The 237,795-nt window shown below is 41.2% G+C and overlaps 8 protein-coding genes and 1 long non-coding RNA gene across 20 annotated transcripts; 8 read left to right on the top strand and 1 right to left on the bottom strand.

Moving 5' to 3' along the window:
• Positions 1-10,109: 10,109 nt before the first annotated feature.
• LOC311001516 lies at positions 10,110-11,659 on the bottom strand. The gene is made up of 4 exons (XR_014596183.1): positions 11,632-11,659; positions 11,430-11,499; positions 10,615-10,656; positions 10,110-10,434 (listed from the first exon to the last, which is right to left on the bottom strand). It is a non-coding gene; the product is annotated as an uncharacterized lncRNA (long non-coding RNA).
• A 5,124-nt stretch (positions 11,660-16,783) lies between these two features.
• On the top strand, positions 16,784-55,706 carry dennd5a (DENN/MADD domain containing 5A). Of its 6 annotated transcripts, XM_084001742.1 has the most exons (25): positions 16,784-17,008; positions 28,597-28,668; positions 29,554-29,663; positions 30,620-31,307; positions 36,282-36,469; positions 36,727-37,038; positions 38,546-38,761; positions 38,874-39,108; positions 39,565-39,654; positions 40,796-40,946; positions 41,426-41,519; positions 41,728-41,832; positions 42,725-42,856; positions 42,949-43,101; positions 43,220-43,307; positions 43,395-43,482; positions 48,069-48,197; positions 48,717-48,838; positions 48,938-49,083; positions 49,781-49,899; positions 49,991-50,172; positions 50,501-50,583; positions 52,568-52,691; positions 53,158-53,326; positions 54,155-55,706. In XM_084001742.1, exons 1-25 carry the CDS (start codon positions 16,909-16,911, stop codon positions 54,336-54,338), a joined length of 4,080 nt encoding a protein of 1,359 aa, XP_083857868.1. In that variant the 5' UTR covers positions 16,784-16,908; the 3' UTR covers positions 54,339-55,706. The 6 variants fall into 6 exon arrangements, with proteins under 6 accessions (XP_083857868.1, XP_083857869.1, XP_083857870.1 ...); XM_084001743.1 differs by lacking the exon at positions 28,597-28,668; XM_084001744.1 differs by lacking the exon at positions 39,565-39,654.
• Positions 55,707-57,712: 2,006 nt separating this feature from the next.
• sinhcafl (SIN3-HDAC complex associated factor, like) lies at positions 57,713-61,292 on the top strand. Its single transcript, XM_083998275.1, has 5 exons — positions 57,713-57,873; positions 58,050-58,149; positions 58,246-58,360; positions 58,920-59,070; positions 59,183-61,292. Exons 1-5 carry the CDS (start codon positions 57,746-57,748, stop codon positions 59,364-59,366), a joined length of 678 nt encoding a protein of 225 aa, XP_083854401.1. The 5' UTR covers positions 57,713-57,745; the 3' UTR covers positions 59,367-61,292.
• A 714-nt stretch (positions 61,293-62,006) lies between these two features.
• Positions 62,007-80,414, top strand: scube2 (signal peptide, CUB domain, EGF-like 2). Of its 4 annotated transcripts, none has more exons than XM_084001174.1 (23): positions 62,007-62,280; positions 62,881-62,997; positions 63,270-63,395; positions 63,705-63,839; positions 64,734-64,859; positions 64,994-65,110; positions 65,964-66,053; positions 66,737-66,853; positions 66,972-67,094; positions 67,567-67,683; positions 67,841-67,963; positions 68,290-68,406; positions 69,265-69,354; positions 69,503-69,625; positions 70,941-71,108; positions 71,501-71,704; positions 75,808-75,978; positions 77,483-77,650; positions 78,002-78,163; positions 78,271-78,468; positions 78,564-78,716; positions 78,834-78,913; positions 79,095-80,414. In XM_084001174.1, exons 1-23 carry the CDS (start codon positions 62,193-62,195, stop codon positions 79,239-79,241), a joined length of 3,060 nt encoding a protein of 1,019 aa, XP_083857300.1. In that variant the 5' UTR covers positions 62,007-62,192; the 3' UTR covers positions 79,242-80,414. The 4 variants fall into 4 exon arrangements, with proteins under 4 accessions (XP_083857300.1, XP_083857298.1, XP_083857299.1 ...); XM_084001172.1 differs by having other exon boundaries at positions 71,498-71,704; XM_084001173.1 differs by having other exon boundaries at positions 62,878-62,997.
• A 1,139-nt stretch (positions 80,415-81,553) lies between these two features.
• On the top strand, positions 81,554-87,264 carry tmem9b (TMEM9 domain family, member B). The gene is made up of 5 exons (XM_083998608.1): positions 81,554-81,812; positions 82,849-82,940; positions 83,049-83,157; positions 83,421-83,555; positions 85,895-87,264. The coding sequence occupies exons 1-5, from the start codon at positions 81,741-81,743 to the stop codon at positions 86,048-86,050; spliced, it is 564 nt and encodes a 187-aa protein (XP_083854734.1). The 5' UTR covers positions 81,554-81,740; the 3' UTR covers positions 86,051-87,264.
• Positions 87,265-88,091: 827 nt separating this feature from the next.
• dennd2b (DENN domain containing 2B) lies at positions 88,092-135,130 on the top strand. Of its 3 annotated transcripts, none has more exons than XM_084000089.1 (20): positions 88,092-88,164; positions 101,876-101,974; positions 106,884-108,155; positions 109,699-109,844; positions 113,595-113,716; positions 114,623-114,838; positions 115,241-115,337; positions 115,507-115,551; positions 115,988-116,172; positions 117,148-117,257; positions 117,723-117,792; positions 119,927-120,004; positions 121,958-122,098; positions 122,254-122,402; positions 129,040-129,217; positions 130,905-130,946; positions 131,446-131,557; positions 133,445-133,684; positions 133,822-133,908; positions 134,625-135,130. In XM_084000089.1, exons 2-20 carry the CDS (start codon positions 101,901-101,903, stop codon positions 134,657-134,659), a joined length of 3,399 nt encoding a protein of 1,132 aa, XP_083856215.1. In that variant the 5' UTR covers positions 88,092-88,164; positions 101,876-101,900; the 3' UTR covers positions 134,660-135,130. The 3 variants fall into 3 exon arrangements, with proteins under 3 accessions (XP_083856215.1, XP_083856213.1, XP_083856214.1); XM_084000087.1 differs by lacking the exon at positions 88,092-88,164 and adding an exon at positions 92,502-92,732; XM_084000088.1 differs by lacking the exon at positions 88,092-88,164 and adding an exon at positions 96,548-96,724.
• Positions 135,131-136,684: 1,554 nt separating this feature from the next.
• trim66 (tripartite motif containing 66) lies at positions 136,685-154,532 on the top strand. 2 transcript variants are annotated; one of them, XM_083996080.1, is made up of 18 exons: positions 136,685-136,706; positions 139,646-139,864; positions 140,669-140,882; positions 142,319-142,448; positions 142,774-142,890; positions 143,087-143,201; positions 143,466-143,612; positions 144,403-144,520; positions 145,133-145,941; positions 148,093-148,299; positions 148,752-148,881; positions 148,992-149,073; positions 149,171-149,357; positions 150,334-151,226; positions 151,810-151,933; positions 152,046-152,120; positions 152,716-152,868; positions 153,000-154,532. In XM_083996080.1, the coding sequence occupies exons 2-18, from the start codon at positions 139,856-139,858 to the stop codon at positions 153,234-153,236; spliced, it is 3,747 nt and encodes a 1,248-aa protein (XP_083852206.1). In that variant the 5' UTR covers positions 136,685-136,706; positions 139,646-139,855; the 3' UTR covers positions 153,237-154,532. The 2 variants fall into 2 exon arrangements, with proteins under 2 accessions (XP_083852206.1, XP_083852205.1); XM_083996079.1 differs by lacking the exons at positions 136,685-136,706; positions 139,646-139,864; positions 140,669-140,882 and having other exon boundaries at positions 142,323-142,448; positions 145,133-145,350; positions 145,594-145,941.
• Positions 154,533-157,121: 2,589 nt separating this feature from the next.
• On the top strand, positions 157,122-159,922 carry rerglb (RERG/RAS-like b; the record flags this gene model as incomplete). The annotated part of the gene is made up of 5 exons (XM_083969354.1): positions 157,122-157,173; positions 157,630-157,686; positions 158,220-158,293; positions 158,563-158,711; positions 159,637-159,922. The coding sequence occupies 5 exons, from the start codon at positions 157,122-157,124 to the stop codon at positions 159,920-159,922; spliced, it is 618 nt and encodes a 205-aa protein (XP_083825480.1).
• An 8,047-nt stretch (positions 159,923-167,969) lies between these two features.
• stk33 (serine/threonine kinase 33) lies at positions 167,970-186,114 on the top strand (the record flags this gene model as incomplete). The annotated part of the gene is made up of 14 exons (XM_084001527.1): positions 167,970-168,026; positions 169,898-170,008; positions 170,573-170,686; positions 170,817-170,921; positions 171,094-171,232; positions 182,026-182,111; positions 182,701-182,785; positions 183,372-183,447; positions 183,530-183,642; positions 183,778-183,863; positions 183,954-184,026; positions 184,614-184,788; positions 185,408-185,558; positions 185,926-186,114. The coding sequence occupies 14 exons, from the start codon at positions 167,970-167,972 to the stop codon at positions 186,112-186,114; spliced, it is 1,560 nt and encodes a 519-aa protein (XP_083857653.1).
• Between the last annotated feature and the right edge of the window lie 51,681 nt (positions 186,115-237,795).

The raw sequence follows: 237,795 nt of genomic DNA, 5'->3' as shown, positions 1-237,795 counted from the left end.
GTGATCACACACGAGAGCATTATGACTGATAGCTCCCCTGGTAGAACAGCTCCCTCAGTAAGCTGAATCATCCGCTAGTGTGTGTTCGAGTCTCAGTTTAGGTTGTACCATTAATTAATGTGTTTTCTTTTCTCATCATCATTATGATCACATAAGGCTTAAGTTTGAGCAAATAAATGAGCAAATGAGCATTAATTCTCCGCCGGGCCGAGGCACCAACTTCCCTGCTTGTGTACGTATTTGTCTCCAACGGCTTATGACAGGCGCCGTCCCTGCAGACTGACAGCCAAGGACAGGTGCTGAAGTGTGGGAGAGGAGGGAGAGACTGGGCTCCGCGGGGCTCTTGCAACTTGCGGCGGATCAGGAAGGGTGGAGGACCAACATGACAGGGGGTCTTGGTCTCCTGGTACCTGTGCTGGCCAGGAAAATGCACAGTGTAGCCTACATGTGTACATATTTAAGTACACGTTCACATCCCTATAAACATGTACACAAGCAGGGAAGTTGGTGCCTCGGCCCAGCGGAGAATTAATGCTCATTTGCTCATTTATTTGCTCAAACTTAAGCCATATGTGATCATAATCATGATGAGAAAAGAAAACACATTAATTAATGGTACAACCTAAACTGAGACTCGAACTCACACTAGCGGATGATTCAGCTTACTGAGGGAGCTGTTCTACCAGGGGAGCTATCAGTCATAATGCTCTCGTGTGTGATCACTTTGTCACTCACATTCCACGCGTTGCGTGAATCTCGCTCCCCGCGAGTAAAATGGCCACTTTGAAGTAGTATCTACTGTATATTGAACGAAGTTACTGTACAGTCTTTGTCACTGTACAGAGTAGACACTCTGTACTCACTAGCCTATAGCCTATAGGCACACCCCTCGCTTTCAATAATACACACGATATGTTGTGAGCCTCCGTCGTAGTAAAGCCATCAGATCTACTCTTCATGTAATAACTGCGCCACCTTGTGGCTAAACATCTACACTGAAGTCATCATAACTTCATAAGTTCTCATTTTCATTATGAATAGCCTACTATTATTGTTATTTGAAGCCGTGTCAGTCTTGACTGTGGGTGATGGGGTCCTCTATGTCTGATAGTGTCTGTAGCCTACAGTAATATTTTTGTCGACATTATTAAATTGAGGAACTTTTATTTTGAAGGGCACAGGGCAAGGAAGCACACTAGGACCCGCCCACCCACGGAAACAAAATATTGAGTGGTAAAGTCGTTTTGTTAAATAAGAACCAAAAACGAGAAAACGAACTGAAATTTTGATTTCCGTTTTTTTTTTCAAAACGAAAAAACGAAAAAACGGCTTGTTTCTGGTTTCTCCTTATGTCAATTATTCCCAGAAAACAGACTGATAAAACGTACCTCCGTCTATATTAACACAAATATATCACTTACTTCTGCTTTAACTTCCCTATTTCACCAGTTTTCTTATGTTCAACTGGCTACTGTAGCCTATACTGTACAGTAGCCTACTGTAGTTTGGGGGGTTTCTTATCAGCTCCCTATTTCTTGCATGGTTTCGCATAAATGATGTCTAACACTGTCTAATAGACTAACACTGACACAGAGCATAGATCGATTGACTGATTTCAATCTTACAATGACTATTTTTCTTAAAGGTGTACGTTTGTCCTGTTTGTCGCGCCGAGTTGTCACGAGCTGCAACACGAGTTTACCCGAGTGAGGAAAACGAATTTGATTGGTCGTTATCGAGCGGGCGGGATTTTCAAAGCTTGGGGCGAGTCCGAGTTCTGTGTGTGTGTGCCTGTTTCAGATGACGGATGACGGATCCAATATCAGTGGCTGGTGAATCGTGTACAGGCTGACGTATAATCCGTGCGCCTGCATTATCCAATGCGAAAAAAAAAATACACACTTTCATCCCGGATTTACTCAAAAATAGAATTTTGCACAAAGTTTGGCCTACAACGTCTGAAAGATGAGTTATCACATTAATTTTATGACCCAAAGTGGGCTCAAATTCAATTTTCTTTTCTGTACACCTTTAAATCACAAAAGCTTCTTAATCAATCGAGTAAGACTTGTGTTTGTGTTTTTTTTAAATCTCAACTTGCTACTGGTGCAGAGGCAACATGCCCATGTTAGGTCAAATGGGTAACCTATTTGAATAACTTTCATTGGACTGTAACACAAACGGTGTGGTCACAATGTAGACACTGAAAATCCAGATCCAGCCTATATGGAACATAATGGTATAGCCTATACCTAATAGATCCATAATCCAGCAGCATCTATTGAGCCTAATTTATGTCAGTTATTTAATAGTTAGTTTAATAAACTGTATATAAAACGTGAACAGAAATTTCTGCAATATAACTTCTTTATTTCACCAGTTTACTTAGGCTAAATGGTTTTAGAATTTTATATGAGAGGGACTTATCAACTTCCTATTTCTTGCACAGTTTTACATAAATGTGCTAAACCTGCACTTTCATGTTTTTTTTTTCTCTCCATGCAATTGAATAACAACTGATTTCAGTCTTACCATTACTGCTTTTTAACAAAGAAATTGAGCTACATTAAAACCACTTTATCTTCAAAAAACAAAAAAGAAATCAAAACTGATATATAGATTTGGGATATGACAAACAATCTAATATCAGTGCACTTCATGTAGAATATTTTCAGCAATTTATCTTCCTGTGAAAACAGCACTTTCCATTGTCTCTCATATTTCCTTAAAACATGTGCACATACAGTACATAGAGCATCTTATTGAAAGTGTCAGCAGGCTGCAGCACAGTAGAGATCTGAGGCAGCAATCAAGCAGAATACAATTTAATATCTGAAAAAACAACATATTTTTGATAATCATTATCATTTTTAATCATACATCATTATAAATACTCACAAAAACAATATAATCAACAAGTAGGCAGATGTTTGTTCTGATGGTTCAAAGCTACAGATTGGCCACTGGAAAAATTAAGATAAGTGCAATCAATAGAAATTATTTTAGTGCTTGTTACATACAATTTTACTGTTAATGAGTTTCAATAAAACACATTGTAAAAGATATATTTTAAGTTTAATCATTCAGCTTGAATGCATATGTCCATGATTGAAGCTGAGCTGAAATGATGCAGCTCCCACCACAGTCTTAAACTATTAGATAACAGTTAGAACAAATGAAGCATTGGAGGTCACAAATAAAACCACAAGACATTATTTCATGAAACCTTACTCGGGTAAACATTTTAAGCATTTACCATTAATTAACCTTAATTCAAACTTTTTGTACTTGAGCAAATGTCCCATTATTTACGAACATCAAGCAAAGTAAAAATGAACATACCATCATCAGCCAATGTTCAGCTGTTTCTGTTTCTGTATACAAATATGGCAACACCTAGTAGAATTGCAAGAGCTGTATATGCTGCAGTTGTCATCATTCCAGTGGGATGGTGACATCTAGCCCATTTCCGCCTCGGACCTTTTGGTGGGCTTTTAGGTCCTACATGAAGATGGTACATAAATATCTGTAGGTCATGTCTGGTACAACTCAGTAAACTCAATAGTTGTTAACTGCCTCTTGTATGATGCATTTCAGGTCAATGCCAAGTATACCTGTTTATCAGAGTTTTCCCCAGCATGCTTGATTTATAGGCTACACAAATTAAAATACAGGTACATGACACATGACACAGTCCACCCCAGATGATTTGTTATTCTGTTATTATATTCTCAGGATTATTATTTGTTTTTGTTTTTATTTCTAAAATAAAAAAATAAGTCATTATCCAATCATTCAACATTGTCAGTCTGAAATAGTCAGGTGACATAAACACAATCACAAGCAAATAAAATATAGGTGTATTGTGTTATGATTACAAATCATAGCCCTAAGTTTAAATAGAATAATAATTTTGTGATTTACATGTAGGCTATTATAGTCCATCTTCTAGTATGATAGTGAGACAATTGCAATTTTGGTCTTATTACTAAATCATAAGTTTCATAACTGTGATGCAAGATAACAGATGGCACTAATGTTTGCTATTTAAAAATATATCTGTGAAAACAGTTCGAGAATGCAAACCCTGAACATCTCACAAATATTATTTGACATACCTGCAGTAGTTCGGACATTTTTCTCTCCTTCAGTGGTCTTGGCTACACTCAGGACAAAGGTGGAAAAATACTGCATGTGTAAGTGCATCAGTACCACAACAACCACCACGTTTTTGAGAATGCAAACCCTGAACATCTCACAAAAAATTATTTGACATACCTGCAGTAGTTTGGACATTTTTCTTTCCTTCAGGGGTCTTGGCTACACTCAAGACAAGACAAGTGTTCTGTGGAAAAATACTGCATGTATAAGTGCAAGTGACTTATGGTTGTGGTACTGATTCAGTACCACAACCATAAGTCACTTATGATCACTCCCCTTTGACCAAATAGCTTGAAGAAATGGACATTTGACCTATGAGAGAACTTACTAGAAGGCACGAGGGTCAGTTTCTCCATGATCTTGTCATAAACAGCCAGGTCACAAATGTATTTTCCAGAGTCTTCAGCTGTGACTCTGGACACATGAAGTCTGACCTGTCCTTCTCCATCAAACTGAACCCGTCCTGCAAACTGCTGATGCTGAGACTTTGGGATGTCATTTCCATTATACATGTGATACAAAACTTTTAGAGATTCTGACAGTAAAAAGCACTTAATGCTGAGAGATATGTCGGTTTTGGTCTGAATGTCCAATCCAATGGTGACAGTGTCATTCTCCTCTGCCTGATAAACAATCTCAGTGCCTGTTATAACAAACATTCCTGTATAGATGAGAGACAGGGACAGAGAGACAAGAGGGAGAGTGGTCACGGTTTTGGTGTGATTAAGTGTGAATCATATCCCAGAATTAAAAAAGAAAAAAGAAAGAAAACCAACCACTGATAGAGAACAGTGTGACCAGAATCCACATCATTCTCTCTGTGGGAGTAATAATAAGGAATAATCAGGCAATAGTTTGACATTTTTGGAGGAGAAGATCAAGTCTGTGCTGTAAATATTTAGCTACAACCTGGCACTGGTGAGATTATCTTAAAATATAGGAACACAGGAAACAATTCCATTCAAATGAGTGGATTATTATTATTGCTCATCATTGGCCTATCTTCACCAATAACTACTAATGTTTTTATAATCAGTCAGTTAATCATCAATGTAGGTTGGAGACAATCTCTGTCCTCAAAGAGACAAATGTGTCTGGTCTAACAATCAAATATTACATATGGTGGATTTCTCCTCCCATCAGACAATAAGCTTTACACTGCCTGTCATTATAACTTAACGGAACGCCCCCCCCCCCCCCCCCCCCTTACAGCTTACAAATTCAGTTTTTGTATTTGTTGTTTTGCTTTTACTGTTCATACAAATAATACTGAGATAAATCTATTTCAACACAATGTTGGAGGACAGAGGTGTTCCTAAAAAAGTGCTCAGTGAGTGCATATTTGTAAATTATTAAAATCAGAATATTGTAAAACCATGTGGTACCTACCTATTTCTGTTGTTTTAGTTGAGCTGCAACACAGAAAAAGATGAACACATACCTGTCATGACATGTTTTGAATGGTAAGGAAAAGACTGACTACAACACCACACCTCAAACATTAAATGTCAAGTTATTTCAATAAACTAACAGAATATGTTACAACCAATAAAAGAATAAACATCCACTATATTTACCTGACAAGAAATTACATGTTGACATCGGAGATGAATCCAACTGTCTGTGTCAGTCTGGGATCAGGAAGTAAGATAACCTGAGGAAGAAACATTTTTCCTTTCGATTCTAAAAATAGTATACATAACATTGCTGAAGGGACCAGAATCCAGACATGACTAAGCGCCATAAACCTGTTGGCCAAGTTGACGAAACAAAAGGGAGTCAAGAAAAAAGATAAGAGAATATGTTCTTTGTGTTATGGCCCATTGCATGCCTGGCACAGACTTCTGCGTTTCTTTGTTCTTTTTGGCCTCCACATTCTTTTTTTTTTTTCCATTGTCCACCGCTTATCCGGAGTCGGGTCGCGGGGGCAGCAGTCGGAGCAGGGATCCCCAGACTTCCCTCTCCCCGGACACTTCCTCCAGCTCTTCCAGAGGGACCCCAAGGCGTTCCCAGGCCAGCCCAGTGACGTAGTCACTCCAGCGTGTCCTGGGTCTTCCTCAGGGCCTCCTCCCGGTGGGACATGCCCGGAACACTTCCCGAGGGAGGCGTCCAGGGGGCATCCTATACAGGTGCCCGAGCCACCTCAGCTGGCTCCTCTCGATGTGGAGGAGCAGCGGCTCTACTCCGAGCTCCTCCCGGGTGACAGAGCTCCTCACCCTATCTCTAAGGGAGCGCCCCGCCACCCTGCGGAGGAAGCTCATTTCGGCCGCTTGTATCCGGGATCCTGTTCTTTCGGTCATGACCCAGAGTTCATGACCATAGGTGAGGGTGGGAACGTAGATCGACCGGTAAATCAAGAGCTTTGCCTTTCGGCTCAGCTCCTTCTTCACCACGGTGGACCGATACAATGACCGCATTACTGCGGCCGCTGCACCGATCTGCCTGTCAATCTCGTGCTCCATCCTTCCCTCACTCGTGAACAAGACACCAAGATACTTAAACTCCTCCACCTGAGGCAGGAACTCTCCCCTGGCCTGGAGGGGGCAAGCCACCTTTTTCCGGTCAAGAACCATGGCCTTGGACTTAGAGGTGCTGATTCTCATCCCAGCTGCTTCACACTCGGCTGCAAACCGCCCCAGTGCATGCTGAAGGTCCTGGCTCGAGGGAGCCAACAAGACCACATCATCTGCAAAAAGCAGAGATGAGATCAAGTGGCTCCCGAACCAGACCCCCTCCGACCCTTGGCTGCGTCTAGAAATTCTGTCCATAAAAATAATGAACAGAACCGGTGACAAAGGGCAGCCCTGCCGGAGTCCAACACGCACCAGGAACAGGTCTGACTTACTGCCGGCAATGCGAACCAAGCTCCTGCTCCGGTCGTACAGGAACCGTACAGCCCTCAGCAGAGGGCCTCCGACCCCATACTCCCGGAGCACCCCCCACAGGATGCCACGTGGGACATGGTCGAATGCCTTCTCCAAGTCCACAAAACACATGTGAACTGGTTGGGCAAACTCCCATGCGCCCTCGAGCACTCTGCGGAGGGTGTAGAGCTGGTCCAGCGTTCCACAGCCAGGACGAAAACCGCATTGTTCCTCCTGAATCCGAGGTTCGACTATCGGCCGAATTCTCCTCTACAGCACCCTGGAATAGACTTTCCCCGGGAGGCTGAGGAGTGTGATCCCCGATAGTTGGAACACGCCCTCCGGTCCCCCTTTTTGAAGAGAGGGACCACCACCCCGGTCTGCCAGTCCAGAGGCACTGTCCCCAACTGACACGCAATGCTGCAGAGGCGTGTCAGCCACGACAGCCCCACAACATCCAGAGACTTGAGGTACTCAGGGCGGATTTCATCCACCCCCGGTGCCTTGCCACTGAGGAGCTTCCGGACTACCTCAGTGACTTCAGCTTGGGTGATGAATGAATCGACCTCTGAGTCCTCAGCCTCTGCTTCCTCGATGGAAGGCGTGTCAGTGGGATTGAGGAGATCCTCGAAGTATTCCTTCCACCGCCCGACGATATCCCCAGTTGAGGTCAACAGCTCTCCTCCTCCACTGTAAACAGTGTTGGCGGAGCACTGCTTCCCCCTCCTGAGGCGTCGGATGGTTTGCCAGAATTTCCTCGAGGCCGACCGGTAGTCCTCCTCCATAGCCTGCCCGAACTTTTCCCAGACCCGAGTTTTTGCTTCCGCGACCTCCTGGGCTGCTGTCCGCTTGGCCTGCCGGTACCCATCAGCTGTTTGTTTTTTTGGGGGTTTTTTTATCTCAACTTGCTAGCCTACTGGTGCAAAGGCAGCATTTGGTCCATGTTCAATCAAACGGATTGTAACCTATTTGAATAACATTTCATTGGACTGTAACACACACGATGTGATCACAATGTGAGTGACACTGAAAATCCAGATCCAGCCCATGGAACATAGCCTATAACATTATATAGCTAATAGATCTATAATCAGCAGCCTCTATTTATTTATTTCCATTATTTAATTTAAGCATAAACTGTAGGCTATATAAAAGGTGAACAGAAATTTCTGCAATATTAACTTATTTATTTCACCAGTTTTCTTTAGAATGTTCAATTTATCAACTTCACGCATAGTTTTGCATAAATGTGCTAAACCTCACCTTCATGTTTTTTTCTCCATACAATTGCGTAGAATACCACTGACACCAAGCATGTGTTAACTGATTTCAGTCTGCTCTTTAATAAAGAAATTGAGATCTATATTAAAACAACTTTATCTTCAAAGAACAAAAAGGCACTTCACATAGAATATTTTCATCAATTTATCTTCCTGTGAAAACAGCACTTTCCGTTGTGTCTCATATTTCCTTATATTAAAACATGTGCACATACACAGAGCGTCTTATTGAAAGTGTCAGCAGGCTACAGCACAGTAGAGATCTAGGCAGCAATAAAGCAGAATACAATTTAATAGCTGAAAAAACATAAAATATGTTTTGATAATCATTATATATAATTTTATCATTTTTAATCATACATCATTATAAATACTCACAAAAGCAATATAATCAACAAGTCAGCAGATATTTTTTCTGATGGTTCAAAGCTACAGATTGGCCACTGGTAAAAATAAAAAAAATGGTAAGTGTAATCAATAGAAATTATTATTAGTATAGTTACATACGATTTCAGTTTCAATAAAACACATTGTAAAATATATCTCTTAAGTTTAATCATTCAGCTTGAATGTATATGTCCATGATTGAAGCTGAGCTGAAATGATGCAGCTTCCACCACAGTCTTGAGCTATTATAACAGTTAGAACAAATGAAGCATTGGAGGTCACAAATAAAACCACAAGACAGTATTTCACATACAGTATAATGTTACGAAACCTTACTCAGGTAAACATTAATTCAAACTTTTAGTACTTGAGCAAATGTCCCATTACTTACTAACATCAAGCAAAGTAAAAATGAACATACCATCAGCCAATGTTCAGCCAGTGTTTCTGTTTCTTTTTCTTACATATAAGGCAACACCTACTAGAATTACAAGAGCTGTATATACTGCAGCTGTTATCAATCCAGTGGGATGGTGACATCTAGCCCATTTCCGCCTCGGACCTTTTGGTGGGCTTTTAGGTCCTATGAAGATGTACATACATATCTGTAGGTCATGTCTGGTACCACTCAGTAAACTCAATAGTTGTTCATGTACAGGTCAATGCCAATTTATGAATTTATGCCATATATCAGAGTTTTCCCCAACATGCTTGATTTATACACAAATGAAAATACAGGTATAGGCCTACTGTACATGACACAGTCCAGCCCAGATGATTTGTTATTCTGTTATTACATTTTCATCTCAGGGTTATTATTTATGTTTAGTCAAATAAACTAAAATAAAAAACAAGTTACAGGTCATCATCCAATCATTAACATTGTCAGTCTGAAATAGGTGACAGTGACACAATTGCAAGCCAATAAAGTAGTTGTATTGTGTTATGATAACAAATCATAGAGCTAGCCCTAAGTTTAAATAGAATGATCATTTTGTGATTTACATGTACTATTATAGTCCATCTTCTGGTATAGTGAGACAATAGTTGGATCGCAATTTTTGGTTACCAATTCATACGTTTCATAACTGTGATGCAAAATAACAGCTGGCACTAGCTTTTTTAAAACATATATAGGCCTATATAACTGTGGTAACAGTTCATTTTTGAGAATGCAAACCATGAACAACTTACAAACATTATTTGACATACCTGCAGGAGTTTGGTCATTTTTCTCTCCTTCAGTGGTCTGGGTTACATTCAAGACAAAGTGTTCTGTGGAAAAATACTGCATGTATAAGTGCATCAGTACCACAACCACAAGTCATTTATGATTACTCCCCTTTGACCAAATAACTTAAAGAAAAAAATGGCATTTGACCTCTGAGAGAACTTACGAGAAGTCATGAGGTCCAGTTTCTCCATGATCTTGTCATAAACAGCCAGTTCACAGATGTATTTTCCAGAGTCTTCAGCTGTGACTCTGGACACACTAAGTCTGACCTGTCCTTCTCTGGGAGCTTCTCCATCAAACTGAACCCGTCCTGAAAAGTGCTGATGCTGAGACTCTGGGATGTCATTTCCATTTTCCATGTGATACAAAACTTTTAGAGGCTTTGACAGGAAAGAGCAATTAATGTTGAGAGGCATGTCAGTTTTGGTCTGAATGTCCAATCTGATGGTGACAGTGTCATTCTCCTCTGCCTGATAAACAATCTCAGTGCCTGTGATAACAAACATTCCTGTATAGATGAGAGACAGAGACAAGAGGGACAGTGGTCACAGTTTTGGTGGTAGCTACTCAGAGACTGAGACAGAGACCAAATTTAACACAGTTATGCACAGTATCATTTTAGGGTACAAGGGGCCTTCAAATTAAGTATGAATCATATCTTAAAAAAGAAAAAAGAAAGAAAACCAACCACTTATAGAGAACAGTATGACCACAATCCACATCATCCTCCCTGTGAAAAGACACAAAAAAATAATGAGGAATAGGCTAATAAGGCAATAGTTTGACATTTTTGGAGGAGAAGATCAAGTCTGAGCTGTAAATATTTAGCTACAACCTGAACATGGATTAACCTGGCACTGCTTAGATTATTTTAAAATAAATCAGGAAACAATTCCATTCTTATTCAAATGAGTGGATTAGGTTGCCCATCATTGGCCTATCTTCACCAATTGTATAACTACTAATGTTATTATAATCAGTCAATTAATCATCAGTGTAAGGTTGGAGACAATCTCTGTCCTCAAAGAGACAAATGTGTCTGGTCTAACAATCAAATATTACACATGGTGGATTTCAGACAATAAGCTTTACACTGCCCGTCATTCTAACTTAACTGGGGAAAAAACAAGCTGAATAGAATATGTTTTTAAGTAGAGAATGTGAATCCTATTTAACTGTCCATTCAGGAAATCTATAGTCTTCGCTTTTCGCTTCACAAATAAAATAAGTTGTAAATGTTGTTCACAAATGCTCTTCATTTATTTGTACATGTATTCACATACATGTTGTGGATCCATCATCATATATAAAATATAAGATATCTTTGTGAGTTTACAAATTCAGGTTTTGTATTTGTTCTATTTATTGCTTTCATACAAATAATACTGACATAAATCTACTTCAAGATAAAGTTGGACGACAAAGGTGTAAATAGATTGCTCAGTGAATGTATATTTGTAAATTAGTAAATTTTGAATATGGTTAAAACCATGTCTTACCTACTTATTTATGTGTCTTAAAAGTTTCAGTTGAGCGGCAAGATCCGGCAACACAGAAGCAGATGAACACACACCTGTCATGATATGTTTTGAATGTTAAGGAACTACAACAACACACCTCGAAGATTAATTGTAAGGTTATTTAAATAAAGTAACAGAATATGTTACAATACACACCAATAAAGGAATAAACATCCACTACTTACACAAGAAATTACATCGGAGATGAAGTCAACAGTCTGTGTCAGAATCAGGAAGTGAGACAACCTGAGGAGGAAACACTTTTCCTTTCGATTCTAAAACCACATTACAAAAACATTGCTGAATGGACCAGATATGACTAAGCGCCATAAACCTGTAGGCCGAGTTGACGAGACAAAAGGTCAAAAAGTCAAGAAAAAACACAAGAGAAGATACTATTTGTGTTATGGCCCATTGCATGCCTGGCCCAGACTTCATTTTGGCCTCCAGACTCTTTGCGAACAAAATAATTTTTACTATACAATCACAAAATAAAAATAACCATCAATTTCTCAGTGTAACTGTATACACTGGATACACACTTTCATAAAGAGTTTCATATGGACCAAAATACCGCATTTGTATTTTGAGTGGACATAAAGTCAGATATTGACAGCATTTGAGGTTCTTATGCAGTTAGGGCCCTATAGGTGGATAGTGCTAATGGTTCAGTCCACTTGCTGAGTTGAATGTCCACAAATTATTTGACTCTTTAATTGCACAGATGTGGATGTTGAGAAGTTGTAATCCATCACGTCATAAAAAAAAAACAGTAAGACAGTCAGCTGAGACAAAATTCATTTGAACACAGCTCTCTATTAGTGACCTGATACTGTGTTGTATGGACAGCAAAGCAGTAAATATGAGATACACAAACAGGGTTATGGGCTGCACCAAAATTGTTGCCTTATCACCTCTGAGCTGAAACTGATCTTGTATCACTATCCTCTTAAAATCTTTGGAAATTGTTTACTAACCTTTCTAACTATTAAAGTAGCACTATCGCAAATACAACAGTAAAAGCAATAAAACAAACTGAAATATGCAATAAATAGGTCCAGGGGCGCAACATAAAATATAGCCAATGGTCCTAGTGCCTGTGGAGCAAATGCAGAATTCCTTTGCATGAGACAAGCCCCACCTCCTGAACTGCACGCTACAGTAAAGAGGACGAGGATGTTTATATCTGATACGCTGCACCACTGACCCCATCTAGTGGCCGAACAAAGAATTGGAATTTGTGATCGTGCTTCTTTAAATAAGACCTAATTTGAATTGTGTAAACATTTCAGATCGAACACATAACGTTGTTTTATATGTTCTGGGCATGCTGATGCTGGACATAACATTTTAATTAATCACCCACTTATAATAATCAATTCTACTCCATGCACTTTTATGAAAGACAAAAGTGCTTGTCACGAGCTTCCAAATTTGTGCTCATGAACAGCTAACAGCTGGAATTTGGGTAAATTTAAAAAATATATATAGGTATATTATTATGTCTACCACTAGATGCCACTCTAGGTTTAGATGGCAGAGATAAGAGAAACATACAGTGCAGTTTACTAAGTCACCAACTGTAAACCTTCTGTCTGTGTCTGTATCAAACTGATTTCAACGGTGAGAGCACTACAGGGAGGATGACTGCAGTGAAGTTAGTTTGAAGTTGGATATTTGACAGACATTCGCTCACTCACTCGCTTCTCAATATATTAAAAATCCATATAAAATATAAGATGTGTTCAAATGCAATAAAAACAGGTGTGTCTCATAGAGGAGGCTTAGCTCTACCATCCTGTGTTGATTTTGAGCCAACAGGTCACATGACCTGGGAGTTATTGAGCTATAATGCTCATATTTACTGTATAAAAGATATAAAAAATTCATATAAAATAGTAAATGTGTTTAAATGCAATAAAAACAGGTGTGTCTCATAGAGGAGGCTTAGCTCTACCATCCTGTGTTGATTTTGAGCCAACAGGTCACATGACCTGGGAGTTATTGAGCTATAATGCTCATATTTACTGTATAAAAGATATAAAAAATTCATATAAAATAGTAAATGTGTTTAAATGCAATAAAAACAGGTGTGTCTCATAGAGGAGGCTTAGCCCTACCATCCTGTGTTGATTTTGAGCCAACAGGTCACATGACCTGGGAGTTATTGAGCTATAATGCTCATATTTACGGTATAAAATACATTAAAAATCCTTATAAAATATTAAATGTGTTTAAATACAATAAAAACAAGTGTGTCTCATAGAGGAGGCTTAGCTCTACCATCTTGTGTTGATTTTGAGTCAACAGGTCACATGACCTTGGAGTTATTGAGCTATAATTCTCATATTTACAGTATAAAATAAATCAAAAATCCATATAAAATATAAGATCTGTTCAAATGCAATAAAAACAGGTGTGTCTCATAGAGGAGGCTTAGCTCTACCATCTTGTGTTGATTTTGAGTCAACAGGTCACATGACCTTGGAGTTATTGAGCTATAATTCTCATATTTACAGTATAAAATAAATCAAAAATCCATATAAAATATAAGATCTGTTCAAATGCAATAAAAACAGGTGTGTCTCATAGAGGAGGCTTAGCTCTACCATCCTGTGTTGATTTTGAGCCAACAGGTCACATAACCTGGGAGTTATTGAGCTATAATGCTCATATTTACTGTATAAAATATATAAAAAATTCATATAAAATAGTAAATGTGTTTAAATGCAATAAAAACAGGTGTGTGTCATAGAGGAGGCTTAGCCCTACCATCCTGTGTTGATTTTGAGCCAACAGGTCACATGACCTGGGAGTTATTGAGCTATAATGCTCATATTTACGGTATAAAATACATTAAAAATCCTTATAAAATATTAAATGTGTTTAAATACAATAAAAACAAGTGTGTCTCATAGAGGAGGCTTAGCTCTACCATCTTGTGTTGATTTTGAGTCAACAGGTCACATGACCTTGGAGTTATTGAGCTATAATTCTCATATTTACAGTATAAAATAAATCAAAAATCCATATAAAATATAAGATGTGTTCAAATGCAATAAAAACAGGTGTGTCTCATAGAGGAGGCTTAGCTCTACCACCCTGTGTTGATTTTGAGCCAACAGGTCACATGACCTGGGAGTTATTGAGCTATAATGCTCATATTTACTGTATAAAATATATAAAAAATTCATATAAAATAGTAAATGTGTTTAAATGCAATAAAAACAGGTGTGTCTCATAGAGGAGGCTTAGCTCTACCATCCTGTGTTGATTTTGAGCCAACAGGTCACATGACCTTGGAGTTATTGAGCTATAATGCTCATATTTACTGTATAAAATACATTAAAAATTCATATAAAATAGTAAATGTGTTTAAATGCAATAAAAACAGGTGTGTGTCATAGAGGAGGCTTAGCCCTACCATCCTGTGTTGATTTTGAGCCAACAGGTCACATGACCTGGGAGTTATTGAGCTATAATCCTCATATTTACGGTATAAAATACATTAAAAATCCTTATAAAATATTAAATGTGTTTAAATACAATAAAAACAAGTGTGTCTCATAGAGGAGGCTTAGCTCTACCATCTTGTGTTGATTTTGAGTCAACAGGTCACATGACCTTGGAGTTATTGAGCTATAATGCTCATATTTACAGTATAAAATAAATCAAAAATCCATATAAAATATTACATTCGTTTAAATTTTTTATATATTTTATACTGTAAATATGAGCAATAACTCCCAGGTCATGTGACCCGTTGACTCAAAATCAACACAGGATGGTAGAGCTAAGCCTCCTCTATGACACACACCTGTTTTTATTGCATTTAAACACATTCACTATTTTATATGAATTTTTTAAATATATTTCATACTGTAAATATGAGCATTATAGCTCAATAACTCTCAGGTCATGTGACCTGTTGACTCAAAATCAACACAGGATGGTAGAGCTAAGCCTCCTCTATGACACACACCTGTTTTTATTGCATTTAAACGAATGTAATATTTTATATGGATTTTTGATTTATTTTATACTGTAAATATGAGCATTATAGCTCAATAACTCCAAGGTCATGTGACCTGTTGGCTCAAAATCAACACAGGATGGTAGAGCTAAGCCTCCTCTATGAGACACACCTGTTTTTATTGCATTTAAACGAATGTCATATTTTATATGAATTTTTTATGTATTTTATACAGTAAATATGAGCATTATAGCTCAATAACTCCCAGGTCATGTGACCTGTTGACTCAAAATCAAAACAGGATGGTAGAGCTAAGCCTCCTCTATGACACACACCTGTTTTTATTGTATTTGAACACATCTTATATTTTCTATGAATTTTTAATCTATTGAGAAGGAGCGAATGTCTGTCAAATATCCAACTTAAAACTAATTTCACTGCAGTGGGAGGATGGTAGTTTTGAGGTAGATGATGGTCAAAATTTCCTGAGAAGATGAAAAAGAAAGACTAAATGTGAAAAAAGTGTGAGATTAAAATGTAAAAACAAATTTTCCACAAAATGAATGAAAATGGGAACATGGTCCACAGCCAATATTACAGCTGCTGAAAGAGAAGAACCACTGTCGCCACTGAGGCACTTGCCCCTATCTACCAGGGCCACTAGGAGGAGCCCAGCCACATTGCGTTTCTTCAGTAGTCAAAAGTATCATCATCCATCATCGCCTCAGCGTCCTGTTGTGGTAGTAACTTCCGGTTAGAGTATGGGGCCTTCTTGACAATTGCTTAACCACATACATACAGTCAGAGACGTTCTATTACAGTGCATGCACACATCAGTGCAACATACACCCTGAGCTAGAGACGTGCACAGATGCAGACAAACCCATTACAAACATACATTAACGCATATCAATAATGTACTCTCACACTCATAATAATAATAATAATAATAATAATAATAATAATAATAATAATAATAATAATAATAATTATTATTATTATTATTATTATTATTATTATTATTATTATTTATATAGCACCTTTCACAGATAAAAATCACAAAGTGCTTCACAAATAAAAGTGGTAGGCTATATTGATATTCACCATGCACGGTGTTCAAATGTGTATCCATGATTACAATTATGTATAGAAACAGGTATTAAATAAAATAATATTAGAAATGTTGAACGGTTTTAAAAAAAACAACAACCATAAAACAACTGCTTCTCGTTTTAATTTCAGGTTTCTGCTGTTTAACCCTCCAGCGCTGGTGTTTTATTGTGAAGGGGTGTGACCGGATGTGTCTTCGCCGTTGACGTCGTCGACGTGAGCTTCGCAGCAGCAGCAGAACTGGTTGTTAGCTTCAGTATCGGTTGTGATTTTCGAGCTTCGCCGTAGCATCCGTGATGGCAGAGAGCAATAACCTCTCCCAGTTCCTTTAATATGCTCCCTGTTGGGGGGATAAGGGTACCACCGGACCAGTCTCAAAATGACCACCGGCTTCAGCTCCGGTTCCTGCCGGTTCGCAGATTATTTTGTGATCTGCGGACTCGACACCGACAGCGGACTGGAACCCGACGAACTGTCCGGTAAGAGCGTTTAGCCATCGGGGTAAATGTCGGACTGATGCCGCTGGAAGCAAATAGGGAAGGATAGGAACCAAGGGGCCTTGTTATTTTCCACCTTAACGTTATTATTTAGCCTTTTTTTTTTCAAAAGTAAGATGTCTAAACGTATATGTGTTTTATTTTACTGGTGTGACACAATAATGTAGGTTATTATGATTATAACATAACATTAGGCCTAGCTCATCTTCTCTCAGCCTGTTTGTTTGAGGCGAAGGGATTACGGGCTTGTTGTGTCTCTTTAACGCACTGACATGAATTTTAATTCAAACATTGTCGAGAAAAAAAAACACCCCTCCTGGTTTTTACGTTATTCATGTTATACTGATCTGATATTGGCACTGCGCAATATTGAATATTTTCCCGAGCAACACTTGTCTTATTAAGTCAGGTATATTTTATAACACTGATATAGCTGCATCGGTTTTAGAGAAAAACTGGCTGAGGGATGTTGTCACAGAGGCTGTCACCACTTTGTTGAGAGGAGATCAGGTATCAGGGATTAACCTGTCAATTGCCCCATGTTGAAACTGAACCATGCGCCCCCTCCTCCTCCTCCTCCTCCTCCTCCCTACGACCCCTGGCATCCTCAGCATCCACCACAGATCCACATTGTGCATGTATTAATCTTCAAGTAACCTCCATAGAGGGTTAGCAGCTGTACGCCCTTCCAGTAAGGTTGTGACACACCTGAGTGTATAACCCCCTTTTGTTTTGTGATTTATAGCCTAACCTGCATGAGCGTTTGTTTTTGTGCATTGAAAGGACTGGATTGTATCTGCCATTGTATCTGCATGTAAAGCCGTGGCCCCCAGAGGTTCCCCGTGGATGGTCTGGGGGCCCCCCTGAGCATGAACTGTAGGAAACATCGGCATGGCAACAGTGCTGTTTTTCTTTCATATCACATTTCTGGTCAGCAGATGTTTCAAGTTCACATTTTTAGAAATAGAGAGCAACACGACACCACGGTTAATGCTTTTATTTTGGTGGGTTTGAAATTTCCAGTTTACTCTTTGAAATAATCTCCTGAAACGTTTTCACTGGACTGAGCCACATCATCTGGTGCCAATTACAGGTAGGCTATACCAGAGGGTGATCACTTATTACTCGCAGTTATTTATAAATGCTAAGCTAGCACTACCTGGGGACTCCTACTCAAAACACAGCAGGGGAGCTACATGTGCAAAATGTTTCTACAAACAATCATAGCTACAGTTCAGCATAAATGAATGTTCTTGTACTAAATGAAAGAGAAATTCATATTCACAGAGGTTCAATTGGAGCAATTTATTTGATTTAAATTCATCTGGAAGTCAAATACAAACTTCTACTTCAATTGTTTAAATAGCCATCTCAGGAATGTGTCTCTATTCTATATTTAGTGTTTTTCTCTCTCCTAAAACATTGTGAACTCAATCCTGTAAGATAAAACATTACCATGATATATACTGTGTAGTGATAACAAGTTGTTTATCCTAGCGAATCGCGATGGCCAGAAATAAGGGTAGCTATAGCATAATTACCCTTATTTCTGGCCATCGCTGGAAATGCTGCTGTTTGTTGATAGGATTTCTGTATCAAAGTAATAACCATCTTTATTTGTTAGATATGAATCCTTTATCAAACATTTATGTGGTATCCATAATTTGTTTAGCATTTTACTTGTAAAACATCATGGAATGTACCATTCCATGATGATATGGATGTTGATATTGCAATGAAAAATTAACTAGAGGGGATTTAATCGTTATTGCTTTCTCACTGATACCATAAATGGAAGTCATATTCTCTCTGTGTAACGATGAGGCCTGGACGAACCATTTTAGATCTGATTGTAGGCCCAGACAGTTGTGAATACTCGCCAGCTGTGGAGGGTTACTTCTTATTATATACAGCTTGTTAGAAGATGCTCCTGGGATTGTTCATGTGGCTTTTTACCATCTTTAACTTTCTGACAAATGATGAACACAAAACACAAGATAGAGCCCATTAAGCTGCAGTTGTTTAGTGAAGAGCTCATTTATTCCCACCATGCACAGAGACATTTGAAGATGAGGTAAAGCAGTCGCTCTATTACGATGTGTGTCTGTTTGTGTCAGCTAACCAGAAGGAGCCGTCATGTGACAGGATACGTTACTATAACTGCACATTTTATCTTCAAAGGACACATCAAAGAGCCAGTTCGCAGCTCCAGGACATGAACCACCCGTGGGAAATTTCAGTTTTTACACAGCTTTAATTGTTTATAGGTAATGATACAATACAGAATTCAATGTCTACTCAAATTTTAGGTTGATTTTTTTTTTTTTATTCATTCATTTATTCAGAGTTTATGCTATGCAAACATCTGGCAATAACAGTCCCCTCAGGTAATGTCAGGGCTTTCCACATCATCACCTCTACTAACAAAGTATCCATGGAGGGGAAACCCTGAATGCTGAAGGAAGTGAACAGGTCATAGAAAAACATAATATCCCTTTTACTAAAATGATATATTTAACTCTGCACTTGTATTCAGTTGGGTTAAAATGTCAAGAGAGATAAGAAAGCGTTCACTTTTGTCACAAAAGGTCAGACTCCTGTTGAAGGTCATGTGTAAATCTACTAAGTACCAGTAAGCCCGTTGTTAGTAACTGTGTGTAAGCCCCCGTTGGCCGAGTTGTTGCTACGACACTCTTCTAGCTTCTGACAGCTCTCCAACGTGTCTGACTTTTTAGTGAAAGTGAATAATTGTTGTTTTGGTGCTCACAACACAGATGATTGGGGAGATCGACTTCAAAGACGTATCTGTGTGATTTACTGTGACTCAGCAGGTAGTGAGAGGCCTCAAGAGTTGGCGTTGTGGTTGAAAGAAAGTTTTTTTTTTTCTCCTTTAAAGTTTTAAAAGACTCAACCCCTGTACTTCCTATTTTTACTTCCTTTTAATTCAAGTTCACTCTTCTTACAAGATGAGTGCTTTTTATCTTGAGATTTATGAAATGATCAAAAGTTCAAGAACGTTAAGTATTCAGTGTTGAATTGAGCACAACCATGAGCAGCGCACAGGGATATCTTGTCTGCCCAGCCAGACCGAGGTACCGACCGTCCACACCAGTGCAGTTAAATCTAAATATACGGCTGTTTTTCTTCCTCTCAGTTTTTGGCCCTCCACCCACAGTACACTCATGTTTTTCACTCCATTAAGTCTAACATTTGGAAGTCGCTTGACTGAATTCATATGAAAATGTCAGCCGTGCATTAGTGCAAAAAAAAAAAAAAAATCTCAATTTTTCAGTATAATTAGGTGGCATTGTGTAGCTGCAAAATAAAATGGGCAATATACTTTAGTGTGTGTCACTGATCAGAAAGCTCTTATCTCACTCAACTCAGACTCAGATGTGTGAACACTGTTAGTTTCAAATAACCTTTCATTTTTTTTTAAATATCTCTAGTGCCATGGATTTGCATGTTTTTTCTGTTATAAATCACAAGTTGTGTGATAAGGCTTCCTTTAGACCTTTGTCTCTGAATAAAAGAGGAACCCATTGAACGCTTGCAAAGACGTACATATGGGGCTCTGTGGTCAAAGATCACTGAGGTTGTTCTACTTACTTGCACCTTGCTGCTGTTTACTGTAGAAAGAGGTTAGGGGCCTGCCCTTGTTGACTGTTTCAGTTTTGAGTTGAAGAGAAAGGAAATGGTGTGGAAATTCCATCACCACAGGTTATGTCAGCTAAATATCAGCTTTAAGAATATCTACACGTTTGCACTTTAGTAAATAATCAAGGAATGCTACCGTCTCATTGTTTGTTTACTTATAATGGCTACGATGCATTTTTAGTATTACATGAAAATAATTCACATCTTTTTGACACAAAAATGGGAATGTTGGTGGGTTTGTAAACATTGCAGATGTAGTGAAACTCCATCAATTTCAAAACTAGTGAAAGTCAACAAGTCAAGTGCTAATTTTGTAAGAGTGGGCTCTTTTTCTGCCTCTTTGAGAAGTGCAGTGAAATGGCAGAAATTCACCTGGCAACTATTTTGATCATCAATTGATCGGTTTCAATCAGCTGATGTCATGTAGGACTATGAATCTGACGACCATGGGCCTTAGGGAATTGTGACAGGTATAGTTTTCTGTACAACAAAATAAAACCATAATAAGGAAAGCCAAGATGTTAATAATCGAAACACTAGTTTTATTCCTTCACAGCTTCTCATTGACTAAACAATGCATTGGACTAAGCAAGAAAATTAATAAATAAGAATGATTCTTAGTTGCAGCCATGTGTAACACTCCTTACATTAATGGGCAAATGCTATTGTAAACACACAAAGGATGAATTCACCCACTTATACTCAGTGACTGAAACATCTTCAAAAATGTAACCTTTGCTTTCGAAACAATAGATAAAATTAACTCTGGTTGGTTTCGCCCAGTCATTGAACACATTTAGATGTTTAACCTGATGCGATGATGTAATTCATGTACAGTGAAACCCAAAGAAATGACCCGAACTTCCTTGAAGCACATAGTGTTTGGCAGCACAGCGAGGACCTGATTAGCATATGTATTACCCCCCAGCCTCACAGGCGACACTGGAAACACAGGGAGCTGAGGGACAGAAGTACACTTGTACACAGGCTCCGCTTATTCAGATGCTAAATATCCTTTTCAATTTCCCAGGCAAGCCTCTCTCTCCCCCAACCCTACTCAGCAAACAAATGAGGATGAATGGCTCAACATGCAAGGAAGGCTTAAAATGCATAATGTGCTTTTTCATATTTCCACTCAAGGCTGTTTATTTATGGCCCTGTCGAGAGTCTCCTGTCAGTGTTTTTGAAAAATCTGCTTGAAAATGCACCAGGGAAATTTTGAATGCAGTTTGAACAGTCACTAGACCTCTCACAGTACTTTAAGGGTTTACTGTATCTTGATCTTAACACCAAACGTTATTTCTAAGCACTACGCCATGAGGAAATTAAGTTCATCATAAAGTTGCAAAGTGAAGATTTATTCCTTGTTTCAGGAATAAAAGGCCCATTCATTTTTTCAGGAGCGGCGTTATGTGACTCATAGTTAGAGCTCCTCTGTGGCTTGGATGGACACGCAACACATCAATACAAAAGATGCACAAATCAGTACAAATTCTTTGTGTATAAGTCAGAAGGACAAAGCTGTAGGCCAACTACAATGCCTATGGTGCTTTGCAGCAAGAAACAACCAATGACAGACCTTAAAATTCTGGCGGATATGCCACTGATAAGGGTGAAAGCTAAAGATTTCTGTGGTGAGAAAACTGGCAGTACAATCTACATCTTACAGTTAAGGTCAAAATTATTAGCCCCCATGCAACTTTTTAACATTTCCCTAAAATAATGCCCAATGTTAGCAATATTCATAAAATTTTATTTAGTAAATCATTCATCAATGATATGACCCCATTTTGGTACACTTTGGAATGTGAAATAAATATTCAAGATTTATTTATGAACAATTTGGTAAAAATTGAGATGGTCAAAATTATTAGCCCTCTATGGGATTTTTTGCTTGCTTTTTCTGCTAACTCGGTTTGAAACCACACCTGAGCAGTCAAAAAACACAAGATTTCCAAAACTTTGGAGTGCAAAATAATCAGAGATGTCAACAAGAAACCCTGGAGCTCTGCAAAGACGATTGTTGCTGAACTGGCTTCATCTGGACATGATGTTTCATGCAAGACTGTTGTGAGGGCTCTTCATCGTGGTGCATGCCCAAACAGCTCATGTGTAGTTTCATCAGACCAAAGCACAGACTTCCAAAACTCACCCTAATGTTTCAAATTGTCTCTGGCAAAGTTCAGTCCGACTTTGATGTGCTGCCGTGAGAGCAAAGGGGTTTTTCTTGGACGATGACCATTAAGTCCACCACGATGAAGATCCCTCACAACAGTCTTGCATGAAACATCATGTCCAGATGAAGCCAGTTCAGCAACAATCGTCTTTGCAGAGCTCCAGGGTTTCTTGTTGACATCTCTGATTATTTTGCGCTCCAAAGTTTTGGAAATCTTGTGTTTTTTGACTGCTCAGGTGTGGTTTCAAACCGAGTTAGCAGAAAAAGCAAGCAAAAAATCCCATAGAGGGCTAATAATTTTGACCATCTCAATTTTTACCAAATTGTTCATAAATAAATCTCGAATATTTATTTCACATTCCAAAGTGTACCAAAATGGGGTCATATCATTGATGAATGATTTACTAAATAAAATTTTATGAATATTGCTAACATTGGGCATTATTTTAGGGAAATGTTAAAAAGTTGCATGGGGGCTAATAATTTTGACCTTAACTGTAGATTCAATTTCAGTCCAATTCAGTTTGGATGAATTTACCATCTATGCAGCTCGCCTGCCTCAGTTCTCTATGGCAACAGCAGCCAAGGTTTCTGGGTATTATAATATTCATACCAGCCTGACATGCCTGATATAGACAAAACAGGTTTTCTTAAAAATTACATTTAAATAATGATGATCCAGGATTGTGAGAATCCTGTTCAGGTAATTAAAATAACATTTAGAATTGATTTAAACAAAAATGTGTATAAATGGGAGTAGACTAAACAATGGGGTATTACTGGGAAGATGGGCTGCTCCCATCTAATAACCCTTCAGGTCGTTTCTTTAGGATTTAGTATTTTGTGTTATCTTCTTGTACTACAAATCCCTTAAATCTTCATTTAAGTAACTACCCACATACTGGCAGATATGTTCAGATATTAATTATGAAAGGACTTGCGGAGTATGTCTTTCTCCGATATACAATGAAACCTTTCAGTCCCTGTGGAGCCGATCAGAGCTGCTCTTTGTTTTGATAAGTCTTTGTCTTGGTTCCAGCTTAGATTTGTTCTTGAAAGGTGAACGTTTACATTCTTTCCTGCCGTGGCACAATGATGAACATGCACGTTCTTGTCTGAAGGACTGTGTATTTTCTATGGGTTCAGTTTCGCTGCAGTCCAATCCTGTGGCTGCTAACAGATGTTTTGCGAACCGAGTTGTCAGGCTTAGATGTCTGGTATTTGCGGTTCTTACTGGCTTTGCTCCTGAGTTCTACTTAACAACTCAAGGAACAGTTTGTGTTTTGTGTGTTCTGTATGTCACCAACATTACATGACAAACATAAACTGTCTCTTTGATTCGTTTCTAATTGAACAGAGGGAGATATGTAGTTCCACTGTTTTGGTTTCCAAAAGATTCACCACAGTTAAAGGAATTTCTTCAGTGACAGTAGACACTTTTTTTTGCTGAAAGCTACCAATAGGATGCTTGAATTCTTGGCCACTATGGACAGATTATTTTCTTGATTAAAACTATCGGTCTATAAAATGTCAAAATGTGTGAAAAATGTACGTGGCGGTCTCCTTAAACTCACTGTGGTGCCATCAAATCGTTCATCTCCGACCATTAGTTCAGAACCCATGAGAGATTCAGTCACATAACAAAGTAAGTCTTGACATTTGGGAAGCTAGAACTAACAAATGTTTGTCATTTTGATATTGAAAAATGAATTAAAGGGACAACGATGAGTTTCTCCAGTGGCAGAACGAAAAATTCCGCGACAATAAAAAAGTCTCATATTAATGTGGATGAATCTACGTTACCCACACTTGTTAATGGCTCCATTTTCGATAAATAGGCTATATCGTTTTGTCTCTATCGTTATTTTGTTATTATTAGTGGTGGCAGAAATGCTGGGCGAGCCGACCAGAGTTTCCTTACTTTCGGTTTCGCAGACGCTGCCCGGCGGGTCATGGTAATAACGCCGCCGAATCGGCGTTTACGGTCGGGACTACGACAGTATCTGAACCTCTTTGCACCTCTGACTTTAATTCTTGATGAATGAAAACATTCTTGGCAAGAAGTCCGTCTTGTGCCGGTCCAAGAAGTCCGTCTTGCGCGCGGAGGCTCATGGTAAATGTAGTAGGAAACACTTCGCTTTCCAAAACTCCTCGTTGTCCCTTTAAACGATAATGTTTGAAATAGCAAATAAGTGTTTCAGCTCTAAAATAAGGGGCCGACTCAGAAACCTTTCCAACACTGTAACAAGTGAAAAAAAAATGACTCTGAGAACCCGTTTGTGAAATGTTTTCCTATTATTGAGAAAACCCCACATTGTTTCCCCCCTGGGAGAGAAGAGTGAGTTGAAGCTGAGAGTGAGCGATCAGGTTCTGTCAGCGCCGGCCGGGTCCTCCGGGTGAATGAGTGTTGATGTTTTTTTTTTGCTGCTGAGTTATTTTGAAGTGTTAGCAACGTCTTCAGCACATTTCTGCTGCAGGCAGTCAACCCCAGTCAGTCATGTATTAATATAGCGGCCTCTCAGTCAGAGCAGAGCAGTACGTCCTTTTATGTCTGAGCCTAGTGGGCCATGCTGCAGGAGGTGTGAGGGAGTGTGAGAGCGCAGGAGGGCTGCGAGTGGTCCCTCCTTCACTGGATGAAACAGGAAGATGGCTGGCGTGGCACCAGAGCTCAGTGACGCCGTCCTCCCACGGCTACCGGTCGGCACGGCACTCTCATGGCAACAACATGGGCGGCACTCGCTAGAAAATATGATAAATCAAGAAAAGAAAAGACTGTCATTCTTTCCGGTGCCCATGTAATTGAGTTGCCCCCCCCCCCCCCCCCCCCCCAGCTAAGGCCTGTAATTAGCTCTAATTACCAGGTGATGATGTCGGTTGAAGTGAACACCTGTGTCGTCTTGTTCAGGTTGAACCTGAAGCAGCTGGAAAACAGAGGAAAGGTTCAATGTCATCATAACTCTTAGGTGGACAAGTGCCACTATGGAAGGGCTTGGCTATTCAGTCACTTTCACATACTTGCTTATTACAATTCAATTTAAAACATTGTTTTTTACAGCATTCATTTGTCGTTTTGATGATGTGTTTTCTTTTTCTTATAAACATTTAATTAATTTTCCCTTTTTATTGATGTCATTTCTGAAAAAGACTGCACTTCACAGATAAGGCTTTGCTATGTAGAGTATTCGATGACCGAAAGATGTCAGATCAAAATGTTGCACGTAGTCGTCTGTGTTTTCTCAGAGACATAATCACAGCAGTCCTCCTTTTAAATCCAGTGACGCCACAGAGCAGAGGAAGCTTTGGAAAACACAGTTTTATCCTCCTCGCCTAACTAAACACATCAGAGAGAGGGGGAATGTTTTCTACTCACCAAGTGTCCTGTAACGTTGTTACTGTGAGGATTATACGATACATTAAATTCTCATTATCATTCAAAGTACAGCATCATGGTGCATGTCACAGCCAGATGCTTCCAGATGTCTGTTGTGTCACTGTCGTACATCACTGACTTTGTCGTGACAGTTTCAGTCGCTCCACACTTTCTGCCTTATTATGTACCTAGATGAACATGTAGATGCACAAGGCACTTTGTTATTTCAGCGATGCACTTTTCTTTTTATCCTTTTGATAAGTCAACAATTATATCTTAAATATGGTGATTACACATTAATTCTGCAGCCTGAATCATTTGCCCTCGCTCCTACTTATCGGACCACATCGCTGTCTGACCTATCTCTGGTTGCTGACGTGTTTCTAGTCTGACTTGCATTCCTGGCCTAGTTTCTTTCCTGTGGGCAGTTTTGGATATGAAAGTAACCAACAGATTAAACCACTTAATCCTTAAAACGTTTTTACTCCTTCAACAGGATTCATTTCACTATTCACTCTACCTAGAGAGTCTCATCATGTGAACTTGTTTTAATGCTCAAATCAACACCTCGTGTCTGGAGGCGTCGGCTGCACTTACTCAACATGTTTCTTAATCTGCACAACTAAGAAGATACTGGATCATTAGTAGACTTGTGGTTAGACACTGTCAACCACAACTGTCTCACCTGAATTAAGACGAGACTTCCATCAATCATCACTCTCAGAATTACAACTAGTCGTGTTCAGACAAATGCCAGCTGGGAGAATCTGTGTTGAGCTGAAAGAGTCCTTGTTTTGACTCTGCATGTGTGCGTGTGTGTCATCACTGAGTCATGTTGTAAGTCCAGTGAAAATGAATTTTCCTCACCCATAATAACTAGTCCACAAAAAGTCCAGAAAGGAAAGTCCAGGTTTTTCATCTCACAAGGCCGAGAGCAGCTTTGGTTTAAAGCCGACATTGTGGAATTAGGAAAGGAGTCGATGTGTGTCACACTGCACACATTTGGCTCTGACATGCTGCATGACTGTGTGTTTCTGCCAGTAGGACTGTTTTATTGGTGCTTGGCAAATGTTATGCATGAAGAGAGGACAGTAAAAAGCCTTGTGTGACTGCACATAAAGGGTCTTCTTTAGATGTAAAATGTTAGATAATCTAACTCAGCTCCAGGGCCAGTCAGTCTGCAGCACAGCAGCTGCCATTCACTGCAGTCAAATCCACCAGTAGTTAGTTACACAGTTACACATTAGATCAATCTTTCGCACCTTGATTATCTTTTTTTTTTCATTCCTACAGCAGAAACAAATTGTAGATATGCGGTTTCCTTTTTCAGTCATTTCCTACGACGTCCGAGCGCTGTGGTTTTTTAGCAAATGTTGCTCAAGCCGGAGTGGAGACTATATCGTCGGGGACTATTTATAGACGCAGATTAATACACATTCGATGTGCCAGCGAGTATTTACAGCAACATGACGCTGTACATGGGATTGACTTAAAAATAAACTACAGTGCCCATGATAATCAAGGAACATGTTACATGTTAAGCTGCGTCTTTGGCCTTTGGCTCATTCATTAGGGTTTTAATTGTCTTACACAACATTGTAGCTCCATGAGGAATATAGGCTATATGAAGCTTTACATATTAACAAGGTGAGACACTATCACTATCAGATATCACCATGAAACTTACCAAATTTATCACTTACATTTAGACAGTTATTTTTTTGTATTACAAGTTTTGTCCAACGTGGTGTTTAAATATGTAAACGAGGCATACTTTTAACAGAAATCTTAACAGTGGGTAAAGCTACAGACATGTTAAGGAAGCAAAATAGCCCAAAATCTCAAAATTGACCAGTGCATGGTTTCCCCATAGTGTCTTATGGCATCATGTCAGACAAACAGCAGCATATTAGCACTGCACTTGTGAGCATGTTAGCATGCTGACATAGCATTTAACTCAAACCACTGCTGCTGCACCGAGTAGAGCCTCACAGAGCCGATAGCATGGCGTTAAGCACCGGCCGCTGGTCCTTCTCCAACGTGTTTGTGTTGAGAATATAAATCCATACTAGAGCAGTATGGATTTGCTTGATCTCCAGAGAAGAAGAAGCTACTACGACGCAGAAACACCACATCCTCACATCACAATAACCCCCCCACCACCTGGCTTGAATTAGCTCGACCCACCCACCACCCACCTGACAGAGACACGGCGACGCCCCGTGTCCGTGTGCAGCTTGTTCTGAGAGCAGAGCTGAGCTGCGAGGATGTATCTGTACTCTGCAACAAAAACTGAGAAGTGATGCGCTACCCATCCAGAATAATAACCAGGCTTTTAATTATATTTTTGTTTTATTTGTTGTGTAGCTTTATGCCAGTATATAGAGGCTACTAAATTCAGAGATGGGGCCAGAGGAAAATTGGCGGGGGCAGACGAAGGTAACCCTCCCACCACACACACTCCTCCCCCTCTTAACCTGAGCTCAGCTTTAACCCTTCAACCTCTAACCTGGCACATCTTTTTTTTTTTTTTTTTTTTTACCCCACTCCACCTCCTTTTGTGTTACTTCAAATTCAGATTTTTTCTCCCCTCCCCGTTCTTTTTCGGCACAGGTGTGGGGATTTGCTCCTTTTTTGTTTTTGTTTTGCGCACTCTGATTTCTCTTTCTCCTGGTTTCTCTCGCCCCCTCCTCCCTCTCCTCCGCTCCCTCACATCCTTCAGCAGTAGCTGAACAATGAGCTGATGTTTGACAATCACCGCTTCTGTTTTCTCGCACACACACACGAAATCCAGAGCTGCCTGTGCTGGCATCGCTTGGTCAATGTTTACTCTCCCCCCTACACTCTGAATGACTTTTCAGTACTGCCTTGGTGTGTGCATCACTTCTGCTTTACTCTGGGTTCAAATCAACGCAGTTTGTCCTTTTTTTATGATTAATTATTTTGTTTGTTCCTTGTATTGCCATTAAAGCTGTCAGGAAGCATAAATATCCTTAAAGTTGGGTTTATTTTATTTTCTCTCCAGTAAATTTGTTTTGGAGTATTAGCTGCAGCCTGCTTGAATATTTAGTTTTGTTCACCTTCGTATGGATTCCCTGCAGATGACAGCTTTACATGATGCAATACAGTCTTCCTCTCAAGGCAAATATGCTGACCTGCTCTTTCCTCTGGGGTTGTTGTGCCTGGCACTTTACGCCCGCTTCTGATCAAGCTGTTCTTCTGCTCCAACCATTTGCATTTGGAGATTTGTGCTAACGGTTTATCTCCCTTTTTGTTTTTTGCTCTCTCTATCTCTGTCTCTTTCTCTGTGTGTTTGACTTTCAGGTGAGAATTTTGAGCAGAGTCCGTTGCGGAGAACCTTTAAATCTAAGGTTCTCGCACATTATCCAGACAATGTCGAGTGGAATCCATTTGACCAGGACGCGGTCGGCATGGTACGATCTCTATACGGTTAAACACATGTCACCTTTATCCTTTAATTGTACGACTGGGTTGGAATTGGTATCAAGTTTATATGAATGTTTTTCTGCTCGTATGGCAAATGTGTGCAAAATGTGTGCAAAATAATAAAGCTAGAGTTTAATGCGTTGAAATGTGTTCTAATTTTATAGACAATACTAACACATAAAATATACATATAACTTACTAAATTAATTAAATTGGTCAGCATCATTTAAAGGGATAGTTCAACATTTTGGCAAATTGGCCCATTGCCATAATCCCTATAGTTTTAGGAGTAGGTTCATTACCTTTATTTGTTGGTGCAAGTTGTTGGATTGTGTATTTGATGAGTTTGATGAGGGAAACCAAGAAATCCCATTTTCCTCCGTAGCGTAGCTCTCAGCAGCTCGCGGCTCTGCTCCGCCGTTCTAAAAATAGCTTGCACCGACAATTAAAGGTAACAAACCTACTGCTAAGACTATAGGGATTATGGCAATGGGCCAATTTGCCAAAATGTTGAACTATCCCTTTGAGGAATAGTTTAACTGTGTATGTTTTTAGTAGCGACATGATCTAACAACTTTTTGACATTTGTAGACATATATAGATATAGTCAAATACAGCATCCTTCACCAACAGTTGTTGTTGAACAAATTAAATGTGTCATAGTTTTAGAAATGCTGATAGGTGTCTTTTTGAACTGTCGAGTTGGTGAGAAACTTATCACCTTTCTACTCCAGCTCCAGACATTAGAGTGTTGATGTTGTCATCGACTCCCAGAAATATTGTTAATATATTGCCCAAAATATCTTTTATCTTTTTTATCTTTTTCACATTTCACACATCTTGCCCTCATACAGCTGCTTGCTTAACAGTTTCTCTCTCCAGCAGTTAGGTTCTGCTGTCGTCTTCTTCCCTCTCAATCTTCTGTCTCTCCGTCCCCTCACAGCTCTGCATGCCGAAGGGTCTGTCGTTCAGGACGCAGGTCGATTCCCGGGAGCCTCAGTTCCACTCCTTTATCATCACAAGAGAGGACGGCTCTCGGACCTACGGCTTCGCCCTCACCTTCTTCGAGGAGGTGACCAGCAAGCAGATCTGCAGCGCCATGCAGACGCTTTACCACATGCACAACGCAGAGCAGTACGACATCTTGCACACTCCCACCTCACCGCAGGGACTGGAGGACCAGCGACACCAACACCACCCCCCGCCTCGTCCCATGCTCCACGCTGCGCCCGCCATCTCGCGACTGCAGCGCTTCAACTCGTACGACATCAGCCGCGACACGCTGTACGTGTCAAAGTGCATCTGCCTGATAACGCCCATGGCCTTCCCGCAGGCCTGCAGGAAGGTGCTGCAGCAGCTTCACCAGGCTGTCTCCTCACCCCAGCCCCCGCCCCTCCCCCTGGAGAGCTACATCTACAACATCCTCTATGAGGTGCCACTGCCTCCCTCTGGGCGTTCCCTCAAGTTCTCAGGCGTCTACGGGCCGATTGTGTGTCAGAGGCCGAGCACATCTGAGCTGCCACTCTTTGACTTTGCCATCAGTGAAATGTTTAATCTCCTGGGTGTGGAGAACGTTCTGCAGCTGTTCACCTGCGCCCTGCTGGAGATGCAGATACTGCTCTACTCACAGCGTAAGTACCCACTACCCAGGCTTCTACTGTTACACTCAATGCACCCCCATTAGGATGCATGCATTGATTACAAATACCGATGCGTCTTACTCGCATTACAACCATTTTAAAAACAAATCCTGTCCAGTACAGATGCAGTTTGTCAATGGAAGTGGGGAAAGCAAGATACAAAAAATCATGCATTACTAAAAAGAAGGCTCTATCCAGCACAGAACAGTCATACAATCAGTTCACTTCGGTTGTCCGGTCATTCCCACCCGTGCACACACTTCTATAATGCAAACATTCCTCGGGCCTCTCCACTCCTCGGCTACCTCGCATGGCAACTCCACATAGTCGAGCTTCTCTAGTAATGCTCACATCAAGTATATAAATGTCTCTGAGCCGCTCTCCTCTGGCTCTCACAGCCAGGACAGAGACAGAATCAGTCAACAGGTTAACACCTGTGCCAATCAGAACTGTGGCTCCCACTTCCACACATCTGAGCTGAGCCCAAACCAAACGCAACCACCACCACCACCACACTTGTCTTTATCAGCTGTGTTAGAGAAAGGTGAGCTCATGTGATCCTGTAAGCAGTTAGTTATTACAAGCTGAGGTTCCTCTCCTGTTTTAGATGGATGGAAAAATGGCAAAATGTAGTTTTGCTTCACATGTTTTATTACATTAATATCATGATTTAAATTATTCAAACATTAGTCTATTATTTAGATTTAACTATAGAAATATAATGGAAAACCTTGCATGACTTTGACATGAATTTTTGATAAAGCCAGTGGTTCACTGGATCATAACCAGTTGGTATTCTGAAATTAGTTAGTATTAAATGACCAGACTCCAAGGTGAGGTGAGGAGCCTGTCATTATTTAGAGCGTGTATCGTTTGGATATTTAAAACTTCATTCACAAAGGGTTTAATGCACATTATCAGACAGTATCTCTTGGTTTTGATCGCATTCATAGTGTAGCACATGAAAACTGAGAGAAATTGCCATGTCAAGAAAGAAAAAAAGAACTAGAGAGAGAAAAACAAACTCTAGCTCCTTTCACGCCTCCAAAACAGCTGACCAAACACGGTGGCAAGTCAGTGTGAATGGCACACCATCAGTTTTTGGACACACACAGACAGATGTTTTTGTCTGTAAATATCCAGATGGCTGTGTTGTATAGGAATAAAAACACACAACCTGAGGCTACAACATGTTTGATATGCATGGCAGAACTATTATCCTGCAGATTACATAACCTGTTGAGTGATTCCATTAAAGTGATGCAGAGTGAGTACCAGCCTGTGTAAATGTTAGTCCCCTCAACCATTATATTCAGCTAGCTCCCGCTGCCAGGGCTCACATGTAAGAGGTTTTTTTTTTTTTCATGGGAAAGTTTCTGTGTAGGTTCGTGTGCTAATCAGGCCATTTTTTATTAGCTGTGGTTTGTATGGAGTGTGATTCATCCTTTAGGAAAAGTACAGCAGGTCTCACAATCAATTGCTTAATGTCATATAAGCTTTTTATATAAAAAATACTAATGCTGAGTACCTAATAATGACAATTACTTGTACAGTAAATATCCGGTTAATCCATACCATCCATAGGATTTCAGAAAAGGTTTCATTCACCGTTGTGTGTGCAAGGGCAAGCACAAGAAAAATCATTTAAGGGTGCAGTCTCTGGTGTGGTGATTGGATCCATTACAATGGCAAGAGGAGGCAAATGGTTTACCAAACGCCAGGGGCCAGGGGGAGCAGCTCTTAAGGGGGAAAGCTGTGTTGTTGCTAGGCGACCCGGAGACAGGGAGGATGGCCGTGATGCAGGATGATTATTATTGGTTGGAAGTGACATCATGGTTTTTTTTTTTTTTTCTTCCTCCCCCATGAGGCTCATCGCAGCAGAACATGTGAAGGATGCGTTGTAGAGCTAAGCCCTGGCAATCCTCCACCGAGAAGAAACGAGGGATTGTTAGGAAGAGACACTCAAACACACACCGAGGAGAGAGGGATGCTCTGCAAATAAGAAGACGACTGTGTGTTATGTGCTAAAAATAGATTATTTAATAGCAAAAAAAAAAAAAAAAAGGAAAAAACTCGGCCATTATTTTGTCATTGTCGCCATTTAAAAAGACGTTTCTGCTTCTCGCTCCCCTCACAAACAGGAAGCTCAGCATCCGTCACTCATGTGTCAACCGCTGTGGCAAGCCGCAATTAAGCCATTATTTGTCATAATTTTTGCCTTTACGTTCTACGTCTGTGTGTGATTTGTGCATTTGAGAGTGACAGGAGAGATCAGAACTGAAGACGCTGCAATTACTCCACTCGCTTTTCAGACACAGATTGATTTATGAAATTAAGCTTAAAACTGTTAGCACAGTACAGAATCAAGCTTGTGTTGTTGTTTCACACAGATGATCACACGCCTACTTTTTAATTTTTTTTTACTTTCTTTAACATCGTATTCATCCTTCTTGATAGGTTTTTATTTATAATGGCATAGCTGTAGCCTGAAGGGGTTTTTGGTCTTAAGGCTGCAGTATCAGTTAACTTGATAATGTAGCTTCACCCTCAGTTAATTAATCAACTGTTCATATATGCAGTTCATAGTGTATTAACAGCTTAATCATATATTAAGGGGGGAAAAAATCCAATCTCTGGTTCCAACTTCTTAAATGTGAGCGTTTGTTTATTTCTTTTGGAGGTTAGGAGGTTTTTGAACGCTTTCATCTTGAGCTCTCAGATTCTCTAATATTTCAAAGACCAAACGCATATTTTATTAATCGAGAAAATAATCATCAGGTTAATCAGTAAATAAAATAATCATAACTTGCAGTCCTGATTTTGGCTACAGACATATGCACATTAACGATCTGATTACTAATCTGCAGGAAATGCAAAGTAGATATCAGCTCTGCATCTCACTACTCTGATAGTAGAACCTAAGTGTGTTTTAACAACGAACACACATTTTGTCAAACGAGCCACTTGATTAAAAATAGTGCTGAGATGTAAGATCTCTAGCAGTTTCACTTCTGTGTGTTGGGTGTATTTTTAGCCCGATGTAGTTCTTAGTGCAGTTGCACTCAGGTTTGTGAAGTGAATCGTTTCAGGCATCACTTCAGTTCCAAGCTGCCAGCGGTTTTCAGCGTGGACGTTTTATTTTTTCCCTAAAAAAGGTTCATGGTATGTGTCCTGTGTGTTTGAGCAGCAGCATGAGCACGTGATGTGACCCTGTGAGCTGAAGTTAAAGTAGTTTCTCGTCATGGTGACCTAGTTTGAGAGCAGACGGGTGATGTTAGTATTCTTGTCCCCGTCCTGGGAGAGGAAGCTGCTGATAGTGGGGGAGCGAGGGAGGAGGGGAGGAGGAGGGGAGGAGGAGGAGGGGGAGGCCCTGGCTGGGGTGAGAGTCTCTTCTCATGGAGCAGCACATGACCAAATGAAGGAATGGTATTTATTTTGGCACCATAACAGGAGAAACAGAGCCGCCGCCGCCGCCGCTGCTGCTGGTGAATGTGCAGTAGGTGTCAACAGGATAGAGCAGGAACGCAGAGGAGACGACGAGGACCGGGCGCATATTTGCATGTTTACCAGCTGACTCGGGTGTGAAACCCTGAACACGAGGGACTCGGGAGTGTTGCTGTGTGAAGTCATGGCAGAGGAATTTAACGTTATAGCCGCAGCAGCAGGACCAGCTGACAGACGCTGTGCTCACAGTTCACGAGTCTGGATCCTGCAGCGGACGCAGGCAGGCCACAGAGATCCTCCTGCTCTGCAGAGGACGTCCTCTTAGAACGACACGATGGAGCCAAACAGATGTTTAACAGCTGGATAAATGGAAAGATATCACAAGTTCATGTTATAGATGTGAGATTTACTGTGGTATTTCTGCAATGTCATAATGATCCTCCATTAAAAAAATGTCCCTCTAGAAATTATCTACTGCTCAATGGATATTACGGTACTTAAGGGTGTTAAAGATACACTAGAAGTGTTTTCTAAATTGAAGCATTTTTTGACCCAAGACTCGGCTGCATCTGTTGTCTCTGAAATAGAACAGGCCGCGTTATCCTGTTACAATATGTCTGGTTTACAAATGTTCACACACAGGATCCACTCCCTAAACTCACAGAGGATTCCTTTAAAAACTCTGAATCACGCAGATAACCAGACTGAAGAGTTAACACTGTAGTAGGATTGGGTGTTTTCTTTCTTTCTTTCTTTCTCTCCTGTCTTGCTTATCTACTGTGTTATGACAAGGTGGAGCCTGTGCTTCTAAATCCTTCTATCAGCTGTCCAAAATCATACATCAGGGAGATGAAGTCAGCCGTGCTTGCTAACCAAGCTAACGTTGCTAACGGTGTGGATGAATCCCTGTGGTTTCACTGTGGTTCCTGTAAATATAAGCACTGCAGCGCTGGCTAATCATACGACTTGGGGCTGGTTTGATGGATTTCACACTCAGAAAGAGCTGATGCATGAAAAACAAAAATCCCATTGCAATAACAGACGGTCATGTTGCGCAACTTTTCTGTCACATGCTGTTGGGGCAACAGACAGCATTTATCAGGCAGTGTTGGGGGGGGATGACGCACGAAGAAAGAGATGTGCAACCAAAACCAATTCTTGAGTTTGTCCCAAAAATGTACTTTGATTGTTGTCTAATGTCAAGATGTTATGAAGACTGACCAAAACAAGCAATAGCCTACACCAGCTGATCTCTTCTCTATGAGTTTACCAGAAATACTAAAAGTCTCTTAGTCATGTCCAGTAAATGTTGAATTCACCAGCTGTAACGTCATTGAACAAGGCAAGCAGTGATTTTGAAACAGCTAATGAGGAACAAATGTTGAAATACTATTGATCATTCAAAGCCATTACAGTTGTCCAGGTTTTAAATAATGAAGTCAGGGAATAAACTGTGAGATCTGCTCTGTAAATATGGCTTAAACCTTCACTTTTTTTTGTATTTGTGTGTGTGTGAAACAGATTACCAGAGGCTGATGACGGTGGCAGAGAGCATCACGGCCTTAATGTTCCCGTACCAGTGGCAGCATGTGTACGTTCCCATCCTGCCCGCCTCACTCCTCCATTTCCTGGATGCACCTGTGCCGTATCTCATGGGCCTCCACTCCAACGGTCAGGACGACCGCACCAAGCTGGAGCTGCCACAGGAGGTACAGACGCATCGTAGTGTCTTCCCAGCTTTTTAAGCTTTGTTTAAGTGTCTAGTTGCTTGTGATGTTTTGAACCGAGGCCTATTTCACAGGGGTAATTCAGGGTTAGGTACTACTCTCAGCCTGTCATTCCAGTTTGACAGTCATCAGTTAGTTCAGTTCTTTCACTTCCTGACAAACTATGTGCCTAGGGTATAATGCATTGTTAGACATGTTTGTTCTGATAGTTAATTATCTCGTCCCTTGTCGTCCTCCAGGCTAACTTGTGTTTTGTGGACATCGATAACCACTTCATCGAACTGCCAGAGGAGTTGCCCCAGTTTCCCAACAAGCTTGAGTTCATCCAGGAGATCTCAGAGGTGCTCATGTCCTTCGGCGTGTCTCCAGAGGGACAGATTCACTCCAGCGAAAGCCAGGCCAAGTACCGGAGCTTCCGATCTGTTGATATGGTCTCAGACAAGCGCAACGGCAACCTGGCCTCGCCCCTCAACTCCTACCTGCTGAGAGAGAACGAAACTATCGCCAGACTGCAGGCTCTGGTGAAGAGGACAGGAGTCAGCCTGGAGAAGGTGAGGGATGATGGGATGTCATTAATTAAAAATGGCTGCACAAATGACAATGTAATATGTTGGTCCAATTATTATTATCAGGTAAAAAAAATGCAATATCACAATAATGCAAACAAATTGCAGAATAATAAAGCTTCACTACATCACAAAGACTAATATTTACATAGTTATGATCTTATTTATGGACAGTTTTGTTTTACAGAGTTTGAATTAATTTGGTGCAAGTGAATGAATGAACAAATAATAATAAATTGGTCGTGCACATCATGATTTTATGATTGAACAATACTTTGTATTTCAGTAACTAACACATTCAATCCAAATCCAGCCCTGCAAATCTTATTTTATGTTAATTATTTGCAGGATACAATGCAGGAAGAGCAATATAACAGTATTTCTGCATGAAGTAGAAAAAAATGCAGATTTACTGCATAATAACATTACAGCCATTACTGCAGTACAAGACAGTCACACATTGTTACTAATAGGAAAATACAGGTTGTTTATATTAAATGTTTTTCATTATTGTGTTTTAATTAGGAAATGTTCTTTTATATTATTTCATTATGGATTTTGCACACAATAATTTTCCACCTATATAATCATGGTTATGATATTCATATAGCTCCCTGTGTAACTGCCCTCACGTTACTGTTGTGTTACGGTTCCTTCCAGTAGTCGTGTGGAGACTTGAAGATGTTTTGCTCTTCATCCAAGAGACTTCATCAGTCCATCACCTCCGTTTGCCTTTAAAAAGCTTCTGGTCGATATCTCACGGCCTCAATGACAGAAACCTTTATAAACACTGACATCAACAGATGTAGTTGGCATCTTTACAGTTTCATCTCCATTTGGCTTCAGTATGCTACAGCTGTAGTAAGTAGTAGTAGTATAATGAAATACTTACAGTACTGAAGGCTGGGCCATGGATCAATTGGCTGCTAATTAGAGAAAGTCTCTGTATGTGCAGGCTAATCAGCTTAGGCACTTGTGCCAGCAATAGTCCTCCATGAATGGATTAGCTCACTGTCTGTGTATAGTTTCCCAGTTACGAGGTCAGTCCTCACTTATAATTATTCTTATCTAAACTCACGCTGAGTTTAATCCAAGGGAACAAGTCGGTGATTAAACAGATTCTTGGTTCATGTCACTGGACTGTGACTTTGTTTTGCAGTTACGTCTGCCTACAGTGGCGGGCCTGTTGGTGCGTCTGTCCAGCTGACCCACTGACATGCTAAAAAAAAGAGCTTCTGTGTCGCTTTGATTTGGGCCATGAATTCCCAGATGCCCTTGACTTCCTTTCCCATAACCTCGTTGCTTCATTAGCAGCCTGTGGTAACAGCCAGATAAGATAACATGAAAAATATACAATGCTGTGTTTCTTTTCTTCCTCACTTCTTTCTTACTCATTTTTCCTGTTTGCCCACTCTTCCTTCATGTTTTCCTCTGTGTGTGTGTGTGTGTGTGTGTGTGTGTGCGTGTGTCAATGAATGCTTGTGCACATCAGCTGGAGGTGAGAGAGGATGCCAGCACCATTAAAGACACACGGGTCCAGTGTGATGAGGAGGAGTTAAAGATGCACCAGCTCAACATCCAAGTGCGCGAGGTCTTCGCCAACCGCTTCACCCAGATGTTCGCAGACTACGAGGTGTTTGTCATCCAGCCGAGCCAGGACAAAGAGTCCTGGTTCACTAATCGAGACCAGATGCAGAACTTTGACAAGGTAAAATGCTGCAGATGGTTTGTTAACGGTAAAGTGAAGTGTTGTTTTTCCAAATCTTACAACATTGTATTTCTTATCTATTAAATTTGTGTGTGTGTGTGTGTGTGTGCAGGCCTCCTTCCTGTCTGACCAGCCAGAGCCCTACCTGCCCTTCCTGTCTCGTTTCTTGGAGACGCAGATGTTTGCCTCGTTCATCGACAGTAAGATCCTCTGCCATGATGACGAGGAGAAGGAGCACACGCTGAGGGTGTTCGACTCCCGCGTGGATAAGATCCGCATGCTGAACGTCCGCACGCCCACACTTCGCACCTCCATGTACCAGAAATGCACAAACATCGAAGAAGCAGGTAAGCACAAAAGATCAGTCTGCACATCTTTGAAAGCACTCAGGCTTCAACAACAATAAAAAAAAAGTATGTTGGGAAATCTTTGAAAATAATTGGATTGCTTTCAAAGCACCAAATGTTGTATGGGAATTGTTCAGCTCTCTGGACCTGTCTTTGTCCTGGAGTAAACACCTCTAATGAGGAAAACTCTGATTCGCTGAGATAAAGCTTAAGGTTTTAGTTAGAAGATGAATAGCTTCACTATAGTGTATTAATTGTAAAATATTTGCTTCTATGATGTTGGACTATGAGCCTGTGTAAAGCCAAAGCCAATTAAAGTATGTTTGCATGTAATTAAAACCCCTTTAAACTCCTTTAATTTGAAATCCAAGTGAATGTCAAGGTGTGAACTTGTGAGCAGACTTGGAGATTTCATCTCTTTACTTAACTGACTGATCATTGCTGTCTCGTTTGCAGACAACCTGCTAAAAAAGCGATATGAGAAAGCTGATTTTGTTGTTCCCGGACCTCATGCCATTGGGCTCAACAACGACAAGACCCACCGTCGTAATATTTGCTCTTGTGACCTTAAATATCCCTGAGTGGCAGCTCTTTGAACATGTGTGCAGTGCCCTAAGATAGGTGCACTCATAGAGGATGGATGAGCCTCCATTGAACTTGACAGCTTCATAATTCTGATCGATAATGAACAAAAACAATTCCTCCCTCAAAGTCAGAAGCACTATTACTGTTTTATCTTCTCAGTAAATGTGTTTTGTTTACTTACCACTGCAGAGACAAGATTCCTCCGTGAGCCCCTCTGTGCACTGCACACATGTCAGTTTTTACTAAGCTTGGTGAACAATTAAATGCACTTAAACTCATCTCTATAATTACAGCATGTGGGTGAATTGGTGATAATGATTTTTTTCAGGGATTTAAGTCTTTGTACCTGTGAATTGCAGCTTCAGACAGACAGTCTCTACTTTTTTTCCCAACCTTTTTCACACTACACTTTACATCATCTATAAATCATCTCTTCCCCCCTCCCTCTTCTTTTGCATCTTTTGCGTTTTGCACCTCACATGCACTGTATAATAAGGTAACCCATTTATGGTCTAAAAACTCATCCGTGTGTGGGTGTGTTGTAATGAGGCATCAGAAAAACACTGTCTAAAGCTGCATTCATGGATGAACTGGTTCTTTAAGAAAAACAATTCTGGGCCTTTTATTCTCTCTTTTCATTGGGTTCTGTGGGTGTTGAGAACAAAATGTTTTTTTTTCTATTTTAACTTCTCTTTCTTCTGTTGTCAATCAGTTGCTAAATGAGAAATAAGAGGTTCTTTGTCATAATTATGCCAGTTTCTCAACACAATTGGCTGCAGAGAATATGAACATTTCTTTCAAATAATGATGAGAAAATATATATATATATTTTTTTGTATTTAAAGTGTATTTATACAACATCCTTTAAATGTTGTACTTGGCAGTGCTAAATGATAAGTTGTTGGTATAGTCACTTGGACAGAACAGGCAGAAGTCGTGACCAGATGATCTCATAAATTGTAATTGCTAACAAAGACACGTTGTTGTGCCACAGACACTTACTCACCCTCGTCTCGACAATGAAAACAACAGCAACAATGATTTGGGCAAAGGAACAAAATGAAAATGTCCTGTAACCTCACCGTCGACCTCTCCTCCACAGAGAAAGCCATTGAGATGAGAGTGACAAAGATCGACCACACTGCCCTCCACCCCCACCTGCTGGACATGAAGATCGGTCAGGGCCGCTACGAGCAGGGCTTCTTCCCCCGGCTGCAGTCTGATGTGCTTTCCACCGGGCCCACCAGCAACAAGTGATTATTTCACATTATTATCATCACATCAAAATTTGCCCCATGAAATGTTTTTACTTGAAATTTAGGTAACCCTTTAATTCACAGGCCGCTTATTACGTGATAATGTCCAGAAATAGCCATGAAATCACAAGTAATTGCGTCATAATGTCTAGAAATAGCCTAGAAATAACGGTCAATTTCATAGTAATGTCGAGAAATAACGATTAAGTAGAAATAGCCCAGAAATAACGGTCAATTGCAATCTTGTAATCTTTTGCCTTTATGAAAACATGGCATTACTATGAAATTGACCGATATTTCTAGGCTATTTCTTGACATTACTATGCAATTACTTGTTATTTCTTGGCATTATCAAGTAATTATCACGTAATTAGCAGCCTGTAAATTAAAGGGTTAGCGAAATGTACCTTTATACAATCTGATCTTATCAGCTGTTTGTTTGTAAAGCTGTGGGGTTGTGTTGTTTTGTGTTACAGATGGACCAAGAGGAGCGCACCTGCCCAGTGGAGGAGGAGGGACCGACAGAAGCAGCACGCCGAGCACCTTTATTTAGACAATGACCAGAGAGAGGTCAGGGGTCGCCTCGGGGTTTTGTTCTCTCAGCTCACATTTAAACAGATTGACACCTTGTGCTTTGTTGTCTCTGTTCATTTTGCATGATGTGTTCTCTGTTAGCTTTATTTTGACTTGGCTCTCACCCTGTCTCCTCACACTTCTGGTCACTGTCTCTTTTTTGTCTTTCTCCGCCTCTCTTGCACTCATGTTCACACACTCTCAGCATGTAGAGTGTTTGTTTCCGGAGCTGCAGCTCCTGCTGTTTCTTGACTACTACTGGCTCTCACAGTCCTTCAAGCCCTGTCTAAAGTCGGTGACTGTGGACGTGGTATGTGTTGGTAGTCCACAGACAACATGACCTGTCCATCCCTCTGCTTCCTACACCTCTACTACCAGCTGAGCTTTGTAGCTGATAATCTATCTGGGGTTGTGACAGGTGGAACTCATGAACATGAAATCAATAAAGAAAAGTACATTCATTTCTATACATTTTCTTCAAAATGTTGTTTTCGCAACCTGAATAATTTTAGGCTTAGTTTGATAAACAGTAATTAATCATCCCAGTTGTTTTGCTATTTGGTCTTTTTGGTTGCATTTAAATTTGTAGTAGTAGTAAATTTTTCTTCTTTCTTTGAAATAGATGTACTTGTACATCAATTTTTATTTTAGTCATTTCAGTGATGGATGCACTTTCATTAACCTCGGAAACGTAGTTTATTATAAGAGTATGTAATGAAAGTAAGCAATGAAGCACTTAATTTGTTCTTCTTGTATTAGTCAATGCACTTGCCAAAAAAAGTCAGCAGTTATTCATCAGTTAGCTCTTTCTTGGTTAATATTTGAATCATTTCAATTTCATGAGTTTCACTCCTCATGGGGGGTAGTAGTTAGATAACACCAGTCTACTATAATTATCAAAATGGCTTAGATTTAGTGTATAGTGTGTGAAATGTAATGATGTAAAAAGGCTGTGTAGACCTACATGTATTAAATATTGAGTCTATATTGTAAAGTGTCCACCCTTTTTACTATTGAACAAACTGTGACTAAACACTTATAGTTATTCTAGTTATTCCCTCTATCTTTACCTTGGAGTGAGACCAGTCCTGTTGTTGCTAGTAATAAATAGTGTAGAAACCTACACTAGTAACATGAGTTCATTCACTGGTGGTTTTTTGGTTTACCTGGTTGCTGACTGCCCTCTCTCTGTCTCTTATCAGAAATACATCCAGGAAGCCAGAAACCTGGGCACAACCATCAGACAGCCCAAACTGTCCAACCTGTCGCCGTCTGTCATCGCTCAGACCAACTGGAAATTTGTTGAAGGGTTGCTGAAGGAATGCAGGAATAAGGTTAGACTATCTCTCATTCTCTACTCTGTTTCAGTTGGTTATGTGTACACAATACACGAGTATGTGTGTTAATCTGCTCGTGTCCTCTGCAGACCAAGCGAATGCTGGTGGAGAAGATGGGCCGGGAGGCGGTGGAGCTGGGTCATGGAGAGGTCAGCATCACTGGTGTAGAGGAGAACACTCTGATTGCGAGCCTCTGTGATCTGCTGGAGAGGATCTGGAGCCACGGGCTGCAGGTCAAACAGGTCAGGAAAAGCAAACCTGTGCAGTCATAATGCACCTGATCAGTCCTTCTAAATCAGTTAAAGGACCCGGGGTGCTCTAAGAACAAATAGTGACTCTGTTGTATTTTGTCTCTTTCAGGGTAAATCAGCCTTGTGGTCCCACCTTCTGCACTACCAGGAGAGTAAAGAGAAGAAGAATGCAACCCCAGGTGGTTTGGGACCTCCAGGTAAAGACTGAAACAGTTCCCTTAATGTACACAGTTGATGATGAACTTGCATTTACATTGAAGAATTCTTTATTTCTCACATTTCAGGTTTCATTCATGACACTGAGCGCCGCAAATCTGATGGTGGTGGTTTAGCCATGCCGCCTCTGAAAATCTCCCTGATCCAGGACATGAGGTGAGGGGGACTGGGGACAGTTTAGAGGGGAACCATTGTCCATCTTAATATAGGAATAAAGGCATTGCGTCACTTTATTTCATCCAGTGTATGAACAGATGTTTAAAATCTGCACCAGCTGCTGATCACTATCTGGGAAGTAGGGCTAAGACTGCCCCCTTGTGGGAGACTGTCAAACAGCATCCAGTTGTCACAACCTGTTTCAGAGTTGAGAGTGATCCCATCATAATTACTGTCCAAGTAGAGTCTCTACATCCACAAATGAATTCTCAGACAGACAAATGATCAATTGACACAAGAACCCACATATTGGCTTCATTCTTGCTACTTGTATCTCCTAACAACCAATAACTTTTCTTTTAGGCCAAGTGTAATCAGACTGGGGTTTTCTCATTTATTTTGTATCTATTATAAGGGCTTCTTCATAACCACATCAGTCTAACCACCGGATCTAATCTTCTCTATCTCTATTCTATTTCTATTTTATTGTAAGGGTGATTCATTTTTACTCCGTAGATGAATTAACTTATGGATCTGAATCATAATAACTACTGATATTTTAAATATCACTTTTCTTCATATATTTGTTTAGTTCCCAGATTATGCACATGTTTTTTGGTTGAGTAAATAATGCTATAAAGAAAAAACAGCAGTTTTTCTAATTAAAAAGTAGGGACAAGATTTTGCTTGATAAAGAAAGTCTATTGCAATTTCTTTTGGAGATTTTTTTTTTCTTCCAATCAATTAATCACTTTACTGTTTCAGTGCGACCTGTGTTTTATGTAAAGTAACACATATCAAAGACAAATCATATAACAAAATCATATGGTAGGGGTGTCATATAGTAGCTCAGTTGGTAGAGCAGGTGCCCTATGAACAGAGACAACAGTGGCCTCGGGTTCAGTTCCACCGCCGGTAGCCCTTTACTGCATGTCGCCCACCCCCCCTCTCTCTTACTCCCTATTTCCTGTTTTTTTCCAAATGTCCTCTATCATAAAGACACAAAAAAGCCCCCAAAAAGTACTTCAGTAGTTGACACTTTAAAGATGTTGTAACAGTTTAACCCAGTTTCTTAATAGTTTAACAAAACAAACTTTTGACATGATTGTACTTGACTGATAGCGCGGTTTATGTTTTTGTCCTGTCAAATGCAAGCATAAGGCAGTATGATAAGATCACATACTAAGATAAGTTAGAATGAAATGCTAACCACATATGTCCTCTGAAACATGTAGTGGTATATAAACAAAGATATTGATCTACACACACAGCATGTTTGCCAGATTTTAAAGCTTATAAGAAAGCAACAGCATATTTTTCTAGTCTAGTTCTCATGGGCACAATATCTCAGTAATGCCTTGACCGAACAACTTTAAATTGGGCCCAAACATTTACTGATAGATTTGCTGTGGCTAAAGGTCACACGGTTTTGGCCTGTGACTGCAGTGACTGCGATATTTCCAAATTTTCCCCAAGGAAATCTCTTTAAATTTAGCACTTGGGGTGTTGACTCTATGAGATTTTGGGGGTCAGAGGTCAAGGGACCTCACAAAACACGATTTGAGTCTTCTGAATGCAATATCTCCCTACCACCTGAAGGAAATTTCTTCACAAATGTCCACTTGGACTCAAAGACGAACTGATCAGACTTTCACACCAGTGATCAATGTTTCATATTTTTCTGGATAAACGGAGATCTAACCTGAAACTAGTCTCTGTGGCTGAGTAGGGCTGCACAATTAATCGAATTTTAATCACGATCACGATTTTGGCTGCCACGATTAAATTAAGATGATCGTCACGATATTAACATATTAAAAAACGGGCTGTGCTGCATCAAATCAAGCGCCTGTAGAGCCTGTACTTTCTTACTTTTATTTGAGTAAAGGAGTTGAATCAGCAGCTACTTCTACCAGATTTATTTTTTAATTTTTTGTTTTTTACACAAGTATCTGTACGCTACTGTACAGAATGACACCTCTGCACTCTGCAATGGCATTTATTTTTCGCTAGCCCTTTGTCATTTTTTTTTTTTTTTAATTTTTTTATCTTATTTATTTTTATTTTACGTTTTATTTTGAACTGAAAGCTTTGTTCACATATTGTTTGTTTCAAATAGAAAGTGCAATAAAAACATGTTTTATCTAACATAATGTATAATCGTGATTAATAATCGTGATTTCAATATTGACAAAAATAATCGTGATTATCATTTTGGCCATAATTGTGCAGCCCTATGGCTGAGGCAAACAACCATGAGGCGTCTAGTTATAACTTCTAGAGGTGGGGAAACTTTCTGCATGTGATCAGATAGCAGAGACAGTCAGATATGAGACTGAAAAAGAGGGAGGAGATGACAATGCATCAATGTCCCCAGTCACATGTGAACAAGTGACGCTGCAATTACACAACCACAGTCCCACACACCCATTATCCTCATCGATTTTTACTCTATAGCATTTATACAATAGAAAACAACAGCATCTCAGTGACCTTGAGAGCCTCTTGTGTCTCCTATGAATGCTTTAACACCTGTGTGCGTGCGTGCGTGGGGCGATGGCAGCCATCGCTGTCGTCATGTCGTCTACCGTTCCCCAACCGGAGCCGAGGAGCCGGTGGGTTTGTGTTGCGTGTTGGCGGCGCAGAGTGAGTCCGTGTAAGAAGAACGCGTTACTTCCAGCCTAATTACCAGACCCCCCGCCATGCAGTCTGACTGAGCAGAGAGGAGGGGTTAGGGTCAGCTCAGGGCAACACACACACTCAGCTCTACCCTGCTGATACACCGACCCTCCTCCACGCACACGTCTGGTGCCATGGTCGTCAACAGAGGCAACCACCACCCTCCCGTAATGAGATGTAATAATTCATGATATTGTCTCAAACCGTTTTTTGAAGTCTTTTGTCCCCTCTGCTATTCGCCTCTTAAATTCTTTGTAATGATTTTATCCTTCTTGCCATGCACATTTTTATTGGTCAAACATGTGCAACTTATGTACTTATTCACTCATTCAACGGATCTTTGACTACACTATACCCTTGGCATCCTATTCTATCTATTTATTTACCTTATCTGTTATATGTATTTATTGTGTGTACCCGTACTGTGTTTTTTATGGACTGTGCAAGCTGCTGAAATCAATTGCCCCTGGTGGGATTAATAAAGTTGTTTGAAGTTGAATTTGAAGTTGAACAGGCGGTAAATATTTTTACTAAAAGTGAGGAGTTAATCTTAAAAATCCCCACATTTTTTTATCTTATCAAAGATGGTGAGCTCATATCTCTGTTGCTAAGTGTTTTCAAAGTAAGAGGTAAACACTAGTAGTACACGTAGTGGATGTTTTTGTCTGTTGCTATGGAGATAACAAGCAGAGGAAACTGGGTTACGTGGGGCAGAGTGAGAGTAGAGGGTGGAGACGGCGGCGAGGGGGGGATGGATGAGGAGACATGACGAGCTCTTAGCCGACGAGCTTATGGCACAGGTGGAGTGGAAGGGAATGTGTCTGGACGTCGGAGGCATGATAGTGGCTCGGAGCGATGGCATGGGACCCACACACACACACACACACACACACACACACACACACACACACACACACACACACACACACACACACACACACACACACAGGGAGTCTGAGAGGCAGAATAAGACATTCATGTCTGTGGCTGTAACAGTGATTCAGGCTGAATGGTGCTGGAGAAATACAGAGTCAGGAGAAATTATAAAGATTCCTCAATACTGACACAGATACTGTCTTTAACGGAAACCAAGAATATCACTATACGTTTGTCAGACATTGTCAGACTGTCACAGGATTTAAGATTTTTTTTTAAATAATACTGGTAATGCTGAAGTGATAAATCCCTTTTTTCAGTTGAGCAAATACTGAAACTTGCCACAAAAACTTCTGTTTCATTTTATTAAGCCAAAATGCCAAATGTTCACATTTGTGTTTCAAGAGAATTTTCTTTGCTTCTTATCACTGGAAATGAAATATCTTTTCCCTTTTAACTGCTAATTAAAAAAACTAGAAATTCAAAGACATCAAGGTTTGAAAACTTGTGACAGGCTTATTTTCACCATTGCATGATGTTTTATGGATTTGATAATTAAAGAAAAACACAGAGAAGCAGATTAATTAAAACAGGAAGTTGATGTTAATAGCATCCCCAAACATTTGTTTAATGTCAATACATGAAAGTGCACAGACAAACAAGTACGGTTCGATTGCGCATTATTGCTCTTGTGGGCAGTGCAGCGTGCATGAAATGAAGAGCACCAGTTGCCTTTAGCTTCGTCTGGCCCAGGGTGTTTCCTGCATGTTGATAATCCTTTTTGATGTTTGCAAACACAGTTCACAGTGGATTGTTTCCTTTGCAGCTATAAAATATAGTGGCCACACACTGAAGTGACATAATAGCAAGCTATGATACTCAGTGATGTGTTTGATGCAGTTAATTACCTTCTCCAGACATGTTGCACGGACGTATGAACTCATTTTCATTTTCACACAATGAAAAATGGGGCAAAAGCTCTTGCAATGACATCTTCTGACATCTGTCTGGTCTGTTATTTTATTTTTCAGACACATTCAGAACATCAGCGAGATCAAGACGGATGTGGGCAAGGCCAGAGCCTGGGTTCGCCTCTCAATGGAGAAGAAGCTGCTTTCCAGACACCTGAAGCAGCTGCTTTCAGAACACGAACTGACAAAGTGAGCAAAAAACAACCTTTTACTTATTATTAAACGTATTAATTAACTACAACAATGAGTCTAAATACAACAATATAAAGATCAGGAAGTATCTTTTCCTACCTGTTCTATTTTGTTATCCTATCCTGTCTATTTGTTTGTGTAGGAATGTCTGTCTCATATGAAATTAAGATGATATGCTAGGTGCCCATTTATAATACATTCACTCTTTTGAAATTTCAAAGCATCATCCTGCAGTCCACTGCCACATAAATAATTCACTGCGCTCTTCATAATTGATATCTGAGTGGTGAACTGGGTCACAGGGATGTCTGTCTGCCTTTGTGACCTTACACAGTCATTTGTTCTACTTCTATATCAAACCAAACACCACCAACCAACACACTTTGTTGCTCATTTGCCCCTACAATAATCCTCACTGTTGAGAAGTGGAACCATTTAAAAAAAATAATTAAAATTTCTGGGTATAAAAATGAATGATTATTGTTACAATAAATGAGCTTTTTCTTTTTCTTTTAGAAAACTGTACAAGCGATATGCCTTCCTTCGCTGTGATGATGAGAAGGAGCAGTTTCTTTACCACCTACTTTCTTTTAACGCTGTGGATTACTTCTGTTTCACCAACGTCTTTACAACCATCAGTGAGTGCTGTTTTGATCCCACACAGCATGGCAACAATATCACTAAACAAGGGCTTCTTTGTGATCTTATATGATGTTTTTCATGTATCTCTCCTCCAGTGATACCCTACCATGTGGTGGTTGTTCCCAGTAAGAAGCTCGGTGGCTCTATGTTCACCGCCAACCCCTGGGTGTGTGTTTCTGGTGAGCTGGCAGAGACTGGAGTCCTGCAGGTCCCCAGAAATACTCTGGAGATCACTTTCGAGGTTGGTGATTAGTATCTGATCAAGAGTAATTCCTCTTTATTGCAACTTTTTTGTAGTCTTAGTGTATTTTTTGTAGTTTTAGTGCTCTAAGGAGCAACAGAGGTGCAGCTGTTTACTTAGATTATCTAAACCAGAGGTGTTCAGGGGCCACAAACAGCACAATTTGATCTCAAGTGGGCCGGACCAGTAAAATAATAGCTTGATATCCTATAAATATAAAGAATTTTGAATTTTTCCCTTTATTTTAGTACAAATTCATCCTGAGGGTTGGATTGGACCCTGTGCCTGACTGGGTTTGGCCCAAGGGCCGCACGTTTGACACCCCAGATCTAAACCATATTTTTTTGATATACTGGACTAGAGTGGACTGACATGTCAGTAGAAAGAAAACTGTAAATAACATTGTATGACAAGTCAAAGTTAACCATAGATATTGGGTAATAATATAAGAGTGATTGGATGCTTACAATGGATAATAATAATTGGGTAATAATTTTCCTTAACACAGTTGTTGTGTCTTCCAGAAAGATGTGTCAGTAAAATGATTGCCTTTCATTTAACAAACTATAGTTAAAAACGACCAAGACTATGAAAATAGATAGTATAATATAATTATCCTGTGAGCTAATGCCTTGTGTTGTGGATTTAGTTTTTGTTTTAGGTGCTTGACACTTAGCATGTTTCTTTTTCCTCTCAGTGTCAAAATCTGGGCAAACTCACCACAGTACAAATGGGCCACGATAACTCAGGACTCTACGCCAAGTGGCTTGTGGAGTGTGTTGTTGTCCGTAACGAAATCACAGGCCACACGTACAAGTAAGCACACATTGTGACGAAAATTTCACCGACCATCGATTTGACCAGATAGTTGTCAAAGGCATGAACTCGCCTTGTCTCTGTCGTGCAGGTTTCCGTGCGGCCGGTGGCTGGGGAAGGGCGTGGACGACGGCAGTCTGGAGCGGATCTTGGTGGGAGAGCTGATGACCCCCACCACAGAGAACGATGAGAGGATGTGTCGCACTCCCCCGATGCAGCAGTCCCCGGGGATGATGAGGAGGTTTGTTACCATCTCGCCAAACAGCAAACCAAGTAAGTTCCTCAGCTCATCTTTGCAAACTCCTCCGTGTTGTACCGTGTTGTATGTAGATATTTGTTATAATCTAACAGAAAGGAAACATCTGCCTCTTTTGGATTTTCCTCTTTCCACCTCAGTTCGAGATTGTCCAATGTCCCTCACTTTTTGTGCTCATTAATGCTTGAAGTTTTGTTCACATTACCTTCAGTGGTTAAAAATCCAAATGCATGAATGAGAAAACTCAATGACAAGTGGGTAAAACGTGGATGGGAGTGTTTGTTTTTCCTCTGTGTGTCTGTATTGTCTGACAGCATCTCTGTTTGCCTTTTCCTCCTCACCCAGAGTTAAACACAGGTCAGATCCAGGAGGGAGTGGGAGAGGCCATCAATGGGATTGTGAAGCACTTCCACAAGCCGGAGAAGGAGGTGAGAGACGCCAGTCCAGACAGGCCCCAACATGTAGTTCTATTATTCATCACATATGAAGAAAAAGCAGCTTTCTGCTCTGATGGTCCCCGAGCCCCCTTTCATGCATTGTTTCATCTGTTGTTTTTATTATCAGAATGGTGTCCTATATTTTTCCTGTTCTAGAGGCACCAATTACAAAACACCAATACTAATAATTACTATTCATAGTAGGTAGAGAGATAATTGTGTTACGACTGTAGTGTAATTCAATGGAGATTTGTAATTTAACTGTTGATTGCAGGTTTTAAAAGTCATCCATTGTGTATTTAAGGTTTTTTTTTTCTATCATGGAAATCCCCTTCACTCGTGCTCCACCTCTACAGTACAGACAGGCCTCTGACTTCAGTGGTCCCAGCATCCTTTTCATTATAAACACCTTTGTGTACATTAGCGCCGTGCCTCCACTTAAAAGACCGAACCCAGACCCTACATCACTCAGTAACTACAGATCTGTCCCAGAATTACCCTTTCTAAAACTTATTTTATCGAAACTGCTACTTTACCAAAACAATGATTCTCAGTGACTGTGCTATCATTATTCTACTGGACCTCAGTGCTACTTTCAACACTCTTAACACACCATCTTAGACTGTCTGAAGCACGATGTTAGCGATATTGTCACAGCATTAAATTGGTTCAGCTCCTATCTCACAAATAAGTCTGTCTCAGTCAACATGAATAGATGCTTCTTCACCTCAGCGAACCTGTCATGTGGGGTCCCCCAAGGCTCTGTCCGCGGCCCCATTCGCTTTGCCTACAACATGCTGCCTTTAACCTTGGTTTTCACCGACCTAGAATCTTTGGCATGATCTCTGACTCTCTGTCCTCAAGGCTGATGAACATGTAGAGGCAGTAGTACAATCCAGATTATTTAATTGTGTACAATCCCCTTTCCTCTCATTCAGTGACTGACTGAATAATAGCTATCTATGATCTCATGTCCTCCAGGCTTCACTTCTGTAGTCGCCCTCTTCTCAACTGCAGATGGTCCTCGTAGTGATTCCTGGGGGAGGGATCACATTACCTCCATCCTGGTGTCACTTCATTCACTCCTGATTCATTTTAAAATAAATGTTAAGATTTAGCTGTTTGTTTTTTAAGCTCTCAGCAGATTAAATTAAACACCAAGGACCTAATGGTGTATTCCCAGTCATGACCCATCGCCTGCCCATGTCAATCAGATCTGCCCCATTCATCGACTCTCAAAACATATTAATTTCCCTCGTATTCAAGCCAAGATAAGCAGGCTCCTCCATTCTGTTCATGTTTCTTATATATTTTTGATTTTGAATTTTGATTTAGTGTAATTTTTTTGCCTTGGTGTGGCACAGCACTTTGGTCAGTGTGCTCAAGACGTGCTCTATAAATAAATTTGAATTGAATTGACTGAACAATAACGGGAGGCTGCCAAGAATTAAAGGTTATCCTAAAATTAAAAGGCACTTTATCCGTTGTTGTTGTGTTTGTAACTATGGTTATAGTGTATGTGTTGCGTCATACAATATTTCAGTCACGATAGCTTGCCCACTTGCCTCTTGGACATGTTTTTACCTTCATACTGAAAACTGAAAACTCTTCCTTTCAAAGAATAAGAAAATGTACACAGTCAGCGGTTTAATTCAGCAACGTTCATCAGAAATCTAAATACATTTCCCTCTCGACATAACGATTTATTATTCAAAAGATGCTGTTTCCTCTTGAGAAGAAATATGACCTGAGAGACAGCTGTGTCCCGGGCACTCTAATTGCTGCACCTTCCTTCCACCCTTCCTCCTTCCTCCCTCTTTTTCAGTAAAATACTCGGCATGTTGCGTTGGTATCTTAATGGGAAAGCTCGACCTGAGAATTTGCTTCATTGCTTTATTGTTTTCTGATTTGAAAGGACACAACAACTTTTTAGTTTCTTTAACTATATGCATCTTCTTGTTTTTGCTCTCCACAGAGAGGCAGCCTGACCCTTCTCCTCTGTGGGGAGTACGGCCTCGTCTGGGCTCTGGAGCAAGTTTTCCAGCACGGTTTCAAATCACCACGACTCTTTAAGAATGTCTTCATCTGGGACTTTTTGGGTAAAGACTTAATAACATTACCTCCTTAAGTCTTAAATGTGATATTCCACCCAAAATTGGCCGTAAAAAGCTCAAAACAGCAGCTGTGGTCAGTTTAAGTTAAATGCCAGCGAAAGACTCTAATACTGACATGTTGAAATAACATTCTCCTGCAGCATGATCCACTTCTCTGCTGTACAAAACATCTGTTTGTCTCCAACAACAACAGTTTTGAGAAAATACACTTTGCTATTTGTAGCTTGAGGATAGTGTCGTGAAATTACATGAAACTGAAGTAGTGTATTCATCTTTCAGTCACTCATTATTTTGTGTAGTGATGGTTGTACAATATTTAGAATATCTGTGCAGGCAGGAAATATCACTGTAAAAACCCAAAAGATTTTAGATTAAGTGTTGCAGCAAACAGACCTTTGTATTACTGTACAAACAGTGGCTAACTGGTTTGTATTTTAACTTGCTTTAACAGAAAAGGCACAAGTGTACTTTGAAAGTGCAGAGCAGCGGGAGGTGGCTCCAGACGAAAACTGGCAAACAAGAGTGCGCCACTTCTGCCGCTTCATGCGCGCCATCAACAACACATCCAGAAACATCGGCAAGGACGGAAAGTTCCAGATGCTCGTCTGCCTGGGCGCAAGGTAGGCAGGCAGCACTCACTAACACCATGAGACATAATTCCTTAGATAAAACACCCGGTCTCTGCAGCTGAAGTGGATGCACTGCTCTGTGTCTGACCCTTCATCAAGGAGTCAAGAGAAAACGATCTCTCCTTGGGGGATTCTTGAAGTATCAGATATTCCAATGATTCTTCTGTGGAGGGGTGTATGTGCCCTTGTATTGGCTGCATAATGATCTAGTACTTTGTGTCTTGGTGTAAAGCTCTGTTTTTAAACTCCTTCATATGAATTAAGTCAATTAGTTGATCTATTGAAAAATTTGGGTTAGAAGAATTCATTAAAGCAGAAGTAAGCGGAATGTTTGTGTTAATATAAGTCTTAAATAGTTATATCTTCCGACAGCAATCACTTACAAAGAGTGTTTGGTCCGAAACACGGGTCTGTCAGTCACTCTGCTCTGCTCTAAGCCGAGGAGAAAACTTCTTGTATACTTCCTTGTATCCTACAAGCTTTATCCAATGAGGAGAGAGAACGGCATGAAGGGCTGTGTGTGCAGGCAAGGGATGCACGTGAATGTGGTGACGTAGGGACAAGGACCAATAGATTCATGACGAGGGCGGGGGCTGCTAACTCCATCGGCTGTCAAAAAGTTAGCCAAAACGACCGGATCGCTTACTTCTGCTTTAAATTGCGTGTAAAAAAAAAAGTCCATCATTGAAACTTTTTTTTTTTTTTTACACTGCCTTGATTTTAAATTATTCATATTGGAGTATTGCAGTTGCATGTTTTTATAGTTTTAAGCTGGTCCATTGACTTCATGTGTGTGTGTGTGTTTTCTGCTGCTTTTAGGGACCATTTGCTGCATCACTGGATCGCTCTGCTCGCAGACTGTCCAATCACTGCTCAGATGTACGAGGAGACGGCACTGATTAAGGACCGCTCGTTGGTGAACTCTCTGATCAGAGTGCTACAGACTCTGCAGGAGTTCAACATCACCCTGGAGGCTTCACTTGTCAAAGGTGTTGGGATCTAAACCAAACCGACCAACTTCCCACCAGTTGTACGTGACCAGGAAGATCACTGGGGACCACTAAAAAGAATAATGGAACCTTTTATATGCAGAAACAGACTTGAACAAAGGACATTTTCTGGCTTATATTAAAGCTACTGTTACATTTGCCATATATTAAGTGCAATGAGCCTTTCAAGATTGGTTGTTATTTTTATCCTCAATGATGTTGCCATTAGATGTTAAAATATGTTTTCTATTATGAACCATGATTTTCACATTACTGACGATGACCTACTTGTGCTATAACGTTTTATTGAAAGCTAAATATTTTCATTGTTATCGTGAACTGCTGACAATGGCTATATTTAAGGGAAAGTGAGGATCAAAGCTGTTAATATATTTTCAGAGAAAAACAGTATTATTTTGTTAAATCAGTCAAGTTGCTTGCTCTGTTGTCAACTCAGATTCCAATGTCATAACGCAGAGCTGAAAGCAAATGATGTAGAAGTATGCTTTATAAGTATGTGTATGACAGGGAGGTTTGTAGAGTGGGAGATGATTAATCTATAGACTAGAGGAATTAAAAGGTCATCACATTTGGGCCTTTCCCTGAGAAATGTACAAGTATGCAAATCTTTTACATGGAATACCTTCAGAAGAGAAAACGACCCTTCTTGCATGATAATAAGACTGTGTGGCTTCAGACTGTATACAATGATGGACAGGATATTCAGTGGGATATACAAGAAAGTACCCCAAGTTTTTGGTTTGTGTTCCAGACACAAGTCCTCCAAGTGATGCTTGACCCAGCTTTCTGTGCAAAGTCGATCACAATGACAGCCTTCGTGTAAATACCTCCAACCAGCCCTTTCCCTGACCATCATCCTAGCCCTTACACATCTGCCCTCTTCTCTGAACAAAGACAGCGTGATGATCTTCGTAGATGGCTCATAATGAAGGATGATCTCCTGCTCCCCATGTAAGGAGAAAAAAAAGGACTGCTTTTTTCCCCCTGCAGATTTTGTCATCATGGTTTCTTGCTATGCAATATCCACACGAGAAAAATTCAGCCCCCTACAAACTCAATATCATGGTGTCTTGAGGTTTTACCGGGCCCCTCCTCTGTTACATACATCAAACTTTACTGTGCAGAATAAGAGATTTGATATGTGAAGGACTTCTTTTCTGTGCCAACAATGTCTGGAATGACTGTGTTGTACTCGTCTGTGTACGACCCACACATGAGCATCTTGGGAGATATATATTTTTGTTTTCCAATACGGTTGTACATTTATTGACATAGGTGTAATGTAGTGTTTACTAAGTGAGCAACAGTGTACAGTGTAAAAATATATTAAGAATAAAGCATCTGTAATGCGTTAAAATGGGTTTTATTGTGGTAGAGTGAATCAGTTGTTTATACAATATTTATATTATCTGCTGAGTGTGCTTTCTCGTTTGAAGAATGTAGCTTACTTTAAAAATTCACTGCTGTCAGCTCCACTGGTTTTATTCAACAATAGTGAACTGAATGCCTTTGATTTCTAGACGCTTGGTCCAAATAACAGAACAAAAGAAGCAATTTGATTGAGGTGAAGCTTGTGGGAAATTATGATTTAAGTGATGAATGGTTAGTTGGAGCCTTTTACCCCACTTTGTATTTATTAACACAAAAATAATTAAACCCCGCCACAACATTCCCGATCTAATAATTATAATCAGCTTTGTGTCAAACAAAATCATAGTTACAAGGTAATATAGCCGTGATTTAATGGTGATTTTCGCAAACGCGCTGTTTTTTGGTAGATAAACACAATAATTCCCGCTGCAGGCGCTTTCTCGGCTGAAAAAAATGTAAACAAACTCTTTCGCGCCATGTCAGAAGGCTGTTTTTCTTTAAAGCCTCAGGCCGGGTGGTTCATGGGACTTGGAGTTTGACAGTAGGCCATTAACGATGTGAGTGAACGGCGTTCGCTCGCTCGTTTGACTACACCTCCCAGAATCCACAGCTTCTTAGAATCACGCAAGGACAGCCGTGATTGGTTGACTCGAGGTTCAAACTCAACGGTCGCACTCCTTATATGGTCATTGTACGCTCAGCCCTTTCATTACGGCTTTTTATGCAAATGAGATTCTAATGGCCAGCTGTATGCAGCAGTAGTAAGAGCATGCGCAGTGCGTGAAAAGAAATACGGCGAAGATTCAAAGTTTTTGTTCCGTAAGTACGCTGTTATTTCTCTTACACAGAATTTACACTTGTGAAATACTGCTTGGTTTGTTTGTGTGGGGACAGACTCGTCGCGGTGTGTTGTAATCCTAGCCTGACGCGTGTGTTTGCAGTTGCAACGAGCTAAACGTACAAAGAGTAACCGACTCGACAATGGGATAACGTGGAAGTGAACGAGAGCGTGGCGTGGTTGGAGGTAGCAGACTCGGCTAGCTAGCATGCTAACAGCTAACAACAATGAACCGCATTTGGCGCTCTAGCGGGGAAAAGTTTGAATTTAAAGGGGAACGTGGGTTTACCGCAACTTTTTCGCATTTTAATAAAATCCCGAGAACACACATGCATTGCACAAAGTCGACAGTCGTGTGTCGTTTTTTAGACACGCGTGTTGCACATAAATTCAACGAGTAGTAGTAGCCCGGTAGCTTTTTGTTTCTTACTTCAGAAAAGCGCTATTCCCCGCTTTTTGTTTCGACTTGTCTCCGCAGACAAACACGCAGCTAAACAATGTCCCAATATCGCCAATTGATACTTGTATTAGTGCATTTTTGTGTGCGCAAGATTTCAAATGTTCAGAAAAGTCACATTAATGACAGTGGACGATAGTAAAACGCTTGTGTTGGTGGGTGTTAACATCTCTGTGATTCAACTCACTCACGTTAACCGGACCGGGGAGCGTGTGAAAGTTTGCACTTTGCAACCTGTATTACCTAAATCTAACCCAACCGCTCATTAAGCTTTATTTCCTTAACACCGAAACCGATAATATCTGGTTATAATATTTATGTTATGTCGGTGTTATCTGTTTATAATGTGTTCCCGCGGCTCGGCTTAAAAATTCCTTAAGACACTTGGTTGATTTTATTTTTTTTCATTATTTATTTGCTTTGGTCGACGTTAATTTAGGTTTTCCAAGTGTTTATGAGCTGCAGATACGATGCACTGCAATAAAACTGTGTTTTTTCATACAGGATATGTTGAAATTATGGTTTTAAAAATTGCTCGCTCATATGTGTCTGAGCGCCTGTAGGGACCGCCCCCTTCTTCAGTAGTAGAAAGCGCGACTGTCTGCACACATCCACTGTGCTTGTAAAGGGATTGGGACTGGGATTACCGAGCTTTGTTTGTTGTTTATCTTTTTTTTTTGTTCCACATCTGCAGGTTTTTTTTTGCCAGATCATTGACCAACTACAGACAGAGTATGTTTGGCTTTCACAAGTCAAAGATCTACCGGAGTAACGACGGATGTTGCATCTGCAAGACCAAGTCGTCCAGCTCCCGGTTCACAGACAGCAGTCGGTATGAGGAGACCTTCAGGCTCTGTTTTGGGTAAGAGCTCCCATTCATTCATTCATTTATTTACATTTACATTGGGCGTTTGTGTGTTGTTGTTGGTGTCTGTAATTAATTGCTTGTTTTTAGGACTGTTAAACATAAGCAATGACTCTGTTTATGGTGTTTCAATGTGTGCGTTAATGTTTATCTATTATTTATTATTTATACAGACTGTCAGAGGATCGTGTTGGAGACATTTGCAACGCCTGTGTGTTACTGGTGAAGAGGTGGAAGAAACTGCCTCATGGCTCCAAGAAGAACTGGAACCATGTAAGTGATGCATCCCCACTATAGTGAGAGTAATATTTGTCTGGTTGTCTGATGTTGGACTTTTTAAATTAACATATTTTTGCTGATGTAACCCAGGTGGTGGATGCCAGAGCTGGGCCGGGCTTCAAGGTGACAAAACCCAAGAAGATCAAGAACAGTGACGGCAAGAAGAAAAGCAAGCTAAAGAAACTTCACAAGTTAAAGAGACAAAGTAAGTTGATATTAAATATTAGGTAATGCTTAAGAACTGCTCAGACATTAAACATGTTGACTTGAAGTATCTTTGTCGTGCATATATAAATGCAATTGCACATGAAAAATGACTGAGCATCTTGTGTCTCTTTATATTGGGACGTGCTCTGTGTTGGAAGTTTGCTTTTGAGCTTAAACAGAATAGGAAACTCTAAGGATTATGTACATAAATGTGAATATTATGAGTAATATGAATATTTGATCAGTTTCTTTGGCATCTATTGTACTAAGCTGGGAATTAATATATTTTGCACTGTGTATCAGACAAAGCATTATCAAGATTAATTTCTTCTATAATTGTTAGGTCAGTAAAACACTAGAAAATGATGAAAAATGTGTGTTAGAGGAAAAAATCTAAACATTTTTCTAATTGGTGAGAAAAAATGGAACACTCTTTAAAGTTCCCCCAAAGACATCAAAAGTTGGTGAATTTCTCTAAAAGGCACAACTGTCAGCAGTTAAGTCCAGATAAATCTCATGACAGTCCTCTAAGCGTGTTTTGTTTTGTTTCCAAGCAGACTCAGATGCCCACAGCACGACCTCCAGCGTGTCTCCTGCCCAGTCTCCCAGTTACAGCAACCAGTCAGACGACGGTTCAGACATCGAGTCTAAACAGAGACGCTCGACTCCCTCCATCTTCTCTTTCCTGGATCGTTCCTACTGGAAAAGGCAGGCTACTTTTCAGATTTACTAAATAGTTTTGCCTCCCTTTGTAAAATAATTCAACTATATAATATTGACTTATTTAATAATGGTCTCTTCTCACCTCTCCTTTTTGTAGACAAAAGGTGTGCTGTGGGATCGTCTACAAAGGACGGTTCGGCGAGGTGATTATCGATCCTCGTCTTTTCAAGCCCTGCTGCAGTTCCAAAAAACAGAAGACACTGGCGTCCACACAAGTGGCCACACATCTTCCCGACACACTTCCTCCACAGCTCCCGGAAGACGCTCAAGAAACCTGGTGATTTGCTTTTCGTTAACTCCCTCTGTAGGGTTATCCATGGCATCCTCCTGGATTTGTCTCCAGTGGCAGACCTCCCATTCCCCCTGTTAGATCAGTTGGTTAGATATTTCTTTTCTATGTAATATTCCTTTTTTTTATATGGGTATTTTTTTTAACTTTTTGTATAGAGTTAATTTTCTTTTTTTATGAAAAGCTAAAAAGAAAGAAAAAAAAACTTATGGGCATTAGCGTTATTTATAGAATGAGGAGATAAAATTTGAGGCTCCGTTTCTGATTCTCTTCTGTTTTGATTATTTTTGTATTATGTGATCATAAATGTTTTGTCACTTTTTCATACATATCAAGACTGTTCTTTTTTCCTAATTTGTTAAAATGTAAGTGTGCATATGAAAGACACCAGCTTTTTCTAATACCAGCTTTTTTTGTGTGCGAGTGTAGGAGTGGCTCTTCGTTGCTGCCATGTTTTTGTCCTTTCTGTTTGCTCCGTATGTGCAAATGCGCGAGTCTGTAGTTTTTCTAGTACACAGAGGGCTATCAGTGACACCAGGGATCATTAGTACACTGTTCTCCACGAATTAAGCTTTTAATGTGTGTATAGATATGAGCAAATAATCTTCTAACATTCTCACAGCTTAAGCATGCCATGAGTTTGAAACACTCCATTGTAATTTGTTCAGTTTGTGCACATTGACTCATAGATGAGGTTAGACCATGCATGCAGTACATTCCTTTGCCTTTCTGGAATGACAAAAGCGATTTGTATTTATTTCCTTTGTACAGCCTACAATGAAATGAAAATGCATGTTGTAAAGCAAATGTTTTTAAAATGGAATTTGTAAATACAGTGTTTTGGCTCTTGATCCATTCAAACTTTTTTAAATGACAGGAATGGCAAACCACTACTTCTGTAAAAAAAAATGTTTTGTGTGTCTGAAAGGTGCTGAAAAAATGTACTTTTACGCTAATTCAGTTAAGTTTTTTTGTTTTTGTTTTTTTAATCTTATTTTCACATCTCATTCTCTCAGACACGTTTCTCTAAAAGATGTGCAAAGCTGTAGCCTGTGCTCTGTGCAGAAATGTGTTTAAACTGTAAACAAACTTAGATGCTTATTTGCAGCATCATTAAATCATTCACTAATGGCTTGCAATGGTAAGCAAGCGGACATTCAGGAAACACAGTCTGTTTTATGGCTACTCTGTTTTTGCCAGAAAAATGCTGTTAGAGAAAACGTGTTTGTGATTGTCATTGCTGTGATTTATTCAGATGCAATTGTCCAAGTTCAAACTATGCAGACATTATGAATGTGAGAAGTTCTCTGGGGATGTCTACCACTTTTGCTGTTTTAGTATAAAGTGGTGGATTGTTTATTCAACCAAATTGAAAAAGCAAACAATTATTTCAGCAATAATCTTACATTTTCCAAATCACGATTCATAATTGTCTCAAGGTATTTCTTATGGTATAATAATGCTCAGATTGCACAGTTTCAGCAACGGTGTGCTTACTGTCTCTCAAATCGATACTGCAGTGACAACGGTTTCTCTTTTCTGTTTTTACAATATTGTTACCAATATCAGACTTCATGAATTGACAGACAATATTCTGTAAAGTTGCTTAATATATAAACTTTTCTGCGGCAGGGTAGTTTAATGCTGAACACGTTCTATTATTCTTTTTAAAAGGAGAAATGCTGCTTTCTTTTAAGCTGCAGAATAAGCTTGTTTTTTGTCCTTAGGGAGTTGCCATATTTTTTTTGCGAGGTACATTTTGGGATGTGAAATGTGCCTTAATGAATTACCTGACCTTTTCATTATGATTCTCATGTAATTTATATTTATTTATTACAAACCTTTTTTTCTTTTTCTTTTTTACTGAAATTTTGAGACAACTGGTGTAGAGTCTTTCAGAAAACCTGTTCTTAATTTTGTGCACTTCCTTTGAACATGCAATGTAGATGATTTTCAATGCTTTTTTGTATACTGTACCACAAAGTAGAAGTGTATTGTAATAAAAAATGAAATAAAATTGACAAAAACGAAATAAAATGTATGCGTGTAATACTTATCTGGGCCGGCAGGTGGTGCGCAAGAGCCACACGGCGGCTTGTGCGCACTGAAGCCATCCATGACTGAAACACCTTGGAGCGGTCCAACTTGATTCAATTAAGTTTCCTTTGTTTGTTTTGTCACTGTTTTAATGATTTAGCAAAAATATTTTTTACTATTTTGGAAACTACTATATTATGCATATGCTTTTATAATATGATTTTATATTGTAGCCTATATTAATGTAGCTTTGGTAGATGAAAAAATAGCCCTAGAAAATAATACATATAATAGTTTACATGTTAAAGGTGTTTGTCGATTCAATCTGCTGAAATGCATTAAACCTTGAATTAACATAAAACAGAATTGGCCCCTACATAGACTCAATTAGGCTACATGAGGTTTACCAAACTATTTCCGGTTAAAACTTTCAAAATAAAACCGTCTTCGAGCTCATTAATGTTGTGGCGTTTTGCGCAAGTCGCAACACTTCCGGTTTTGCACCGGCCATACGACTGACTTGACGCAACTCTGTTTTCTTTTCTTTTTTTCTCTTTCTCCTCCACACTCTCACGTGTACGCGCATGCACGCTCTCCTTTAAACACACACACACACACACATGCACACGCGCACACACACACTTACTCACTCCTTTCTCTTTTGAAAAGCCCCTTGTGAGGCAGATTGACAGGCTAGAATGAAAATGAGGCGGACGCTCGGTCACGACTTCAGTGTGGACGCGTCCCTTTGAGCAGACCTCTAAACTTGGATCATATCACCATGGGAGCTGTTTGGGCCGCAAGGGACTTTTGTTTGTTTTTGCTCTTGTTAAATAGTCGCCAAAGCGCAGCGCTTCCAGAGATTCGAGGTGGGACTGTAGTGAGCGTGTGTGTGTGTGTGTGTGGTGTGTGTGTGGTGTGTGTGTGTGTGTGTGTGAGTGAGTGAGTGTGTGAGTGAGTGAGAGTGTGTGTGTGAGAGTGTGAGTGTGTGTGTGAATGAGTGTGTCTGAGTGTGTTGTGTTTTCCTGTCGTGGAGAGTGCTACTTTTACGCACGCTTTGAGGAGTGCGCTCTTGTTGTCTCTCCAATGGTGACTTTTAAATTTTTCTTTAGTTTTATAACGTGTAGTTTATGTAACACTGACTGTGGCTCTGGGGGGTGTGTGTGCTTCATAATACACCAGTTATTAACACACGTTTATTTTGTATGTAACTTATTAACTCTTAGGTCAGTTTTTAAGTGAATTTTCCAATTTCCTTGCTTTGAAACTTTTAAGTTTTAGTGTTAATCGGTGACATGTGAGTTTTCTGTCATCTGTCTTTTTTTTTTCTTCTTTTTTTTCTTTTTGCACATTTTATGGCAAACCTGAGAGAGCCTGTGTGGAAAACGTCATCTTATCTGCTTTATTGATAGCGCATTTGAATGTGTTTGGATAATCATGACCCTTAAGACCTGTGTGGATTTCAGCAGATCCATGTGCAGAGGGAAGTGATGGCTGTCACATTGATGCTATTTGCCAGACAACCCAAGGCTCGTACAAGTGCACGTGTAAAACAGGATTTAAAGGAGATGGAAAACACTGCGAAGGTAATGTGTTTCCCTCTGTGTTGACTTGTTTGATTCAGCTAAGTCAGATCACAGAGTTGTGATGTTATTTTGTTAGTTTTTAGAGGTTATACATTTATATAACATCACAACAACATTTAATCTGCTGTAGCATCACTTCTCTCTTCCCATTTGTTATTCCTGTTCCCATTCATTCTTCATATTCACCACACATCTTCTGTTGTTCAAGTCTTTTGCATTTAAACTGTTGATTATATAGATGAACATTTATTTCTGTGGTGTTTACTCCTCAGACACTGATGAGTGTGACCTGGAGTACAATGGTGGCTGTGTACACGAGTGCACCAATATACCAGGCAATTATCGCTGCACTTGTTATGATGGATTCAATTTGGCTCATGATGGACATAACTGCCTAGGTAAGGTCAGCTGAACACCCCTCTGAAGTGAGATATCAGCTCTGATGGTGAAGAGTTCATGACTGTGTGGGCTGAATGTGAAGTTTCATGCTCATGTTTTAAAATGCAGCTTAACACAAACAGTTTTGGTTTTGTTCATGCATTAATTTAAACAATTCATAAATATTTATAGTGGGCAAAGAAAAAAGCCTTAATTACATTTGCTGTGTTTGGGAAACAGATGAGTTAAAAGCTATTCTCTAGTTGGACATGACAAATACTTTTCCAGAGTTGTATAAACACTAATGCAGTTGCTCCCCTGTCCTGTAGATGTGGATGAATGCAAACTGAACAATGGTGGATGCCAGCACACTTGTGTCAACACCATGGGCAGCTACGAGTGCCGCTGCAAAGAGGGCTTCTTCCTCAGCGACAACCAGCACACATGCATCCACCGCTCTGTGGGTGAGTGTCCGACATGCTCGGTGTTTCTGTAAACAGCAGCCGCGCCTGCGTCCACCTACTTGACAACACAGATGTTTCAGCGCACTGATGAGCTGAAAATATTCTGCGTCACCCCCACAGATTTAGACATTGTTTTGAAAGTTTCTGGAGGAAGAGAAAGTTTTTTGAAGTGTCTGATTCACGCTGTTGTTTGCGTTTTTGCAGGATGCTTGTATGTTGCTAATCGCATTAAGGCATGAAAAAACAGACAAGAGAATTATCCTGCAAATTCTCCAATATTCACATACAAATCTAAGAGTGACGGCACAATGAGGGGTGACAGGTTCAAGCTGGCTCCCGTCACTGAGCTTTTATCCTCAGCAGCAACACGCTGTGGGAAAAAGGATCTCTGAGTCCCAGAGAACAAAATAAGTTAATAACTGCAACACTCGGGCCTATGTGGTCTGTGTCACAGATTTGTCTGAAGTGCCTTTGTTTTGTCTCCTTGATTGAAGTCAACTTAAATGCAAGTACTTTCCACTTCATCGGGTCTTGACAAGCCTTTTAAAACCCTGTGGACCTATCCACTCAGCTGTGACCTATCGATATAAATGGCTCTTCATAATCCCATTTTTCAGCTGGAAGCGTGCTGCAGAAGCTGGAGGAGCTTCATTTTCACAGAATCAACTTTAGAACAACTTTTTTGCTTCTGCTCTGAGAAAACTTCTTTTTCCTCCCCTCGAAGTGTTAAAAATAACACAGTGGTGGATGTTTTTGAATTGAGTGAGGCGTGAGAACAATCAGTGTCTTTGAGGATGCCAGACTAATCTCTCACTATGTGTGCCTTTGTGTGGAGCCGGTCAGTCACTGTAGGAGAGTTTCATTGTGTACCTCTCTCCCTCATTCGGTCCCCAGAGGGCCTCAACTGTATGAATAAGGAGCACGGCTGCGCCCACATCTGCAAAGAGACGCCCAAAGGGGGCGTGGCCTGCGAGTGTCGTCCAGGGTTCGAGCTCGCCAGGAACCAGAGGGGCTGCATCTGTACGTGGTCGACACATACACACACATAAACACACACAGACACACACAGACACACACACCGTAGATCCATTTGGCTTCAGATGTTGCACTGATAATGTGGCTCATGCTTTGCACGTTGTTGTTGACCCCTACAGTGACTTGTAACCATGGCAACGGAGGCTGCCAGCACACCTGCGAGGACACGGAGAACGGTCCCATTTGCAGGTGTCACGCCAGGTACACCCTGCAGCCGGACAAGAGGTCGTGTGTAGGTAAGCACGGACGGCAGAGCTCGTCAGACGTCTCAGCTCCATCTCAAAACAAACGGCCCCTTTACAATCCCACGCCGTGCAGACGTTCATCGTTGAAACAGACACACGGTTATCACAAAATCCTGAGGAGGAGATACCAAAACACATCAGGCTAGGTTTTTCAAGCGGTGTACAAAGCATCTGTCTCAGGAGAGCATAAAGTGGTTTCTCAGCTTAACAGCTTTTTTTTCCCCACATCTCAAATACATAAATATAAAGCGAATGGGGATGACCGAGGTGTGATTGATGTTTTGGAGACTTTCTTCTGATAACAAATGTTTCCAAAGTAAGATTATAACAAAACAGGGAGTGCACATTCCAGGAGCGGCTTATACCACGAACTGGACTTTGTGTCTTTAGTAACGCGGGGGCTATCTAGATGAATGAATGAAAACACAGTAACTGGAAACATATCTCTCTGTCAGTTGTCCTTGTTAGGCAGTGTGCATTTTTCCACACAATGGTTATGAAGGATAAGGATCAGCCGTCAGATATTGGGTAATATCTCTCTCCCTCCAGCAGCAGCAGCACCAGCAGCAGTGTGTGTGTGTGTGAGGTCCAGTCATATCAGTGCTACGTTGTCTCCAGATTCACTTTAGCGATCTGCTGCGTTATCTGGCGCACGCCAAGCCGCTGCAAGCTGAATGTCTCAAGTGTAAACATGCATCTGGTTACTGAGAGGTGGCCAACACAAACACCCAGAGCTGAAGTCAATAGGAAAGTCACGGTGCTTGTTTTATTTGGTAAAAGTAACGATTTTGTGTAGCAAATATATGTAACAATGACTGGTTCTGTGTCTGTGTGTGTGTCACAGAACGAGATGAAGCCACCACAGAGTCCTCAGACCACAACGCCACAGCCTTCGCTGAGGTGGACAAACGTGTCAAACGAAGACTGCTGATGGGTAACGATTTACACCGCCTTTTTTTTTTTTTTTTTTTTTACATGACGGCGTGTTGAGCTGCCAGGAACGGCTCAGGGGTGCTAAACAGGAGAGAGGAGTAATGTCTAGTAAACCGATGAGCATTCCTCAGCCCTTTGGAGCAAACTGTGAAATGACCACGCACTCGGCTTCTCGCCCTCGGTTTCCACCCTGAAAAATATGCATTTGTGACAGTGTGGTACATTTCACGTTTTCCTCCCATGTGGGAAGGGCAGAGTGTGAATCTTTTCTTGTATAGTTATATAGTATTTATCAGTTGTGTGATTCTGGGTCACGGCGCACATGTAAAACATTATGTGTTTGTGCATTTTACTGAATACACAGCCAGCCGCATGTGTGCAGCCTTGTCCTGTGTAATAAATAATACATGTTACCAGGGTGAGCCTAGTCAACATGCACCTTACCTGTGTAGGCATCCATCCATCCATCCATGAAATCAAACATTAACACAAAATTAAATACTCTGAGGAATTTTATCTTTTTATATTTCAAAGATGTTCAGGTTCAAAGACTTGAGTACATGAGAGAACAATGTTCGGTCAATCAGAGGTCAAGATCTGGTATTTGACTATGAAGAATAACGGTAACATTTTTTTTACAAGTAGGTCACTCTCATACATTCATGTTGTGTGTTGTAATTTCAGAGACCTGTGCGGTGAACAATGGGGGGTGTGACTGCACCTGTAAAGACACATCTACAGGCGTGCGCTGCAGCTGCCCCGTGGGCTTCACACTGCAGCCGGATGGAAAAACATGCAAAGGTCAGATTGTCGGATAAAAGAACTCCTCCGCGGAGAGAGCAAGAGCGCGATACTGAGTGCATTTATATGAGACGTTTTGCTAAAGTGTTGTCGTGTCGTGTCGCCTGTTCCCCCACAGATATTGATGAGTGTGAGCATCACAACGGCGGCTGCGAACACTTCTGCAGGAACACCATCGGCAGCTTCGAGTGCAACTGCAGAAAAGGCTTCAAGCTGCTGACGGATGAACGTTCCTGTCAAGGTAAAAATGAGAAAACTGTGTGTTCACTTCAAAGACAAAAAGAGATCTTTCTGAAGTCCATCACCTCCATGTTTGCTCTCTTTTGCGACCACATTATTCTTTTTTACTAAACAAATCAAAGGTTATCTAGATGAATTTTGAAAACCCCCCCTTCTCATCTGTGTTCAATCATAGATTATTTTTGTTAATGGGACCTTTAGATTTGAGTTTATGCCTTTTAGTGATGCTGACCTGATGCAATTACATTGAAGACATCCCATTGAAGCTCTGCCTATATTCTACCTGTAATTACTATCAAAAGCCGGTGGACTTTTACGAGACGTCGCACCGTGCACACGTCACATTTGACTGAGTTCAGGATCAAATGCTGCTGATGATGATGATGATGATGTGTGTGGGTGGGAAATCCCTCCTGATGAAGATTGCGACTGACTGCCCTGCTATTATGTCATCTGTGTGATTCTGATTACAGATATAGATGAGTGTTTTTTCGAGCGGACATGTGATCACACGTGTGTGAACTCCCCCGGTGGTTTTCAGTGTCTGTGCAACAAAGGCTACACCATGTATGGACTGGCCCACTGCGGAGGTGAGGCTACGTTAGGTGGAGGGAAGCCACACAGAACAACTTGAGCGTAACACACGAGTGCTCGGTTCAGAGATGTGTCAGGCTAAAAAAGCATCATTGATGTGCTGGAAAAACTGGAGCCTGTAATTATAATAATGCTTTTCCCTTCTCCTCTCAGATATAAATGAATGCAGTGTGAACAATGGCGGTTGTGAACAGGGTTGTGAGAACATCATTGGTGGATTTGAATGCTTTTGCCATCCTGGCTATAAACTGCACTGGAACAAAAAGGACTGCATTGGTAAGCTGGTGTCTCTTCCTGTATTATAGGCTCATCTGTTGAGTGCAGTTGTTTCTCTCTGTGGAGATAGTGATGAAAAAGTGTGCGACATCCCAGATATTGGACGTAAACGTGGGGGACAAAAACAGGAGATACTTTGAATTCTGTTTTCTTTTTTCTCTTTAATTCTCTGTCACCTGGTTTTTCTCCCGCTTGAGTGAAACATCCCATAATGCTACAGCGCCGTCGGATGTTTTGTACCTCAACTTCACGTTCATGCTCTTCCTCACTGTCACAATCAAAACTGTTCTTTTTTACCCTGGAGTTTTGTTGTGGTTTCTATCCAGAGGCCGAGGGTTTTCCACCTGCAAACCCCCCCTCTAAGCCCACCCTGAACTGTAGTAAGCAGGAGGGAGGGGACCGCTGCTTCCTGACATGCCAGTCCCAGGTTCACATCAGCAGCGGTGAGTCGGCAGAGCCAGATCTCCATGTGGCGTCATTTACCTGTACATGAATTTCCAAAGGATGAACTCTGCAGAGGAAGTCGTTATTCTTGTTATTGAGTATTTTCATTTCATGCACCAAAGCTGACACATGTAGAGCTACACTAGTACAGAGGTCACTCTCAGCTCTGTTATGCACCTTTATATTTTCCTGCTCTTATTATTCATCAAACAGATAAAAACATTACAGTTCTGCCCCGAACAGAAACCCAGAATTTGAAAGATTTCAACACTGAGTTTAGCATATTGAGAGACATGATGGCTAAGCTGACTTCATACAGCTGTTTTTGAAGGAGCTGTAATCAGTCCTCCACCAAATAACATCTCACAATTGTTACAGTGAAGCAGCTGCAGAAAGTCTAATATCTTACTTGATAAACCTGTTAGAAGCTGCTTTAAATTTAGGATAATAATGAATTAAATCAGGATATTTTTCGTGATCATCATGTTAGAAGCTTTGCAATGGATGAACGGACGTCAGTAAAGCTCAGTAGAGGTTTTTATGATGAGGAACAAGATCCTCAACAAAATAATATGATGTGAAATGCTTTTTTTGTCACAATAAGAGCCAAACATCATAATACAGATCAGATATCTCCTGATGCAGCTTTGTATTGGAAAAGTGATGCGGCGCAGCTAAAGCTTATGGAAACATAACTAAGTTAAGCTGTTCTAGATGTAGTTGATGTAGATGTGTGAACAGTTGTCAGACACTTTTCGTGTCCCTACATGCTTCCTGTTTGCTCTCCTATTTGGCTTTTGTGGCCCTAACTTTTGTCTGTGTTGGTCTGTGTGTCACGGCCTCTTGTGTGTTTTCAGGGACGGAGGATTCCTACACGGTGACCTGTGGAATGCCTCTGCCCTGCTTGGCTGACGCACAAAGGAACAACAGTGGCTTGTATTGCTTAGGCAAGTACAAAACATCGCAGATTTGCATCGATCTTTCTGCTCTGCCGCACAAAACTGTAACTCGGGAACAAGTTGGGCTGTCTTTATTTTCACTTTGTATATCAGCAGATGAAAAAAAGACAAAGTTTTCTCCCCCTCTGTCCCACAGGTCCAGAAATGGCCAGCGTTCCACGTATTAAAACCACGGCCACGTTTAAGTCTGGCACCGCGAAGTGCAACCTGAAACGGAGTCAGGAGAAGCTCAGGGAGAGCCTGAACTCGGCACACTCAGGTACAGAGGCTTCCACACAGCAACTCCATCACTGTCTCCAAACGCGAGACAGATTACAGATAGACGAGGATTAAAATTACAGCTTCTTCATGTTGCTGGTTTTAAAAAACATTTAGGGTTGACCGAGAACTGCCAGGATCCGAAGCCACAGTCTTTAGAGGATAAAGCAGACGTGATGGCCGCTTCAAAGTAAAAGCAAAAACCAAAGGCAAATGTGAAAGAAATTTGTGGGGAACGTGATGTGGTTTGGAGTGTCTTGAATGTCTCAGCGCTGCACTTTGACTGGCAGTGACAGGGGAGGATGTAATTAGCCATAGCATGCCTTTCAGTTAGGTCTGACCTAGCCATCAATCAAATGGGGTTTCCGATTGTAAGATTATTTTGCTTCACCAGAGGGTTTCGGCCTCTTGTTTAACTCCCCTCGCAGCCACTAAAAGGAACATAATTGTCTCAAATAAAGGGAATTATCACAGTGACATCCCATCCTTCTTTCAGCCTCTCCATCCTCATGCACAGCAAAATGTGGTCTGTGAATTTCTTTAACCTTTGTCTTGTGCTAGCTTTCTGCTACCATCTCTGGTGTTAGGGTCGGTTTTGATCCGTGTTTTAAATCAGCTGTAGAATACACTAAAAACATTTTCATCCCATTTGTTTTTCATCTCTTGGTTACATTGTTAGGCTTCCTTAACCATGGAAATGTTGGTTTAAATATTTTTGGTGTGGGCGCCCGGGGCCTTTTTTGTCAGTATGCCCCTTGGCTTCAATTTAACCTTCCTATTGTCAGCTTTCTGCTCCCATCTCTTGTGTTGGGGTCAGTTTTGACCCAAGTCTTAAATCAGCTGTAAAACACACTGAAAACTATTATTTATCATCCTATTTGTTTCTCATCTCTTAGTTATGTTGATGGCTTCTTTATCCATGAAACGGTTGGTTTTGCACATATGATTTCAGTTTTAACTCTAATTGTTGCTTTTATCATTATAACCGGGTCAAAACCGACCCTAACACCACAAATGTCATCATTTTAACCAGAGCATTATTGAATTTTGTTTAAATATAGGTTCCTGACAAAGTCAAACAGCCTTGATGCAATAAACAAATTTATGTGATACTTTTATGCATTAAAAACCTAAAAACAGGTCACTGAAACCCAAACACAGGAGGAATACACTCACATAACACAAGGTGGAAACAATTATCCAGAAAAGGACAATAAATCTAAATCTAATCCAATCTAAGGTTAACAATTGTGCATTTGTTTGTGTGTGTTGTATGAATGTGTGTGTGTGTGTGTGTTTGTCTCCCATGTCCACAGATAGCAGGTTCCTCTTCACCGAAAACGTCCAGTTCAGCTACGTGAGCCTGCGCTGCACCTCATCGGCTCAGCGGACGCGCAGCCGCCACGGCAGGAAGGCCGGCGAGGAGGACGGCTCGTTCATTACAGCTGAGTTTGAGCTGGATGTGAACCCAGAGGAGGTAACAGGTTGGTTGGTCTCTCTGCGCTTCCCGATTCCTCGCTTGCCTGTGACCTTCTGCTTCTCGTCCTCCACCTCTTTTCCTTCGCCGCTGTCTGTTCGTCACTAAACAAACCAAACTGTTAAAGTATCTCCTGTTTTGCCGTGGCTCTGGTGGTGGTTGTGGTGGGTTCTGGGTTCTGGGTTTGGGGCAAAGTGCTTTTTATCTGTTTAATTCCTTGATTTCTACTTGAATGGTGACCAAGAAGCGTTCCCTCTTTGACTTTGGGTTATTTTTATGTGAATGCCTCTGTGAGCATGACGGCAGATTCCAGGCATGAATTCCCAGTCTTCTCAGTGGCGTGTGAGGTGAAACTTTTGCACCGGAGACAGTTGTGGTATCAAGTGCTTCTCTCAGCAGAGAGCTGTGACCTGAGCTGCGTGCGCCGACGCTCCGAGAAGAGGCTCAGGAAAACCATCAGGACGCTGAGGAAGTCCATCAACCGGGAGCAGTTCCACCTCCACTTCGCCGGGTCCGACTACGAGCTCTCCAAGAATCCGGAGCAGCCGGCGGAGCTGGCGGGACACTGTGGGGCAGGACAGGTGCTGGTGGGCAGGAAATGTGGTGAGTTTGGTTTTACTGTTTACTTTATCATTCAGCCAGACATCGCTTCTACTTTAGATATTGATGGATTTAATCTCCCGTGAGTGCAGGTCCAGCACCTATAGCGAGGCAGCTGTTGGATGTGAGCAGCTCCGGGCAACACAGCACGCTTCATAGTCTTGACTTGAAGTAATTGAAATGGTCCATGCCAGTGAGATATATTTAGACAAGCTGGTTTAATGATTGGATTTGGAGCAGGTGTTGGCCAGATGAGCGCCATATTTGGTTTGCAGACATGCTGTAATGAGCTCGTTGGAGGGTTGAGCGAGCTCAGATGGGAGAACAGAGAGACTGTTGTTGGTTCCTCGGAGCTGTGAGATGTTCCAGCATCTCCTCGGGATAAGAGCTGTAACATGAGGGCTGAGGGCGGGTCTCCCGGTTACTGTGTTTTATACACGACTTGCGATGGAGAAAATGAATGAATGCGACCGCATGCTGTCAGCGTTAGCGGGGCGGAAGGCTGGCATGTGTTTTCTCTGGCCGTGCGCCCCTAATTTCAGGCCTCACAGTGAGTTTGCTGCCTGACGAACGCCCTCTTGATATCAGCCAGGGGAAACTGGTGCCTTTCTTGTCTTGAGACGTCCAAATATTTGTTCAAATGGTGTTTGCTTTGTTCGATATGTGCACATCTAGGGCAAACAGTCGAGACAATTCATAAACTACACCCAATCTTCAAGTGTGTTGAAGTTTACAGTTTTCACTGAGTAAGAAAAAGGAACGACAACTTGAGGCCTGACGTGCGACAAAATCACCAGCTTTGTGTTACGTATATTATATCTCCCTGAAACACCAAACCTCCCGGCCTCCACATTAACATCGAGGTTGTTGCTGATGTTGAGCCGCACTGACAGGATTTTAACCTAATCTGTGCCTGTGCATTATTCCTATCTTTCAGCAACACAGGTCTTAAGTGTCTTGATTCCTTAACTCCCCCGCTACGGTTTCTGGTCAACATTAAGCAGTCTATTGGCCATGGCAGGGGTGTAGACATGTAATTTGGGAGAGGAGGGGTGGGGGTGTGGGATGTGTGTGTGTGTGTGTGTGTGTGTGTGTGTGTGTGTGTGTGTGTGTGTGTGTGTGTGTGTGTGTGTGTGTGTGTGTGTGTAGGGGGGTGAGAGGCATTCTTCTTAACCTCCAGCTCTTTAAAGGACCTATATTTTTCCCTCCTCCCCCACCTCCCGCTCTGGCTTAGTTGGGAGCACAGTTTAGTCCTTTTCAGTTTGCCCACTCCATTGAAAACCATTTGGGGTTTGTTCTCACTGCCTCAGAGGGACGACAACACGGCCTCCTGCGCATTTGGAGAAAATATGCTTCCATCTTTGTCCACTTTTCTTCTCTAATGTGTGCGAAATCAGTTTTTATCCCTGGACACTGTGCACATTTTCAAATAAATTGTGTATCCAACAAATGATACTCAAAATTGATTTTGATTTTTTGATTTTGTTTATTAACTTTATGAATATTTCGCTTTCCACTTGTATATATGTGCTGTTGTTGATCGTTTCATGCAATCAGCAAATGTCCACACCAGATATTTTCATACATATTCATACAAAAAGTGAAACGAGAACACAAAGCGTCGGTGCAGGTCCAGACTCGGAGATGCTGCGATTGGTGCACAACACGTCCACCACGCGTTCAAGTGTGTTTGACCGTTGTAGTTGACTTGTTTGCATGTTTGTTTTAACATTGAAGATGTTTAGGAAGTGCTGTTGATTCAAGCTGGCAGTTTGAGTGCTGTGTCCCCCCTGCCCCCCAGCTGGGGCCACTTTGCATGACCCCCAGCCACTAAACTGCTAAAGAGAATTGACTTCAGCCACACCATGGGAATCAATTAGCATCAGCTGTTTGGGACTCCGCTTGATGGGCGCGAGCAGCGATTGGGCCGAGCAGAATGGGGGGATTCAGAAACCTGACCCCTTTTATTGGGTTCAGCCTCTAACCACTGTGATACCGTAGTGTTTTCCTATGTCATCAAGTAGGCAAAGACTGAGGACTTGAATAGAGGTGAAAGGTCTTTTAAACCTCTTTGGGGCCATCAATTCGAGGACTCTATAGAACCGTTCTTTGCATTTGAAAGGCTTCAAGGTTTTTTTCTCTTTCACTCTCACTCTCTCTCCTCTCTCACTGCTTCCCTCTGTCAAATAAAAGCTGTTAGAGGACAATGCAAAGATGGCTCCTCATGGTCCTTTAGAATAAACAATAGGCTTCAAAAAATGAACTGCTCTTGAGAGAATTACATTTTATTTCTTTCGAGGAAAATCAAACTATTTGCTGCACCTTGTATAATTGATCTAAAGTTAGTCTGTGTTTGTGTGTGTTTAGCTTCTGGAGATGATGGTTTCTCTGCTTACAAACAGCTTAAAGGCAACTACGGAGGCACATTTTGTGCTTGAGGCCCAAGCTTTAATTGATTTATTCTTGTTTTCAGTTTCAGTTTTCGTGTCAAGTTCTTAAAACCATCAGACAGACGCAGTAATTGCCAAATTAATTACAGGCGTCACTCTGAATGGGAGGAACCAAAGCAAAACGCTGGTTTAGTCCCTTTAATCAAGCCTTTGCACTTTGGTGAGATAAGAGGGAAATAATCTCTTTGATTTGCTTCTGTGTTTGCTTTTAAAAGAGGCGAAGGTGCTTATTGTGGTATTAAAAGTTCCTCCCTGATGTTCAGTCAAGTTGTATCAAGTATTAAGATGTGTCAGATACAGGGCACAAAGGCAGCTGTGCAGAAGGCTGCTGCTCTTTTGTCTCAGTGATTTTGTATGGATTTATTAGGGTGGGCTGCAAAAACATTATAACAGGTTAATGGTGGGGTTTTATACAACATGTGTTTCCCTCTAGAGTTGTTTGATTTAGTTTAAATTAAGGAATTAGGAGTTTAGATGTAATAGGCAAAACCTTTTATTCAAGCTTTGCATTGTTGTGTATGAAGAATCAGACAAAAAAAAACATCGACAGACATAACTAATAAACAAACTTTTTCAATGTGTCTTTAAGGACCTGGTAATGAATTATAAACATTACAGTATTTTATTGAATTTGGATTATTAACTTGTTTATGTTCATTGGCAAAAAAAACATCAAGTTCAAAAAAGTCAATTCACCTAAAGTCATTATGGAGATAAAATTACCCATTGTTGACTTGTAATTACATATTAATAAAAAAAAAACATCACCAAACACACTAAAAATAAAAATCAAGTCAGATTAAATGTTTGTTGGTGCTTAACAATGCGTCAGTAACCACGGTGTGCTCCTTCATGCTACTGTTTATGATTATTTATCTATCAGAGGTTATCTCACTGAAACCTATTGAATGCTTTCTCTGTCTGCTACGCTAAACAAGGCCAGAGATGTTCACGATGTTCATTACTGTGCAAGTAAAGCTCTTAAAACCGTCCGCTGGTGGATCATTTCATCAGAATCAGTTACGATCTTTGATGTGTGAGAGGTGGTGAGAAGTTCACTGGCTGCTCCTCAACGTGTTTATCCATTTCAAGTATGTACATGGTCCCATTTGATTACACTTGAGAGGCAGCTGATGAAGTCTGGGTTACTTTACTTTAATGGTCTTGTCATGCAATTGAGCCGCTGTATTTATAGTGTAAACCTACAGTGCGGTTACGACTGTTTGATTATGTGTAGCCGAAGGGCGCGCTGCTATATTTGTTGTTTCATGTCTGCGTTTCGCACCGTCTATCTCCACTCTCATGGTTTTTGTAGTCAAGCGCTACGTGACACTGATCTGTCGGCTAAATCTGTGTTAATTACAAGTTCAGACACATCAGTCTGTTTTCAGAGCCTTTAGTGTTTGTTTTTAGTTTCTGAGGAAAATTCTTTGATTTCACCGCCTCTGAAGAACTTAATCGGTTTCTGCTTGATACCTCACAGAGTATTATTTTTCAGGCAATATCGGAAATATTTAGAACAGTGACTCACAACTCTTAATTTGACCATTACGTAGAGAAACACTGCAAGTGAGTTAAAACTTGCTGTGTGTGTGTATGACTGTGTGTTTTAGAGGTGTTTTCAAGCTGCCTGTCTTGTCCCCTGTTGTGTGTTAGTGAGCTGCAGTGTTGGGACTTTCTACAACGGGGATCAGGGAAGGTGTGTGCTGTGTCCAGCCGGGACGTATCAGGACGAGGAGGGACAGATGTCATGTGAGGTCTGTCCTGGACCTGAAGGAAGAGAAGTCTCCAAGGTGGTTGGAGCCCGAAACATGTCAGAGTGTGGAGGTAAGTCACTGTGTCCAGCAGACAAATGTATTATTCAAGTCAAATACAAAAAATGAACAATATTGTCATGATTTGTATTGGGTAAATAAGTATTTATACTTAAAATGTACTATGCCTCAGGTCACTCGCTGATATTTGAATAGACTGCTAGTAAAGCCATATTTTAGTGTGAAATATTGTGTATTGTACAGCCCTTAATACTACAATATAGCGATGTGGGGCCCCAGCATCCCAGAGTCGCCCCTAAAACATTGTGTCGAGGGCATTCATTGCTTGCATTGATTTAAAATAGAACAAAAAAATTTAAATTTAAATTAAAATCAGCTGAGACTTGAAACGTATTTTATACAAACTGGCCTTTCTTTGATAAGAAGACACATAAACAGTAAAACATATTGCAATGCTTCTTTGTGTACTGCAAGCCTAGAGGTCAAAGGGCATGAGATTTCTTGAGCTACTGCCTGATGACACTGAGTTTAGTTTTGATTCATAACAACATTGCTGAAATATGAACCTCAGGAAGTGGCGACTCTACCACCATTATCAATTGTCTGTGACAAAACACACTTTAAAAAAATCTAATTTGGTCTAAAGTTTGACAGATGAGTAGCAAAAAAAAACTTACCTTACTTTCAAAATGACCTGTTGGTGGGTCTAAATACATGATGCAGCGACATTAAACTTCATGAGACCCAAACTTGGGCACTTTTTACCATGTGTTTCAATGAGCTGCCATAGACTCCCATGGCAGAGGAAGAAAAACAAGATGAGAAAGAAAAGGTGACACAATATGTTGCTACTGAGCAATAAACAATGATACAAAAAAAATTGAGCATTCATAAACCAAAGGGAAACATAATATAACAAAAAGCAGGAAAAAGCAATAAAGGCCCCAAATGTAAATAACTGCTTTGTGTATATGAGCCACACAGGAAGCAATAGTGCGGTGATACAGATCTCTCCCAGGCAGATGTTCTGCTTTGTGTAAAACCAAAGAGGCTGAAGCTCAGATTATCAAGATGCATTTGAATTCAGAAGGTGGACTCGGCTGAATAAAAGCTAAAAGGAGCCACCATGTTTTGGTCTCCTCCTGCGCTGTTATCGCAGTCACTTTGGGGCTGAATCCTTGATCCCATCTCCCCTGACAGACTAAACAAGGGTAGCTATCAGCAGACTCCCACTGCACCTAGTTTGTATTAGTCACCCGGGGGTGTGTGAGAGGAGGTGCACTCGGAGATGCCATCTCTGCATTAACATTCATTTGAGATTTGTCACAAGTTGCGTAACTTAATGGAAAGGCAGAGTTTTTTCTTTCTTTTTTGATCTCACATATGATAAAAAAAAAAAAGTTTTGAAATCAAACTGACAGAAACAACAGAGGTGCAGCTTTGAAATCTTTGGATTAAAAGAGGTTATAAAAATGTCCAAATTTTTTGCCGTGTCTCACAGTCCACAGTCTGACTTGACCAAATATTTGTGTGTGTGTGTGTGTATGTGTGTTCAGGTCAGTGCTCTCCAGGTCAGTACTCTCATGACGGCTTCATCCCCTGCTTGCCCTGTCCGTTGGGGACGTACCAGCCCGAGGTCGGCCGCACCTCCTGCTTCCCCTGCGGAGGGAATCTGGTCACCAAGCGCAGCAGTGCTGTTACCTTCCAGGAATGTGAGACCAAAGGTGAAGGGATTGACTGTTAAATCTGTGTATTTATCAGATAAGGCGAAACATCTGTGGTTGTGGGTTTTTTTATACCTAGTTTTCATTGGCCATCACAATATTATCATGTGGGTGCTGCTGAGTCTACGGGGCTCTTTAGGGCGCTGACAGGAGCTCTGCTGCCCTCTGCAGCTGTTATGTTATATAGACATTTCATTACACCTGCTAGAGCTCCAGACTTTCAGGAGAGATGGGGGAGATAGATGTTATTGGCTGCATGTAATCTTGCAACTTATCTAAAATAATTTCATTATTTTCAAGATGATATTTGAGGTATTACATCCACCTTATCTGTGTGTTTGGCTCCTGCAGTCCAGTGCTCTCCAGGACATTACTACAACACCAGCACACACCGCTGCATCCGCTGTCCAACGAGCACATATCAAGGGGAGTTTGGCCAAAACTACTGTGTGTCCTGTCCTGGAAACACCACCACCGACTTTGACGGATCAACTAACATCATGCAGTGCAAAAGTATGTAACAGTGTGCAGCACTTTAGGATTCATTTCCAGATACTTCACCTCACTGCTTGAAGAAGAGGAGTAAAACATATTTGTCACGTGTGTGTGTCACTTCACAGACCGACAGTGTGGAGGAGAGCTGGGAGACTTCACTGGCTATATCGAGTCTCCGAACTACCCGGGGAATTATCCAGCCAACGTTGAGTGCACTTGGACCATCAACCCACCACCCAAACGCAGAATCCTTATTGTTGTTCCAGAGATCTTCCTGCCTATTGAGGATGAGTGTGGAGATTATTTAGTGATGAGAAAGAGCTGTGAGTTTTAACTTATCATAAATCCTAGAATCAATTTTATTTCAGCAGATGTAATTATATTTAACAACATGTGTGCTGATATGTTTACTTCACAGCTCTGTCCAACTCTGTGACAACCTACGAGACTTGTCAGACGTACGAGCGTCCCATCGCTTTCACCTCCCGCTCCAAGAGGCTTTGGATACAGTTCAGGTCCAACGAGGGAAACAGTGGGAAAGGCTTCCAGGTCCCATATGTGACATATGATGGTGAGAGAAATATGTTGTTTAGCCCTGCAGAGGCTAAACAACCTGCAGCTTCTGTTTGTTACACATATCTGATTAGTCTTGCTACACTAATAATTCATGGACTTAATTTGTTTTCAGAGGACTACCAAGAATTGATAGAAGACATAGTCAGAGATGGGAGATTATACGCTTCAGAGAATCACCAGGAAATTCTCAAGGTATTTCCCTTATAGTTTCTTGGTTTGTGTATCTGTGTACCTGCTGTACTTGGATCCAGTGAGCATGTAGCACCCTCTATTGGAGTAATGTAAAAACACAGGCTGCTGCCGTGTTTCTATCTTCATGCTTTGTTTGCAGCACGTCTTTGCTCGACATTAATCCACTACATGTTGTCCACAGGATAAGAAGCTCATGAAGGCGTTGTTTGACGTGCTGGCTCACCCGCAGAACTTCTTCAACTACACAGCCCAAGAATCAAGAGAAATGTTCCCTAAATCCTTCATCCGCTTCCTGCGTTCCAAAGTCTTAAGATTCCTTCGCCCCTAAGAAGGGTTCCCACAGGGTTCCCACAGGGTTTCTGGATTTTTACACAATAAACTTAGAGAAGATACTGGCCGCAGTATCTGTTTTTCCAATAAGCTCTCTCTATAAGACTATTCTGTAGTTATCTGTTCTCACATGGAGCAACACTAGGCTGGACCACACACTTGATAAAACTGATCCTGAGGGGGAAGTGGACAAGTAAAGTAAGACGAGTGGACTTTTAACTGGGGCTTTAAAGGGGGAGAATATTAGCAGTGAAGTGGTTCAGAGCGTAGGATCAGGATCTCTTCCCTTTATTTGGAAATTTGGAAATGTGTTTTAAACAAGCAACAGAAGATTTGTAAAGACTTTATACTCTCATTTAGTCACCATCTCAGGATTTAAATCCAAACTACAAGTCTGTGTACTCCAGTATTGCTAAACACTGTACATGCCAACATTATGAGATTTTTTGCTGATAACATTGTGATAAAAAAAAAGAAAAAAAAAACACAAAAAAACAAATATGGTAGCTAAACAGATGTTCACTGACGGTCAGTGATACTGTATACTAGTTTTAACATAGGCTACTTTCACAGGTAGAGATGAGTTGTTGACAAAAAAATACTGCTAAATGTCAGAAACAAAATATAGCACAAATATTTTCTTGGGAAAATTAGCACTACTGAAGAAGTAGTGGAACCACAAAAGCAATTATTCTGATGACTCTTTTGTATATGATGTAAAAAGTTTTAGGTGAAATGCTAATGTTATGTAACAGCTACATACATTTTGTCAGCATAGCATTGCTGCATTTGCTGGCGGCCCATGTATTTGATATTCCAGTGTGTCTGAATGAATGCTACTGTCCTTGAAAAACCTATTCACTTTCCAAAAAAAAGAAGAAAAAAAAGACAGTGGATCCTATGCATTCATGAGACATCAGCTGCTTCAGCAAAATGACACCAGTATGCACCAGTACATGTTTTATTGTGGACTAGCAACCAAAGAAAACCACTCACGTCTTTGAGTGAAGGGATTTGAGAAACTGAACAATATAAGGTCAGAGTCCAAGAAAAGAAATTAAATGTCCTGTAAAATAGATTTGAGCTATTCACCTGTCTTAGATGATACATGTATGTATATTGTTTATGGTTTTGTACATCTAATATGCTGTAAATAAAGATAGGACACTTATTCTGTGTTATTTTTCTCCTGCCTCATTTTATTACAAAAAAATGACTTTTTAATAATTTAAGTTCTAGTCTATGAACATACTCTCACGCAACATTACTGCTGTTTTACACTAGTTAAACTTTAACCAGCGACACGGTATTTGGATAAACACAATGCTCTACTCACAATTGCAATTGTCACAACAGTTTAATGGTACATTACAACTTAGCAAAATGCCCTAATTCACACAGAACATTTCATTTACTTTTCAGGAACTTTGGTCTCAGGTAATTGGCCAGTGCCACCAAATGAAAAGTTGTTTTGTCATTGTTTTAGCCACACAGGTCAAAATGTATTGCTTTTACACATGCTTGTCACCTACATTATGATTAAAAAACACAGTAAGAGCTCCATATATCATGTTATAGATATAAATGTAGGTAGATATAGTAAATAGTATATAAATGCAAAGGAATTGGCTGGAATGGAGGAGAAATTCTACTCCTGTTGTGAAGGACAAAAACTAAGATTTGAGCTTAATGTTTTGGAAAATGCTGAGAAAGACTGAGCTTTAGGTTCTTGCATGCAATGTATTGTTCACCATTTAAATCTAAATTTATCAATCAATCAAACTTTATTTGTCGAGCACTTTTCATACAGAAAGCAGCTCAAAGTGCTTTACATGATTTGAAAAAAAATAATGATGATGATAATTTATATTATATAATAAATCATATTATTTATATTAAATATTTTTCATACAATTTATGTATTGTCATCCACTGTGCTGTACAACCACATCAAACTGAAGCTCCACTTGGTGTCCACCTATCAATCAGGTCGAACCAAGGGGTGCGTTCGTTTTAAATCTCAGGTACTCCCCCGCGGCACCGACAAGGGCGGAGTGTAGCCCGCTGCTCCTGCGAAATCTTCTCAACATTTTTATTCAAGCTAAAAGATTAAAGGTTAAACGGTATGTTTTGAATGCATGATCAAACAAACCCCAATCGACCCGTCTTTTTATGCATCGTTATCCACCATGTCACCGCACAGCCTACTACCGTGTTTTACAGTAAGATGAAGACAGTCGGCGCAGCCCGGTGAACAGAACCGAGCGACCACCTCCGGAAGCTACAAGTCAGCTGCTCGGAAGCCGCTGAGCTGAGGCTGTTTATCCCTGAATTAGCTGGATGGCTAATGTCGTTAGTTGTTACGGTTGATGTGTAACTAACTGCAGCGGTTGTTGTTGTAGTAGTTGTTGTTGTGTTTTTTAAGGAACAAGCAGCAGACCACCGGCGGCTTGTTCGTTGGGAACAGGAGGAAATATCTGTTACGCGGGTCGTGAAGATGAAGACGGTGTTTGTTGTCGAGGTTTTCTCTCTGGCTTGTTTTGTGCTGTTGAGTCAAGTGACAGCAAAGGTAAGGCTAACGTTAGCCGCCGGGGCGAGCTAATGTGGTTAACTTACATCAAGATAAAATGGTGTTAACAGACTGAAACAAACCCTCTGTAAACCCCTCCACGAAGGAATTATCGTCTCTCGAGTCGGTGTCATAATGGCAATAGGAAATTAACTCCTGACAACCTGTTAAACAATATATACCGGTATAAAGCTGTAGCTAACGTTGCGAGTTTCAATTAAAGCAAAAATACTAAAGTTGTAACGTAAAGCCCTTACCAAACAAACTGCAAACTGTGTGTAGCACATATATTGGCTGTTGTGGGGTTACTAATCTACTTTGGTATGTGTCATGGGTGCAGTGTGGCATAGCTAACACTAAAAAGTGACAGGGATTCGACAGAAATGCACCAAAACAAGACAAAACATCTGGAAAAACCCTGATATAATATGGCTGTCATATGAAAACAATGGTTTTTGTATCAGTAGCAGTGGTGGCACAAGTGCAAAGAGCCCTTACTAGACAGTATCACAGTGCAGACTCACCACTGTTTACTTGATACTTCCTAATTTTGCTATGAGGAAGTATCAAAAGCAAAAGTACTCTCAGTAGCATGTAGAGTGGCCCGTTTCAGAATAAGATGTTATATTGTTGCATGTCTATTGTCTAGTGAAGCTAATTTAAATTATTTTGTATAATTCAGACTGTCTCTGTTATTGTTTTACATAATTAATTTGATTCTGCAAAAGAACAAGAAAAGTACTGGAATTAACAACAACAAAAATCTCTGAAATGTGAAAATACAGTACAAATACCATATGGTTGTACTTTCAAGACAACTAACAATACTAATTACTGTTTAGGAAATTATGATGATAATAATGGTAAGATGACATCAGTTTCATCTGTGTGTCACCTAACCCTAAAATAAAATTAGAAATTAGCTTCATTTGATTTTAGATTAAGAAAATGGAATAAAATGTGAGAAGAAAATGTGAAATTTATAGTTATACAAGTGTGTACGTATGTGATCAAATGTGTAATCTCCCTTTTACAGAATTCAGAAGACATTCGCTGTAAATGCATCTGCCCACCTTACAAAGATATCGAGGGCCAAATCTACAAACAAAATGTTTCTCTCAAAGACTGGTATGTTATAATAATGATGTGTCACTACACTTTTCTCGAAAGTGATGTGAGCTGTTCATTTCCTGTTTCATCCGTCATCTTGATAATGCCGTCCTCTTGTTGTTCCAGTAACTGTCTCCATGTAGTTGAACCCATGCCAGTGGATGGAAAAGATGTGGAGGCCTACTGTTTACGCTGTGAGTGTAAATATGAGGAGAGGAGCTCAGGAACCATTAAGGTGAGTTGACATCATGTGCGTGTCAGAAGAGTGAAAGATTGTTGATTTCTGTTCAATCCCAATGATATTTAATTCACAATGATAAAATCAGTCCTCATATTTTACTCACTGGGTTCATATTCGACTTTATTTTCAATAGATTTGTCTGTTAATCAATGGATTTATTTACTTAATTCTTGTCATTTGATTCACAGTGTTCTCTATATTTGAATTGTGCATATAAAAGAAAGTCATACTGACCAATAATCACCATCTATCTTTAGTTTACCATCATCATGTACCTCTCCATTCTGGGCCTGTTGCTGCTCTACATGGTCTACCTCACTCTCTTGGAGCCCATATTGAAGAGGCGTCTGTTTGGACACTCGCAGCTTATCCAAAGCGATGATGACGTTGGGGTATGTGTTCATCATAATTAATAATAACACATCAGACATTGCCACTGAGAAAACACAATTTTTTAATGCCATGGTATTATACATAAACAATAATGATGGATTATCTAGAACATTTCTTGTTACTAAGTGCTTAACAGAACAAAGGAGAATTATATAGGCTAGTTGTTTTTTTCCCATCCTTGTACGCACAACATGAGTCACTCTGAACTCTCTCTTGTCATAAGAATTTTTATGTGTGCGTAAATGACCTCCATCTGCACAAAATATCACGCGGGATCTACAATTTGTGGGTAAACTTTAACAAGGTCATGTGTCCCTGCAATAACGCTCAAACACTTGTTTGTGGGCAGGGCATTGAATGGGTGGATTTGTGCTGAGCTATAAATGCCCAAATTGCTATGAAGTTCTATAAATACTAAATTGAATACAGGTATTTAAAATCTGAAACAAACATGAAAAATATCAAATAACATCACCATGTAGGCAGCTTTTATGGGGCTTTACAGCAGCCTGTCCCATTTGAACAGATGCTTCAAGCAATACTCTGCGCTAGGATCTGCTCAAAACACAAAGTGGTGTATCGTCTTTGAAAATGCTGTCTCACTCCATATCAGATTTTTATTTTATGGGAGGCTCCACTGGAGAGTCCATTAGTGACCACAATCACTGGCAATCGCCTGCAGCGGGGAAGCTCTCAGACAAGTACATTGTGCAGGCAGCTTTAACCTTTCTCACAACACACTCTACATGTTCATCGTGCTAATATTGTTCTGAAACGTGAAAATAAACGTTTGCTTTTGAGTTTAAAGGACTAAAAGGCACCTGGTTAATGCTGCTAGATTTCTGCTGGAAAACCAGTTAATGTTGGAAACATGGGACACGAGGGAGGGAAAGTATGTGTTGTGTGAGGACGAAGTGCAGCAGGATCAGATCACTGCTTGTAGATTTGTGTCAGTCTAACAAATGTCCTTATTAAACTGAAACTATTTATATTTTACTGTGAAATTGCACATCCTTATAGGCTGTAGTGATAATGTGTCATCAGTCTAAAATGTGAAATATCACTTGTTTATTTTCCCAGATGATCTAAAAATTACATTTAGATGTGCCAGAACAAGTCCATATATAGTTGCAAATGGGAAAGGAAACTAATTATTGACTGAGGTTTTAGCATAATCCTGGAAGTGCAGCACATGTAAAAACACTCTTGATTTGTGCCTTAGCCTATTTTCCATTCCTAATTATTTAATATAAAAAAAGCACCATTAAAGAGTAGCAAACCAATTTGGTGTTCTTCAGCATGAGGCAGTATTTAGATATAGTTAGATATTAAATAAAGGGAAACATTGACTGCTATTGCTCGAGGGTAAAGGGTGAACTGCAGCTGCCTCGCTGAGCGCACTGTGTTTTCACTGGCAGTGTTCAGGCAAGAGGAAATGTAACATGAGAGGTTTCTCTTAGAAAATCTTTCACTCTCTATAAAAATGTGACTTTGCAGAAGTCGGCACCACAAGTTTTACAATGGTCAGCATCATGGTGTTCTGGTAAATAAGCTGTTATTTGTTACTTCTTCTTTTTGTGTAACAACACACAAAAAAGACAGTTATAGCCCTATCTCATCTATCAGAAAGCCTTGAGAACTGATATTTGTAGCACATCACCTTGCCCCTGTATTGTAATGTGGACCCAAATACAAGAAGAGAAATTTGGTAGAAAATGAATAAAACGGAAGTACCGCTGCTACATTAATTACAGAGGAAATGGTGGGTTGTAATGTTTAGTCGGTCTTTGATACAGAGGGGCTTCCCAGCTGATAATTCCCGTAAAAATGTGGCAGTGATCCTCCCAATCCTTTATTGTTCTGGGCATTTTTTTTTATCATGTGGTTTGCTTGATAGCGACTGCAATAATAGCTTTATTTATGCAGCACTGTTTCAAAACAAGTTACAAAGTGCTTAACAAAAAGATATAAAACCATGGAAGTTCAAAGACGAGAGTGAAATGAAGCCCAACTGAGTGAAATAATAGTTTTTCTAACTTAAAAGTATGAGCAGTAAAAGCGAAGGGAGGCACAGAGTGAGACACTTTGTTTGGATAAGGAAGAAGAATAGATGGAATAAAAAGATGTTATCTGTGTCTCTGCTGCATCAGTTTTGGTCCGTTTTAACTGCCCATCCTGTTATAGGAGTGCAATGCTAAGTCAGTGGAGCGCTCTGTGGACCTGCTACACTGCTGTTGTATTCACTCTCCTGGTGGATCATCAAAGATTGACCTAAGTTTGACCTACAGGATGTCTGAGATTTTCACCTCATTATATTTTCACCTCTGTGTGTTTTCAGGACCAGCAGCCTTTTGCCAACGCTCACAATGTTCTGTCCCGTTCACACTCGCGACCAAACATGCTGAACAAAGTGGAGCATGCCCAGCAGCGCTGGAGGAGGCAGGTCCAGGAACAGCGGAAATCTGTATTCGACCGACATGTTGTTCTCAGTTAAACTGCCCTGTGAGCAAGAGTTACTGATGAAGCAAAAAAAAGAAAAGAAACGAAAAAAGACAAAAACAAAAAAGCAACAAAAAACACTGTGACAGAGCTCTCAATTTATATCACGTTCTTTCTCTCATTTGTGGTTTATATCTCAAGTGTGACACTTCTGAGGTGATTGTGGTGAAAAAAAAAGCCCCTGCCAGGTGTTAAATAAAAAAGCTGGGTACTGTCGTTACAGCTTGTTACTATTCTGCAGGCAGCACAAGAGATTACAGTAAATTCATTTTTCCTTTTTGCACAATCTTGAATGAACAGTCTTAAGTAACATTTTCCAGAATCAGAATTTACTCTCCGCCTGCTGTCTAGTTTGCAGAAGTGCCAAGTCATCAGAGAATTTGCGATGAAAAATAATGCGAAGGTGAAGAAGACTAATAAGTACAAGATAAATTTCATTTATATTCTCTAACTCTTTCTGGCCACTGTCAGACAGAGTCCCATCAGTCCAAAGCGGAACAGTCCTTTAATTTTACAAGCCAATCCGGCTTTCAGAGTAAGACAGCCAGATGTTGGTTGGTGCCACTTATCATGGTTGGTTAACTGGCCTCCTGGCTGCAGGAATGATCTGTTAGCATGTAGCTGGTGGATATTTTCCACCCAAAAACTAATATAACTTGGAAGTACTGCTCTTACCACAGGACAAAGGAACTAGTGTAAAATATAGATCCTTCAGCCTTCTTTGAAAATGCATGTTTTATAGTAAATCTTTTATAAACGTGTTTTCAATCCTTTATTCCTTCCTACCATTATGTCTCATGTCTGATAACTGGTGTGAAATCCATGACTTAATGCATTACATTAAATCTGACGTCGGACGGTAGTTTCACTTGAACCTTGTTACAGAAATCGATGCAATTCCTTGCTGATGTCATAGTAATCGTAGCTGTGCTATTTATTGATCCTCATCTGTTGAAGACCCTATTGAAGTCAGTGCCCTCTTCAACTGCCTATACAAATCCAATGTATAGTCTTTTATTTTGTCGCTTCTTTGTCCTCGGTCCAACATCGGCGTGGTGTTTCTCTCTGAGCTCAAAGAAGTTTATTTTGTGTATAGTTGGGCTGTGCACTTGATGAGAGTGGATAAAAAAAGGTTTGGGAGATCTTTTGAAAGTGTTCTTAACTATTGTACATGTGATACCTTTAACTTTGAAATAAATTTATGTAATATTTGTGATTCTTGCATTTGCACTTCTTTTTGCTTCATGCTTTACATCTGCTGCAGAACAAACCAGCTACCTGTCTTTCAGTTGGAGCATCTGGATTTTACAAGGCATCAAAATCTGGCAAGAAACACAGGTGACTCAGGGGCCTGCACTTTTTCTTTTTTGGTGTGTAACTGCACGGTAGTGGTGTTTATTACCAAACACATTTAATTACCACAAATTAATTACCACTCTGGGTCTCTGAAGGTCTGGGGTCACGGGACACTTGGCTTGGCAGGACACACTGATGCCTTTGCGACTCGATAAATCCCTTTTGATGATTTCTGCTCACTGTGTTGGCAACAGTTTTCTGATCTGTACGAATCTGACACTGGAAAAATACTCTGTAGGGACTCAGCTCTGGACTCTCTTTGTCTTGACAAATTCCAATAAAAACTGTTTTTGATTTAATGTGGGCAAACAGTACCTTGAATAACTCCAGCCATTGTAGTCATAACATGCTGCTAATTTTAGTATATCCAGATAGAAACTCTCATGTTACTTTTATGAAATCAGAAACATCTGGAAACCACTGGGAAACAGCCAGTTCAGTTCATCAGTAAAAACTGTTGACTACACATTAGCAGCCCTGTCTGCAAATATTTGATAACCCCAAAGCTCATCATCATCTTTTTTGATTTAAAGAAGTGATTTCCATCCAGCTGCGTCATCACTTCCTGTGCAATCCTCTTTTCCTTTTTTTTTCCTGCTCTCATTTCATGCAGTTTTTCGGAGGAGGCGATTTTTCCGCAAGAAAAAAAAGGAAAAAAACTTCAGTTTTCAGTTTGCACAGACAGACAGCGACACGGGGCTCTGTTCAAGAATGGATCACTGACCAAAACTCTGCAGCAACAAAGAAAGACAGGTAGGACAATAGTACCAGCTCATTTTATGCCCTGTGTGTAGAAAAGTAACGGTTTTCTTTTACATTTTTTTTAGTAACTTGCAGTATTTGTAGCATCTTTAGATGGTTTGGTTCATGAGAGAATATAAATGAGTCTTTGTAAACCGTAGTGACTTTTGTTGTTGACACGATTTGCATGCGTGACATCTGCCTATTCACAAACTCTGACTTTGATCGATGTTGGCAAACTGTTTAATTCACTGTTTGGTGATTGGGTGGGAGAATAAGTTGCTCTGAGCTTTTCTGCTGCATTTGTGCTGGTCAGCCTACAGGGGGCGCCTCAGCCTTTGGATTTGATTCTAAAAGTAATCAATGACATTTTGCAGCTCTCTTCTTCTTGATACACTCACCTGCGTTTAGGTTTTCCTTTATAACCCAACAAGTTCAACTGTACTTCATTTTTTTTTAGGTTTCTCACACATAACCAACCCCCCCATATACACACACACATATACACACACAAAGCCTCATGCATATAAACCCGAGTGTGTGAAACATTACACCATTACATTACATTCGCCTTCAAGGTTCCTCAGTCAGTAGTCAGACAGATGTTGTGGCTGCTGTGTGGTGAGACACTAAAATGCGAGCAGATAGACAAAGTAGCGTCCTTGTTTTCAACTCTGCCTGTTGTGAAACCGTTGGCTGCAGCTATTCAAAGTATTTTTAGAGACAGTAACATGGTGTTTACTTGATTTTGGAGAGAACAATGAAACTTGCAAAACAGACCAGTTCAAATGATCCAGTGATTACCGTGAGATTTACCAGGATGGGAATGAATCCAGTCTTCAGTCTGACCGGATTAAGTGTTTTTTTGCGATCACTCAATGAATTTGTCAAAGATTAATAACAAAAAAGGACATCCTCATACTTGTCATTATGCACACATATGGTCAGTCTTATGTAGGTATACTTTCTGTCATAAATCATGTATAGATGGATGGAGGGATATGAGTTTGATAGGTGTTTCTTCATGACACTGGTGCATTGACAGGAACTGTCAAAACAGGTTTTAAATGTGATCGGGCCTGTGAACTCTTCAAAGCTTAGATTCCTGGCTATTCTCCCTGAACAACAGCAGAGAAAAAAAACCCCACACTTGCAGTTAATCTTCTTTATTGTTAAAGAGAAGAGGATGCCTTTACCAGAAAAGCTGTGTCTTTGCTGTCAGCGCTGTCAGGTTGTATCTCAGTCCCATGGGCACAAGTGTTGACTAGACACGTCAGCCTGACTCAGCTTTATCCTTGAGTTTTAAGAGCTGCCTCAGGTCTGTCTCAGAAACCTGATGTGGTGTTTATCACTCGAAATATATATATCTTTCTTTCATTAAAAACTGGAGCAGATAATTGGGCTGTGACTGACTTCTTTAAATGGGTTCAGTATTTCCACGCTCCCCTCAAACCTGAGGAATGTGCAGAAGCTGAAAGGAAAGACCTGAGATCAATCTTTGGAGCGTAGGTGGCAAAAGCCCCACAGAGCCGAGGAATAATCCCCCTGAATGTTTGAGGATTTGGGATTCACAGTGGATCCTTAACAAACACACACATGGTTTAGTGATTTTACATGAGATAATAAACGTTTATTCCCTTGTGGCTGCGGCTTTAGCAGGTGAATAGTCATGAGAACAGGAAAGAGATCGAGTCAGAGATTCCCAGTATCGCAGCTCTGTGGTCACTCCTGGAACTTCTGAAATGTATGAAGTTTTTAAGGGGACATGGCAAGAAGAATTTCATGAATGCACTGCGACTATATACTGGGAGCAGATGAATGTTGTGTTTTGTTCTGAGCTTTGTTTGATGTTTCGATGTCATGCAAGAAGAGGATGTGGCTTTTAATGAGAAATCCAGATGGCACTGCGATCAATGGAACAATGAATTCCACGAGTTTGAGCTTAGGTTACGTCCTGGTAAAACATCCCACTAAAAGGAGTCAGGAGTCAGTGCCTCTGTGTTTTTGTGCTCAGACAGTTGGGGATCGGTCATGTTTTCAGGAAGGAGAGTCTTTACGAGACCTCGCTGGGTTCTGAGTGGGTCTCTGAGAGAAGTTACACAGTGGCAGAGCTCTATAGGTTTCCTGCTGACTTGATGTTACAAACTGTGATAACGGATGTCTGGGTTTTGTGACTTCCTCTGTTCCCAAGTCTGTGGGATGATAAGACACCCCAAGAGACGTGGGAGAAGAGGTTTTATGGATGGGTAGTGCTTTAACATTTGGTGTAAAGATGTTACTTGAAGGAGCATTAAACAGATCACCGGGAATGGAGAAGGGATTGTTCACAACCACAAGGGTTTTCATGGGTTTGTGTGATATCAAAGTTGAAGGTCTTCTGATTTTTCACAGTATTTGTTGTTAAAACAGACTGACGGTGAGTCTGGCTGTTCAACTTTGACCTTGGAAACAGCAGCTTGTAAAAAAGTTCACAGACTTGCTTTTCTATTCATTCTGTTAATACCCAAGGTCTTGTTTTTGTCTTTTATTGTGAAATACAGCGATATATGATCATTAGTGCTTTATAAATAACCATAACCCATTTATTGCAAAGTCAGTCAACACTTAATAACCTCATAATGACAAAGTGAAAGCAGAATTTTAAAAATGTTTGCATTGAAAAGGACTGAAATATCACATTGACCCAAATATTTCTTTGCTGTGACACTTGTAATTTAGCTCAGGTGTTTCCATTTCTCTTCATTGTCTTTGAGATGTTTCTACACATTTACTGTACCACACCTGGACCCAGTGGTTTGGGGAGACACACCCCTGTGTATTTAAGGTTTCATAGGATTGATATGATGATATCCAAGGGAAACTATCTGGGATTCTATGACCATTTTGTTTTTCTTGACCTCTAATCTTGCTGCAGTGATGTGCAGGTGAACCTCAGGACCTCATGACATCACTTGTTGAGTCAGTCTGAGTGGTATGAAGCACAAAACTTAGTGACGAGTCTGAATTAATTACTCTTTTAGTTAGGGCTGCAGGATTTACAGTATAAATTATTGGATCACCATGACAAATATTTTAAAGGTAGTATGTCCCAACTTGACACAACATTAAATTGCAGTGTAAAGTGCATTCACCCGTATAGTCAAGTGGTTTGTTTCTATGCTGCTGCTCTACGACATTTCCAATGGAAATCTGTACTTTCTACTCCACTACTGATAACAAAAGTTACTAGCCAGCCACCTATCAGATTAACATTTTAATCAAAATCATAATTTTACAAAACTCTGTAAAATAGTGTTCAAATGGCCTCACCTCAACTGCCAACAACAATAAACTAATGCTTGCACAATATATTGTATTGACTATAATAATATAAGTCCAATATGAGCCATTTTACTGCATGAGTACTCATATTTTTTGACACTGTGTCTATTTTACTGATTATACTAACGTATTTCTACTACTACTACTACACTTGAGAGTAGTAATGCTAATGTAAACACGTGAGTTTCCATTCATTTACCTGCTTTAACTTTACCCAACTTAACGTAATACTAATAGCAAATAGGAATGCTAATAACACATTTGATAACTCTTAGATAAACAAGTGATAACAAGTGTCAACACTGAAAACGCAGCATCCAAATGATATGAGATAAGAGGTCAAAAACAATCACGATAAAGGTTTAATTTCAAAATTAGAGTTGGTTAAAGAGAAAGAGCTATTTTATTGACCTTTGTGATCAGATCAGATAATTTCAGGTCCTTCTATCCAAAATGATTCCAGTTTGAGGGGGGGAGTGCTTTCCCAGTTCTGCTCTCACTCTTGGGAGGAGCATCGTGAGGTCAAAGGCCATATTTCATTTTGATTTCTGCACATGTTCGTACAGATAAGCACAGATAAGAAAGTGCAGTGAAGTATGAAGTTGCTCGAAAACTAAACAAGAAAGTAAAAGTACAAGCCGCCTATCTCAGATTCGTATTTGTCGTTAGTTACATTCCTTTAGTCCTGCTTGGTCGCACATTCATCTCCAACAAAATGAAAGACATCTTTGTGTTGGTGAACTGTGTTCCCAGTGACCGGTGGAGGATTTCAGCATGACAATGTGTTGCAACATGGACTCTTCCCAGCAGCAGCACAGCAGCACAGCAGCAGCAGCAGGGACTGAGACTCTTGAATATTCATCCACACTCCTCAGCCCACCATGACAATAAACAAGAGGACAGAGGCTGAATGCCAGGGGAAGGGGAGAAAGAGCAGGAGGAGGAGGAGGAGGAGGGAGGGGGGGGTAAATCCCGAGAAAAGTGAGGGGGGCAAACAACCAGTGTCCATGGAAACAAGTCCAGCCTTCCTCTCCTGCAGCAGGGCTGTAAGAGGGGAGGCTGGATTTTTTTTCCTCCTCTTTTTTTTGTTGTCGGTTTTGGTTGGAAAGACATGAGTCGGAGTTTATTGAGAAGGGCAGGTATCCGGCAAAAGCGGCCAAAGTTTTTCAAGGCGTAGACGAAAACGGGAATTTGTGCGACGCGAAAGGGATTATAATCTCAAAATGTCAGCAGCCATGGATGTGAGGAGAAACTCGGAGGTAAAAGAAAGCCGCCTGCTCTTTTTTTTTTTTTTTTTGAACCGGTATAGACGAGCTCACAGGAAGGTTAAACTTTTAGTTAGCAGCTGTGCTCACCGCCGATAACAAGGCTCCGAGACAAAAGCCCCTAACAAAGGTGTTGTTAATAATAATAATAAAAAAAAAAGTTGCAAGGTGCGTTTAAATGTAGTCCTAATCTCCGTGTGACCATATTTGGTCATCGACATGTTAAACGATGAACTGCAGTAAGCAGGCTAAAACAACAGACTGTGTGTATGAGTGTCTGTGTGAGAGAGAGTGAGTGTGTGTGTTTTTAGCTGACCCCTTTGAATGAAGAGAAATGTCCCAGCGGATTCAGGCTGTAACTCTGTGGATTGTAATTAGACCAAGTTATTATCGCTTAAAGATCCACAAAGTCAAACCAGCAGATAAGTAGAAACAGAGCAGCTCTGCAGATCACATCACTTAGCTGTGGTGAAGTTTGGACTTTGGGAGTTTTTTTTTTTCTTTTTGTGTGTGTATGTATGTAGCCTATTGCATGATATGAACCTTAACTGTAGCTATAATCAATAATGTAGATAAGTTTGTAACATCCCAGGAAAATAAGGACACCTTAACACTAGCTACTTTACACTGTTTATTTAATCCCAAACATTAATGAAAACTAAGATTGAGGTTATTGACAGTAATTTTTACATTAATTACATAAACTGATAGAAATGACTGACAATCATTTAGCTCTAGTTGCAGTATTGTCAAATACACCCATTGAATTAATAATAAAACATCACATTTTGTCTTGTAGTCTACAGATATGGACCCATGAATGACTCATTATTTTATAACATTGAAACATATACTTGTTTATTCATTTATTTATCTTTTTTTCACCATTAATCTTTTGAAATGTGGATTCTGGTTCAGGTTTAGGTAACCAAATGTTAACGTAACCCAATAAGACTTTTACATCACTGACAAAAGCCTGCTCCAGTACTTTTGTTGAAAGATTTGTATCCAACCTTCATGTTTATATGAGTTCTCAATAGATTACATCTTAAATCCTTACGATCTTATCTGATATAGTATAATGCAAACCCTATGATGGGACTGGTTTCCTTTAGCTCTATTGTGCAGATCAAACAATGACCCTCCCCTCTTTCTTTGGACGGGACTGTCAACATAAAGCTATTGAGGAACTTTTTCCTCTGTTGTCCGTTCAGTCTAACAACAGGAGTAAACTTGGCCTGTCCCCAGTCACTCTTAAGGAGACTGTTGCTCACTCAACATCCCAGTAAAAGGTTTATTTTTGTCTGACCATCCATTATTTACTGAGGGTTGCTGATACTGGTACTTAAACATGGCTGGGAGTCTCTGAGAGTGAAGGTCTGACCACAGAGCAGTTGTTAAAGAACGGTTCTGTTCAACATCTTGTTTAAGGGAACCTCAGCCACAGGTCTGTTAGACTTGGGTTTGGGGGGGGGGGGGGGGGGTCTCTGGAGACTTCTGTAACATATGGTTTTAGCAGATTTCCCAGTCAGGGATATTATCCAGTGTTTTTTAGATCACAAGACCATCTCCCTTAACTTTACCCCAAAGCTCTACTAAAGATATGAACCACTGAGTGAATGTCGTCTTTGATACCAAGAAAATCTGCTTCCACGTTTCATTGGTTTTCACGGAGGCGTTTGAGCTGATGTGCAAGTACATATTCATGTGTGCTGGAACCTTAAAATAAGACATTATTATGTAGGTATTGCTTTTTCGGTTCAGTTAAATAGAATAATACCAGTGTCTGTGGCACTGGCAGTACTGAACCGTGTTTCAGTTTACTTTGGGTTTTACATTAACTTGTCCTAAACCTCACACCTAAGTCATACCTGTTCTGTTTCAGAGTAGCACTCAGGTGAACTGGCAGAGCACATAATAATACAAACTGGTAATAAGGATCTTGAATTAGCCTACAATCATAACGACTCATGCAAGTGAGGATGAGCAACAAAAGTTGTCATCATATGCATGATGGTATCACTTATGAAATCACTTAAGCATAGTAATCCTAATGTAAACACTGGATGCCGTTGAGCAATTTAAACTGAGTTTTCATTCATTTCTTTTCCTTAACACGTTTCTCTCCTTTTACTTTACCCAAGTTAACATAATGCTATCGTGATAGAAGCAGATTTTTTCATCAAGGGATGACTTTGCACATCATTGTCCTATTTCTTTATCTTGACAGTAGTGTCAAAGATGACTGTAAAATAACTCTTTTTAATATTGAAACATCCTACCATTGATTTTTTTTTTAAAAGGGAAAAAAACAGTCTTCCATTTTGAAATGTTAACCTGCTTGAAGCTAACAGAGTAGTTTAATATACAGCTGAATTCCCAATAAAGCTCCTCTCATTCACTTTCTTTTTTGTTTCTGTTGTCTAACAACAAAACAAGTATACAACGGCTGAAACATCAAGACTATACGTGTTAAACCAGTTGTCACTTCCTGCTGCTTTTCGCTGCCAAAGTCCTGATTTTGTAACCATGGCTTTATCTGACAAAATCACTAAACACCTCAGTTAGAAAGGACAGTGAGGTGAAACACGTGGAGGGAAAGCCCAAAGTTGCACTTGCAGAAAAACTTTCTCATATGGAAAGTAGCTGTTTGTCCATAAAGATAAAAGAGTCTGGACTTGTTGCTTTGTCCTTTTATTTTAAAACAAATAAACCAAAAAGAGTAGCTACATGGGCATAAAATTCATAGCTACGCTCATTTGCACCAAGTCACAACAACCAAAGGGGAAACTCCAACACTAACCAGTGGTGAAAATCCATGACTTTCAGTCAGTGACTTCATGTTTATAGAGCTAGATCGCTGGTAATGTACAGCTAATCTTTGTTTTTGTTGATGCAGTGTTAAACTCTGACTTTGAGACAGACAAACAAGAATACATCTCATTGTCTATCCTCTTACGTCCTTGGAAAAGACTTTTGTGTCAAAGGTCTGCTCTCTGACACAAATTCTAGCCCCCCTGCTGCAGCTCAGATGGATATAAGCCTGTTTTCCACATGCCTGCCTCTGCAGCTGTGCATGCACATATCTAGGTTACACAGAAGGGTTTTTCCTCAAGGAGAAAATATGCCATGAATACACTGAAAAAAGATGAAATGGCAGAAAAAGGAGATAAAAAAAAGGAAAAAAAAGAAAAACGATTCCAAGAACTGGCTCCACCTGGTCAATTGAACTACACACCAGCAGCATGGCAAACCATGTGGTGGCGTACAGGGCTAATTACACAGGTATGGCTATGTGCAACTGCCAGTAGCATCAACCTTGGTTTTCTTTTACATACAGACACATAAAGGCTGTCGGAGCCTGAAACGGCCCCCCAGAGGGGCATATATCCAGAATGTGCTGCAGTATTTCAGTTTCAGATGGAAGTTTTTGCTTTTTCACCTTGTTGAGCCTCCACTACAAGGCTGTATGTGTGTAAATCTCATGTGTACAGTGTGTTGTAAATATCTTTATGTGGACTGTATTAAGATAATCAAGAGCTGCATCCCCCAGAACAGGAATATTAATGCCACTCCAGTCCCACACTGCAAAACTCGCATGATCCGAGAATGAAACAGCTGAAGTCTCTTTTTGTCCATTAGGGACAAGACTGGTCTTTCTGCAGATTGCTGAGACAATGGCATGTATCAGTGTGTGGGCTCATGCTCTCCTTTCTGCCAGTGAGTTGTGACGTGTGGAAAGAGTTGAGAATTTGCAGAGATTTTCACTCCTTCCTTTGCCCATTGCCTCTTGGCTGCCTGTAAACTCTGCAGTGGTTTTAAAAACCTTGAAGTCAGGTTGCTGGTCAGCAGAAACGAGCAGGACGAGTCGGCCTAGATGTAAGCAGAAGAAGACAGTATTAGTGTGCCTGTGCTTTTGGACCTTGTTGTGTCTGCTTGTGCATATTTCAGGATCAACAAAGATCTTAAAGCGAACCCAGCCACAGGTCAGTGAGTGTTTGTCCCATTATGACGTCACAAAACTATTACATCGTGCTGGGCTCTTGCAGACTGAATATCAGGGGCCAGGTGCTGAGGGAGCGCATTTTTTCTGTGCAGTCTTTGTTGAATGAGAGACAGAGGCTCTTGGCATCAGGTCCAGGTGTTTCTGTGTTTTCTTTCACCCTCTGAAAACATTCTTTAATATTTAAAATGCAGCCGCAGCCTGATGGATAGGGCAAATATTAGTACATTCCTGCATGTAGTGGAGAGAACTGTGTATCAGATGATCTGTCAAAAGTGACAGAGCCAAGGACGTGCAGACTCTATTTTGAAAGATATTTTACCTAATTGAGTCTCTCCCTTTGAAACCCACACACATACACATGCGCATACTTACACACCCACACACACACAGCTGATAAAAGACTTACTTTTTAACCACATGTCCCTCGCAAGGATGTATTGAACACAAAGGGTCCTTTTATTCGAGCCCAAATAGTCTAATGGAGACACTGTTGTAGTCTCATTTCATGAATATGCTCTTGTTGCTGAGGAAAATATGCGTCATTGATATGCCTCTCGTAATCAATTAGTAGTTCTGGACATCAGCATGACAAAAAAACCTAAAGTGGTTAAGCTAGGCCACAAAGATGGTGGTATTGAATGTCTTCAATTGACAGTTTGGCTTCACAGATTTGTTTTTAAGTCAGAGCCAAAGACAGGGAAACTCGTGGATGTCTTTTTTCTTCTCTCTGTGTTGGGTTTAAAGTAATGGCAGTAACTTCTGGAAATTAAGGGTTTATTATTGTCCTGTCAAGATGTGATGACAATGACTTACATCAAGATACCACCAGTGCGTGTGTGGGCTACGGAAAACAATACATGGTGGTGTTCTCACATCAGTCATATACTGCCAATGCATGTCGCCGACCTGACTTTATAATTACTCATGTTTGTTACATGAACTGTCGTATTTTCAATGCAGGCCATTAAGGATGAGGTCAAATAACTTCATGGTTAATGAAATATTAATGAGTTTGTTACTTTTTATTTGACTTATTTTGAACATAGGGTATAAATTTAGTTCAAACCATGTTCACAAAGGAGAGGGAAGTAGTATTCAGATTTATGCCTTTTTCCTCACTTTTCCTCCATTAAATATCCCTATTTTATGTATATAAATATCCAAATAAAACCAAAATAACACCACACTTCCTCATTCAGATAACTCATGAAATACCTGTGTGTTTATAAATCCAACATGTCACTGTTGTATTTATGTAGAAACTCACGCACTTACATATTTTGATTATTATATTCCAGTTTATATTATATAACTGTAGATGAAACAGCTAAGTGTAATGTGAAAGAACTTGCTCAAAGCGATGAAGTCACAGAGCATGGTCACATGACTTGGCCGTTTCCCTCAGCTCCACTGAGCTTTCTTAACTTATTGTTTTCTGGCTCAGCTTCACTGTTTTGATTTAGTTCCACTGTTCTCATCACTGTTGTTTCCAGCTGCAGCGTTCAGCTTGTTTCATTGAAAATTACCCTCATGCATGCTACCTTCTCAGCACCAAACAGGCGGCTGACACAGTTGGCAACTGTCTGGTGAACATAGTGGAGCATTTAGCAGCTATAGAGCCTGATAATTACCCCAGGAGTTGGTGAAGACCAAAAACAGAGCGAAAAGGAGTGAGAATATTTGCCTTGTTTTGTTTCTGTTGGCCAGATACACACTCCAAACACATGATAATGTTACCCTGTAATCTGTATCAACTGTATTAAGATCTACTGAAGGACCTGGTGCTTTCCACACTGCAATTTCCTGAATAACACCAGCTCCACCAAAGTGTTCCCTCAAACATTTCTGGCCTGTGTCACTCTGTTTAACACCGAACACATAAACACTAATCAATTTTGAGTGTGTCATCATCATTATTGAAGGAATGCTCGCCATCATCGTAAAGCTCCTCTCACCGTGAACTGTTAGCTCGTCTTTGGTCCAGATATCTCAAGAGAAAATTTGTCTTGAATGTGGTTGAATGCACTTTAAAGGTTCTCTGGAGCTTTCTTCCAGCTGGTTGTTTACAGGCTGTGATTTTGTGTAAGGAGATGGTATCGGACCTCAGGAAGTCAGTTGGCTAACGCCTTGGTGTTTACACTGTAAAGTCCATCTTGGGCCTCTGTGACCCATTTCTGTGTTTGCAGCTTTCTCGGTCCAAAATAAAAATAAAAATGATGACGTTAAACACATAAACATTGTTCTTGACTTAATATAACTAAGGCGTGTAGAGCTGACTTCATTTAAAGTATGAAGTTTCATCTTCTCCACTCCTGACAGCTGATTTTTCTCATTTCCTTCCCTATTTTTATTTATTTTTTGATTTACATTTGCTTTGAGGCGTTACAAAGTGAAAAGTGACAGAAGGTCCATGTTTTCATTCAGAGAGGAAGTCAAAGGGAATATTGAAAATTACTTCCAAAAACACACTATTTCTTACAGCAGGTTAATCAGAAATAATGTCTTACACAGCTGCCTGGGTGTCTGAATTCTGTATAAGCAGAATACTTTAATTTAACTTAGAGAGCAGGAAAGATTGTGTGACTCAAGCTTTGATTATTTTTTCCAATTTTAGTTTTCCAGAATGATTTGCAATGTTACAGATAAATGATTTAGCTGATTCACTGTCATCAGCAAAGCATCTCCTCACAAACCAACCATCAGGCTAAGGCTGTAAATGAAAGCCCAAGGCTCTCTGATCTATAGAAATAGTTTGAGAATGACTCCATTGCATGAAGACTGTGACAGCAGACCTGTGCGCCAAAACTAAAAATCATTGCATTTTCCGATAGTCATCTAAAACACAGAGTGACAACTGGAGAGGACGGTTGTACGCAGAGGACAACATCTATCTTTGTGTTTGGTGAAAATAATGATGCATGGCCAGTCCTCTTAGTGCAGTCACAGTTACGGGAAATAGCTGACAGCAGGAATGCTCCCTCTCTCTCCTCATCTGTCTCTATAGGACTCGGCTGCACTACTGGTTGGCTGGCTTCTTCATACAACAATTTCCTGTAAACAAGTCATGCTGCCAAGCACCCTCCCATCCTCCACCTCTGATCTCTAGGGATCTCTATTTGACCTCCTTATGCACCAGAACAATGGCTTTGAGCCTTCTTGAAAGGGTCAATGCAGCGTTTTAAAAAGTGATTTTCAAGGGCAACGGCCTCCAGTTTGAAGGGACTGATGGTCTCATTTCAGATTAAGTCCAGGAAATGTTTATTATAAGGAAGATGTCTTAACAGTTTTTTTTCTGCTGTCAAGGATTTTTCATAGTGTTATATTTTTGGGATGTTAAATGAAGTTGATCCTCAGCCAAGCCTGTCCACAGAGCTAGATATTACTACTCTCTGTGCTCACACACACACTGCCTAATTTTTAAATAACCCCTGTTCTCATATACATGTTTTTCTGTTTCTGTTGTCTGACAACAAAAGTATGAAACAGTGACTGGAACGCAGCCCATTAAAACTACACACTGATTTCTAAACGCTTTCCAGACAGCTGCTAAAATCCTGATTGCACAAAACTGGATGTACAAGTTCATGACAAAGACTGTGTCATGATTTAGGCTCTATTCCCTTGTAAAATCATCGCTTGGAGAGAATGTTACAAAATATCATTCTCATTTGTCCCTCAGTGCACAACCTCCTGTCAAAACTGCTGGCAGATCTTTCCAAACTAGCCAAGATTTGTCCATAAAGTTTCTAGATTTGTTGCTTGTTACTCTTTTTTTTTTTGAGGAACGGTCAACGTATTTTGAGAAATGTAGAAACAAATGTGTTAAATTGCCAACAGAGCGGGCTGTAATTGACCAAAGAGACTGTTTATCCACCTCAGTCATGTGGCATTTGGCTGACCAATGGTCCCACTATGATCGTTCAACTCTATCACTCAGTCAGTCAATCACACATGGACATTAGCAATTATAGGGTTTGGCCTTGCAGAGGTCCAGCCAAAAACTATTGGATAACATCCTGCAAAATGACAACATGGCTGTAACATTGAAAATGTTTGAAACTCTCAAGTATCGGTCTCAATTATTCAGTTTTGGTCAGGCAATGCTAAACATTAGTGCTTTAACAGTGCTTTTAGACAGTTACCTGACGGCAGCAGGTCTGCAGCCTCTAAATTCTACTTTTAGTATTTATTGATGAAATCATGCGTAACAAACACATGATAGCTTCAAAATCTCTACTCCAACCTCTGTGCCTCTGGACACATCAGGCTGCTCAGTTATCTATTCTCTTGGTTTATGTGTAATAGAACCATCAGTGGGGTAGCAGCAGCTACATCAATAATGTCTCTCTATCCAAATTTCCTTTATGGCTGTGATCCAAACGTGGATCAGGACCTTGTTTAAATATTGTGTGTTTAGCTGTGTCTGTTCCTGTGATGTAGTTCGGTGTTGTATAATGTGAAAATAGACAGGTTTTATGTGGCGGAATATCTGTGTCTGCTGCTGCACAGTTCATCTGGCACAACTGTGTCTGCATGCTGTGTTAGTTATGGCACTTAACGTCTGGTTTGTTGAAAATTGTCTGCAATGTTGACACTGGAGATTCAACATGGCAGATGTGGTGAAGTGAGGTACTCTCTAGGAGTTTTTATTAGCTCGCCTTATGAAAAGTTGTCAAGTGCAATAGTGTCACCTTGGGCTCTCATGTTAATCTGTGACTGGGGCACGTGAATGTTGGATTGAGAGTATAATCATTTTGATCATATTATTATAACCCCGCTGTTTTTACAGGAACCTTTGTTCACCTGTCAGAGTCATGAATTGACCTGCTCAGAGTGATGGCACTCCCAGTTTTCCCGTGTGTTCGTTAGAAGAATGTAGGTCATCTAGTTTTTATGTAGCACAGGATTAAAACCATAACAATATTGGATATCTTGTTTCTCTACGAGATATAACTCTATAAAATATACTGTATTTGAGTCATTTCCAAGTACTGCATACAGAAAAACTTGAACAACTGTGGAGCCTTAGTTTTAATACTGTTCAAAATCAAACAGTGTTTGTTGTCTTTGCTGAAATGCTTGGCACGCTGGCGTTTTTCAACTGTTTCACATCTTTGTGTTTGTCCATCAGGTGAGTGGGCGGTTTGCAGACAAACATGACTGCCAACAAGAGTTCCAAGGCTGTGGCTCGTACAGGAGGGGGTAAAACTCCCCGGGACGCCCCCGACAGGTCAGTGACATGTGGGACACTATGGGTTGGTTAACGCTCACTTCCACTTACGTCATGTGGTTTTGGAGTATTTCATTTTCAACCATGTCTTCCCATCAGTAATCAGTCTTAAGTCATTTTTCTTCTGTATTTTACTCATGGAAAAGAACCACCAATGATTTTCAATCGTGATAATTCTCCCAAATCTTTGGCAAGTACAATCCTGTATCCTGGACAAGGGCCCCATCCAACTCTGAACTGTGAGTAGTGAGCTGAAGCTTGTGTTAGCATGTTGAGAGCTGACAGTGTCCTGCAGGGAGAGCAAAAACAAACTTAGAGAATGATATGTGATATCTAGACTATTCATTCCCACACTCTATTGGCGCGTTTCCACTACATGGTACCGGCTCGACTCGACTCGACTCGGCTCGGCTCTGGTACCAGGTACTATTCTAGAGAGCGTTTCCATTACAGGATAGTACCGGCTTTAGAGTGGCCGGTCGTCATAGCGACCGGTGGCGCTTAACAAAATAAAACAAAACTATAAACAGGATTTTCCCCGTGGTTATGCCACATTTTTACCTTAATTAAAAAGCTCCGGAGTAATTTGATAGCTTACTACATGACTTGTGACTTGTTACGAGTGAGAGCGGAGGCTCTCTGCCTTCACCTGGCCTCTCACGGCTGAAAACCAACCTTGCAACATCCGTTACCTGGCCGCAGCCCCCCGGTGTCCCAGCTCTCCTCTCCTCTCTGCTGCACCGCCACACAAACAAGCTCCGTAACTGTAAGCCTTTGTTTTTTACAGTTAAGACTACACATCGTAACATCGTAACATCCTATGTGTTATATAAAGTTATCCACCGCTCCGTATTGATTTTTCGCCGGCTTCGTTGTCAACAAACCCACATGGCCAGACGGGGAGAGGAGGGGAGGGGCGGGGGGGACAGCGACAGCGGAAAAGCGACCAGACTTGCATAGTTTGTTCATTTTAAAACATTTATTTATTGAAATGTGGTGATATCTGATGATCCGCGGCCACCGGTGACGACTCTCTGACCAATCAGCAGTCCGCAATGTTTACACGTCACATTTTAGTACCGCTTCAGCCGTTTTGGAACCGCGGCTGAGCAGGTACTAAAAAAATAGTACCGGGTACCAGATTCCAGGTACTTTTACGTAGTGGAAACGCAAAAAGGCCGAGTCGAGTCGAGTCGAGTCGAGCCGGTACCATGTAGTGGAAACGCGGCTTATCACCCTGTCCATTCTTAACAAGCTCAAAAGTCTCAAAGGTGACAGGCAGTTATAGCTACAGATGATCATCGTCCCATACACAGCTGGGAAGTGTCATCTTTATACGGCTTGTGACAGACTGATGGTTATTTTGTTAGAAATTGTGCACCTGTTGGTGTTTCATATAAATATATATCAATGCGTGGCTGGTGATAAAAGCAGAAACAAAATATTTTTTTCACTTTTAACACTGAATCTGACGTAGCATGTGGCAGCTGCTTTGTGTAATTGCTTGTTGTGTCAACTAGGCCTGTTGAAAGCAGCAGTAACAAAGACCAACATTAATTATACTGTTGATATTAATGTTAATATTATCGAGAAGTTTCATTCATTTGTTGGTAGAGGTGCACATTTACCACTGAATATGTGCAAACCTACAGTATTGATTGTAAAGGAATGGTTGCTTTTGTATGATAATTGTGTATTTAAACCAAGTCTCTTTTGATACTTTTGATACACTGTGGTAAAACCTTATTAACAGCTTATGGTCCTCACATTACCCACAATCCTTAAAGCTCATGTTTAAAGATCTTGAGGCAAAGATGCTCCGCGGCTATGTGTGTTTTTTTTTTTTTAACACATGCAGAGGAATTAGTTGTGTTAGATAGTGCTGCACTATTTGTGCCCCGAAACCATGAGATCAACCATGAATCTGTCTCTGGGACAAATTACACCCGCACTGAACTGTTTAGCCTCAAGAGGCACACACATAGAGACGTGCAGCAACATGGTGGGAAAAATAACAATGCAAAGTAAAGAAGAAACCTGTGACGTGTTCTCCTCTTGCTCTGTGATCTTCTGTCAGGGAATAATTGCTGCATTTACCAAACAGAGGGCCTTCTTTTGCCAAGTGCCTAATGTTGTTATTAACCTCAGTGATCGCAGTTAAAAGCAAACCCGAGAGGTGTTTTAGCAACACAAAACATATTCAAAGGACTGTGAGAGAAGAGAGGAGAGAGAGAGAGACTTCGACTGGTGTTTTAAATACTTAGACATGCACATTAACTGGAATTAAATCATTACCTGATATGTAAACAAATAAAACTCTTGAGTAAAATGATTGCTAGGTCGGAGATTTATGACTGTTTATAACTTAATAAGTGAGTGAAAAGGCTTGGTGTAGTAGAGTTTACATATGTTGAACTATAAGTAGTGAAAGTGCTGGTGCTCTGAGCAAGTCTGCTCTCTCCATCCTGGTCAGTAAAAGGAAGTGGCTTGTGGTTAGCATGCCCTGGAAGCCTGAGTGAAAGCCAGAGGCCAGGTTGTGACTGGCATCCAGCTCTTTGTACAGTACAGTATGTGTGGCCGGCCCAGCTGAAGCTGACTAAACTGGGCTTATTTTTACAAGCAGGATCCAGACCACTAGAAACCCCTAAAAGTCCCCAAGCCCTAAATAGACAAAGGTTCTGCACATATTCTCTCTTTTTGTGATTTTGCACAGCAGTTTGCACTTTAATTTACACCATAAGAAGTAACTGTAGCGAATCAAGGCTATAATATTCTCCTCTGCGGCTGATTTAACTTATGATTAAACAGTTGATTCAATCTGCAGCTTTGTAAACAGATCAGGTTTAATTACACTGTGGTTAATGGGATTAATGGCGTACAAACAGCCAACGGGAAGTCCACAAAACATGAAAAATAAAGCAAAGCAAACATATATTTGTGAGATATTTAAATATTGTCATCAATTCACTATACACAAAAGAAAACATAGATTCAGTGTCTTTTTCTAGATAGAACTTCTTTGAAACATTCACAAGACACAACAAGAGGCCAGTTCGAGTCTTTTCTTTCACCTCATCTTGTTACTGCTTGTTTACTGTCACGCTGGTGGAGTCAAGGTCGAGCGCTGAATCCTCCCTGCGTCTCATTTGTGAAATGAAAAAAAAAAGAAAGTAAAAACCCCCACGACCATCATCCCGAAAATTGAAAATTCATACTGTCGTCATTTATTCAATAAACTGCTCGGTTACTGGCAGTAGAGTTGTATTACTTAGTGTTTGGTCTGGTTGCTAGTAAAACATTCCCACTGATACTGAGGTTCAGAGGCACCGTTGGCCTTCTGCATTAGCCATGCGCCTTGGCAGAGGCTTAGTTAGGAGCTTTGCCAGGGAACCAGTAAGATTTTAATTTGCCAGACAAATTCTAATAAGTCCCCAATGAACCACTGCAGCATGTCATATTTAGGACGGCTGATTTATGTCAGAACACTCAAACTGTATTTTCCTCATGAAACCATACGGTCTGTTTGACTAAGACTGGGGTTTGAAGTTTGAAGTGGTGGAAAGTAACTATAGGCTAAGTATACAATCTTTAGGTTCCTGTACTTTACTAGCTGCTATATTTCCACCAGTGTTATTTTAACTACTCTACATTTCAGATGGATCAAGCTCGGGGCTCTACACATAAATTTGTATCTGGACCACCAGAGCAATATTTCCTCTCTTCCTGACTCTCAAATGGTTTCATTTCAGAAACAGTTCAAGCCATCAGAAAAGTCCAAAAAAATGTGAAAACACTTTGTTTTACTGTTTTCCTCTCCCATAAATCATCTCAGGTCAGTTCATACAACTGATATGTCAGTCATAGTAGTCACCGTGCTGTGTGTTTAAAAAGAGTTCTGGAGGCTAAAGCAGTAAAGATTTCAAGTTTGTCATCTTGAAATCTCATATTTCTTCAAGGGACGTAAGATAAGCTGCATCCATCATGCTTGCAGCTTGCAGGTTTGCAGCTGTTGTAAAAGTTTCCCCACCCTGGAGCAGGAGGAGTGAAACCAGGGAAGGGCACATAGGTGTGAAGCGAGATCTGTCCCAACCTGCACTGTTGGATCACAGTCCGCAGCCCTCAGCTTCCTCCTCCTTCCATAACGCTTGTTATTCTAACTCATGGCTGTGACATCAGATCCCCCAAAGCTTCGCTTTCGCAAGAGGCAGTCGACTTCCAAGTTATGACAAAGACTATGAGTAGTAAGGTGTCGTGGAGCTAGACGGAAATTTTGTCTTGCTTGGAAATCTTTAAGGAGGTGAGGACCGTGAGAAAGTGTGTTAGTGTGTGTGTGCGTGGGTGTGTGTGTGTGTGTGTGTGTGATGAACACTGGTAGAGTCGGCAGTGAGAGTGGAACGACTGAAGCACCTAGTATCACTCAGCTGTAGGGATCAGGAAAGGCTCTGAGGACCAGAGAGGAGCAGTGAGACCAGAACAGGTAAGACCGCTGTAATAAATTGTGGTGTCCGTGTGAGGTCCAGGGTGATTCTCCGCAAGTTATTTTGATTATGTGGAAAAATCCACAGTGGCATTTTAATGTAGCCTGTATTTCCTTTGGCCTTTATTTTAATCCCATGCTGCCAAAGACAGAATACTTTCCTGTGGTCTTTTAAATAAGTGGCTCAGGTTTTCATTCGGCCTTTGATCTTGGAAGAGAAGTCAAAACTTTCAGCTGATTCTCTAAAGTTTTCACCCATCTGTTCCACATTGAGCTTTGTTACTTTTCATGCTGTGGGGCTGAGTGGATTCGTTGACAACTCTTATTATCCACCTCTTGTATTCATAGCCTGAACTGTTGTTTTGTTTCCAGAGAAAATGTGTGTACTTACAGTTAATGTTCACACCTTTTTCTTTCTCTGTCTTCCTTCAGGTGCCGGTCTACATCACCGTGTCCTGTCCTCTCTGCCAGCCAGGCGCAGAGCCAGCAGCCGCTCCTCGGAGACAGCGAGAACTCTGGGAAGCAGAGTAGGTACGTCCGCACCGACGGCAGGTTCCTGGTACGTGCTGGCTGGAACGGCAAGACAGCCAGCCTGTGCAGCGGTGCCTCTCTCGCAGCTGACCCCGAGCCCCGAGGCTGCCTCACCAAGTCAAAGAGCATCAGCTGCCTGGACAACAGGCTCTCCATCTATAAGCCCCCCACTCAGACCAAGTGCTGTCAGGAAGGTCAGGAGCAGGACACACAAGGAGATCTCTCTGCGGGAGATGGACTTAACGGTAGGCCGCTGAGCTGGAGCACACTCTCACTGGGACCGTCCTCTAACCAAGGCCACAAGCGCACCCTCTCCCTCACCCGGTCGGTAGCCGGTGTCCCCCCCGCCACCATCCGCAAAAAGATCTCAGAATGGGAATGCAGACGGGTCGCTCTGCCTAGGATGAGCTTGTGTCTGGATAAAAGAGGGGGAGAGCGAGTCGGGGGCAGCGAGGGCTGCCCGAGCCTGCTCTCTTCTCCCTGTAGCGAGAAGACTTTTGACTTTAAGGGGGTTCGCAGGATGAGCACAGCTTTCTCCGAATGCTCCTACACAGAGACGGAGGAAGAGGAAGGGGTTTCGGACAAAGACGGCCTAGGTCGCTTCCAGAAAAGGATAAGCAAGACAGAGTCCTCGGGACCCTTTGTACGTTCCCTGTCTGCTCGCAAGGAGACATCAGCAGTCCTCAACAGGATACAAAAGATAGAACAAGCCCTGAAGGACAGTCCGAACGCACCACCTCCACGTTATCTGAGTAACTGCTACGCTCCGGACAAGACGAGACAAAAGTCTTTTGTGATAGGCGACGACTTGGACAGTACATGCACCAGTAAGCGCAGCAGCATTTGCTCGGTGGCCACTGAGCCAGATGCTGCTCCGATGCCTGATAAGCTCTCCAAACTCAGACAAAGATTTAGTGTGAGCTCAGCCCGGTCCGAGAGTCCAGAACCGCCCGGTCAGCAGAGCTCTGTCGGCACACCGGTAAACCCCTTACCGAAACCCAAACGCACTTTTGAGTACGACGCCAAACAGGACCAAAAGGGCGTTTCACCATCCAATGGACTACCTCCAAACAGAGGCTCCGAGTCTCCCCCGCCTCTGCCCTCCACGCCTGCACCCGGCATGACACGAGCGCCAAAGACCAAGGGGAGCGCCCCCATGAAAATCCAGGACAGGTGAGGACATCAGTGTGTTTGTGTCTGTCCTGTAACTGACATGTAAATACACAATGGCTCAAGCGTAGTGGGCTGTATCAGTTTGTTTCCCACAGTCTTGCAGATTTGTGTCATTTCTCTTGTATGCACTACTGCTGTATATACTGCTATGTTGTATATACTGCTGCTGTGAGCAATACATAACCAACTGTTTCTGTACAGCCTTGCTTTTAGGGGTAACATACACAGAATCTGTATTTGCACCAACTCAGTTTTTCATGTTTTGTGTTACCTTACATTAAAATGACTGTATCAGGAGAGAAATACTTTGATGCACAACTATTTGGTGCTATGAAATAATTAAGATGCCTTTGAGCCATTTTTGTTTTGCAAAAAAACAGCCAACCATGTCTGAAGGGCTTGGGAGGAAGCTGCATCACAGACAGACGTGTTTGCTTTGTTAGTGTTGTAGTTTAACAAGTCACTGATCAGTGATCAGTAACTGCTCTGATCTATTCTCATTTGTCTTTTAGTTTAAACACCGTTGAAGGTTATTAATACTTTCCACCTCAGGTAAAGTGCGTCATAGGGTGTCATGAGGTCAGTGCATACAGGATATTGAACATAAAAGCAACTCGCACTAAAAATAACTGATGTATTGTGCAGACTATTTGAAACGTTACACAGCTTCCTCCCAGAGATCCATGATGGTCTATAAAGAGATCTTATAATTTAAACCCACACAAATCTTGAGTTTTTACTTCCTTGAGAAGAAGTTCACTTATACCTTGCTGCGTATAACTGACAATACTCTGGTTAGTGTAGTTTATTTTTTCTTTATTTCTGAATTGAGGCTCTCACAATCAGATGTCCTGTGTTTTTTTGTGTGAGGGTGGGGCCTCCCCAGATTGCCCCTATGTGAAATGGGGATGAAATCCTTAAACAATCTTCCCTCGGACTCTGTGTTTAACATTCCTGTGGCTCTAGCAATTTCAGACCAAGTTTAAAAGCCACAAGCTGTCGATGGCGCGACATGACTGTAGATCCCTGCACTAATGTAGCTCAAGTTCTTCCAGCGCTGCCTTGACATGTGATGTTTGCCTTTCATTGTACAAAGAACACGGAAATAGTAAGATATCTGCATGTTTACTTGTGACTTATCAGGAATTTCCTTGTGATTTGAGCCCATTTTGATCATGATGTGTCTCTCTTTTTTATTTCTTTATTCAATAATTAGTACTTCTGATTTAAGGCTTTGAGGGATAAGACAGTGGGTTTGGACGTGTGTTTATATCCACTAAAAGTATCTTCACCACCTGTTGAACCTTTCTCTGTTTCCAGATGGCAAGTGGAGACTGTTAGGAGTAAAACTGTCTGTCTGGGCTATTTTTAAAAGCATCTGGATTTTTTCAGTCCGCTCTTATCTGTCCTCTTTGAGGCAGACACTGAATTGAATCTTGCTTATTCCTTCTCTTTAAAATGGTCTCCGTGGATTTATGCAACAGTTTTTCTGCATCTTGGTCTTTTTTGACTCCTTCTGTTGTTGTTGTTTTTTTTCTCCCAGGGAGTCATGTGAGTCGGAGGATGCTGCGAGTCTACCATCTTCATATCCGTCCTCACCAGCAGAGAATGGCACACTGACCACAGACACACGGACTCGACCCAGTTCCAAAAGCACTTTAGTGGAAAATGCCTATGAGGACATAGTAGGTAAGCACATCGGCTCAATGGCTTTGAAACAGGAAAATGTATTTGTAAATTTATTAATCATTAGTCACTTTTTGGGGTAAAAAAAAAAAGACAAAAAAGCATCTTTAAGGTGAATATATTCTAGTTTTCTATGATATTGAACATAATATTTTTTGTATTTTTGTATTTACTTTGGCTTTGGGAAACTGTATTTCAACGTTTTTGACCATTTTCTGACCTTTTATGTACAAAACAAACAATCAGTGAATCAAGAAAATTATCAATAACGAAAATAAGTACTGACTCATACCTGGGAAATCCTGTAATTTTGAACATTTGTTGAAATTAAGGCATTGGTAGTTTATGATCTTGAGTACTGATATTGCATTCTTGGTGCAGTAGGTGAAACTGCAGCGCTGTGTGTAGAGTTTTCAGTGGGAGGATTTTGCATTTTACTCCAGCTCTTTGCGCATGTCATGACTTGTTTATTATAAATTAACAGTATTGACATGTGTGTTGGTTTGTGCTAGGAACTTTCAAGATAAGACTTAATGTGATGTGACCATGATGTTGTTACTGTCAGTTCAGATGTTGTGAAAATGAAAGCCCCTGTGCAGCATGGCCTATTGTAATAAGAATGTAAGTGGGAGTACCTCCAGCATCTATCTGCCTCATGCTGAGGTGTAGGGTGCAGGTATTGTTATCAATATTAGCCCCCTCTGACTAAACCCATGGCAAGGAAGAGCTTCATTTTATTGCTAAATACTGATTTGGTCATCCTCCCATGTTGCAACCCTTCTTCGTGACACGTTATGTTTCTCACTGTAAAACGGGCCCAGCCCCGTTCTTCTCTGAGATAATGTGTGTATGAAATCTGCACATGGTGTGGAGCCAAATTCCTTTCCACTAGCAAATGACCCCAGGCCTTCTGCACAGTCCAGTTGCCAGCTCCCCCAGTGCATACTTAATGTGGTGGAAATGTGTGTCAGTGTGAGTATAGTCTCATGATGAAGCTTGGATTTCAGATGCAGTCTCTCCAGTTTTCACACTCGCACATAGTTTTCATGACAAATGCTCAGCGATGACCAAATAAGGACTGATTTTTATATCTGCAACAAGGATTGAATTTCAAGTAGCTATGTTGTTCTTGAATCAGTGATCAGTTTGCTCATGAGCTTCTTTTTTTTTGTTGTTGTTGAAGCTGAGGATGTGCAGTATTCTCAGAGGGAGCGTCAGGGCATGACTGATTTTCATGTGAATCCCAACAAAGCCTCCATTGTTCATCCAGCACCATGAACGTGGAGTTCTCAAGTCGGAGACGCACTTTTTGCCAATCTCTGTTTGTTCTCCGACAAAAACATTGTCTCTGAGTGAGTTTGAAATCGCTCCAGCTATTTCAAAACAAAAGCTTTCCAGCTGAAGTCCTTCAGTAATGGAGGAGAGCAGTTTCCACCACCACCACTACTACTATGCAGTGGTTTTACAGGTCAGATGATCCACTTGAGGAGCAGCCACAGCAGCAGGAAATAAGCCATGTTTTGGTCCCTGTGTGCCCTTATTTTTTAACAAGCATCTAACACTGAGAGCTCCACATAGTTCCTGAATGTCGAGAGGACAACTTGGCTTCCTCAGCTTGGACAGTTTTTGAAGAGGAGGACGCTCACTCTTTAACTTCTGGCACCTGCACTTGATGTTAAGACGTTTGACTTGAGAGTGCAGGTCGTTTGTGACGTACGTGTGTGTGTGTTACTACAGTTGCGTGGAAGATTGCGATATCAAGCAATTGTTGTAATTGCTTTTAAATGGGACTGATGGAGTGCCAGTAAATGATCTGTACACACAGACAGATGAATCACTCCCCGTGCACAAACTAGTGCTATGATTCAGCTGTCTGCATCATCCGGCTCCAGAGTGTGTTACATTTACTGTCTTCGTTTGCACAGGTGCTGTCTGCTCTGGGAACTAATCTAGGGGACTGGTGTATGTAATGAGTGATTCAAACTTTATCAAACAACACCTCGGCTACATAACACACAGTTGGACCTATGACTGTTTTTTTTTTCTTCTCGATACAATGCTGTGTAATTTCCCCAGTGTAGTCACAAGCAGACTAGATTCATGACTGACACACTGTGTGGTTTTGTGATGCTGCCAGATGTTCTTCCAAAACTGCAACCTGTGTTTTGAGTGGTTGAGCGGTGCCACTCCACAGAGGCTTGTCCACTTTACAGATAAGCTGATATACTGACACTGTTGGTATAGTTTGTTCAGTGCCTCGCCCTGCCCACAGAGTCCATTGTGTACACCGAAAATGTACAATCACAGTGTGCAGCCGAGGTGTGTCCCCTCCCTGTGTAATGCTCTGTGTCTGGGGGTGTGTTAGAGCGAGGTCTGGATGTTAGTAATCAGAGGAGTAGATTAGTACCCTCCAGTACGTAAGAAGCTATATAGACATATCATTTTCTCAGCAGGCTCTCATTACAGTATTGCTTCAGTTTAATGGGGTAGCAGGGCTACATGGGGTGAGACTAAGCCCTCTTATTCTGCTCCTCGGTTTTAATGATGCACAGAAAATCACTCCAGTAAGCTAATTTACTGCGTGACACAACATGACGCTCGAAAGGTCCCCGGCAGTGTATGTCAGCTGCGTGTGTGTGCACGGATGTGTGTGTATTTACCCCAGACAGGTTCAATAATTAACCTTAAAATAGATAATAGAACAAAGCCCTGCTTGTAGGTTAATCTTCAATGTTTTTAAAATACTCACTCGCTGTTTGAGAAGCGGAGTTCATCGAGTTTTCCACTGAAGCACTCAAGAAGAAGGAACCCAGCTACCAAATAGACTTTTGTTCTTTCCTTCTGTGCTGACAGATAACGCTGCTTTTCTTTCTTTCAAAAGTTCCCCTCATGCATTTCGACGCCATCTGGCTCTGTTTTTGTTCTTCACTGTGGTTTCTTCACTTTCTCACAACCTTTTTCAGACCCTGCCAAAAAACTATTCTCAGAGCACATGTCTGAATAGACATGGACTGTGGTGTTACACAAGTTTTCGCTTTATTGAAGTTGGCCCTCCGCCAGGTGACATCAGTGAGAGCAGTGCAGTGTAACGTTCCTTGTCTTTCCTTTTTTGCGATCATTGACTGAGGCAGAGCAGTGTCTGTCTGTGGTTATTAAAACTTCTTGGAATAAAGAATTTTTTTTTTTTAATTAACGACAATGAATTGAAAATTTGAACCCTGGTCTGAGCATGAACTATGGTTTTTAAACCTAATTGCTCCTGCTATATGCACATTCCCACATATATACTTAAGTGTTTCACTAGAAAATTGATAAAAAATAAAATAATTGGGTTATTTGAACAATTTTATTACCAGACTCGAGAGTCTTAAGAAGATGAGCCTCTGCTCCATCTCTTACAGCAGACAGTTTGCATGCCTGGACAGTGACTCATCAGCAGTGTTGTGTCCAGAAGTCTCAGCTGGGCCCATGGGGCCTGCGGGGCCCGGTGCCAACAGTAACTGTTTTGAAAAAAGGGAGTCCACTTGAGCCAGCTGGGAGTGACCTTTGACTTACCTTTCATGACTCATCTCTTCTCAGACTAACCATAGGGAGGCCCTCTCGTGCCCCTGACACCCTTTACTGCCGTCTTTTTTACCCTTTTTGACCCCACAGCCTCGTCTGCCTTGTGTCGGAAAGCAGCATCTGTTCACGGACAGTTGTTGGCCAACGTTTTATCTGAACTGCATTGAACCTTTCCCTTCATCCCTACAGAGAAGGAGAACCCGTATGAGGATGTTGACCTGAAACGGAAGAGTTTGGGTCGGAAGTCGTGCCTGTTGGACAGCAACAGATCTTGGAGCAACATGGACAGGAAGCTGAACTCTCCACCTCAGGTAACACATGGATCAGCAGGGATCAGCAGCCCTGATGTGTTTTTTTCTTGTAGTAGATGTGTTTTCTGGCTATTGTGAATCCCCCTCAGTGTGTGTCAGTGCTAAATACTGGACAAGATCTTTTCAAGAAACTCACACCTCATTTGCGGCACTCCAGGAAACAGTCTGATGTGTTTAGACCTGGTGATGTTTCACAGAAAGGCCCGTCTGCAGATTTAGCTTCCTCTCTTCAATGCTCAAGCGCTTGTCTCACTAAACAAAGAGAGGACTTCCATCATTACTGGTGGTAGCAACAAGTGTGGTTTAATGCTCCTGGTGCAGCGTCTGTGTCTGCTGTATCCAAACAAATCTGTTTTGTTTCATCATAATCATAAATTATAACGGGTTTCTGCACAACAGGTCCTCTGCTGCCTCTTCTATTTCCATTATTCCCCTTTTGTTGATAGATTTTTCATGAGCTGTCGCTGTCAGCACTAACCTCTGGAACAAATACATTGTGTTTCCAGTGACTGCTTCACAATAGAAGTCCCCTTGTTGAACAGCTTTAACCCTTTTCATGTTCAGTTCTGTTTGAGAGTGAACAGTTAACAGTGAGGCTGATATTAATGACATGAAATTAGAAATAGTAAAGTTGAGGTTCATGCATTCATTGTTTCCTGTGAGAATAGTGGCCCCCACCGTTAACGGTAAAAACTACTGAATGAAAATCTTTATGATTATAACTTAAAAGGAAAATATCTTGATAATGATTCATAAAACCTTACAAATAAACAGTGCTGACTGGGTTGTGTTTTCCTACTAATCTAATTTCCTCTCCAGGATAATCCAGACTTTCTAATATAATCTAATTAACTCTAAATGAATAAAAGGCACTAAAGCTTCCATATTTCTATTTCCTCCGACTAGTTGCCTTCCAAACCCAGCAGCCAGTCCCTACGTCTGACTGGTCAGAGCGACAGGAAGAGCCACCGGTTGTCCCAGTTGTCCAAACGCTACAGCCACGATGAAATGCTGCTTCTCCCTCAGAGGGGTGTATCACCTTCACCTTGTGGCCTGCTGGACGATAGCCTTTGTAGCACCAGCGATACCCTCGCCTCACACAGGCACTGGAGGATCCCCAAGGTATACACACGGCTAGATCCTACTCAAACACCTACGCTAAGTCCTAGCAGAGCTCTCTGGCTGTGTTCTCTTGTACTTTCCTGCTTCACAGATCTGCTTAGGTTTCACAGTCACCGTCCGAGCAGCTCTGAATCACCGCTAATTCCTCAGTTTGGAAAAGATGTTTTTAAAACACATTGCCTTGATGCATGTAATTACTGCGTGGGTTTCAGCCCTCGTGGAGCCTTTTCTCAAGAAGTCTCTTTGAAGCTTTTCAATTTTACCCTTAAAGCACATCTACATTGTTTTACACTGTTACTTTTGGCCAGGTATACCCCCTACTTCTTCTATATTTAGGATATAAGAAAAGCCAAACTTTAGATTCCCAGAGAGAACAAAGAATTTCCCCTTGTCTGCTCACAGCTGGTCCAGAGGATCAACTCCATTTACTGCACTAAACGTGGGAAGAAGAGGCTGAAGAAGCTGTCCATGTCCAATGTTGAGACTGCTTCTTTGAGGGGTAAGGGCTCTGTGTGTTCCCTTTATCCACTGGCCAGATAAGTGAGTAAATATTTGTGTCTTAGCCACCCACATAGAGTTCTCACTATATACCCCTGACGTAAACACATTTGTGGAACTGAACCTTTGACCGTAGCAAACCTTCTTGTCTGTGTCATGTCTGCCCCCAGATGACAACAGCGAGAGTGAGAGCGACTCCGATGACAGGTTCAAAGGTGAGCGTTCATATGGGGTGAGGTGCTTACGCTTCTTCTTCTTCTTCCAGCTTTGAATTTATTTGGTCTCTCAGAGTTGTTTTTCTCAGCGCTTTTTGCAACAGCCTTTCCAGTTTTTGGATGCAACAGTGTGACCTGGGTGGACCGGACAGACCACAGAATTGTAATTTGCCATATGCACAGATTATCAGGAGACCACACAGCATTTATCATGTCCAGATTTCGTGACAGGAGCGAACACTAATGAGATTTAGTGATGTTTTCTCTCTGTTTTGGACGCTTTAGTGGCGTCAGTAAAAATGAATTACACCAATCTGCGCATTCCCCCAATTGGCTGATGGGTAATTCCCCATGAGATCTAGATTTACACACTGGAGTGTATTTTATTTTATTTAACATCATGATGATATGTTACAATGCTCACTTGTCTCCTCAGCTCACACCCAGAGGTTGCTGAAACTACAGTCCATCCTTCGCCGGGCCCCCAGCTACCGCACACTGGAGCTGCAGCTCATTGAGTGGCAGGAGAGAGAGCTCTTTGAGTATTTTGTGGTTGTTTCACTAAAGAAGAAGCCCAGCAAAAACTCCTATTCCCCAGAGGTCACCTACCAGTTCCCCAAGGTAAAAAGCATGAAAGTCAAACCTGAATCCTGTTGCAGCTGCTCTTTCACGTCTTACACCTGACATAACAAGAATCCTCAGCGACTGAATTATTTTCACAGGGAGGAAAAATTGACAGTAACTAAAATACATGCACAGACCTCACCAGTTGTTTTAGGTGTTTTAACTCAAGAATTAGAAATCGCTCCACACATACTGACTCAGAGCCACATTATTATGAGGAGAAACTGATTTTAAAAACACTTGCTCTGCTGTCTTATCCTGTCCAGGTGACTGTGGATGGTAGAAAAATATACAATTAAGCAAATAACCAAAAGCCATGTGGACAACAGCAGCAATGATGGCAGCTTTTAAAACGTATTTGACATAATTAACATTGTGTGGACAACTGGAGATTAGGATAGAGATGAACTGTTGATTTTCAGTCTCCACAAGCAAATGTAATCCAGTTAAGTCATAATTAAACAGTCTGGAAGATGTAAATGTTAATGCCACAGGATTAGAACGAGAGCTAATTACGTATTATAGGCTCTCTAGCGTTTTCCCACTGTGAGCTTTTTCCTGCACAATTGTGGATGCTGGAAATAATGTTACATTAAATAGGATGTTTAGCGTTGCAATTGGCTTTTTACACTTTATTGTCTAGAATGTGCACAATAAAAAGTTGTACTGTCAATTAAGATTAAAGCCTGTGGAGCCCTGGGCGCCTGTTTATTGTTAAAAAAAAATGACCAGAATCTATTTGTGTGGCAGGGAAGTGTTTTTATTTATTGTTATTTAAGTTTTGGTTCAGCAGACGTGCCCCCTGGGAAAAGTAGATCTCAGCGGGCCAGAGGAGGGACTTGTTAATGAATACTGGAGGGGGCAAAGGTTGAACCTTGTACGGGAGAAATGATAGCCTGGTCATTTAGTGGTCAGACTCACACTGAAAGACAAGAAGCTGACTGCGATGCCTCTTCCCTCCTCCTCTCACAGCTAGAGAGGCCCACCAAGCAGATGAGGGAGGCAGAGCAGAGGCTCAAAGCCATTCCTCAGTTCTGTTTCCCAGATGCAAAAGACTGGAGCCCTGTCTCTGAGTACAACAGGTATGACCGTGCATAACTTTTAAACCTGTTTCAAAAACATCTCAGTCAAATCAAAGCAGCAGAGACCAAGATATTATTTACTTTTAGTCTTATTATTTACTTTAGTTTTAGTAATGAATCAGAATAAACTGGCTGCTCTTCCCATAATGCAACACGTCATTGAGGTTGTTTTCTCCGACTTCTGTTTCCAAAACCACAGAGCACTTTGTCTGAGTTGTGTGTTTCTCATGATGAGTAGAGCTAGTTGACTCTGCTTTGAACTTTGCGTCATCACATTACACAGTGTCGGCTGTTGACAGACATGTAAATTAAGTTTTACAGGGAACATTAACTGTGAACTGTAGTTTAAAAAAAACATTAACACAGATTATCTTTTTTGATCATCTTTCAAGTATGTAGGATAAAAATCAATTACGTCAATTTTCATGTGTACACATTTGTTTTTTTTGTTTTTTTTAAACACAGTGAGACTTTCTCCTTCATGCTGACGGGAGAGGATGGCAGCAGGAGGTTCGGGTACTGCAGACGCCTGCTGGTAAGCCACTGGTTAACTCTCAGTCCTCTGCTCCCTGTTCACACCCTGCTGAGCCCTGTTTGTTGTGACTGAGCTTTTTGTGTGAACATGTGATACTGTTTTCCTGTGGAGCATGACCATCCACTGTGGCAGCAGGAAACAGATCATATAGACAAAAAAAAAGAGGGAGGTTGGTTTTACTTTACTTATGGTTTTAAAAGTATATATATATAGATAGATATATAATTTCTTTTGGTTAAAACTGGCATGTATAACATCCACAGACTGATTATTATGGAAGCTAATCAGCATCATAGTCCAGGGACCTCCCATCCTCTTGTTGTTGTTCAAGTTTTCCCAGGAAATACCTTTGGTTAGCAGTAGTAACAGAAACATCTGGAATAGCAAACATTCACACCACATTGCTAGAATTTTAGTCACTACAAAAATGCACTTGAGTGGTTTGATGTTCAATGTGTAAATCTCTTGAATATGAATTGACATAAATGTATCTTACAGAGAAATAACCACACACTACTCAGGCAGGGCTGATTCAGCAAATATTTCATAATCGCCATAAAGTGGAGGAGAATATAATACAAGGATAATTGAAAATGAAAGCTATGATTGACTCATTCAATTTAACAAGAGTTTCTCAGGAGAGGCAAAGACAAAGAGAAACCATGAAAAATCCAAACTTTGTCATTGTGGAGCATTTCCTCTTCATAATGAGGCCGGAGAGTGCTTTGAAGTTTTTTTTTTGTTGAGTTTCCCATTTAGCTCGCGGGTGGAGAGCGTAACTGAGTGGGATCAGTGAGCGGTGGTGATTTTGTTTTGTCACTTGGCATTTCACAGTATGTTTACAGTACTACAGTGTGTATGTTCTCAAAGGTTTACTAGGAGCGTCTTCACTCCCTGTGTGTGTGTATGTGTATGTATGTATGTGCTGGGTTACAGCTGGACATCTTTCTTTTTGTTCCGCTCTGCTGCTCTCATGCTTCATCTGCTCTGTTGATCTGAGATTCATCTTGATAGAGGCAGATTTTAATGAAGGCAGAGGAAGAGGTGAGCTGCTCTCCTGCAGTAACTTTGTTTCCTCCCTGCTGTCTGTCCAGCAGTTGGCAGTAACCACGCATTCCTGAGGACTTGAATCAAGCACCACATAGTTGATTTAATCATCCATTTGGAAAAGCGGAGGAGAAACAAGAGGAGAAAATTGTATACCTAATATGGACAAGTGGATTGGCGTTTCTTGAGAGCCTGTGTTCATTTGTGTCTGTGTGTTTTGAGTGTCTGTGCGCCTGGTGTCTGGAAGCACATAATGGTGCATGAGAGTATAGAGGAAAGTAGATACGATCAGCGGGAGCAGATAAACCACCTGTGTTTAGGAAGTCGGTACCCACATGAAAGACTTTCACCTCAGATGACAGACTAGATGCAGTACTTCACCGTCAGTATTTAAACAACTCATCTACCATATATGATATTATCACAGTCAGACCCTTTTTATAGTTGAGTCTCAGATAAATTAAATTTAGAGTATTATTCAGCCTGTGAAAAGAAATGTATGATCGCTTAGTAAAGCCTGAGGAACTGTAACTTTAACATGGAGACTGCATTTTCTTAGAGGTTGTTGTTGTTACGGATAGGGGTATAATATTTGAAAGATAAAGACATGGACAGTCTAACAAATGTTAATATTTACTTGCATTGCAGAAAATAGCACTGATTTGGGGAATTGACTTCGAATCAAATCAAATGAACTTTATTTGTCCCACAAGGGGAAATTTGTCTTGGGCAAGGGAGTTGTAACAGCTGCCCTGTACATGCAATACATACATACGCAGTACATAACATACACTAAAACAGTAACAAAGGCAAACATATCCAAGAGAAGAGAAAGAAAGAAAGTGTGGTAAATAGTTTAAAATACTTATAATACAAGTTCTGTTCACATTTTGGCATCTGCAGCTCTAATTTTGACCATTTCTTTTCCAATCTGTCTCTTGTTGAGTGCAACGCTAAAATGCTGTACTGCCCCTTTAAGGGCATTTATGGTATGTTTTCAAAACACCTGTGAATGTGCAGACAATATCTCTTCATCAGGTCTATTAACACCAGTGTCCAATGACTCTCTGTGGTTTCTCCCTCACAGCCGACTGGGAAAGGACCTCGCCTTCCAGAGGTGTACTGCATCATCAGCAGGCTGGGCTGTTTTGACTTGTTCTCCACGGTGAGTTCAGTCCTGTCCTCAAACCACACACACAGACACACACACACACACATGCAGATAGACAGCTACAGCCAGCCAGTGTGGTGTTGTAGCTGTGGTTAACCCGTCTCACAGCTGAAGTAAATGACTTTCAGCAGTGAACGCCTCTTCAATGCTGAACCTTATTCCAGTATGTTTCTATTTAAAGGGATAGTTCACCCAAAATTCAAATTTCACTCATTATCTACTCACCCTCATGTCAACTAAGAGCTGTGAGAATTTTCAGAGTCCTCCGTTCCTTCTCTGAGTTACGGGGGGGTCCGTGCAGCAGTATTTGTCCATATAATGGTTGTGAATGGACACCAGAGCTCTTCGTCCAAAAAGACACACCAAAAAACATCCAAATACCTCCATACTGCTCGTCTGTAATGTCCCTCTTGTATTGAAGCCCCGACATGAGAAATTGTTCCGCCGGTCAGTGCAAATCACGTGAGATTTGCACTTACACAGGCAGAGCAGTGAACTGAGACACTGGGAGCTTCCGCTACAAACAAGCTTAAAATATAGACTTATTTAATTTTTTTCGGAACAATTTCTCATGTCGGGGCTTCAATACAAGAGGGACATTACAGACGAGCAGTATGGAGGTATTTGGATGTTTTTTGGTGTGTCTTTTTGGACGAAGAGCTCTGGTGTCCATTCACAACCATTATATGGACAAATACTGCTGCGCAGACCCCCCCGTAACTCAGAGAAGGAACGGAGGACTCTGAAAACTCTCACAGCTCTTAGTTGACATGAGGGTGAGTAGATAATGAGTGAAATTTGAATTTTGGGTGAACTATCCCTTTAACCATCTGATTTCCTGAGTAAATGTTTCCTTCACTTTTGTCTCACTGTCTTAACGTGAAGCAGATCTGTCACTCTGTTTGACTTTTTCAGCCTTATCTGATTTCTTTATTAATTCAAAGTGACTGAAACCAGACTGTGGAAACAAAGTTGCTGCTATATGACAATATGAAAAAAAAAAAATAAAAAGCCCGGGCGAGTTCAAAGACAGTGTGCACGCTCGCTGTATGTCCTGTATTCATGGTTTAATAATGGGAGCCTTGTGAGGTCTTTCAGTCTGCCAACAAGCTGTGATCAAAGGCTGCACGAAAGTTTGAAATATGAAGGACCTGAAATGAAAAAATCTGAAATGTCAATTCGGATGTTGAGTGAAAGCATAATAACTGTGTGTGCCCTGTAGATGAAATAATAATACGCTATAGGTGGTTTTTCTTTTGACTTGTAAACAAATTAAACGCAAAACTCTCTGTCTTGTTTAGTCTTGTGATATTTTATGACCGTATGAGTTTGAAAAAGTGCAAGAGAAAACCTCAGAAGTCAACAGTACAGCCACAAACCTGAGATGATAACATTAAATACAGATAAAATACATATTGATTCTTGATAAGTGCTTTCCTGGTAAATGGGAGAGGACGGCAGTGTTTGATTTCAGTAGGAGCTGTGTGTGTGAGAGACACAGACACAGACAGAGAGACAGAGAGATGAAGAGAGCGAGAGCGAGAGAGGTGATATCATATGACGAGAGAGTCTCAAATCAGCTCTGCAGACAGGAGGCAGCTTGGACGGCAGCAGGCCGACAGGCACACTGGGTGGAATTTTCCAATCACACAGGCATGGAAAGACATTCAATTGCTATTTTTCAAAACAGAAAAAGAATACAGAGTCCCAGTAGTCAAACACATAACAGTATATTTCCATTAATTGCCGCCATGGTCAATAACCTCGATGACTGTGCACTTTTTTTTTCTTTTCTTTTTTTTTGCCTTCCTTGGCTCTTTATACAGCTTAGATAAAAACCCAAGGCTCCTTTCATATTAGCATATTCACAGTGAGATTTATGTTGTGTTGATGTTTAAACAAGTTGAAATATATCAAGGAAACTCTGCACTTTCCTTCCTGGTTAAGATCCTGGATGAGGTGGAGAGACGGAGAGGCGTCTCAGCGGCCCTGGTCTATCCCTTCATGAGGAGCCTAATGGAGTCGCCCTTCCCTGCACCAGGGAAGATTATCAAAGTGAAGACCTTCCTGCCTGGTGCAGGAAATGAGGTTAGAGCTGCTGACGAAGCAGAAAACACTTCAATTGTGCCCAAATAATTGTTCCAAATGATTTAAATGCATCTGTGTGAAATATAATCCTCTTGGTTAATAAGATCCAGAGGCTGTGATGACTCAAAAGTCACATTTTTGTTGTGCACGTTCAGGTCATCGAGCTGAGGCGGCCCACCGACTCCAGACTGGAGCATGTGGACTTTGAGAGTCTGTTCAGGTGTCTCAGCGTACGACAGGTGATCCGAGTCTTTGCCTCGCTGCTGCTGGAGCGCCGAGTCATCTTTGTGGCTGATAAACTCAGGTGAGGCTCTATTATTATTATTCTTAATTATAATCCCTCTGCAGATGGACCATCATTAACAAAATATACAATTTCAAATAGATTAAAGAAAGTCATGAAATTTGCCTCTTTGCAATATCTTCCTATTCGAGGTTTTCTCTGTCACTAATATTGAAGTGTCCAAAATATGTTATGTTCTATTAACAAATAGGGAATCCCTTTTAAATTAATTGATCACCCATATATGAAGCACTGTGATAGAAGGGCAACCCCACACCAATTATTTTCATGGTCACATTATATAGTTGAGCTCCAGTGGTATGAAACTTATGTGATATATGTTTTCCACAGCTCCTACTTGTCTGAATTCAAGACATATCTCTTCCAAAAAAATGTTCACACTTCTTACACTGTGAGGTCGAGAGTCAGCATGTGTCTCTCAGCTTGTCTGTGGTATAGTTGCAATGTTTGTTCACGGACTCACAGGCACATAACAGCGGCATTGTGCTGTGGTTTTTCGCCTTTGTTTGTGTGTGTTGAACTCTTTAATTATTGCGCGTTAATTAGTATCATGAAGTCAGGCAATAAGCCAGTCAGTCAGCCGGCGACGGTTTAGATACCAGGAGAAAAGTGGGTCACAGTAATGAGAGTCACTACCAGAGGAGAGTGGGATGGGTCTGATAAGATGCAAAGAGTCTCAAAGGACTCAGTGTCCCAGTCTGTCCTCTTGTTGCAGAGCAGAGAGGCGGACTTTTTGGAGTATTGGAGGCAAGGGTGGAGTGGGAGGAGATTTGAGGAGAGAAGTAATCTCTCCATGTATCAGAGCCCAGTTTAAACAAACATCAGTGGGGGCAGTGACTGTGAGGGGAAGGAATGCACTTCCTGTGTCCGCGACTCTGCCCTCCATGATCTGTGGCTCAACTGTCACCATTTGACTTATGATGGCACGTTTACTCCCTATGTTTGAGTGGCACCCTCTGTGTCCCCGGGGGGAATCGGCCTAATCTTCTCATTACCAGAGGTGATGATAACATCAAGGAGTCATTGGGTGGGAATCATGAATTACAATATCATCATGATATATTGCCTAGTAACGGGCAATTACGTATGAGAGTGTGTGATATCTCGCCCCAGCAATCACTTATGATGCCATCGTAATATCTGTGTGCCTGAGGAAATAAACACACATTAAATAGGTGAGATTATCATTCAGTAAGTATTATGAAATGCTTTTGGCTTTCAAATCACAGTTTTAAATTTTGTGTAAAAAAAAAAAGTGTATTTTTGTGGTTCTCAGAGGATGAATCCTATAGTGACTTTTCCTTTTGCACCACCATCAGGTTGTTATTTGTGTTTTGTCATGAAATCATGACTTTCACATTTGCTTAAAGATAATTTCTGATAATAGATAATAGCTTCAGCGCTATTTAGCAACTGTTAGAATGCAACTATTGAAAATGCTACGCCAAGATGATAGAGGTGGTAAACACACTATCCTTGCTAAACATTAACATTGTCGTTGGCGAGCCACCAGGCAAATTTAAATTTGCCACCAAACGTTGAATTACTGTGAAGCAAAGCATCATTTAAAACTTTACAGAAAACTGAAATAACTACAAAGACAGAAAATGACAAATGCAAGTTCTATAATTTTGTGGCTTAAATATGCAGTCTCCTTGACTGATGCCTCTTACTGTACTGTATGATCTGCTCAAACTGTGTGTGCAGATTTAAAATGTGCATGTCTCCATGTGTGCATGCAGAGCTGTGTTTTGGTTTCTTTTGAAAACAGTGACAGGGCCTCACTGCAGCATTAATGACTTCTATGATAAAAAGGGCTGCTCCCTCTGGGGCTGTGGTACATACAGTAATCCATTCCCAAAATACCTCACCAGCTGAACATGATGTATGCTTCTTCCCCTTAACATGTACAGTATATCCAATACAAACAGGAACCACAAGGAAACACCATGTTAGGCAATAGTTCTCTGTGGGGTCCTGTGACGCTTGTTTCTTTGGCATGTTGCGTTCACTTAACTCTCGTAATATTACACTGAAACCTTTGTTGTTTTTTCCACAGAAGTTGTTGCTTTTACATGAAAGTCTGCACAGACAATTTCTTTTAAGTGGTCATTCACCATCTGATGCCTGTAATAACAAGTCGGATGCCTAATCAGATAAATTCATCATCAACTATGTCACTCTGTAATAGCTTAACTCAATTGACCTGCAGATGCTGAATGAGTTTTGTCAGTGTTGCAGACTTGTGTAAACAACCTCGGTCAGTCCTCAGGCTAGAGTTGAGGAAGGTTGCCAAATTGTATGTGCATGTCTGGCTTTATCTTCTGGCATGGCAGTGAAATACTCCTACAGTAAAAGTGTTACTGCGTAGTAGATTTGGATGACTTTCCCTGCTGTGCTCCTCCATTGTTAAGATTAGAAATACAAAAAAAAAATCTCGTGCCTTCCTGTGCATAAATCCAATAAACTGTGCAAATGAAAAATGCTTGTTTAACTTGCAATCTGAACTCTCCGTAGCTGCAATAGACATAGACATAGATCTTTCTCATACTGCAGTTCACTTAAAGGAAAAATAAGCATCATCATATCTCGAATATGACGCGTGTGCTCAATAATGACTGTTACCTGATTTCTTCACCTTTCTCTCAAAGATCTGCCCATTTTTGTTAATTTCATTGTCTCTTAAATACTTTTCTCTTATTTAAATTTTGATTAAATAGATTCAAATAATATTTAATCACCAGGATGCCTTGTTACAGAAAGTACATGTTTCATATGTCGACTGAAGAAGTAACGGAGTGTAATCAAGACAACATAATGAAAGATGAGAAGTCTATGTTTGAGGGGAAGAGGGAGGAGAATGTAGAAGGAAACTAAACAATGGCTTTTGAAAGCGTTTTTTCATAACCACGGTAAATTAATCAGGCTCACTTTTCCATGGTAGAGCAGGTTGTTTGAGTTTCACTGCGGTGTCTCATTACTGCAAACTTAGAACTAGTTATTAAACAGCGTGATTAAAAGTGCAATGTATGTTGAGTGTGCGGTGACATGTTTTCTTTTTGTAATAATCCAGGGTTTGGAACCGAGTCGGAGGAATGTAGAGCAGCAACACGTTTTGCAGATGTATAGCCTTATATGAGCGATGATGGTGACTGTGATCCTACGACAGGGAGAATTATTGCCACAGCTTCTGGTATTTTTTGTAATCAACAAGTGTGGCAGTTATTTCATTCACAGTCATTTCATTTAGACACTTTCTGTAACATGCTCTGCGGAGCTGGCACCTCGACTAAACCGCTTTTAACAACTTAACCGGTTTCCCATGTGGTGTTTGGCTCGGACGTGGAGTGAAATCGACACACTGTAAACATGTGAAATGTTGCCGTTTTTTTTTTCTTTTTCTACGAGTCAAGAAAAGCCTTGGCCATCACCGGAGCCTCACCAGCTGATTTTTACATCAGTGTCCCGTCTCGTGAATGTTTACACCCACATGTAGACACATATACACAAACACCTGCACACATTCATCTGCTCTCTAGACAGCCTTGATCAAACTCAGACGCTATTGTGGATTTAATAAGAACATGTATAAAGTTTCCCATCAGGAAGCCATTTCTCATTGTAAAATGGCTTCTGCTGTTGCCTTCTGTGGAGCCGAGACTGAGAGCCGGTGGCTGGAGATGCTTATAGACAGGAAGTGAGGGAAAACCATTTGGGGACTAAGGGAACAGAGAGCGCTCTGCGAGTGTATTGAAGTTCGCCATGTGCAGCTTGTCATAGAAACCCTATAGGTTTGTGTGTAGTCTGCTGCCCTTTTTACATGAGGCTAGGTGTTATTTTGGGCTTGGGAGGAGCTTTTAACAGTGAAGAATGGTTTTGCAGAGCTTTGCAGCACAGCCCGCCGCTGTCTGACAGCTCTGGTTTAGTCTCGTCCTCTTTGTCCTCCGTCTCTGGAATCAGTCTTATCCTCGGCAGGACTGGTGGTATTGTAGACACACTGCATTTCTTTAGTAGAGCTGTGAAGCATGTGCTGGTGCAGGCTTCTGTCTCCCGCCCTCTCTCTTTCTCAAACACTGAGATTTTCCCTCCCCCTCTGGGCTTCGCAGACTAAGCCTCTCGATCCCATGTTTCCTGGAGTATCTGCCAGTTCTGCCTCACACACACACACATACACACACATACACACACTACACCAGACCTACGAGAGCTAATATGTCAGGATTAGCTCCCAAACCTCAACACATAACAGCCCTGCTCAGACCTCACCTCTGCAGAACTGGTTCCTGTCTCTTTTCCCAAGTGCGTGACCATAAATTTATGTGACTTTTGTGTGTGTAATCAAATTGAAATTAATCAAATGAATCTTAGTTTATGCACGTGCGGTTGGTGTAATTTTTTATTTTCCAACCAATCCACAGATAAATTTGTTGGCTTCAGTTAGGATCACTCAAAACCATCTGTGTTAGTTAAAATGCAACAGTAGCCAGACCAGGATCAGCTTTGCCCTTCTCATTTGCTAATAAGCATTAAACTGAAAGTACAGCTGAGCGCCTGATGGGAATGTAATTAGTTTTGCAGGTTTTTGGTCATAAACCAAATGATTCAACAAAAGAAATGATGGCAAGCCACCAAATAATCACTGATGTGCTGTATTTGCGTCTAGACCAAAGTCATGTACCAACCAACATGCCCATCCCTAGAGCCTGTCCTCTTGTGTGGCTAAAAACCATAAAGTATAATCCAATTTCATGCAACCACTCTGCAACCCTATACTTATCTTCATATTCAAACCCAAAACAATGAAACTTCACCAAATTCATTCACCAAGAGAAAACAGTGAATCTAAAATGTCCCTCTGCTGATGTTGTGCTTCACCTATCTGTGGAGACATTTCCTTGTTTTTCTATGACACGTGAACCATCTGGGGGTCTGAATCTAACAGGGGGAATGTCCCTTCCTCCTTCCAGAGTTGAGTGGCAACCTCTGGTAGTGCAGCGTGTTTTCATTGCAAGTTCATCTTCTCCCCAGAGTGTGCGGTCAGGGGAACGAGTGTAATTGATCCTTTTGGTATCAGTGGTGTGTCGGGCCACGTGTAGCCCGTGGCGAAGGTTTTTCTTGAGATCTGTGCCCCATCACTCCCTGTTGGAACTCGTCAGACCTGGGAGAGACGGGATCTGGTAGGAATTATCAAGCCCTCCTCAGGCAAATGGAAATCAGAGCGGCCAAAGCAAAGCTGCAAGTGCTTCGTGATCTGAGTGAACTGGAAAAGACCGAATGCTGCGGTTATATCGTAGCCTTTGGGTTTGCACTGGTGTAACTCTGCTTTCACATTTTTTAAATCTTGGCAAATTGACTCATGGGGAAGTGAAGATGAAACAGACTTGTGGCAAACACACAACCTGGAAGGGTATTGTTGAGAAGTTAGTGGGAGGTTTGTCATTTGCCTCAGTGCTTTTCTGATTCTGGTGCTGCTGGTCTCAGCTCTCTGTGCAAACGCTCCAGTAGAGTTTCTGTGGGCTTGAAACACACAGTGTGAAGGAGGTCACATAAAAGGGAGTAACTTGTGTTTACTTGGATGTTCAATCTGCTGTTGATGACAACGACCACGGAAAACATTCCTCATTAAAAGTGTATATCTCTCAAGTGGGGTGCGTTTGCATACCATGTTTGATCCCTGGTCTTGTTCTTGATCCATACTGATTTAGTGCTCATTTGTGTGTTTGAGTGAGTGTGAGTGTGAGTGTGTGCGCGATTGGACCCACAGTTTATTTTCACTCTCTTTGTGTACATGGACCGGACAGTATGTAGAGGACAGAGGGGAGGAGGGTCAGCCACTGTCAACAAGCGACGGATCGTGAGAAAGACAGGCTGCTATTTGTGATCTCGATGTTATACCACAGCTGTCGGAGTTAAACCAAATTGGTCCTTTTTGGTATTGCGTCAACAAGCTTCCAGCTTAACTATAGCAGCATGTCAGAGTCACGCCACCCCCGTAGACCGAGCGCAGTAATGTCACAATAATGCATTTTATTGGACCTCATTGTGGTTTTAAGTAGCCGGAGTCTCAACTCCACAATCGGGGGAGGTGGAGGTACAGCAGATAAAAAGTTCATTCATTTGCCCAGAAGTCGTTGTGTTTGTGTTCGAAGTGTACGAAGTTTCTGTTGGATCTCGCTGTCCCTCACATGAGCCGCAGGAAGAACAAAGTGTCAAAGCCAGTGGTACATAGCTGAGCTGTTACGGCTCATATAAAAGTAACATTCAGGGAAAAGAGGATCAAATCGTCAAATAACCTCAGGAAAGAGCTTAGAGATGGAAATGCTGTTCAGAACGCAGCCCAGTTCCACAGTTTGAAGAAGCTATTTATATGTTTTCCTGCTTTTTACAGAAGTTCATAACAGTAGCAGTACATATTTATAGGAAAATGTACCCGACAACATTTCATCCCACTCTCAGCCTTCAAAAATAAACTTTTTCATTATCTACTGAAACATCTGCCTGTGTTGACCCTGTTTGGTTTAATCTGGTGTGTCCTCTGCAGGGCGTTGGTCGGTGTGTGTGTGTTTGTAAAGGTGATTGATGGTGTGTTGTTTTTCTGTCTTTTTTTTTTTTTTTTTTTTTGCACGCTCATCATCAGCACCCTGTCCAGCTGCATGCTCGCAGTGGTGGCGCTGCTCTACCCCTTCTCCTGGCAACACACCTTCATCCCCGTACTGCCAGCGTCCATGTTGGATATCGTCTGCTGTCCCACGCCCTTCCTGGTGGGGCTGCTGTCCAGCTCGCTGCCTAAACTCAAAGAGCTGCCTGTAGAGGAGGTGAGTGCAACATCTCTGGATTTTCTCTCATGATCTGCCTCCATACTCACAGATTGATGTCTCCTACGTTCTTCATCTAGATGATTCAGATTTTTCTGTCACTGCCACTTTATTCTCGTCCTTCTCTGATTGAAGCCCACTTCTTGGAATAGTGGCTATTAGTGTCATGGCTGATAAATTACAATAATACAGATTGATCCTAATTCCATTATAAATTGATCAGTCTGATGACTTCCAACCAGAGGAGAGGATTCAAAGCTGTGGCCTTATTTCAAGACTGGACAAGAGCAACTTAAAGCTGCATTAGTTAGTTAGTTAGTTAGTTAGTTTCAGTTTATTTTGGACATGTTAAAATAAATAAGAAATAATACAGTAATGGACAGACATAACAAATAAATACTTTACAAAGACAACACATGAAAATATAAAAAATAATTGAAAATGAAAATGAGTGGGAAGAGGTAAAACTATTCATAACTTAGCTATCAAGCTTCCTTGTCATTATAATCTATACAATAAGTTAATTTATAAGTTTATTTAGCTGGATTTATTCTAATATAGTAGGTCAACACATGCACTGTACTGCACTGAAAGAGTTAAATCCACTGACAGTCTGTGCATACTAACTTCCACACCAAGTGCTCAAGCTGTAAAGACGGACAGTTGTACCTTGAGGTGGATGAACAGTCCACGTCTTTACTTGAAAAGTTTACCACCTTCTCTGCGTAAACGGTGTCACAGCTCTTGTCGATCAGATTTATTTGTCTTTTTAATATTGGTTGTTTGGTTGTATAGATAATTGTTTGCTGTTGGTTTTTTGGATTTTTGTACAATTAGAAAAAGCTGTGAACACACTATTGACATATTATCACTTGATGAAGATGTTATGTTGTCAACATTCACAAAACTTTATTACAAACAGGGCTGATAACAGTGACAGTTTGGTAAAAGATGCTGAAATGCTTCATGTAGCTGATGTGACCTGCAGCACTGGGTGATAATAACGTCTTCATTTGGTTAAGTTGACCCCAGTCACATTACACTACAGTACATTACACATACAGTAGTTAGGTTCATCCCAGGTTTGATATGTGTGACAGTATTGATCAGTGCAGATTTATTAAAACAGAGATAGTACCTGTGGTTGATCGACAAAAAAAAAAGGATTAAATAAAATGTTTTATTTTGGATTGTTAAGTCATTTAAATCATTTCATCAGGGGAAATAAAGCAGAACTCAACTTATCGCAGTGGGCTTAGGGAGCTTGTGATTGTCATTTCTCATGAGCACTTTAGCTATTCTATTTTTTTCTGAATAATTATTTTGTCTTTAGAAGCTATCACAGCTTTGTTTTGTTTACGCAGTGACAACATGTTCATCTACTGCACGAGACCTTGTCATTCACAGTTAACACTGAACTGTTAATGCGCTGTCAGCAGCATCATCTGTCTGCTTACATTACTTTCTCTGCTGCTGACTGACGGGTGAAAACATTTTTTAGAAAGGTGCTTTAGATCTGAACTTTTTTGTGCTTTATGATTCTTGACTTTACTCCGATTGTGTTTTGAGGGGAGCAAATGTAGCTCTCCTGCAGGTGAAATCAACAGCTCTTCTCTACATGTGGGTGATAAGAGGCTTTTTTCCCATTACCTCTGAAGAATGACATGCTCTTCTCTTTTTTTCACAGGCTTTAATGGTCGACCTTGGAACTGACCGATTCATCCGACAGGTTAGTCCACAAAAACTTACAGATAAAAGAACAAACTGACCCTAAAGATAGATGAGATTTTCTTTAAAACATCAATAGACATTTCATTCCTGCATCTAAGCAGGTAAAAATACAGGAAACGCAAGATTAGAAAAAAGAAATATGCATTATGGAAATTATAACGGGAGACAAAGGAAGAAAAAAACAAATGTGTCTGCTGGTGAAATATGGTTTACAAGTTTCTTTTTTTTTACCATTTAAATGTTCACATACAACATGCTAAAATATTAGTAAGTCAGTAAACTGTCTGTCAATTCCCATCTAAAGCTTTATATCTAAAGTTGTGAGCAAACATTTGGTTGAGTTGGACTGTTTTTACTTATTTCAAAAGTTACATGGTCTCTTTTTAAACATGGCTGTAAAACGTGTGGTTTGTTCACTGACTCCGAGCCTTTGAACGTTACTCTCCTAAACACTGTTGTTTATCGCTGGCGGCTGCAATGTTTTTGATTGTTTATAGATGGACGACGAGGCCTCGCTGTTGCCGCGGAAACTTCAAGCGGCTCTTGAGCAAGCGCTGGAGCAGAGGAATGACATCATCAATCAGGACTCTGACAGCGAGTCAGACGAAGGTGAATAAGTGACAAATCATGTCTCCCGACCAAGACAGATGTTTTTCTTTCTAACGAGAACAGCAGAACATGTTCAGTCCAGACTTTTCACGAAACTCGCTGGGAAATGAGTCACAGAGGTGCAACACAGAGGTGATAACAGGGTTTCGGTGATGAAAGGTCAGGGGAGAGCTGACTGGTGGCACATTTTGCTTAATTTTTCATGGGTTTAATGGATTTATCACTCAAGTAATGTCAAGGTGAAACAACAGGGTATCCGCGAGGTCTTAAAAAGTCTAAAATTTGAAAATCTAAATTGTAGGCCTTAAAATGTCTTAAATTTGTTGAATTATTGTGTTCAAGTCTTAAATAATTTTAAGACAGGTCTTAAATGTTCTTATGCCCACCATAGGAGAGCATTTCACTCCCATTTGCCCCTAAAAAAAAATACATGTGCGAACCGGGAAAATCACAAAAAAGAAAGATCACAACCTGCGATCGTTCAAAAACTACAAACAAGCCTAACAAGCAACTTATATATTGCAATCAATTTCTAATTTTGTGACTCTGCATTTCTTTTGTACGTTTTTTATTTGTCATGATACTGTAGGTCTTAAATTTAATCTATAATGGCCTTAAAAAGGTCTTAAAAAGTCTTAAATTTGAGCTGGTGAAACCTGCAGAGACCAAGTTGGACAATTTGTCTAATACTATAATCAGGTTCTCTTTTTCTTTTCTGTTTTGCAAAGTTGCATCTATAGGGTAATATCTGGTTTTATGTCTGCACCTCCTACAAGGTTCTTGGCTTTCACCCTGGTGACCTGGATTCAACTCCCGGTCTGGAAACTGGGTGTTTATGCAGGTTTAATCCGAGGGGATCAATAATAGGTTTAGTGTTTTATAAAGTTCCACGATGCTTCGCAAGGACGTTCAACTGATAATCATATAGAAAATCCTTCTTGTTTCCAATCGTTGCATTAATAAGTGACAACACCTTCTGTGTGTGCTCTCCACCAACAGTTAACACTGTCTGTGCTTGTGTTACATCTGCTGCATGTCAGTCACAACCTGTTCTCACGAACCTGCCAACCAAAGCAAAACACTGCAGCCCTGTCTCATGAATGACAGGAAAGACCGAGCTCTGCTTTTACTTTACTGCTGCACACAAATATTATGCTTCTTGAAGACACTCGTCAGGCCTGCGAGCTGCTCCTGATCGCTGCTACTCACTGCACAAAACAGCTAATATGACAGGACAATAACAAACACCTGCAGTATCGCACTTTAATTCATCGTGGGAGTGCAGGAAGTTGTCCTTGGCCTGACAGTTACAGTTCTGGTTGTGCCAGTCTTCAGGTTTTTTTTTCTTTTTAACTTTCACTGAGTGTTTTGATGTTTTGTTCAGGGAAGATTTCTTTGTCACAGAGTTCATTCACCTTCAGAGGATTTTTTTTATATCAGAAACTTCACGTACAAGTCTTTTCTGTCTCCATGCAGCTTTGTGCTTTCAAAAACTTGCTCAGATTTTCCAGCAGCTCTGGTCTCGTTCTATACTTTTGGCATACTTTGACAGCACCGATGTAAGAGAAATAGAAGTAATAAAGAGGCAGCCGCATTATTATTATGTCATATAATGCGGTTCATTTTATTCATATTGATACGACCAAGAGTTATGGGTTAGGTCCCTGAATATCCGCACAGTGAACAATGGCTGTGGGTAGATTTATGTGGCTGTGAGTGTTCAGCCAAACCAGCTATTCTTCTTTAATATTACTCTGACAATCTGGCTTTTTCTATGGAACATGCCACACAGTTTGAGATATCTGTTTTATTACTTTATTTTAGATAGTGATATAAGTAATGTGAATAACTGAACTCTGATTAATCCCCTGTTGTTTGTGTCCACAGAGTATAACTCCCTGAACAGCCTGGTGTCAGAGGCCTTCATCCGCTTCTTTCTGGAGACCATCGGCCATTACTCACTGTTTATCGCTCAGAATGAGCGCGGAGAACGCGTTTTCCAAAGAGAGGCCTTCCGCAAGTCTGTGGCGTCTAAAAGCATCCGGCGCTTTCTTGGTGTCTTCATGGAGTCTCAGATGTTTGCAGGGTTCATTCAGGATCGAGAGCTGAGGAAGACCAGGGCTAAAGGTAGGCTGTCAGTAGTGTCCATGGATTTCCACCTCTACTACTTTGACTATTCATTGTTCATCAGAAGTTTCTGTACTGATACTGACATCTAGTGGCTGAAGGTTATTTTCTCACCCCTCCACCGACTGTTCCTCCAGGTCTGTTTGAGCAGAGGGTGGATCAGTATCTGGAGGAGCTACCAGACACTGAGCAGAGTGGAGTCAACAAGTTCCTCAAAGGCCTTGGTGAGTCCTGCAGCAGACACGCCTTCAGATTCCAGGAGTCTTTGATTGTTTCACATGTTAAAAATGCAGCATGCAGCATGAATCCCTTAGCGAGACGTTTCAAATATTTTCTGTCTAACTTTTCTGTCTTCTTTTTTTTTTACAATCTCACACAATGTCAGAGAGCTGCCCACCAACTTTTTTTTTTACATAGTTACAATGTAAAAATCTCCTCAATCCAGACTTTAACTCATAAGTATCTAACATGACGGCCCTGATAAGTCTGTCTGCACTAATAATAAGGTCAAAAATGTGACTGTTCTTCTTATACAGTAGTTTGACTTCACTTCACTGTTTCACTTTGACAATAGAGGGATGTTTTCTCAGTCCTCTGTTAAAATACAACATTTACATATTTTTTCAATGAGCATAAAGGATATGATGTTATTTTAACATAGAGCATACAAAGGTAATTAAAGTTTTTTAGCTGAAAAGTCACATTAGACACAATTTATTATTCAAAGCAGGTATTTTTATATATATTTAAACATGTCTGTAGGGGATTTTAAAAATCTGATCAGAAAACCCACTGATATTCAGATTTAGAATTAGGATTAAATCAGATTTAACCTCATGTAGTCTTAGCTTTACTTAATCCCCATATACTCTGTAACCAGAATTAAATGTATCCTCTGCATTTTTACATGAGTTAATGGATTTGTTTTAACTGCTTTTAGGGAATAAAATGAAGTTTCTCCATAAAAAGAACTGAGGGGAACAAACTGAAGACCGGATGTCTCACATCTCTGCATCATGATGACTCTCACTTTTTCGTCTTAAGCCAAGATGTTTGTTTTTTTAAAATGTAAACATGTACATATTTTTTTCACTGTAAACTGGCTGTGATACTCTTCAGTGTATGTTCATAATATCTTATGAGATAGTGATAGCAGGACGGTACACAACGAGTGAGCTGTAGAGTAACCACTGATGTCCAGGCGTGCTTGTGACGAGTGATTTCAGAGTGTCTGAGTGAGTGTATGCGACTTATATGGGCATAGATGTACAGTTCATACAGTATGTATTCATTTTGCATTATTTCACCACAGTGTTGTCCTCTGTTTAAGGAGTGTAAACCCCATTCGAAAACTGTACATGCACCAAGACAATGAAGAAAATGATTGTAACTCTTCATAGAGTCTCTGCAATCTTTTATTAAAAATGCATTAAAATGCTTCAAATACCTGAGTGTACACAGTGTTGTGTTTACTTATAACATACATGCTAAGTATTTCACTTATTATGTGTTGGGTACTTGTTATATCGGAATAACCTTGCTTTTTTTTTTAATACCAAGATTTCAAAAAGAAGTAACTGAATGTGACATTTCCTGTCATACCAGCCCCAACAGCCTGTTATCAACAACAATCATATTAACACAACCACAGCTATCAAGGCCCTAAGCATACAACAGATAGCACATTTGGCAAAGGAAAAACATAACAGATTTTACGAGATGATATAAAATCACCTCTTTTTACATCTCACATCTCAATGACAGCTTTCCCCAAAGCGATGTGTTGGGAGAAGCTGGCAAGATCCCAAAAGGCACAGTTAGTCTAGCACCAGCTACCACATGTTGCTGGTAACCTAATTACGTCTGCACACATCATTCTGGTGGCTGTCAGTGCCATGCTGTTATCAGCTCTGCTAACTGAGAGGCTCACTGTTGACTCCAGTCGCCATATTAGTTTTCCCCCTGTTTGTGTCCTTCATAGCAATTAAAGGTGACATTTAAAGTAAAGTAACTGTGATGAGCATCAGGTGTAAAAGCTGTACATGCACAGCCAGTGGTTGAACAAGTATACAGTGATCATTTAACAAAAGTAGTGTGACCACACTAATAATAATAATAATAATAATAATAATAATAATCACATTATTATTGTTGTTGTTGTTGTTGTTACTACTTTAAATGAAACAATCTCATTATAATGGTCTCTACTTACTCATGGTATGTACTTATATCCCAGCAACCTCCAGTGGAATTGCATCATAAGAAAATATATGCAATTTAGTGAAAATTGTATCTGTCAGCATTACATTTTCAGCAGTAGATGCTTAAGCTATGCTCTGAATAACAGCAGAGCAAATACATTTTTGTAATAAAATGTAATTTTGAATCTTTTTTTTGTCTTTATGTGACATGTAAGCATCTTAATGTTGTAACTGACTGAACCAACTCTGAGTACTGTAAATTCTGTGGTGTGGATCAAACCTAATCTCATCTAGCAATCTGTATTTTTTTTTTAAAAAGCAGATATGTGTAAAATCTTCATCTGCAAAGAAAAGCTGTCAGTCGATTGCTGCACTCAAGTTCAATTTGGAGGTATTTACTTGAGATATTTCAAATGATCCCACCCTATATGCATCATAATGCATAATGAGGAACCATGCAAAACTTGTATTTCTGGTGATTTAAGTTCTGATGATTGGTTTCAGTGCTGTGTAGTGCTCGTTTTCACCTCTATCCGGTGAATTTTCACATCGTGTTGTTGTTGTTGTTTTCCTGAGATGACGTGTTTCTACTTACGACCTCGTATGGCATCAGTGATGTTACCCACAATGCCATTCTTTTAAACTTTACGAGTATAATCGTCACACTACCGCTTTGAGAGACGTCAGGAGTGTTGCATGAGAACGGGCATTAAAATCTCACGATTAACTGCGAGACTTGGAATCTCCAAAAATTTTTGGCCGGACTAAAGAGCGACATCCGATGGGGAGGATCGACGCACATCGGAGACGCGCGGGTCAAGGTAACAGAAACCAAAACTCTCCGCTACTGACGCTGCTGCCGCTGATGCCGCTGATGCCGCTGCTGCTGCTGCTGCTGCTGCACACCTGACTGACAGCACCGACACAAGTTGAGTCGCAGGTCTGACAGTCTCGTTTGCACCGGACACAAAACAGCGCTCGCATCCTCACACGCGCGCACACTGATGTTTACCTGACAGGATGTTTTTACACGCGCCGTGCACTCCCTCCAGCAGCGCAGTTACTGTATATTTGTACACAAACAGCTCCTGGACTCAGCGTCACACACCAAACTATCCGTGTGCTGCTGACTTTAGCTGTTTTTTATTTTCTGCAGGCTGCCCTCTCTCGCTGTGTTGTGGATCGCACCATGATGCCATGATAGGGGCGTAATCTCATGCGCACTTTCTAAAAAATAGTCTCACGCTCAGTGATGCGCTGGAGGTGAGGCTGCCAATGCAGAGGCAGGCGGGGGGAAGAGGATATTAGGGATGCGGGGGCAGGTGGTTCTCTGCAGTTTGACTGACATGCTGCTTATTAGACGTAGACGCGTTGATAAAGTGCTGTCACTCTGACACAGCCATGAGCAGATGGAGCAGGGAGCCAAACGTCTAACATGCCATAAGGAAATTACTGCAATTCCCGAATTCCCACAGCTTCATACAAGGAGTAATACAATTCAACTGTGCGGCTCTATTCGTTTATAATGGTAGTATCCCCATGACTTCAGTATGAGACCCAGACAGGGGTTTATTGTTCTCTAGTGAAGAATACCAGGCTCCATAGTCATAAAAAATGTGATGATGTTTTGTGTGTGTAGTGAGATTAAAGCTTGTCTTCATAAACTTTTAAAATCTACATCAAGGGCCTTTGTGATTTGTAATCTTGGGCTACATAAAATAAAACTGGTTCTGCTAATTTGTGCCCATAAATCATGACCTCACTAGGGTGGTAGTGAGGATTTTAGAAGTACTATGGCATAAATAAATTATACTGATAGCTCCACCCCACTGATAGCTGTTTGAATAGCCTCTAAATAAAAGTCTATAGGTTTGTTTTTCCCTTTATTTCATTTAATATATTCTGCATCTGCAAATTCAATATTTAGTTAAGTAGTAAAATTCACTTGAAGCCATATTGAGACCTAAGATGCTGTCACTCCATCACACTGCAATCTGGTCAAGAAATATGATCATATTTTGTTTAGATTTAAGATTTCTAAAAAATAAGGTGTTTACCGAACCAATTTGTCCGTTCAATTCTTGACCCAAACGTCATGAGATAAACATCAGCTCCTACAGATTAAAATGTACTATAGTAAATGAAAAGGAATGATAAGCTTGACACTGAATTAATCAGTGTATCAAATTAATTTTCATCCTGACAGTGAATGAATTAATAATTAGGGTTTTTCTAATGAGGGTTTTCTAAATGAAGTTTTCAGATAAGACAGAATAGTTGTACAAGAGTGAGCCGTCAGTGTGAACACAGAAAGTAAAACCACTGTGGATGGTTTAGAGCTGTTTGCAAAGAGGGGCACATGGTGAGATCCCATCAACTGTAATAGTTCAAGCAGCACATAATGAGAAGATGAACATAAATGAGGAAACATCTCTTAACGGCCTCGTCTCTGCGTGAGGCGGCAGCAACTGAAGCTTTTTAACCAAGTTAACTCAGAGAGGATACACAAATGATTTCAATTGTTTTTTTTCTCTCTGATAAACAATTCTTGGTTTTAAAGGACTTTTTTTTTTGCATTTTCTAAGTTAAGGCGTGTTGGAGAATGTCGTCAAATGGCTTCATAACTTAAGGGTTGAAGATGATCCTGCTCCCACTCTGATCTCATCACCTCAGTGTTAATAGACGTTTTATAGGTGGGAGCTCTCAAAGAGGAGATCACGGCACGGGTTTCTATTATTGTGACGTCTCATGAGATGCCGTAGCAGGACAGAGGGAGCTGGTGGCAGGAGGTCTCTTATAGAAGCTGTGGAGGTTCAGAGAAAGGCAAGTGCGCAGTTTGAAAACGCCACAGAGCTGAGTGAACGAGAGGTGTACAACGACTGACTAATTGTGTTTCAAATTGGGTCTTTTAACACGCAGTGGGGAATGGGATTGCTCTGAGCTCCCCACTGAAGCACCCAAGGATGAGAAAGTTGTCAGATTTGTAGGTCAGGCTGCAGGGGTTGTTGTTAGGCAGACTTGTAGTCACAGCTCCAGATGTTACAGTTGCCAAATTCTCAGCTATTTTCAAAAGATGATGTGTGTGTTTTAATTTCAGATATCCTGTTCTCTGGTTCCTTTTTTTTTTCAACTTTCATATCACCATGCAACTGCTTCTTTTGCAGATTTTTTTTTTCTCACACTATCCCCTCTGTCTTCAAGTTTCCTTCTTCTTTGTCTACGGTGAGCTCCTTCTCTGTCCTTGTGCTTTTCATTTTCTTGACATGTTGTGTTAAAATCTTAATTGATTTCAGAGTGCTGGAGACTTGCAGGAGTCCCATCTGGAGCTTATCAGAGCCTGACCCGGTTTTCGGTGTGCTACGTTAGTGTGTAGTTCCATTGGGATATGTCCCAGTGGAAGAAGGCCACAGCCGGCCCGTCCTGTCTTAGCCCGACACAACCGGAGCCTCACATCACTTCATCTTTCCTCATGATGTCTGCTCCAAAGAACTAAAAGTTGCTTACATTACAATTTCTCCCTCCTCCCTCATTGTAGGTCACTTGGTCTTCTTTCTTCCATTTTGGAAAAGGCTTGCGGGGATATTTTGCCCTACAAAAAAATAATTATCTTATCTCCCTAATTCCCAATTATTATGCACAGGCTTATTTAAGAAAAAGGATTAGATTTTCTCTCTTTATTTCTTTCTTTTTTTTTTTCTTGTTGGCTTCATCAGCGAGCGGAGGATGAATTTGAACGTGACACTCTTCTCCTCTGCTGCAGTGAGGGGGTCCTACACATGGATGAACTGGGGGAGGAGAGAGCACCGTGAGGCTGTCATGTAAGCCGTCTCCTCTGGGGCCACCTCTCGGTGCGCGCTGCTTCCTGCCTTAGCTAGAAGCCTCAGTGTTACCGCTGCTGAGGCGTCAGGCTGCTCACTCTCTTCTCTCTCCCATTTGAGAAGGCAACAGCTCCTCTCTTTAAAGCACTGAAATGGAGAAGGTAAGGTGTTACTTTCACTATTGTCTCCTTTTCGCTAGCTAGAGACGTAATTCACCAGGAATTTGCTGCAGTTTCTGACTTTACACTGTTGATCCTGTGATTGAATCACCTTTAGAGCAATGTGGGGCCTTTCTGTGCAGAGTTGATGTGCTTTCTGTGTTTGTCTTCGTCTCCTCTCTTCACCCCCAAAAAGATATGTTAAAAATAAGGAATACTCCTGCTGTTGCCTTTGGATGCAGCACAGGGTTTAAAACTGGATTTGGTCCCGAGGTGCTGTTCACTTGTTCCTAAATTTGTAGGAAGGGTCACCTGCAGAGGGTGAATTTCCCCACAGGGAATAATTAAGTACTGGTCAGGTGAAAATAGCTTGAGTGTGTCTCATCTTATTGTGTCTTTTTATGTGAAACAAAATCAATATAAACACAAGGGAGTAAGAAATGTTTCACCATTTTTTGTAATAATAAAAATGTCCTTATTTTAACAGATTTCATGGCTTATATTTTTACAATCTATTAAATGTTATTTCAAAGGATTGGAAAAATAAATAATAGTTTAAACAAATGAAGGTTCAGTTTTATTTTCATGAAGAGCTCACTAGTATCATTCGAAAACGTCTCTGAGGCATTTGCAAGCCTGAAAACAAATAACAAGTCTTGAAAGTGTGATGTAGCACAAAGTTGAGCTACCACACATATATATCAGATGTATGCGACCTCATCTTATTATCACGTAATCCTGTGTGTGTGGTTGTGTATGCACTGTACATTTTGAACAGCAGAGGTTTCTCTTTGTTTCTCTTGTCAGAGCTGCTCAGAGTGCACAGAGCCGACACTCGCCCAGAGTCTGTGCACACTCTGCAACAAGTGGTTGTGTTACCAGTGCACAGATGAGCATCAGCATCAGAGAGCTCCTGCTACATCCCAGTACACAGACATGCACCAGCAGCAGAGGCCCAGTGCCACCCAGTGTCCCGACCTGCACCAGAGAGGCTCCAGTTCCCTGCCACCAACTGGACAAGGCAAGCTATTTATGCATTTCAGGATTTTGTTACAGCCACTTTCCAGACCAGTATGACAGATTATTAGTGGTGCAAGCACAGTCTTTCTGTCTGCCTCTCTGTCATTTGAAATCCTGTTTGGGTTTTGTTTTCATTTCTGTGCTCTGTTTGTTAATCATGTCTCTGTAGGAGTCATTGCAATGAATAATGCATGACAGTTGCGATGGTTGATAATAGTTTCTGGAGATCCCTGTGTTTTATTACACCCTTCTTTAACACAACGTCCCAGATTCTGAAGTTGCTCGCACAATTTCAGTTTTTGCTAATATTAGTGCGATGCTATTTAAAGACCCTCAAGTATGCCTGGCAGGTTTTTTACCATCTGCTTTTTTGCAGGTCTGCTTTGCACGAGTTGACAGATCTTAACAAGCAGATCCTAGACACCTTTATTTTGATGTGGGAGTGTTACTGTTTTGCTTGTTTACTTGTGAGAAAAGCCGTGTGACTGCGCTGACAGACAGGATGTGGTCAGTGAGATCAGGTCGATGCACACAGGGTGATGCTCAGCTCTCTACCACAGAGCCGTGTTTCGGTGTGCAGGCAGGAGGGGGGTTGGTTGAGGTGAGCTGGCCAGCAGAGAGCAGTAGGGCTGCGTTCATTAGCCTGATCCAACTATAGTTAGATAGACCAGCTCAGTTCATACAGTGACCTATTTAGAAGCGAGTGAGAGATCATTTCTGTGTGTGCATGTGCGGTTGTTGGTGCATCAAAGGCCTGTTGGACGACACTGAGATACGGTTCATTTACATCTTTGACAGCGCTGTTTAACACGTTCTCACTGCAACCTCAACTTGAGGTTTCCCACAGTTGAACCCTTTGGTAAAAGTGCACAGGACTTTATTGTGCTATGAAAACCTCCTAATACAGTAAATGTGTTTACCAATCACCAATTTATCTTTCAGTTGTCGTGGTCACTTGTTTAAAGAACAAACTCCCTTTTGAAAATAATAATCCAGAAAAAAGTAGAATAAACAACTGAAAACTAAAAATATCGAGTCTCAGCATCTTCAGAACTGTCTGACATTAAATCCTGGAAAACTTTGTGTCTTTTCTTTTGTTCCCTTTCAAGCCAAGTGTTGGATGAGACAATAGAAAACACTCCATGCACAGTCTGTGTGGTAAATATAAAATCTCAAGGCCATCAAATTAGCTTAGCATATTAACTTGATACGGGGAAACAGCTAGCATTGCTCTATTGGTTGTTCACCTGTTTAGTTTGATAGATTAAATGTTTGGCTGCACTGTAGTTGTTTGTTCTCGCCAAATACTTCTTTTGCTTTTGTTAAAGTGCTGCACAGGGCCGGCTCTACCTCTGGGTGTGAATCGCTTGTCAAGTGTTGCTAATGCTCCTCTCTTCTCCCCCCATCTCCCCCCCTCCCCTCTCTCTTGTCTTTTAGGCCCGGGGTCATATCCTTGTTCCCTCCTAATGTGCCACTCTCACAGACAGGAGCCCTTGGAGCTGTTTTGTGAGTCATGTGACCTTCTGTGCTGTAGCAGCTGTCACCTGTCCTCCCACAAAAACCACAGGTCAGTGCTGAGATACGCAGCACAAGGACACTGCAGAGAAGGGCTAACCGCAGGTTAAAAACTTCCTCTGAGCAACAACACCCTTTAACTGTCTTGTCACTTTTATCATCTGTATCTGCATACACTACCCTTGGCCTGCCTAATACCTATTAAGTATTCATGCGCTTTTGTTTTCTGTGATGTTACAGTACAGTAGCTGCCTCTAAGGTCACAAGCATAATGTCGTGTCCCCAGGGGAAACTAATTTAATTCTGGTGTTCTGCATGCCCAAAGAATAAATTAATGAACTTTCTATCTGGTGCTGTGATCTCTCTCATGTGCACAGGGTGGTGCAGATCGGGAAGGCCCTACAGGATCAGCAGTGGCTGTTTGAAAACCTGATGGTGCAAGTCGAGGAGAGGAGGTCTGCAGTAGAGAACAATGCTAAGAAGATAGAGGGCAGGTTGGTTTCAGACTCGCACACGGTCGCCATAATCATACTCCCAGGTCTGAGCAACTTCTTCCATTGAACAGTGTGAAGTATAGCAAGCTAATGCATAAATTAATGTCTGAAATGCCCCTGCTGCTTTCTTCCCTCCTGCATTTGGGATTTTTCTGCCTGGACTGAACCATTTATTTTCTCTTTTCTGTCTTCATAGACTTCATGGAGTAAAGATTGCACACAGGAAGGCAGAGAACCAGATTAAAATGGCAAAGATGATTATGATGAACGAGCTTAACAAACGAGCCAACCTATTAATAGAGCAACTGGAGGTAATTACTTTCTCTTTCTTTCTTTCCCTCTTATCGTTCAGCCAGCCGTGAGTGTACATGCAAAGAATCTGAAACGGCCGTGATGTAATCAGTCCCGAAAGCAAGCAAACGAGACCCCATAATAATATGTCAGAGCCGCTTAAGTCAACATCTCATCTGTCAGAAAAAAAGAGTCATCGATTAAGCCCGCAGTCCAAGCAGTGATGCTCTCAGTGTGCCAGTAATTACACCTAACCGAGTGCATTTTCACGGGTGTCCTCACAGAAAATCACAGAGGACTTCCAGCAGCGTCTGGAGGACCAGCTGCAGGGGGCAATAGAGACCTGTGGCCAGCTGGACCACGTTCAGAAGTTCGTCACCTGGGCTACAACCCACCATTGCAGAGGCCCGGTGCTCTTCAGCAGGGCTCTGGTACGGTGACAGGACCGTCAACAGATGTCCACTGTCTTACTACAACACACACACACACACACACGGTCCTGTGAGGAATGTGTAATTAATCCCTGTGAGGGAGTAGAACAACAAGTTGTTTGCCTCTTTTTTGTCTTCTTTGATGAAGGAAACCCTCTCAGATCTATATTAAATGGGGAACTCCACTGAGTATTCAGGTAAAGGTCAGTTTAGAGCTCAGTGCTGCTGAGCCAGTGAAGCACTCGTACAATGTCCTCTGTGTCTCTGGAGGAGCTTTGTGAAAGTAAGCCTGAGAAAATTACTGAAGTTGCATCAGCTTAACTATTTTGGCTTCAGCTCAGAAACTACAGATTTTAAGCAGAGAAGCTGTGCTATGAACTGGAAGGATGGAGTTTGAAAGATTCAGACGTTTACCAAACACAGGATTTAGAAAGGACATGTAGCGTTTTTGGAGCCTGAACCATATACAGGACAAAAACTCAACCTCTTTGTTTTGACCTTTATTCTGTGACTTTGTCTTTTGTTAGATATGCAGCTCTTTGAAGGGCAGTAGCACATTGTCTGCATTGTCTTTAAACCTAATCTCAAAACCAGTGTTGTGGCTACAAATGGAGGATGTTAATATATATTTGTGTTTTTTTGCAGTGGCTCAAGTTTTAAAGAAAATCCAAATTATTGTCTCGCCATTATTATAGAGGGGATCTTTTGAGCAAACCTTCAGCTTTTTTTTATATTATTACAATGGAAATCACTGTGATTTTCATACACAGATTATCTATTCCTCCTGCAGATCTCACTCCAGATGCAGCAACTGCTTGAGCCATCGCTCCACTCAGACCCGTGGAGTCCTGTCAAGATCAAGTTCAACTGGGATGCCAGTTACTGGATGAAGCAGATTTCCTCTTTAGGTAAAATAAATGCTACTGAAGCAAGAAGACTATTCTATCACAATATAGAAATGTAAAATATGATGGAAGTAAACCTCAAGTTAAACTGTTAATGCATTTTTTGTTGAGAGGTTTCAGTAAATTCCTAAATGTTTTCACCTAGAAGTCAGTTTGTCACTTTTAGATCACTCTAAATAAACCATTACTGTTGTTATTATTATTATTAAAGCAGAAGTAAGCGATCCGGTTGTTTTGGCTAACTTCCTGTCAGTGGATGGAGTTAGCAGTCCCCGCCCTCGTCCCTACGTCACCACATTCACGCGCATCCCTTGGCTACACACACAGAGAGGACCGCCCCTTTATGGCGTTCTCTCTCCTCATTGGATAAAGGTTGTAGGATACAAGGAAAGTTTTCTCCTTGGCTTACAGCAGAGCAGAGTGACTGACAGACACGTGTTTCGGACCAAACACTCTATATAAGTGATTGCTGTCGGAAGATATAACTATTTAAGACTTATATTAACACAAACATTCCACTTACTTCTGCTTTAATATTATTATTATATATCATTATTCTGACTGACATATGACATACGTGAACATAGCTCTTACTATGTCTGTGTTTTTCTGCAGGTCATCTGACTGTTGAAGGGGGAAACTGCACTTACCCTCAGAGTTTGGCCTGCTCCAGTATAATGAGGCCTCAGCCCATCACCTGCTTGGCTCTGCAGCCTGTGTTTCACCGAGGACGGGAGCCAGGCTGTGGGTATCAGACCTGCTGTGAGCCCCAGATGTGTTGCCTGCATGGCTTTCCCTCTCAGCCAGATCGGCCCAGTCTGGACAAGAGCCAGGTGGACGCCACACTTTATAACTCCAGTTGTGTTCAGACTGCCCATATCTCTGCCTCCCTGCACCAGAGCCAACAGCTTCAGAGATGTTGGGACTCAGAGAGCTCCACGCACTGTCCTCCCCCTACATCACCTGTGCCAATGATCCAGCTCAATTGCAGTCGAGGAGCTACATCCCAGCCTCAAGCTGCTGACTCCCAAACCCACTCTCAGTCTAAATCTTATCTTTCTCATCACCCACACCAGAGAGAGATTCCTGCAGACAGCCAGACTCAGCTAAGTGCAGAGCGTAGCAGGCCAGGCCAGTGCCAGGGGAAGCTATCGATCAGCACAGGTCTGCAGCAGGAGCTCAGCCACACAGCCGTGGACAGAGATGTGATGACTGAAGAGAGCTGGGAGGAGAGATGCAGAGCAGAGGAGACTCGTGGTCACTCAGCAGTGGCTGAAAGCAGAGAGCTGTTGGATGAGGATAGGATGGCACCCAGTCCTGGCCAACAGCAGCAGCAACGCAGAGTTCCTCCGGCTGCAGAGCTGAGAAAAGAGCAGCAGAGGACAAGACCTGCGCTGACCCTCAGAGACCACAGGGATGGCCGGGTGAGAAACTGATACTGTACTGTACTTTTTCTTTTATATTATTATTATCTACAACTAAAAATACCAGGTTGAAAAATCTCACCACAAGGTTCACACTCAGCTGAACTGCTGCTTCCAGTCATATCACACAAACTTCTTGAGAGCAGAGGCAGTTGTTATCTTGTTGCATTGAGATGGAGAGTTCATTCCTGACCAGTAGCTGCTCTGAAGCCCACAGTCATATCACAAAGTAAAAAATACATACGGTGCACTTGACCATAAAATACATTTATATGTCTGCTGACAGAAAGAAAATAAGAAGGGAGTTAATACTAATTTCATATACGCTTCTACAGAAAGGGATTAACTCAATTTAAGCATCAGTTGATATGCTTGTGTCAAATGTATAAACCATTCATGATAAAACTCCAAGAGCACATTTTCACACATTAGGCTTAGATGCATTGACTCTGAATGTATTGCATATTAAATATTGCACACATTTGTCTTGGACCATGCATAATAAACTTTGCAGAAAAATAAAGTGCACAGCTCAGCACAACATACTGTAACTGTTTTAGCAGCATTCAGCTTCATAAGGCCACGAAGTAAAGCACCAGAGTTGAACATGTATTTGTTTCTGATCATCAAAGTAGGACATGTGGTGGGATTTTTTTTGCACCTCAGTTTTCGGTTTTTCGTTTCACACGTGGTCCTGCAAAGCTTCTGTGAGGCTCAAACAAAATTTGAACCCATCTCACATCTCATGAAATGGTAAACCACACAGCTCTGTTTTTACACACTTCTCAAAAACCACAAAGTATCGATTATAGGCAGGTCTATTTCCTTTAAACACAGATGTTCAGACACTTGCTTACAACAAGAACAAACAGCAAAGGAGACAATGCCAAATTAAAAAGTTATGTCATTAAATAATATTTAGGTTAAAGCAAAAACCAGTGAAGAAAAGGTTTTTTATATGGCAGAGGGTTATTGCACTGTCTGTGTCTGAACAGCTGAAACTGAAAGCAACGGTGTTTATTTTAATGCCAGATTGATCACTTTCCAGAGATGACAGCTAGCCTGAAAACAGATGGTGCAACAGAAACCTGCTCTTGCTTTTATGAAGAGAGGATGATGGGAAAACAAAGACCTGCTCTGACAATTAAAGCAGAGCTGCTCATAGCAACGCGTCCTAAAATCCTGCAGAGCACTGTTCATCACAGTGAAACTTGATGCCGGGGGGTTGAGCAGCCACATAATCACCCCTCAAAAAAAAAAAAAATCTCAAGATGCATGATTTCAAGCACAAAGATATATATATATTTTTTTATACGTTCAAGTCACAGCATCTGAAAGCGACATAAAACCACATGGGTGCAGTCATTTACGTACTTAACCTGTCATTAATGAGTCACTAAGGGAACAGTGGGAGTTTGAGTTGAGCTGGTTTGCACTTGGAGATAAATTCCTACAACCCTCCCCAAATCATTCCTGAGAGAAGGATTACAGTCTATTTTCCTCCACACTCTGAATCCTGCACACCTCTCCCAAGGGGCATGGATCAGGTAAGTGTTTTAATCGCATGATACTTAGGAGCACGTGCTCAGTGTCAGCCTGGCCTGAATATGTATGATGGTGCACTAGAAAAAGAAAAGAGAAAAAAAGAGAAAAGAATAGAGGCACGTGTTGAGAAAAAAAATGGTGTTAAATGATTTTCCAGCCCCCCTGCCTCCATTAGCAGAAGACACAGCTGAGGCGTTTAAAGGAGCTTTTCAGGACACTTGCATTAGTGAAATTTTAATATAAGAGAGTGATTTGCAGTTCTGGCTAAATCAAAGGGCCACTCTGAAGCCCTGATGGTGAATTTACATATGATAATTGGTGTTGTAACCAAACCTTTCATTCTCTGTACAATAACAGTAATATATGCAGCTGTGTGGGTCATTCTCCATGTTGTTTTGAATCAGCCCCAGAATAAGCTCTGAGTGATGTTTTTGTTCATGTGTGTGTCCATGTGTGACACTCAAGGTTTTTTTTTTTTCTCTCCACCTCACACATCCCGCTCCTTTTCTCTCCTCTCTGTTGTTAATGGTACAAACAGGTGCATCTGTGCATGTGATCTAGCTTGAAACCACTGCTCAGATACTCATGTTTGTGTGTTTCTGACAGAGATCCACGTCCCTGGAGGTGTCAGCGACAGCCCACGACTGTGTATCTGACGTGCAGAGCAACGGGCTCAACTCTACTTCAGTGTGCTCACGGAGGAAGAGGCGCTCCCAGAGCATCCCGGCAGAACTGGCAGCCCCGTCCTCCAGTCCTTACACTGAAAGGCCCACAGGATGCAATCACAGCCTAGAGGCAGGAGCTGTAAATAAGGTAACCCTGCGTCAGAGTGCAGTCACACACGTGACTGAAAGAACAGGGGCTCTGTTGGCCTGCATGGTAGAAATGATCAGAGTTCAGTTATGCATTGTCCACATATGAGCTGTAATTAAAGAGAAATACTTATACAAGTACTAATGTTTGTAGACACACCAAAATGGGATCGGTTTCAATGTTTAAAACCGTCGTATCACAAGATCAATTTTGGAGCTTTTAATCATATCACTATTAACCAATAAATTGCAGATTTTCAGTTTTCATTTTTTACAAGTCTTACTGCATATGTGAAAAAGTTATAAAAACAGCAATAAAAGTTAAATCTGATACTTTTCACCCTATATACAAATTTTTAAATGAATTAAAAAATAATAATTCAAGTTATGTTACATTTCAACATCAAAACGTTCGTTCAAATCATTTGTGCGCTTGTTTTTTTTTGTTCCCAGTATATCAGTGTGGATCCCAGACAGAGGAGAGCCTCAGATGGGGTGCTTTGTGTTGTCAAGGAAACCTCGACTGAAACGGTCGCCCCCAGCAGCCACAGATCTCCTCGACTGTCCTATAAGACAGAGCCAGGTGCTGGAAAAACTACTTATAATTAGAATGCAATTGTTTCTTACATCCACAAATAAACAAAAATGCAAAATCTGTGAAAATGTGCTCATCATCTTTCTCTTTTTTTTCAGACAATTCTTTCACATATGTAAATGAAAATGTAGATTATGAGGCCAAGGAGAAATGCAGGATGACGAGAAATGGCCACGGCAGGTGTGTAACAGCTCACAACTCACAAACATCTGTCCATGTACAAATCATGACAATAAATAATAATAATAATACAATAATTCTCTGCTTCCCTCAACAGTAGCAGAGATGCTCCGGTGGACTCAGTGAGGCCCAGGGTTCCAGTGGTTTGCTTAGAGCGTCTCAAGATACTCGTCTCTCAGCTCCCCCCACACGGGCGGAGGCAGAGTGACCCGTTACCGGCCAGCAGCATGGAGAAGAGTGAGACCCCCCCACAGCAGAGACCCTGGCACGATGCAGCGCCTCAGGTACGCCTCATTTCTTCTCATACAGTCGAGGAAACGTGAGCCATCGGATTACAGAACATAGTCAAAACATTTTCAGTTTCATTGATGACAGACTTCGTTTACAAAGTCACAGTCATTGTTTCAAACAGCTGGCTGCTAGTAACTTCATATTCACATGCAGAACTGAGAATGGTATTGACCTTTTTCTCTAAAGTGCGTTAGTGAATTACCTAATTTCCTGTTACTTGTTTCTATCAATATTTTCACATGGCAGTATTTTTAATTAAAGGGATAGTTCAACATTTTGGCAAATTGGCCCATTGCCATAATCCCTATAGTCATAGCAGTAGGTTTGTTACCTTTAATTATTAACTATTTTTAGAACGGCCAGGCCGCAGGCTGCTCAGGGCTATGCTACGGAGGCTAATGGGATTTCTTGGTTTCCCTCATCAAACTCTTCAAATACACAATCCAACAACTCCAAAACGCTCTGATGGACAAGTTGTGACCTGCACATTCACCACACTATGAGATAATAACAGAACGTTACGAGACAGAGTTGTTTTAGAGGTGAATTCAGGCAAAACCGCTGATGCGCATTCCTGTCAGGGACAGTTTTTCAGCAATCTCTGCATTTGCCTCGAAAATAACTCAATCTCATAATGTTACATTATTATCTCATATTGTGGTGAATATGCAGGTCACAACTTGTCCACGAGAGCGTTTTGGAGTTGTTGGATTGTGTATTTGATGAGTTTGATGAGGGAAACCATGAAATCCCATTAGCCTCTGCAGCGTAGCTCTGAGCACCTGGCAGTTCTGCTCCGCCACTCTAAAACTAGCTTGCACCGACAATTAAAGGTAACAAACCTACTGCTATGACTATAGGGATTATGGCAATGGGCCAGTTTGCCAAAATGTTGAACTATCCCTTTAAATAAAAATTATTGTTGAATGATGAAAGCCTCTTGTTTGCCTCTCTCTGTTGTAAATGTAGGGTATGGCTGGAAGCTCTGAGACCAGGAGAACCACCCGCTCACTCACAGCGCCACCTTATGCTTCAGAGCGACTAACTCGTAACCAGTCAATCAGCAGTGAGTTTGACGGCCGAGGGAGATTCAGCTCTTGTAGAGAATCCACAGACCCTAAATATTTGCCACAGAATTACTCCTGTGTCCTGGATCTGGACTCTGACTCTGACCCGCGGTCGGTCTCAGAAGACGCAGCAGTTTCCCGGGATGATCCAGACCCACAGGGAGACACAGATGCTTCACCAGATACTGATCCAAACGCAGAGTCTTCATCTGAGGCTGAATGTCTGTCTGAGGAGAAATCAGCAGCTGCAGGAGAGATGATGGGACTCTGTGGAGACACTGATATTGCAGGGGATTCAGAGCCAAGTCTAGAATATGAGGCGGACCCAGAATCAGATGCAGGAGCTGGATCAGACGACGGCCAAGGGCTGGACGCTGATGCAGAGTCAGAAGATGCTGAAACAGAGTCTGACATTCAGCTCGTATATGATCCCAGTTATCAGGCTGAGACCGACTCTAACGTAGCGTCCGATCAGCCTCCGGACTCTCAGGGCTCTGTGGAGTCTGAGCTCGACGTCGATTCTGAACCTGAATTGACAAATGACGACCCGCAACCGCTTCGCTCTGACCTGGAGGAGGAATCCCACGTGGGACCAGTTCAGAGGGCTCTTCTGATGTCAAACCCGGCGCCTCTGAGGGGGCCGGACGACGTCCAGCCCGAGCAGGACGGCGCCGAGATGGAGAGCGAGGACTTCTGTGCCGTGTGTCTGATTGGAGGAGACCTGCTGTGCTGTGACCGCTGTCCAAAAGTCTTCCACCTGTCCTGCCACATCCCATCTCTGCTAAGCTTCCCCTCGTAAGCTCCTTACACTGTATACATTTAAAGGGATAGTTCAACATTTTGGCAAAATGGCCCATTGTCATAATCCCTATAGTCATAGCAGTAGGTTCGTTACCTTTAATTGTCGTTACGAGACAGAGTTGTTTTCGAGGTAAATGCAGAGACTGCTTGCCGAAAATCTGCCCCCGATGGGAACGCGCATCAGCTGTTTTGCATGAATTTACCTCTAAAACAACTCTGTCTGGTAACGTTCTGTTATTATCTCATAGCGTGGTGAATGTGCAGGTCACAACTTGTCCACCAGAGCGTTTTGGAGTTGTTGGATTGTGTATTTGATGAGTTTGATGAGGGAAACCAAGAAATCCCATTAGCCTCCGTAGCGTAGCTCTGAGCAGCTCGCGGCTCTGCTCCGCTGTTCTAAAAATAGCTTGCACTGACAATTAAAGGTAACGAAACTACTGCTATGACTATAGGGATTATGGCAATGGGCCAATATACCAAAATGTTGAACTATCCCTTTAACATTACCCACCTCCTTTTAGATTATTTATTTAGCGCTGTTAGCTGTTAACCTGATGCTATTTCTTCCCCTGTTTAGAGGAGACTGGCTCTGCAGCCTGTGCAGGGATGTTGTGCAGCCAGAGGTTGACTATGACTGTGAGAACGAGAGAACATCTGGAGAACACAAACTGGTTCATGGGCTGTCTGCATGCGACCAGAGAGTAGGTCACTTCTCTCGCTGCATTAATAATAATGACGTTTAGTGTTTTTGTATGTGATTTCTGTGACTGTGCTTTCTTTTGACACATTTTGTGTTTTGTCGACTCTTTGTAGAAATGCGAGCGGCTGACTCTCCTGATCCTCAGTAACATCCTGAGCGCTCCCTTCCATGAGCCCGTCAGTCCACTTGTGAGTGATCACGCTTTCCTCATCCATTTTTCATTAGATTTACAGTGACATCACAGTAGTTTTTCCTCATGTTTCTCTTCACATAAACACACACCGACTTTAACTGCTGTTACGTTGAGGCTCAGTGGGTTTTAACGTGCCCTGTGGGATCTTTTAATGCACAATTCTCTCACCAAAACACAACGTCCTCAAGGCATGACAAATGTGTTGAATGCATTTCACTCCTCATTAGACATTTAAAAGCTGAACTTTGGAATAATTTGAGGCATGACTAACAGTCAAATTATTCTCTTCTTTTACTGCTGCTTCACAACTTTTCTTGGTGCTTTACCACCAGCAGCTGTTTTGCCACATGCTTCTTCTTCTTCATATAGAAAATACATGACAAATGGAGCGCACAGATAAAAGCATCTAAAATTTGATAACTCTGCTCAAAACCTCCACAGGTTACACTGAAACTCTGATGGACATCACAGTGATACATAACGCAATCAGTGGAACATTTACTTGCATTTAGAAGGGGAAATGGCTATGAGGTCATTAAATTGAACTAAATTCAACATGAGAACTTAAAACGCTTTTTTTCCCCATGCAGGCTCGTCATTACTACCAGATCATCAAGAGGCCGATGGATCTGTCTGTGATCAGAGCCAAACTCAACAAGAGGAACAGTCGGCATTATAACTCACCAGATCAGTTTGTTGCAGATGTTCGTCTCATGTTCCGCAACTGTGCAAAGTTCAATTATGTAAGTTAAAAAGTGATACCCTGTGTGTAAAATGATCTCAACAAATCCTAGTTTAAATATATAAATAAATATAACCGTAATCAGCCAGTGCTTCACTTATAATCCCTCTTTCTCTCTCTCTCTGACCGTAGCCTGACTCTGAGGTGGCCCAGGCAGGACGCAGCCTCGAGGCGTTCTTCTCTTCCAAGCTGAAGGAGGTTTTCCCAGACAAAGTGTTCCCGGCGGCCGAGGCCGACTCCGACAGCGACGAGTATGACGAGGCCTACAGAACCGCCGAGAACGGTTTCCCCTGGCCGGAGAGGAGGGAGCAGTGCCACAGGAAGAGGAAGAGGAGACACTCTCTGAAGTCGAAGAGACATCACTTCTAACCAGAGGTGAACGGAGTGCAGCCATAATTTGCACAAATATGCTGTATTTGTGTGTACTCTTTGTTTTTATTGAGCAGCTAGTGGGGCTGTCACAGTGTCTCCATTCTGTAATGCAGCTGAACATCTAAACGAGAAGATAATCATCCATGCAAACTGTAGCTGATCAGAGTGTGTAAAAATGACAGTGAAAAAAGTTTAAGTTACATATTACTGTATATGCGACATATTTGGAGAAACGTTTGTTGAGCTGCTTCTGCTTCAACCAAGTTACAGTAGTGAGGTGATGCTGTCATTGTTACTGTATCATATATTTTGAACATTGATAATTTGCCCCTGATGCACTGGAAATTACTTACTGTGTTTACAATTAGACTCACATACTTTACATCATATGCTATGTATATTGTACAAAGAGGATACTGTAATTGAATGTTCATTAATCTCACTTTGCATCTCTATTAAGTGGTACTTTTTTTTAGGTGAACATAGCCCTCATTATACGCAGCACTTTGAAACTTTGATATTAGTAAATTCTGTATTTTACCATATTCGTAAATGTTCGACATATTTATACATGTGTAACTGTACAGAACTTTATTTTACTATCTTTGTCATTTTAATTACTAAATGATTGCAGGCAATTATCATAGGTTTGATTATTGATATAATTATGTGTCCCGGTAGCTTTTTATGAAAAGCATCAGTGAATCCAATTGACTTTGTCTTTTTGAGCAGAGTGTTGGTGAACTGTGAACTGTGTGTGAGGGAACTGAACTGTAACCAGTGTGGGAGCTCAACATGACAAACATGTTTGTTAGAGGATTTAATATCTTAGACTAAAGCATCCGAGAAAATTTAAACTTTTGCATTTAACCATAATTGTTGTACTCCTCCATTATCTAAATATCTCAGGCTAAATAAGAGTGTAAGGTATTGATATCATTCACTATGGATTATTTTAAAAAGGTCCTTGCTTTTTAGAGCCACACTGTTGAGAGGAAATGCGTAATTTTATAATATGCACTGTTGTAGCGCAATTTCTTGTTTTTAAATATACTTTACTTGCTTCTTGCTGCTTAAGATAGACTTTACTCGCCTTTTACAGTAATTAATGCACAAATTATTGTCTGTAACTTCATCATTCCCGAGACTAGTGAATATACAGTAAACCTGTATGTAACATTGCTTCCTTTTAAATCTATAGCTGTAATAACATTTCCTATTGTCTTAGGGAAGACAGATAAACTAGTTACTGTCGCTGATCTTTCTTTTTTCATTTTTTTACTGTAACAGTAAACCGTAAATGCACAGATATTAATAACAATAAAACGCATTCAAGACAAAAAAAATACATTTTTTGAATAATTTTTCCACAGCCTTTGTTAATGATTATGTTACAGAAGATGAACAAATGGAGAAGAATTTCATTTACAGATTATTGTAAGTATGAAACCAGCACTGTATTTATTTGTAGTTTGCACCCTTTCCAGCTTCTCCCCTAAACATATACATGCTTTCAAATGAAACTCATACAAATTTAATTTACTTTGGGAAGTGGAGGTTCAAATATTATGATGAAATTTGACATTATTGTAGATCAATTCTTCAAAATCAATTAGCTGTGGTCTTCAGATCTTTTGATTTGCATCTTGCCTGTTTAGGGGGACCATGAATAAAACATGACTTTCGGCTCCGTAATATCTTCTCCTTTAATTTAATTGTGGCTTCTCTGATTAAACTGAGTGATGATGATGATGATGATAATGATGATGATGATGATGATGACTGAAATATCCCTTGCCAAAATCCCCATCTGAGGTAGAGTGATAATAAATCCAGTGTATTTGTGTTGGACAGTATAACGTGGTTTAGATCACTGAGTGTGGAGGTGATGTTATTGTGTGGGTTTGCAGATGGTTTGTGCAGGTTTCAAAGCAAACCGTCCAACTCAGGGTACAAGCAGCTGTTTTTTGGACACAGCAAAATAAACAGAATTTGAGCCAATAACACAGTTAACGGATCAATATCCCTGCAGCATTCCTACTACAGTAAAAGTAATATAATTTCTTTGAGGGAAGATGACAGAAGTACTGTCCAGACCAAAGCTGAGCTCAGAATTACAGACAGTCCAAAAACACTTACACCATATTTTTTGAGAAGGATAAGGATGTTGATAATTACTAAAAATGATCACATAGCTTCATGATTTCATACAGTAGGTGTCTCTCTTGGATAGGTCACTATACTTTCTTTACAGAGTGATGTCATTGTAGTAAGAGAGTTAGAGAGCTGGAGGAGAGAGGAAAAGTTTGGTCTCTCAGGTCAGAGGTTCTCATCAGACTAAAACCATAATTGTAACCCAAACTATAACCATCTATCATACTGGCGTGGCTGCCAGAGGTTTGATCTGAGAGCAATCAGCCAGCACCTCCTGGAAGACTTGATTCGGGGCAAACAATAAGATTAGATATGGGGTTTTTGGCAAGTGTAACAGCAGCAGCTCCATGTCCTCTTTAATCTTTAATTAATCTTATGACAATTCCCTCTGTTTGATTTCGTCGGCTCTGAATTTCCTGACCTTGAAATCCTCGGTTTGCGGCTGAAAACACAAATGTTTCAGCCGTTTTGCACCACTGTGGATTCAGTCGAGCACCAAGTTAAAGAAGAAAGATGCTCTCAAAGCGCTTCTTCACTGCCACTTCAAACATCACACGTAACGATGAAGTAGAGTGCGTGGAAACATGAAAGAAAGTGACATGTACTGTAGCTTATTGAACTCTTTTGTCTTCTGGCTTTTTAACCCAGGAGGCATTGCTGGTGGCGGATGCTGCATGTCACACAAGAAACTGTTTACAAGAGGTTTTGACATTAGTAGAAAATTTCACTGAAAATCACATAGTGATTGCATGTCTAACACAAGAGGAAACTCCTCCAGCGACTGACATGAAACAAAAGTAAATGAAACTGACACTGGGTTTTCTATCGGAATATCTGTTTCAGATTTAGTCATAATATGGAAGGAGGAATGTTTCTTCAACTAATTTAATGAGAAAGCTTTTAAGACACGTCCCTGGTGGTGCATTAAAGTGTTATTGTTGTTAAACTGAAACAACAGGACCCCCTCAGCACAGACGCTGTCCAAGTTGGAGTTCAACATCAGCTCAGTGTGCTGTAAAAACCTTGTTTATTTAGGAGCAAGGATACAATGCTGTCGTTTCTCTGCTGTTTTCTTTTTTCCTTCAGGATCCTATACAGCACAAAGGCTCAGGTGTTAATATGTATGCTGATTTTGGTCAGGGGGCATCTTGCTGTGTTTTATTCCAGAAAAAAGGTGTATGACCTTTCAATCTGCAGAATCAGAGTAAAACATTACGGGATAATAATGAGACACTCCTGTGACCTTTGGTGAACAATGAAAAGGGCAAACAGGGAGGTTCTGATAGTGCAGAGAGAAAAATGAGAGCTGACCAGAGAAGCAGTCTGTTAAATCAAAGTTTGGGGTCTCTTTACAGCTGCGGGTGGACGAGCGAGAGAGGGGAAACTAGAGTCTCACTCAGGTCATCTGTCATGTTATATTCTCAACGTGTGCTGGTATTTTATAGTCTGTTGCTTAGATTATGTAACAGTTACATGTCTGTCCTTTCATTGGCTTAAAGCAAGCAGCAGTATGGAGTTACTGTCATTCTCAATTACCGTCTCTACAAACCTGTCTGTATTGTGTTGATCAACGTTTTTTTGCCGCCCTGCTCGAGAAACTGAGAGGGGGGCAGAGACTTTGTGTTTTCCGTCCTCACATTGGCGAAGTCTCTCAGTCTGTAGAGCGGTATGTAGCGTACTGTACAGGAGACAGAGGAGAGGAGGGAAAGCTCAACAGCCCACATCACCATGAATGACATCAAGTTGGCTCTGCTGGGGAGTAAAGGTGCTGGCAAAACAGGTGAGCACAACGGACACTGAACAGAGGTACCAGATACTGTTTTGCTGATGTTTCTTTTTGCTCTGTAAACTTTGCATGGACTAGAGTGTGTGGCATCTTTATGTGTTTATCTAATATAACAGACTAACATACAGTACTTTATCTATTATAGAATAAACAACCATCCTGTATCCAGATGTTTTGTTTGTTTCGTGGATGTTTATATACAACCAACCAGGCAACAAAGTTCCACTGCAAGTCTATTTAACAATGACAAACATGTTCATACTAAAAGTATGTTGATAATTAGAGACACTGTATGCAAAAGATAATCTTTCCGTCAGCATAAGGACACATAAACATCTCTAATGGAGTCTCTATGACAATGCCAAATAAAGGTTTCAGACAATGAGATGATTATGTGAGTAGCTGGCATGTGCTGTAACTCCAACGCTGACTCTCTCTTTCTTCAACCAGCTCTTCTGGTGAGATTCCTGACAAAACGTTTCATCGGAGAGTATGCTTCCAGCTCCAGTACGTAAATACACTCCATAAACCAGTAATGTTGTTATATCATATAAAGAAATGTCATATATGGCTCTCCGCTGTGTTTCTGTTGGCCTCACACACTAATTACATTATGTCATTTTGAGGTGACTTAACAAAACCTCCTTTACTGTCTGTTTCATAAGGGTTTCGAATCAATGACGTGCACATTTTACCACCACTTAGTGTTTATCTTACAGCCTGGATATCTGTAATAGAATTACAGTTTGCAGAGGGGTATAACATTTCCAAACCTTTTCACTTCTGGCCTAAATCAATTAGCTTGTTTGCCCTCTGAGCATTCATGCACCGCAGTAATTATACTAATCTTTGTTCTGTGGTTTGACTAAACTGGCACCATGCTGTGATCACTGCGTCTCTGTCAGAAAGCTTTGTGGACTTTCCTTTTTCATTTGTGGCAATGCACAGCAGTTTAACAATTATTTCATAAAGTGCTACTTTATATATATACATATACAGTATGCATATAAGATAATAATACTTTTCTTGTTTCTTTGCAGATTCTTTATACAATAAAAGGATGTCCATTGATGGGAGGCAGATAAACTTGGAAATATTTGATCCATGTTCACAGGTTGTAATAATGTTATTTTTTCCTGTACCATAAAGTGTTGTTTTGAATGCATTTCTAATATTCACTAAGCCTTTAGGGGTTTAAAAGGTTTGTGTTGTGACTATTACTCCAGAATAACATACTTACTGAGCTTTTTTTTTGACCACACCACAACAGTTTTGTCTTTCCTTCACAAACTTCTTGCTTTTCTTCAGTAATTTGTGGTTGAGGGAGGGATACTTGTGCTGCATGTGTTTCATCTCCAATCATCTCCACCTTTGCTGTGGCAGAGTGGAAGCAGCAGATGCATCCTGGAGGAGCCTGTGAACTGGGCAGATGGATTTGTGGTTGTGTACGACATCAGTGACCGAGTGTCCTTCCTCCAAGCCAAAAGCATCCTGCGGCAGATCAGAGAGGCCCGAGAGGAGAGCAGTAAGGGGTGAGTGACCGGAGTCTGCCGGGAATGAAGCCGAGCTGAGGGATTTGCTTTGATGGACTAATGAGAACCATTCCTGAGATGAACGCGTGTTGGCCTATCGGGGTGAAGATCAATGTGGTATGCTGTGAGTTCAGGATTACATTCCAACACGCTGTACTGACTGAGATGAGCACAAGTATCCCAGTATGGTGTACAGTTTCACTTTGTAGTCAGACTGAGCCAACATGAGCATGAGGTTGAAGGCATTTTAAATCTTCTAGGACTGAAACCTCACAGCTCCTCTGAGTTAATTAACTGGGTAAATTAGACAAATAATCTTTGAATAATTTATATAAACTTTTCTTGTTCACGGTAATTGAAATGGAATGGAAAAAATACATAAGATTATTTCCTGCAAGATGGCAACAGTGGTGAATAGTCACAGTTTTCCTTGAGGACCAATTTCCTTCAGATTCTTTTTCTCTCCTAAAATATTAAGAGACAGATTTAAAACAGATAAGAAACCTTTACTGTGCTTTAATGAAACCAGAGCTGGACTCCCACCACTTGAACTGTTCTCCCCCTTTGATTATGAGAAGAGACCAACAATAAATCCGAAGTCTACCCGAACAGATACAATATAATAAAATGCATCAATTATACTGACACACTGATTTAAAATTGCGTTACACTTAATTAACATGTACTACTGTATGTGTTTATTTATTATAATAGATGCAGACAAGAGAATATGAATGTTTGTAAAGATTTAAAATGGAAAACATAATAATACTACATTGAATTAAAAGCATTAAACCCATTAGTTTTCTGCGTTATAATGTTTAAAAGTGAACACGCCATAGAAAGAGCTAAGCATTTTAATCTAACCTGATGATGTAGTTGTTTGCAGCATGTTGGGCTGACCTTTGACCTCTCTCTATGGCAGAGTGGTGGATGCTCCGGTCTTCTTGGTGGGGAACAAGCAGGACCTGTGCAACGCCAGGCAGGTGAATGAGGAGGAGGGTCGATCCTTGGCTCAGGAGCACACCTGCCCCTTCCAGGAGGTTTCTGCAGGAGAGGACTACTTGGAGATATCCAACGTCTTCACGAAGCTCATCCGTCGTGTAATGGAAAACCTTAAGCACCGTGCAGACCGCAGACGTTACAGTGGCTCCAAGTCCATGGTGAAACTCATCAATAACGTCTTTTGTAAAAGGCGGAAGTCCGTCTAATAGAGGAAATCAGTGGTGAATAATTATGACAGTATATGCAACTATACACACACTTTGATACACCAGGCATTTTGTGTTGGTCAACAATATGTGGACATTTTATACTGCACACTTCAATTTTACTGAAATTTCAATGTCAATGTTTCAGTGAGGAAATAAATCCAGAATGACATTAAATTTTTCACTTAATTTACTCCACCTCACTATAAAACAATGGTGGTTTCAAATGATTGTGGTTTTCTGAAGCCCCTTACTATAATGGCTCATGGTATGCTCATTTTAAATTGAACTTTTTATCTCACAACAGAAACATTCCCACCATTAAACAATTTTGCAATTTTCAGTTCATAGCTGAATTACAGTGGGCAACATGTTTTGATCTCATATGGGGAAACATCCAGTAGATCTACAGAAAAGCAGGTGTACATTTTAAACTTTAGTTTACTAGTTTGGAGTTAAATGGCATTCCTGGGCTGAAGTTCAGGCTGCCCAAATAACAATTGAGGTTAAACATTTACAAATGACCTTTGCCACTGATTGAAATCACATGCAACAGCACCATTTTAACCAGGATGGAGCTGCAGCCTCAGTTAAACAGTTTCTCAGTTTGTTGTTGTGTTGTGAGTAAATTCAGAACAAAGAACATTAGAGCAGCAATAAAGTAACTCAGGAGATTTTCTAAGGTAATTTGTCCCACAAATCTGACGCTCTGGTACTTGACTTGGGTATTTTCATGCCCCATCTTTATTAAACTCTTCAAAGTTACTACTTCATTTGAGAAAATAATACTTTTTACATACAAACCAGATCTTTGAAGAGCATATCAGATGTGATGTTTTTGTAAAGCTGAAATAATTTGTCAAGTAATTGATTTATCAAGTTAGAAAACATTGCTCGGACAGTTGTTGTTTTTTTAATTGTTGATGTAATTTTAAATTCTGTGATGCAGTATTTTTTATTTTTTTTACAATTTGTTATTATTACTTTTACTGAATATTGAGTTTGTTTGAAGTTTGCTGTCACAGCTGCTTTTATCATAGAAATAAACTTAATTCTCGTCTTTCCTTTATAATGTAATATATCCTTGTAAAGTATTATTTTGAATGCCAAATTTCTAAAGATTTTAATTCAGTAAAAGAAATGAATGAACTGCTCCAGAAACAACTTTAACCACTAGATGGAGACACAGGACTGAGCAATAAAATAGCAGGCTACAACACATTACCACCAGGCAACGACTCGTTTTCTTCTGGGCTTCTGTGTCCACTCCACACATCAGAGTAAAGAGCTTCAGGGCTGTTTTGAGACTTATAAACCCAGTGCAGGTCCAGTTGTGGTGAGGTTTGTCACACACACGCACATCCACACCCACACCCACACCCACGCGGTGAGTCTTCGAATCCAGCAGGAGCCGCGTCCATTCATTGGCGTTTTTGTCCCTCCTCGCTTCCCGTACTCACTCGCAGAAAAAAAGTTTTTTGCGTGGAGACACAACCTGCGGGAAATGATCTCCTCTAAAAGGTGAGAAACTTTTCCTCACCTGCTCTTAACAACAGCTGCTGCCTCAGTGTATCTCATGGTACGTTCACGTGTTTGTCTTTTTATTTATTTGTAGCCATTTGACAAAAGGTTTGTGCAACTTTACACTTCGTTGCCAAGACAACGCGTGAATGCAACCTGCTATGACTGTCGCTCCTCAGGCTTTCTGTGCTGTTTGAGGATTTAATAACAACAGATTAATTAGTGTTTTAATGTTACACGAAGGTCAGTGACAGAGTGACATTTGATGAGTTGAGCTATACGAGGAAAGCGAAGGATTTCAAATTAACCACGAGACATTTAATTGCACAAATATGATGAGGAACATTACAGAGCAGGAAAATACCATCACAGATCAATATAACAACAAAACCTAATTAGTTTAACCCTTTCAAGCATGAATAATTAGATAACAACGTAAAGTAAAGTAAAATAAAAAAAAATCATGCAATTTCTTTTTCAAAACATTGAATTTTGAAGGAGTTGTGAATCTGTCCACTGTAATGGACACCATTAATGGAGCTCAATGTTTTTGATATGTATAAACACAGAACAGCACTTAATAACAATAAAAATAGAGAGGACATATAATTCTAGATCTGAATGTGTGTCTGTGTGTGTGTGTGTGTGTGTGAGAGAGAGAGAGAGAGAGAGAGAGAGAGAGAGAGCAACCTGTTGTTAGATGAAGACGCAGACTGTAAGAATTGAAATAATTTGTCAAATCTAAAGACTATTCAATATTGACGTTTAACAAAACTATTCACTTGAAGTTCTATCAAAAGTTAAACAAAACACACAAAAAGGTCGACTCAATATATAGGCCTAATTGGCAGGGTATAGGCTACTCTTTGCGTAGCATCCACTGGAGTGGACACATCTGTTTTCTTGAAAAACAACTAGAAAAACTGCAAAAAGGGTTAGGGTTATCTTATTTAGATGAAAAACATTTTTACCCTGTCTAATTCTCTGTTCTTATAAGGATTTAGCTGTTCCTGACCAACGTTGTGCATTTCCTCCTCTGTCTGCCATTTTGAATTTCTGATACAAACCTCAAAATGATAAAAAGATACAATAATAATCATATGGAATTTTTGAAAAGCGCTACCTGATGGTTAAGAAATGATACTACAGCCCAAATAGTTGAAAATGTCTCCAAATGTCTGTCCACTGTAGTGTCCACCTGAAGTGTAAAGCGTAATCTTAGCTGCAGTAGAGCACAGTGTAAATGTGTTGGCCAGCTGATTGAAAAAGCACAAAATCACCCCGGCAGGTGGACAATGAATGATTTATAACTGAGGGTGTAGACATCTGTGTATTCTGATATGAATGTGCTGACTTCTCTTGTCATCGGAATGAATTCGATTTGCTCTTGTTTCTGCTATGGCCTACATTTTTATAGATGTTTGCCCTCCTAGCTTCGCAAAGCTGAGCCCAGCAAGGGCAGAGATTAGCTTGAACCAGGATTAAACCAATGAGAAAATTTGAATTTGTTGGCCCTTATCTCCCAGCGACATGTGGAGTGCTCTGAGCAAATAGCAGAATTTGATCTTTTGCTTCCTTTTGGGCAAAGCATGTTTTCTTGCCAATAGACACTTATCAAACATGACCACTGAAGACAGGAGGAATTCTTGGAGGGGCCTTTAAATGATTTGTTTATAGGGACACTACATGCATTACTTGTTTTCTGAATATGGGAATAGGATCTTAAAGCACCTCCTGGATACCACCCCCTGCCAGACGCGCTTCTGTATGACTGTAATACAAATAACATGTGACATGTTTGAGTCTCTTGAAAGATGTTTGAGATCAAATTTTGATTTTACAATACGTAACTGTGTTGTGTGGTGTTAAGACTATAAAACAAGAGCTAGCATGCAAATCAAAAAAATAAAAACTCAACTGAATATTTCACTGTCTATATGTCAATTTGGCCAAACAACATTTTCTATATTCAAAAATTGTATCAGGAACATCCTCACAAATGAATCATTTTGTAATTTCCAATTACGGGAACACTACATGTTTGCTCGGTGTAGGAATTTTGTTCATCCTGTAGATCGTTAACTCTCAGGTGTTTTTTTTTTCACAGCTGTGTAGTTGGTGTGTTGTGGTGCTTTAATGACTTGATTACATTTGGACCACAAGCTTTGATAATCTCTCTCTCTCATAATATCAAGGTTCACCCCATAACTTAGCGCAGTAGATGGGCTCTATATTTGCATTCTAAACATGCAATTTCTTGCCTCATCAGGTAATGTAATTCCACGCTTCATTAGGACTGTGAAGTTTATCATTTGTCATCAAAGCCAAGCTGTCAATAAATGATTAAGTTTCACATAAGGAAAATGTAATATTTGGGCTCATGCAAAACGGATAGCGGTGTACATTTTAATTGGAGTTTGTAACATTCTGCTTTTGTTTGATTTTCAGCCTGTGTTTTAGCAGCTACTTGTTACAGCTAGAGGCGCTGTCATTAGAGAGCAGCTAACACCTCCTTCATTCTGCTGTTTGTGCCATTAAGGAAAACAAGTTAAGGGCAATTCCATACAAATGTCAACCTCACCATGAAAAAATAAAGTAGCCATATTTATAACAAAACCCATTTAAAATGTATCATCAAGGTCTATATTTTGAAGTACAAAATATATTTGATCATAATATTCATGCAAATACATGTTTTTCCTCACTACAATGAGGAGACGCAATAATGTAAAAATTTATTTTTCAAATAACCAAATTGTATGACTTTCTGAATGGCCAAATGGCAAAAAGAAATCACCTACAGATGTCCTCTAACCTCACTTTTTTATCAAGAAGGGCTGTTGTATCAATATTTAAATCAGTTATGTACTTTGTGTCTTTCCATTGTCAGGTGGAACCTGCTATTAATGATGCCCGTTTATGGGACAGCGCGTGTAACGTCCATAACGTTTTTTAAGAAAAGTTGTCATAAAACATGCATCTGGAAAGCAATTTCAGCCAAACTTTCTAAGCAAAGCTAACTTTCATGAAGATGACATATTAGCAACAATTGGTCATCCTGGTCTTATTTTTATTATTATTTCCGAGCGTTACGGACGTTACCGTGACGGACGTTACATATTGTAGATGAATTCTTGAGTCAATCATCTGAACCCCAGTCCATGTGTGAACAATGTTGATTACACTGTATCACGTTAATGGTTACACCCCACTATGATACAAGTTAATACTGCTCCTGTGGCTCGCTGTGTAGTGCTTATCATCCTGAATGAGCTATTTGCAGGAATGGGCTGCATGCCGACATGGGAAAATGTTACTGTATCACATTAGGCTACGCGGGTACACTGCCATTCTTGCTCGCTGTTTAACAGGGTTGAGCCGGCGCGTATCTGGTATGGTTAAAGCACTTTTGACGAGTAGCTACGATTATTGTACGAATAATACGAGTCATTATCTGTGCTTTTGATGAATGAAAACTACACACACAAACAGGTCACTACAGCTGTGCCCCGCTCCGCGCTCTCTCTCTCTCTCTCTCTCTCTCTCTCTCTCACACACACAGTGACAACCTCTCTGTCAATCACTCACGTTTGACAGCTCACGTCTCGTCTCACTTCAATAGGCTACCAGTTAAGTTTTCCTCCGCTCGCTTTCACGTCGGTCCGTAATTATTTATAGTCAGTAGCCTAGGCTACTAGAGATTCTGGTAAACTTTATTCTTAGACCTGGTGCTTTTGTTTTGGCCAGACAGTTCGACTTGCGTCGCGCTTCTCACTTTTTTTTTTTTTTTTTTGGTTCGCCAATTCATTAGAGGGATAGTTCACCCAAAATTCAAATTTCACTCATTATCTACTCACCCTCATGTCAACTAAAAAGACACACCAAAAACATCTAAATACCTCCATACTGCTCGTCTGTAATGTCCCTCTTGTATTGAAGCCCCAACATGATAAATTGTTTTAAAAAAATTTTAATAAGTCTATATTTTAAGCTTGTTTGTAGCAGAAGCTCCCAGTGTCTCGGTTCACTGCTCTTCCTGTGTCAGTGCAAATCTTGTGTGATTTGCACTGACCGGCGGAACAATTTCTCATGTCGGGGCTTCAATACAAGAGGGACATTACAGACGAGCAGCATGGAGGTATTTTGAGGGTTTTTGGTGTGTCTTTTTGGTCGAAGAAAGTTGGTATCCATTCACAACCATTATATGGACAAATACTGCTATGCGGACCCCCCCCCCCCGTAACTCAGAGAAGGGACGGAGGACTCTGAAACTTCTCACAGCTCTTAGTCGACATGAGGGTGAGTAAGATAATGAGTGAAATTTGAATTTTGGGTGAACTATCCCTTTAAAGTGACACACACGCACACTAATCAACATTATGTTTAACTTTGTGTATAAAAGAAAAAAAGAACATTACGTACACTTTAAATTATAAGCATATAGTCTGTAATTTGGGCATTCATACCTTTTCCCTGGCTAACTTCTGGCTAGCTAAAATTTGCTGTTAACGTTAGCTTCATATGAGTGAAAGATCAGGCACAATCAGCTAGTGTAGGCTAGTAATGTTAATTGTACCATATAAGTGCTAAATCCTCTTCATTATTATCAACACACAAGCTTAAAAAGGCCACTCAAGTCAAACAAATGTGGGTAAACCACTATTTTTGACTGTCTATTTCAGACATGTAACATCCATAACGCAAAAATGTAACATCCATAACGGCACTTTTCTGTGATTCTTTCCTTAACAGGAAAAACAAGGTTTTCCTGAATGTGCTTTTTGGGTACCTCAAACCCTTCCCTACAAAAATATATTTAACATGTTAGTCTTTGAAAGATCAATTCACAGAGTTTTCATCATGTGTTCAGTGAGTCCGAAAAGCTTGTCCATTTCCGTAACATCCATAACGCTGGGTATTTTGTCACTTCTCTCAAAATCCAAAGGGTCAAAACATTTCATATTGCAGGCTTATTTTTATCCCAATAAGTGTAACTAAAATATGTATTTTAAATTTTCTAATTCATATCAATGCCTTGTCAAAGTTCAGCTTAGTTTCCAATTTTCTCTCTGAATGTAACATCCATAACGCTGGAATTGCCCTTAAGCAATAATGTAATATCCTGATGGTTCAGTTGAAACTGCTATGAAACTGTGGTGTCACCAGTATAATGCTATTTCTTTCCAGGTGGCAACTGCTGCTGAATTTTGGTTGATCTCCTTTAGCTTTAGGGGTGCAAGCAGCTATCATTTCTACAATTGATTAATCTCTCAATCAGCTATATTGGCTATAAAATGTTAGAAAATGCTCCTAAATATTTCATTTACTACAGCTGAAGGTTATATCAGTCTTCAACTCAAACATCAACCAGATAAAATCTGAAAAGTTCACATTTTAAAAGCCAAAACCAGACCCAATATAACAGAAGCAATTGATTACCATCAATTTACCTGTAATGACCACATGACCAAAGTCAGTGGAATGACCTTATATCGTGCAGGGTAAATGATAATTATAATATTATTAGGTAGACGATAGCAAAAATTCATATTACAGATGGGAAAAAGCTGCTCACGAAGCAATTTGATTTGGTTGACAAAGTCCTATAGGTCAGAAACGGTTGTCCTTGCAATTTCACGTCAATCGATGCATTGATCAACAGGCCATTTGTTACAGCCAATGGGGTATATTCACTTGTGTTCACCACTTTGTACTTTGGAGGTGCTTTTCAGACCTTGTAGATCAGCAGCAGTGGCACAGGGCAGTAGAAAAAAAAGAAGCAAAATTGTCAGAATAGTGTTTGACCTGTTCAACAGTTTTATGTCAGGGAATGTAAGGAACATTGGAGCCTCTAAGGGGCTGATGAGGGTGGGAGAAAGAGTAAATATACATTAACTCAAGTTAATGAAAGACAAGCAGGTTTAAGGGACGAAAAGTTACACAAGATCAGAGTCATCCTTTGTATGTCCGTGCTTTGTTTGTTCCAAAGTGACATTGATTTTGTGTGCTCGGTTCTCCGACAGTGTCCCCCACACTCCCAGTCATTAGGTACTTTGTGTATTTATTCACTCAGTAGAGTAAAGAAACAGAAATTGCTGTCTGACAGAATGATGGAGAAATGAGGCAAGTATGGGCTTGACTTGTGATGAACCGTCAGCTCTAATTACCTCCTGGTGAAACTGGAGATGAGGCAAATTCAATGTAAGAGGTGGACGTCGGCCTGTCTCCTTGGAGCTGCTGTGTGTGTACTGATGTTTGCTCATCTTTCAGGGCGTCTGTGTGTGAACAAAGACCATTACGTTTTTGACATTGGTCATTTGTGCCGTCAACTCCAATTTAGTCATTATTTGACCTAGTTAATATTATATATTTATTCTTTGACTAGTCCTCAATCCGTGTCGAGCTGGAATAAGAGATCCACTCAGTGAATTTGCTAATACTGTAACACTTGACTTTATCAAGACTCATTCAACACCTGGTCACATTTCACACAATGTTCTGGTACATGACAGATAATTGAGCCATAATGGAGGGCATCTTAGGTGCACTGGTGGCACAGAGGCACAACCTGTACCCACCACTGGTGAGAGGTTTGAATCCTGATTGTATTTTCAACAATGTGGTCATGCAACAAATTCATTTTTGGACACATTATAGAGTTGTCAATGCATCTACAGTACATGTACGACTCCTGGAAACTCAACCAAAGAGTGGTGGGATTTAGTAAGTAGTAGTAAGTTTGTTACAGCCGGATTTGTTGGTTCTGTCAGTGGCGTTTATATATTTTTGTTTCAAACTTGGCAGCAGAAGCAGTGGTGCCATGTGTTGATCAGGGTTCAAATAGTTGCAATTCTTGGGTGCATCCAGGCCCAGATCTGATCATGTCAGGGTTAATCTTCCACCTCCATCTCCTCCAGTCCTCGGTTTGAGTGGTGAGCGGTCAGGTGCAGTGAAAAAGTTTTAAGTTATTAAGTTTAGGGGAAAAAAAGGAAAAGAAAACAACAAAACAAAATGAAAAACAAGTAAGTAATTTATTTTGTGCTCTGACCTGTAGTTTGACCCGCAGTCTAAGAAACACAAGTCTAGAGATTGCAGACAGACAAACCCAGGCTTAAAGCAATTGAAGACCTGTGTCCGTGAGTGACCCACTTTAAGGCCGGGCTACTTGGCCCGACCTGACCCTGATATCTCATTTCCTTTGAATCAGGGATCTGGGGCTAAGGACCAGACACCTCTGTCTTGGAAACACATGAGGCGCACACAGGACCCTCCTCCTCCGGTTACAGTCCCCAGTGATACACTCATCACATGCCTCTGTCCTCCGCAAATGAGCTGTGATTGAGGTGATTGGAACTTCCAGAGGCTGTCACAATCATTTTGATTGGAGAATAGACAGGAGATAATGGGAGAGACAGGCCTGTTATGAGAGCCCTGTCAGGGCTAAAATAATGCATCGGAGTGAAGAGGTTAAAGACACCGTTTCCTTGTTAATAATTAATTGCTGTGCGTGTGGTGGATCCACTTCATCGCTCCCAGTCATCACTTGATAATTGCTTTACATTTAATTTGGCTTTAGAGACTGTTTTTCAAGCTGGGTAAATTGTGCTTAAACTTAATATGGGCTCAGACAGAGACAGCGGTTTGGTCATAAACCACTGATAAAAGAAGGGACAAGTTAGAATAAGTAAAGTAGTAAAGACTCACAGAGCCTTTACAAGTGTGTACTTCTTCAAGTGTAGACTTTTTTTTTTTTTAATTCAGTCTTCAGAAACTAAATTAAAAATAATATCTATAATACTGGTAAAATAACCTTCAACAAGAATTGTGTTAATTACATAATGCTTGAGAATACTTGTGTTAACCTCTCAGTCCTGAGGCAATTAGTCAAATGACAGATAATGGAGCATTCGCATGATAATTGACAATATATTATAGTAGGCCTACTCTTGTAAGTCATTTTAATGTCAAAAATCTCAAATGTCAGAATGTGCTGCTTCTTTCTGTTTCATGTCGTACTGTTGGAAATGTAATGTCTTTGGGTTTTGGACTTTTACATGCAGTGGTGATGGTGTACAGTGAGTGCAATCTAGTATCCATAATTAGGCATGATGGTGAACTGGGTCATGAAAGAATGAGAAAACCTACAGTTGAAGTGTCTTTTGTCTTGGCCGACTAGGTAATGCTTGGATGATCAATGTGTTTTTTTTTAAGGTTGTGCATGGACTTTTGGTAATCAGTAGTCAATGTAAAGTGATAGTCATATCTTTTGTCTGTAATAAACACAACATTTTAAGAAATCCCACTCCATGACTTCATTAAAAACAATATTGAACAGATTTTTCCATCGAAACTGTCAAAGAAATGCATTTATTTTGTCACGGACAGCCTTATTATCTCATGACTTGATGAGGAATTTCAAGGCGATAATGACTGCCCTCTCCCTTCCATCTCTAGATGACAGAAGCAGATGTTAGTGGATTAGACAAGGTGTCCCCGAGGACCAACAGGGACACAGCGGAGAGGGAGGTGCCTGTCAAACGCCTGGAGAATGATGCTAAGCTCAGGGTAAGGAGCCCCTCTATACACTACATGATCCCATTACAGTCCTGTGTTGTGCTGTGGGACCACCAGTGAAGAAGTCACACATAGTCACTGGTGACCTCTATAGTTCCCTCTATCTGCACCAGAAGGGGATCAAACTTCACTTTGCTGCTGTATAGCCCCCCCCTCCTCTCTTCACGAGGGAATTTGACTGCTCCCTTTGCCAAATTCGAAACAGCCAGTGCTCAGCCTTGCATGCACACAGATAATGATCAAGTTAATTAGACCTGAGATTGAAGGAACTGCAGCAGCAACTTAATCATTTGTAACTTGATTAGAAATACTATATTCTGCAACTCCAGGGACCAGAAGCTTTCAGGTTTTTTTTTTCCAGAGCGCCTGAAATTAGGATGTACTTCGGATTTCAGGTCTTGAGCGAAGACATAATGTTTTTGTAATCTAAAACAGTGGAATGATCCTAAAGTCCTAAACACAAGCTCAAGGGAAATCCTCTGCTGTCTCTGACTGACAGGAGCAGGTGTAGTTTACAAATGTAGTAAAGTTGCCTTTCTTTCCTATCCCCCATAGGAAATTTATGAATTTGGAAGAAAATTGGGTCAAGGTAGCTTCGGAGTTGTTTATGAAGCAACCCACATTGGGACACAGACAAAGTGGGCTATAAAGGAGGTTTGCAGACCAGCGGTGAGTACATTTGGCGTCCCCGTGGCGAGTCTGTTTTTTAGCGTGATAAGAAGTTGTTCTAATAAGAGAGAGTTTACCGTTGGGCCGTAACTGTGCTGAAACTCCATCAGCTGACCTTCTGTCACTTCAGGCAGGAAGTTGGAAAGTCGAGATGCTGGAGCATGAAATAAACATTCTCAAACAAGTGAATCACAACAACATAATACATCTAAAGGAAGTCTATGACACGCCCAAGGTAAGCATCGCTGTCCTGAACCTCACAGACTAAGCCTATTTAAGAGAGTCGGCCGTGAGTGATGATATGACATATAATCTCCCATTACCGTGTGTCCTCTGCATAAATATTCCTGTTAAGCGCACGCAAATTGACTTTGTGGTTTGGATGCATTTTCTTTGTTTGTTTCTAGATGATGTATTTGGTTACTGAGCTGTGTGATGGAGGTGAACTGAGGCAGCTGCTGCACCGGAAAGGCTTCTTCACCGAGGACGAGACGAGGCACATCATCTGTAGCTTAGCTGACGCCGTCGCCTACCTTCACAAAAGAAGTAAAGTCACTCTGCAGGTTGACATTTTGATAGTATTAACAAAATGATCTAGAAAGAAACAAGTATCTTAAAATCTATTATTTCTGCTGCTGTGATGATATGGGTGTTAAATGGTATTGAACTTGTTGATGAGTTACTTCACATGCATCATATTCTCTCCTTAATTAAACTTGAGTGGTACTGGATAATGTTTTAGTCTGGGACATTTTAGATAAATACACCACTGGAATTAGAAATACTGTGCTTCACTTAGATTATTATTGGGCTACAGTGCCATTATTACACAGCTGTGTTGCCCTCTTTGACTCCATTGAGACTCCATGCCATTATAGCTCTCAGTCATTATAGAAGCATGGCTCATTTTGATAAAAGAGAAATAATAAACAACTGCCAGGAAACAACATAATAAACATTTTAATTAAATCTACGTGTTTCATTTGGAAAGGCCTTTTCCCCTTCTAATGGCGAAATCTGTGGTTAGAGGTAATTTAGGACACTGTCTGGCAATAAAGCATCATTACATGTGGCTAATGACTGATTTACAACAAACTAGGGAGCAATACTGATTAATAGGTGTGTTCTCTCATGGAAAGTCCCCTGTGCTAGTTTTCCTCACCTTGTTACAGAGACGTGATGCTAATGAGAAAACACTGTGTAACCCGGGTGCAGGAAGCAGTTTTTGGTTTCCCTTCTTTTCCGTTATCGCGGTATTACGTGAACTCCCGCAGCGTCACCAATCACGTGACGGGACACGGCCAATCAGAGTCGGGTATTAGTAAACGGAAGCCGACGTAACTTCCGGTTTCTTCCGGTCCAGCGATACGCGTCGGGTTCGTGCTGCAGGTGAGATGAATTGTTTGTATACTGAATTCTCGGCTCAAATTATAGTTTCTGCTCGCTAGTTCATATGACGGTCCTTTAACCACTTAGGAGTCGACCGCCGCTGGGTCCGCTGCGGGGTTCTGGGGGTTTTGGCCGCGCCGTCTGCACCCGAACTGGTGAGTGTTTGTGTGTAGCATGTTAGCTATGCTAGTGCTAAATGCTGTATGTGATGCTGATGTTAGCTTTTCGCTAGCGTTAGCTTTTCGCTAGCGGTTAGCTTTTGAGTGCTGCTAATTATTCAGTGCTGCTAGAGGGTTTGGGTGAATGTATTCATGTTTAAGGTGTCTGAATCATGATATTGATTAATGATGATAATTGTGTATGAATGTATATTTATTATGGACAGCTCAGCAAAAGTTGCCTGCATTTGTATTCATTTTGATTGATTGTTTGTTTAATGCACTTTACTTATTGGGTATTTTGTATTCATTTATTTATTAAGTATTTTGCATTTACTTGACTGTAGTTATTTAAATACTTATTCCACCATGAGTATCAGAGTTAAGTGTGCACATGAGATTTACTATTGCTCTGGCCCTGTTTGTGTAGGCCAGGTGGCAAAGGAGACGATGATGATATGATTGATGGCGAGCTACCCAAGAGAACAGTGACCAGCGATCTTCTTCCCCCCCAGTCCACTCTGCTCCTGCCGGGTCAGGGTAGGAGGCTCCTCGGAGTCAGCCAGTACCTACACCACACCTTCCCCACACACAAACCCCCACCTTCTGCCCCTATCACACATGCACATCCACTAATCTCAATCTGGCAACAAGGACTCAGACTTCGAGAACTCAGACTTTGGGGTGGGGCGCTGGCCGCGCGGAATAAAACCGGTGGAATTTCCTTTGATTTATTTTTGTAATTGAGTTGTTTATTTATTTTGGTTTACATACATATATATTTTCCTGAAGTTATATTTATAGTAACTTTGTGGTTTCATTATTTGTTTCTGAAATACATGGTACCTTTTCCTACGCAACTACCCCGTCTCTGTGTGTTTCCTTTACCCCATTCCTCCCTGAGCCGAGCTAACGTCTTCTGTGGATTCTAGCCTATTACTATCCTAACTATTATCAAATCTGGCCATTTATACATGCTACATATTTTGGCGAGCTAGCCAGGAGGAATTGGTAAAGTATTGGAACACACATTTATTAATTTTTTTGTTGTACAATAAGACCTATACATCATGGATATTTTTGGTAAATATGGGGTTAAGGTACCTAATGCAGTAATGGTTGAAGGCATGACAAATACTGAAACTGATGAAGAAGTCATTGATTTTCTGAAACAATATGGGTCCATTTCTAAAATGGTAACAATTGATGAACCAGACTCTTCGTTTGATAAAACACTCATTGTTGAATACAGTTCTGGTGCTGCGGTGCGTGGGTTGCAAAACATTTTACCATATTGGCACTATACGGGTGATCCAAGAGTAGCATATGAAATCTCGGATTTGTCGACGGTTTGTGCTGCGCAGGTAGGCAACGCTACAACAAAGTCTTACCTTGTGGAGTTGCAAACCATCGCGAAGCTCACTGGTAGGGATTTCGCGGAGGTTCTGAACAGTGCAATGTCTCAAATTGGTCACTCTGTCACTAAGCTGCAGCCTGTCCCAACCTCGGCGGAAGGGCCACGGGGAGATGAAGGGAAGCCACCACCACAGGATGCTTCATGCTCTGTGCCTGTGGCGGCACCATCAGCGGCAGCCTTCACTGTGCCCACCACCACCTTTCACAGCAGGAAGGAGGAGCCCACCGTTCAGTTCGTAACGCAGGCCAGACCTGGACCAGGACCAGGTACACCCACTATGGCCGCATATGAGATCAATCCCCCAGAAGTGCAGCGCTATGTTGTGGAGCACATCGTCAAGAGTGAAGGTAATGGCTCTCACCACTCAGCACAGAGACTCAGATCATTCTCTGGCAAAGTGCCACGGCCACAGAATGAGACAGACTATGATACATGGCGTTCCGGTGTGGATTTGCTGTTGCAGGATCCGTCAGTTTCTGATCTCCACCGCTCAAGGAGAATTTTTGACAGTCTGCTGCCCCCTGCTGCTGACATGATCAAGCACCTGCGACCTGACACACCACCAGCCATCTACCTGCAAACACTGGATTCTGCATATGGAACAGTGCAGGACGGAGATGAACTTTATGCAAAATTCATTGACACATTTCAAAATACTGGAGAGAAACCGTCGATGTACCTTCAAAGACTTCAAGTTGCACTGAACATGGTTGTGAAAAGAGGAGGGATCCTGGAAGCTGAGGTTAGTAGGCATCTCCTCAGTCAGTTTTGCAGAGGCTGCTGGAACGACGCTCTCATCACTCAGCTGCAACTCAAGCAACGGAAATTGAACCCACCTTCCTTCTCAGAACTGCTGCTCTTGCTCCGCACTGAGGAGGACGGCGAAGCTGCTAAAGCGCTGAGGATGAGGCAGCATCTGGGCCCCAGCAAGCCAAAAGCCAGCGCCCAAGCCCAGTATGCCGTCACCGACAGTGAAGAGAAAGGTGTGTGTGCTGCACTTACCACAATCACCCAGCAACTTACAAAGCAGCTGGCTGAGATCCAACGACAGCTTGCCACCTTAACCGCTGTGCAGGCAAGTCCATTGAGGCCTGCTGGTTCAAGAGCCACAAATGGCGGTGGATCAGGTGGAGGTCCAAGGGCTGGTAAGTCAAATGCTATGCTACCCGCTCGCAGCCAGCCTTCTGGACCAAAGCCTGGCTACTGTTTCCATTGTGGTGAAGATGGTCACATCAAACTCCAGTGCGACAATCCCCCGAATCCAGCGCTTGTTACGCGGAAAAGAAAAGAGTTTGCAGAGAGACAGCAAAGATGGCGACGTTCTCCAGATTCGACTCGGCATTTAAACTAACAGTGGTTCCTGTTAAGGGGCGAACAGGCACCATTGAGGACCAACAATGTCCCATGAACAAGGAAATTGTGGAGTGTGCAGAGCTGAACGAGTCTTCTCCCGACCTGTTGCACCTGCCTGTTGGGCTAGTGGGCTCACGGTGTACTGCGGTTGTGAACATTGCTGGCCAAGAGTGTCAATGCCTCTTGGACACCGGATCACAAGTAACAACTATCCCAGTATCATACTATAATCTGCACTTCTCGGACCAACCAGTCCAACCACTCCATGATCTGCTCCAGGTGGAAGGGGCAGCCGGTCAAGCTGTTCCATACCTCGGGTACGTTGAAACTGCCATAACATTTCCATCAAGCTTCCTGGGCACGGAGTATACAGTTTCCACCCTTGCTCTCGTCGTCCCTGATGTTCGACCAGACTTCCAGTCCCCTGTGTTGATCGGTATGAATACCCTCGAAGTGTTATATACGCAGTATTCAAGTATGCCCAATAACTTCCAGCCCACTTTACCTGGATATCGTGCAGTTTTGAAGCTGTTGCAGATTCGTCACCAGCATGGTCCCGAAGGAGTTATCAGACTAGCCAGTCAATTTCCTGTACTGATCCCTGCTGGCCACACTGTTGTTGTTGATGGGACAGCTGAAATCCCCACATCCTCTGCAGGCCAGAGTGTGATCATTGAACATCCCACGACCCCCCTGCCTGGTGGTCTTTGTGTTGTGACCTGTCTGATAACGCTTCAACCTCAGCCACTGAGATCTGTCCCTGTCATCCTGCGTAATACATCTGAGCAAGATGTTTTTGTCCCTCGTAGTAGTGTCATCGCTGATGTGGGCCCATCCCTGTGTATCCTGTCGCACCACGTCCCCAGTCCCCAGTCCCCCGTATCAGGGAACCATCCCAGACCCACTTTGGAGTATGATTTTGGGGATTCCCCCATTTCAGAGGAATGGAAGATGCGTGTCACGCACAGACTTAATGAACTTCCTGAGGTTTTCTCGCATCACAGCCTGGACTTCGGATGCACTGACAAGGTGAGGCATTCCATAAAACTCCACGACGAGACTCCATTTAAACATCGTGCTCGACCAGTTCACCCGCATGACATCGAAGCTGTCAGGAGTCATCTGCGGGACCTGCTTGACTCTGGGGTGATTCGGGAGTCGGAGTCGCCGTTCTCCTCACCCATCGTGGTTGTCCGGAAGAAGAATAATGATGTGCGTCTTTGTATCGATTACAGAAAACTGAATCTCCAGACCGTCAAGGACGCTTACGCACTTCCCAACCTGGAGGAGTCGTTTTCCGCGTTGACGGGTTCCCGGTGGTTCAGTGTATTGGACTTGAAATCTGGATACTATCAAATCGAAATGAGTGAAGCAGACAAGCCCAAGACAGCCTTTGTGACACCTCTTGGATTCTGGGAGTTTAACAGGATGCCGCAAGGTGTTACGAATGCTCCCAGCACCTTCCAACGTCTGATGGAAAAATGCATGGGCGATCTGAACCTGAAGGAAGTGCTTGTTTTTATCGACGACCTGATAATATTCTCGGATACCCTGGAAGAGCATGAACGGCGGCTACTGAGAGTTTTACACAAGTTGAAGGAGTTCGGTCTCAAACTGTCTCCTGAAAAGTGTAAATTCTTCCAGACATCGGTACGTTACTTGGGTCATGTGGTGTCTGAGAAAGGAGTGGAGACAGACCCAGAAAAGGTCAACGCCCTAAAATCCTGGCCAGTTCCTACCAACCTGAAAGAATTGAGGTCTTTTCTGGGATTTGCAGGGTATTACCGACGCTTCATCAGGGATTATGCTGCCCTGGCTAAACCGCTCAACCAGCTCACTCGAGGTTATGCACCCACTCGAAGATCTACCAAAGTCGTTGCCTCCAACAAAGCAAACATTCTCCATCCCAAAATGCAGTTTGGGGAGCGATGGACTCAGCAGTGCCAGCAAGCTTTTGAGGCACTGGTTGAAAAGCTCACTTCTGCTCCTGTTCTTGGGTTTGCCAACCCAAAGCAGCCCTATATCCTCCATACTGACGCCAGTACTACGGGATTAGGTGCTGCTTTGTACCAGGAACAGGAGGGGAGGTTGAGGGTAATAGCCTACGCCAGCCGAGGTTTGACAACGAGCGAAACCAGGTACCCAGCACACAAATTGGAGTTCCTGGCATTGAAATGGTCGGTTACAGAAAAGTTCCATGATTACTTGTACGGAGCCACATTCACTGTTGTCACCGATAATAACCCCTTGACGTACATTCTCACAACAGCCAAGTTGGACGCCACCAGTCATCGATGGTTAGCTGGCCTTTCAACATTCTCCTTCAAGTTGCAATACCGTGCCGGCAGCCAGAACACAGACGCCGATGCACTGTCGCGTCGGCCGCATGACAGCTCTTCTGATGATGATCTTCTCCAGAAAGAACAGGATCTGATCCACCAGTTCACTCATCAACACCTTATTGAACCTGGTGGTGTGGAGGAAGTTGCACCTGACATAGTGGAAGCCATCTGCCAGAGTTGCCAGGTGCGAACCCACCTCTCATCTGATCCAGCTGGGACCTGTTTCACGCTGGTGGAGTCTTTGTCGGCCTCCGTGGGCGCCATTCCGGAGGGCTACGCCACAGAGACCCAACACGGTTTGCCAGTCATCTCATCTCTGTCTCCGTTGGACCTCAAGGACAAACAGAGGTCAGATCCCAGCATTCGAGAAGTCATTCACCAGATGGAGACGGGTGAGAAAGTTCCCCCAACGATGAGGCATGAACTTCCTGAAGTTGCTCTTCTTCTCAGAGAGTGGAACCGTCTTGAACTTTGTGATGGTGTTTTGTATCGAAGACGGCAGGATGATGAGCAAGTTTCATTCCAGCTGGTTTTGCCAAGAGAGCTACGGCAGACAGTCTTGACGTCTCTCCACAACGACATGGGTCATCTAGGGATCGAACGGACACTCGATCTCACACGGACCCGATTCTTCTGGCCGCGAATGGCTGCTGATGTGGAGGCTAAAGTCAAGACTTGTGAACGTTGTGTTCGGCGGAAAGCCTTACCTGAGAAAGCTGCTCCGTTGGTTAACATCAGGACCACTCGTCCATTGGAACTGCTTTGTATGGATTTCCTGTCCCTAGAACCAGACACCAGCAACACAAAAGACATTCTAGTTCTTACGGATCACTTTACCAAGTTTGCTGTGGCCATGCCAACGGCCAATCAAAAGGCAAAGACTGTAGCCAAGTGTCTGTGGGAACAGTTTATTGTGTATTACGGTATTCCAGAACGTCTTCATACAGACCAAGGACCAGACTTTGAATCCCGGCTGATCAAAGAACTCTGTGAATTTACTGGCACTAAGAAGACACATACTACACCGTACCATCCTCGTGGTAATCCTGTGGAACGCTTCAACCGGACTCTCCTGAGCATGTTGGGAACGTTGGAGCACAAGCAGAAGTCAAAGTGGAAAGAGTATGTGAAGCCTTTAGTGCATGCATACAATTGCACTCGCAACGAGGTCACCGGGTTTACCCCCTACGAGCTGATGTTTGGCAGATCGCCTCGGCTTCCTGTGGATCTGGCGTTTGGGTTACCAGTGTCAACACCTCAGACTCCCTCACACAGCCAATATGTCCAGAGTCTACGGTCAAGATTACAGGAGGGTTATCAGCTCGCTGCAAAGAATTCTGTGCGGTCCATGGAGAGGAACAAAGCCCGCTTTGACAAGCGTGTGATACCATCTGCCCTGGAGGAGGGGGATAGAGTGTTGGTGCGCAATGTGAGACTTCGCGGAAAACACAAGCTTGAAGATAAGTGGGAGCGTGAGGTTTATGTTGTTGTCAAGCGTGCTGGGGATCTCCCAGTTTATACGGTCCGTCCGGAAAATGACATGAACAGAGCTACTCGGACTCTCCACAGGGATCTCCTCCTGCCGTGTGGTTTTCTCTCGGCTAGTGTTGAAGATGAGGCATCAGTTCCTGTTCCGGTCCACCGACCTCGAACCCGCAGTCAACCACAAACTGACATGGATGTCCTTGAAGGTCTGGTGGATGAGGAAACTGATGAGCTCCTGTCTCCGCCTGTCTGTCAGCCTGCTCGATTCAGTGTAGTCCACCTACCTGCAGCTGAGCGTGTAGCAGATTCTGCCAGTGATGCGCCTGCTTCATCTCCAAGCAGTTCAGATTCCGCGTGTCCTCTGCTACTTGCTGCTCCTGTTACCCCCGACTCTTCAACTCCTCACTTACCTGTAGTGGAAGAGGGTTCTCCAGCAGCTGAAGTGGAGCTATCCTGTGGACCTGTGGATGAAAGTTTACCTGTGGAAGGAAATCTAACTGAGAATCATGATGTAATCCAACCAGATGAGCCTGAGAATCATGACCCTCGGAGTGACCAAGGTGAGACATGCACTCAACAGGTTGAGATGACTCCTGATCAAAGCGTTGTTGACGGAGGTAGTGTACAGTCCGAAGCTGCCACGTTAAGACGTTCCACTCGTCATCGACAGCCGCCTGAGCGACTCCAATATTCTGCCTTAGGCACTCCGCTTGTTTCTGTTGTTCAGTCCCTTTTTCAGGGGTTAGCAAATGCCTTGAGTCCCGCACCTGCAGCGGACGCTCATCCTGTGCCTCGTGTTTTCGTTCTGTAGCATGCACCGGGACGTGCATGGTTTAAAGGGGGGAGGGTGTAACCCGGGTGCAGGAAGCAGTTTTTGGTTTCCCTTCTTTTCCGTTATCGCGGTATTACGTGAACTCCCGCAGCGTCACCAATCACGTGACGGGACACGGCCAATCAGAGTCGGGTATTAGTAAACGGAAGCCGACGTAACTTCCGGTTTCTTCCGGTCCAGCGATACGCGTCGGGTTCGTGCTGCAGGTGAGATGAATTGTTTGTATACTGAATTCTCGGCTCAAATTATAGTTTCTGCTCGCTAGTTCATATGACGGTCCTTTAACCACTTAGGAGTCGACCGCCGCTGGGTCCGCTGCGGGGTTCTGGGGGTTTTGGCCGCGCCGTCTGCACCCGAACTGGTGAGTGTTTGTGTGTAGCATGTTAGCTATGCTAGTGCTAAATGCTGTATGTGATGCTGATGTTAGCTTTTCGCTAGCGTTAGCTTTTCGCTAGCGGTTAGCTTTTGAGTGCTGCTAATTATTCAGTGCTGCTAGAGGGTTTGGGTGAATGTATTCATGTTTAAGGTGTCTGAATCATGATATTGATTAATGATGATAATTGTGTATGAATGTATATTTATTATGGACAGCTCAGCAAAAGTTGCCTGCATTTGTATTCATTTTGATTGATTGTTTGTTTAATGCACTTTACTTATTGGGTATTTTGTATTCATTTATTTATTAAGTATTTTGCATTTACTTGACTGTAGTTATTTAAATACTTATTCCACCATGAGTATCAGAGTTAAGTGTGCACATGAGATTTACTATTGCTCTGGCCCTGTTTGTGTAGGCCAGGTGGCAAAGGAGACGATGATGATATGATTGATGGCGAGCTACCCAAGAGAACAGTGACCAGCGATCTTCTTCCCCCCCAGTCCACTCTGCTCCTGCCGGGTCAGGGTAGGAGGCTCCTCGGAGTCAGCCAGTACCTACACCACACCTTCCCCACACACAAACCCCCACCTTCTGCCCCTATCACACATGCACATCCACTAATCTCAATCTGGCAACAAGGACTCAGACTTCGAGAACTCAGACTTTGGGGTGGGGCGCTGGCCGCGCGGAATAAAACCGGTGGAATTTCCTTTGATTTATTTTTGTAATTGAGTTGTTTATTTATTTTGGTTTACATACATATATATTTTCCTGAAGTTATATTTATAGTAACTTTGTGGTTTCATTATTTGTTTCTGAAATACATGGTACCTTTTCCTACGCAACTACCCCGTCTCTGTGTGTTTCCTTTACCCCATTCCTCCCTGAGCCGAGCTAACGTCTTCTGTGGATTCTAGCCTATTACTATCCTAACTATTATCAAATCTGGCCATTTATACATGCTACAACTGCCTTCTCTTTCTCTTTTTGTCACTTTGTCAGCCTCCGTTGTTAGTCTTAGCTGCACTTTGTTTGTACTCGGCGGTATTTTGAGCTTTAACACAGCTTCAACACACCTGCTGGTAACAACATAGTAAATTTTGCCTGTTCATTTAACTAGTAACACTGCAGATCCAACTGTTTTATTAAATAAGAAAAACTATTTATTGGTAAGTAACCAGGATAATGATTACTGAAACACAATGCACCAATGATGGTGTAGTATTTAGCAACTATAATGTGTTTTCCTCTCATTATTATTTCATTAAATAACTAAAAGAAATGCAAAACGGTTAAATAAGCACTTGTTATTTAGTTTGTATAATTACCAAATAACCTTGACAAATATGAAAGCTGCAGCATTGGATGAAAAAAAATTCAGAAGCTGGCTGTATTCACACCAGTTGGTCTCACTTACCTTTCACACACCATCAACCCTGTTGTGTTATATATTTGGTTGCTTAAACCAGTGCAGTGAAAAGAACTGCCCAGGGCAAATTGTATTTTTCCTCCTGCCTTCTCTCACTCCACCAAGTTTTGTTAACAATGCCCTTCATCCTGGAACTACTGTAAGCAAAAATAAACAGATCACTGTGTCTGTGTGTGTTTGACACATAGCTGGTTCAAAATGACATGTATTTTCTAAAGATGTAAGACCTGCCATGTTGTCATGAGTAAGTAAGTTTGGAGCTGTGTTGTTTTAGCCACCTGATAAATGTAAATCCAACATTCACTCTCTTTTAACTCTGTTTTGGCCTCTACCAGCTTCTGGAAGAAATACTATATGACATCTTGTCCAAGACGACTGTAGAGTTTGTGATATTCTTACTATTACGAGCAACTCCATTTCCGCTCATTTGATCCATCTTGTTATAATGTTGTTATAATCCTGAATGAATATTGATCCAAAAAGCCAACTGAGTAAATCCAGCTGTCACTCACACCAATGTTAAACTCATGATGTCTGTCTCCTTGTATCTGACAGATATAGTCCACCGCGACCTAAAACTTGAGAACATCCTTGTGAAGAATTCTCCTGATGCTGATGATAATGAAAGGATTAATATCAAGGTAAGGTGGTGAAACTTTCTATCGGTCCTTGTTGTCCATTCTACAAGACCACGATGGGCACTTTTTTCCTTTCATTTCCTCTATATTTAGCAGCTTTAAATACTCATCTCATTATGACAGACTCCCTCTGGTCTTCCTTTGTATTACACACCTTCACAAAGAAAAGACCTTAAAACGAATCACCAGCTGAGCACAGCATGTTTTGTGCATTGACAACGAGCCAGCCAAAGCAAATACTTGTTGTATGAGCTAAAACAAGACTTGACCACAGCATAAACACCCCTGTCTCTTTCTGCATAGACACTCACACTGTACATTCTGTGAGAAATCGTCTATCACAGCGGTTAGTCCTCTCTTCTGGATGTCTTGCTCTTGTGATGATGTGATACCTCTTTGTAAATACAAGGAGCTGCACAGCTTTAACATCTGTGTAGCTATTTGTGTGAAAAGTCAAGGGTCATTGTTTGCTCTCAAGCATTGTGTTTCTGTCAAAGAGGCCTGAGACACAGAATTTAGTACAGGCTCTGTCAGCGCATCTACATCATGTTTATTTCTATCACCTTTTCCTTAAGTGCTTTTCTCTGCCTAGGTGACGGACTTTGGATTATCAGTGAGGACCGGTGTGGGGATTGAGAACATAATGACGGAGCCCTGCGGGACTCTGGGCTATATGGGTATGACACCACATTTTTGATTCTACCATGGAGAGCAGCCAATGTGAGACATTTAAAATCCGACACATGGTGATTTGATATGCAGTCAGCGTAATTTTGTTTTTCTACACACATGCACTTATAAAGACTCACTACATGGTGCTATGGAGTCTGTAGAGCAAGCTAGCTACGATATGGCATCATTTGGTTTCATGTTATTCCACTGATGAACAATTTGTGGAGGTAATGTGCCAAAAAATGTAATAATGCACAAGGAAAGAAGGGAAAACACAGACTAGCTAATGGCAACATGGATATGCAAAACATTTCTCAAAATTTTGCAGCCAGTACTGTTCTAACTTGCAGTCTTTTCCACCTCCATTTTTATTTGTGCATTATCTTCTTTGGTCCCTTTATTCCACCAACTGTGGACACCCTTACCACCCTGGGAATCAACAAAATGATGCAAACATGTTTGATTTATGTACTGGAACACTGATCACATGCATCAGTGGTAGTCAAAATCAGTTTAAACCAGTCAATTTTATCCTAGAAATGTCCAGATCTTGGATAAAAGTTAAGTCTCACATTTGTATGTGTATTTCAGCACCTGAAATGATGAGCGGTCACGGTTACAGCCTGTGGTGTGATTTGTGGAGCATAGGAATCGTTATGTATATGTTGTAAGTAGATACACATACATATATTTATACACACACGTACACGTACTGTGACTAGATGTGCCTGAGCCGTGTGTCCTTGCAGGTTGTGTGGAGAGTCTCCATTTGTGTCCAGAAAAAAGACAAAACTAATTGATGAGATCATGAGCAAAGAAATCACATTTACTCAACCCATCTGGGCCGAAGTCAGTGACTCAGGTGACACTTAATCTCCTCTCTCATTCATAAATAAATGTAATAATTGTAATCCCTCTTCAGTGATATACACATTGGATACATGCCGTTTATCTGTTCAGATTGTTACTAACAATCTCACTGGCTTTGTCTCAACAGCAAAAACTGTCGTGATGTGCCTCCTGAACCCGAACCCAGCCGACCGCATGTCCGCCGACCAGCTACTAAACAACCCATGGATTACAGTAAGGCGCCGACTCCACCCGCCCGCCGCATTCATAAACTTTACCAAATGAGTCACATGAGGAGCTCTTACTGGGTGCTTTGTTCAACAGGGTGACACTAATGTGCCTGTTATAGAGTCCAATGCGATGGATATGATGCGCAACCAGCTGGAAGAGAAGGAGAGTAAGGCAATGATGATGATTTATTTTACATCAAATAACATAATCCAGGTCACAGTTTGATAACATGCTGTTTGACAAGGTGTTCTGCTGTATGAAAATCATGAAGAGGAAGCAAAAAAAGAAAAAAAAATCATCTTAAAAGTTTTGTTTTTTAAGTTTTAAGTCTCTTGAACTCACGGTTGGTTTCAGTTCAGGAGTGTGAGTTAACTGTAAATGTAGCATGAAGCGTTAGTGGTGTTGCTGCGATTGGCTTCAGTTTTATTTGCTTATTTCTCCTTAACTGCTGAACTGCTAAAATACTATAATTGAGATGTCCTGATATATAATTTTAACAGATACCAACCAGCCAATTGGAAACATTTTCTTTCACGCAGTGCACACAGAACTGTTGAATATACCAGTGTTACTAAATGAGGTCAAATTATTAAAACCAACACAGCGACCAATTTTTATGCACATAAATATATGGGATTTGATTATTACAGTGGAGTGCACAGAGGCAGAGAGTGGGGATGGAGGGAGAGAGTGGTAAACCGAAGCCACGTGGGATTATTCGATGTTGATGTTATTTAAAATTATCCACAATAGGAGAAAAGACTCTGGAGGACTTGTCCCTTGCCTCCTCTCAGGACACCCAGACCCCGCCCCCGGTCCCAAGTGCAGCTTCGCCAGAAACAGACGGTAACCACAAGAGCCCTGCTAAAGTTGGCCCTGAAAAAGACGGCAGCCTCTGTGGACCCTCCACATCCACCAAGACGGTACTGTATCTGGTCTAGTCTCTACTTATATAGCACTTATTAAAGCAGAAGTAAGTGGAATATTTGTGTTAATATAAGTCTTAAATAGTTATATCTTCCGACAGCAATCACTTCTATAGAGTGTTTGGTCTGAAACACGGGTCTGTCAGTCACTCTGCTCTGCTGTAAGCCGAGGAGAAAACTTTCCTTGTATCCTACAACCTTTATCCAATGAGGAGAGAGAACGGCATAAAGGGGCGGTCCTCTCTGTGTGTGCAGCCAAGGGACGCGCGTGAATGTGGTGACGTAGGGACGAGGGCGGGGACTGCTAACTCCATCGGTTGACAGAGAGTTAGCCAAAACGACCTGATCGCTTACTTCTGCTTTAAGCACTGTCTGAGGTTAACGTTACAGTATGTCTGGCAGTTGAGACAATTACTCATTCATGCTGTGCTCTCTAATGTTACCGTGTTGGTTTGTTTATGTATCATTAATGTCACTATCCATGTGGTTATAAGTAATTGTGGAACTCAAAAAAAAAAAAAAAAAAAGTACAGTAAAGTATGTTTGTATGTTTTGTAAAGTAAGTATGTACCTAGTTCTATAGGTCGGGCTTCATCTATAATGTATGGTCATGGAATCCAGGTACAGATCTCTCATGTTTCGCTTTGGGTTGCTCTTGTATGTTGGAATAAAGAGTAAAAACAGTGGGGTCGGCCTCCAGCAGGACAAACGCAGGAATGGCTTGGACACCTCAGGACTGTCTCAGACAACCATCACCACTACCACCACACAGGTTTGTGAGACCTTCTGCTACTTTGTCTGTTCAGTTCAATTTAATTTTATTCTTCAATTTAAGTTTTCTACTGGCACTTGACATACTTTGAAGTTTTACATTTTACAGGTTTTAAATTAAGAATCCTCAAACTACAAATATCTACTTTGCATTTTAAACAGAAACTTTCTCACCAAACAGCCACCATGTTTCTACATTACCATGCATATTACTTTTTATATTCAGCCGCCACTAGATGGTGCCAGATTTACCTAAAACAGAGGATGTCAGTGGAGGTGTAACCATGCAGCTGCTTTTTTTTTTCTTTCTACATGAATGTGATAGTTAATTCTGTCATGTAAGATGAATATGAATCGTATTCCTGCAGTCTCACGCCGGTGTGAAACCGACCGCACAGCAAAGCGCCAAGCAGCACAGGCCTCAGGAGAAGAAGGACCTCAGTAACTCACAGAAATCAGTCCCTGACCTCAGTAAGGCAGAGAACCAGAGAGCAAGGGCCGGGCCCCGCAAACCACCAGCCGGCTCCAAGACTCATAACCATTCAGAAGAAACCTAAAAGTAATGAGCCTCATGATCACGAGCTTAGGAGTGAGAGTTTGGAGAGAACACAAGACTAGATGTGGACTATATTTTATATTCACTCTATTTAATTCTGCTTATTTTATATTAATTTTGTGATTTAGCAATCAATCAAAAAATGTGAATGTTAACTACTGTGAATGGTGCAACCATTATGGTGATGACCAGAACTTAGGCAGTGATAGCAGTGTCAAATAAAAGGGCTTCACATGCAGGTGTGAAAATAGTACAAGGAGTCCAAGCGGCCGAGTGTCCAGCCTCAGCAGTTGTTCGTGCCAAAGGAAAGGCTCCTGCTCTGAGGTGTTCTCCTGGATGTGGTAACAAATGCTTATTGTTACACAGCCAACCATCTGAGCCAAATACAGACTCATACTTTTTTTTTTATAGTGGCCGGCAGACACAGAGATTTAAATGAGTTTGTCAGATATTACTGGTGGCATCTGATTGGAAGTTTTTATTATAAAGCAGTGGAATAAAAACAGCCACCCTGGAGATTTGTGCTCAGCAAGGCTCATTATTATAATTTAAAACTATTATTAAGTGATTTACTTACTCTTAGCAGTATATCTTCTCATTAATAATGTCATCTCCTCATTTAAATACACAGTGTATGCCTTTTCCTATAGGAAGTAATAGTCACTCGAAAATGATTAAATCTGTGAAGTAGTGAATGTTAATTTATCACAATGGGGAAAAAATAATAATTAGCTAGGTGTCAGCGATGTATTAATGTGGTTGGAGAATATCTTCAACAACAAATGTACAAATTAATTCCTTTAAAATTAGCATTTGTAGAAATGTGTGATTACAACTTGAAGCTGTTTTTGAATCAGTAATTTATTTTTGTAAGTAATGTGCCAAATATAATAAAACACAGAACTGTTTGCATATTCACATTCAGTTCAATTACAAAATATTTTGTATTGTTTTGTAATTACATGCTAAATGGCAGACAGTGCAGGAGATTGTACTGGTTATCATTTCACAACACCAAAGTGAGAATAGGGATTTTCTTCTTCTTTTTTTTCTGCTGTGACCTCTCAATTCCAAAAAACGCCCTATATGCAGTGACTGCACCCACTCAGTGTCAAAACAGAAAAACTGTCACACAGGCTGGTTACGCTCCATCTGAATGCAGAGGATTGGGACTGAGGGCAGCCACGGGTCTAATCTCATTTGGAGGCCATTGAAAGCAGTAGGAGCTACTTTGAGGGCACTGCCATTCAAACACAGGTTTTTTCCGCTGTAGAGAGAATAATCCCCAGCATAGATACAACATTAAAGTAGCCAAGCATAACACACAGAGGCTGAATTTCAAATTCACCCATTTGCATCTTGAAGTGAATGAGTGCCAACAATGGGGCCCTGTGTTCATACACAGGCTGTGTTTTAGTGGGTATGTGTAAATGTAGTGTGCGTTCATTGAAGCCGTTTTCAAAAGGTTTTTCTGCATTTCAAGGATGAGTCTTAAAAGTGTGGACACAGTATTTATTATTCTGTCCAGGTAAATATACCGGTGTTGGTTGATGTTTCTTGATGCGTAGAATAGATATGCAAAACTGTTTTTTCATTGTCACTAATTAGATTATTTCTTAAAACACAGACAGTTTGAGAAAATGGATGAATAACACGTGAATTGTCTTTGATTCAAGCTGCTTGCCAAAATGACTGCAACATTACTGCAACATTATTGACACACTGTATGCCCTGGGTTTACTCAGACTGGTATAAACAGCAGATGGAGCTGTAGCAAGTCGCTGAATTCATTTCCTGCAGTTAATCTGACAGGAGAGTGCTACCCTTAAAGCTTCCTACCTAGTTTTGTGCATGAAGATGTGTAATTAGAATTGATTGCTTGAGTCACTGCCCATTAAAATAGCAATGTCCATGTAATGTGTCACTAATTAATAAGTCGAATGGTTATGTCTTGATGGTCTGTTCCAACAAAATAAATGGTGAAGACGTGCGTTATTTTGGTGTTTGATTTTGTTTGTAGATAATTTGAGACACAAAAAACACACAGCAATTATTCACCTAGTGAGTTAAACCTCTTCTCCCTTTAGATCACCCCACTCCATTTGCATAAAGTCTGTTCAGATAACCTCATGTATGGCTAATTTTTGTCAGTAGAGGAGATGGGATTTCAAGCATATGGTCCTCATTGTCTTGAGCGAGACTTTTAATTAATTATGGGGGAAACAAAAAAAACTCTCCAAATTGATTTGTGCAAGCAGAATATGACCTAAAGCAAATTATAGCAGTGCTTGTACACGCCTCAGGGTAGAACAAATTCGAAGAGAGTGAAACACATCAAGAAAATATGGAAGAATGGGTTTCTTCATATATGATGACAGTGGGCTCAGATGCTGTTAAAACACTGTCAGTTCTTATTGCTGCAAGAAAACAGGAGCCTCCAGTTTTACTTTTACTCCTTTGGCCAAAACAAGAGAGAGAAGCGAATGGAAGGAAGGGAGGGAGGGGGACAGAGCGAAAGAAGCTGGTGGATAGGTTAGGGGCGTGAATTTGGGACAAAGCATGGAGGCAAAGGAAATTAGAAAATTCGCCGGGATGGAACAAGGGATGCGCCCCCCCCTAAAAAAAGCTTCCCCCCCTTTTCCTCCAGCAGTTCTCCTGACAGATGGGAGTAAGGGTGGGTGGGTTGACGGGCTGGAGGGATTAAAAAACTCTGCAGTCCCATTTTGGAGCCTGAAGAGAGTGTCACTCCTGCAAAGGTGGGGTGCAGAGAGGCACTTGTGGCGAGAGTCACGGGGCGTGTAAAGAGGGTGCACGCAGGCTAATGTCAAAAGAGGCAAGGATGCTTCCCGTCCCTCGATCCCCCCCCTCTGCGCCATCCACCTTTATCCACCGAGGAGCGAGGAGAGGGGGGCTTGCTAAGAGGGGAGGGTCCCTCTCAATAACCTTAATAGAGCTCCCTTTAATTAATCAGCTCATCTGCAGAGGCCCAATACCTGCAGCTGAACCTCCCTCCCCTCCCTCCACCCTCACCCCCAAACACAACATCCTCACACTGCTGCTGTGACATTGTGGTAATGAGGTAACACAGCTACAATGTCATGGAAATGTTGCGGAGACGTTATCTGTGGGAGCTCATCACACATGCTGATGTTCCTGATCCCCTTCAGTGTTTGTGTTGTGTGTGGAGATGCGTGTGTGTTCATGTATGCTGCTGCTGCTGCTGCTGCATCACGACACACACACACACACACACACTCCCACCAACCCCCCCACCCCACAAAATAACAGATACATATGGCCGAATGGCAGGATGAAACCATGATGCCTCTATTTCCACAGAAGAGAGGGTGGGTGGGTTGATGGGTGGGTGAGGTGGTGAGGTGGGGTGGGTTGGGGGGGGGGGGGGGGGGGGGGGGGCACGCCTCAAGTAAACATTCGAAACAGATGGCAATTTCAAAGCAAGCCTCATCAATCTTTGTTGACCCTACCCCTTTTTAAAACTACTCTTATTTGGGATATTTGCAATTATAATACATACTGTAAGCTCATTTGAATATCAAATTAATTACTGAACACACTGGAGTAAATACCTCTTTTATAAGTCCTTGTTAAAAGTGAAAAGTTCTTGACTACGGTTGGATGGCGTGTTAATTTACAGTGATATCTAATCCCAAGTTACTTCACATAAAAGGCATTACTATACATATTTTAATGGGGAGGTGGTTGTTTTCATGGCAATTTTCTGCTAGAGTACATTTTTAATTTATTCATATTTAATTTATTGGTCTCTGCATACCCGCTCAGTAAAACTAATCAACACCATGTATGGGCCTCTTAAAGCCACATCTCTCCTTGGCAGGCAGACAGGCAGCCTCTGCATTAGGATAAGCTCTCCTCTCTTGTGCACAGAGCTGGGTGAAATGCCCTGCATTCAGTTAAGCAGGAGGATACCACCTCCAAGGAGACTATTCACTTCTCACAAACAACCTTTTAATCAGATGGGGGAAGAGAAAAAAAGGGTAGAAAATGAAAAATGTGCCCAGCCTTGAATGATCCAAAACATTTCAATTCCTGCAGATAGTGACCACCATCACTGTCCGCTGGGGACAATGCCTTTAACCCCCCCGCTTTCGGTTGCTTCCTGCCCTCAGACGTCTCTGCCCTTGAATTGGTTTTATGGGGCTTTTTGCAGTCATTTAGCAAAGTATGACTGGAGTTCTTATCACCTGACTACACTATACACTCCAAATATCTATCGACCCATTGACACACCTTGAGGAGGGTCTGCACAACCTTACACATGGAAATGATTTCAATTAATTACCATTCCCCTTTGACAAGGCAGAGAAGAGGGGGGAAACAAAGGAGCCCAGACAACAGGAGCATTTCTCTGGTGTAATGTGCACCATGTGTAATGAGCAGCGGAAAGGTCATTTGACACATTTCTGCCAGAATGAATTCATTTATTTCAAGCACTTAATTCTGTAGTCACCTCATTGGTGCACGGCTTGGCAGTGCACTCAGAGGGTGCATTACCACAAGTGGAGGCTTAGTTTCCTCCCAACAGCCAGTGCTGACCACAGGTCTGTGGGAATGCCTGAAGAGCAGAGAGATAGTGAAATGGAGTGTGGGAGATCAAATCACCCCTTCTATCATAGGAAAATCGCCTCCATCACCTTCAGTGTAATTGGAGCATTCATTACAGTTCAGTAAAAATGCAGGTTGCCATTAGATGGGCAATTTAAAAGTAGGCTCCTGGAGAATGAGAGACTTGAGGGGTCATGATACGGGGTCACAGTCAAGTAAATAATGGGAATTGGTCCCATGAGGTTTGGAAAACCACAAAGCCCGTGGTCACGCACCAAAATACAACTCAGCGCAGGAAGAGAGGCAGGAATTCAATCATCAGACAGAAAATAAAATGCCCCCCTCGTGCCCTCTCAACAGCACAATAATTACAGTTAGAAAGGCAGAGTGTAATTTGCTGTCACATATTTACTCTAACCTGATGAGTTTAGAAAGTGTTGTGATGCTTGTGTGACAACTGGAAACGATTTTCTTATGTTAATCACTACGCTTCTATTAAAGATGTGGGGGAAATACTGTGGAGCTATGAGGGAATTAGATTGTATTTTCCACCCACAGAGATGCTGGTTCCTATACATAGTGTATAAGCTATAAAGAATAGTTCAGTCGATTATCAAGTTCAACAAGCACACGCCAACTCTTCATGAATGGAGTCTCGTAAAAGTTTAGACTAATGAGAGAAGTTTGAGTGGGGAGGATGTTGCCGTCAGCTGCCACTAGAGGCCTCAGTCCGGCTGAAAGTTGGACCACTTTGTTTTTTAAACTACTGTTTTGCTGCTGCTGCTGCTTATGTTTTGTACTTGTTTTCACTTTTCTCTGCAGGGAAAGATCTCACTGTAAGCAAAACCAGAAATATTAGGTTGATCAAAGGAAGCATATTTAATGTGTTTAGGTTTGAAAACACAGTTGTTACTTATGTTCTGAAGGTTATTTTCTAAAACTTTGTTCTAAACAAAGAAAGCACAACAATAGCTCATCGGCTTATGTGCCGTCGTGCTTTGCTAACTGCAAACATGCCTGAAGTCAATACTGATAACATGATTTTAGATTCTCTTTGAGAGATTTAACCACTCTCACAACAAATCTGGCTATTTATTTCTTTGTGAAGCCAACTAATGACCATGTTTTTGCAGGAGAAAATGCTTCTACATTAAATATGAATAAACACATCATGATGAAACAATTAAGCAATGGTCTACTGTGGAGCTGGTTTAAGTATTTGAATGTCTAAAAATCTGTAATAACAAAAACAAAGCTGTAGAGCGGTATTCACAAATGAGCTTTGCTTCTCAGCTGCAATTAGAGATTCTTGCATTGAGAAAACACACATGCCCTCTCTCGTCAAGACTAAACCTTCACGATTTATGAAATAAGATAATAATCAATCAGGGGTATGCTTACCTTTTGGAAGGGATGCCCAGGGGGTCACGCGGCCTTGGAGTCAGGAGCTCTCACACAGCATATGGGCTGCTTTCCTCTCAGCCCTTTTACCACTCAGGAGGCAGATTGGACTTCTCACTCTCAGCTACTTCGCATTATTGTCCATTATCACACCGTGGTCCATGTGTAAGGTGACAGTGGTGCTCTGATGGAGAGGCGACAGGGGGACCTAGACTGCAATAACATATTATTAGCTTTTTTCACAGCTCCACTGGGCTGGATTTACACTGGATATCCAGAGACCTCCGAGGGCAGCCCACTGTCACAGCGGCGTCCACCACCACAGCAATTGCCAGAGATACACAGGTGTGTGAGGACTGAATAGCCATGCACCCACGCAAGGCACACATGGGTCGCGTGTATGCACACTCACGGACACACCATACAGAGTGTGTTAGTAATCAGTGATAGGCCTTTTTCCAATTAGCCTCACTGTGCTGTCATTTTTGTGTGATATTGTGGTAATACTTGGTGAGCATGAAAACATATCTCCTGCCATAGATAGATAGATAGATAGATAGATAGATAGATAGATAGATAGATAGATAGATAGATAGATAGATAGATAGATAGATAGATAGATAGATAGATAGATAGATAGATAGATAGATAGATAGATAGGACTGGCAAAGTGCATTTAAATTCTGTCTGAGGTAGAGTGCAGCACATCTGCTGCTCCTGTTTAATGCGTGATGCTCTTGTCCTTGGTAATGTTAACAGTCTCCCTTGTGACTGATGCCTCTTGTCCCAGCCCTGTTTATAAAACAGTCAGAACTTCGTTAAGGGACAATAACATCAGCCAAGCTCAATTATGGTGACATTTTGCTGACGTGCAGATTGCCTCCCCTCAATCTTTTTTATGTAAAATACTGATGTGCCAGTCACATATGGATGGATGAACTTTGGGAGAATCAATGGTATTGATGAATCATAGATCATACAAGTCAACAAGACTGACAACGAGAGAGTGAATTCATTGCACGTGGAAATACAATATTAAATTGTAATCATAATCAGACAAAGTGAGTTATGTATAATCAATAGCACAATTATGATAGTACGCAGGACTTGTCTTTGCAATAGAGACAATAAGTGCATTCAAACACACTACACTGTATTGTGTTTACTACTACTACAGCACAACCTTGTGTAGATGTGTGTGTATTGATACAGATGTCCTTCAGACTCTCCATTGCATGCAGCATGTTTGCAAGAAAAACAATTACCATTATTGCCATGAATAGTTCATAACAATGGAAACTACCAGCTTTATTCTGAAATATGTCAGAAGGAGACAATCAAGGAAGGAAACACATCTATACACTTTGCAAGGTTGGAAGAACCATACCAAACCAATATGGTGGACTATAGGCTAAAATGACATAAATATATGTATTTCCTTATTGCGAAATCCAACTAAAATGTGGAGTTTACAATGCAAAATAAGTAATGTTGGTCCAACCTTGCAAAATGTATATGTATGTTTGTTTGTTTTTTTGGATAGAGGAAAAAAACACACATCTATTTACAACTTTACACTTGAAAATAATCTACAATGGCTCTAATATGGCATCATAAATTCCAGTAATCAAATAACATTTGATTGCCCTTTGATCTGCCTTGACATATGCTAAAAACTGACTTGTATTTCAGTGGTGTACCAAACTAGCAGCTTCATCTGATGTTGATGGTCTAGCAGCACTGGCAAAAGTAACAAAGAAATAAATTACAACAAGACCGAAATATAAAACACAGTTTTTTAAGCAATGTTCTTGGAATTATTATCTTAAATGAGCTTGGTTTTATTTCTGTCCTGGCTCCTTCCAAACTGGATGGGTCAGAAATCAGTGCATGTAGAGTTACAAGCTAAGTGCATCACCTAAAAATAAAGTAAATGTAGAGAGTTGGAAGCCTACAGTATGTGTTGGTGCAATAACTACGAGTATGATACTCTTTGACTAGAAGAGATGTTTTGAAGAGCTCCTTTTAGAGTAGAGGACATTTTAGGTTGTGGAAATAAATGACCAAACAGTGGAGGATGGACTGCATAAAACACATGGACCTATAGTTAATGTTTATCTATGGTGAGATTCAACATTAGTGGATGATCCTGCTGGGTCATTTTGTTGCACAAACATTAACAGATACATCTCTTGTCAGGTGCAACGACTTCACAATTCGCAGTACAACCAAAGTGCAATAAACTTGGTTACTCAGACAGAAATCTGTGCTTCAAATTTGCTCTGTATGTTATACTAAATGAGTCATGGAGTAATTATTGTTGAGTAGACACAGGCAAGGAGAGCGGAGGGAAGCCAGCCTTTGTAAAATGTGAGCTGACATGATGGTGTAGAGCAGCAAATCAAGAGAATATATTTGGGAGGTGGACAGATATGAAACTGTCAGGGCCTTGTAGGGCCTCAGCGAGGGCTGAAAACACAAACACACATTTAACATAAACACCTCTTACATTATAGCCTATTTTCTGTTAAGTTTGGTTCAGAAAGTAAAGGGTTACTGTAACAAACCATGAAAGTAGTTGTCGTTATGTCAAGGCAATGAAATGGTTAACTGGCTCACTCATTGGTTAGGACTTCATAAGTTCATAAGCCCCCACAGCAGTACATGTTTGTTTAGAGATAGTGACAGTTGAATGAACCAGTCACATTAACCAATGACTCCCCTCGGTTTTTCCAACGGCTCAAGGCCTCGAGCTACCACTTGGGGTGAATTGTCATCTGCTTTTTCAATAGGTGCGCTTGCTTCACTTGACCCTCATGGGATGGAAACTCAGCAGAAGATTGCAAGGACACTTATGATTTATAAGTGGCAAACTAAAGAAAACAAGCATAACCAAAAGCTACCTATGTGGAACTTTGCTAAGTTGTTTTGATGTTAGAAGTGAGGAGGAAGCAGATGTTACACAACTGTATGCAATGGACTTCACATGACAATATTCACAACTTGGAAAACTTTAAAGAAAAACAAACAAACCTTGAACGGCTTTTGACCTGTGAAAACTTGGGGACCGAAAGAATAAACATAATCAAGGAATAGACCAAGAATCAGATTTACTGCTTCAAAGGGAGTTGCCATCATTTTGCTGGTTTACAAAGCTGCAGTCTTGGAAAAGTGAAGAGAGTCAAGCTAATGGACGCCTAATAACTTTTGTACATGCTAAAAATATGATGGATGTTGTGGATGTTTGTTCACACACCATGTATACAGTATGAGCTGTAATCTGTCACATTAACTTTTCTCACATCACAGTTGCACTGTCTTGTTTAAGGTATATTGACATTTTGCATTCTTGTCTTGTCTTTCACACTTTATTTATATCTCAGTAACTTCTGCTGCAGATGTTTTGTTGAGCCAATTAATTGAGTCCAGTGCTTTTCATTTACACATTTTCATAAATATCCACTTACTGTGTCCAATCCTTAAATGATACATGTTTTTACAACCACTTCAGTATATGATGACAAACTGACACTGAATTGTTGAGCAATGTGTTAATAAGTGGTTTATGTGGCGTTTGTATCCACAGCTCTATACAGTATAATACAAGCTATGAGGATAGGTGTGATGGGATGCAAATGTCTGAGGACTGCAGGGGGAGGAGATTTGTATATATAGTTATCAGAATTACCATAAATGTAGCAGTGTCCATCAAAAATAATAGTCGACTACTGTCAAAGCTAAATCAAAGACATCAACACATTGAAAACACAAGCGAAGAGAGAGACTGATTTTGCATGTTGTGATAACTGTTAGGAGTAGAGGATTTTAGTTTGAAACACTGAATGGAAACAAAACTAAACTGTGTTTAGTTATTATGAAAATCTTCACTTGTGCCTTGGAAGAATCTCTTCACTATTTAACATTGCATCAAAGAGCTTAATTTAAAGCAGAAGTGAGTGATATATTTGTGTTAATATAAGTCTTAAATAGTTATATCTTCCGACAGCAATCACTTACATAGAGTGTTTGGACCGAAACACGGGTCTGTCAGTCCCTCTGCTCTGCTCTGAGCCGAAGAGAAAACATTTATCGTATCCTACAGTTTTTATCCAATGAGGAGAGAGAACGGCATGCAGGGCTGTGTGTGCAGCCAAGGAACGCCGTGAATGTGGTGACGTAGCGTCGAGGACTGTTATGGTGCGTTCAAGGAAACTCGTATTTTTCCGACCGTGAAGTCGTACCAGTTCGATCTGGTACGAGTTCACCGGTCGGAAGTTACGAGTGGCCGTTATAGTGACTTTCACAGGTAAAACAGGTCGGAAAAACACGAGTGGGTTGCCTGAAACGCTACAAAGTCGTAAGTTGTGACTTGAAGCTGTAATTTACGATTTCAAAAGCCTGCCTGGAACGCAGCATTAGCGAAAACGACCGGATCACTCACTTCTGCTTTAACAATACATAAAAGTAATGTACTATGATCTGAGAGAAGACCTGATTTTGTAGCCTCACAGGTTTTCTGCAGGTAGATCAGGTAAGATGTGATGCAGGATGTGATAGGAACAACACAAAAAGAGGCAGAGGCCATTTACTGAGCTATAGCTGAAGCAAGGCTAGAAAGTCGTGAGCTGTGTCCAAATTTAGGGGCTGCATCCTTCCAGAAGACCCAGCCTACATGGTCTATGGAGGTAACGGCTTCGTAGGCCTCTCAGACAGCCACATCAGCTGTTAGTAAGTCTAGCCTTCGGAGCATTTCCTGATTACGTCCAAACGTAACCAACATCCTAACGTCAAACATTTGAAAGTGGCGGCTGTTTTACACCTCCAACGGCTACTTAGCTCCTCGCCTCGGACTATGCAACCATCAGAGCCCTGCTCAGCGGGTGACCACGACTCCAAGCTGGCAGCAGAGCAGGGTATACCTTGGCTACAGTGTGGAGCCGCCCCAACATTACGCAATTTAGCAGGCTAGGTGGCTAGTAATAACCAGTGTGCAAAGAATCTGGGGAGCATACATCAGTCCGACTGCCCAAAAGTCCGACGGCTCATTTCTCCGACTACCCATTCTACAGTGTTAAGGTTAGGTTTAGGGTAAGGTTAAGGGTTAGGGCTACTTAAGTCAGAGAAATGGGAGGTCGGACTAATGGACGCAAAAATAAAGAAATGTATGGTCGGAGAAATGGGTAGTCGGACAGACGTCATGCGCCCAAAGAATCTGGGGATACGAGAGGCCACGAAGGATAGGTAGGGACAGGGCCTGTCACGTCACTGTGACGCTGTGACACATTCGGCCCTTAAATACGTCCTCTGAAGGATGCAGCCCCTGGTAAAGGTAAAGGTAAAGGTACTTTATTTGTCACATATACAGCTAGTACAGTGAAATTCTTTCTCTGCATTTAACCCATCCCTGAGGAGCAGTGGGCAGCCGCGGTGCAGCGCCCGGGGACCAACTCCAGATTATGAGCCAGTGCCTTTGGTCAGGGGCACTGACTGGAGGATCAGGCTAGCTGGCATGTTTTTAGTGGTGGGGGAAACCGGAGCACCCGGAGGAAACCCACGCAGACACGGGGAGAACATGCAAACTCCACACAGAAAGGACCTGGGCGGCCGGGGATTCGAACCCAGGACCTTCTTGCTGTGAGGCAACAGTGCTAACCACTGTGCCACCGTGCCGCCTGAGTTGAGCCACAGCGAGTGGACAACCTGCAGAGCCTGGATGGTGGCCATCATGGACCTCCACGAGGTTTTAAAGGAGCAGGGGGTGTTTGGCTGACATAAGGGCTGCCAGCTATAATTCATATACCACATGATTGTGTTTATATATAGTAGCATGAGCAGACACTTCCTCTCCATCCTCACAGCTAGTGTAACTGTTTCATGCAGTGCACATCGTCAGTTAGCGAGCAGGAGAGCAGACTGTTTTAAACCGGAGGTTCAGCCACCTCTTCCTTGTTGTTGTACAACGAGGTGTGTGAACTGTTCAGGGGGGCATTCAACTGATCCAAGTAAGTGCCTTCACACAACAGCCCTCTATTCTAGCTATCGCAGAACTCTTGACCACATTCATTCATTCTTATGCCGATGCCCGAAGCATTACATGTTCACACTGCGCAGTATGCGATTTGCAGTAGGCGAGAAGTTCCCGGATGCATACTAGATTCGGCCGAAATGTTGAGTATACATCATGAGGTCACTACTCATACTCAAACTACCCAAGATGCAACGCAACGTGACGTCAAGGACCGCCTCTTCCTTGCTTTTTTTTTTTTTTCTTTTTTCTTTATTTAAAGCAGATATCAGTGGAATGTTTTTGTTAATATAAGTCCTAAATAGTCCTATTTTCCGTCAGCAATCACTTACATTAAGTATTTCAGCCTAAACACGAGTCTCTCCGTCACTCTGCTCTGCTGTAACCCGAGGAGAAAATTTTCCTTGTGGGATACAAGTGTTATCCAATGAGGAGAGAGAACGGCATGACGGGCTGTGTGTGCAGCCAAGGGATGCGCGTGAATGTGGTGACGTAGCACGAGGACCAATTGATGCCTGACAAGGGCGGGGGCTGCTAACTCATGGTGCGTTCAAAGAAACTCGTACTTTGTGTTTTTCCTTCCTGTGAAGTCATACCAGTTCGATCTGGTACGAGTTCACGGGTCGGAAGTTACGAGTGGCCGTTATAGGGAACTTTCACAGACAACAGGATGGTAAAAACACGAGCTACGGGTTACCTGGAACGCTACCAAGTCGTAGTTGTGACTTGAAGCTGTAACTTACGGTTTCAAAAGCCTGCCTTGAACGCAGCATTAGCCGAAACGGCCGCGAAGCTGATATCTGCTTTAAGTGTTCAAAGTGTACAAAAAGTGTCAAACACTTACACATAACACAACACGAGAGCTGTTTCATATTCAGAAAGACAATGGATAAAATAAATAAATACAGCAAGGATCTCATTCAAATAAGTAGAAAATGAAGAAAATTAGACAAACAGAAACAAAACAAAAATAAATAAATATTGTCATGTCAATACATAGGTGTGTAATAATCACTGTTAACAAATTCCATTAAATGTCAGGAAGTACAATAAATACCTTTTCATAGTTTTCTAAAAAAGTTGTGTTCTTCTTATTTTTAACTAAGGCTAGGGATTTATAGAGAGAATTGAATTCAATTAAAAAATGAGAAAAGGTTGGTTTGGAGGTTGCAAACTTTTGCTTATGAATAAAGTATTTACCAAATAAAATGAAAAAATTAACTAAATACTGAAGACTCCTGTTCTTCTTATTTTCATAATAACATATAACATCTTTAAGGGAGAAGCAGTATGACATGTTTACATGGGAGAAAATATAAGAACACAAGTCTGACCAAAATTTCATTGTTACATTACATTCAAAAAACAGATGATTTAAAGTTTCTTCAGTATGGCCACAGAAAACACAGGAGCTGTCCAAATCTATAAATTTTGAAATAATCCCCAGTCCAGAGCAAGTATGATGTAGCGAAGACGGTGGGCGGATCTTCGTCTCAGAGCAGGCAAAACTCTCCGGTAAGGCATCTTGAACGGGCAAATCCCGTTAACGGCACGAGGTCGGTCCAAACGGCGTTTCCAAGCTAGCCACAGTGGGGACAGGTTCATTTCCTGTTTATAAAGTAAGAGCACTGACGTCATTGTAACGGCTTTCTTTATGGTCAATTGCAACGGGTGCTTTATTTTGACACAGAAACCGGAAGTACAGTGCTCACTACGGCTGGTTTTACTAACGCCAGAGAAGTCCGACTTCGTCCGACTAAAATTGTAAATAGGTGTTATTTTGTCATTTTTTCAACACCATGGTCCCGTGACTCAAGGTTGAACTGACTAGAAGGTCAAAGGTCATGGTGATCTTACAAAGCCCAGTGTTGGCCTCTAGACCATGATATCTCAGTACAGTAACGCCTTGGAGAAATTTTCTTCGCGAGCATTCAAGGATGAACTAACAAAATTGTGGTGGTCAAAGGTCAAAGTCACTGTGAACCTTACAAAACATCTTTTTGGCTATAACTCACACAGTCATTTGCTAATAATGGCAAAATTCAATGCAAATGTCTAATGGAAAAATGTTTAAGTTATATTTTCTATACAGGGTCAAAGGTCAACTTCACTGTGGCATTATGCCCTGCAAAAACACCTCTGGCCATTATTTGATGCTGTTACTCAGTAGGGGGACATTGTGACTACATTTCCTGCAGCTTGGCTGGTTGGTGGAGTCAAACAACAATGAAGAGGTTCATGGTTCTGGTTGCATAGTTACTGCGCTGCAAACAACCCTCTGTTCATTTCCTCTGTGTGTCATTTTCATCATTACATACAGTATATACGGTCTGTCATTATATACAATATAGCATGGACTTAATGGCTGGCATTTTCATCCTACTTCGGCTGCATATTTCATTAATTAAGTTCAAGGTCTGCATTCAGATATTCAGTGAATCGTCATGTTCCTCGTAATTATCACGACTACTTTTTATACCTCACCGTCAGCTAACCCTTTCATGTCCAAAACAATGTGTGTTTTATAACTGCAGCTGCACAGAGCTCTGCTCTGCAACACAAGCTCAACCATTCCTGACAAAGCTTCAGGCTTAAGACGGGCTTGATTATTTTCAAATGTAATTTATTTTGAGATTTCTCTCCTATTCTCTCTGACTGTGCCAGTCGTCCGCGTCCATCTTTGTCAGATGAAGCAATTCGATATGCAAATGCCCAGTGGAAAGAGGAAAAGAGACAGTGTGTAGCCAATGTGATAGTAGGCAACAGTTAATAGTCACTCATGAAATAAAACAAAACAAACAAAACAACTCTTTAGCTTTAGGTCTTGGTCTGACTTCAGCTCCGCCAAATCTGGCAGTGCCCATAAAATGTAGTCAGTTTGAGGCTTAAAGATGCAGGTTTTAGACAGGTTTGGATCAAAATGATCAAACTTTGAAGTATTTCATGACTACTTTCATCATTCAAGTCTAACATGGCCACATTAAATTGCTTTTACTTTTTGAGATGCACAAATGAGGTTTAGTGAAGCAGACCCATAAGAACACACACACATGTAGACTGCGCACACACACACAGATTTGTGCAACTCAAAGAGATATTAATATATTTTCAAGAGTGAATATAATCATCAAAACAAGCTCTCTCTTCTTCCCCTGCCTGTGACTGTAGCAATAAAAAGCATTACATATGACTCACATGATGTGAGGCTCCTTTTTCTAATAAATTCCCCAAAGAGGGAGACAGACTCTGTCATCTTCATTAGAAGATGACAGCTTTTCTCCATCAAAAAAATCATCTTAATGTGTAAGTGCTTTGAATCAGACACTGTAATTGCTGACCAATGGAAATACTCAAGGCTGTGTACACACAATCTTCTCCGAGGCCTCGTTTTCCATTGTGTAGATTGCATTTAGCTACAAGGTCCAATAACTTCAGAACCCTGACAGGTGCATACTGAGATACTCATCCTCTCCTCTTTTATCAACTTTTTTCTCCATTATTTTCACTTAGCCGCTGACAGCTTAGAGGCCACAGATTTTTCCTCTTCCCTCGACTGTTCGATGTGCAGCAGACTATTAGAGGGACAACCCATGAGCTCAGCACCATAAAATTAATGTAATATCCCTTAGATAAAAGGTGTGTGAGGTTGATGACCTACACCTAAGCTCCTCTCCATTAGATATCCCTTTGCCCTTCACTCTGTTGTCTTTCATTCACTGGCTTTTGTTGATTAACCATAATGAGGTGACTTACTATAGACCCCGGACCGGCCCCCTCCTTTAGTGAGGTGGTACAGATAAAAAAGTCCATCCAGGCAGCCGTCATAGGGGGTCAGTGCAAATCAGATGCAGGGGCTTTCTTGTGTCTGGCAGCCGACACTTTCAAATGTTAATGGATGGGGGCGAACAAAGTTGAAGTGGGTCTGAAAATGCTAATTGTCCCTAATTCATGTAAATAGGTTTCTTAATGGAGGAATTAAGCATTTTAAATATGCAATTGGAGGCAATCAGTCCTTTCATTTGGAGGGGTGGCACAGGTGTAGTGGATTGAAATTCATCTTTCACACAGGGTGGCTCATTTGTCATTTGGCTGTGTTCAGGCATGGATGACGGGGACTAGAAGACAGGTCCTTCTGCACCGTTATGTACAGATATCAGGGAGTGAAACACTCTGCAAAACCTATAATTGTGTTCTTGTTGTCGACCATATCAAGATAGAGTGGAAAGCAATTAACGCTGACTCTGATCAATACTGGTAAATACAGCCTGTGCAAAAATATAGTTTATTCTCACCACTTAAAGAAGCAATATACTTAGACATTTATATATTTTTTTATAGAGACTTATTTATATATTTTTTATCTATACTATATATCAAACATATTTACACTCCTATGTATGACACAAGCAATATATGAAGTGTCATGTTTGGATAAAAAAAAGAGTGTGGTGCACAACAAAGGATGGAGGCCTACCTACTACACATCAGAGGCAGAGGAGCAGCAGAGCAGACAGCTCTGACTTATTATTCTGATCATCTCAAACAGACAATAAACCAGGAGGTCATGTTTCAGTATGTAATAACATGGTGTAGCAGCAGGACCAGAGACAGGGAAACTCTCACACATCGCGTATCGGTTATGAATCAAATGGGCAATGCTTTGTCTCAGAAAATGACTTATTAGTCAATATAAAGGGGGATACTGTGTCTTTGAGGTGTAAATAGCCGTGGCTGCGGAGAGAATAGAGGCAGCCCTGGTTAATGAACGAGACAAGAAAAACCTTGTTTAAAAGGACAAAGCAGATCACAAGATTTCAAACCCATTAGCTGCTACTCACAGGGAATGATAACAATGATAAAGGATGGTAGGGCCTTTTGATTTCGAAGTAGCAAACTGTGTTGTCTTGGGAAAAAATCTTTTCCTGGAGGAGAATCAAAGAGCAGTTCATTTTCACACTGACCTTCAGGGCTCAAGGCGGCCAGACAAGGGCACAAACAGATTGAGAATTAATTGGTGCAATTAACATTTTGTGATTATAAGGACTTCAGATCAATACCCTATGCAAATAGCGGTATTGATGTGCAGCAGAAACCTTGTTAATTGTGTTTGGCGAACAAACAGGCCCTTGTGTTACTATTCCATAATGGAACAGGAGGCGCAGACAGGTTCAAACTGCTGACCACTTTAAATGCATGAGGACACCCGGCAGTTTCACTCTCCTCCATCCTTCCAGTCCGGCCCTTCACCCTCCACTCCGCTCAAGACTCTTCAGGAAAGTTGCAGAGTTTGATGGTCTCAGTTGCTTTTAAGTTAGCCTTTTAGTGGCTCTTTGAAGAGGCTCTTAAAGGCTGGATGAAGATTCTCCAGTGTTTCTGTGATCACCATGCTCATGTCAAGCTGCAGCAGATTACACAAATGGCCTTCTGCCTCCTTTTTTTTTTTTTTTTTTTTACAGTGTTTAACAGTGGGAATGGGCATGTGAGGAATAATAGAAACACTCTGTGCTGACAGCCATTGAAATGAATTAGTTTCAGCTTTATTGCTATGGACTGGATTTTCCACTCTCGTTATTAAACTGCGTTAAAAATGCACTTTCATTTCAGATAAGTACCAGTAATCCTGTTTGCGGACCACAGCAGATGAAGTTAAATATAATTTAAGCAGAAACGGAAACGGGTGGAACAATGTAATCACTGAAAGTGAGATTGAAGTGATGCTATTCTTATCATTATTATTATTTTCATTACTGTTGGTTTGGAAAGACACTAGTGATGGGAGCAGCAACAGCAAGCAGAAGGTGAGAAAAGATGGGGGGAAAAAACACCAATCCAATAACTATCAGAGCCAGTAAATCCCTGCTCAGTACTGCCTGTCTCACTTTTTCTTTCTGTGACAATTGGCTTGCAGATTGTTGCAGGGCTTACATCCTGTGGCCTTGAGGAAACACACAGAGCTGGCAACGTTCAAAAAGCATGAAGCTACTGTTAATTAGCTGAGTTTACAGGCCGAAGGAACAGTTAGCAGGGTCTTTTATGTGCTGTACTGCCTGCTGTGGCTGTGGTGTTGGTGTAATGATTCTGTGCTTGATGTAGGCATACCTGTTTTTAACATTTGCTACAGGATGTAGCATAAAAGGTAAAGACCCTGGCGAGAACAGAGCAGAGCTGTGATAGAAAATGCCTTTTTGCTACCATGCATTTACGTGATATATGGATTTTTACCAAATTGAAATGATAGATACTATAATAACTGCACAACCATTTCACTATAATTTAAAAATGAGGTTCTCCAGAGTAAGATTACAGGTTATATAATAAAAAGTATAACAATTGCCATCGTATTAGCCATTTGTTAGTGTGCTAATTACAGTTAATTCTTTTCAATTTTGGGCTGTGCTCCTTTAGGCATTAGCCTTAATCTCCCTGGTGATGAAGTTGGTGTATTAAATAGAAAGCACTAGAGGGAGGGAACAGTGGACATGGAATTAAACCATCATACTTAAAACCATGTTTAACAAACACTACCACTTATTGGGCTATTTAATAATGGCTTGAAACTAATCACCTCTTTCTAAGATGTATTTGTGAGGTAAGACCTTGTTGTATTTAAAATAAACATAGTGCTAAAGTGATGGTCTCCAGCATTAAGAGATATTTTGTAGTAAGTCAGTGTGTTGTACTGTGTGTGTGTTTAAAATTATTCTGAAAGATTCTCAAATATCCAAAAGACAAGCAATTTGTTTTCTATGGGAAATCGAAGTGTAATTAATATGGATACTCGAGTCACTGCTATGGCCTTGTGGTTTTATAAAATCCATTCAGTCGCTGCCTGATGAACTTCTTTATACACTGGATCAATTAATGTCAATGGTCAAGAATGTAAAAATCAAGATTCAATAGAGCTGCAAATACATGAGGATGAGGATCAATCCACGAGTAAACATCAGTGAACGAGGATCGAGGAGCAGGAGGTGGAAGCTGGAGCTGGTTCAACAGTAAAATAAACATTGCCGAGAAGATGAAGGTGATTGTGGTGATGATGACATTGATTCTATCTATTATTGCACTATGAAATCAATTGCATCGCGGGCTGCAGAAGTGAAGAGGCAGGTTATTCTACCTAAACAATCAACATATAAAAAGATACATAATGATGACATGTGAACCGTTTCCCAAACACTGTAATAGAGACAAAGAAAATAATCCAGATACTAAATCATATAACCAGCAGTCAAAAATGCCTATCTACAGTCAGGCTGTGGAGAGCAGGTGAAAAATACAACAATAGTATTGCATTTTTAGACGTGGTTCAAAAAGACCTTGTCAAGATTGATGTCCCTCCTGTAGCTATGGTTAATAGTAAGGGAACACTCCTGAAATTAGAATCCACTTCTTTCTAAATGCACCACCTGTGAATCGAGGGCATCTGAGAAAAAAAATGGAAGGGTGCATGTCATTTCTATAGGTTTCCAAGACACAGGGAAAGGAGAACAGCCAATCTGTGAGGTGTAATGGATATGTCAAGAATTGCTAAATCATAGGTGTCTGAGGCAGAAAGACAACTAACCCAAACATAATGTCATTCTGGAGGCAGAAAAGGGAGGCAAATGCGAGAAAGAAGAGAGGAGGAAACAACAGGCGTGGATGAAGCATTGCATTTAAATTTGGGCACCAAAAAATGAGGAGGAAAAAAATATATTAACTGTTTATTTTCTTGTGTACTGTTCTTTATTATTACCTATTTGGCATCTCTGTCTGTGTGCATTATGGAAATGAAGTAATGCTACTTTGCTTAACAATAACACACTGACTTTGAATCCTCTTACTTAAGGTTTGATTGCTTCTTGACGGTGGTTTTAAATGAATTGTGTGGAGGAGTGATAAAGAGCTTATTGCCAGGAATAAAAGCCCAGAGCAATGAAGAAAAGCTACACATGGAGTGGCTAGGCGATACAGGCTATTACGGTGAGGGAATGGTGTCCTTGACTGCCAGGACGGCTTAGAATTTTATTTCATCTTGTTTTGCTGGCTGCTGACAATGATGCGTGACTCTGGCACTGGAGGAAGAGGGCAAAGCATGAGAGCCATTTTAGATCTCATTTACATATACTGTGTCTATAACAGCACAAGAGTAGCCATGTATGGATGTGTGTGCATGTGCATATAAACATTGTTATGTGCATGTTTCAGTGTATACAGTATGCATCAAAGTGCATTTGCGCATTAAAGCATTTTAAAAGTTTGCCTTCTTTTATGCTTTACACAGCAAGATTTTGGAAAAAAAGTTACTGCGCTTACTATTCTCCTGTGTTGCGTGCGTTTGTGAATACACACTGGCTCTGACCTCTATCACTCACATGCGCTGTAGCCCCCAAACCTCATGTAAATTCGGACAATGGAAGACCCTGGGACTTTGGGAATAGTTGTTTATCAGCGCAGTAAAAAGAACGGTTGAGCTGTAATGGCTCTCCAGTGGGTTCAGTATGCAAACTTGTCTGTGCAGCAGCAGTTTGAGGCCTCCCCCCTGAGCTGCACATCCCTGTGTTATTTTGGTTGGCTGCTTGTTTGGGGCGGGACCAGGTTATTTGGAGGTTATCAATGCTTTTGTCAAGGTGAGTCAGTGCTTTCGTTGCTTGCTCAAATGAGGCAGCAAGATCTCAGAAGAAAAGTTCATCTGTCCTCAGAGTCCATTCAGCCTTCAAACTTGTAACTTTTACAGATACCTTTTATAAAATGCTCAATTTTAATAAATCTTTTGTAATAAAAATAAATGTTGCATCTTTTTTTACCAGAATATAACTCCCACATCCATTAGTTACTGCTGTAATGTTGTCAAGCTTTCTGGATAACACGCACTTTACACGCACAGAAAATGAGTGGTAATTTTTTCAAAAGGTCCTTGATGACTGGGGCAGACAAAAGCAGGCTTCAGACTTTGAGGTGGTGACCTTTGATACTGCCGACAAAAATGACAATTTAACCAGTAGATTTATCTCGCAAATTAGGCTAACATTACATTAGCTGAGAGAACAGTATGAAAATGCTGGTTTCACAGTCTTTGAAAGGGCTCCACTGGATAGCCTACTGTCCAACTATAATATTGTGAAAAAATAAATAAAACTAGTTAGATAAATAATACAACTAATACTTGTTTGTATTTCTAAAAGCATAATGTTTATGCTACGTCAGGTTGCCTGTCACTGATTGAGGGAGATACTACACGTATTAATCATTAACAGGGCTTTTTAAAAGTGCAACCCATTACCTTACAACATACTGTAGATATTTAATGATTCAGTTCATGGACTGGGAAATAGGCCACTGCACTGTTCAGTTACTACAGTACTGAGTAGTGCAGTATGCTAGTTAGCCAGATATACAATGTACAGTCAAGCAGACAAACACACTGTTTTATCCACTTTTCTTGTTTTGATATATTTACATATCAAGAGTCATGTCGTGCATAGTTACTAAGCCATGATTGGACAATCACTGTTTGGTGTAGCAGACCATAATGGTCATGGTCACAACTGTAAACACTGTGATGGTTAAGTTTGGGTGCAAAAACTACTTGGCCAGGTTTAGGAAAAGGTCATTATTTGGGTTAAAAAATAAAACGTCCTTAAGGTTAGATAACCTCTGTTGTTATGACTCATTATAAATGCGTCATTCAGACTGTGGCATGGTCAGGGTTAAAAGAAACAATTGATTATTGGTTTCATACAGGAAATAAAAATAGATCTGCACATGATAGTCTTCTATTATGTAGCTGCTTCACAAACCCTACTGCTTTTGTATAATATTACAGCCTTAAACTTAACTAGGTTCAAAGGCGATATACCAAGAATCCCTCAATTAAGCTGTTCATTAACTGGTCAAACTAAGGCTGAAAAATGGAAAACACTCTGCAGGCAATCAGACTCACAGTGATGAAGAAAATCCTACAGATAAACATACTGTAGTTTATTTCTAAGCAACAAACTCCAAGCGGTGACTTCTTGACTTTGTGAGTCAGGCATGCCAAAAGCTGTTACTCTTTAAATAAAGTATATGTCCAGTAATTATCCCATATGATGCTGCGTGTTCTCAGGCATACAGAAAATAATGATCATGTGCCACAAAGTGCTTGAAAAATTACAGGGGTGAAACCGCTCCCTCTGATAGGTTTAGGCATTTCAGACACCCTTTTCCAAAGAGATTTGGTCAGAGCTTTTCCTCCACTTAAACACAGAAACACTGAGGATCAATTTGTGGGATTAGTGGACACTGCTGAGATAAAGTTGGTGCTGAAGAGGCCCACATGACTGTCGCCCCCCCCCCTCCCTCCAGTGTCCCGCTCAAGTCCTCTTAGCTCCATTCCTGGCCACAGACTAAGCCCATCCAAACCCCAAATGCAATCACACCCCGAGCTCAGTCCGGCCCCTCAGAATCATCTTCAACAACACCAGCCTCGACTGTAGCTCCGTCCCCGATCTGCAGCCCTCCCTGCATCGTCTCCTCCCAGAACTTTATTTAATGAGTGAAGTTTTGTGGTGGGTGTTCAGGGGTCTCATGCCAGGCCTGGAGCAACAGAGGAGGAGCTTTCATAAACCACGGGCGAACAAATGGGATTTAACACACAAGAGGCTCTGATGGCCTATTAATTCTGCTCTGGCTGGCATCCAAAATGAGCCCAGCCTCTCTCCTAATTCATGGCTAATTTCTATCAGAGGTATCAGGAGACTTTTTTTCCTCTGTGCAGGATGCATCCACATAACTTTAATGGATTCATTCAAGGGCTACGGCACGCAGACATTGATTAGATTGCCTCTGAGGCCCCGCTGCTGGTCGCTTGACATAGGCAGCAAATGAAATGTGACCTCTGGTAAAAGGCCTGAACCAGCCATCCCCAGTCTAATCCATTAGCTCAGAACCTTTCCCAATCCCATTTAATTAATGAAGTGATTTGAAAAAGGGTGAACATTTACCAATCCCTGGAACTGGAAAATAGTGGGCATATAAAATAAGTGAAACAACAAGAGCAACAAGACCAGCAACGGCCTCAGTCAATTAAAAAAAAAAAACCTACACGAAGTAAAAGCATGCGAGTTGGGTTGCAGAGTAATTGTTTGCAATGAGATGGAATATTATTCCAGCCCTGAGACAAGATGATCCAACCACAAAACACATACAGATGTGAGGTAATGAGTTGGGTTAAGGAAAATTGCCTTTCTTTGGCTGGATTGCTTAAATATTTGTCAGCAAGAGAAAAAGTCAATTTATTCAAATTCATCAAAGCCAAACAGTGACAGCAGGGGAGGGGGGAGTTAATCAGTGAAATGTAAAACATAAGAGAGGAAAATATTTTCCACTTTTTTTTTCAGAAGAAAGCATTTACCAGTATGTTCATCTTGGCTGTGCAGCTGTGATCTGCACTCATCATCAGCACCACCTCAAATCTGTTTTCTAGAATTCACATTTTGTAGAGTCACTCTCTTTTCTTTTTTCATTTTTTAAACAAGGATCCCTTTCTACACACAAACTTTTAATTCAAATAACAGGAAAAGCAGCAGGAGCACAGTATTTCTCAATGTCAAAACAAAGACAAGCACCGGATCTCTGTTGCTGCATATGTTACATTACTTATTTCTCTAATTGAATTCATTTATTTATCTCCAATTAATAATTTATGATGCAACACACAGTGGTATGCAAATGAACAATTTAAATTTAATGAGTTTTTAATGACCAAACAAATAATTAGTCCAGCCCGGTGTGGTGTGCATGTAATTTGAGAAGGAATGAATTTGAGAGCTTTGTTCAATGTTTGAGTACAGACCAGGCTAATTTACTTATAGAGCAGCTTATGCAGCAAAAGAACTGTGTGGTACATACAAAAGCATTGCTAAGTCATTACCTCCTCAAGATCATTAGGAAGTCTCCAAAGGCCAGTTGTGGACATGTAATGCTAAAGAAATAATGTGGGTCATTATATTCCACACAATCATAGCAAATAGCAAAATAGAGGCACATGCTCAGAATATAACTCACGAGCTGACAAAGGAAAAATCCACTGTGGATATCCTAAATATTCTGACTATTCCCATTGGTGTGAGAGAAAAAGGCAGAGGGCTACATGCCACTGGAGCCAAATGGCATTTGATAATGGCTTTTTTCTGCAAACCCAAAAGACATTGTTAAGATTTACATTTTCAAATATATGCTGACCTTTTTCCCTCCTCTCCCTTGTTCGCTTGTCATCAGCACTGTAATTGAATCAATATATTTCCTGATCAGCCCAGAGATTGAATAAGGTCACAGGAAGCCATGTGTGGACATTAAAAATCATTATTCTACTCAAATTGAGCAGAGATGGCATACACCATTCAGGGTTCAAAATGAAATTATATTAGAGTCTATTACACTTTTACAATTATAGAGACGTTCCAATATTACAACGGAAATGAAGTCATAATAAAAAGCCCAGGGGTGTATTACAAAGAAATGACCTAACTATTTTTTTTCTCACTTTCACACTGTTATGGAATTGATGAAGAGAACTTGGTGACATTACATTCACTGATAAGTGACCTTATTCATGAAAAATAGAGGAGTCTGTTTCAATTGCTCCATTTTCTTACTTCAGGTTTGCTGTGGAGCTGTTTTCCACCTGCAAGACCTGAAGTCTGTAACACAGAGTGTGTGCACAGAGTTACATTTCCTCACAGACACTTCCCAGGACAAGTGGTACTAATGTAGCTGCTAAAGCGGTTACTGCTTTAATTGCCTTTAAGCATACATTTATTTTAATTATTCATTTATTTTCTGGGATATGGGATTTTGCTTTATGCACACGTCTGACTTGCAAAAAATGGCTAATTAAATAGCCCAGTAGAGTCGTGCAATTGGAGGACAAAGTTTCAATCCTTTTAATCCAATACTCAAGAAAAAAAGTGGAAAATTAAATTAAACCCCACTATTAACTGAGAGTTCTTCAGTCTAAACTCTTGCAAATTATGTCTAACTATCAAATTAGATAAAACTCCCTTTTTAATTGGCTTACTCACTGGAATGAATAACATTTATCAGCGATCAACTTATCAACCCCGAATGAAATAAGAATGAGCAGGACAAGGGGAAAAAAAGCCTCCCTTCCGGCTTTACAGTCACTCTTATGGTCCACTTTCCTATAGTTTACACATTTAAAGATACAGTTTACACGTTCAAAGATTAGACTCAGCGTTTCTCAAATTAGACACTCATTTGGCTCCACACATTAAGTGGTGACCTGCGATTTGTCACTATAGTGTCACGTCAATCTGCAGAGAGGGAGAGGTTCATTTCTTCAGTTGTTATACTTCTGTTTCACTTAAGGCGCAGCCCCTCTGGTCAATTAGGCGTGATGGTCACAATGTCTGCAGAGCTCTAACGGTGTGCGCTCCTTAAAGCCTGCCAAATGACGGTGAGCGGGGGAAACCCGGTCGCCTGGAAACGACGCCGGCTCCCACAGCCATCATCATCATCGCTGGATGTAAATAGCCTTTCATCTCAGGTGGAACAGAGCCATTGAGTGAGCACATCTACATTGCCCTGTTTAAACTCTGCATACAGAGGGATGAGCGGTAATGAAAGGACCATTTACACCGTCTATTCCACCTCTCCAGATTTTTTGAATATAAAACCTCAGAGTGGAACGTTTATGAAATACATAATGACAATCTAAATCAGTGGGCGGCTTCAATCTACAAGGATTAGTGGGCTTGATGTAGTTCAAAACGTGAAGGCATACTTGTCGCCTTATTACTGTAAGAGCCTCAGAAGTCCTCCCTGAAGGAGTGAGGGAGGGAGGGGGAACACTCAACTATGCCACAGATCTCTGGCAGCAAATTAGGGGCTGTGTTATCTGTTGGGTATGGAAAAAAGAGGCTGCAAGATACTTGGCCTGTCACATTTTTCAGGTAGAGAAAAATAACTCTGTGGTGGATTTTTTTACCTTAATGATATGCCCAGAATATTACAGCCGAGCAACTCTGCAGACAAGGAGTGATATGCCTGTGTGAGCTGTACACTGGTATGTTTGAAACAGACGCTTGTGTTCATTAGAGGTCAGTGTTTTTTTTTGTTTTTTTTGTGGAAATGTCTCTATCATTTGCTAACGCTCAGCGGTGACAAAACTAAAGGCATCGCAACATCAAAGTAATAACCCAGGTCACTCAGGGTGCTGAAGCCCTTTGTGAAGACAAGTCAAAACTCAAAGATAATAAAGCAATTATAGATATTAAATAGGACTGAAAATCAATCAATGCAAATGTTTACATTGTTGGAGATGGGAAATTTGACCGATGCCGCTCGGTGTTGGAAGCATTTAGATGCAAAAACATGGTCCATTAAGACGGTTAATGGACAAGTCACTGAGCAAATAAATAAACATTATCAAGTTTTTTGTGGCAAAACCTTCAAATTCAGTGTTTGATACAGGTAAATCATTTTCTTAGTTCTTGTAGTTTTTATTTTTTTGCTTGTCGTTTCCATATCTGTGTGTTTCTTGGGTAATGACTGCACTGCCCCTTCTCAGCCACCATACTCTACCCCTACCAGTTTGCATCCGCTCCAAGTGCAGTCCTATTTGCATGTGTTATGGGGTCATAGCCACAATATAACCATGCAATAATCATAATAGCCACACAATAATAAATCAAAAAACAAACAGCCTGCTTTAAAAGATGGCTGATCATGAGTGGCTGAGTTCTTCAGTCCCAATGAACATCATCTCTATGTACCAATAAATTAACAGACTGTTTGCGTTTACACTGATACTCGACAGTCATGTCGGCGTATGAAGATTAGGATGAAATAAATAATGAAAAATAAATGGGTGGAACATGTCATTGAAGGCTATGGGGGATTTGTGTCATTGACTCGTGACTGGAAGAACTAATGATTACACTCCTGGAGCTAAACGTACAAATGGAACAGACAGTTATGCATCCACATAAACTCACATGCAATCTTAAGTCCACATAAGGTGCTTTAGCTGCCGTGCTCTGCAGTCTGATTGTCTCCTTCCTCAGCCAAACTGGCTGGCTCACACTGTCACCCTGGTTTTTTGGAGACCCGATGGTGATGAATGTCTTTTCCCTTTTTGTGAAGTCCCCTGTACTGCTACAGCATGCCAGGCAGAATGAAAAACAGATTAAAGAGGCAGGAAACCGACACAGAGAGGATGTTTGGCTGTTGGCTATTGAGTTATCAGCCCTTTTCACACCTAATGAAACAACTTTCAGCACTGCAGCTTATTAAATATCCCCCAGTCACTGGGCAGAGCTGCAGAGTTGCCTGGCCCTGAGAGTGCTACATTAGATTTTAATTAAAAACAAACAAATTACCCAGAGCTGCATGCATCCAGGAAATTTAACTCCATCCAAATAGGACTCAACTTTTCACTGTGCAGTGATGCCTGTGAGGAGGTTTACAGGTACACTCTTTAAAAAAAAACACCCGACTATCTATTAATGCTGAGAGGGGAGTTAATACATCAAAAGGCTTTATAGATCAAAAAAACATGCAAATGGCATTAAGATGAGATGGCAAGGAGACAAACATCAACACATTCACCCCGTGAGCCCAGCAAACAGGAAATCATCACTGGCTCACTTGTTATTAAATAATCAATCTAATCTCTGTCACCTTCACCGTGGACACTTCAGTGCATCCACAGTGATTCTGAAAATCACACTGAAAAGAGGTTAATAATGATTTCAGTATAGCCTTTGTTCTTGCAGAATCTGAATAGAGTTTAATTTGAAAGCTAAATATGCCCTTTCAGGTGTAAATCCTCCGACGAGATAACAATCTTTTTCTCTGGAGGTCCATCTTTAAAATAGAAATATAATCAGCTCATTATGCCTGTCTGTGTTTATAATGATGTTTCAAAAAAAAACCTATTCATCGCCTCATCACTTGGTTCAACAGATTCTCCATGTGTGAGTCAAGTCGTATCATTACTTTGATTTTTTTTTTTTTTTTACTCTGCCTCCAGCCCCACCACACTGAGGCTCACACATTAGGCTTTAAAGGACGTCGTCTCTCCTCTAAGCAGGGCAGTGTTTGTTTTAGCAGTGGACAGTGAACACATCTTCCATGTGAGAAAGACTCAGCTCATTATTAAAATACAGTGTGTGAACAAATGCATTAACATTTCTTTTTCCCCTCTCTCACTGCTTTGCAACAGGAGACAAATGAAGACAGAGTGCAGGCGAGGAATGGGCTGCAAGGCTGAAGGGCATCTGTCCCAGGCAGCTAAACCAGCGTGGACTACTTCTTCTTCTTCTCTGGGCCTTTCCTCCCAACGTCGCTCCTTTTCTCCCTGCGGATTTCTGCTGTCCTCCAGCTGTACACATAGCCGGCTTGTTCGTTTCATTTGGATTTGACCCCTGCTTACCTTACTTCCGAGTGGGCTTCATTAAATGTCTTTCTGGCTCTTTCAGGGCCTTCTCTCTTTTTCTCCGAGACACTCACTAAGTGGGAGAATTGTAACAAAAGGAAAACCTCCAATGGGCAATTCTCAGTGGAGAGGGTGACCCCAACTTTAGGGAGAAAAAGAACCTGAGGATAATAGCAAATGAAGCCAAGGGCTGCGTTAATGGGCAGACATAGCACATAGAGTGAGAGAGACACAGAGTTCCTTCCTGGTGCTGCTTTAACTGACAGACATGTATATTAATACTCAGCACTTTTTTTATCGAAGTGGGAGAAATATGAATATTCATCCTCATTTATATTTCAAGGCATTTCCATTCCTGCGGGGGCCTTGGTGGGTTTTGACCAATTTCCATCCCCATTACGGAAATGACAGCTCTCACTCTCGGGCCCTGACAGAGGTCTGCCCAATGCACAGGAGGTCCTACGAGCAGGGAGCCTGCGCCCGTTCCCAGCTGTCCACAAACACTCATTAACAGAGGAAAATATCCAACGGAATCTCTGTGAGAATTTTTAATCACACAAAGGCCCTGCTAATTAGGCAGCTGATGGGGCATGGAGAGCACAAGGACGAATTCTTTAAACAAAGGACTAGAAACTTTAGGAGCCTTAATTACTCGGGCAAAGAGTTCATTCCAGAATGGCAGAGCACATCATTCCACTAATGAGACCAAGTGGCAGCACATATTAGTGAGAAATAATGTGGAAAGTTCAATTATATTGTGCTTTTGGAGCCTTTTCTCTCTTTCCCTCCCTGCTACTTATGCACACACATAAGACAAAGCTCGGGCCAGCGCAGGAAGGAGGCAGGGGCGGAGGACACGTAATCACTGGCACCAGCACTCCGTTCTTCACGTGTATCTTGGCAGGCTTGATCATCTTAATTGCCCATTAGAATGTTCTCCCGTTTGAAAATGAATATCATTATGGCACCCAGCTCTGGCCTCTGCTGGAGAAAGACTTGCTGTAATTTCACCATTCAATACCGCATGTGTCTGGAATTCCAAGCAAACAATTGGCTACCATTTCGCAGTAACTAAACCCTTAGAAATGCTATGAATTAAAAGGGCAAAGGCGGAGTTAATTACCAGGAGGTAAGATTAACTCTTCTTTTTTTTTTCTTCTTCTTCTCTTGCTACATGGACAAATATTCTTATAGAACATGGCGTACGTGGCCCCCCGCGGTTGTTGCCAGTTTTTGTTGTGAATTCAGGCCGGTGTCACCACATGGGATAAGTCTCTTCAGGAACAAGAGAGAGGATAAAAATCAATCTGTTTGTGTTTTTTTTTTTTTTCTCTGACGTAATGCACTGCTATTTATAACAGGTCTGCTCATGCTGATACTTAAACAGCATTGTCTTTTAGCGAAACATGCAAACTGTGCTGCTTTTTCAGATTTGGTTCCATTTCAGTGGCGTTGCTGTAGAAAATTGCACCAAAGTTTAAAAGTCTTCAGATGACATTATTATCACCATTATGCAGTAAGGGTGTGGAAACAGAGTTACGCTCACCTGTATTTAGCTAATAACATTAGCCACAATCTTTAACTTTCACACAGTCTGTGGGTAAATAATTGTGAATGACAATCAAGTAATGTGCAACTGAAAGGGTAATATATGCGCATTCTCACCTGTGTAAAAGATTGTATTAAAAATCCTAATGCCCACATCAGGAGGTGCCTACATACCAATTACAGCAAGCAGGAAGTAAATTTCCCGTGAAATAAAACAGCTAATGGGGAAAAGGAGGGTGGCGGCGGCAGCAGCAGCATTCCTCATTGCCTGCTAAGCTGGAACAAGGAGAGGAGACAGGCAGAGCTCAAAGTCCACAACTGGCCTGGTTGTAACCACAGTGGAGTCAAACACATCATATGGGCCATCGGAAATGGGGCAGTTAAATATGTTTGCCCTCAAGATGATGTCACTTCCCCACATACCGTATGGCCACGTGTTACTATGGGATCTGCTTCTCTGTGTATAACTGAAAAAGGCCAAAGATGAATTATTTTTAGGATTATTTATATATATATTTTACATTATTTCCCCACTGACATCGGATACATTCACATGGAGCCTGATTACAATATGCTTAAATCATAACAGAATAAAAACCGTCCATATGAACATCTAAATCACTGTAAACAGGTCCGAACCAACTGAAAGCTCCATCCATTGTGGAGTGACAGTTTAAACATTTTCATATCCCAATCAAAAGTAAAAACTGTACCATGTAAACGATCTAACCAAACAGATAGGCCGACTAACCGCTGAGGAAGACGAATGCATGACTTTTGCATATGTCTTACAACAGTTCTGATTAACTGTGTCTGCCCATGTAAACACCAGACAGTATTAATTCACATCCCATGTAAATCTTCCATCTGCATTGCTGGGCAAGACACATGGAAAATGCAATGAGCTAAGCTACACCACTTACATTAAATGAGGTTTCACCACATGAAGCTTCATCCAGAGAAATGAAGATACAAAAGAGGTCTTTTTCAAACAAATTGAACCAACTTATTGCCAAGTAAATAAACATGTAGTTCAATTTCCTCTGAAATGAGCTCCCATGATTGTCTCTCTGCACCAAAAAGCAAAACATGCACTCCACACAACAGCAGAATCCAGGTACCGCAAGAGTGTAAACGCTCATCTATATTTGAGTGTGTTCCCCAGTCCTTGATATTCTCTTACTCCCTTGTCACTGACATCAGCCCAAGGATTGTCACATGATGTCACTGTCATGTGGAAGAGTGTCTATACAGCAGTTGAATCCGTGTGTGGCCGTGCATCAGCCTCTGAAATGTGCAGAAAACTGTGGCGTGTGTGGAAACTACGGCACGACTTGATCAATAAAAGAGCTCTGCTACTGTATTCTGTTCAGTGAATTGTGAAGTTACACTACTGTCCTGTGCTGTCAATCGTAATAGTTTCAATTAGAAACAACTTGTGCAGGTAATAACAGTTTTTTTTTTGAGTGAGAATAGAAAACTCAGAGAGACACATGATATTAAACACATTACACATGAACAATTGCTGTCACAGTCATCAGCACAAACAAATCCACTCATCAAACATACTATAAACATTGGATAATATGATGTGATCACAAGAATCTGTCTCACTCACAACTTCTCTCTCGACACTCTCGTTAGCATTGCTTTTAGCAAAGCAGTTTTTACTGTAGGCTAACTACTCAGCAGCAAACAGCTGACAGACACAGTTTAGAAGCTAAAAAACCCAGATTATTTCCCTCAGGTTTTGGTAGAGACCAAAAACAGACCTGACAGAGGAGAGAATATTGGACTTAGATTTGACGGCTGGCCTGAAATACAACTCTAAATGAATGATAATATTGATTCTGACATACTGGATGTCTTGTCTGACAGATTTGTCAAATTCTCGCTATGATAAAATGCCACTACTGTGTTTACATCTTGTTTACAGGAGATGTTTTTTAAGAAATGAAGATGTTTGACATGTAAAAAGATAAAATCCTCCGATGATAGTAGCTGAATGAAGTGAATTTAGACAGCAATTTGAATAGAGTAGCAAATTAGTATTGAACATATAAAGTTGGAAACCTTGTACGGACTAAAAAGTGGTAATACTCAGTTGCAGATGCTAAAATATTTTGGCTACTGGCAACAACTAATTTGCGTAATATTCTCGAAGTTGAGGAAGCTCCTCTGGATCCACAGAAGACGCAATACAGGTATCGTAACAGACTATGCTACTCATAAATCAACATGTAAAGTACGTTGAGTGCCCCTTTAAATTGTGAACATAAGCTCATAACTCATTTTTTGCTTACTACTGTTATACGTTTGTGAGATGATGAAGGCCCGGCAAAAAACAACAACAACTCTGTGCTGTGCTTCCTTTACTCAGGAAGCTGAGTGGGTTAAATGCACATGAGCCCCATTATAAAATAAAATTTGGAAATCAAGAGGATGTTGACTGTGTACGCTCCTCCTCACTGCCTGCAGACAACCTAACCCACAGAGAATAGTCTGACCAGAGAAGACCCACCAGTGAGGCAACCTATTGATTTTTTTTTCTCCCCATGTTGTCTCCGCCAGAGTTGTTTTGTTTCTTTTTGCCCGTTGCCCCTGTTTTATTTACAGGCAGTGGGATCAATAGACACTTCCTCACTTGCTTGTTTCCAGCTTTATGAAAACACATCTTTCAGCCTTTTAAGCACACTGGCAGATCTACATCATTTCTCCAGTGGTTCAAATAATTTGAGTTCAAATGATTGACAAGTGTAATTGTGCAGGAAGGTGACTGCATAGAACGAGAAGAAATGCTGCGGCAATGAAGTGAACTTTTAATATGTATGTTTGTTGAGCATTTTCCTGAGCTGTCATGAACTTTGAAAAACATCTCCTGAATATTGGCCTTTGCCGTCGTCAGTTCTTAAGAGAAACTAGTAAAAATGTGCTGTGGAAACTTTCTGAAGTAAAACTGTGGAGCAGGTTTTCCACGATTTCTGTGAGATTGTCTGAATCTGTTTAGGTGACAAATCAATATGTTGGTCACACATACTGAGACCGTGGCCTGGGTTTTTTTTTTTTTTTTTTAACACCCACAGGTATAATTACAACATAAAAGCAGAAAGACCAGGTTGAGTACATTAGGTAGTTATACTGCTAACAGATGGTGTGGGCCTGCACTTCACATCTTTACTCTGCGCCACTATTTTGCTCTCTGATTATTAGTCGTAGCAGTTTCACTGCACAGTTTTTCCTCCCTCGTTTCAAATCGGTAGCACGTAATCAAGAGAGTGTAAAAGGAGGTTGTCCTCGCCAGTCGTTTCAGCAAATAGCCCCCAAAAATGATTGCACCCAATCAAGTCTGTTCGTGGCCTTGACTGTGGATTATAACTCCATTAAAAAGTGATGTTCAGACAAGTTGTCAGTGGCTGTCTCTAAAATAACTTGCCTGCATATTCTTCAGCTTCTTTCTATACAATACATACACGCTCACTTATCAATCGCTAACTGTGCCCTTTATAAAAACACTGGATTTCATCATGGTGTTGTTGGCAAGAAGTGGTGAACTCACCATGGGCACAACTTTTTTGCTCTGTTAGGGAGAATTTTTGACAAACAGTGGATACATTTACACTCACATAAAATATTGGACACTTAAATTTAGTGTACAATAAAAAAACAGGTGATTTTGGACAGAGTTACTGGAGCCAGGATTTCAACGGTTGCATTGACGAACACACATTATACATATACCTACATGCATAAGGGCCAAAATAGTTTAGAAAAGTATATGTATAATAACTCGTCTAACAATTTGACAAAAATATTAGGAAAAGCAAAGTTGTCACAATGCAGAAAACAAAAAGGAATCAACTCGTTTTAAGAAATGCCGTACACAGAGTATATCTCATCTTTACATGCAGCTTATGAAGCGTTGGCTGCTCCATGTTCGAAAACAACTCTCTATCTTAAGTCTCTGAAGTTCTTGTGTTTGTATTTTAGCGACTGTCTCTCCTCCTCCTCCTCCTCCTCCTCCTCCTCCCCCCCCCCCCCCGTTGACTGGCAGCCTGTCCCTGCCCTGACGCACAATGCTTACACACTCATTCTGGTGCAGAGGGCGCTACACATTGAATTAAAAGAGTTCTGATTGATAAGGTAGTTGAAGGCAAATCTGCTCCCACTAATTGTCTTTCAAATGCCCTCATTAATCAAAGCGGAGCCGGGCCTAGTGACGGGCGGTCCTGTCAGCCGCTCTGCTACAGGCTCTCCTCCGGCCACTCACCTCCCAGCATGACGCCTGCTTCCCCTCTGTCAGGCGCCGCTGTCCGAGGACTACGGGAGCACAGGCCATCCGTCCGTCCGCTGCACACCTGCCTTCTGCCAGACAGGATCTGACCGCCCCCTGCCACTAGGACGGCCCCAGAGACCAATTTAGCAGCCACTTAATGATTCATGACTTCAAGTGGTGGAAATGAGGGCAGCATATGATAACAGGAATAAACACATTTAATTAGCTCCTCATATACATTATTTATTTATTTACCTGCACTCTGATTAATTTATATATTTTGTGTTTGTGTTGCAGGGATTTTTGGTATTCACAGCATCTGGCAGAGAGTCTTTGTTGTGTGGTTGAGAGAGTGCCTTCTCCCACACCTATCTTTTTTTTCTTTTCTGTGGGGAAGGGGTGTGGGGGGGTGGGGGGTATCTGGGGGCGTAGAGGAGTGTACCTCCTCCTTATCTGGGGACCTTTTGCAAGGGTGTAGTGGGGTGGGGTATCAGCAGGGATTTTGGCAAACCCCCACAATGAAATGAAACGAAATGGCAGGGAATATTAGACATTAAAATATACAGTTCGCTGTAGTCTAAGTAGCCTTGTTTGTGAATTTCCTGACAGGTAGTTACTCCCCCAGTTTTCTTTGAGCATAGGGCATACATTTTCATGGAGGCACTAATCAAAGCTGTGCTGTGGCAAACAGCACAGCCACAGTAGGCCCAATCAAAGCCGCATACCTGGCTCTCTTCCATAAGGATCCAGGAACGCTGATGACAACTCTTACCCTAGCATCTGCCATCGCATCCATCACAGGTTGACTTCTTTCACTCTCACTCTCACTCCCCAAATCTCTCATAGAAACATGTGCACAGACTGTACTATGAGCTCTCACTCAACAGTGTGAACTTCATGTTTCTGGGAGTCGAGTAAACACAGAGGAATAAAGTTACATCTTATTCCTTCCCCGAGTTTGGCAAAGAAAATCATTAAGCAAAATTATACTGTCAGATTTGTTTTTTATGCAGAATGTTCTGTAATTGTCATTTTCATGGATTTTCTCAAATTTATGCTGAGATTATCTCTGTCTTACACTGATTACCGAGTGTAAAAGGAGGAGGAGGAGGTGCATCAAACCAGAGAGAAAATGCTTTAGACACTGTCACTGCTATGCTGTTCTCTTAATTAGCTGTTGTTGAAGAAATAAACTATAACTGTGCGCGTGGCAGCAAATTAAAACATGTGGTGTAAAACGAGCCCAGAAACACATTGTGGGAGTGACCTCTGGTTTTGTCTCCTCAAGGCTCGCTGTCTCTATTTGAAGGGAAATCAGTGAGAGCGCTGGTGGTGTGATGATGACAGCGTTGAGGAGGTCAGAGAGGCCTACGTCCAGAGCAGCCGCTGCATATATCCCCGCTGCCCGCTCCCTCCTCCTCTCTTTTCTGTGTCTACGTACCCCCGTCTAATCCCCGGCCACTGAAGACCTCCAGACGCCCTCCTCTCATAATGACACGGCTATCAAACCCAATTGCTGTGGTTCAGACCCAAGGCAGTGCATTAAACCCCGAAAGTGTCTGATTGCTTCTCTAGAGTCAAGTGGTTGTGTCCTCCCTGTCGTTCCCCCGGCCGCCGCCATTGCTGCTTGGAGCAGCTGAGACAAGAGCCCTCACACAGGCCTGCTTGACCCACTCACCCGTTCACACTGACCTCAGATATCCAGTGAGGCAACTTCATGATCAGCTGTTCGGATTGTTTTTGAACTTGTTTTTTTGGCGATATTCAGCAACACTGAAATGATAAAAGCATATATGATGAAAGAATTCCCTGTAGATTTATCGTAATCTCTCCGCCTGTCAGTGTTTGTAATGCTGCAGAGCTGTGTGGTCAAGCTGAGTCAAGTAGTTTTGTTGGATCCATGTTTTAAAGAGAAACTATACAAGATTTGCTTATAGAGTAATTGTGATGGTTTAATGTTACTTGTTACGAAGGAGAATGGAGGTTCTCTGCCTTCCACCTAGTGTTTGGCTAAAAACCAATCTTGCAAGATCAGCGCCTCCGACCCGGTTTCCCAGATCTCATCTCGTGAGAAACATGGACTGCTTTATGGTGCTAAGACATAAACAAGTCTGGTGGTTATTGGTGAAAATATGCACTCCAAAACTGTAGGGGGAGCTCTGTAGATAAAAAAAGCGACCAGACCTGCATAGTTCCCCTTTAAGAGACGATGAGGAGTTTTGGAAAGCAAAGTGTTCTCACACTACATTTTGAGCCTCCGTGCATGGTGAAATTCTTGGACCGGCGCAAGACGGACGAAAGTGAAAGCATTTGCCAAGAATGTTTTCATTAATCAAGAATGAAAGTCAGAGGTTCGAAGACAATCAGATACCGTAATAGTTCCACCATAAACGATGCCAACTAGCGATCCGGCGGCGTTATTCCCATGACCCGCCAGGCAGCGTCTGGGAAACCGAAACTAGGAAATGCTGGGCGAGTCGACCACTAAATAATAATATCAAAATAACTATAAAGACAAAATGATATATTTATCGAAAATGGACCCATTAACAAGTAGGTAACGTAGATTCATCCACATTAACATGAGACTCTTTTATAACCAAAAGCAAACTCCTCAGGGTCCATTTAAAAGTAGACTAATTTATGTAAAATTATAGACTTTTGAAACAAGTACATAAACTTCCCTCCATTCAATTTCTTCTCTGATTTGCTTTTTCAGACTTCATTGCACCTATCAGGAGATTAATACACTGTTATTGAATTTACTGTCACTTTACTTGATGCCTAGGCAGCAATCTGTCTTATTTTCACTCTATTTACCAGATAATGCTTTCATTTGTATTGAAAACAAGGTCAAAATTTCTCATTGGTTTGATTCTTTCACTAAAAAAAACACAGCTTTTTGGAGTCAATCATAAACAGAAATCTCTTCATGATGCGCAGTGGCGGCAGCTCTGGACAATATAAAAAGTTGACTCTGTGACACATGATCAAGAGCGCCAAGCAAAGCAATTGAGTTGTTGGTTGAAGACACAACTAACAGAGGAAAAAAAAAACTTGAATACATTTTAAAAAAGGTTGATATATGAAACATTCAACAGAGTTGAGACTTCATGACACTATGAATATTGGCTCAGTTTGTCAGCGAAAGGATGAAAATGACTTTTGTTTTCAGCTCTCTGGTCTGTGGATCTTCAGGCGTCAAACAATATTACAGCAAAGAGCTGTTTGTATAAAATATGCATGCATGTTATCTTTTAGATGGCATTACTTAAAAATGAAAATATTTGACTATAAAATATATTTTTAATTTGATGAATAAAAATAATGACTTAGCAAGGGAGCAGTCAAATGGCATACTGTAGTATCATCGCTGTTGCTTGCCTACATGGTTGCACAGAAGGGAAAAATAATGGGAATGAAAGAGCAAATATCTGTAAGTATTTCTCTGTGTATGTGTTCCTGTATGGATGTGTGTACACGTGCATGAGCGCTGTATGTGTACGTGCCTCAGAGCCGGTGTGTAAGATGGAGTGCAGTGTCGGAGTTTGGGCAGAAGGTGAATAACTACAGTGCTTACAGTGTAATCATGGTTCCTGTCAGCCTTGCTGCAGGAGAGGAGGGCGCGCCCAGCAGACTGAGCTCCTCGGTGATGAAGTACAGGCACCGAGGAGCGCTCTACACCTGGATATTTATTAACACAGGCCTGACAGTAATGAGGCCTGAACAGGTGGGCTGGGACACACATATCAGAGTGAGGAGCATCCGCCAGGAGGCAGTGGGGGAAACGCTGAAGACGAGTGGGAGAAGTTCATCCTGCAGGAACGCAGACCTACAGAGAGCCGAGGCTGCACACCCACTCGTTCCTACATACACAGCCAACTAGAAACAACAACAAAAATAACTAAATGTTTATTCCTCATGCGCTGCTCTAACATGTGCATGCCACACTTGTGAAAAAACTGTTTCTTTTCAATTTAATAAATCACCCAAACACTTATTTAAGAAACACATTAGATTGGCCAGTTACAGAGCATTTTTTATTAAGTTGCTTACTCCTGTGGTACTTTTTTGTGTTGCCAAACTTGCAAATAATTGAAAACAAACCCCGAGAATGAAAGGGAATGTGAATACAGTGAGAGGTATAATTTGCAAGCCAACAACTCCTGTTATGAAATAGTCTATGAATATCTGGAGCAGTCTTGTGTTTGGTTTACCCTTTAATTTGACAGGAAAACACCACTGTTCCATTTTTGTTATTTCCAGAAAACACAACTTTATTGTTGAAACAGATATAGCAAAACTCCCCTGTTATCGTTTTTTAAGCTTAATGACATACTGGGAAATTGCCTGCGATTCAGGTAAACATGGTTGCAAACCAAGGATGGGGAAATCATTCAGAGAAGTGTGAATTAAAACTGAGCTGAATTCACCCTTCACTAAACCGGGGCACGATCCAGAGGTTGACACTGAGAGAAAGTTACGGATGTGACAATGGAGATGAAAATAAGTGGCTTCCTGTCCGTGCAGTTTGGATTCGGAGGAAGAGCAGCGGCGATGCTACGGCCGGGAAAGCCGGACAAATCACCAATTGCGAGGAACACTCTCCAGACCTCATCAGGGTTAAGGACAGACTCATAGTTAGGTTAAGGGAGCAGGGTAAGCATAAAGGCTGGGCATGTAGTGATTACAACTGGGTGATTCAGTGTGTTTGTGTGTCTGAATTAGCCTAGTGCTGCCTTTCTGTGGTGCGGTTGTCTTATTAAGACCCTGAGTGAGGCTAATCAGTGCTGTCATCTGACGCCGAACAGATGCAATGAACAAAGAAGAGGAGGAGATCACTGCAGGCCCAAGGTGCATCTGCGGGGGAGGAGAGAACTGTGCTGCCTGAGCTGATGCTAGCTGATGGCACTCCCTGTCAAGTACCCCTCTCAGAGACTAATGGGTGGAGAAAAGGTAGAGGGTGACTACGTCCAACATTTCATGTCAAATCCACCTTAATAATTCGTCATTGCCAGCTGTGACTGACACAAACTGGAGGTGAGACGGCTTCCAGTGCCCACCCAAAATGGCACATGGGGAAATTCACTTAACTATCGCGGTCGATTGTGGATACAGTCTGCAGCACTGTGGCGAATCTGGATTCCTGGTGTGTGAATGAAAAGTGAAACTTGGGTTTTATTTTTTCAGAGGGGGCATGATTTTGAAAATGATTAGGCAAAAAAGGGGACGGATGACAGTGCCACGTGAGCAACGCGCCCTTATTTTCTGATGTTATGTCTCTCCTTTATGATCAGTTCTGTCTTTTTTCTTTCTGTCTTCCTGCTCGTGCGTCTCTTCCTTAAACACTCTCGCTCTCTCCATGACGCCTCCCATGGACGGGGGGGGGGGGGGGGGAGGAACTCAGACAGGACTGGAGGCAGACTTTTAAAACCAGAGCAGTGACGATTAACTCATCTCTCCAGCCTTCCTGCTGAGTCTGCTGGGAGCTCGTGCTCATTTCCTATGCAGACACTCCTAACAGATGACCTTGGTCTTATCAGGACAGGTCTAGATCTCACCAAACCCAGCAAGACATAATATTACTATTAAAGATATTTGTTGGAAAGAGACAAATATCATTGTTCATCTGTCATTGTGTTCAAAGTTAGCCTCCGTAAACCACAGCGTGTGGTAGCGGTAATGAGAAGCCAGTGATCTCTGCCATCTAATCAGCTGCAACAATAGTTTTAGATAAGTCTCATTTCAAAATGTGTGATACAGTAGCTTTTGGTTAATCTACACAGATGCGTATCTTTCCACGACGGACCGTAAGCTTCTTCTGCAAGTGCATGTTCTGAAAGAAAGTCCACTACAAGTGTAATTGGAAAGGCGTGCACTCCGCATGGATTTAAATGAATACCACAAACGTCCTGCTTTACACATCAGTTAAAAAATGGGCTTTCTCTTGTGGAGTGGGCTCCATTTTTAGCTCTCAAGTCAAAGCAGGCACATAAGCATACAATAGGGCTTTATTAGCCTATCCCCCACACTGCTGTGCAAGGAGGACAGATCTCCAATCTGAGCAGAACAAGCAGTTCCCTTTAAAGATCCTGTGTCTAGGGCTAATCTGGTAAACTCCCATAAATGCTCCTCAGCAGCCCAGATGGAAGGAATTAGCAGCCCCAGACAGTGCGGAGAGGCCTTAAGCCTGTGATATACCTCTGAGATTAATTAGCTTCCAACTTTAGATATTATTATAGAATCTTAGGTTGCTACAGAAATTACCATGTCTTCAACTCCATTAGACAGTTTTGTGCTGTGGACCAGGCGGAGAGCTGAGGCGCTTAGCAAGGCACCGTCTTCCATAATGCATGTTGGCCTCATCCGTACTCTGACAGCACTTAAGAAACCTACAGCCATTGAGTGACAAAGATCTCATCTATTTTTCAGTTTTGACTCTCGCTGTATGAGGAAGGATCTTATGTGCCATAGTGTGATTGTAGATGTGTATGTGTGTGTGTGTGTGTGTGTGTGTGTGTGTGTGTGTGTGTGTGTGCGCACAGGTGTCTGCAAATGTGCATGAGTGTGCAGGGGCAATTAGAAATATGTTGTTGGACAACAGCCTTGGATTTACTCACAAATTATCTCAACTCCGTGCAAGCTGGAGCGTCTGCGTGTGAGTCACAGTTTTAATGAGTTCTTTTCATGCAGTCCTCCGCAGCCTCGCTCGCTGGAGCTGCACATTCTCTATTTTTCTCTTACAAATCTGTGTGTTGGAGTATATATGTAGGATAAAGCCTCTAGTTGTAGGAAGATGAGGGATACATACCAAGAAGGGGAACTACACCTTTAAGAGGAAGAAAACAGACAATCTCCTGCCAGTAAGAAATCTGTATCAAATTGTTTTGTGGAAATGACCTGGAGTGGGCAGCTCAGACCTCCATCTCTGTCCGTGTCAGAAAGCTTAAAGATTCTGAGTCTCCCCAGTCATCGCCTCTGCTCTCTCTGAAATGAATTTTCCTTGATGTGGTTTAAAAATATATTATTAAAGCCACCCCAGCACAGCACTATCACCACTCAGAAAACATGCAGAGAATACAATGAATTAATGTGAAGTAAATGCGCAAAACATGAGCTCATTTTGAAAATAGTTCTGCCTGATTGAGAGATGTTTGTCGCTGCATCGCATAAAAGCCGGATGTCATATCTAAATCTGTTGCATGGCAGTTTCCATTAAACAACATCTGACAGTGCTGCTGCGCATGATACGTTTCACTCTCTCTAAGAGGCGGGGCTAAATAATCCATTAATATAGCATTAGGCTAAACTTTTAAGCCTCCACGGGCGAGCCATCTCCATTATTTGGCAACATCCAAGGTGGGCTTTTAGACACTGGAGCGGAGCATGTGGTGAGTGATGCATTAGGCGGCACACTGTCAAAGACATGTGCCCTCTCATGGATACCACTTGTATTGATTTCTATGGCCTTTTAATTGAAGGCACTTTCACTTAAGGCTGAGACAAATGTGAGGAAGGGCTGGCTGCATATTCAGCTGTTAATGCTACAATCATGTTCAATTAAAAATGCATGAGGCCACAGATTTAAAGATAGGCCCTTCAAATCGGTTTGTGTTTGCCTGTCATTAAATAATTAGGCTTTGGTTAAACGAAAAAACACACAGCACATTGTTAAAATTGCTTCCGCTGATTAGCAAGCACCTTCAATGAGAGGGAATAATGGTGGATCAGTTCGTCAAAGACCATGAATGAGACAGAGAGGGGGACAATTAATCCTCCAGAGGCTTCGCCTGACAAACCAACTAGATGCAGCTCATTGCCGAGTGTATGACCTTTCTGAGCGGCCTTGAAACGCACAGGTGACCACTCTGCTGCTTGATAACGCTTCCTTGGCATGTGCTAAGTGAAATTGCTGTTTTCAGCTGTGGAGATGTAAGGCGGCAGGTTGATGGCATGCAGAGAGAAGAAGAGGGAGGAGTGCAAGGTAACTGTGTCTGTTGAGCAGGCCGAGGGCACCCGGTGTCAAGCTCATTAACCTCGGCAAGAGAAATGTTACAGCGAGACAGAAGATATGCATGGCACTGGGTCACATCCTGAAGTGGTGCTCCTTGTAAAACCTGAACTCTCACCAACTGACACAGCAGCACTGGCATTTCATATATTAAAGGCCCTTTTTTCCCCTCTGAAGTGGTGGGATAGTTTTTGGGTAGGGAATTGTGAATTGTGTGTGATACTTGAAGTAGATTTAAATATTCAAAGCAGAGGTGGCTCAGACAGGGCTGATGTGGGGTATGAGGCTTATGATGGAAGTGAGTGGATATCATTATGCCATTACCTTGGCCTCTCAGCAATGCTTCTTATACAGTCATCTACAATCCTGACCTGTTCAAATAAAGCCTTAGTCCCAGACAGACACAATCAGGATGATGAGTAAACACATACACTATGTCTATCTTGCCTATTAATCTGGGCACCCAGCTGTGAGGAGGGCTTTGCTGCCCTATCTCCTCCGGTCCACACAGCACCCAGCAGGTATTGCCGCCTGTGTTTGGACTTCATCGAGAACTCGGGATCATTTCAATGCAACACAGATCAAAGCACATATTTTTTGAACCTGGGCTTGATGGGATGGATCTCAGATTTGAGCTCCTGAACGTAACTTTTAGTTCAACAAATAATTATATTCAATGCATGAAGATGAACACCGAGGTAGATAAGGTCATGCGGAGGCTTCATGCCACGTTACACAGAGCGGCTCCAATAGACAGAATAAATCACTCAAGTGTCTGTTTTCACCTACAGTCAATTTTCAATACAGTCCAATCCAATGCAACTCTTATTATTATACCTAAAATAATAATATTAATATAATAATTACATGTTTTAACAGTAATGGTGTAATGAACTGAATTTGATTTTCAGTGGTCCAATATGTGTGTAAAACTGATAAAATATTTTTTTTTTTAAACTGTATATTCAGTATTCAGTCACTGTATTTTCACACTTTTATCAACAAAAAACCCGAACATTATGTTATTGTGAGATACTATGGCCTGGGTACGGTGGCCCTGAGAGTTCAACTTCAACGCAATGCAGCTAAAAAAAAACCACAAACAAATACACAAATGCAAATGGAGTGGGGTTAGGGTGTTTAACTGCCCTCAGGGCCAACGTACAAGGCTGGGCTGGTGTAATACTGCACAGATCTATCAAATAAGAAGGCCACGCAGTGTATATGTTTTGAGTTGAGGACTTAGTTGGCACAAATGTAATGACCAAAGGGAATATATTTATGTTTCCCATGATTATGATCATAACAGAGCCCCAAACATTTCCATTCTCCAGGGGCCATGGCTGAAATGACTGACAGTGTCAGTGCTTGTAACTGAACAGGGGCAATATCTGCACAGGGAAGACTAAAAACTGGACCCAGTAAGAGAAGCAGTTCATGCAAGCTCGTCCACTACGTTATGAATACAGTACAATAGGAGCCACCAATGCATCAGCATTGTGCCGAACATGATTGAAATGTAACACCTAGTGGAAATGAGTCTGACGGCTAACATTAGCATGCTAGCTTCCACTGTTTGTGTGAAGTACAAACTTCACAGCAAATGTTGTCTTCCCAATAACTGTATATTGGAAAGGTGCAAGCAGCCTAAAATGATGGATTACTAGTTTACTATAGGATAAGAGCAAATGTGAGATTCAGTGCACCATGGAAGTGTAAAAAAACAACAACAAAAAGGAAAAAATATGCAATATATTACTTTAATGATCCAATTTAGATAAAAGCATGAGCCATCTTTGGTATAAATGTATTATCATTATACTACATAGAAAAAAATGTGGCTATTTTTTCCCCCTAATTCTGATTCTAAAGAAGTCTGCAAATTGCCAGAAAAAGAAGAAGAAAAAAAACGGGAAATAAAAATATCAGGGTAAAAGTTTTTAACCATAATGCACTATTTCCTCTCAGTAACAGACTGTCTTACAAGATTTCTAACATGATTGTCTGTCCATATTTTGGGCGAGTAGAGCTGTCACACGCTGGTAATCTGACTGGCACTTGAAGGACCATTATTCCAATGCACCATAATTTTGTCCCTTCAGCCAGACCAAACCACTTTAGACGGAGTCACTTAACAATGGCCAGTAATGGCAGGGCCAGAAAAGGTGGGAAGTGATTAAGGAAAGATGTCAAATTTTAATCTTTGGTAGCTGTCAAGCCGCCTCATAAAAAAGAACACCCTTTAATGCACTTCTTGGCAAAAGCCAATTAAAGATGTAACGCTAATAACGTGTGAATTCAGCGTTAGATGTGCCGTGGATCATCTATTGTTTAGTGGTGTGAACTTTTGGTCTAATATCCTCATGAATTTATGATCCTTGATACAATCTGAGCTGGATTACAAAGAAAAAATAAACAGCAGATATAAAATAATAAAATAAAAAAACAGAGGCTATGAAGGGTCTGTAACTTTGCAGGTGAATATTCCATGACATTTCATCTGCAGTGGTATTAAGGTGCGGGGCGACACTGGCCATGCGGGTAGCGAACTGGTTGAAGCATGAAATTCATTGTCAAATACTTTCTTTCAGTTTAGGGGGGGGAAATGTCTGATGTGTGGAAAAAAACAGGAAACACTTCTTACTGGCATGAATAATGGGAGATTATCAGCTTATTTAAAACACACGACATTAAATGCTACAGAGTCTGACAAAAGGCATTTCTCTTATTATCATGACCACTTGGTTATATATTGAAATCCATCATGTCATTTTAGATGGCTCAATTCGTATAGGTGTATTAATAGAATATCACAGAAATCCTATTACTCTTTTGAATCTCAGTGTGAAATGCATAAATTGCAAGCGGGGCGTGGGTCCGTGGGACGTGCGAGAGACCTGTTAATGAAGGCCTCTGATTAGCATTTGTTAAAACTCAGTGAAGTTCTTGCATGCTAAAGGTCAGACGGCTGTTCTGACATGGGGAGATGAAAACGTTCTACTTTTTGGGGGAATGTCATGATTTGAATTAAGATTGTCAGATTGGCTGTAAGCTCGTATCACAGTGCAGGCGTCTTGTATGACCTTTTCAAGGAATTGTCATTTTCCGCCCCTGTGATGCCACCATGGCTCAGCGGGGGAGAGGCCCCTCTTCTCTCGCCATGTAATTTGTCCTGGGTGTTACCATTCACACTGCACTACTCCCCGCCACTCGCTCAAATGCCTGTGTATATACAGACCAGCAGGCTGCGACTACAGAATAACGAGAATATAGCTGCTCAGGTTCTACTCCACGCTCTGTGTCAAACAGGAAAGGCCTCTGCTCTGTGCTGCATCACACACTCACCTCCCCACATGGCTGCAGTGCTGGAGCAGCCACTGGTCTAAAGCAAATATGATCGCAGTTAACGATATTAACTACACTCGCTACAACAACTGCACTCATGAGCGATCAAGCACTGAAGCCAGCTGTTGAAAGTTGTTGTGTACTTTGGGGGAAACTATTTTTTGTGTGTGTTCATAACAGACGACACAACATCAAACACAAACAGTCACATACATGATGTGTTGTGTCAATGAAAACCACTTAAATAAGGAAAGTAGCCTCAACATGTTGCTTTCAAAACGTCACAAAATACCAAGTAATACTACCACTACGCTATAATCATTGAGTTTATTTTTAATGTTACAGCTAAAACTGTAACTGTTCAAACAACAGTAACAGTATACCTCTTAAAAAAACAATCACCTCTTGGCCTGTTTCATCCTTTATGTTGAGAAGTCTGGATTACCAGCTGGGCAGAGCAGACAACAGACCCCGAGGGGCTCCAGTTGCCTCTGGTTGTCTGCATATCAGCTGGCTTTGGTAATTTGATTAATTGCAATTAAGTAAAACACTAAAATACAATAACAATTTAATTGGGTCTGATAATATTACTTCCCACACTGAGCCTGTGTCAAAATCAAGTTTTAATACCTTCTTCAGTGAATAATGCGCTCACATGGTGTGTGCATCTGCTTTAATAACACTGTGTTGAATGAAATTCTCACATACTAACACAAATTAAACGTTGTTCTATCTGCCACAGGAATACCGGTTCTACTGTCTGAACAATGACTTAGAAGTGACAGCACACACACATTGCACTGTGTTTGGTAGGTCTGCAGGTTGGTAAATCCTAGCAGCTGGGTTAGGGAGGGTAAAAGTGAAAATCCATTTTTCACTTTTGGCCAAAACAAAAGTGAAGCGTCCTAGAGAGAGCAATACTGGAAGCTAAGCAACTGCTTTGGTATTCCTAAGAGCCTTTTATGTGCACATTTTCCATACAAATTCAAAAAGAATCATCAATCCACATGCTAACTTGCTACTTTCATCATAAGACATACAGTATAGTCAAAGTCCTGGTATAGTCCACCAATCAGCTGGCAAGTTTTGAAAGTGCCGGCCTTTCTCCACAACACATTCCAAAGAAGCCCTCCTTAGTTCTGCATAATAAACCATGTAATTTTTTGCCCCACAACCTCTAATTGGTTTTTACAAAAAAGTGCAAAAGAGACGTTACACTATACTTAAAAACTGTACATAAATAAGTATAATGTAGGCTATCTTTCCATGAAAAAACAACAACATTCAGTGTAAGTGCTCAGTCTATGGAGAAATGTTCACAGCCCTTATTCAAAAACAGTGCTTTGAACCGAAATGAATATCTTAATTGACATAAGTCCAACAAGCGAGGGTGGTGCAAGGAGACAACAACCAAAGGTAAGAGTGTAAAATATCTTAGAAAAAGAGCTGCCAAGGCTTCTGTAGTTTTGTGATGTCACAACGAAACAGTTAGCCACCCTTAGCCATGACCCATCTATCCAAGCTACTCAGTTGGCCACTGTTATAATGTCAGTGATGGTCTCAGTGGGCTGCCACACCACACATACAGTATGATGTGGATACTGCAACACTGCACTGTCTCTCACAAAACCCTGACTGACCATTGTCAACTGTAACTTGACCAGTGACTAAGCCACAGTAGTAGCAACAGTCTTTACCTGTGGTTGACCTGGCTGTGTCCTCTGATCGATTGAGAACCCTGTGTGAGGAAATGGAAAAAGTAATATCTTTTTTGGTACCGCAAAGCCACAATTATATCCCTTAATGAAAACTTCAAGTGGAAAATATGAAGGATCATATAATAGGAGGAAACTTGATTATGCACGAATAAATGAGGAAAAGCTGCAAAACAAAACCCATGACAAAGGCCTGAAAGATACTTTGTCCTGAGTAGAGACTTGGGGTCCAGACATTTAGCGACTGTGACATGACTTTTGAAGTCTGCCTTCTGAGATTTGCACCTACAATGAAGATCATGCGGCATATCAGCACTATAGCTGATGTGGCACTGCTGCCCTTTCACAGCTAATTGGTTACTCTGCGCTCATCATCTGGTTATCAGCGGTGATTGGCTGATGGTAAGCTGCGACTGGTCATTCGAGTGTCACTAGCCTGTGTTCCTGTAATTAAAATCTGTCATCCAGAACCACATCCCTCGTCGCCAGTAAACCCTTTCGTCAGATGGCAGAGCTCAGATAAACTGTCCTGCAGCCATTTCTCTGATGAATGAATAACACATTTATGGTGGAAAAGTTGAAGAAACAGAGAGAAAATATTTCATAAAGTTGGTCTTAATGTGATAAAGAGAGAATATTAATAAACAGATGACAGAGATATTGTTTTTGACTTCCCTGTGTGAGTTAGAACTACACTTATTCAGGAAAAGACAATAAAATGAAATCTGTCTTTATGCTGCAAGTTGTAAACTGCAACAGTGGAGTGTTTAATCATTATGGGAAAAAAGCAGATCCTCTGCAGATACTGTAGTCGGGGAAAGCATGAAGCAAAAGATGCTTGATATTTTTAATGATGTTGAACATTTGTTCAGGGCTTTAACTACTGGAGGGCACTCCACTGTTGAGTTTCCACCAGACTGGCCTTCAGAAACATGGACAACAGAAATCTTTGGAAATTAATTAGAGACAAATCCCTTCTCGCTGCTGAAGTGTGGCATTTAAGGCATTGTCCTTGGTGCTCGTATAACACCACCTTTCACTGTCGACCCCTCTCCTTCCACCGGCTGGATAATGCAGCCTAATCCACATTAGCAATCACTCCAGTCCCTGTTGTGTAGTGGCAGTCCTTCCTAATTGCTTGGCATTATTAGGTACTTTACTTGTAAATTTGAAGAGGAGGAACATCATTCTACTGCATCCAAGCAGCAAATGATCCAATTTGCTTAATTTCCAAGAAACACCACCAGTCTGTTTTTTTTTTTTCCCCCACTGCTCCCCCTATTGTTTGTTGAGAGGAATGATGGAGGGACACGTAAAGAGCAGCCAGAGGAGCATGAGATGTTGTTTAAGTTACGATTATCTGAAGAAAGTAATGTCAGAGATGAAAGAGACTAAATATATATTCATATATAAATAAAAATCAACCACATATCCACTGACAGAGAGCAATGAAAAGTAAGAGTTTCATCAGATATGACTGATTCCTTTGCAGGCCTCAAACAAACGCTCCAGTCTGAAATCAGCTATTCAAATGAACTCGTGCCATTGTTTAAAATTTCCAAAGGAGGCAAAAGAAGAAGAAGAAGAAGAGGAAGAAGAAGGAGAAGAAGGAGAGTACCTTTGATCTAATATGACGCTTATCCTTCAGCACTGCAGAGTTGTTTACCTAATTAGAAAGTGGCATTTATTTATAAATGGAGCGAGGCAGCATCAAGGCAGAAATGAGCCCCTCAGTCTCACACACTGATGATTTCCTGTTGATGCAGAATATCATCTTTAAATCCCTAAAACGTAAATATCTGAGTGCCCTAATCTGAAACTCAGACACTGGCCTGAGGGGCAGGAGAGGAGGAAACAGTCTCATAATCTGTAAACCACTCATTCTTTATCTCCTTTCTCTGTGTCGTCTCCATATAACGCCGAGACCCAGCGCGGCTTTGTCTTTCCCTCTGCCCGCCATGATACTCTTTTTAAAGTTTTACCGTGACTGTCTTGGCGCCTGTTTCACTTTCTTTTAAAGAGATTTGCTTATGAGTTGTTGACTGCTGGTCTCTCTTTATTTCTCTCTCTGCATTAAGGGGTATATATTCAACCCAATCCGGCTCATCGCTCCCTCTGCCTGTCACTCAGCCAGACGGCCAGTGTCCCTGGACTGCAGGGAGGCAAGGGAGGGGGGGGGGGTGACGTGGCCCTAGGCATGCCACTACACACCAAGGGGGAACAAGGCAGACATGACAGCCTGATGACACTTGCTTTTGTGTATCATATCATTTTACCAATCATCTGCATTTCATTTATGTGAGACTCGGTACTCCAACGCAAAGTGTCAGGCCTGTTGGCCTAGTTAGGTTGAGAGTGAAGTTGGCTGGATAAAAAGCGAGCTGATGAAACCCTCCTGTCCGTGGCCCGCTGACAACCCTGGCACTCCAAATGGAAGTGGAAAGGCAGCCTTATTACAGTACGGTTCATACAACAAATGGGGAAACAAATGTGACTTGATATCCCAGGATGCCCTTTGTTGTTGTTATTACTGCTGTTGCTATTGTCAATAATGGTGATGATAACGCCTGGTGTTTTGTTTCTCTGCTCTCTTTTGTTGTCTTTTTGTTGTTAAACCCAAACAGAGTTTGTTGGCAGAGGAGCTGCTGCAGCAGGGAAGAGACAAATTTCTCACACTGAGGGTTGCACTGTGTTATTGTGATCCTCTCTTTTTGAATTTAAAACCGAAGATGAAAACTTGAGATCCCAAGTTCATCTGTCTTTAACAATGCGGCAAACAACAGAGCAGCGGACTTGGGTGTTAATCCAGACATGAAGGAGAAAGTTTTGTCCTTCTTCGGATGTCCGTCTTGCAATCTTTATCGTTGCAGCAGCAGCACTGACTAACACTCAGTCTGGGCATCTTGTGTATTTAAAGCATATGTAATGCTAAACATTGAACGAGATGAGTTCCTTGACTTTGCATTATTTATGGTTTTTTCTAAACTGCCAACCTCTTTCATGAGATTTTGTGCAATATTTACCACGAGCCTGCTTTTATCGATTGCATCAATAAGTAAATCGCGTTCTGTAGCCCGTCCTGATTAAACTTACTCAGTAGATGTGTCCTTCAGATAAGAACAAAGACCGCTCAGATGCCTAGGTTGGTTTTTATTTTTATTTTGCTCACATATTTCCTGAGCTACTGTATACAAAAAAAAAACTGATTTAATGATCTTAAATACTCCATGGATATCTTCAGGTTTTGACACAAATGCACCTTATAATGTTGTATTCCATTCCTGCACTTTAGTGGAGCTCAGATCAGCAATTAGCCCGTTTCACTCTTTGTTGGCACCGCTGTCAGATTTCCACAGAGACAGGAACACTTGGAGACAAACATTTAAAAGCTCTTCATGTAAAAACAGTAGGAGAACTCTGTCTGAAGAAAGTCTAAATACAGGAATGAATAAATAAATACAATAAAATGTAGGCACTGTTCTCATTTTGCAGCTTGGATGCAGCCTTGTCAAACGGCACTTAAAAGCGAGGGAGCTGGTCTTGGGGGAGGTTGAGATGTTTATTCTAATGGATGCCATAATGAATGCTTACGGAGTCAGGCCTTGGCTTCGATAGGGGGCTCTGTGCCAGCATGGTTTTAAAGGAGAGCAGCCACTGCAGCAGCCCTGGGCGCTTGGCACGCCGAGTTCTCCACAATCTCTCGGCACACACAGAAATGGCAGCAAGGACCTGGAGATAACCACCCGTGAAATCTCTCATCACAAGCCTTTGATTACTTGTCCACTATTTACTGTTTTTTAAACCCCCGAACTTCAAACATTGCAAATAAAACACAATTCCTGTGACATCTCCTTCCTCATAGGGCTGTGCTTATTGAAGATGCCTGTCTACAAATTGTCTACGATGTCATGTTGTTTCTCACTTAAGCACACACGAAAAAAATATTTAAATCCCAAAAAATGCTGGATTGTCACCAACTATCTAATTTTTTTTTTTTTTTTTTTGCACAGTTTCATGAAATGATTCGAAATATTCCACCAAGTTTTGAATACAGGAACAGCTTTCTGTAGATTTTACAAATGTGTGTCTGTTTTTCCAGATTAAACACAGTCTATGGTGTGTACAATTTGTATAGTCTTCGCATGTGTCTGTGTGTGCGCATGCTTTTGTGTGTGTATGTGTGTGTGTGTGTGTGTGTGTGTGTGCCTGCTGGGGGTGAAGACTGAAGCGCTTTATTAAAATGATGAGAGCAAGTTCAATTTGAATCATGCAGTGCCTGTCAGTGGCTTCTCGAATTGCAGGGCTGATGAAATTGCTCTTGCGGTTATTTAAAAGCAGTTGTAATCCATCTGAA

This window comes from Trachurus trachurus (genome assembly GCF_905171665.1).
Source record: "Trachurus trachurus genome assembly, chromosome: 3".
Lineage (NCBI taxonomy): Eukaryota > Metazoa > Chordata > Actinopteri > Carangiformes > Carangidae > Trachurus > Trachurus trachurus.
The sequence above is the reverse complement of the archived record's forward strand: the minus strand, read 5'-3'. Positions and strand labels throughout refer to the sequence as shown.

What these genes read in the sequence shown, in the direction of transcription:
- dennd5a (XM_084001742.1), top strand. Translation starts at nt 16,909, where the DNA reads ATGACCACCGGCTTCAGCTCCGGTTCCTGCCGGTTCGCAGATTATTTT. An exon ending in TAGACAATGACCAGAGAGAG is followed by an intron (nt 41,520 to 41,727) that starts GTCAGGGGTCGC and finishes ACACACTCTCAG; the next exon opens with CATGTAGAGTGTTTGTTTCC. An exon ending in TCAGAACACGAACTGACAAA is followed by an intron (nt 48,198 to 48,716) that starts GTGAGCAAAAAA and finishes TTTTTCTTTTAG; the next exon opens with AAAACTGTACAAGCGATATG.
- sinhcafl (XM_083998275.1), top strand. Translation starts at nt 57,746, where the DNA reads ATGTTTGGCTTTCACAAGTCAAAGATCTACCGGAGTAACGACGGATGT. An exon ending in ACCTTCAGGCTCTGTTTTGG is followed by an intron (nt 57,874 to 58,049) that starts GTAAGAGCTCCC and finishes TTATTTATACAG; the next exon opens with ACTGTCAGAGGATCGTGTTG. An exon ending in TCACAAGTTAAAGAGACAAA is followed by an intron (nt 58,361 to 58,919) that starts GTAAGTTGATAT and finishes GTTTCCAAGCAG; the next exon opens with ACTCAGATGCCCACAGCACG.
- scube2 (XM_084001171.1), top strand. Translation starts at nt 62,193, where the DNA reads ATGGGAGCTGTTTGGGCCGCAAGGGACTTTTGTTTGTTTTTGCTCTTG. An exon ending in CCAGGTTCACATCAGCAGCG is followed by an intron (nt 68,407 to 69,264) that starts GTGAGTCGGCAG and finishes GTGTGTTTTCAG; the next exon opens with GGACGGAGGATTCCTACACG. An exon ending in CCTGAACTCGGCACACTCAG is followed by an intron (nt 69,626 to 70,940) that starts GTACAGAGGCTT and finishes CCATGTCCACAG; the next exon opens with ATAGCAGGTTCCTCTTCACC.
- tmem9b (XM_083998608.1), top strand. Translation starts at nt 81,741, where the DNA reads ATGAAGACGGTGTTTGTTGTCGAGGTTTTCTCTCTGGCTTGTTTTGTG. An exon ending in TGAGTCAAGTGACAGCAAAG is followed by an intron (nt 81,813 to 82,848) that starts GTAAGGCTAACG and finishes TCCCTTTTACAG; the next exon opens with AATTCAGAAGACATTCGCTG. An exon ending in AAAGCGATGATGACGTTGGG is followed by an intron (nt 83,556 to 85,894) that starts GTATGTGTTCAT and finishes GTGTGTTTTCAG; the next exon opens with GACCAGCAGCCTTTTGCCAA.
- dennd2b (XM_084000089.1), top strand. Translation starts at nt 101,901, where the DNA reads ATGACTGCCAACAAGAGTTCCAAGGCTGTGGCTCGTACAGGAGGGGGT. An exon ending in CCCCGGGACGCCCCCGACAG is followed by an intron (nt 101,975 to 106,883) that starts GTCAGTGACATG and finishes GTCTTCCTTCAG; the next exon opens with GTGCCGGTCTACATCACCGT. An exon ending in GTTTTGACTTGTTCTCCACG is followed by an intron (nt 120,005 to 121,957) that starts GTGAGTTCAGTC and finishes TTCCTGGTTAAG; the next exon opens with ATCCTGGATGAGGTGGAGAG.
- trim66 (XM_083996080.1), top strand. An exon ending in GAAGCAGATTTCCTCTTTAG is followed by an intron (nt 144,521 to 145,132) that starts GTAAAATAAATG and finishes GTTTTTCTGCAG; the next exon opens with GTCATCTGACTGTTGAAGGG. An exon ending in GGCACGATGCAGCGCCTCAG is followed by an intron (nt 149,358 to 150,333) that starts GTACGCCTCATT and finishes TTGTAAATGTAG; the next exon opens with GGTATGGCTGGAAGCTCTGA.